Source organism: Anabas testudineus, chromosome 19, assembly GCF_900324465.2.
Source record: "Anabas testudineus chromosome 19, fAnaTes1.2, whole genome shotgun sequence".
Taxonomy (NCBI): Eukaryota; Metazoa; Chordata; class Actinopteri; order Anabantiformes; family Anabantidae; genus Anabas; species Anabas testudineus.
Window position 1 is genome coordinate 8063077 of NC_046628.1, and position 286956 is coordinate 8350032.

At 41.5% G+C, this 286956-nt stretch overlaps 14 protein-coding genes and 1 long non-coding RNA gene across 23 annotated transcripts; 8 read left to right on the forward strand and 7 right to left on the reverse strand.

The window, feature by feature from the left end:
• Window positions 1-11123: 11123 nt before the first annotated feature.
• On the reverse strand, window positions 11124-12997 carry nog2 (noggin 2). The gene has a single exon (XM_026351138.1). It carries the CDS (start codon window positions 11771-11773, stop codon window positions 11138-11140), a length of 636 nt encoding a protein of 211 aa, XP_026206923.1. The 5' UTR covers window positions 11774-12997; the 3' UTR covers window positions 11124-11137.
• Window positions 12998-26383: 13386 nt separating this feature from the next.
• LOC113156122 (ankyrin repeat and fibronectin type-III domain-containing protein 1) lies at window positions 26384-136558 on the reverse strand. Of its 3 annotated transcripts, XM_026351045.1 has the most exons (24): window positions 136315-136558; window positions 133155-133219; window positions 113606-113787; window positions 108983-109221; window positions 67946-67986; window positions 56296-56418; window positions 44443-44662; window positions 43975-44182; window positions 41254-41451; window positions 40480-40593; window positions 40202-40299; window positions 39131-39221; window positions 36959-37066; window positions 34602-34701; window positions 34355-34487; window positions 34050-34169; window positions 33724-33939; window positions 32483-32649; window positions 32180-32330; window positions 31144-31312; window positions 30831-30997; window positions 30487-30694; window positions 29654-30387; window positions 26384-29561 (listed from the first exon to the last, which is right to left on the reverse strand). In XM_026351045.1, exons 2-24 carry the CDS (start codon window positions 133169-133171, stop codon window positions 29253-29255), a joined length of 4113 nt encoding a protein of 1370 aa, XP_026206830.1. In that variant the 5' UTR covers window positions 133172-133219; window positions 136315-136558; the 3' UTR covers window positions 26384-29252. The 3 variants fall into 3 exon arrangements, with proteins under 3 accessions (XP_026206830.1, XP_026206829.1, XP_026206831.1); XM_026351044.1 differs by lacking the exons at window positions 133155-133219; window positions 136315-136558 and adding an exon at window positions 120344-120462; XM_026351046.1 differs by lacking the exons at window positions 108983-109221; window positions 113606-113787; window positions 133155-133219; window positions 136315-136558 and adding an exon at window positions 71507-71697.
• A 2238-nt stretch (window positions 136559-138796) lies between these two features.
• capn15 (calpain 15) lies at window positions 138797-174495 on the forward strand. Of its 3 annotated transcripts, none has more exons than XM_026351050.1 (12): window positions 138797-139068; window positions 153363-155028; window positions 160094-160302; window positions 162086-162269; window positions 163046-163269; window positions 163810-163935; window positions 165124-165276; window positions 168082-168243; window positions 168366-168601; window positions 168731-168915; window positions 170279-170457; window positions 171377-171554. In XM_026351050.1, exons 2-12 carry the CDS (start codon window positions 153385-153387, stop codon window positions 171552-171554), a joined length of 3480 nt encoding a protein of 1159 aa, XP_026206835.1. In that variant the 5' UTR covers window positions 138797-139068; window positions 153363-153384. The 3 variants fall into 3 exon arrangements, with proteins under 3 accessions (XP_026206835.1, XP_026206832.1, XP_026206833.1); XM_026351047.1 differs by lacking the exon at window positions 138797-139068 and adding an exon at window positions 140989-143301 and having other exon boundaries at window positions 171377-174495; XM_026351048.1 differs by lacking the exon at window positions 138797-139068 and adding an exon at window positions 143123-143301 and having other exon boundaries at window positions 168746-168915.
• Window positions 174496-175119: 624 nt separating this feature from the next.
• LOC113156154 (putative protein MSS51 homolog, mitochondrial) lies at window positions 175120-182851 on the forward strand. 2 transcript variants are annotated; one of them, XM_026351101.1, is made up of 7 exons: window positions 175120-175308; window positions 176369-176546; window positions 176664-176813; window positions 178072-178196; window positions 178517-179080; window positions 181229-181322; window positions 181856-182063. In XM_026351101.1, exons 2-7 carry the CDS (start codon window positions 176389-176391, stop codon window positions 182061-182063), a joined length of 1299 nt encoding a protein of 432 aa, XP_026206886.1. In that variant the 5' UTR covers window positions 175120-175308; window positions 176369-176388. The 2 variants fall into 2 exon arrangements, with proteins under 2 accessions (XP_026206886.1, XP_026206887.1); XM_026351102.1 differs by lacking the exon at window positions 175120-175308 and having other exon boundaries at window positions 176389-176546; window positions 181856-182851.
• Window positions 182852-183318: 467 nt separating this feature from the next.
• LOC113156160 (putative protein MSS51 homolog, mitochondrial) lies at window positions 183319-185609 on the forward strand. Its single transcript, XM_026351111.1, has 6 exons — window positions 183319-183372; window positions 183781-183930; window positions 184016-184140; window positions 184256-184819; window positions 184905-184998; window positions 185395-185609. The coding sequence occupies exons 1-6, from the start codon at window positions 183356-183358 to the stop codon at window positions 185597-185599; spliced, it is 1155 nt and encodes a 384-aa protein (XP_026206896.1). The 5' UTR covers window positions 183319-183355; the 3' UTR covers window positions 185600-185609.
• Window positions 185610-186160: 551 nt separating this feature from the next.
• Window positions 186161-187315, reverse strand: LOC113156618 (myeloid-associated differentiation marker-like protein 2). The gene has a single exon (XM_026351856.1). The coding sequence runs from the start codon at window positions 187001-187003 to the stop codon at window positions 186161-186163; it is 843 nt and encodes a 280-aa protein (XP_026207641.1). The 5' UTR covers window positions 187004-187315.
• Window positions 187316-188260: 945 nt separating this feature from the next.
• On the reverse strand, window positions 188261-189232 carry LOC113156171 (myeloid-associated differentiation marker-like protein 2). The gene has a single exon (XM_026351125.1). The coding sequence runs from the start codon at window positions 189187-189189 to the stop codon at window positions 188293-188295; it is 897 nt and encodes a 298-aa protein (XP_026206910.1). The 5' UTR covers window positions 189190-189232; the 3' UTR covers window positions 188261-188292.
• A 1688-nt stretch (window positions 189233-190920) lies between these two features.
• Window positions 190921-196790, forward strand: cog7 (component of oligomeric golgi complex 7). Its single transcript, XM_026351069.1, has 17 exons — window positions 190921-191406; window positions 191530-191678; window positions 191803-191919; window positions 192091-192259; window positions 192358-192440; window positions 192579-192701; window positions 192905-193103; window positions 193188-193315; window positions 193464-193618; window positions 193767-193883; window positions 193980-194045; window positions 194160-194346; window positions 194468-194608; window positions 194798-194881; window positions 195097-195211; window positions 195664-195807; window positions 195954-196790. Exons 1-17 carry the CDS (start codon window positions 191241-191243, stop codon window positions 196118-196120), a joined length of 2310 nt encoding a protein of 769 aa, XP_026206854.1. The 5' UTR covers window positions 190921-191240; the 3' UTR covers window positions 196121-196790.
• A 1678-nt stretch (window positions 196791-198468) lies between these two features.
• LOC113156190 (ubiquitin carboxyl-terminal hydrolase 31-like) lies at window positions 198469-208545 on the forward strand. Its single transcript, XM_026351145.1, has 16 exons — window positions 198469-199046; window positions 201505-201642; window positions 201801-201889; window positions 202158-202250; window positions 202516-202651; window positions 202746-202896; window positions 203092-203272; window positions 203373-203484; window positions 203606-203700; window positions 204364-204441; window positions 204609-204738; window positions 205139-205258; window positions 205390-205615; window positions 205736-205894; window positions 206004-206156; window positions 206254-208545. Exons 1-16 carry the CDS (start codon window positions 198510-198512, stop codon window positions 207789-207791), a joined length of 3936 nt encoding a protein of 1311 aa, XP_026206930.1. The 5' UTR covers window positions 198469-198509; the 3' UTR covers window positions 207792-208545.
• A 10700-nt stretch (window positions 208546-219245) lies between these two features.
• LOC113156161 (heparan sulfate glucosamine 3-O-sulfotransferase 2-like) lies at window positions 219246-223189 on the reverse strand. Its single transcript, XM_026351112.1, has 2 exons — window positions 222569-223189; window positions 219246-220183 (listed from the first exon to the last, which is right to left on the reverse strand). Exons 1-2 carry the CDS (start codon window positions 223069-223071, stop codon window positions 219565-219567), a joined length of 1122 nt encoding a protein of 373 aa, XP_026206897.1. The 5' UTR covers window positions 223072-223189; the 3' UTR covers window positions 219246-219564.
• A 2423-nt stretch (window positions 223190-225612) lies between these two features.
• LOC113156191 lies at window positions 225613-228321 on the forward strand. Its single transcript, XR_003298285.2, has 4 exons — window positions 225613-225707; window positions 226379-226564; window positions 226661-226848; window positions 227050-228321. It is a non-coding gene; the product is annotated as an uncharacterized LOC113156191 (long non-coding RNA).
• A 3358-nt stretch (window positions 228322-231679) lies between these two features.
• Window positions 231680-240089, forward strand: LOC113156135 (leucine-rich repeat-containing protein 4B-like). Its single transcript, XM_026351072.1, has 3 exons — window positions 231680-232027; window positions 235782-236380; window positions 236476-240089. Exons 2-3 carry the CDS (start codon window positions 236138-236140, stop codon window positions 238444-238446), a joined length of 2214 nt encoding a protein of 737 aa, XP_026206857.1. The 5' UTR covers window positions 231680-232027; window positions 235782-236137; the 3' UTR covers window positions 238447-240089.
• An 11096-nt stretch (window positions 240090-251185) lies between these two features.
• On the forward strand, window positions 251186-258108 carry LOC113156561 (testicular acid phosphatase homolog). The gene is made up of 11 exons (XM_026351782.1): window positions 251186-251275; window positions 252759-252854; window positions 253214-253300; window positions 254422-254577; window positions 254838-254936; window positions 255838-255933; window positions 256436-256568; window positions 257014-257096; window positions 257190-257296; window positions 257598-257779; window positions 257968-258108. Exons 1-11 carry the CDS (start codon window positions 251186-251188, stop codon window positions 258075-258077), a joined length of 1239 nt encoding a protein of 412 aa, XP_026207567.1. The 3' UTR covers window positions 258078-258108.
• A 198-nt stretch (window positions 258109-258306) lies between these two features.
• On the reverse strand, window positions 258307-277676 carry mybpc2b (myosin binding protein Cb). 4 transcript variants are annotated; one of them, XM_026351870.1, is made up of 30 exons: window positions 277544-277661; window positions 273505-273522; window positions 272581-272601; window positions 271552-271572; window positions 267766-267834; window positions 267500-267648; window positions 267302-267419; window positions 267144-267192; window positions 266778-266837; window positions 266492-266658; window positions 266101-266233; window positions 265305-265429; window positions 265079-265184; window positions 263642-263808; window positions 263101-263266; window positions 262851-262957; window positions 262724-262753; window positions 262479-262621; window positions 261744-261903; window positions 261513-261617; window positions 261177-261365; window positions 260908-261042; window positions 260634-260801; window positions 260394-260482; window positions 259993-260188; window positions 259712-259851; window positions 259410-259569; window positions 259095-259231; window positions 258663-258849; window positions 258307-258460 (listed from the first exon to the last, which is right to left on the reverse strand). In XM_026351870.1, exons 1-30 carry the CDS (start codon window positions 277563-277565, stop codon window positions 258435-258437), a joined length of 3363 nt encoding a protein of 1120 aa, XP_026207655.1. In that variant the 5' UTR covers window positions 277566-277661; the 3' UTR covers window positions 258307-258434. The 4 variants fall into 4 exon arrangements, with proteins under 4 accessions (XP_026207655.1, XP_026207654.1, XP_026207656.1 ...); XM_026351869.1 differs by having other exon boundaries at window positions 271552-271575; XM_026351871.1 differs by lacking the exon at window positions 271552-271572.
• Window positions 277677-283549: 5873 nt separating this feature from the next.
• On the reverse strand, window positions 283550-284586 carry LOC113156619 (stonustoxin subunit beta-like). The gene is made up of 4 exons (XM_026351857.1): window positions 284571-284586; window positions 284379-284441; window positions 284150-284292; window positions 283550-284016 (listed from the first exon to the last, which is right to left on the reverse strand). Exons 1-4 carry the CDS (start codon window positions 284584-284586, stop codon window positions 283588-283590), a joined length of 651 nt encoding a protein of 216 aa, XP_026207642.1. The 3' UTR covers window positions 283550-283587.
• Window positions 284587-286956: the final 2370 nt, after the last annotated feature.

Below are 286956 nucleotides of genomic sequence, written 5' to 3' on the forward strand. Positions count from 1 at the left end.
ACTGTGCTGTATTTGTACTAATAAGTATAATACATTGATTTATTAGATGGTAATAAATTGCTAGGTAACATTTTGTAGACCAGCTTTAAACCAGTGCTATGAACAACTTTAGGGTGACCACTGATGAATGTTGCTAGAGCTTAGATATTGTGTGTTTCAGTTTCTGAATGAACCATCAGTTAGCATACATCATCTGAGACAACATGTGCTACTATGATATAAAGAGGCTCCATCAAGACTTTAGATCTAAATATGGATTAGTTATATGGTTTGAATGTGTACAAAAGTTAATTCAAGGTATCAAATTGTTCTGGGAATTTTGTAATTGCTGCATTTGGTTTGTTTTGAATGTTGTTACCTAAAGATATAGAAATCCATTGCTGGCATTTCTTTCTATATTCAGCTCAAGCTTATGGGAAAAATGAAGATTCGCTGCACAAACATGTAGCTCACAAACCCACACACCTGACAGATCTCCCACTGTGACGATGCTGTTGCTTCACAGGTAACTTGATGCCTCTCGGTTCAGCACAGGAAACTTGGTGTCCCTGTACAGAAATGTGAACCACGCTGCACGTCCACATGTTTATGAAGAGGTGGGACGAGCACAGGAGCACAGGGGAACCCAGCCGACTGATAATTACATAGTGCTGGGGACAAGTCCCATGGATGGATAAGATGATGTAAGGGTGGGGTTAGGGGGAAGGTTATGGCATTGTTTCGAGGGAAGAGGATGTTAAAAGACAGAGAGAGAATTGGGGGCACTTGAAACAACATTGAAATCTCACGTAAAAATAAACAGCCTGAGCCCTCCTCAGTGCACCCCCGTGTCTAACAGCAGCAGCCTGGGGAACCCCGCCTGTTTACTTTCCCTCTGCCGACTCCTCTCAAGTCAAGACGGTGAGTTGGCGTTATTGTACACGTCTTCTCACAGGCTCTCTCGCTCGGGGCTCAGCTGCCACTCCACTTCAGAGAACTGATATTAATGGGTATAATACCAGTGAGTCTGTGTGTCTGTGTGTGTGTGTGTGCGTGTGCATACACACGCTGCTATTTCTTTGGGCGTATTGCATCAACATGTCAACATGGGGAAAAGAGAACAATCAATAGCTCCTCTGCCAGTATTATTGTCCCATCCATCATTTTGACATCACACCACTGAAGGTGGTCTTTTCCCAGTTCGCATTGATGACTCAACCACTGAGGTTTTTAAATGAGGATACCATGAGGCCACAGCGAGGAAGCTACAGTAACTCAATCTGCAGTCCTGAAGACTCAGAGGATGTGAGCTGGCCTCAGTGTGTACTGCTAGTACTCAGCGCAGTGGAATTATTTTTGCGTTAGCTGCTTTCATTTGACAGAAGCGACTGTCCAAGAGGATGGCGGGATAATTGGCTTTCCCACTTGGTGTGCGTGCGTGTGTGTTGTGTGATTAACCCACAGGGAAAAAGGATTGCTTCAAAGAATGTGTGTGTGTGGGTTTTACATGTATATATATGTCTGTGCATTGAGGAGGGGGCTCAGGTACCTCTCTGGTGGTATTTAGACCCTTCATTTGTGTGGAATCCAGCATCATTATCCCAAAGTGTTGCCAGCTGGAAGCGCTTGGGAGTTCCCATTTGAACTCTATGTGTGTTCTGAAGATGTAGAGACAATCGAAAAACTGTAATGAAAGCTCACGCTCTGGTTCTCATTGCGCCTTGATATTCATGAGCGGCAGAATCTGGCACTGTCTTGCCGATTAGCTAATAAATTGTACGGCCAGAACAATGCCACCCAAGGCTACAGAGCTGCTCTATGAATTAGTTGTAATCCAGTGAGCTGGAAGTGGATGATGGTGGAGGTTCAGTTCAAGCACACTGATAGTAAATAATGACCCAATAAATCTGCAATCAATTAGAAGAAAATTTTAAATGTTTCAGTGTTTCCCCCCGCCTGTCCTAGTTCATCACCATCAAAAACAGTAATTATTGCCAGTTTTGATTGGCGGGTGATCACTGCTGGCATTTGGAAAGAGGGAACACCCTAGCAGCAGCAGCAGCAGCAGCAGCAGCAGCAGCTCCTCTAAAGCCGATTGCTGTTTTATGTTCTGCGTTTTTACACACAGCACTCAGCCTGCTAATGTTTTCCCTAGCACCACCTCAGTTCGGAGATATTTCTTGTCTCCAAGAAGATGCTGCTCACTTTATGGCATCATATGGTTGACGTTTAGAAAAATGCACCTTGACTATGCATCATTTTCATTCAGCATCATCATCATCAGGTCACAACGTGTCCAATACTTTGGTTTTACTGTAAATATCTGCAAAAAACACACAGTAGCGTGCCAGCCACAGCTGTGCTTCATGTCAGCTGGCAAGAATTAGCATGGTAACACATTGATCTACAACAATGGTAAACATCTCACATCAGCATGGTAGAATTGTCAATTTGAGAGTTTTAATTTGCTGATGTGAGCAATTAGCTGAAGCCTCCGTCGCATATTTGTGATTGCCATGAAAGTGCTGCGTATTCCAGACGCAAGTTATCAACCCTCAGCCTGGTTTGTTTCAAAACAACGACATCACATTAATATAAATCCCAAGCCTGTAAAACCTCAAAAGGTCACGTTCTTGCTCATCTGGGATCCCTTACATTAACCACAGGGAGATCACATAAATACACAGCACAGTCTTCCAACCACAAGGTGGCAGTGTTTGTCTAGTTTGACACCATCCTCCACCTGTTGCAGGGGATTGCCAATCAGGTCAAAGTAGGAGCCCTGTGCCACAGGATGGAGGCCACGTCCAGGAAGTTCAACGTCTCTGCACTGACAGCAGCCTAGTGCAGAAAACCTAGAAACTCTGCATGTGTAAATGTGATGTAATTACTTAAGTGTTGTATCAATGGTCTCTGGTCTCTGTCTCCTCGTTGGTTGCCTTTCTTTAGTGATTTCTGTTTACAGTAGAGGTTTTAAAGTGCTAATGTACTTTAAATAATCTGTGAGGATTCTCAGCAGGTGATTAATATAATATTGGAGTAGGGGGTGGCACAGTAGTCCCTGATATATCCCTTCTTTTTACATTTTGAAATGCTATAGTACAACACAAACTAGACTTTATTATTAAGTGTTTTGTTTAAGACAGTAAAGCAATATTATGATTTCATTTCCTTCCATTTCATGCGTACAAAGTTTTGGGTAACACTATGAGGAATCGTCCAGCCAATTACTAGAGTATTAGATTGTCTTAGTCATTGTGGTCGCTCTCAGTGTAACATGAACCATTCCTAAATGAGACTAAATACCCTCTGTTTCAAACACGTTCATAGCGGTGTTCCCATGGGGTCAACCCTTGTGCACTTTGAGTTGAAAAGCATCCCATTTGGCTCTCCCTTTACATTCAGATGCTATTAAGTGCATGCAGGCAGGCATGCAGCAACACACACAGTGAGCGAGTCTCTCTCACTCACACACACACACACACACACACAAACCTGCCCCCTTTGAGCCTAAACCTCTATAGCAGTATATGTCCATTCCCTAATTGGTGGTTCCTCTTTCAAAGGAGTGATTATGTGTGTATGCGTTCTCTCCGTGCAAGGCGTCTCGATTCAGTTCATCTCCAACGCCAGAGGGGACAAAAGAGGCACCCGTTCCTCCTCTCGGGGCGAGGGGCCGTTGACACCAATAAATCCCCCCTTCCACTTCCTCCCCAGTGTGTTGGGGTTATGTCAGGAATGTCCTGGGTCCTATTGTCCCCTGGTGCTCTGTTTTTGGTAACCCATCATCAGGCATTCTCTACTGCTCAGAGAGCCTCCTCCTTTCCCCTTACATGCTAACAGACACACACACACACGAACATTTGCACACACTCACATCCACACCCCCTGGGCTGTGAGTCCCTCGGTCCCTCACTCTGAATAGACCACCTCAGCTGAATACGACAGACAGGCGGGCGTCAGGACATCAGGTTCAGCAGCCCAAGTCGTGCATGGCGGCCCAGTGGGGAAAATGCAGCCAGTTATTTTCACCTGTTTTCTTTCCTTACGCTCTTTGTCTAATGGGAGAAAGAAAATAAAACAATGGTCTGAGTGTTTTGGACTCCACTCTTAATGCCTATTCTGTCCTTTCAGTGGGATTGAGTACGCTGCCCCCTCCACCCCTTTTATTGTGATCAGTGTAAAAAGAAACCTTAATTTGATACCGTGTTGTATATCATTAATCTGTCATGTTTATGGTCTTCTAACAGTTATTTTGTGAGGATGTCTCAAGGACGTGTGTTAGTTACAACATGGCCACAGTGTCAAGGGTTTTAGGTAGAGGAGCAGGAGACGCTCAAGCAATAGAAAAGCAGTACAAAGTAACAGTAAAAATAATACAGTTTTTTCTGTAAGGTGGCAAATCTAGCATTGTAAGCTCAGACTGTTCTGCAATGGAAACTACCCTGGTTACTTCGCTGAACAGAGGCTGTGCTGGAAACGTTGTACGCCAACTTAACAACACATTGTTTTTACTCAGTCATCAGCAGGGACAGACAAATTACAACTCTGAACAAGAAAATGGAAAAGTACTGAATGTTTCGCAGCATTTGCTTTTTCCTCCGAGGCTGCGTGCGCTGATGTACACACGGTTTGCACTGTGCACTAGAAATCATTATCAAACTTTGCTCTCACGTATCACCAAATTTCATGTAAATTATTTTCAGATAGACGTCAGTGACTGTTAAACAGAAGTGGCACAAACACATACTCACATGCAATAACCTGAAAATCTAATTCTAAAACTGCATTAAACATAGTGGACATGCATTGCAGCTGGGATTTTCTTCATATTTCTAACCCTACTTTGTTCATTAAGTTACTTTATTGCTCAGGGGACAACAGATTAATTGAATGCCCCTGTTCTCACTTTAAATCACAGTCTCCTATGTGTAATTCGTGACTGCGCCCTGTTACGAAGAGGCTGACCAGAATTACCAAGGGCAGCGTCAGACCTTTTTAAATTGAGGTCTTTACGCAACTGACATGTAATTGACCCTGCTATCTGTCATGGGAGCACTCATGTGCTGCAGCTTTTTCATGTGTGTGGAGTTATGTTTTAGTTCAGTGCATGTTGAAAGCAACCGAAGCAGAGGGCAGATCGCTCAGCATTAAAACGGTACCGTTCTAATTGAAAACACTGGACTTGGCTGATTATATCATTACTCCAACGTCCTCCTTAATTTCTTCAGAGTCAGTGATCATTTCATCTGTTTTGCCTTCAGTGCCAACGAATGAATCAGCTGATAGGTTCCCATGTCTTCAGTAAATGTGATCAGTGTGATATCTCACTCACACACACTCACGTGTACTGTACACACATTCACATCACTGTGGCTGCCATATGTCACACAACCATTCAAGACATCGTGTATCCATTCAGTGCAAGCCCTTCGTGCATTCATGCATTCTGGCCTTATTTTTAGCATCATCTGGTTCATTCGCTGCAGTCCTAGACCAACTAATGTCACATTCTGGTGTTGCTGCTGCTTCCTCGTGTCACCTGGCTGCACTGAAGCTCACACTACTGCCAAATGCCAGAGGTTTCGATTTGTTTCAGGGGAGTGGGCACCGTATGTTTTCTGTGTGTGTGTGTGTGTGTGTGTGCGTGTGAAGTTAGAGGGAGTATGTAGGTTGTACACATGTTACGAAGCGAGGCGCCATTGCAGCCTAAAAAACTATTAGGCTCTGTAAATACACACTGTGGCGAAAGTAAACATTCTCAGCATGCCATCCAGGCGCACAGAGGGATACTGGGAGACAGCCGCGGGACAGGCCGTGAGGGGGAGGTGTATGTGTGAGTTTGTGTGTGTGAGCAATCAGCGAGCTGAGAGGAGATGGATATGGAAAATATAGCTTTTAAAAGGTAAAGTGAAGTGGTCAGGTAAACATCAAACACTTTACCTGTGTGTGTTGTTATGATGATCAGGGGACTAATTATGAGTCAGGAGCACCTAGTGTTTGTGTGGGCAGGTGATGAGCACTAACGTCTACCCTAATAGTTAGTGTTAGAGGGAAAGTTGTACAGTCTTTACAGTAGTGTGCGCGTGTGTGTGTGTGTGTGTGTGTGTGTGTGTGTGTGTGTGTGTGTGTGTTCAATTTGCAGCCATAAAACGTCAGCTTTGTTTTTCCATTTGACTGACAAGTCAAGTTTCTGATTTTAGTTGGATGAGGTAAAGATGGTATAGTCAGTAGGCCCAGTGGTTGATGTTATATTTGCATCCATACATTTTTAGCCGTACACTTTCACAATTCACAGACCGTCGCACCAAACACGGGCCGCAAATCTGAATGCATGTTTCCTGATGGGTGAGGAAACAAATACGATGAAAAGTAAAATTAGGTTGTTTTTGAAAAGTTTAAAAAGATGCTCATTGATGCAAAGGCGCTATTTCTGATTTTGACATTCACGCTGGAAACGGGAGAAAGCACAAGTAACCATGGAAACAGAGCTGAGAATATGCACTATTCCCAGCCCTGTGAGTGCCACGCCACCCACAGCTCTATTTTTAGGCCTTACTTTGGCCTTACAATATCTGTTACATCTAACAAGAGTTAAACTGAGTAATCAGCAAGCATGACTACAGAAATGTGACTCTGACAGTATGTGTCTGATGAAAAGGTTAGCAGCATAAGAGCATATAGAGCAGAGCAACAAGGCTCCCGCTGCAGGCTTTTGATTGCTGTGTTCAATGCAAGCTCAGAGAAGCCAAACTACATAGAATAGATGCCATTTACCTGAGTATTACATTTAAAATCACTGGCACTGACAAATTAGGAATGCAAAATAGAATCAATATAAGATCCATAAGATAATCACACAGCCAATATGGTCTCTGGTGTCTGCATTTTGTGGTCAAGTCCTGCTTGTCTGCACAGCTGCTCTTCACAGATTTATAGGATGCATAACGTTACCAGTCAGTTTCCACCTGACGAGCAATCCCTTAAACTTTACTGGCAACCAGTATTTAGAAACTAAGATTTGAGTAGTATGGTGACTGATGACTGTGCTCGTGGCTCTTTGTGGCTCTGCCCGTGCTTCCCACCAGTCTGCTTAATTGCCATAAGCACCGCTTGTTGGCAATGACTGGAGTTTGATTACAATCACCTGTTATTCGACTACAGTCACCTGTTGTTTGCCTGCAAAGATGGCCATCGTGTTGATGTAACGGCATGTTATGAATTCAGTGCCCGCTGCTGCTGGATCCAGGTCTGGCTTGTCAACTCTTGCAGTGATGGATGGTTGAAATCATGATGATCTTGGATATGTCTCAAAGTACTGGAAGCATGCTCGACGAGGACTTCCGCATCTCACACACACATAAAAAAGCAAATACACATTTCAGACATAACTTTGGTGAGAGAGGTCTGTAATTAACCCATCAGGATGTTTTGGTGGTTTAGAGAATGACCAGTCAACTGGAGACCACCAGGAAACCTGGACTGAATCTGTGAAAACACACACACTCGCTGCTACTGCACGGATACGTTTGCAGATTTTTCCCCACATGCACACACACTCAGATACGTCTCTCGCTTCTCATACAACATGAACAAATGCTTGACACCCATACGCACATGCCTCCAGACACCACAAGCCGGGGTTGGTGGTCTGACGGAATGCCGGGTATCATCTGCGGTGACTCCATTTATGTTTGTGTGTATGTGCCCTCCCTCCCTCAGTGCTCCATCTAATACCCTGTCATCATCAATAACCTCAGCACTGCTGACTCACTGGCTTTTACAACCATGGGGTTTGGCCCTTACTTCCAGCCACAGACCCTTGTCTCTGTCTGTGTATCCGTGTGTCTGTGTGTCTGTGTGTCTGCTTGCTGCGCACACGCGTGTCTGATTGTGTGCTTGAATGGAATCGTGCTCATTTTCACACTTCAGTGTACATTCGTCCACACTAGCATGGGTGTGTGTTTCACATGTTTGCTCAACTGAAGGTCACCGTAGACCCTCTACCACTCACTTACGCACCCCGGTCATTCCCAGCTGGACCACAATCCATCACAATAATTGACTCTCATCAGGACACAGAGTCTCATCATCCTCACCACTAAGTGTGTCACCCCACCCCCTCCTTTTACCCGATCATCCCTATTCTAATTGTTTCCAGGCCTTTATTAAATCCTCTTTATATTCGTGAATATGGGTTTTTATATTTATACCAAGCTATATGTATGTTTGGCTTCCAAATATACTAAACACTGTTCATTATTGTGCTGTCATTGTAGCCCACTTTGTCAGAGGCCTATGCTGATGAATGTGGAGACAGGCTGTGTCACACAATAATGACGCTGAGTGTCTGACAGGCTAAAGGCCGCCACTGTCTTGACACTTTTATGGACAGTTTATGAATGCAGGCTGCGCTGACATGTCAACACTTCACATGTGGTGTTCTGATGGCGTTGATGGAGACACTTTCTTAAACTTTTCCCAGCATAATGTGTCAGCCCAACAATCTGTCTGTAGCCATAAGGACTGCGAATGTTAATTTTAGGATTTATGATTTGAAGAGAAATGAAAATGTAAGTTTTAAGGATGCTGGGAGTAGTAATGTGGCCAACATAGTTAAGTTTTTCAAAACATGAAGACATTTTTCTTCAGTGTATGTTAGAAAAACAACTCATGATCTCCATGATGAGGTGTGGATGTGATATAACAGGACAACGCTTTGATATAAGAAGGACAATCATAAAGTTGAGGACCTTCATTTCAGTAGGTTTGTATCCAGGGACTCCCTGTTGAGTAGATTGTAGTTTAATATCTGTAAAGTGACAAATGAATGGTGCATCTACGCAGTCAAAACACTTTACATTTTGAGATTTACCCATTCCTCTTGCTGGGGACCTCCTGGGATCCCCTCAAGGACCACCTGGAGGTCCCCGGACCCCCGCTTGGAGAACCTCTGATTTGACTTGCTGGCAGGGTCTGTTTCTAAAAGGTGCGCACCTAACTGGCTGGAGCCAGGGCGGCGTATTGCCTTTCACACGCTTCTAAAATACTCTCCGGGCAGAGGCTGAAAGGGTTACTGTTTCCCAAAGTGCCTCATTCTGCGCAGTCGAGAGGGGGCGGCTGAGTGGCGCCGACGAGTCAGAGACGCAGTTTCTAAAAACCCCGAGACATCATCAAGAAAGAAGCTGACAGTAAGGAAAGCAGCCCCCCTCCTGCTCCTTCTCCTCTTCTTCCTCCTCCTCCTCCTCCTCCTCCTCCTCCTCCTCTGCTGGCATGCTGCCGCTCTTCTCCTTTGCTTTGCGCCCCCCCCCCCTCCCCTCCCCTCAGTGGTTCTGTCACAATAACCGGGCGGCAAGTGTCAAATCCAACTCTGGCCGCAAAAACACAACTCACAAGACGCGCTCGCTGGGAATCCTGCACAAGCTGCTGCTTTTAGCCTTCAGACATGCAGTCATAGCTCTGTTTAAGTCGTTGATTGTGTTTAAGGAACAATATAAACACTATAAAAACACCCTTCTAGCAGAAAATGACTCGTCGCTTTCATTTCATAGGAGTTCATTTCCCAGCGCGTCTCCAGCGCGTTTAATTGGCCATATCTCTTTAACTTGCAGACAGCAGAGCCCAGCTTTCCAATTAATAGTCTGCTAACGTCAAAAACAGTTGACCATTGTTTTATGGGCTTTGTGTCTTTTTTTTTTCTCTCTCTCTCCAGGGCGGTCAGACTTGAATAGGCGCCGGTCTTCTCCAGTCCACCTCTATACAAATACCTCAGTGGAACTTGTGTGGAGCTTCCAAAGTAAAAAGCACAGACCCCAGACGCCCCTGGCTTGCGCGTATATGCTCACCATTTCATCATCTGACACTGTTTGAAATGTCTGAATCATATTTTACCCATTATGTTAACACCTTGGAGCCCTGAAACGAGCGTGTGCGCAGACAGAGGAGACGAATGTGCGTCTCTCTGTCTCTCTCTCCCCCTCTCTCTCTCTCTCTCTCTCTCTCTCTATGGCTGGGACAAATGAATGCCAGTTCTGTGGAGGCTCTTGAGGTATGTGTTGCGCATTACACAGCGTAGTAAATCAGCCCCTTTCCAAAATCACTGTGACGGCGTGGAGCGTCAGGCAGTCCACACAGTCACAGAGGAGAGGACGCACTGTGCGTAATGAATTGAACTCGTCTCCAAGTGAAGAAAACATATTTCAAGAAAAAATTAAAAGTCACTGGAAACAAGTGCATTTAGCCATCAGAGGAATTCTCTGACAAGGAGACATTTAAAGATATGTTCAGATGACATTTCCAGTGTACACGCCCACTGGATAGAGACACTCGTTGTAAGCAACATGGCTCGACACTAATACATGTTGAAAAGATAGATTTTATTGCTAAAACGTGTAACCATAACATGTACACTGATATGTTTTCCTTTTTTGTTTATTTTTTTCTCATTTTTAGAAATATTCAAGTAGACATCTCCCATACTTTTGTTCTGGTAAAGTCTGCTATTCTCTTTCCTTATGCTCTATACTCACAACCGTTAAAATAATAAATAAAACGTACAGATTTGTTTATTTCTACAATACTATGTATTCCAAAAAAAAAAAAAAAAAAGCTGAGTTCACGCCTTTATATATATCTTTAACCTCAACTTCTTCTTCTTTTTTTTTTTTTTTACAATTTAATTATTATTGATATTAATATTATACAAAAACTCTAGGCAGCATCGCAGTGAAATAACAGTCAGCATCAATGTTCAGTTGAAAAAGAAAAAACAAAAACAAAAAAAAAAAAGAAAGATCACCTCTTGGAGAAGTGTAGCATATGCATCCCATCTTCAATGTCTCATAAAAATATCAAAAAGCTCTTCCTTATGAAGTGCTCGTGTTCTCCCCCAAAAGCAACGTTTCAGGCTTCAGAATAAAATATGGTCCTGGTTCAATTAGAAAAAAATAGCTGCATTTTTCTTAAATATGTACAATGTTGGTATTTCACTTAAAATGCTATATAAAAAAATAGATTTGCTATGGTGCCCACCTCTGTAGAGAGTTAACAGTGCAATAGAAACCGTATTTCCAGTCCACTCCCCCCCCCCCCCCCCCCCCCCACACACACACCCCACCACCCCCCCGCCCCTCGACCACCACCACTTCCTTAGAGAAAATCAGCACGAACACTTGCACTCTGAGATGATCGGGTATTGTACCTGTATCCATGTACAGTATTTCTGTCTTAGAAAGCCTTGGCAATACCACCGGAGAAAAATCTTGTTGATCGACTTGACTGGTTTGCAAGACATCCCCTCAGGGAAAGAGCAGGAGCGCTCAGAGAAACAGTTTCCCTCCTTGATGTAACGTGGCCAGAACCTCACGCCCAAATCCTTCCAGGTGTACACCACTGGGCAGTGCGTATAGGTCCACAGCCACTGCAGAAATTTCCTACGGGCCTTCTTGCCCACTTTTACCCGCTTTCCATAGGGGGTCTCTGTGAGGTCCAGCTTTTTAATATCGTTAGGCATGGGCCCCTGCAGCTTCACCTGGTTGTCTGACGCGGTGAGGTTCACCAGCGCGGGCAAGCTGATGGACATGAAGTTGGGGTCAAAGTGACTGCCGATCTTTTTCCTTAGAGTCCTCTCGGCCAAGTCCTGCTCCCGGGGGTCGTACTCCGGGTCAGGGTTCTCCTTCAGGTCGGGCACGGGGAGGTGATCACTGGGCGATGGACGGAGGCGAAGGAAATGCTGGGAGACTCCAAGGTGGACGCACACAAGCACGTAAACGAGCAGCGTGTGTGAGAAGCCCATTATTCCCCTTGTGTTACTCACCGGCTGGTTCTCGCGTAAACACTATTCAGTTCTTCTCCCGGTCACTGTTCTCTGCAAGGAGCAGCCCGGGGCTTCATAAATAGTAGAAGTTCAGCCACCAGCAAGGCGATACTTTTAATAGACCACGGCGGGTTTGGATGACATGAAGCGGAGTGCTTTGCTTTTTAGGGCTCCTTCAACTTTGCAACTGTGCAGCGCGACTCCTCTAAAAAAAAAACTGTTTAGTCTAAACAGGAAAAAAAAAAAAAAAAAAAAGCCCAAAACAAAATGGGGAGAACTCTATTCACAGTCTCTCCGGCCTCACCCCCGCTCCTCGGATTCACTTTGGGTTTCTTTCGGTCGTCATGGTTACTCCGGGGACTCGCAGCCACGACGAACAGTGTGCACCGGGTGACAGCGGCCGAGGAGAGAGCTGCATGGAGTGAAGTGTTTCCTAAAGAGACAGAATAGATCCGGAGCGTCCCGAGAGGCAAGGGCGCACAAAAGAGTGCCTCACCAAGTTTTAAATGTCACGCGCCCGGCGATGGGGACTGCCTCGGCCAATGTTATTTTTACGCACGGCTTTTATAAACGTGGCTTCTCTTTAACGCTGCCCCGCGCTCTCAGGTTTGTCAAGGTCCCAGGGCGCACGATCCATGGACTGAGGGGAAACGTCTGTGCAGTCAGCTCCTTGTCGTATTCCAGCCGTGGATATGTGCAGAAAAAAAAAGAAAAAGAAAAAGCGCAGCAGTGAGATATAACGCCAACTTATGAAATAACACCCATTTATCTTTCCACGGTATGTCCCAAATTGGAGAGAGAGAGAGTTTGTTTTACATAAACGTCTCAGGCTGTAATATTCCCACAGAACTCTCTGTTGTACATTTAAGAGAAAAAACGCTGAAAGCTGATTTGCAGCAAATTGCAGGATCAGTGCATTTCAAATGCAAGACTGCAGGAAACGTGGGAGCGCCCGTCAGTTCAGAGTTCATTTCATGGTGGAGTTGCTGAATCCTTTCAGAAAAGCACCAGATTCCTCTGTCGTTGCGTGACGAGACAGTCCATAGTCTGGAGCCTTTTTGCTCAGTCGGTGCAAGCGGTCAATTCCTGAGGGAGCGTCTCTTCTCCTTTGATAACTGCTACAGAAGCTCCTACTGAGTCGCTCCTACTTCAGGAGTCTGCGAGACTTGGCGCTGGAGAGTTTCTTTGCTTAGGCACACTGTGTGTGAGTGTGTCTGTAGCGAGTGGTGCTCAGTCCCAAGTTAAATATCCCCCTCCGACGGTACAAAGTGTCAGAGAGGCCTGCCCACCCCGGCCACTTTCACTATGATTGACAGCCCCCCCTCCGGGCCACCCCCCCTCCCCTCATAACGTGGAAAATATCAGCCACAATCACAAGGATCAACTGGGTCCTAAAGCACCAGTTTTATCCCGTGTTACACCATATTATTTCACAACATGAGCAGAAATCACACACACACACACACACACACACACACACACACACACACACACACACACACGCGCGCGCAAGTGCGAGTTCGTCTCCTGCGCTTTGGACCAGCAGCGTGTCAGTGATGCACTAATAGGTTCAATACGCTGTCAATATTCAGCAGAAGCCTTTAAGAGTTGCCTCGGCCTGAACTTTCCCATGAAAATGGATGGGAAACGTTTAGTAGCTTGTCCGCGGAAGAGAGGCATCACATTCCACCTTTGTTCATCAGGATTTGGGTCCACGCAGGAATTGGCCGTTGAACTCAGGGGTCACAAAATAGGCGCGTAATTAAGGGCTATAAATGGCTATGGATAACTAAGCGGTGCCTTTCCCATGCTAAGCAGTCATTAGCCCGTGCTGGACTTTTTAAATGTGCTTTAACTATATAAGTTCTCCTATGATGTAATTTAAAAGTTCCAAGAGAAATATGATGGGTTCACACGTTGGTGCATTAAGAAAACAATAGACCTGGAATTAAACAAAACAATTTTGCTCCTGGTGACACTGAAATTTAAAAAGGGTTAAGATGATGAGATGCTTTCTTCAAACATTTATTCTGATGCAAGGTTCTTGTATTTAATCTGCGCCATTTGGACAGTCGGACCAGTTTTTGGGGTATTTCAACATGTCATTGTGTCTGTCTTTTGTAGTGGTCACTAGAGGGCGGTGATCCAGCATGATGTGGACCAGCAGCCAGGGGCTCCCCAGAGTCTCTTCCTCCCTTTGAGTGCATGGGGATGGAATGTGCTCTCATAACTGTGCTGCAGCTCGAGTGAAATCCCGCACCAAAATCTTCAAAAACAATGCTGGGGCAATTACAACCATCAGCCGCAACTTTAAATCCACCTGGTGGTTTGATGTTGTGGCTGATAGGTGGATGTCAAAATAAACTAATTCACCTGAATCATCCTCAGTATGAATCTTATTTAAAAACAAGCCCCTCCTGTTAGAAAAAAAGAGGTCCTCTAATTTTAGTATTTCACATGATTAAGAGGTTTCATTAACTAACCACATGGGAAGAGTTGCCAGACACAAAGTCATAATCTGGTTAATGATTAGAATGCCAATGTAGACAGAGCTCAGTGGGCAGTGGGGACAGTAAGGCTGAGCTGGCTACTGTAGAACTGGTCATTTCCATTGTTTTCCACCGCAGGTCTTAGGGTGGTGGACACAGAGAGAACCCCATGCAGGGACAGACACTTTCCTAGCCTCAGCACTAATACTGTCAGGAAACCCAGCAATGGGTCCACCCCCATCCCATGGCTAATTACTGGATATAAAGACAAGGACAGCAGAGAGGAGGGGACCGGTGAGCACAGTGGGTAGGGGTGATAGTGATGTTGAGTAAGTGGGGTTGGGGGGCAGCGGTAGAGGTGGTGCCGGATGGCAGTTTGCTGTGGAATGGCTAATTAAATAACACCATAAAAGGACCCGGCTCGATTTAACGAAGCCCATCAACCTCTGACGAGCGGGGCTGGGGTCCTGGGATGGGGGTGGGATGCACCATGGAGGAGAGAGGTGGGGCTGGTGCTGAAAATTGGGCTTGTCTAACAAGAGGACTTAACTCTTTGGTTTTGCAGTGATTGTTCACGCTCCCTTAGGTCTCAATAGGGCGCATGGTGAGGGTGCGTTGGGGGGCAGCCCTTAGGCACAGATAGGACCCCCTTCTCTCTTTCTGCTGTGAATGCTATGCACACATACAGATCCACACATAACCCATACACAAACACATACACACACTGACACCCCCACAGCTTTACACAAAGGCCTCTACCCAAGGTCCAGGCAGGAGCTTAACCAGTGCAGGGAAACAGCAAGGGGCAGACCTGGCCAGACTGGCTGACTGTGCCCACCAGGGACTGGTAGAATGGTACGGGAGGGAGGGAGGAGTGGAGCATAGCTGGTCCAACAAAATTCAACACCGTTTTATCTTTTTTGTTGCACAATTAAATGAACTAGCGTCAGAAGATAAGGAATGTTCGGGAATTTGGCAAGGTGATGTGACCATTTGGAAATAGTCTTGAGTGGCAGAGATAGTGCAACTCTGGAGCCTGGAGCATGTCTCCTAATTAGCTTTGTGTTGTGGCGTCTCCAGCAGAACACTCTGTTGGTTCTTTGGCAGGCTGACAGATTTCAGAACGACAAGAGCCTTAGCAGTTTTTTGGAATTGTCAAAACTGCAGAAAGTATTCTTAACTAAATATTTCCAGGAACCCTAGAACTGGACCACAACATATTTGTTTCTATTGTAAAACCCAGTATTTAAGCCCACTTAAATATTTTTGTTGTAATAGCTGCATGAACAAGACCAACTTATTATATTTGCGATTGGCAAGATAGATATTGCTTGCCTTGCATACACATACCACATGCCACAATAATTCAATACAGAAAGGTTTGCAGTGCAAGTAAATAGCTTTTCACCATTGCCTGTCAATATTGAGTTGCCTTCATACCCTGCTGCCCTCACCATCTTCTCCAGTCTAACTCCCCTCTTCACTCTCCCCCGTATTCGACTCTGTCTCCAAGCCTTAACCCAAAGCAGATGGCTCGGGAAGCATGTCAAAAATCTGTCTCCCGTTAACGCTACTTTTGAAGCCCCCCCCTCACTCTACATTTTTTTTCCTCTCCCTTAAAATTCATCATAAAGTTATTTTTGCAAAATACCCAATAAACAGCATCAAAGTAATATTTTCCCTTATCCTCTGATGACAAAGGAAAGAAAATGGCACCAAGAATATAGCTTCTCCGTGTTGTTGAAAGAATGCCACACTGTGCTGATGTGCAATCTGAAGTCAATCTGAGTACGGCCTCGCATCCTTTGTTTCTACTACAGCATTCCAGTCGTGATGGAGAAAATGCTGCTCAATGCTTGATCACAAGCTGTGATTAATGGTGATCATATCGTTGAGGGCTCAGTCGCTTTGTGATGTGATGTAATGGTGGGGCCCACTTTGAACTCACGGATGATGAATTCAAGCGAAGCCAGAAAAACATCATTGTGGCACACACACACGAACACACGAACACACACACACACACACACACACAGAATACAAATGTTTTGCTTTAGACTTTGTATGTGCTCACTCACTCGTTACTGGAGTTGTACAGTACTGAATTTTGGCTGTCATGATGATTCTGTATGGTAGAACATGTGGAGAGACAAGTACTTATAAGACAGTTTATTCAAAGGCAGGTCTTGATTTTGTGGTTTTGATAGTTTTTCCTGCAATAATAATAACAGTACTGAACAAGTTAATTGCTGAGATCTGGAACTGCATCTAAATATGAATAACATAGGGAAAACACAACAAGCAGTCAGACTGTCAGGTTGGTTTTAAATCAACCTCTGTGGGAGTCAAACTTATTCTGAAGATACAGACCAGTGTCTTCTCTGTCAACTCTGACCAATCATACTCTTTTCATATTTTTGCAAGTATTTGTAAACCTGTTGCAGGACACTGTTAGAATTCCTAAAGAGACCTGATCGTTTCCTGCCCTCTCTTTTTCTAACTTTTAGTGTGTCAAAAAAGTAAGCTGTGTCTCAGCCAAATATGTTTTCTAGCTTCTGGTTTTCCTTCTGCATTGTGGTGTTGTGCCCACTACACATGTGCACTAGTGTTTCTGTGTTGGCCCGGTCTGTGCATTCCTGCTCGCTCCATAGATTTTACTTTGCGGTGATGTTAAACGGATAAAAGTTATTTTTCTAGATTGTGGAAAAGTTTTACAGATGTAAAACCTCTGTGGATTGAAAATTCAGGAGAAGAAGAGTAAAGCTGACATTGATTGTAGCTGGGGGTGTCCTGTCAACCATTTCACAGATGTCTCTTTTATCGTTATAGTCAATGGAGAAAATGTTTTTTGGGCTGCACAGGGATGTTTTGCAGAACCGTGAGCGTTCATTAAAAGTTGGCTGAAGGGCAAACAGTGCCTTATCCACAAAGAATCGTGACATTGCCTTGGCTGTGAAGGATCCAACCATTGGAACCTTTGTTTCTCAGGGAAAGAGAAATTTGTTGGCTTTAATTGAAGGAGCCTTTGAAATGGGACAACCTAGTTGAGACAGTATTTGTGTAGTTTACCCAGAGCTGCTAATATGAAGAGGCCATTACCCCGATATGTCTTGATACTGTACAGAATGTAGATAGCAGCAGTGCTACTAGCAAAGCTAAAAGTAAGAAGCGACCTGGGAATCAAACCACTAGCCCTGCGGTTTGTAGGAAACTGCTCTACCAACTCAGCTACTGCTACCCCCAAATACGAAGCTCATTTGTGTTGGTCACTTCATGCAGCATTGTCTCTGTTTCAATTCAGCGAGTCTGGTCATTCGCCATCTTTGTAGAGGTTTTAGTATGACGGACCTACGACCAGGCACTACGGCACAAAGTAACAACCAAAACTAGAGAGTCAACAGCAAGAACAAAGGCTGTGGCTGGTGAGTGGAGTGAAAACAGCTGATCTGGAAAAGGTGGGTTGGATTGAAGGGAGCTTATAAAGGGAGACTGGTGCACAGGTGAAGCAGACGATGTGATCAAGGTGAGTGAGCAGAGGGAGAACACAGGTGAAGCTGATCAGGTGATTAGGGAAGAGAACAGGCACAGCAAAAGAAACTAACTGGGGCAAGGCCAGGCAGGGATTGTCAAACTTTTAATTCCTATTTCAAATTCTGTGTGAGAGGCCCGGTTGTGCATGTGGCCCTTCAGATTCTTCAGACTATTAGGGTATTGGTGAATAAGCTCAATGTTTCTGGACAGTGGGGTTAGTTGGAGTTAGAGGCTGTATGTTTCCATAACCTATTTCCCATCTTTCTTTGTGAATCACTATTATTCTTCTGCTCAGTAACTTTTAACTGAGGACGTTGGAGTGACCTCATCCCCATTCCTGAGTGACTACCCTTATTCACTTTTTACAAAAATAAAATAAAAAAGGATCTCAACACATCAGACGATCGTGTGCGCTTCCTCTTATTTGTTGCATCCCATTCTGGAGGAGCGAAAGAGTGCCCCATCTCTATTCTCTTCTCTTGCCCTTCTTCACCCCCCCAGAACAGGGAACGATGAGGGTGGAATTAAATTGATCACCGCCTTCCGGAAAACAACAGGAAAAAATAGTGCATTCCCGAACGCCAGGAGGGCGTTCCCCCTGGTCTTCCCTATGGCAAGATGACATCATTGGCCCACTGCCCAATTCCCACCATTCACAATAGGGTCACTGTTGCCTTCTCCACAGTGGCACAACAGCCAAAAGAGGAGGAGAGACGCAGAGAGCAAGACAGAGGATGATAGAGAAAGAAAAGGGGGGAAAGATAAAGGATGCCAGCGATGACCTAAAGAGCTGCATTTTACACACTAGGACACAAACGTCTTCAGACAGCCGCTCTGACGAGTGCTCTGCATTCCTCTGGACAGACGCGGCTGGTTAAGTGCTTGACTGGATGCAATGACTGAGATGTGAGAGCTGGGATGGCGGGACCTACAGAATATCACAGTTTATTTGGACAGTTGAGTCATCTGTTTTCACTCCTCATGACTCCTCAAGATTCAGGCCGTTGTTATAATCTATTTTCTCATCAGTGAAGTCATTTTTGGCGTGCTGCAATCCATTCTGCATGCTTGCTGTTATGACAAAAAACTTTTTTATGCCCTTACTTTATAGTGGTGTAAAGACTTTACAGAAAACAGCTATTAGGGATGAACAGGTTACGTTAAACGCCGCCGTTCCAGCTGATCAAATTTTGTAACACGTTTGTGTGAAGATGACGGCATTACTGTTTTTTTAATTCCACTAAGTAAAGAGTAAATTGATGTAAAATGTGACCACGTGTCTTTCAGAAGCTCTGTCCAACTTAGGTAAACCCTGACCACAAGTACTGGCAATGTGGTCATCCTCCCAACCACTAAGCCATTGTGTTGCCACAGGCCATTTTGTCAAAATGAAACAGTTTGCCCACAGCCACTGACCACAACAGATGTTCCTTGCCTGCCACTCTCCTCAGCATGTGTGTTCTGTTGAGTCTAGAGCCAAGATACTTTCATAGACTGGCACTGCGTAACAAAAACAAAGGGAGGGAAATTCTACGATGGCGTCTTCACTGGTCTGTGACGGGATTCGGACTGAGGGAGCACTGTTTAAATGTGGCGGCCCATTAAAATGCATTAACAATGTCTCCGTCCTGGATGAAACAGCAGTCAAATAATCGCTGCAGGTTGCACAGACATGATGGATGCACCAGTGTCGCAACCTGAACAAGTTCTTCCTCTACCTACCAACCAATCAAGCATGTTGACGAACAGGCAGGGCTAGCCCCCTCTGCCCTTTGGCCCTCTGGTATGTTTGTGGAACACGCAGGAGGGTAAGAAGGTGGCGGCCTGCTGAGATGCCAGGAGGACTGGGAAGGCTTTGGGAAATGTCTCGCCAATGTGCAAGCGCGCACTGTCGCCCAGGGGGTGCCTGTCTGCTTGGGAACCGGACGGAGAGGGATGGGGGTCTGACAACAGATTGAGTGTGCGCTCAGAGAGATAGTTTGTCCAAGGGATGTACCAGATGTTGACTCACACTGGTTTGCTAATCGGGAGCCACAAGCTCCTGGAGCCATGAGTAAACAGGAGTGTCTGCTTCTCTCTGTCACCACAGGGAAATGGAACTGAGTCTGGGGGCCGGGTCCATATGAAAAGTGAAGGAGAGTAATGATGTGACAAAGTTGTGAGAAACTGAAGTGTTGCTGAGGTTAAAGAGCAGCAGAACAATAAAGACTGAAGCTCCCACAGATGTCAAGCTTTAAGGTGTTTTTTTAATTTTTTGCTGTTTTTTTAAAACTGCGAACAGTGGGAAGAGGGAACACCCATTCCCACCCACCTGTCACTGTAAATAAGAATCTCTTCTCAATTAACCGTCTGCTAAAATAGGTGTGAGCAAGAGTGCAGCTACAGACAGCACAATGAAAATGACTGACAGGGTTCTACAAAGCCAAAACACAGAACCATATGAGCCCTAAAAGGAACAAAACTGTGCCCTTATTGTAATAGTAAAGTTTAGATACTGCCACAAACAACCATGAAGCAGGAAGTAGACTACAGATAGCACTCTTGATACTTGAAACAGCAGACAGAGACTATTAAATTCAGTTACACTCCAATAACATTCAAGTCAGAGGGCCCTTGGAGCCAGAGGGAGGCAAACTGCCTGACCAAGTAGATCAACAAGGAGCTATTGATACCAGAGATCTGTGCTGGTGTCAGCTGAAAGCCAAACAGGATCACAATTGTGGTTTGTGCCAATAACATTGTTGACCTTATTTAACCTTGGATTTGGCCAGTTGAGAGTGCAGACTACAAGTGTCCATTCACAAAGAAAACTGGGAAATCCATGTTTGTGTGAGTGCACGCTGAATCCCACTATTGATATGAGTACCTGGACACTCAGTCCAGTTTACTTGGTTCATATTTAGGGAATACATAAACACTACAGACTTGAACAGAACCCTGAACTCGATTGCATCCAAACACCTCTGAAATAACCTGGGACGCTAACTGTGAGCCAGGCCTGACCGCGCTAATGCTCGTGTGGCCAAGGTGTGAAGGTTAGAGTGGTGGATGAACTTGTAGCACGTCAGGTTATCACACAAGACCAGAGATCAGAGTTGATATCCTGTCACAGATCTATAACGAGACGAACAGAACGAGAAAGACACAAATCAGGAGCTGGGCACTTTTCTCAGTCTGTCTGGGAACAGTATGTGTGTGTGAGTATGCATGACTATGTGTGTGTGAGTCTGTGTGTGCGTGTGTGTGGTGTAATTACAGCCAGGTCCCCGGCATGGAGCCCAGTAGAAGTATAGTCAGTCTGTCTGTGGCATGTGGTGGTGCTGACCTTCCCTCTCTCCTCTCCTCTCCTCTCCTCTCCTCAGGCCTGGTGACTCTCACTAGCTCTGGCTCCACTACTCACCACAATTCACCGTAACACTCACACACAGGTGCGAACAGCAAAGCTGGCTGCTTGCTTGTCTGTGACATGCATGGCAACATGGCACGCACCACTCACTAATCACATTTGTAAGTGTGCTGCTCGTGTTTGTTATTTGTTATATGCTCATTCAGAGCCTTGCACCAGGCTATAAGCAACTTTTAACATCACATCTCACATTTGATCCGTAGCAGGGCAGGGATCAAGGTCTTGAAGATGAAGCTGGGATGGATGTGTGCCATGTAGCGCCAGAGAAGAAGAAAGGATGAGGGAGAAAAGCTCAACACACAATCTGCTCAGTTTGAGTCATGAATCATTCGGGATTGTTCACACTGTTTTCTCTGTATTTTGATGAGTGTTGCTGACAGCGTGTGTGTCAAAAAGCGTGTCTGTACAATTTTGCGTGCCTACGTCCGTGTGTACAGAGTGTCAGCGAGTGAGGAATGTCTCAACACATTGTGAATCCTGACAATCAGCACTGTGGCCCTGTGTTACATGCTGCATGGGGCCACAGTGCTCAGGGTGCATGTAGATGACGTCTGCTGTGGTGAGACCAGGGTTTGTTTGTTTTTTTTATGATCTACATTATACAGAAACTAGATAAAACTACAATTACTTAAAAAGTCAAGCACGACAGAATTAATCATAAGTGTGTAAACAAAACTGTAATGAATGAAAATGAATGAGCAGATCAGTCAGTCATGAAAATCAACTGTGAACGCAAGATAGCTCAGGTAAACACGCTCAAAGTGTGTGTGTGTGTGTGTGTGTGTGTGTGTGTGCTGCATGTGTGCCTGCAATTTCTCCCCCTCCTCACTGTATCCAGGGGGATTTATTTGACCCCTTATTACCAGCGGTGAGCCTGTGGTGGAGATGAAAGCATGCCTTCCCAGTGTGGCCCCAGTTTCTATAGCTATGGACACAGACTCACACTGGTCGGGGACAATAGAGGGGCCCTGCCACTCGCCCCTGCTAGAGCCCTCTCCGCTCCCCACCCCATCCGTCACCGCAATCATATTTTCAAAACAATAACACAGCCGGGGGGGGGGGGTGTTGGGATGGGGTGCGTGATTGAAGTGTGTGCGTGTTTGATCTGATGGTATGCGAGTGTGTGCACGTCCTTTTGTGTGTGTGTGTGCATGCGTGTCGTTATTTTTAGGCACGCGTGTGTTTCATCGGAGTGTGAACACGCTCGCTCCACTTGTGTCACCCGAGTGTGTCCGTGGGTCCATACATGCAGTTTAGAAGCAACTGTTTGCACGCATAGTTCTGTGTGTGCAGATGCTAGTGTGTGTGTGTGTGTGTGTGCTGTGAGCCGAGCCTTTGATGGCATGGCCGGAGCGTGCCTAATGTGACTGCTTGCTGTGGTGGGGTGGGATGGGGGTGGCAGCGTTGAGCCTTCTGCCCTCGTACTGTCTACCCTGCCGTGGCCCAAGGCTCCCCCAGCAAACTTGAAAGGACCAAAGGAATCCCCCCTAAACCCCTCGACTATGCCCCCCCACATGTTTTCAGAAGGCATGACATCATCCTTTGCACAAAGGGGGCTGGAGCTGGGGTTAATATGGATGTATGTGTGAGTGTGTGTGTGTGTGTGCGCGTGTGTGTGTGTGTGTGTGTGAAGGGTACAAGTCCATCAGTCACAGCACTGAGCTGAAACATAAGATTTGTCCGTTCTTTAATTCGATCAGATTTTCTGGATCCTCCCTCTGACTCAAAGTATCTCGCTGCTTTCTGTGTTTCCAAACCTGAGTTTTTCGCTTCACTACACACCCAAGCTGTTGTTTAAGGGAGGTTTGGGGCTTTTTCAAACAAATCAGTGCGCTTCACGACTTTGTAGATGATGACAAATGGCTGACATGGGAAGCATCGGGGGCTGAACTCCACAAGGATGCTGGATGATTTTTTTTCTCAGATCTCCAGCAGATGTTTTCTGTCGTGATGTGACCTTTTTCCATGCTACATGACCTTATTTATCTATGACAGCAGGTTTCGTACAAAGGTTCCCATTTGAAACAATGCATTTCTTAAACTGGTGAATGATCAGATGCTGTGCTGTGTGTGGAAATGCTTATTAAATAACAGTCAGGTGGAAGCAGCACCTAAACGCACTAAACCTACTAAAGTACGTAATGAAACTGGATCACTAAATGAGCGTCAGAGGAGTTTAAGAAACAATATTTTGCTGTCATTGCTTTAAATTAGGAATTAAAATTGCACAGCTTTGTGACAATGTGGGCAGTGAGGACTGTGTAGGTCAAAGGCATCAGCACGGCTAATGTCATGGCCAGTGAGTTGTAACCGCCACTCCCAACACACATGGACACAAGAGCACTCACTCAAGAACCACTTTCTGCATTTCGCACAACATCTCTATACTTCACTTTTACTCCCCTACCTCCCCCCAAACACACACACACACACACACACACACACACACACACACACACTTTGCCTATCTCACACACTGTCTCTGCTCGTACAAGTGTTCCCTCAGAGGTGAGGGCTTGTTGCTCTTGCCTGTTTAATGGGCCGTCCGTTTGCCAACTGTTCCTTTGAGGGGGCCGATGCGTTGGGCGTCGGAGCCAGGATTTGGGAGGGAGGGGCCGGTGCCGCTGGATCAGACAGATGGAGGGGGGTCCGGCTCCATTCATTTAGCTCTATGAGAACAACAGAGCCCCACTTCAAACAACAAGGACGCAACCTGCTGGCCCCGTCGTCTGTGAACACATATGCAGACACACACATGCTGCAGCACAGGCGTGCTTGTGTTCAAACACGCATATGCTTTTTTTTTTCCTTAAGTTAATTTGATCTGATGTCTCTTAAGTCTAAAATCTTCTCCAAGAATGTAAACTCAACTCTGTGATGCACACATGCTTGTGAGTGCACACACATATGCACCCCACACTACACACATATGCTCAGGGTGGCATAGAGACATAGATTGGACAGTGCCCAGCCCCATTCTTAGCCCTTCTTTCCCTGGGAGTCCCTCCTCTGCTACCACCCAGCCTCCCCTCCTGAATTCACTGGCACTTCCAGAAAGCTCCGAGGCGCCAGCGGAGTGGGGCTCATCTCTCGGGAACAATAAAGCCAGATCTTCATAAAAACTTCAAAAAGGCCTCACCAAGTATTTTATAGGTGCTTTAAAGGTTTATGAGCCCTGGGGAGGGAGGGAGAAGGAGAGAGAATGAGAAATGAGTGATGTAGTAGTGGCAGGCGTCACTTTTCCCACCCACTGCACACACAATCAGAAACACGCACGTCCTGGCTTACATGTATGCCCCTGCTTATCCGGCACCTGACTTGTGACTGTGGCATCAATAGAAAGCCATCAAAGCATCTGACAATATAACTAACTGCAGCACAGTGTGACATAAATTCTGAGCACCGATGGGAGCGTGGAGGAGCACGGATGTGGAGCGCAGATTCATTCCTGAAGCGTGCTTTCTTTCTAGATGTACTGTCTACTGCGTTGCAGGTGGCCCAAACTGAAGCACAGGCTCATATGTAATTAACAGGTTGGACTCTTCCAGCTCCAGTGCAGAAGCTTCCCGGCCTCTGAATGTGGCTCTGGTTGCAGCAGCAGTGCTGATAAATATCATATCAAACGTTTCTCCCTGAGCCACAGGTTCATCTTGTTCCTGCACGGTATCAGATATTTTGATGAGTCATGGGTTGCTGTGCTCAAGCGAAGCACACTTTGAATCTCTTTTATGAGCATGAATAGCAACTATTCAGGGTGCTTTTGGAATGTTTTCTTTATAGGTATACAGATATATGCCAGGGGTTATATTTAGATCAGGTCTTCCTGGAGTCAGAAGGTTTAAAATTAGGAGGTGTCAGAATTCCAGTATAATTCTTAAGTTACTGTCAATAAACGTAAAGAGGCTGCTCTTAAAGGCAAAGTATGTTGGCTCCATGGTAGAGCGTGAGCGGATTTGTCATGGTATAGTACAAAAGTGTAAATCTGTGACATGGTATACGTGTTCATTTACACATCCCTACATCAGGATTCCTGAGTGCGTGCCGCCTGTGTGCACCGCTGTGTGTTTGTGTGTCCATCTGCACATTAGTGTTTGTAGGATCTGTTGACAGGGAAGCATGCAGCATTTTATTTGCTCAGGGGCTGAAAAAACACATGGCGCTAGCAGGGGATTGCTGTGATGTGAGCCTGCTGAAAGCAACCTGGCTAGCCCGAATACAACCCCGGGATCAGAGTTCAGCTAAACATTTTTAACACACTGTGTGACAACAGAAGGAAAGCTTTATTAACTCTTACGTAGAATTACACAGATCCGCTGTGTTATGTCAGCCAAATGAACTGTTTTTCATCCGTTCATGTGTTTTTCTATAAAAGTAAATAGTCCGTTTTGATCATTTGGATAACATTTGTAAATCTAGTGTAATGCACATCATCCTGAAATTGATGGCTGAAGTATTTTCCTAATGCTAACTTTAAACTTTATTCAAACCTGCTTCAAAAATTGATGGTAAAAACACCCTTGACATAGGCAATAGTAAGGTCATTGTTAATCTGTGGTGAGTGCACAGCGCAGGCTTCATGTAGCCATGCCCACCACTTATACTTTGAGATCCTGTCTGCAGCTGCCCACCATTCAGTTTTCATCAACTGGGTGGTAAACACTGATGAGGTCATTGCTATATAGCATCTGTAGGAACAAGTGCCTTCTATTTGTCACTTACTCTCAGTCATATCAGATGAATGAATGGCTTTTGGGAGCATATCATACATGCGGATGAAACTCCAAACTAAAAGAATAAGCCCCAGAGAAAATCAGATCTGCACACACTTGAAATCTAAGACTGTTATGCTCCTCGTGGCTCATGAGCTACACCAAAATATATGGCTCCTGCTGGAATGTTAAACCCTTAAAGTAAAACAATGTCGTGCAGTTAATGTGTGAAGTACTACAAGTGGTCTATCTCTCTAACAGGAAGTGTTGAAAGGTCAACATCACATAAAGATGTGTAGTGTTGCTCAGTAGCGCACAAATGAACGTTAGAGCATCCTCCACTTGTGTGCAGCGATCTTTTAAAAAACCCACATCAACACCCGAGGCTTTTATTTTGTAATATTCATTTATTGTTCAATAAAAATAGATTTTAAAAAAGTGACGTGATGTCTCCTTCATGAATCTGCCAACAGCTCCCTGTAAACATGGGGCTTTATATTTTGACTGCAAAGGGAATTGAAACCCCTTCTTCCCCTTCAGCACAATCTGAACAGACTCCTGCATTTAACTTTACTGACATTTAACCTCAGTGTTGATGACTCCCTCACTTTCACATTAAAGCAGATACAGTACATTCATCCCTGGTCTTTTTAGTCCATGTCCATGCTTAGGTTTTGGGTTGTGGGATTGGCTTTTGCAGTCGGTCCTCATAAAAACAGCTTTAAACAATGGGAATAAAGCAAGAATCTATGCACTAACACAAGTTCAAGCCATCAGCCAAACCAATTACAACTTAGTATAACATCGGTTTGTCTTTATACAGTAGTTACACGTAAACACATCTTTGACGGTGTAAGGAAACTAAACTCTGTAAACACTTTGATAGACACCACAGTAACCTCTCCCTGTGACAGGTTCGACATTATTCTGCGAACCTGGAATGCTACAGTAACTGAGGCCAGGTCAACTGACTTCACTCGTCCAACTCTCCCCTTTTGAACCTTCACGGTGCTACATTTGGAAATGCTGCAGATTGATACAATGCTGTGATGTTGCTGAACCTGGCTGTCCTTTCAGAGCAGGAAAAAAAAATCATATACTGAAAAACAGCTGACTGAAAAATAAATAAAGCACGACAGCTTAAAGGTTTAAAGGTTTAAGAATGAAATGTGGGATCTAGTGTAAACAATGCGCAGTCTGTTACTGCAGTGTGAAGAGAGAAACTGAAACTCGGTACAGGCTCCGAAAAACACCAAAAAATTATGGTTTAGATTATTAAGAGGCCTGATTAATTGCGTATTTAGAATGAATGTGGTCCACCTACAGTAAAAAGGTCAGTACCTGCATCAGTGTGTTGGTAATTGAGTCACAGACTTACAAGGTGAATGTTACATGACTGAGTGGGATATGAAAAGCGGTTTACAGCATAGTCATAGTCTGTGTGCCACAACTGGCTGTGTTAGCCATTAAACAACTACTTGACTTGATAATGTTAAGTATATTTAATGAAGTATTATTTTTTGATCTTTCGTTGAATCTTTCTTTCCTTAATTTTTAATGGAGATAGGTGCTCTCCAAGGCTGCCAGCAGTGCACAGGTATGGTGTATTTGCTTCTAAATGTTTTTAAATCCCCCCAGAGAATTTAATTATATCTGCGTGATTAGTATATGTTGGAGTATTTTTATTTATTGTAAAACAATAACCAGCTATCAAGCGCTTGGCAAAGTGTTGTGAGTGTATTAATTTCTAAGGTACCTTTTACTTTATTTGGATATCTCCAATTGATTCCACGTCACCTGTACTATGTTCTGTCTAATTTTATGCCAGAGCTGAAGTTATCTTTCAGATTGATACAGTTTATGGAAGCATGGGCGACTACTAAAAACCATACAGAGCAATTCAAATGAGCTTCATCTGACCAACATTATCCCATCAGCCACATGACTCCCACCTTGCAGATGATTTCTCGAGACTCTCTGGTGTGTCATCGGGACGATAATATATTTTGACAGCGAGGTCTTTTCATAAACAAATAATTGTGAAGCAGTTTTACAAGACAGTTTGGAGTGTGTGGCTTTGCTAATACATGAAGGGCCTCTTAACAACTTGAGTCATCCCCTTCACACTCCATTCCCATCGGGAGACCCTGCTCTAGACTGATGGGCACCATTTTCTGATGCATCAGGGAATAACACAGAACGAAACACAACAAAACACTGAACTGGTTACCTTTTAGCACAGCATGACCACAGTACTTCAGATGTACTCAGCACAATTCTGGAAGGTTTACATGCTTTTTCCATCAATTAGGAAAACAAAAAGGGTCAAGTATTGCTTGTTTTTTTTTCTCAGTTTTGAAAATTCAAATTAACTGGCTTTTATTTTGTGTTACTTCACATGATGAAATGATGATATTCGTTAGCTACACTATGACTGAGTCTACTATACAGAGAAGTTGTTGCTGCACAAAGCAGTAAACGAGCACCAGAAAGTCAGTGCCAGGTTCTAATACATGCAGCCTCCACCCTCCTCCCTGTCTTTTCTCTCTCACTCTCGGTCAAGCTCTCTCTCCCTTGCTTGGCTGCTTCACTACCAGACAGTACAGTGGCCAAGACCAGTTGAGTGACAGGCTGACGGGCCAAATTGTCGGGTCGATTGCGTCCCCAAGCGGAGACGCCAGCCCCCCTCTGTACTTCCTGCCCTCTGGGCTGGGTCCAGAGCCCACATCCTGGGAACATGGGGCTGGGCGGCTGCAGCCGACAGCTCTTTGGGAATGACACAATGAGAGGGTTCATAGGAAAAGCTGTGTCCACGTGTGGCTGTGGAGGCGACGATGCTGCCCATGTCGTTTTGGCAGCATACATGGCCCGATGTGCCGACGTCAATCAAGCCAGAAGTGGCAGGAAACGACGCTCCATGCATCTCGTTCTGCATCACAATCTTTTTCTCAATGATTTCTGACAGCACAAAAAAACTGTTTTCTCTTAGTTCCATTTTGTTAGTGTTCATTTGGTGTCCATATGGGTGTCTTTGATGGTAATAAAAAAACGTCTTATGTATGGCAGAACACATTTCATGGAAACAGATTCTCGGAATAGCATTTCTGATAACAAAAACACAGCATCACAGCATCTGAAGATATGTTGTAGCTGCAGTTGTGGACGGCAACACCACAGTGAAAGAGAAAGTAGTGTAGCGTTTAGGAGGTTGTACAAATACAAATGTTCCTTAAATTCAACACACATTTATCAAAAGAGATCTGCACATGGCATAAAGTCTTGAATGTTTAACTGTCCACCCCCCACTTCTCTCTCTTAAAGCATCACACTGTGGTGGCGCGGCTGTGCTTGAGTGCTAGTGGTGAATATTCTTTAATGCGTACACACAATTTGCCTCTCAGCCAGGGGTTTTGAAGCTCCAGGGGACAGAAGTCATCCTGAAGCCACTTTTCTCTGTTGTCCACAACAAGCACCAGGCCAAAGTGCTTCATCTGTTCAGGACTGTAGTACACACTCTGCTCCTGTTCACCGTTCCCCCCGCTGCTCCCGAACATGCGACGGGACACAATGTTCATTTCCTGCACCACCAGCTGGACCATCTCCCGCGCCGATGTGCCAGAAGTTATACAAAGCTAAAAGACGAGGAGAGGAAATCATTCAGGTTTTTCCAACATGTTACAAAATATATTATTTTGAAAACCAAATGACTTCACTTGATCAATACCTTAACGCTGGTCTCCTTTGGCAGCCCTGTGTGATACTGTGGGTACACTCTGAGTGTGGCATGACAGCCTTTCCTGAGTGCAACAGGCGATGGTGAGGAAAGTCTCTGGGTGCCGCTGTCCTCGGATAATGTACGCGCTGGTGGAAGCTGTGATAGACAGCGCTCAGTAGAACAACAGCGGTCCACTGACGATGGCCTGTGACACCTTTGCTGGGGTGAGGTGGAGGATGAAGGACAAGTAGTGTGGTGGGAGTAAGGCTGCTGGTGGGCTGAGGTGGCGGAGGGGAACTCCAGGCTGCTGGTTCTTACACAGAATGCCTGTCTCTTCTCTGTGATGTGCAATAGCTCGATCTGCCTACTGGGCAGGATGAAGTCACTATCAAACAACTCTGGGGTCCCCCTACGCCGTTCTCCTCCACACCGAACTCCACTCACTACTCCACACCTTTCACCTTCCCTCCCATGCTGCGGCTCTGAGGCCTGGAGGACATCAGGTGTGGAATCCCTTAGCACTCCCCCTCCACGTCCACCCCCGCCAAGACATATCCCTCCTCCTGAGCTGCTTCCGTCACTACGCAAGAAGCCACAAGGCTCCAGCGGAGCAGTGGATGAGAGGGGGGATGGGGGCAGCAGGTCCAGCTCACGTGGACTCTGTGCACGACTTGAGTCATAGTCACTGTCGGTGGTGAGGAAGACCTCAGAGGAGCCCTCCTCGTCAGATAGTCCAGCAAAGTCTGCACAACATGAGAAAAATGTGCAAATGTTATCAGACTGTTTAAGTTGCATATAAAATCCTATCCTCACAACAGTGTCGTATAACTGCTAAATCTTACCCGAGTGTTTACGACAAGGTTCGGGTGAAGGCATGGGGGAGGGCATGAAGTCAGGCTGTGAGGAGGTGGAGGGAGGCTTGTCAGGCATCACTTCCTTGGAGAAATCAATGATCCAGCTGATGGAGATGCCTCCTGTTGGCTGCTTGTAGCGGGCATACTGCAAGGCGTCCATAATCCACCTCACATCTCGCCACACCTCTTCCATTTGCTGTGTGAAGAAGATGAGATTATACTTAATTTAAATTACACATTACAAACTAAGAACTAATTCTACTGCAGTCTATAGACCTTAATAAAATATGTTAATTGCCCTTCACCTCCACCTACAGGCTGACCCGTCCTACCTGCATGTGCTCTTGGACTTGCTGGTGTTTCTTCTTGGCAGCTAGAAGCTCATCCTCAGAGAAGGCCTCCCTTAGTGCCTGCTGGGACATAAGTGACTCCAGCTCCAGAAGAGCTGAGACCCTGCAGTATTGGCCAATGAAACTGGGGCAATAGGCATTAAAGTGGACTGTGGGAGAAAGAAAATCCAATAACAAAATGTAAAAAGCTGTGTCAGTAAATACAGAAACACATATAGATTCAGAAAAAAGCACATAAGTATTTTGTGTACTGCAGAGTCTTGTGATTGTGTCCCTATAATTGTGATATACTGACCCAGCTCAAAGATCTGCAGGGGAAGAGTGAGGAAGCCAGAGCGAGGGGAGTAAGGATTATTCTGACCAGGCGCTGTGCACACTTCATCTGAAGGTGGCAGCAGGAGCAGGAAGGACACTTTCTCCCCAAACTCTAATACTTCCTGGCTGTAGATACGGAAATCCTGCGCCTATACACAAACAGAGACAAGAGATCAAGGAAAAGAATAACATGGTGGCGATTTAAATACTAATCTTTAGCCTCATAGCTTCTTTTCATTTTATTTTGCTTTTATCTGATAGTAGTAAAGGACGACTCTCTTGCTGCACTTGAACCACAGATCTCACATCTACAGAGAAAACTCTGACTGCTAGACCACCATGAAGTCAGTTTTCATTTGTTGAAAAATCCTGAAAGTAGAACCAGACAAAAAAAAAGTCCAGTACTGGAATCAGAAGTAAGGAATATGGCAATTACATGGTTAGCGATAATTAGGGGTTATTGCATATCACTAATACCTTGCTGGGCTCTATTGTGGAACAGGTCAAGAGTAAAAGTATCTTAGCGTTCATATTTGTTTTTTTATGTTTTCCTAACATCCATCTGGAAACAAAAAATTTAATGTTGAGCTTCTATTTACTAATGATAGTCTCATATTAAATATACGTCATCATGTCCATATTCGTGTACCTTTTCATGATACACAGCAGCAGTATCTTGTGGATGGAACCGTGGGTGGTAAAAGGGTCAAGTCAAATGGACAATGACTGCCATTGTGCTGGAATTCAAACCATTTTCTTCTACGGAGATCATGTAGAATTAGTGGTCTAACCAGAACTGGCTAGCTATCCACTGCAATCATTTTCACTGCTTTGAGCTTTTGCTACTGCCTGCCTCAGGAACTTGGCTGGTTTCTACTAGTTCCATGGTATCAGTCAAAACTGTTCTACAGAAATACATAAAAATTCATTATAACTATAAAAAACTACTAGGCCTTTTTGATGAAATCACACAGTTTAACTTTTTTTGTTTGTCTTGGCCCTGTCCTAAATCTGACCTTATTGCCAGGAACATTGATGTGCGCCATCAGGTCCTTGATGGCACTACGCAGGTCCTGTAGGAGGCGGTGTGGAGCACTCTGGACGTCGTGATCCATTTCCAATGACTCCTCCAGAGAGCTGAGAGCCTGCAGCCACTGCCACTCCTCTCTAAAAGGAACACGCATGTAAAGCACACATTCACAGGAATGCTTCTTACATAACCTCGTCATTGTTTAGCTAGTTTAGATGTCTTTTAAAAGTGCTTGACTTGAATTTCACGTACACTGACAGAGCAACATTAACTGAACAATGTTCCCCACCTGGACACATTGTTGTTGTCACGAATCTTGGTGTGACAGAGGACATTGGGGAGTTTCTGGGGCACCAAAGCTCTAATCTGCTCCACGGATGTGCACAATTTCAGGTAGCCCAGATATAAGCCTGGAGACAACAGCTTCCTGCTTCTTCTGTGATATGCCAGCTTCTCCTGAGAACAGCAGGTGCACAGAGACTCGATAAGAGCACAGTCTGAAAGTACTTACTGCAGTTAATTGTGTGGTTAATTCTAATTTTGTCTCGTCCTTACTTCATTTAAATGATGTTATTGTGCAGTTAGTTCCTGAATTTAGTCTTAACCTTTTCCAACATGTTTAAAGTGGAAGTCAGCAAAGCTAAGTAGCCCATCAGCAAATTTTTATATATTTCATCATACAATTTGTTCATAACTGGCCACAAAACAAATATTTCACTGGACTGTGGTTTTGCCAATGGGAGTCTCCACCATTGTTTTGCAACCACAAGGACAAACTAACATACACTGGGGACAAAACAGCATTGCAACAATGGTATCAGGTTTACCGGGCTATATAGATGAGATTAACGTGTGGCGTGGGTCCAGTTTGTGGTCATTCTGAACATAACAGCCACACAGCGTTTGTTACAAAATACAAAACAATAGCAATTAGCTGGATTATTATCATATCCAATATGCTGAAATTCAGAATGTAACATTTTAATTGCTACTGCCACAGTGAGCAACAAAACGTACAATGATTTGAGACGATTAACATTCCTGTTGGGCAGGAATTCAAGATTTGACCTGACATTTTAATTAATTTCACGGAGGGTCATTTTAATATGTGTCCTGGTAACCAATAGAAGAGGAGAGTCATGATGACTACTGTTTCTACTGTGTCTGCACAAGGAGAATTTGTAATTGGAAGCACATTTCAATTTCCATTCCCATTGTTTCAGCCACAGAGCCTCATGTTTACTGGTTTCCTGTGAATGGGAGTTTTTAACCTTGACAGCGATTTCAATAAATAAATATTGTCCAGAGCTTTTGGGGACAGTTTGTTGTTGCTTTACAATTTTTCTTCCTGCTTGGAGTTGGTTAACAAAAATGCTAAGAATTATCCCGATAAAACCACTGCTGACAAAACCTCCTACCACTTCTGACTGCTGTGGAAGCAGCCTGTCTCCAAAACAAAAGCAAAATGAACCAGTTTTCCAAAACTAAACTAATGTGCAATCATTGCCCATCAGTTACCGTAGGACTCACATGAAGTGTGATGAGGAGCATGTCCAAGGCGGTCGGTTCTTCTGGGGATGAAATTGACTTGCGCTGGAGCTGGAGTTTGGAAAGCTGCACCCAGCGCATCCCATCCAGGTTGGAAGAGGCATTCATGTCTTTCAGGAGCACCAGCAGGGCATTACCATGCTTGTCTTTGATTGGCTCAAAGTACACCTGACCAAGGTCCTGGGTTCCCAGCATTCCCTGAGAAAAGATACAAAATATTATATATACTGTACAACTCTCCTGAAAGCATACTGCTAATAAGTTGTGATATTTAGTAGATACTAATATATATTTACTAAGTATGCTACCTGTAGATGGGAGACAGCCTGCAGCATCTTGAGGCGTGTCTGCAGAGTACAGGAACAGGACGTCTGGGATGGACTGAGGCACTGCTGCAGCCAGGGAATCTCCTCCCATAGATAAGATACCTAGTGCACGAACAGCAAAAGAACAAATGTATTACACATCACACATCAACATAATCTTATTGAATAATTTATTGTACTGTGCTGTGGACTCTTTCTTAGCCGTTATCACTTGTGTGACTTGTGTGTTGTCTATTTTGCTTTCATTTCTATATTTTATCTCTCTTCCTTTGAGTCCGTTTGTCTACCTTAGTAAACCAGAGGAAGTCTTGCATGAGGGAGCTGGAGTAGGAATCTTCAACCTCCACAATGGGAATCTGATCCTCTGGAGTCACTAACACGTTGTCATCTCTGTAGAATATGGATGTCAGATAGAGGCCTCTGGAAAGTAACAGAAAGAGTTCATGTATTAGAGTCGATTTGCTACAGATGCATTTGCAAATCAGGTTAATAAAATAAATACACAATGTCTTAAACATATTTTTATACAACAACCTTTTCAAGCTTTTAACGAATTTGCTGGTGGGTTGGAAGAGGTGGCGCAGACTTTTGGATACCGAGTGCTTCCTGCCCTGTGCTGGGGCTTTGCACTGTTCTGTGTGGATAGAAAAGAGAAAAGTTAAACGTTTATTCCATAGCAAAATAATAACTATAATAAGTAAGATAAGATAAGTAAGATCTTTTGAATTTGTTTGCTCATGATTTGAAAATTCTTGCAACAACAAATACTTCGGACCTGATAATCTCTAGATACATCTCCTCCAGTGACAGGCTTTTACCTAACTGACAACAAACCTGACACATTGAACAACATGGTTGGACTGGAATGTTTTTTGACATTTCATGCGCTCCAATGGTGCTGCACCATTTGACAGTCATACTGGCTGCCAACAGTAGACTATGGTCCTTAAGGGAACCACTAACTCTTAGATCCCAGGGGGGCACTAACTGTGTATATGTGTGTGCATGTGTATATATATATATATATATATATATATATATATATATATATATATATATATATATATATATATAAAAAACATATATTTATATATGTTTACCTGTGCATACTATAGCTACTGGAGCATGGCATGTCTTGAGCTGCAGCCATATGAGTAGAGCCAAGACGCTGTAGTAATTTGTGTGTGTGTGTCTATATGTGTCTTAACCCTTTGCCACTCACTGACAGGGAGGTCAGTTAAGTCTGTGGGGACATGTTTATTTTTAGTGGGCCTGGAGGGGGTTGAAGGGGAGAGTGTGTGTGTGTGTGTGTGTGTGATATGCGTGTGTGTGTTTGTGTGGGCGCCTGTTGGTGAGATAACGCACCTCCCAACTCATTAGAAACCCCAAGTCCCAAACCCTACACAGATTCCCTCCCCTCCCAGGTGATCTTACTCCAGCCCCAGGCCACTTAAAGTCAATAAACCCCTCCATTCAGGACCCGAAAAGAACTAATTTTCTCTTCAGGACGAGTCGAGGTGGAGTAACAAGAAAAAACAGCACCCCCCGACCTCTCTCACCTCCCCAAATTTCTCTCTACTTGCGAGTCTGTTCAGCTCCAGTCCTCTTGGCCTCAGTCCCTGTTTGACATTGAGTAAGACAGACAAGTAGGGCAGACTGCTGGGGTGCCTGTGTTAGTCAAGGCCCCTTTCACAGTTTAATTAATAGTGTTTGTATAAGAGGGAGAAGGTGGCGTGGGCTATAAGCCGGGCTGCGATGGGGGTACGTACATGGACATGTGGGAGAGAGTGCTGTAAAAGAGAGCATGTCTTGAATATTTGTGCCTCTTCGTGTACATATGTATCTATGACTGAGCCTGTCTAGCTTTTCAGTGTGTATATGTATGGACAGTAGACAGGACGACTGGCGGGCTGAGGGGGCAGGCAGCAGAAGTCAGTGTTAATTTATGCCCTCTCCCAACTCCAGCCTTGGACTTGTCTCTTACAAGAATAACAAACATGACCCCGGGACACACCACCTTGGCTACTGTGCCTGAACTCTCAAGCTTAAGTCTGAAGAACCAAGAGCCACTCAATACTGACTATTATATTGCGTCTCGCCCTATTGCAAATATGGTCTGGCAACAGTGGACAATAGTAAGTGAGTGAGTGTGTTTGGGCATATGGGTGTGAGAGAAAAAGAGGGACAACTTGCTCAATGCTAAATGCAGTTTGCTGTCATGTAAAAGAGTCAGTGTGGACAGGTTTTGACACTTATGGGACCAGCTTACAGCCAGCAGTGTTTGGGGATATAAACAGCTTGAGTGTGAGAGAAGTTGATCTGCATTTTGTCACAGAGAGAGAGAGAGAGAGGTATTCAGCAGACGTAGGGCTGAGTCATGGAAAGACGCATAAGGGTGTGGGGGATTGTTGAAACAGAGTGGAGAGTATTATTTTTGAGTGCCATGCTGTCTTAGAACGTATGGCCCCCAAAGTACTTGTCGTGCCTGAGATTGTAAAGTGTCCGTCAAGGTGAAATGAAACACAGCAATTGGTGAGTCGTGTTCCACCTGTGAGTTGAACATTACTCGTGTTTGTTTACACCAAGATTTTTTTCTGAAATATGAACTAGACTGTGGCTAAAAATTGAGCTGTGTTTGTTTAAAAGGTGACAGGCACAGTAAAAATGACAGAAGTTCAGGTTAATGTCAGAAGCTCATACCACAGCTCAAGTTGCACTGCAATAGCAGTAATTCAACTCAGAATTCGCTGCAAGTACTATATTAATTAAACCCAATAGTAGTTAAAATTTCACTATCACTACCAAATTTGGGTGTCAAACAGTTACTGTAGAGCCTTCATTCTCCGTTAAGGTTAACAAGACTGACAAATTGATCGAAGAGTTGTTCATACCATGGCAGACACAGTTGCGGTGAGCTTCTTTGATCTGTCCAAGTAGCTGCTCTAGTGCCTCCTTCTGGCCACTCTGACGTGGAGCGCGGCCGTCGATGTCCCTCCAACCTGGACAGATAGGAAAGAAAATATCAGAAGTTCTGTATTAATCAAGATTCTTAATGCTAATATAAAAATGGAATTCCCCACGTCTGAAAAGCTGTTACGACAAAGTTGCAAGAAACATTTAAAATACGCCAGTGGCATCAGTTCACCTCCTGGGAAATTAATTTGCCACTATTGCATATGCTGTTGGGAAATTTGAAACAGATGTTCATGTTTACTGTGTTTATCCTTTAACAGTCACGCTAAACACCACAGTCAGGTCAGAAATTTAATTTGTCCAATTAATCCCATTCAGCTTCATTTTTACTTCGCGTTTTGCACAAATTAGGAAATGCTAACATAAAAGCATGCTAAACTAAGAAAGTGACTATAGTATACATTATACAATACCTGCATGTATGTTGTTTGTTCATTATGAGCAGGCTTAATGGTGCTTAATAGGAGGTTTAATGAAACTCACAACTACATGGGATCCCAAACATTATGCGTATATGTAGGACAGCCTATTTCTCAAACAGGTCTTAGTGTGCGCAATATAGGAAAGTTCAGGTTAATGTCAGAAGCTCATACCACAGCTCAAGTTGCATTGCAATAGCAGTAATTCAACTCAGAATTCGCTGCAAGTACTATATTAATTAAACCCAATAGTAGTTAAAATTCGCACCCACCCAAGTGTGAGAAAGCAGTGATTGAAACAGACCCACACAGACCCTGTATGTCGGACCTACTCTGTTCCTCCATGTTTTCCTCTTTTGTTTGGTGTTTGTCTTTTCCCAATCATACAGATACAGAGACACACTTACACTACATCACTTCTTCTCTTGCAAACAGAAAATGATCCTCTGGTACCCTCTGTCTTCTGTGTTTGAAAGCCAGCATCCTTGCTTGCTCCTTTGAGAATGTGTCAGCGATCACCCACCCCCTACTACCATCACCCACCACCTACTCACCATCACCCCCACTCCAACCCCCTCTCCTGGTGCCCCCCGGAGGGTGCGTGGGGCTAAAACACGGTGAGCTCTATTCCCGGAAAGGTGCCTGTCCTGACAGGACAAGCGGGCCCTTTAATGGGCGTCCACGGCCCGGTATAAGGCCCCCACTGTTGGTGCTGCGCCGCGCGCTACAGCACAGACATGCAAATATTTCCAGTGGTAGGCCCAAATGGAAAACACAAACATGCAGCATCAAAATTAGCTCTGAGAGACTGAAGGAGGTGAGAGGGAGGAGGGTGGATAGTAGAAAAAAAGAGGGGGGAAAGCCCAGTTTCGTAAATGAAGACACACACACACACACACTTGCTGAAAAACACGGTATGCTGATGAAGACAAACATGTCCATGTGTTCCCCAGATGTGCCAGGCGTGTGCCAACATGGCCACAATTACAGTACCTATGTTCCCTCGCTTATAGTTGGTTTGCACCAACTGTACAGGACACGCACAATGTGAATGTGAACATACACCAGGAAAATCATCTCATAAATGCGAATACATTTAAGAAATTACTGCATATTAACAAGTTTATTTACCTACAAGCCAGCAAATGCCACTTTACATAAAAAACTATGGACACAACAAAGACAAGACACGGGAGATAGAGAAAGTGTGTAGGAAGAAACAGGGTCAAAGCGGCTGTAGGAGTCAACAACTCAGCTGTTGTTGCACATGACTTCACGGTTAACTTCTTGGCTGAACCCAGGCAGCTTCTTCTGCCAGCCAGCCCCAAACACCACCCTAAGGCTATGGTTACACTGACTGACGTCCGCAGTGGGGGTACCGTAACCCACCCAGCGTGCTCGCTGAGGAGGTTCCAGCTACCTCCCCACTACTGATGTTAAAATAATGTTGGAATGACATTGGAACAACCAAATCAACTGAGCAGATGAAATGATTCAGTGCCCCAATCCCCCATGTGAGAGATTGTATCATTCTTGCAGGATGCACACTATTTTGCAGTGTTGCTAATATAGTGAGCCAAAGCCTTGTTGGGCCAGGTTTATGTTCTGCTATATATACAATTTAGGCGCACACCATGCCTGATACATGCATGAAACACAATGTAGACTTACTGGAAGGTGCAGCGCAGGCAGGGGTGGAAACTAGTGGAGGCCCCCAGCCCTTCATGTTGTAGGCCGACACCTGGATATAGTAATACATCCCCTGAAAGGAGAGGACACATGAGGGATAAAGGAAAATGTATTTGCACATCAAAACCAAGTTAATCCGTACACTTGTGAATTGATATATTACATTTCTTAGTCTTCTGCTAGGTTCCTGTCCCTTCTGCTAGGTCTTTAAGTTTTTGTGCCTATGTAAAGTGTCCGTCTAGAGGTCTCTGTCTCTGTGCCCAGTTCACAGACAGCAGGCCTCTATCGCTTCTTTCTCAGCCAGATCAATCAAACCAACAACTGACACTTACTGACCTCGCCTTGACCCCTGTCATGTGACAGGAGTGAGATTTGGCTGGCAGCAAGGTTCATAAAGGAGGGGGGAGGGGTTTCTCTCACACAATAATAAACAACCAGTGGAGCATCCATTTGTCTACATGCCTGCTTAAAAATGCCAAACATAAATCAGGTGGCAGGCTCCCAAGCTGCTCTTTCATCATTATAGAGGCGGTTGTGCAACTGTTTCCTATGTATGGTCAGGAGCCAGAACGTTGAACAAAACAAATAAAATGCATTTTCCAGTTGTGTTTTTACCAGGACCATAAGTCTTCCACCCTCTTCGTTTTAGATTGATGGTGACTACAACTTGTGTGGCGCTTGACGTATGTAACAAAGAAGAGTCATTTGGGAAATTGGGTCTCTAAATATCGTCTACGCAAACACCTCAAGCTCACGTGTTAATAATATCAGGGGCCCTCATGAGGAAATTCTAAAGGTTTTATTGGTCAACACCAACAGCTGGAGAAGCTAGAGCTTAGTGGTTCTTTGTGCTGCTTTTCTAACCCATAAACTACTATATAAAGTATGACTGTGTCCTGAACTTCTGAGAGATGAAGCTGGGAACAGAGAGTTTTATGCAGGAGAAGGTTTGATAAGTCAAACTGATTGTCAGTGTCAGCTGCTCTTGGTAACATCTTCAGAATACAGCATCATGTATAAAAAGGTAGAGATCAGAGTTCTGACACAACTTACAGGACTGAGTCCAGTGATGTTGCACTGTAGCAGAGTGGTGTCCTCCACCACCATCTCACCAACCAGAGGACTGAAGGATGGGGCACAGCTCCAGCTCACTGCAAATACACACAAACACACATACAACCACAAAAACAACTTGTTTTCAGCTGAATCTTAAGAACATATATAGAGATGTGCTGAATGGTACTGAATCATAAATCATTTAACACTTTCCTTTATTGTGATACTGAGTGGCTGGCTCTAAATGAAGCAGTGGCATGAGCACGGTGGCTGACCTTTGTACTTGGTAACCACAGCTGAGTTGACGCAGAGAGGTTCCTGAAAGTCTACCCTTAGACTGGTGCTGCTGCTGACAGACAGGCGAACTACACTGGGAGCGTCTGGAGGGTCTGGGTAAGCAGAGAGACAGAAAGACGCCCAAGTAAATAAGCAGAGAGACAGGTAAACACAAGAAGACTAAGCTACACAACGTTTTGACACAAGTCTAAATATTCAGGTAGAAGATGTAAAATTGAACAATTTAGAATCAAATGGATGGAAATGACAATAACAAACTAATCTACCATCAATGAATGTCAATCAACGCTGACAAATGATTCTGAATTGAACCACATAAACAAACATCACTGTGATATTTAGTGTATATTCCATCCATGTTCTCACAAGTTACCCATCGAATAACATGACTATGTGGAATTGTAAAGTAGGGAAAGATCTTTTTCACATCAAAGTGTGATTAGTCTGGCTGCAAGAAAGGAGTGTGTGCGTGTGTTTTCACAGGGTGGCTGTCTACCCTGCCACTAAACGTGTCATGAAATGCCCATAAAAATGAAAGCAGAAATACAGCCGTGTTGTGTTCGCACACACAAACATGCTCACAGAGTGGTGTGCTTAGCTTCCCATGGGGAAGCCATTAACTCAGCCCAGACAAAATGCCAGCAGAGGGGGGAAAAAAAGGTGCCACAACGAAAACCTAAGACCAATGATGGACTGCTGCAATGATCTGAGTGGCAAATGTCTTTCAATGAATCCATGTCCCGCAGTCTTACTAGCATGCTCGAAGCCCGTCTGCATACGTCGGAAGAGCCGGAGCCTCCACTCCCAGGCTTTCAGCTGCCGCTCTTGGTCAGATCCCTCCCGCTCAGCAGGGCCCTCGCTGCGCACCTGAGCCTGAAGCTCCGACACCCGCTGCTCAGCCTCCTGCACCAAGGTGGCCAAATGTACTGCTCGGCCCTCCAGACTCACAACTTAAAAAAAAAAACACACACACACACACACACAGGAGAGAGCAAACTTAATGCACGCTTACTGGAACATGTTAGGAATAATTTCATCATTTCTAAATCCTAAAATGTTTTTGTACTCTATACCCCTGTGGATGTTTCAGCGGATAAATTAGATTAGTGTTGTTTTACTTTTATCAAGTGCTTCACTAATGCACGTGTCCATGATATTGAAAGAAAACCACTGCCTGCAATGTTGCAAATTGCTTTTGCAGACCACTCGTTTTAATGTCTTTGTTTGTCACAATGCTGTGGCAGATTCCTCAATAAAGTTAATTTAATGTAACTAAGCAGACTCACTTTAAAGATGACATCACCTAGAAAATGACACAGAAAATGAGGCAATGAAAGCGAGAGAGGGGTGAGAGAGGGAGGCGTACTTTTCGCATGCGGTTATAAGGGAACCCGAAATGGTGGGAACATGCATAGGCATCTTTTGAAACTGCCATTGTAAAACTTTTTTTTTGTTTTTTTCCTGCGAAACGTGTGGAAATCTGTGTATAACTGAGCTATTTATATCATATACCACAGCCTCCATCGCAGGAATGTTTTTCTCTCAAACAGGATAGGGTGTTACTAAAGCAATGTTTACTTAAACAGAAAAACACTAGAGTATATGCATATAGCTCACTTTAAATAAAAGTAGAGCACAGGTAATGTAAAACTGTTAAGGTCACAAGGGACAGTAGCATACTGTACTTCTTTGGTGGCTGGTCGTTCTCGGAGTGTTTTGGACTGGTGTGTGTCTGTGTTTAGTCTGTGTGGTCTGTGTTTGTTCATTGTAGATTCCACTGTTGAGCGTTAGATTCCACTGTTGACAGTAAGTTTAAAGCTCCGTGTCAAAATGTCCATCTGGGTGTTTAATTCTGCGGCTCTCTCAGTGTCTCCTCAGTGGCTGGGAGCCTCTCTTTGAATCCGAGTGTCTCTGGTAGAGAGTCACTTTTGTTGTTCTCCTCACCCACTTGTGTGGAGCCTTAAAGGGACTGCCAGGGTCGGGGCTTAAGTTTTAGGGTCAGAGTTTAAGTTAGGTATATTACAGAGGATCAATGGACTTGTTCTCTCGGGCGAATGGAAGTAACTGTTGAAGGTTCATTTTGATTTATATTTCTAGCCCTTCCAGGCCTAGAAATGGGTCCAGATGCTGTCACCAGTGTGTATGTGTGTCTTGATTTGTCCTTATTTCACATCAAGGCAGGGATCCTCAACAGCACATTAAAGTGACTTTGTCCTGTTGAGAGCCACAGAGGGATTTATAATGTGAATATGAAGTTGCTTTAGAGAATCTGTTTGATTGTCTTTGTCTGCCCTTGTCTCTCTGGTAACCGCACACTGTGAAGTCAAGCATGGCAATATCAATACACATCAGAATCAATTCCTTTCAAAGCTTAAGGAAAAGTCTGCACCGTCTTTGATGTCGATTCTACTCAGATGGAGTTTGATTAATACATGCTTATTAAAGTAGGGGGGTGAGCCTTTACTTTCCTTATGTGCTGTTGTTCTCTCCCTTTGTTTCTTAGTTATAGCCTTTTCTACACACACGCGCACACGTGCGCACACACACGCTCTCTCATGAGTTATTTGGGTTCTGGAGAGAGAGCACAATCAAAGAGCAAACTTCGGTAAACACCACTTTCCATTCAAGTGTTTTCAATTTAATGATACCTTTATAAGACGTCTGGCTCAGCTCTGGAGAAGTGTGTGTGTGTGTGTGCGCACACAACTACAAACACAAACAGTTTAGGAGCCATACTGGCGAGTTCTAATTATTAACAGAAGAAGGGAACAGAGACCCAATGGATCAGAGACAGTGAAAAGTGCTTAGGATGATGACTAATATTGCATCATGCTTACCACCCCTTCATCGCCTTTAATGTGTTTTTGATGCCAGCAGAAAACAGAAAGTGATATGTGAGTTAAAAGAGTGGATGAATGCACCGCAAGATCGTGGCAGCTGATGTTGTTGTGACAACAGTTTTGGCTGTATGTTCTTACGGAGGGGCAGGGATGTGTCAGTGAATGACAGATGTGGTTTAGGGCCTCACTTGCATCATTAACTTGTTGAGGGTACAAGTTGTGATTAGCACAAGAGAATTAAGTTTGTCTTTTTCCACATATTACACATGATCTAATTGGCTTAATGATCAATCATATCAACTCACTTCCTGCTCAAAGCCAAGGTAGCATTTGCTATGGAGTGACTCATCTGTACACAAGCCAAAGATCTATTACCAAATATAAAGAGCTGTGAAAATTTACAAGGAACGCATGAATAAATAGAGACTGGATGCATGAGAGGAACATGGCTCTTTTTTGTAAATCCACAAGAGAGTTTGGATATTTTCTACAGAAAAAAGACCAGGGAGCTGCCACGCTCAATCATCTGTCATGACTGTTTTTGTGTGCTTGTGACCTCCCTTAAAAAGATGTGTTTTGATTTGTTCCATTAACTGAATTGCTGTCTTCGCAGGTACATGTTCATCTACTCACAGTGGGGACTCTCCTTGGCACCAGCTCGCAGTAGCAGCTTGGCCATGGGCACGTTGTTGGTCATTATGGCAATATCAAGGGGCAGAAGGCCTTCGCTGTTTGGGGTGTTGAGGTCCAGCTCTTCCAGACTGTACTGGGACAGAAGCAACTGTACCAAATCCAATTCCTGGTGCTCCACAGCCTCAAACAGAGCTTCATTACTCTGAAACTAAAAAAAAGAAAACTCCAAGGTAGAACAGTATAATGTGTAATGTTATTTCATCTTCTGTTAGTGACTAATGCTACTGTCACCCTCTCTCTGTCTCTCACACACACACACACGCGCAGAGACATGTTTCTATCAATATACTTTCCATCTTTCACAACAATAGTTCGATGGGATGGTGTGTGGTATTACTACCCTAACTATTTTTAGATTACAATGTTCCTCAGCTTATTATTTTTTCCTTTTCCTTCTCGCTGACTTACTATGGTGGTTTTGCGCAGCCTCTCTTTGTCTCCTCCCCGTCCTGACACCACATTGTCCTCAAGGGCAGGGGAGTTTGTGCCCACGCGGAACTTTCCAGACAAGTTGCGGTACAGGCGACGAGCCGCACTTGGCGAGGACAGGCTGGCTGACTTGCGGGCCGGGGCCGGCTGGTGGGCCTGGTCCCCCCTCATGGGCTGCGTCATCTTGGCAGAATCAGCCCTGGAGGAGACATTAGTGAATAAGAGACAGGAGGTATAGGAGAGAGAGTGAGAGAAGTGGAATATGACATTTTGTACAATACATAGACCCTCTGTACATTTCTTAGGTCAATGTAGTCTTGATGTAACAGCCTGTATGGCAATGTCCCCAACATGCACTGTGTTGAAGAATGGTGATCACCTAACTTGAGGCTGCTTTCGCATTTTGAAATGTAAATAAAAATACAAAACATGGTTTTAAATAGAATAACACATTTACATAGTTCAAAAATTGTTTTTTAAATCCCTTTAATACCAAAATCCCCCCTCCAAAAATGATCTTCAACCTCAAGGGAGGAAGGTCCAAACACCTCGCTGAGAACCACTGATCTATGGTATGGTGATAAATTACACTGATCTGCCAAATGGGCAAAGCATCGGCATTATCAGTTCTCAGTCATAGAGAACGTATGACTCATTATGCATCAGCTATGCCAATCTGGTAGCCGGTTTGCCAGTGTTGCTGTGTAACATCATCTCATTCTTATGAGCTACAAAAGATCAGCATCTCTTGCCACTGGTGTCTTGGCATCATCGGTATGACCACTATGCTGCCCCTCTCAATTCTGCCATGGGAACTATGTAGATGATGGTGTATTTCTAGGGGGAGTCTGGTACATGGCGTTCACACACACTTAACTGCTGAAGAAAATGTCAGCAGGACTCTAAAGGCGTTGGCGATAAACTCCGCGACAGGCCCCACCAAACAGAGGCAGAGAGATAAATGAATTTCTCAAGGATGCAGTTTCAACAGCTTTCTCTGCTTCTGTACCTCCCTCCTCTCCCAACATCTTTTGTTTAACTTTTTATCATCTCGTAATTTCTGTCTTTCCGCTGCTGTCTTTTTCTTGCTTTTAGACTTTTGTTCTTTCTTTTTTCATTCTTATTTCCTCCAACTTCTTTTTCCTGCCATGTTGTTCGCTTATCCTTAGTTTCCCTACAACTAAACTAACTGAAACCGGTACATGTACTGTGGCGCCACAACCCACTAGATGCCTCCATACTCTTTTGATGATATTCGACTAAAAGTAAAAATGTTTCCATGTAAACTGTAAAAAGGAATAAGGCTGTTGGTAAGAAGATTACAGTATATTTAATTTTTAAAACATTTAGGTCAATAAGAATAAGAGCAATTACATCATAACCGTATACCAAGGTAGTCATTAAGAAACTCTGCTGTAATCACAATGTAAATCTCTGCAGCAGTCAGCATCTGTCTTGAGCCATGTGTCCTGTTCTGATCTGCTGGCTTATTAACAGTCCTCCTAATTGACAGCTTATTAACTATTACTCTGGAAAACATCAGTTAAATATCACACATGTAAGTGTTGTTCTTAAAAATCAATGGTTCGCACAGGAGCAGGCAAAGGTTGAGAAAAGTAAACAAAGGTTGAGTTAGTTAGGACCATCATGCCATATGCCAAGAACTATCACACCAGCCAAGAACAGATTTGTCAAGGTGAGAACATCTGTAGGAAAAATGTTATTTATACTCCCTCTCCGCTATGGACGTGTGAGCCCTCATGAGCACACATACGCACACACACAAACCCTCCCCCAACACATGCAGTTTGTACAACAGCTGACAGCGGCCCACATTGTAGACTTTAAAGCAACTCCAAGCCCCCGCAACAAGCCCTTTTTCACAGGGCCGATGCACCTAAAATACCCCCGATCCCCGTCCCTTCCCGCTCCATCCCATCCATCTCCACTCCATCCCGTAATAGAGGCCTTATTTTAGACATCCTCGTGTTCCCGGCTGAGCCTAACCTATTCCAGGGTTCCAGATAAAGCGCGGCAGGTATTTGGAATAATTTTTCCATGGGCCTGGCCCGGAAGATAAAACAAGAGATATATTTGCAATGCTTGTGCCGGTATCCCATTTCAAAGAGAAAGCCCATTGGAATCCAGCCCCGGGCTTATTGTTATTTGCCTGAGATGGAACAGACAACTTTTTTCTGTCGGCAGGATGGTGCCCCATCACTCTCTGACGACATTAGGGAGTGTGTACTGTGGTATGTCTGTGCTTTCAAAGAGATGCTGAGAATGGGATGTCACTCCCCAATGACATGCACCCTATTCTAGAGCAAGATATAAAATAATAAAAGCAGGACAGATAAAAACTGAAAAAATCCTACTGTAACGAATAAATGTCTTGGAAAGATAGCATATGAGGACATGAAAGAAATGCAGAAATTTCATCACAGCTTTTCAGCAACCAATTTATTTAGACTGTAAATTGATGACCGATGACTTTATGCTTTTGTTACATCATCCAGTCAATGACCTCTTTGGTGATTGAACAGGAACATGTGCCGGCTGTGCACAGCTCTGGTGAAATGACAAACTGAATCAAACTTTTGAGATACACAAAAATTTTACTAAAACAATGGCCCAACATTAACACTGAAACAAAACTGTCTAGTTGTGTGTTGTTTACATCCTATCTGTTATAGAAGACAAACTACAGTCTCCACCTTGAGGGAATAATATGAATAAAGAACCAAAGATACGTCTCAACTCACAAAAACTCTACATCATACAGTTTCCTACAGTTACTACACTTACTACTCTTTTACCAGCTTTGCAATGCAGTTGCTTTGGGTAACTAAAGCCAGGCACCATGTTTGGCCCCTTATCAATCCCACATCAAACAGATTCAGACTACAACAGTGAGACAGCATCTGTCCCCAAACAGCCACAAGTTGCAAACACATATACACACTGCATGCACATTATTACTCTCATTATTACTATCAGCCTGTTTACACAAACAACTAGGTTCTCCAGACAGCAACCCACACATCAACAAAGACAACAAATGTAAGACACAGACAGTGTCTAGACTTTACTTGTTGTTTAATTTAAAGTCAAAATGAGAGAGACCTGTGATCTAAGCAAATGATAAATAATTGTTGGTTCCAGTGTTGCAGAAATTATTTCTGGAATTCATGTGAATGGGAGCTACACGGAGGCACGAAGCAAAATTCATAGCAGTGGTGTCAATAAGACAAACTTAGAGAAAATGGATGGAAAATGTTGTTTGATCTGGTGAATGCCTGCTTGTGTTGCAACATATACAGTAAATGGCAAAGTCAGAACCATATATGAAAAGCATGAATCGAGCCAATTTGCTGTCAACAGTACAATAGTAACCACACACACATACCATATACACACACCCCTGGACTCTGGAAACGCCAGAGTTACTTTGATTTTAGATACCCAAATTTAAATTTAAACATCTTGATTGAATCAACAATAAAAGCATCCCGTTACTAAACACCTGTCTCATCCCGATGGTTCATTTCAGGTTACATTTTTTCTCTCTTATTCATCATCCACATCAGTAGTTCTTTGACTCTGACTCATTTTCTTGTCATTTTTGATGTTCCTCTGTTTTTCTCTTTTTTCCTTTCTTGTCTGTGTGTGTGCTGTCTGCTTCTATAAATATAGATAATGCTAACCAAATGCACAGTCAGAAAGAAGTTTTTGTTGCATAGTGTGCAAGGGCATGTGCATCAACATGTAAATGTCATGCAAGGAGATTACCAGGACTGCTACTTAAATTAAGTTACATGGGAAGGCATGGAATATTTTTGCTTCAAATAAATGTTTAATATAAATTCTATTCACATCAAAATCATCAATTTCTTTCTTATAACCCCATTAACAGCCCTCTCTCTATGTCTTTTCTCAACATCTTCTCCTTCTTCCCTTGCCTCTGCTCCACCTCACAATTCAATCCCATCCCAGTGAGTCACAGGGTCACGCACGGCCTATTCTGACAGGACCCCCTCTAAATATTTCCAAACTCCTCTCTAAAGTCTACTGCCACGTGAACACATAAATCTCCACTGCATGTTAGTGTGTGTCTAATCGTGTTTATTACACACAGGCATAAATGACCATTCATATTAGTTGACATGTATTGCATTGGTTGTCTACACAGGTCAAGTCCCATAAACTAAACAAAGAACTAGAGGTAAGTAGATGGATAGACTGAGATGGAGAAACGGCAAAGAGAGGCACCAGTAGGACAGTGCTCGCTGAAAAGGGTGGAGGGGGGTCAGAGGCAGACAGTGAGAGGAGAAAGTTGCACAAACTCACTCACACACGCACATACAGAGTACGTTGGCTGCTCTAAATGTGGCTTGTAGAAGGAAATTCTGAAATCTGAGTCTTGGCACCAGACAGGCTGGAAGCAGGCAGGCTGCTGGACGCACAGAGAGAGAGAGAGAGAGGGGGGGGAGAGAGAGTAGATGAGGGATGAAGGGGGCTGTATTACTAGAATTCATATATCTGTCCCCTCTGTTTGGCTCTTATCAGCTTATAGGCAACATGAGACCAAGCAACACTGTGACCTGCAGCCCCTCACTCACGCTAAGTTGGCATGGCAACACAACAAATTTTGCTCACGTGTTAAAACATAGGCAAGTGCGTATGCAGCCTTGCGCAGACATTTAACATGATTTTATAGCCAACGTGATAATCAGAGGAACCCATAAGGCACTCTTACGGAGGACATTTTATTGAGAGATTTATCTTGTGTGTGCATGGGTGTGTGTTTCTGTGGTATACAGTACATTTGCTAAAATCCTTTCCTTCCATTTTATTCCCAGTGTGCCTACACCGTCAGATGCAGATGAATTATCCTACCAGATGTGCATTTCAAAAGCAGTACACAGGCCTAGAAACAATGTACAATGCCTGATCTGCAAAATTAGGTACTGAGGTATGTTGACAACAACCAGCCTCATGATTTTTGACAAAACATTACAGATTGCACCACAAGTAGCAGACAGTCGTACTGATAATAGTCAGGATAAAGCCATGGGTTCTGTTCATCACACCCAATTTACGCTGGCTTGACAGGACTTTTCCACTTCTGAGTCATCTAGTTTTAGTATTTCACTGAAGCCTCAGCTTCCTCTTTTTGTTAAACAGGGTGTGCTCTGTATATCAGGGTTATTTTGAGGTGGTCGTCTTGTGACCTGTCAGTGTGTGATGCAGAAGATCCCTAAAAATTAGTTGAATGTGACGTGCAATCGATCTTTACAGTCACCAGTACCCAAGTTGCTTGCTGCCCACATAAACACATTTAAACTGCCTTTTATGTGTATTTATAGTCACTTGCTATCTCTCCTTTTATCTTGTCTTCTCACTTTCTCCCTCTTCCTTGGGAGAATGGCAGAGTATGTATGTATGTTTAACCTTTGAAGTGGGCCTGCTGTGCCAAGCAAGGCCTGCCACCTGTTGGTCCTGTGTGTGCATGTGTTGTGTGTGCATGCAGAGGTAAATCTCTCTAATTTTGATGAGCAGAGACAACAGCGGAGTCACCATGGGGATGTGGTGGCGGGCAGTGGCCAGTGTTCTCAGGAGGGGGGGCGGCTGCTTCCAAGATGGGATCACACATACAAACATACACAGAACCCCTCCTCTGTCAGAGGCTTGGTGACACCATGTCTCCCATGGCGATCGTGGGTCCAGCCTGGGTGGCTCCAAGCCTTCTGTGTGTCTCTCAGCGTGTGTATCACACCAAAGGGGTCCCTGCCTGGGCCGCCATATGCCACCCACCCAGCCAGAGAGAGGACAGGGGCGGGTGCGACCCCTGGCCACTGAAGCCACCAGTTGGCCCATTCTCTCAGTCACACGCCGACCGGGCGCCATGTTTAAAGTCTCACGGCTGTTTATCTGGGATAAGGATGGAGGGAGGTGGCTGGGTGGGGAAGCTATTCTCTCCTGACTGAGATAGATGCTTTGTGAAAATGATAACATGCATGCTCACACACACATGGCTGCATGGATGGAGGGAGTGGTAATGATGATATCACTGTTTCATAGCAGGGTAACACAAACTCACTAGACTCATCTCACAGTGTGTGTGTACACTTTACCAAACAGAGGACATGCAAGACTCACCTGCTTGCTTCTCAGCAAGTGGGACAGTCTATATGAAAGGTATTTGTAATTGCAATTAATAAACTATATTTGATATAGGCTCCACAATGTGGGATTTGATAGTGATTAGATTTGTGAAATAACTCATATGGAGGGAATAATGAACCAGAGAGGAGCATTCACAGAATCAGTAAAGTCACTTGAAGTGGGGCACATCTGAAGAACATTGAGGTCTCAATGGAGGCCGGGAGTGGGTTTCCTAATGAGCTCAATAGACCCGGGCTGGACATGTTTTCGGTCCAGCCCTGGGGGAAGAAAACAATTACACTGGCCAACAGAAGTTGTGGCAAAATCTGACTGGTTAAGGTACAGTAAATGGGGCCGTGTCAGTCAGCTGACTGTGTAAGACGTGGAAAGGGAAAAATGCAGGAAAGGGAAAGCGCAAAATACTCTGCCATGTTCAGTAAAACTCTTTACTGGCTTTCACCGTGCCTCTGTTCCATTGTAGTGTAAACTGACGCGGGTGTGGATGTCTTGTAGTACCTGAGCTTCCTTTCTCAATCTGTAAACCATTTTCCAAGGCTTGTTTCAAACCACAAATCTCATGGGTCCCCAGCTGATTTTCTTTCTGCCTTTGACCCTGAATACAACCCTGAAACACACACACACACGCGCACACACACACACACACACACACACACACACACACACACACACACACACACACACACACACACTTGCAGAAAGTAGGCAGAGGGTTGTACGCTGTAAGTCCCCCAGCCTTGGTTTTCTTTTATCAGTATATAAGCAACACATGGAGCCACGCTAACCCTCTGATGTAGTGGCTGTCTACCTCTGCACACGCATGCACAAACAGAAACAAGACACACCACATTAACTGCATGGCTCTTGTCTCTCACAGTCTTTATTTTGTAACTTTACTCCTGTTCCAAACTTGCAGCTTTTGGAGATATTCATTCCTCTCTCTTGCTGTCTCTCTCCATCATCTTTCCCATCTCTTTTTTCATCTACTTTCAGTCTTAATCATTCTCACTGTCTCTTCTTCCACTTCTCCACTTCTTACCCATTTCATTCTTCTCTGACATCCCCTCTGCCCCCATCTCCTAACTTCTCCCTAGTATACCTCCCTCTCTCTCTCTGCCCTCCATCCCCACCCATGTCTCTTTGTGTCTTTGTGCCGATTTGAGGTTTGGAGTGGAAACCAGAGTATCAACTCGGAGACACACAGGACAAGAGGGAGCCAGCCTCATAAATCTCCCTTAGTGCAGGCTGCAGCATCCAGAGTCAAGAACATAGTGCGAGAGTGTGTGTAAATTCAGTTTCTGAATCAATGTGTGTGTGTGTGTGTGTGTGTGAGTCGGTTCATGCTCATTTGTATAAAGGTAAGAGTGCATAAATGTGTTTATATGCATGTGTAGGTACATATATGATATTAATCTGCGTGAGTACATGTACTGTATTTTTGAATGGGTTTACGCTTTCATGGGTTGATGTGACCATTTGTAAATAATTGTAAGTGCATGTGTTTTTAGCAAAGGAAAGCCCCAAGTCTATCTTAAAAACAAAAAGGTAAGTGGAAATTTTGCTCAATTGTGTGGACTGGAATCTTTAATCTTCTCCCCAATAACTTAGCCTCAACAAATAGTGACTCAGGCCAAGAAACAGTTTAACTTACATAAACTTAACAGAATGCCTGGAATAATGTGAATAAACTATTAATACCTGTGATTAAACTGTCCAACTTAAAGCTGTATGCATTAAAATATTAGTTGAACTAAAAATAAGCTTAAAGGCACTGACCAACTATGGCAAAACACCAAGCCATAGTTGATAATGTTGCATGTTAAAAACAATGTTGTATGCGTCTTGTTTGTATTTCACTTGAACTACAAACTTTGCATAGTGATTTACACCATTCGTTTTTGTACTGAATGCATTTTAAGAATAATTTTCCATTTTAACAAAGCCACAATTCATCAATAAACTGAGAAGCTTTCCAGCACAAAGAGGAATCAGTGCCATTTTGTAGTGAACCTGAACGGTATTTTCTGATCAGAATTTCTAAAGAGGCATAGGCGTGTATAACCTCCTCATTAGTCCCCCTCTTTTGAACTGACAGCTCTCACCCGCAGAAGAAAGGAGAAAAATCTAACAAGAGAATGTAAAAGAAAGAGTGGGGAATATGAAAATAAATTAGAACCAAATGAGGCCAGTGGCACACAGTCCAAAACCACTTTACACCCAGGCTGTGATTCCTGTGTTCTTTTTTATTCTCTTTGCACAGTTCATAAGGATTAGCACTTGGTAACCCCCGTTCCCTCTTACACACCCTTCTCAACACGGTGCTAACCATTACAATATGTGTTTGCTCATGTATGTGTGTGAGCATGAATATTAAGGTGAAAATCAAACAAGCAGACATAATTTCCTGCCAGTCTGTGAGCGTGTGTGTGAGTTTTGGTGTGTCTTAATATATTAACTATGGTAAGAGGAGGCTGGTTTTCTTCCTGACTATAAAGTTAAGACATCATCCTAAGAGAGCTGTCAGCGCTGAGTTATCTCTGAAGACATGGTGGCACCAGACAGAGCAGAGGGGCCCTCTGGAGATGGAGGGGATTTAAACCCTCTGCTGCATAGACACATATCACAATCAAATACCTACTGGTGTAGTACCAACTGCACTCTGTCAAAGATTTTATTTATGAAGTGGATATAGTGTGAGTCTAGAATGTTACATTATTTGTTAATGTTTAAGGACTTATGCATAGAGTTTCCTCTCCAGGCGTACTGTAGCGGAACTGTATTGGAAATAAAAAGTACTTGGCCGACATACATGGCTGCCTCTCCATTGTACTCAGGGGTTTTGGCAAAAGGCTCAATCACCATGAGCGGATATGGAAATAAAGACTTACTTAGTGGTCATAAGCTAGAACCAGTGTCCCTTTATAGCCCCAGTACTGACTCTCAATCTCTACTGGGTGTCTCTCATGTCCACGTCATGCAGAGGAAACAAGGCAGCAAATATGTGTCAGTAGGAAACAGATGCATTGTATCTTAAACTACATACATATTATTAGATATTGTATGTTGTCATAATGATAAAACCTATTTTAGAGGCATACAATAGCAGCAGCAGCCTTAATAGTTTCACAAATGGCTTCAGAGAACTGTAAATAAAAAACAATTTTTTTTTCAGAATTCTCTCGAGACAACAGACTCTCAAAAGGCCACAGTAATTACTCTATGATGTCACCTATATACATTTTAATTATTAACACTGGTGGTTTCCTTAAAAAAATAGGTGTCAATATCTTTCACCCATTTCAATAGGCAGCAAATACTGCCTAACTTCCCCCTTTAACACTCCCTCAGTCCTTTAACCCACCTCCTTCTGCTCTTTTCTCCACCTATAGCCCCAGAGTCCATTTACTATGATTACCAATAACAATAACACTGCCATTATCTTTTATTATCACATTTTCCCAAGGTCCCGCCAGCTCTCACAGACTTCAATAAAGCTGCAAAACAGCTTCTGTTTCAAGCTTGTATATGGGCCTGGCTTGGCTCAGAATTCCCTTAATAGTCACCGTTTGTTTGGGTACCTGACTTGAATCGACATAAATGGCAATGGTCCACTAAATGGATATAGTAGCGTTAATCCAACTGAGACTGCTTTACTGCGGTGTGCTGATGGTAAATTTCCAGCTTGGTGTTTAATATAATCCTTGTCTCACTTAACTATTAAAAGGTTCAACTGAAAGTGTGAACAGAGTGAGGCAGATAAACATAATAAGACCTGAATCAAAAAGCATACAGTGTAGATAGCCTCATTTGCACAATTCACGTTCATTACGGGCAAACACATTGTTTTCATTAACTTTTTCACAAGACGAAACACAAGATTGACTGAAGACAACAGGTCCCATTTGAATCTGTCTGAGCTGTATTGTGGTTTCTCAGCATACACTATGCAAAGTACAGATAAATGCTATGGGAAAATGCTGCAATGGAAATCGCATGTAATTATCTATTTATTGAATATATCTAAATAAATTAATATAAAATGAAAAATTGGATGCTAAGCTGAGCATTATAGCATTTTTAGCAAATCACATACTAACACTATGTGTTGTCAAGTGCACTAGAAAGACAATTATAGGTGTGTGACAACAATTATTTCTTCAAAATCCTCATGGATACTGAGCAAAACAATAAGACACAGTGCTTTAAAAAACTACAGGAAGTGCTATAACTGTTAAACAATTCAAAAAATGCAGCTGTCTCATGGCTTGGTTTCAATAGATGCTACTAGAACATGTGTTTTCCTTCTGACTGTGTTGATGGCTGTGCATACTAGAAGAGCCGGGATGGTCTTGTCAGGGGCTGGACTGACCTTGTTTCACCTCCCAGGAACATGACTCAGCCCTCAACCTCAATCTCGTCCTGGGGTCCCTTGTTTATTATGTCACAAAAAGCCAGTCACACTCCCGTAACGGTCACTCCCCTGACAGAAAGTCAGAATCCAGCTGTACGCCCCCAACCCTCCCGCAAAAAAAAAAAAAACTCTTGTAAATGAGCATGTCCAATCTACCCACTGTGTTTCATTAAAACCAGACCACATCAGTCAGGGCTTGAACTTTAAAGGCCAGGTCCCCTCTCCAGCAACATGGGAGAAAAACATAGAGCTGTTAAAGTAAAGGACCTCACACTGCATGTACACTCCAACACTCATACACTTAACACCACATTTCTGCTGGTGGACCACACATCACAACATCGGTCCAAGACCACACAGTTGGTCTCGTAAGGCCGACAAAAGACCTCGTAAGACCTCACACCAGGCTCTAGCATGATTCAATGGGACCTCAGAGAGTCTTGCACCTGTACAGTAAGTTCACAAACCAGCAAGAAATGCTGCTGAATAGCTACTGTAGTCCCCGCACAGCAGTTTAAACCTGGAAACTGTTTAGACTTGTGACTATTTGGGCATTTCTCACTTGATATAATTAAGTGCAAACGAAGTGTAAGATCCGCCTTAACCCTGTTCCCAAAAGTATAAAGGAATAGCCAAGAATATATAACAGGAAGCTCAGGAGTATGCCAGATAGATGGACAGCAGGATGGATGGGTAGATAAATGAGAGGAGGCCAGGCAATGAGAGGGGAGACTGGAAAGGATTCCCATGGGTGAGAACGGGAAGGCAGCCTTGTGATGGAAAGCTTTCAAACGCCTTTCGTCGGCTGCCTGAGGACTGGAGCTTTACAAGAGCAAGATGAGCCGGCGCCACTGAAGCTGTTTGGCACTCTTCAACAAAACCCAGACGCAGAGACAGAGTGGGACCCTATCACCACTCCACCCACTCTCTGAAACACCAGCCCCCAGATCTTCATCAACTTTGTACACAGGATATCAAGCAAGGCTGTTTTGGTTGTCTCTCTCTTACTGAGTTTCACTTTGTGTATTTCATTTACAATAATGGACAATAGTGCTTATTCTATATTCTGATACCATTCTGTTATATTGATGGGCCTCAGGTCTCACTATTGCAAATACCTTTAGACATTTTGCATAATGTGAGAAGTAAAGTAGTGCAGGACCTATTGCACCTCTGGATTTTCAGGGTTCATGGTGGTTGAGATGGTTGAGATGGTAAAAGATGGCCTTTGGCCTTACCAGTCCACACTAAGAGATCGTCTCCTGTAGGATGGAGGTCTGCCTGAGGAAGTCTTCTCTGCTTTGGCTGGACGCTCTTTGAGAGATAGACGATGGGTAAACTTGGAGATTCCTGACTCTGTCCTGGGGGGCACAAGAAAAACAGATGGATCAGAGTTAGACTCTGCTGACTTGTTTACAGTGAGCTTTTCCCGCAGTCTGAGCAATCTTCACCATAATCTGCTGTCATACATTATAATATACGTATATTTATCAAGAGGGGATTTTTTAGAAACAATTGTTAATTAGAGCTTACTTACAACTGGTTTATTATCTAAAGTGCCAAAGAAACAATGTGGCAGAAAGTTAAAATGTGTATCCAAGGTTAAACATTGCTGCAAAACACAAACAATTTAGAAAAACTGATTCATAAATGCCTAAAACCACAATCACAATGACTCTGTGGACATGTAGCCCATGAAGTTGATAAACAGTGTAACAATGCTGCAGTTCCCAGAGGAAACATTAGGTTTCAGGGAAAGCCGCATACTTCCTGCCTAATTTTCTCCAAATCTTTTTCACAGAAGAATATGTGAATCATACACATTTTAATCTCCTCTGCTGGGCTGCCAATGTCCCAGTTCAACTTTTTGCTCAAAATTAAAAACAGGAAATGTAATATTTCTTCTATTCCAGCCCGGGACACATTTGATGAGACTCAGCATTGCAATATTGCCGTGGTAACAGTGGGGACTAATCAAAATGTAATTGTATTCTCTATCAAAGAGCCAGACTCACAGAGGAACATTACTAAAGCACAGAAGAGTACTGATGTTATGTAAAAATTCAAAAGACATACTAAGGCAAAGGATTATATAAATGTAGCCAAACTGTAGCTGTACAAAAAAAAAATATCTCAAATGCATAACTGAAAGACGTTTCTGTTGTTTCTGTCATGGAGACTTTTCTGATAAAATGCCAGAGGATTACATAAAACGATGCCCAAGAAACATGTTGCATTCTTTGCTCACCTAATCTCACACACATGCTGTTTCCATTCCATTATGAAATGATAAAAGATCTCTATTAATGACTCATACATTGCAAACATACATAGATCTGCTCTCAACATGAGCCAAAAAGTGTTTTAGTCTCCATGGTGAGCTCTGCTGGAGACAAATTGCAGGGATGGTTGAAGTGAGGATAGCACAGACTGCTGGGGTGCACCCTGCCACTCAAACGCAAACCTTACATCTGCTGTTATTGTCATGAGATGCTGTAGAAATAACAGCTCACATGAGGCTTTCATAAAATGGGATTTATAAAACTGTACACAATAGTCGATGTTGTAACTTTGATTACTGAACAATGACACGAGTGAATGACAGCATGGTGGTGTGGCCAGTTGCGCCGAATTCAACTGCCACTTTGGCATAGTGTCATGCTCATTTTCTGGCAGCCTGATGCAGAGGTCTGACAGAAGCTTCAGTGAGTAATTCATATGTTCTTGTCATGGTGACTGATTTAGGACAGAAGATCTGAGGGTGTCCTGTCAAGCCTAATGCGTCCATGAGAAACCAATCGGAAAAGATGAAAATGGATCAAGACTTTATTGAGTCATAGATTTGTAAACGTTCCCATTGATCTGAAGAAAACACTGCAGTGACATTGGTAGTAAAGTAAAAGCCTTTTTAAGTTTACTAATTTAATCCAACTGGGAATACTGCTACCTTGCTTGCAATATCTTTTCCTCTCATTTTAAACGGATACTATCTTGTGCTGAAATTGATTCATGACCAAAATTAAATTTAATGTCAAAATGGACAGAATCCACATTCGACCATTGTGGTTGGCCACATCCATACCAGATTAAAATAGAATAAATAATTAAAAAATAAATAAACACTATATGATCATGCTTAGATAAATATTTAATAGATAAATGTTTCTATCTGTACAGAACCGGGAACTTTTAATTGAAACGAAACAGAACTCTCTTTAACACCAGCTGTTTCACTACAAAGACGTTGTCATAATCAGTTATGAAAATACACAAGTTCTCATTCAAAATGACCTCATGTTGTGGCTTATCTAAGCAGAACAACCTCCAGCCTTCTGCCTTTGTTCTACACCCTCAACTACTGTTTCCTGACCATACGCCAGCTTCTCCAAAGAGTTGGTTGACCTCGAAGACAAGAGACATATTTTCCTGTGTGAATCATACAAATGGGGTGTGGGATTTTAGTCAGATGGCAACGCAACCTCTAATTGATGGCATTAAGCAAGGCTCGGCTTCTTCGTCTTCAAGGACTTTTAATTAAATTAGTACCACCGTCCGGTGGATGCCAGCTACTGCCAGCCATTGATGCTGAAACTGTAAATATCTAAAAACTTCTGAATTATAAATAGGCTCCAGGAATGATTGGTTTGGACCATCATTAGTTGTTAATGCCTGCCTTCGTTTGTAGAAATGTATTATGTTTGGCCTGTGACCAATTTGTACAATAGGATTTCCCTGGAAAACCTTTGGATCAAACACATGACACAACTTAACCATAAGATATTGACTTCAATGCAATGAAAACACATAGAATCATGACTTCAAAGACATGGACATAAAAGACGACTCAGGGAATCCCTTTGAGGGGTTAAGAGGGAAACTGGACATGCGAAGCAGGTGGGTCTCTTTGGAGGGGATCTGCTGGCAACTGGCTGCCTCTTGGCTCAACCTTGGCTCTGCCCCATGCAGCTGTCCCTGATAACATCATCACAGCAGGCACACTGTGATGACGCAATTCCCTTAGAGGCCCACTCAGGATATCCTGGTCGATTATCCTCTCATCAAAATTATATTTCTCTTTTATTTTCCTGGTGTTGATTACGGTTTAATAAGTCAGTCATTCAACTGCTTGTTTTTCCTTATAGAGTAGATGTTGAAGAAGGGTGCATCTAGTTCAATATGACCTCAAAGCCTCCTATACACATAACCAGTGAAGCTCTTAACATATTACATCACCAGAGAAGTGCATATAAGAGGGCAAGCTGGTGTCATGGTGTCTGCTTGGCTGCTCTGTACTCTTAGAAGAAAACTTATTTTGCCTAAAAGCCAATATAAGTATAAATGTATGAATAAGCCATTTCAGACCACACGCACACGCAGGTCATTTGCTGAGTGTAGCTGCACAGGATGTGAGGACAAATGCACTTTACCTTCCCAGAACTTGGAATCTAAGAGTTTATCCTCATATTTTAGAAGAATCTATATTAGTCTTTTTATTATATTCCATTTTATGTGTCTAAATTGATGTCTGTCTGGGTAACCTGGTGAACTTAAATCAACATACAGTACACGTGACAGATGTGTAATACCAATTTTTTCTCTACCTCTACTTATTTATTTATTATAGACAGGAAAGCAACAAAACTAGTTGATTGAACAGAACATCAGACCAAACTTCACACTTTTTATAATTTCTGCTTTGTTTTATTTATTATAACGTTCCTTGCCCTCACTTTCATAGACATAGTGTCCACGGTATACAATAACTGTTACTAATATGTCCCTCCTATGTGAAATCCATCGCCTCACTACAGTGTGACTTAGATTATGATCTTGCCAGCATTAGCAACGTTCCCCAATCCCACAGCACAAGAGGGCTTTTGTCGGCTCTGAATGTCTTGTGAGGTGATACAGACAAAATGTTGACCTACACTCACACAACCATGTGAAGCTCTTACACACATGTTCACGCTGTTACTGCGAAGGATTGCCTTTTTCTTTTGCAAACCACTCACCTAATGTCACTTTCCGTCTCTGTTCTGTTGCCATGGCACCAATTAACTGTTCAGGGGTATTCATGTGCAGAGGCTCTGCTAAAGGACTGATTGTTCTCGCTCGCAAGTACACAAAGCTATCAACTGTGCACTTTGACCCTGCTCAGAGCCACTGCTATTTGAGAGCAGAGTTAAGACTGCGTGGAATTCTCGCAAAAACATTTTATAGTGAGCTACAGGGAGACACTTATTTACACTGCAGACACTATTATTAGGACTTAATTGTGAATATTTCGAAATTATGACAAAACATTACCTAGCTCCATATCCCAAGGTGTACATTACTCAATTTTACAATTTTTATTGTAATGGTAAAAGGTTTTCAAAATCACTTCTGTAAAATTATGAAATATTATATTATCAGTATTTTTTATATTACCATCATCTGAATGCTGAATTGCTAACAGTCATTGTTATTCGGTGCTACATGTTTTCTTGCAATGAATAATTTTTTTTTATAGTTTGATAATATACACACACATATATATTTATATATTGGATACGTGGTAACATGCATGCTTTTTATATCCTCTCAGATCATACAGAGAGATTTGTACGAGTGTGTTGTATTTATAAAGGGAGCCCTCTGAATCCAGTAGAACACTACATCACACAATCTACGTGGCTGCCCTTAACCACAGATCTTATTTCAGATTACTAAGGAACAAATACTATAGTAAATCATAAGCAGGACAGATAAATACCTGACCTGTTTCAGCAATTATGGGCAATGGCTTCCTACCTAAAACAACTATTTTGGAAAGAAGGGAAAACAAAACGCAAGGATTTCTTTCATCTCTGTCTCCTGCTATGGCTTCTTATGCCTGCCAATGAAACTCTAATACACCAAAAAGAATGTAGGCACCCACCCAGATAACAGATACATGCAAATGCAATGGGTGCAGGCACACACGCTCGCTAGGGTGTGCATACACATACGTACACAAACACAGTTTAATTCAGGAACGTACCCCTCAATGTGTTTCATTAGGCAAACAAAAAGGCTTTCAGTGGTCCAATCATAAAACAAAGCAGCCAAGCTATGAACATTGCTAATTAAAATCTGCTCAAAGAAAGCCTTGTTTTCCACTCACCATCTCTATCCAAACCCATGTCTGTGTGTATGTCTCTCAACATGGTGGAGCAGCTTTTATTTTTGCTGCTTTTATTTCACTTGGACGGAGGTTTCACTATTAAAACATACCGATTTGATGATTTCTTCGAGCTAACAAGCGTTTCCCTCAGTTATGATATGATTACTTTATCTGTGTAATAATTAATCACAGGTAGCGATGAATGGAGCATTTATTTGTTTCTTATTCCTATAAAATTGTCTGAGATAATATATCACAGTTACGTTGAATTTATGTAACTATAAATAAGTTAGCACAACATGTCGGCAGACAAGTTGATGAGAAGGTAATTCTATGATCCGCATAGCTCCAAAGGAGAAGGGAGACAGCTCAATGCCTTGACAAATAAAAGTTAATAACTGCCTCAACTTCAAGTGCTAATGATCTAATCATAACACTACAGTACGTACCAAAGGAGGAGACTCTGTTATCACCCTACGCACATGTTCTCATATGTTGCCCATCCACCTACAACAGTAAACAGAGATATTTCCATCCCTTCATTTGTATGTCTCTGAGTCACACTCGTTTCATCTTTTTTGTCAAATGTCTCCCTTTTAATTACTTTGCTCTTTCTCACTTCTATTTTCCACCGAGTCTGCATATGCAGAATTTGTCAGGAAGACAAAAATGAGGAAGGAATTCAATGTTTTTTTTCACTTTGGTCAGCTCCCTGTGGTGTTGGGGTTTGATACCATTCCCTTTATGTCCCCCTCTGTGTTTGATGTGTGGAATAAGGCTGACTCAACACACTGAGATACACAGATGATGGATCTACAGTCAAATTAATGTTGAATTGAGCTGACAAGCACATGGGAGCCAGAGAACGATTAGAGTTTGTAGCTTGAGTACCGCGGCGCTAAAAGAATAGGGGCAAAGCAAGCCGCACCACAGACAGTTTTCACTTTCTGCTTGCTTTTGGTTAGGTGGGATGAGATTTGATTTGGAGGAAACTGATCTGGGGTAATTTAATAGCTATCACATTGGGCATATGTGGTAAGATGAGCAGAGGCACTGACTTGCTGATTTATTACTGGGCCACAATACACATGACATACAGTAATAGGGTAATTTTCAAGAGTCCGGGGAGCTGGATCTGTCTGATCAAACCTGTAAGCCTCATCACTGCAGCCAGAATCTACAATAGCGTTACATCAGTGACCAGTTGCCATTTTGCATCACATCACATGTAATAATTCTGCACATAATCTACTAATTATCTGCAAAATCACTGCAGCCAGCAGAAGCTGAAGCTGCCTCCTCTACGACATAGAAAAGCTGATAACATTTTGTGGAGCCTGGCTCTTAACCCCCTGCACTGATACACTCAGTATTGCAGAACAGTTGCTGGCTGTTGAAGGAATATGTCATAGTGGTTTGTTGGCTTAAAGGTGAATGAAAGGCAGGAGGGGGAATATGCGTGTGCTTAAATGCCAGTTTGAATACATCGTCTGGTAATTTGCTGTAAATATGCTAAACGCTCATATGAGTCCATAGCTGAGGATCTATGTGCCAACCTTAGTTTTGAACTGAGGTTTTTAGAGGCCTGGCTTGAAGAAGATGGACACTCCTCTGGTATTATGTTTATGGCTTTGAAACAGCTTGAAACACAGAAACACACACGCACACAGGACACCCCACTTTCCCCCCATCAACCCAAAATTGAGCACGGCGTCGAGATTCCAATCAGGGTTGAGCCAGCAGACTGAGGGGATTATTTATGCTGGAAAAGAGAAGGGAACCTCAAGGAGGGAGAGATCTGCGTGTTACTTGCATTTCTATACTTAGTAGAACCGAGGAGCTAATGTACGGAGTTTTTCCAGTCACCATTTAAAAAGCTAATTTATGGTTAAAGCATGGGTTTAAGGTTTAAGTTACTGAGATTATGTTTAGGTCTGGAAAGAGTTAAGGTTTAGTATTTAGTTAGTCATAGACATAGAAGCAGGGAAACTATATGCACACAAACAAATGCCCATGTCCAACAGTAAAAGTGACAATTCTACATCTTGACCACCATCAGTAGTAACAGTATCTTATTTTTGTTGAGACAATACTGCAGAGCTGCTTAGTGCTGATAAACAGCAACCACAAATTTTAAAAATGTCTGAGTGACCTTAGAATGGTGATTGCGGTTGAAATGCTGAGTTGACTTGTTTGTACCAAAAGCAGTGCAATCATAGAGTCATATTTGTACTATTGTAAGCCAACGAACTGTGATCATCCAGAGTGTTAAGATGTTTTTGGGAAAACTGATCAAATTTTGATGTGTGGTTTCAAACTAGAGGGAGAGGTTTGGTAAAGCATTCAACTTGTTGTGCAACGTAATTGAAAGAAAATTTCCCTGAGAACTCGCTCAGCTCATGCGGTTGTGAGGATGAAGGGTTTGAATGTTACGTTGTTAAATGTGTCAGTGTGTGTGCATGTTTTGGCATTAAAAGACAGAATGGAAAAGGTTTTGCATGAAAAAAAAAAAACCCTCCAAAAAAACAGCAGTGTTGAAGTACTGAACTCAAAATTAAGATCTCCCTTTGTATCTCTGTCTCGCTCTCTCTCACACACACACACACACACACACACACACACATGCGCGAGCGTGCACACTTAATGCCAGGATGCCTTACCAAAACAATGGCTGTCTCTGCCCGCTTCTTTGGTGTGGCAGCCTGTTCTTGGGAAGTTCTCAAACAACCCAACATCACTGCAGCCAAGCCACATCAAATAAGCATACGCGCACGCACACACACACACATACACACACAAGTATACATCTTCATGTTTTGAAACACACACTGGATCAACAGTATGGGTACAAACTGACTCTGCTGCTGACAGCGCGGGCACACATACACACTGGATCAGCTGAACAAATAGTCAGATAGTGAGCCAGCGGCAGTCTCCTCCTTGCCCGCTGAGTTAGCTCCCTCTCCTACCACCGTTACCACTATTGTAAATACTTCTCAATATGTATTTACACAGGGATTTCAGAACCCTGGAAAGAAATTAGGTGAAAAGGAAAAAAATCTGGAAAAATAAAAGAATGTGTTTCATGTTGGTCAGACAGCGGGAACCCTCAGTCATTATTATCTTTCTGCTTGAAATTGACTTTGATAGCACCTCTGCGGGATGAGACAGAAATGTGGTGGGTCGTCTTTTAGTATCTGTGCACTCTTCTTTTTCTCTTTGCAACTTCTTAAACTAAATAACAGAGTAAGTTAAATAACAGGTAACTGTTAAATGTCTGTCTTTCTACTACATTGGTTTTGATGGCACATTTGGGTTTGCAGGCGACAATTTTTACACATTAATACTCATTAGTTTGTCTGCATCTTTGTAGCTCACTAGCTTTTTGAGTTTCAAATAGTCGCACTGTAGATGATGACTGATGGAGGATTTCTTCTTCTATCTCATCTCCTGTCCTCTGATGTCAGACATAAAACACAGTGTTTGATCGGAGAATGAAATTCATAAAAGCTGCGATTTCATCAACAATGGGCCATGAATTTAATGCTGCAGGGCTTTTGCTCCTGTGTCACCTGTAACCACGGCAACAAGCAGATACGGCTGGGAGGAAATGTCCTTCAACTGTGGCATCAAAACCACAGAGGGGGGTCTGTGGCACTGTGTATTTGGAATGGAAACAGTGATAGGAAATAGGAATATTGTGAGTGTCTGAATGTCTGAATATTATCACAGCAATACAGAAAAGGAGATGACCTAAAGTTTGAGGGAAAAAAGTGGCCTTACTTTAAGGATGGACTGTCTTTTATTTAAAAGCAAAGTGATTTCTATTATTGCATTTGACGAAGGCTGAACTTCTTGATACTTTTTCCAACATAAAAGTCAAATGCAATAAAAAGGCAAACTTAATTGAATAATGAACTTTTTGATTGATAGAAGACTGACTGTGTTTGCAAAGTAATTCATCATCTATTTATTATAGTGGTTCATTAATGTATAATAAGGTATATACAACATTTTCCATTTAGTTATGGGGATTACCAGAACAGATCAGAACTTATTTTCCTTTAGATTAACTGAGAAATTACAATGAACTATTAATTTTTTTTCTTATCTAAACAAAACTTTAGCTCAGGCACATACTCAGTGAATAAATATCCCCTGCTACTCACCTTATTCCATCTCACAAACATGCGCCCACCTACGTCAGCTTCATATGCAAACAATTACATGGCCTGCTTCTATGAATAAATTAGCCTAATCAAGCTCTCTCTTCCCTGACATCCGTACCTAAATCCCTTGCTCCGTGAAAAAATCAGCATCCTCTAAACTCCAAGACACCCCCAGCACCGATCCTTTCATTATTTCTTCCTTCCTGTACTGTCTGCACACAGTACAAGTTGGAAAGAAAAGGTCAGAGAGATGAGGCCTTGTAAAAGCTTTTCTGCACTATAAGCTTTCACACGGCTCAGATATTGTAACAAATGTAAAACCACAGACCTAACTACTTAGCTGTCCAAAGGCAATTCTAACTTATGGTCTTTCAGCTGTTTTTTAAGGTGTCCACAGTGTCCACAAAGATATTATATCTTTATCAAAGTCCATTCATCTTTCTTTTTAAAGCTAAAGTCAGAGAAATATGTAGTAAAGAAGCTCAAGTTAATTTAAATGTTAACACCAAAACAACTGTGACAATATAAGTTCACTGACAACATGAGAGAAATAAAATAGGCTATTAAATGTAAAAACTTTAAATGTCTGCATGAAAATGTACTAAGATGTGCAGTAAATCTGTAAAGCGTCAATTGGCTAGTAAATAATTTCAGCGAGCAGCAATGTTGTATCGTTATTAGGAAGAGATAGTTTTTGTTCATCGTCACCTTTACATCTAGTAATACGCCTTGCAGAAGCATTCTGTACAGCTTGTAAAAGACACAGCAATCTTTTACGAGACAATAAAAACAAAAAGAAAGCTGCAGTGGTCCAAGTGGGACAAAATAAAACGTGCCACAACTCGGCAATAAGGGAATGTCTGCATGTTGTTATTTCTCTGGTTACTGACTTATTTTACCTGCTGTATATTCACTCACGCTCATCCACACTCGTCTCCACACAGTTTGCTAACCCTTAACTCGTTCCTTCACCGTTGCTATTTGACACCCCATGATGGCTCTTACAGGTTCTTCACTACAGCTTCTTCACTACAGCTGCTTGTCTCCTGTTGCCAGGAGACAAGAAGCTATCACACACATCAGCTACGACAAAAAAGTTGACATTATATCTATAATGAGGCACGTCTCGCTGTCAGACAGACTACTTGGAGACATTTTCACTAAACATGTGTATTCTTCTTTGATTTAGCCTGATTACCTTTCCCTTTTTTGTTTGTTCCAAGTACCAAAACCTAAAAAATTTACAGACATGCAGTTTAAACATTCGTACAAGCTTCTGTGTCTCACTGAGAAAGTGCTGTTGCTATGAAACCATGTGAGAAGACAGTTAAAATGTGCATGTGTCTTTTACTCATGATCACACCTGAGATTGATAGCACACACACACACAAAAAAAAAACTTTACCATTACCCAGCCATCATTGACCGCTTGACTGAACTCAAGAAAAAAAAGGCATGAAGCAAAAAACGAATTGTTCAAGACATACTGACAAATCGTGTACTATAAAAAAGAGAAAAAACACCTTCTGCACTGCTGATAGGAAAAAAAACAGACAGAAGATAAATATGTTATGAATATAGGCATGGGTGTTCATGATTCTGGTTGCTGGGCAACTAAAATATGCAACTAATTTTGTTTGTTCCCACCCTACTTGTCTATCACTACATACCCATTGTGACTTTAGTGTGATACGCAGGGCACCTTAAATGTTAGTTTCTATAGTTTTCATGCAGGGGGATATTTTCTGTCCTATTAGTACAGCAGGAAAGCATAAATAGCGTAATTACTAGATACCCAGTGAATTTATGAACCAGTTATTCATACAAAATCCATGCTGATTGAGCATTTTTAGCAAGTAGCTGCAACTTTAATGGAAACAGTCAAAAAAGCAGGATTCTCACTATTATAAACTATTAAAGTACAGAAATAAAGGTCTATCTTATTTATTGTAAGGCTCTAATCATCACTTGCTGTTATGTAGACTAGCAATATTCATCTGGTAATTTATTTTGTCATTAGTTAACATACAGGCTAACAGATTAACAGTGTCATCTCACAGCGAGGTCCTGTATGTGAATCACAAGCCAACAGAAGGCATCATGGTCAAGATATCACTTGGCAAAGGAACTCTGTTCTACAAAACGCACAAACTCTATTCCTGTTTCTTTTACAGAGGAGCAAAATTTGTCTCATCATTTCACAGAATGGCCTTTCAGCAGACCAAAAACCTGTGGGTGTTTTTGTTCCACGTGGCAAAGCAGATTCCTATTCTGATCAGTCCAAACAGTGCCATGCTGAATTACTGGAATGAATGAGAGTATTACTGTTATGGAATGGCTTACGGGTCAGGCTTAGACAGATTTAACGTGTTTTTCAAACACGCACAAGTGTATGTGCGTACTGGAATTCACTGGCATCTAAACACTGTTGAATTGTGTCAGATTACAGAGGAACATGGGTTACGTTGAACAACTACTTATTTTTAACTGCAGTGATTGATGTGACTTGATCTTTTTTTCTATTGAGGTCGGTATAAACCGATGAATGCAATATATTTTTTAGATCAGACTTACTTTTTATGCTGATTCTCCTTTCGGTCAGCTGAGCCCAGACTCTGTAAATAAGAGAAGAAAAGTATTCTTAAGTCCCACTTACAGACAAAACTTTACTGTGGTGTAAAAGCATGAGATTGACCAGATGCCATATCGCATAGAGTACAGTACATGTACGAAACAGTTCCCACTTAATTTTGGTGCATTATTGTAGGCTTGACTGTCTGGGAGGCTAATGTGGCAACTACCTAAAAATAGCCATCAATAAAACTTCTAGCATATTTGGCAAACAACTGAGACTTGAATTAAGGCAAACATACAGTACAGTAATTAGTATGCTAATAGTTTAATGCAGGCCGAAAATGTGAGCCTGTGACAAAAAAAAAAAAAAAAACATCAGCAAGTTAATTAATCTGAAAAAACAATGCAGTTACACAAACACAAAGACAGAGACGTTCTGCTCTTTCTCTTTATTGAATTTGGTTTATTACTGTTGAGGTGACCTACAGTTAATGTATGTCTCACTCAAACTACTAATCTGGACATTTACCTTCAAGGCAGAATCAATCACATGATCAATGCAGCCCTGTAAGAGCCAATTACATGGGTAATAACCTTGTCTCAAGTGAAAAATAATTAGCTCCCTGACTACAATTACAATCACTTATCCAGTGTTTACTTAATTCACATGCATTCATCAAAAACGCGGCGTCTGTGTGGAAGTGCATGTGTATGTACTGTATGCTTTGGAAGGAAAAGGGAGTTTATAAAGCCAGCTTTAAAAGCCATTTTTCCTGATGATAAAGTCAACTGAATTCAGAAAATCAAGCACAAAAATAATACTTCCTGCCAGCTCTGCTCAACAGGCAAACAAGCACACATGCACAACAGACATAGTGATACAAAAGTGCACCGATTAACAAAAGCACAAAAGTGCACGCACACAAACACACACACATATAGTATCCCGCTTCTGTCCACAACGTCTGGAGGTGTATGACTTTCAAAGGTGACACATGCTGACACAGACAGACGTACAGACACAAGACACATACATGCTCACAGTACAGACATATAACTGGCCTCAGACTGGAGACATTTTTAGAGTCCGTCATTAAATGTGACTTGACCTGCAATTCCAACTGTAGCCACAACATCAGAAATGCTTGGCAACCCCCCAATGACCCCTAAGGTAGTAGTGTCTCTATGTTGAGACGGCTTTTGATAGGGTTAAATGGACCTTTCTCTACAAGGTGCTGGAGCGGTTTGGGTTGGGTGAGAGTTTTATTCAGTCCTATATTCATCACCAAGGGCTTCAGTTCGGAAAATTATACATTCTCACACTTCTTCCCCTTGCAGCAAGTTACGAAACAGGCATGTACATTGTCCCCGTTGTTATTTACCATATCCATAGAACTCCTGGCCATTTGTTCATCAATATGGGACGTCCTCAGATTATAAGCAGTTAATGGCTTTTACTACCTTGGTATCTGCATTAATCCTTGTCAGATCTCTTTCGAGACAACTTCCACTGAAGGCAAAAACGGATTCCAGTCGCTGGCAGCTGCTGCCCTTATTGAAGGCAGCTTTTCGTGTTTTGTGCTCCTTGCATCCAAATACAACCTACTGAACCAGCATTTATTTTGCTATTTTCAGATTAGAGACTATGTAAAAAAAAAACTGTTCCTACACCCCCTAGCAACCACAGGTGCAACCTCAAAGAGATGTATCTGAATATTATGGTCTTTTCAGGTCAGCTTTTGCAGAACCACAGGCAGCAGCCAAAACCACTTAGGAGAACAGCCTGGAAATCAAACTGAGTAAACAGCAGTGGGAATCTGCACTATCCATGATAAACTCATTCCCCGTCACTGATACTTGTGGCCGATGTGGTCTGTCTCTGGCTAATCACGTGCATAGTTCTGGGCATGCCCAATGCTGACTATATTCTGGTCTGCGATCTTTAACACTTGGTCATATAGCTGTACTATTGACCCCAATCCCCTATCTGTAATCTTTGGTATCCTCCCCTTTGCAAAAATAGTGATGCAAGACCTGGCCTTTACTACCCTCTTAACCCGCAGATTAATTTTGCTTAACTGGAAGTTCCTCCATTCCCCCATGCATTCCCGTTGGATCAGGAAAGTCTTCTTAAACATAATGTTTAAAAAGCTGAGGTTTTCACTTAGGCTCTATTAGAAATTTACATAACAACTACAGTTTGATACAGTTTGCATACTCTCTCAATCCTGATCTCCTTCAGAACCAAGAACAAAGCTTTGTCTGTCCGCCCTGTTCAAAAAAACTTAGAAAAAGAGTTAGAAAAAATGTTTTGCATCCAAGCGCTGCTGCAGGTAGGTGTGGGAGCAAACAGCATAACTCTATATTATAGAACTTCACATACAATAATGTCCTATTGCTTGTTTTCTATGACTCTCCATCATCTGCTTAAAAAGAGTGTGGAATAGCCAATACATCCTTTTCAATAACATCAGACAGATTTGTTGTGCGCATGTGTGTGGGCTTTTATGTGAAGTGCAGTGACATTTTGACCAGCAAGTGACTCCTCTACTATGTGAGTGTGTGTCTGGGAGTGTGCTTTTTATGTGTGCAGCACGGTGACATTTTGACTATTGACATTTCTCTGTGGATGTTTGCATATGACTTTCACCCACCTGGTGGGGACAGGATATACCATATAGAGCGAATGACCTTTCACCTTCCAGATCCCTCACGGTGCCAAAAGTCAATTTTCAAACTGACCTGCTTCAGAGCATAACTTAGTAGGCTGAGACATAATGTCATTAAGGTGGAAGTCTGTAACTACATGATCTACCAATGCATTATATAGTATTATGCCTGTATATGCATCAGCCTTTTGCTAACTTAGTTCTATTTCCACATCTGTTGATCAACACTCTTTAGCGTGATAAAAAAAAAATAGTACAGAGAAATAAAAGAGGCTAATGGCTCACGTGAAATCATCACTGGTCATACAAAATCATTCTTCTTTCACAAACCCTGCATCACTATTCCGTCCTTACATCCCCCTGAGATGAAGAGAATGTTTACATAGATAATCACAGCAGGAGACATCACACAAACAGAAAACATAGGCATTCTCAACACCAGTCAGTTGTTAGTTACCTTAAGACTGGTTTTACATGGCAGGTGTACAGAAAGAGAGACAGCAGCTTAAAACGATGTATAATGTTGATATGATTAATAATAATCACTACATAAAAAGAATGAATCGTTTAGTCAGTCCAGAAGTCATTCAGATTTCTGTTTGATCTACGGTCTTAAGTTAGTGTATTTTTTGTGCATGGGTATGAAAGCAGGTGTGTGAATGCATGCCTTTACAGCAGGTACAAAAAAAAAAAAAAAAGACCTAGGCTTTTCCTCACAGCTGTGGAAACTGCAGTGACAATAAATGCAATACTCTTGCCAAGTGCCGCAAAAGCATAATCTGCTTCATTTGTGTCTTATGAGCAAACAACAATACATAATCAGTAATACACTCACAGACACCATCAAATACCTTCACTTTTCATTTGTTACAGCTAACATGCACCGACGTACCTGTTGAGTCCGAACCACTGAACCCAGTCAGAGAACGTTATTCCACTCTCCCTGTCTTCTTTTGCTCTCGTTTCCAAAACCTGAAGTCCTCGCTGTGGTGTGTCAGTAGTGGCTCTAATTGCAGTTCACCTGTCCAACTTCAACTCCTCAGCTAAGCTTCCCTCTTTCTAGGTTTAACTCTCTCTCTTTTCCTTTCTTTCTGCTCAAAGCTGTTGGTCACACGAAGGTTTGCGAAGCTTGCTCCAATGGTGGCTGCTACCGCCACTGACTTGTTGTACTTTAATTGTGGTTGCTAGGCGATAAGCTTCTCCAATTCTGCACACAGTGAGAAGGGGAGGACAGGAGAGGAAGGGGGAGAGAATGAGAGAATGAGAGGCGGGGGGATGTTGGAGGAAATGCTCAATATAGCCACTATAGCCTGAAGAGAATGATAGGCAAGGAAGAATAGGAAGATTTACAGGAGGGGACAAAATTGGGCAGATAAGAGACATGGAGTATAGCAGGTGCACTTCCTTGCTTTTTCTCTGGGACCACTTCACACAACTTGAAACACTTACTTATTTTGGATTAAGAGCACACTCGGAGGATTTACCATAAGAATTGAATCGGACAAGCCTTCTTTCTTCAAGCATTCTCGCGAAGCTCTGTCACTTTTTCTCACTGTGCATCACGTCAATGTTTTTGCGAAGATCTTTCATTTAGGTTGTTCTGCCACTCATTAAATTAAATTATGAATTAGCCACTGCGTTGTTTTGCGATTATGCATGAAAAGACAAGTCAGATATAGAGTCACAGTAAATAATGAGCTAATTAGGGATTTTAACACATTTGCCATAACTCCCTATTGCCAATTTATTGTCCTCGATGTAAACAGGTTTAGTCTTTGTATTATCTATTGACTGCAATGTTTACTTTCTTGAAATGTAATGATGAACACTTTATATGGCATTTGTATACAGCAAGCAAGATAAAAATGTGACACAGTGTGGGATTTCTTTGATTGGGCAAGAAAAAGAGGTGGTCATCAGCTTATGGTGTTGACATTTTAACAATTTGTCATTGTTCAGCGTGAAGACCACAGAGAAACCTCGAGAGTAAAACAACACATGAACAAATGATCAGACAAATTTATCCTAACGCAAATTTGCAACAGACAGAAACATAATTGCTTTTTCCCATTTCCCCAAATGAGTTAGTTTTGGTCTGAATTAGTGATTCATGTGGGACTAAGACCTGCTGAACTTTGATTATTTTGGGGGAAAGAACATAAAATGTGGGCATGCAGCAGTGACATGGAACCGCAGGTCGTAAACTGGCAGTCATCATCTACTGTGTATTGTTGCTGTAACTGTTTTCACAATTTATTCCATTTGAATCTAATTATTTCACTCAATCTATCGTCTAATAAAAAGGATTAGTGCAAAAAAAATCCAGGTCAAGTAAACTGAAAGAGGATGCTCTTCTTAGATACTGGTCTTTTCTATTTTATCATTTTTTTTTCATATCAATTGCTGAAAAAATCAACTTTAAAAACTTTTGTTCTCACTTCAGTTTTTCAGTTCAGTAATGGAATATTTTGACGATGACCTCGTGATCCGATCACAAGGTCATGAAACTGCCTGGTGTCAGTGACATCAAGAACCATCTATTGAGAAAGAGTTAAGAATTGACCTTTCTTATACAATGACATCCTACACACTAAGACATTAAGCACTGGCGGACATTGATATAATGGACAAACGTCAATGGCAGACGTCAGAGAAATGTATATAGTGCTTAGTGGCTGGTAACCTTTAGTGTGATGGTGGGTAATTGCTGTGGGTGAGTTTCTGTGTGTATATACTGTATGTACGTATGCATTAAAGGTGATGTGATTATCATGTTGGCATAGTTTATTATGACTCACGGTGTAATTTTGATATCAAGCTTTGGGCACACACAGATTTCTATCACCTCACTGTCCAGTGACTAAGAGCTATGCAGCCTGAGCACACAGTTGTACCGGAAACATTATTTATAGCTGGCGGAAATTGTTGTTGGCATCGTTCTGAGGCGATACACAGGAAATAGTGTCATACTTTCTTTTTTTATCCTCCCATTTCTACCTGTGTCCATCCATCCATGCATCCATCCACATTAAAAACTACCTGCCTGTTCCTTGGGCTGTGACTACAGGAGATGCAAGCCCCCAGTGTGCACTGCGGATGGGCCACAGCAGGTTGTCCTAACACCTGTCAGTCAAGGGAAGCTTTTCTAAATTTATCTCACACGCAATTACAAACAATATCCAATACATGCAAATGAACATACACACGTGCGTAGTTGTGGACAATCTCTAATGGCATTTCAGTTTCTACTGAAAGAAGAGTGGGACAGTTAGCTCCACGTACACAGCAGCAATTCTACTAATAAAAACAATTACAAACACTGAGGCTTTTATTTAAGTGATTTAGGTTTAGGTTATATTAACTTTAGATCACAGTTAGACCCAAATTATAGGGAAAATTATGAAATATACACAGTTTCACTGAGTTGCTACACAACATATTTTGCTGTTGATACAGCAATACAAAATGCAAATCTATTTCTAAGTAATATAAAACACACTTTTAGCTCTTCTAACACTTCACACAGTTGCTTAAGTAAACAAAACAGATACTTTTCCAACACCGTGTCCAACATGGAGTAATTGGCCAGTAAATTAGCAAAACTAAGTAAATGAATTTTACAACATTTACAGCTATCTGCTGTCCTTTTTGTTAGTTGTCACTGGGGCCAGTGCATTTCTACTGCTTAAATCGCCTGCCAGATTTGTTTGGACTGGGGGCAACATTCTGCATGCTATGGTAACAAAGCTCAAACCAATTATAAACAACAGCTCATAGCAGTCAACTGGGGGCCTCCTACGCATCTGGGGGTTGGCAGTGAGAAGAAGAAGGGTGAGAAGTTGAAATATTGGGAGAGATTAAAAGAAAAAAAACAATTTAAATTATTCTTATTTCTTTCTTTACGAGTGGCGTTAAATAAGAATCCTAAAAACACTGAGGCAGAAAAAAGAAGGAAAGAAAGCAGATGATAAAGCATGAGGGTGAGCTGGCAGACAAATACATTACATCAACACAAGAACAAATTAGAAGAAAGACAGGGTGGATGATAGCAAGACATAGGAAGGCGGCTTTCTAGACAGGTGCAGGTGGGCAGGTGTGTGCAAAGACAAAAACAACAACAGCAGTGGGTGATTAGAGAGTGACAGGGTGGGTCTTTTCTCCGACTGTCTCCACTTTTACAATGTCATTATTTGTACATGATTCCCCCTCCCAAGTCTTGTGGTCTGGGGACCAAAGGGACCAAAACATCACTCATAAATCTATACTATGGATATTTACCCATAAATCACTGTGGCGGAGCCACCTACAATCAGACTAATGGGGCTGGAAGACGTGCTGTCATCCAAGCCATGATGTCACCAAGCCCAAGTCTGTGGGTGTTGATGTTGGTGGTGGGTCCCTGGTTCTGTGTGTGTGTGTGTGTGTAGAGAGATGCCTGCATATGTGGCTGTGGGCCTCTTGCTACACTATGTAAGTGTGTGTGTGTGTGTGTTTGTGTGTGTAGGGGAGTGTCTGAGTATGTGGTGGTCGGTCTACGGCTGTGCTTGTGTAAGTGTCTGTGGTGAGTGTGTGTGTGGTGTATGTGGGAGGCGGGATGTCTGTTTATATGGTTTTGTGTGTACTGGGGTGGCCAATTTGTGTGTGTGTGTGTATTTACTGTATCTGTCAGTATATAACCTTGTCTTTGCATTTTTTGTGCATGTTACATTGGTCCATGCACACATAAACACATATACTAGTTGTATAGTATTATGCATATTAGACTGGACTTAACCCATGTATATGGGTGTACACACACGCACCGACATACAGATGCATGGGCGCACACACACACACACACACACACACACACACGTATTGGTCTTGTGGTTAGCGCTGGCTTACAATGGGTGTGGGATTCCATAGAGAAAATCTAAACAAGTCAAGCGGTTAGCACGGGTCTGCCACGTTTCCACACAATGGCGCTCATTGACATAAATAACTGGGGACTTTGTGAAATGAGACACCCATTAACTTCTTCTCCACAGATAATTGCCCATTAGATCTTGGAAGAGCACTGGATTGAGAAATAACTCAACTCTGACGCTAAATGCAACTTGTAATAATAAAAAAGTCACATTGTGAAAGAGGCCTGGAATCCGTTAAGATGAGTTGGCTTTTCATACTATCATCCAGCCAAGCACTTGGATTATCAACAAAGAAAACTATGGCTTGTTCTAGGAGCTCTGCAGTCTGTGCCTTTGCTTAAGCTGTGCTTTGAACATGGAAAAGATGATGACAACAAGGGAAGGGGACGACAAAGAAGAAGAGAGCTGTAAATTGGAAAATAAGACTTTATGGGAGAAGAAAATATTGTGTAATAAGCTTGAACATATAATAGTGAAGAGATACAGAAGCAGAAGAGTAAGTGAAATTGGTAAAATGGCAGACATCTTAAAAAATAGCACTCTTATGTGTTTGAACTGCAATTCTAAAATGTAAATGAAGGCAGTTATGGTGACTAACACATGCCTACAATGCATCCGGTGCTGACATCACTCATGACGTAAACAATTTACTTACAAACAGCAGTAACAGCAACCTTCACCTTTGATGAATCAGAACACATGGTTTCTTGTCAGCCCCACAAATTTTCTGTAAATTGATATGCCCATATTAGCACACCACTTCCCCTTACAGTCATCCACCTGACTTTCTGCATGCGTATGTTCCTATTTCGGTGTCACAAGTAGGAACACGAGGACAAATGATCCAGAGTAACATGACTCATTCATAAAAATCAAATGCCTCCTTCCTACATCCTTCAGAGCGCACCACACAATACTGTAAACAGTCACTTACAATCAAGCAGGGTGAGTCAGTTTTGATGCAAAAATGGTGACAATTATCCGCTTATGACTGATAGAAGAGGAAGAAAAGATCTACAGGCAATGACATCAGTGAGGAGGCCGACCTTTCCTGTCTACAGTTTGTGTTTCCTCCCAACTGTACATCACACAGTTCACCTAATGTTACACAATTGTACACGTTTGACTTACAACAATATTAACAGCGCATACATATTGACATGTACATACATGCCAGTGACCATGGCTATCCTTCATAAACTTTAAATGTCCCATTCAGACATTATTGTGGCCCCTGCTTTTAATCTTTTGGAGAGTACTCGGCTGAACACTGGCTTCATCCTCTTTGATGTCCCTAGTCGGACAGCCAGGCAACTACTCAATCTTTCTCTTCTTTTCTCTTTCCGCTACTGCAAACACTAGGTCACTCTGCTGCACTTTGTAAAACTCTTTGCAGATTGAGTCATACATGCATCAAAATATCACAAGTTTTCAGACGTCTTTTAAATTACTGGAAGTAAAAGTAACTGTGAACTGTGACAACTTGTACAGCTCCAACCCAGCTTATGGTGACAAACGTATGCATTATGATAGCGTTAGTCAAGTTGGGGTGTTATTTTCTTTGTGTCTTTCTTTGTGAAGACACTAAATTTCATCACAGAGGCTGCAATGACATAATGTTGTACTGCATAGTGCTTGTATAAGCTATAAGTCCTCATGAGTATAGAAAAACCACCGTGTTGATGTGTGCATGCTTTACATTATGCCAGGCAAAAGGGCCACAGATACTAGTCCAAAAACTAATATATGTTAAGAAGAAAAATAAACCTTTAATATGAATTACATCACTAGAGCCTGACCTGTTTTGAATTTCTGAATGGAGGCCTAAACATACACTGTTAGTAAGGATAGCACTTCATTGTGGTGGATAACTGGACTTGTGCCTTCATTCATTACAAGTGAAATGTCGTAATAAAAAGAAACAACTGGTGACTAATGGGAAATTACAGTCAAAGCGGTCTGAAAATAGGTGATAATTTATTTCAATTTAGCTTTATATCATCACCACATTTACTTCATTTATCAAATTCGCAGAGGGAGAAAAAATATTATTTCTAAAGCACTTTAATAACATTTGACCTGTCTTTTCAAATCAGGTGTTCACAAATATACTGTGAGGCCGGCGAGTAGGATTTAAACAGCAGGTACATTGGTTCGCTGTGATACTACTGGGTGGTACTGTGCAATGTTGTACCACAGTCCTGATCCCAAAGTGATTTATTCCATTTTAATACAGCATGTTTGCTTTGGAGCTTGATATGTATTTGGTCATGAGACATTAATAGAGTAGAAAACATGATGAAAAATGAGTTGGCTGACGCGTGCGTTTGCGTACTGTATGAGTTTGAGTGTGTGTGCCTTTGTGAGTGTGTGTGGTGTGCACACGGCAAGAGACTTGAGGCCCATGCTGTCACTCAGCCCAGCTCACAGGGTGGTCCAAACACTGAGCCCTCTTTACTCTGTAACACACACACACACGCACACACACACACACACACACACACACACACAAAACACACATACACACACGTGCATGCAGGCGCAAGGGCATGCACACAAACAAACAAACACTCACTGGTGTACATGTAATGACATACAAAACAAAGTATACATAAATATATGGCCATATATATGACCATAATGAAGCAATCAAATAACCTCAACGCTTCCCCTCTTCCAGTCCCAAACCGTACACCTAAATATACTGCCGTGGACTGCACCAGAAACGGCAAGTCCGCAGGAAAGGAACCCTGATACACAGCAACTCTTTCATGCTGCACATTTAGTGAAGCTACGTTTTCTATGGGAGGATGCTAAGTTTGACAGCATGGTGTTTTAGCCAGTAAGTGACTGTCATTTAGCAGCTTATGAGTAAGTCACTGAGACAAATTAGCAGTACTGACGAATAATTAAAAAGGAAAGTTTGTTGGCTCGTCCAGACAGAATTTCAGTTTGTTAATGTAGAATCTAAATCAGAACCTTTCCACAAAAACTGCATGGTCTATTGATTCCTGATAAAGCTTCTGAATATTAAAGGGAAATTACTTGTCAGCTCTTATTAGTTTAAGAAATCTGTCTCAAAACTGCTCAGTGCCCCACGTTCCAAAAACCCACGTAACACTTAAACTTGTTGTTTTTAAGTATATTGGACCAGACTGATCAGATAATTCAGAATATTTAATATGACACCCTGTCCTGTGTCAACAGCATATACAGTGGCAAGAAAAACTATGTGAACCTATTTGGAATTTTATGTTTTCTTTGCATTAATTTGTCATAAAATCTGATATAATCTTCATCTAAGTCAAGAGTATTACCAAATTTAATGTGGCTAAAATAATAACACGAAAAATTAATATTTTTCATGTCTTTATTGAGAACAACCATAGTGCTGGTGGAAAAAGTATGATCAGGGGTTCACATACTTTTTCCACAAGCACTATGAGGTTTTTATGCTTGTTCTCAATTTGTTACTACTCTTGACTTAGATAAAGATCAGATCACATTTTATGACAAATTAATGCAGAACACCATGAAAAGTTTCACATACTTTTTCTTGCCACTGTAGCTATGACAGCTTAAATTATACATATAGATCTACATGTACCTCGCACCACCACAGAGACATAAAACATTGAAGTGGCAGAATCATAGCACTAACATAAAATGAATAAAGTACAAGCGTGTTAGGTAACACCCTATTGGATCATGTGTATATGCAACAAACTGAAACTCAGAGCAAAGAAATGAGATGATTAATTAAGTATATGTAGCATCAAGAAGATAGCTTAAAATAAGTTCAAACAGGAGAAAGTAATCTGAGTTCCTTGTGCCAGACCGTGGGCTAATTTTCCATATCTGTTCCTCCAAAAGACAACAGTGAGCTCACAAGTGATTTATTTGGGCTATTAGTGCTGATGTATCTGGATTAGCTCCACTTTCGTCTTCCAGGTGAGGGGGAAATGAGTCGTTAATATTTGCGCTACGCTACAGTTCTCCTGCAGCATCACAGCTCGCACAGCAGGAAGCACAAGGCTCCCTCCCCTTCCCGCTATTAAGACATTCATCGAACAAATACTGCAAATGAGCCCCGCTTCCCCCACAAGATGGTAATAAGCCATAATTGCCTGTAATCTGAATACATTAGTCCTAAGAGGGTCCTGTTGCTTTTGTGTGCAATCACGCTAAAGCTTGAGGACTAAAATATGATAGTAAGGAAGGTGTATGAATATGCAGGTCACAGAGTGTTTGATTTAATTCATAAATTATATATTAATGTTGCATTACACAGCACAATTACACTGTGCATACAATTTAGGCCTATTTATAGATTACTATCGAATAGATTAACATGAGCCTGTTTACAGTTAAATATTTTACTTTGCTCACACATGAGATTGTGTTTTACACCTAAAACACCTGTATGCGTGTCATCAATAAATAGTGGGCTACAAATAAAAACACTGGCAGCTGAATAATATGATTTCCTGAAAATAATAAATGCACGACACTCAAGACACTCTATAATAAAAGAGCCACCAGCACAAACAAGGTTCCACAGCAACAAGTTGCAATTCTATAACATTAAATGATGCTGAAGCCTCTTGATAATATCTTAGACAACTCCTTTACCTAATTACTGATTTATTTACAGTATTTCAAAATTTTTTTGCATGTTTTTCTGCCACATTCCTCTGAGTTGAGTGGCCAGCCTGCTTTCTTTCTGTCACTCTGTTCTTCTCTTTTATTTTCTCATTACATCAATTTCTCTCTCTGACTCGCTAGAGTTAGAGGCGCCATTGTGTGCTTGTGGCTTGTTTACGAGGAACACTGATTCACCCAGTGAGGTTTGGCTTGCTCGTACAGAGAAGGGGAGAAATATGAATGAATTTACAACACCCCAACCCTCCACTTTTACCCTCTATTCCCAGATTCTCCCATCATCTTTCTCCCTCTTTACACACTCCTCAGTCACCTCTAGTCACACTTTTCCACTGGTGTGTATGTGTCTCAGTGAGAGTATATTTGTGTAAAGCCAGAGGGGCGGCCAAGACTGGCCAGAGGCTCATTTTTGTGGCCAAGCCAGTGTGTATACCGACGGCTTGCAGGCGTCTCAGGGGCCAGCTCCTCCTTCCAGCTCCATTTCTTCACTCTAAGGCCTCTCCAGAGTCATTGTAACCAGCCACTGGTTAGTCATTTCTGGATCACCCAGGACTAAAACCCATGTTTAGTTTCAAGAATTCATTAAAAATGACAGGCTATATTTGTGAGACCTGTCAGAGGAGAAGGAGGAAAAAAATTGGAAAGAACATTGTAATGTATTTGTAATTGTTCCGCTCCAGAAATGTCAGGGTTAAAAATGCCTGATGGCCTGCTTTCCTCCCTGACTGCTGATGGCAGTGTTCTCTATCTTTCATGTGCAAAGCCTGTGGTTGCCATAGAGACCTGCAATATTGTCTATTCTGGTACTGGCTTAATATTAAAAAAGTAAACTAGCTGGAAGCCTCAGAAAGTCTCAGACAGAAATCTATATTTATTCCCATCAAAGAAAAAAAGAAAAAAACAACAAAAAGGTGTTGGGCGCATGGTAACATATTGGAAGCACAGCTATATTAGTTATAAAGTATCATGTATCATTAGGTATGGCAGATGTGAATTTGATTTTGTTGTGTGGCTAATGAGATTCTGAGTTGAAAGGTGGTTTTGAGAGTCTCTTTCAGACAGGAAGAGCTCAGCGCCAACTTTTGGCTCACCTCAATAGTGCACATGGCAAACAAATAAAACAGAAAGTTCATGAGTTCAGGACATCAGTGAAGACATGGGGGGGGGGTCTTTGATTTCCTGCTGACACGAGAGGAAAAAGTTGGGGGTTTGATGAGCAAGAGCAAGAGGTAAAGAGAGACAGAGCATGGAGACAGCAGCATCCTCTGCCTCACACCTCATCTTTCCCACGGTATTTGGTTTGTTTACAAGCAGGAGTCAGTGACAGGTTCATTCCTTATATTCCGGTTCCAACCAGCACCAGGTAGGAGTCAGCCAGGCTCAGAGGCCTTCCTGTTGGTCCAAGCCTCACACAGGCCAGCATGATCAACAGGCTGGGATTTCCATGTCATAACATACTCCTCCCAAACCCCTGACGCCAAGCCTTTCTCCTTCCTCTTTGCTGTCTCATTCCCCACCCCCCTTCCTTTCCCTTTTTGCCATGTCTTCACCTCTCCAGGGGGCTACAGTAGCCATGATACCGACTGACCCACAGCGGAGGCTTCTCCATCTCTCCCCTCTCCATTTCCTCTAATCGTTTCTCCAGTTTGTGCTGTTTTGGCATCTGTGTCCGGATGCTGATACCCAAGACAGCAAACCTGACCCCTGCTGACTCCACACTGCCTCACACTCCCCAGAAACAACCCCCAGCTTCAAATCCCAACACCCGGTGTCCCCATTCCATTCATTACCCTTTTTGCCACCTGCAGCCATCTAATTTACAGTGTTTGTGCGTACTGAACGGCTTGCTATTCTGGGCATGTGGAACATGGCATCAATGCCGGATCACATCCATGTGATTTCTCCACACTCCCCATCCCCTGCAGAAGCATTTATGACTGGCTCAGGTGTCTCACCCGGGAGCCGTCAGAGTCTGAAGCTCATTTTGCTTTGTCACAAAAGGCCAGAGAAGTGTCTATTTGGTGGTCGAACAGGATAAGTTGTCTTATTGCTTACGCTTCCTTTTAATCTCTCAATCTTAAACAGTCTGCACTCTGCAAAGCAAACAGTTTAGTTGTTGTTGTGTGTTGGAATAAAAAACATATGAGTGTTTTTGTGATTATTAGCCAGTGAGACTGCATGAGAGACTCAGACTGTGTGAAAGCCCGACAGAGCAACAAAAAGAAGGAAGAGTTGGAGTGAAACAGAGTAATAGCCCTAAAAGATTCTGTGTTCCCCATAACATGCCTTTCCATCCCAGGCATTTGAAAGAAGAAATACCACAGTCTCTGCAGTGCTATAGCTCTTGTAAATAATCCGAGTCTGGGCGCCACCTCAGAATCCCCAGCCTGGTCCCTGGCCTGGTGGGTGCCATGTCACTTCAGAAAGAGGGGTTTAAGGAGGGGGAGGTTGTTGAGAGAGGAAAGAGTGAGGCGAGGAAAGGGTGGCTAGAATAGAGGAGCAGGGAAAGCCTGCTCTTGCATCATCACTAGAGTACTGCTTACTGCATCCAGCCTGGGTGACTTTCAAGGTACAGTAAAGAGGAATAAGAAACTCTCTCTGGCTCAGCAGGTCTTTGAACAAAACTGTTAAAAGTCATTTTTTGTTTTTTTCTTAAGGTTTTCTATGATACAGAAATGAATCATTTAGTGCAAAGAAAATGTATTCACAGTTAAAAGCTTTGAAGCAAATGAAAGGATTGCAAGGGAGTGATTATAATTCCCATTACGTAAGAAACAAGCACTTTCTTTATTCACGTCTGGTCCATCACTTCCAAAACAATGAATGTTTATGGGCTAGACAAGGGTCTAGCTAACGAGATGACTATGGAAAACAGGTCCTGGCACAGTGGAAGCAGAAAGAAAGAGTGAGAGAGACGTACGGAAAAGAAAAAGATTTGTTTAAGAATAAGAGCTGGAATGAGGTCCATATTTGAACTGAAGTTCAAAATAATTAAAAAAAGAAAATGCCAATTAATGCATGTCTATCCACAACTATCATACGAATACTGTATTGGGAGTTGAGTTATTGTGATGGTGATACATATTATCCAGTCAACTATCATTATTATTATTATACCACTGTCAGACATGTGAAGTGACATGTCACTGTCATAAATGTAAGTCTTCTACCTCAACCAATTACAAAAACTCTTTAGCAATACTTTGTAATTCTTTTACTATAGTATATGGTACAACAACTTACAAATGTGTAACACACTTCGTGTCTCTTGGATATGACACATAAACACACACACACACACACCAAAATGTCCCCAACAAATACAGCTTTTGGAACGAGGCAGCAATGACAACTGCGCTACAGTACATTCCACAGGGCTTGCAACAGCAATCAGAAAGGCCAGACAAATACAGTTCATAGTACAGGGTGGCTAAATGAGCACCAGGCAGCAAAGGCCAGGGAAGCTAAACTTGACCTGCCCCTTGGCCCCAACATGATTACAGCAGCCAGGCATCCCAATTTCCACCACGTGTAGATACACAGTCTTGCGGTGGAATACATTCTTCACCAATTCACACAACTCATACACGAGATGCAAAATTTTCATCTCTTAACCAAATAGCTGGATTTTTTACATAACAAATTAGATACAGTGTAGGTTTTCATTGGTAGGCTGAACATCTAAGCAAACCAGCAAACCAAAAACAACCGGGCAGCGAGGTAGCTGGAAATCAGAGTTGATGAATTAAAATATGTTCCAGGCAGCTGGCCCCAGCACCTCAGGCCCCTAACATCCAGGTCTCCTTCTTGGCTCATGAAGAGCATGGCAGGTGACAGCCCCAGATGGCTGGCAATGTTACTGTCCTCTGCGCTCCATCCAGCTTCTCAAATTCCATACTGGGCAAGAGGTAGACATAATAACAATTATCCATTCATACTGGCATGATGCTGGCACATCCTTGGCAGCACAGACATGAATGGAAGGTGAAAACTGAACAGAGTTCAGTTCTGTTTTCTGCCAGTTACCCAGGACGAGCAAATTGATATCATAAATACAATCATCTTTTTCTTTTTAATGCATCCAGGAAATCCTTTTCATTTTGTCAAACAGTACACTCAATAAAGTAAAAATAAATTTGACTAAATTACTATAGAGATGTGTATTTTATCTACCTAGAGAGTATAGGAGTCAGACAAGTCTGAAATTGTTTCAAAAAACAACAACACAAAATCTCAAACTATGTCAATTGGATGCAGAATGTTAATATTTCTGCATTATTTGACCGTGTGTTTTTCATTTATGTGGCACTGCAACATGCACTAATCAGTAGCGATAGGAAAGCTTGGCAATGATGGTTGTGATTCGCCACAGCAGTTTGTCAGCCTCTAGTGGTTACCTGTTGAACTTTCAACTCTCTACAACAGCTATGATTACAGGAGCTACTGCATTATTACTTAGACATTTGACATATTATATATTTTATGGTAACATGTTTCAGCTGAATGGAAGTGACTTGGTGAATAGTGGAAAAACAACATGCAAAGCACCTAAGTATTTCTGTATCACGTCTCTAAAGCTCTTTCGCACTGATATATTTCTACTATATTAGGTATAAAACTCAGTCTTTCAACAAATGTAAGTTTTGAGCGTAAACAGAAGTCTTGATGGTGATGATAAGTGATACGACACCTCTAAAAGTGAAAATGTGTCATCGATTAACACAATGCCCAATAAGATATGTGATATGTGAGTCATGTATCATGCATGATGAAAGGCTAAAATGGTGAGATTCTGTTGCTTTTTACATTGTTTCATACATCAACATCCATTCGTCAAGCCATTTATCTCTCACACTCATCCCTCCTTCTGTTTCATACTTCTGTGTCACTGTCCCCAGTGGATTAGTGTCTCGAAGTTCCATCTGTCAGCACTATCCAGGGGGGTGACAGAGTGGATGAGGCCCAGGGGAGAGACATCAAACGTGGGATGCTGGCCTTGGTTCTTCCCCCCATCCCATCTCTATTTGAGTTGCTGGCTCCTCTTTCTGCGCATGATTTGGAGCTGGCTGTCGCAGGAGAGGAAGAAAGGCCCTCTACCAATGACAAATGACAATCTCAGAATAAACACACATGTGAGGGAGGGGGGGAGAAAAAGAGCTGAATCACTCTTTCATCATCTATCAGTCTCTGTTGGTCTTGTCATTAACCTCTGGTCTCTGCTCCCCACTCTCTTCTGGTGTCTGTCACTCAATTTCTCTCTTTTCATTCATTTCCTCACTTTGGTAAAGCTATAAAACAATGTATACTAAGTCTAATGATTAATCATCGAATAGGACAGTATTTAGAATGATATCTCTTTTTACTGCTTATAGTGATTAAAGACCCCTTTCATTGTTTTCATTTCAGTCACAAAATAATTTGTGTGGCATGGTTGTCCTGAGCTTCAAGTTGAACTACAACAAGCAGAACATGTATGCATGTTAATGCTAGAGACATGAATACCACCAGCAGTGTAAATTGTAAGTACATACCAAAAGTACACAGACTCACTCTCTACTCTAGCTCTCACCACGAGCTAAAACCTGCAGCCAATATGCCGAGCCCCCTGATCCCAGTGCCGGCTCAACCAAACACACACATGACAGATGCCTCCTCTGCTGCAGCGCAGGCATTCAGAGCATCTCCTCCGCCACCAAAGGCATATTCCTTTTATAACCAGCAGGGATTAGGGCCCATTGGAGGAAGCTAGCATGTGCGCTGGCCTTAGAAGGCTTGTAGATAAAAAAGCATCTCAAATTGAATCAATAACCACCAGCCGCCAACTAATCCTGGCTAGCCCTCATAAACACCCCATGTACCCCTGCCAATGCCCTAGTCCAGCCCCACCCAACTCAAGCTCCAGACCCCTTCATCTTTTTATAACTGCACCCCAGGGCCATGCAGGGGTGCTCAGGTGAGAGCTTTTAGGCGGGGTAGGATGATCTGTATAGTCTGAGCAAAAGGAGAAGGGGTACACTTGTTCACCCAGGTAATCCATCAGCAGACAGGCCAGCTTTGGACTACACAGGGACTGGCAGCCAGAGAGAAGTGGACAGCTGATGTGGGTCGAGCATAGCCGCAGCACGCCAGACGGGATAAAGAGATATAAGCCCTCCTCCATGCTCAGTGACCCCCCTCGTCCCCAAACCATAGACCCATGTCATCCCAAAGCTCTTTCATCTGCTAGCCCAGTGGGTGCTAAAGCAAACTTTCCACTTTGGCTCTCTAGGGGCTGGGCATTGTGGAATTGCAGATGGAGCTGCTCTCTTTGCTCAGTGCCTCAAAGATGACCACTGACAGCTTAGCAGCATCAACAGGAGGCAGCAGGATCCATCCTATATGATCACTGCACACACCTCGCCAGGATATAAGATCAAGCTAATAGTCTTAGGGTAGAGTTTGAAATTTAACATTGATATGTTTTCTGGTAGCTGAGCGCCATAGCACTGCTAACCACCAGTGCCTTAAGTGATTCCCTGGTATATGTCAAAGAACACAATGTCATCTAGTCCCACAACCTCCAAGTCCTCAACATCTCTGCAGCTCACACAAATTTCTCATTACCCTCTTTTGTCTAGCCCCTAAATGAATATCATTTTCTGTCTTTAAATTTTGGGTCGAGACAGAAGATGCAAGCTGAGACGAGGATCAAGCCATAGAGTGGAGGGATTTCCAAGCTGTTAGGAAAACTCAGCAAATCCTATCCCCAGGCCACTGGCTCCATGCAGGAATGTGGGGCGTCCACTTAAATTGTGCTTTTCTCCCAATCCCCATCTTGCAAAATCAAATTTCCCTTTTCCCACTTGTGGATTCTCTGGAGAGTTTGATGCAACATCTTTAAATGCAACTCCCACATACAAAAGTCACAGTGAGCAGAAAAGTAGAGACTTCGATGGTTGGATAACTGAAAGCTTCAAAGTCAAAAGGACAGTCGGACAGTAAATCAGGAAGACGAGTGATGGAGACGGCCGTGCGGATAGACAAATAGCAAAGACAGACAGACATCCAAACTCAAAGACACAGATCATGGAGCAAACATGCGTGAAACAGACACAACAAACTTTGCCACACAAGGACCCAACAGGATAACAGTAAACTAAATAAACTATCAAAGCAGGCAAAATATGACCATCGCTCTCTCACACACACACAGACACACACACACACACACACACAGCTGTTGTTAGCAGCCAGCCAGTCAGGCTGACTTAAAGGCAGACAGACAAATAGAGTGAGAGATCTCTGTGTGAAAGACAAAGGTGGGTACAGTAGTGAGTAGCAGGAGCCAAGGGAGACTTCATTAGTGAGGTCAGTGCCCCAGGGTACTTAGTGTAACACTGGAGGCCTATGCAGTCGCCTGCCCCCCTCCTAGCCCTATACTGAGGTGGATATTGCATCTTTGCGATAACATCTCCCTACATAGGAGGGGGCCCCAGCATCACAGCATAAAGACCCCTGTTTTCGGCAAGTTTGAAATAAGGCTTTGTTCCCCCAAGGCCTCAGTCCCCTCCCCCTCCACCACCTCCTCCTCGGACTCTTTCCTCTTGGGTGGGCCAGAGACTTTCCAAAAAACTGAGCAACTTGTGTCTGGGGATAGACCCCCCTTCTACGCATATATACACATGCAGAAACGCACTCACACATGTACATATAGGCACATGCACACTTATACACACACACATATCTTGCACCACCCTCTGCCCCTGATCCCGACAGTGGCGTCTTCTGGCTTTTGGCCACGTCTGTGTGGAGTGGTTGGTAAGAGAGCTGGAGATCCAGGGCAGCTGGGGGATCAGCTCCAAGAGGGGCCTTGGTGTGCTCATCTCAACCCAGGGAGAGTGAGAGCCTTACAGAGAGGTGTGCTTGTGTATATGCAAAGGCCTGAGGAGGCCTAGTCCTGGTCAAAGGTGCCTGGCTGCCTGGGCACTCAGGGGAGCTCCAGAGACAGGCAACCTTTACATGGAACCTCCCTTAGTACAGACACTCCACAGTTGGTTATATACAGTTTACTCTAAAAGCGCTGACCATTCATCAATACTGTAGCTATACTCAAACATAAAGATGCTCACACCAACATTCATGAATCACCACATTAATTTGACCAGCAAACATGCATCACCAAAACTAACAAAGCACCAGAACTAGAAATAACAATAAGGAGATAAAAGTGATGGTAATTTCCATCTCCAATCCTGACACACAGTACGATGGACAGTATAAATATCCCTTTTATAATGGGGAGATCAGTTGCCAGGTAGGAAAGACATCAGTGCTCCCATTTATACCCACATCAGCTGGTGGATTTATAGGACCCTTAAAACGGATCAATCATTTTCCACTCCCAGGTCTCTACACTTCTCATCCCCTCTCTCCACACTTCCCTTTTTGATTCTACAGTCAATGTGTATGTGCAGAAGTGGGCGTGGGATTATGTGTGTTCGTCGTGTGCACTTTACTCGTGTGAATGAGTGCACCTGTGTTGCACAAGTGACCGTGTATACTTTAAATGCATCTTTGTCCGTACACATACATGTCAGCCTGATTGCATATGCGTGTATGCACACGGCTGTATGTGCTTAGCAGCTCAGTCAACTAACAGCACTGGGTGCTTTTCGTGTTCATTATCACTTGTTTTATAGTGGAATATTTAAGTCGAGGGGCCTTGGCATGGCTGCGGCTATAGTTAGAGAACAAAGGAAAACGGTGGGGGTGTCAGGAGGGTGTGGCATGACAGAGTGCAGCACAGAGTTTTTCAGTAAGTGTTGCACCCCACCCTTCATGGAAAGCCAGGGGGCTGGCCAGGCCAACCGTGCAAGCAGATGAAGCTAAATTCAACTCATTCCTGTATTAATGGGAGCTTATGTGCCATTCCACCTCACTGAAGGCGGCATTAGCCAGAGCCAGACAGCCACTGATACACCTCAAAATATCTACTCTCTCAGGCCGTCTTTATCTATCTTGCATTCTGTAGTTTTTTTGTTCTTCTCACATGGGTTCAACAATACAGGCTAAGGCTATGTCTGTGTGTGGACGATATTTGACAGTTGATTGCGTAGTGAAAGTGATTTGGTATAAACATTCATATTACTAAGGCCCTGTTTACACCTGGTATTAAGATGCATCTTGGATCACTAGGGTGACTGAATCACAAGTGGACAGCCAAGACACAACATCGTTTATACCTGTATACACACATGCATCTCCAGCAGCATGTCAAGCAGACCCCTTGTATCCAAATTACATCTCTGTTTTGAGGTCAGAGGCTATGCAGATAGTTTTTACATCATGTCTGTTTCTCCCATGTTCCTACCTTGCCTGATGATGTCTAACACTATTTGAGACAGATCCAAATGAGTGTCACTGTCACTTATTTAAACTTGCTAATTCAAAGCGAACTCACAACAAGATAAAGAACAGAAATAGGTTATATCGGTACCAACAACAATCTATCCCAGTAGGTAAGGGGAACATAATTAGGGTCATAGATCAGAAAAGGTGCAATATTTCTGGAACAACAGGTAGGGGAAAAGCACAACTGAGAACACCCAATTAATCAGATTTAGGACAACTACAATAAGCTATAATGGCAGCAGGGCAACTGTATTTTTTGAACAACCTTAAAATGAAAGGTCCACAAACCCTCACTGAGCAAATGTTTATATGTTTTGTATCCTACAAAAACAGATAAAGCAAAAGAGCTTAGAGTGTGAACATTTGATCGATGGAGCTATTAGCCTCATTGGTCACCCTATAACGTGTGCAATGGATAGTCAATATACAGTAAAACACTTCCTAAACCATGGGTGTGAGCTTGTATTAGCCCCAAGTAAACAGCAAAAGCACACAAACAATTTTCTTTCCAGATGTGATAATAAATAGTGTTGGTTTGTTAGCTGCTTTCTTTGACGTCTCTGAGTCCTAAAACTTTGGTACAGTTTGGTGTGTGTGCAAATTAAAAAAAGATACAAGTATGCACGTTGACATTCACAGTATCACAAGGGGTTTTGTGTTTATATACTGTATATGTGTACGTGCGTGTGGATCTGTGTGTGCGAGCTATGTGACGGAACGAGCACAGTGGTTATTGGCTGGCAGGGATAATTGGAATCTATGTAGGTGGCATGACCCAGCTGTCCGCAGCAGGAAGGCCCAGAGCTGAGTGTGACCTCAACCACTGACCTTACAAATGCAATACAGTGACCTCTGACCCTCCTCACATTTAAGAGACAGTGTTGTCTTTCTGCAGTCAGCCAGCAAATTAGAGCACAACGGGGCAAAGAATCTTCTCCTATTCTGCCTGTTCAGATTGGTGTTGCATCCTGTTGAATTGTCATTAAAACATCACTGGGGTGCAGTTTGACTTGTGGCAGGGATCCATGAGGCGCATGAATTTTAAATGTACCTTCCTCTCTGTGTTTCTCCTTCCACCCCCGTTCCTCACAGATACAGAGATTTTTCACACAATTTTTGTCTTCAAAACTAGATATAAAGTAAAAGGGCATGGTGGATAGAAATATGTGTTTAAGAGGATTACATGCTATGTTAATTTACTTACAATGGCAAAACTGACACATGGCATTGGCCTTTAACTGTCCAAATATTTGACCATGAACAAATCTACTGTATACAAAAATGAACAACAAAAAGTATAAGGACAGTCTTTGGACTATGGGGATTCATTTCTACTACATGTCATAAATCACATATATGATTGATTTCTGTATGGATTAAGTTGCCTTGCCTACTTCATTATATAGTGCCACTGCTCCAGCTTACTAAGACCAAAAGTCTTACATATAATATAGACCTTTTGTACAGAGTGGCATCAACAAAGCTGTTTCCACACCAAATCATTGATAAACCCAAGTCTTGCATCTCAGAATACACACACGACGGTGGCTTGATGGTCAGGGCACATACTGCACTACATAAGGTCATTGTCACACCTCTCTCTGTATCTGCCCTTCAGACTGTGAACTGTCAAGAAAAGGCATGAGGGATTTCCAAAGTATCCTGAATATATAGTACAATATTTCAGGAGTTCTTCACTTGTCCTTATCGTCTCCCACTGCACATCAGTCACCAAAGGGGCAGGTAGGCCTCTCCTGGGTAACATTAGAGGAAAGACATCTATCAAGATGGAAGGAGCGCTCCCTTAGGCTGTCACTGAGCGACAAGCTCAGTGTCCCCTTGTCTGCTCTTCAGTATCACAATAACACTGTTGAGTGACTGAAAAGCCCTAATGGATGCAGGTATCTGCCGTTGGTCTGATCTTCTATAAAAGGTCTTTGTGAGAAAAAAAAAAAAAAAAGATAACGGAAAAACTGAGGGGAGGGAGAGAGCGTGAAGGGTTTCATATGTTTATATGTAGGAACCCCTTTGATGGGGAAGTGTTTGGTAGCTCGTGCATTGGTGTGAAGAAAATATAATGAGGACATGTGTGTGGGGGTGTTTGGAGAAAAGTGAAAGTATGCATAAGTGTAAGTAAATAAATACAGGTGTCTGTGTGTTAAACAAGTGTCGAGCATACACATTCACGTGAGTGTGTTACTGTAGGTCATTAGTGCCGCTTTAAAGGCTCGGCATCCGTGCTGAAATCTGCAATAAATGAGAACAAGTCAACAACACACAAAGTCATCGGTGGAAAAGAGTTTGCTAGTCAATCCATCATCTAGATGACTGTTTCTCAATCTTTTCAGCACAAAAGAAAAAAAAACAACAACTATTGTTTCAGGCAATAACACACAGAGCGGTGAACTTTCACACCGATGGATGGATTTTATTTTCTTCTCCCAAGATATTTGATTTGATTATTTACTGGAAAATGATAACTAAAGCACAGGCTAAAAGTTTTTATTGTTTTTTTTTCTTACTCTTACTGTAATTGTTATGCCAATCTCCTCTGTGTGTCTGTGCCCACAGATTCCATCAAAATCATTCATTTCTAAATTATTCCTGGGAACCAAACAAACCTTTTTTGAACATTTTAACTAAAAAATGTGCGTGTTTATTTTTTTCCAAAACTCACTGGTTTACCACCAAGTAAATCATCAGAAGATGTTAAAGAATCGGTCAATTTGTTTTTCTTATATTTTCCATTGTGTAGAGAATTTAGGAGTAGTGTACAGGAGGTGCAAACTGGATAATTTCTGCTCATAGTAGCACACAACCAAAACGAAAGAAAGAGCAGCTCCCTCTTAAAATGAATTACTCTACATTATTTATTTTAAGTTTGACAACACCTCAACAGTGTTTTGTGCCGTTTTCTCTGGGTCTCACACGCAGGCTCACAGGGACCACATTGATTCATCCCACCACATCTTTCATTTCACATTTCAAATCCCTTTTTCCTCTTCACTTCATCCTCTCCATATCCTCCCTCCTCCTCTTCAGTGCCCTTCTCCTTCTCTCTTAGCATGTTATTCTGCACTCTCCTTGCTCTCTTTCACTAACTTCTTCTCCCAGTTTCTTTTTCTTGTTTACTTCACTCATATCTGGCCCCTTAACTTCCTTGTAATTCCCAGATTGAATGAGCTATTGGCTACCAATTCTATTTTGTATTCTGTAAGAACTCAGTTAAAACAGATGGTGGCATCTTCTATCTTGCTCTGTGAGCGTGTGTAGGGCTGCATGTGCTACGTGCCTACTATTATCTGTATACTTATATACTGATATGTAAGTTACGTAAGAAGGGGCATTAGTTGGATCTTTACTTTTTAAAACACAGTCTTTTAGCAAACTAAAGAGACGCCCAATTTTTTTTCTTGACAAATTCCAGTCCTCTTAGCACCATAATATAATAATCATACTCTAATATATGTAATATACTGTAATAATCACCATTTTATTGCTGTCATCTGTAGGCACATCTTAGTGTTTTTAAGCAAGATTTGTCCCAATGACCTTGAAGAAAAATTGATATTCAAGACGGTTGTTCATGTCTAGAGAGGGAATGTAAGAGGAAAAGGAGAGGGTGGGAGAGACAGGACAAGGACAGTATGAATAGTAAATAAAGAACTGGCTGAAAAGGGTTCAAGTGAAAATTAAGAGACAAAAAGTCAAGGGAGAGACAGAGACGGTGGATACAAAAATATACCGAGGGACACAGAGCACTGACAGACAAGATAGAAGTAGAGTGGATGGCTGGGCCCTATTGTTTCAGGCTAATTTCAAGGGATCAAACCAAAGCACAGCCCCAGACACAGACAGAGCTACAGCAATCTGTTTGGAAATCTCCCCTCTAATTGGCCCCACAGAAAAAGGCCACCGCCAGCGCTCTGCAACATGTTCTTGATTGCTTAACCTCCCCACATACCCGGCTGTCCAAGCAGCTAGTCCTGCCAATCAATTACGACAATGACAGATTGTTGCGCATAACAAGGCACACAGGTTTAACAATAGCTGATTTTATTTAATGATGTTTGAACAACGTGTCTCAGTTTTAAATAGTAAAAATTTCAATCAGCCAGTCAGCCTGATGGAACTGGGGTAAAAGGAAGTCCTTTTACTCCCATCCTTGTGTTTGTGTGTGTAGGTGTGTGTATATGAGTGAGACATTACGGTAATAGTGAGAGGCTTAGTTTTAAAATTATTTATTATTATTATTATAACATAAAAAGGTCCATACATTGGCTCCACAAGCATCTTCCTCCTTTGTCTACCACCTGCCCATCTATACATCAGGGACTGTCACTACAGGGCACTGTCTCCACCTATACTCACACACACACACACACACACACACACACTGCAATATCTTTCAGCAACCTGCGTAATGAGGTCAAGGCTAGAATATTTACTCAGCTAAAAATAATGCAGCATACCTATGAATTATCAATGAATGTAAAAAAAAAAAAAAAAAAAATATATATATATATATATATATATATATATATATATATATATATATATTTATTTATGCAACCATAGACCTGTGGCCATCAAGCAGCTCTGCTAGTGCAGTTGGGGTTAATGCCTTGCTCTAGGGTACCACAGTGGTGCTGATGACGAAGGGCCAAGCTGGCCAAGCTGTGCTTTTTCATTTGTTCCTACCCGATTTAATCCTGCTGGTCTGGGGGTTTGAATGGGTCACCACAAGCTCACGTCTCTAACCTTTAGGCCACTACTGCCCCCAGAACAATTAGTCAGTTGTGTTCACTGCAGCAGAACCATTTGGTCTAAATGACAGCAGAGGGAGGGAAAACAGAGAAATTCACCCTATCACAGTGGAAAAGTCAGTGGCTAAGTGACAAGAGCCGACATAATCATCTTGCACAGAAAGCCTGCTTGGGCCCGATAGTGGCGACAGTCCTGTTCTGGGGTGACTCATTGTTTCCGAGACCTCTCATATGTGTCGCATTAGTAGGAGACGACAGACAAAACATAGTTCTCGCCTTTTCCTTCATCTCTCCATTTTTCCAGTCTCCTCTTCGCCGTCATCCTCTACTCCCGCTCAGCTTTTTCCTGTCGTCATGTTGCTTTTACTATTTAGCTTTCGGTTCCCATGTATTTATTATCTCCTCTCTTGTCATTCACACCTCAATCTCACAGATGCTTATCATTTTCTTTATTCTGTTTCTTTATACAGTTAAAAAGTATGTTAAGTATTTTTATTTTCCTGGTTTTCTGCATTTAGTCATGAAATGTGATCTGATCTTCAACACAGTCACAAATATGAACAAACACAATATTTTAGAGCAGATAAAACACAAACAATCATAATCGTTCCTGTCTTTATTGAACAAACCCATTAAATGGATGGTGGATAAAGTAAGTCATTAATAACTGATTGAACCACCTTTGGCAATACCCACTCTTTCTTGGAACTGTATGTTGGTCTAATAATTATTTTTATTTTTTTTATTTAGTTCAGATTTGTCATCTGCATCTACTGCTGTGATTCTCTGCCTTTGTCACTTTTCTCATGTCCTCGTTTTCTTATCTGCTATCTCACACATTTTCTCTACATCATTAACTCAGTGTTTTGTTACTATTTTGGCAACAAACAGATTTTTACTTGGTATCTGCTTTCCCTCGTCTTGTTAATAATATGGCTCAGGTGGCCCTGTTATCAGATCACCAAAACTTTCCCAGTCTGTAGGACACACATTTCCTTGTCAAATCTGTGAGAGATAAAGTGTTATCTCTTTTTGTCCATGCCAAGAGATGGTGCATGTTTAAAACCTTGTCAGGCGAACCACAGGTATCCCTGCTGGTAATGTCTGTGATCAAATCCTGGTTCTTTCTTGTCCTGTCAACACAAACGTTAAAATGTAGGTAGAAAATGAAGGAAGGAGCAATGAGGAGGTGAAGTGAATGGCAGAACAGGGAAGGGTCCTGAGCTGGGACAGCCAATGAGACAGAGCTTTCCAACAAGTCTGCCTCAGTGTGTGTGTGTGTGTGTGTGTGTGTGTAATGATGCGTGTGTCCCTGGTGACAGGCACTCTTAGCGCCTTACAGTATGTGCATGTGTGCTATGGGCATATGAGAGATGGGAGGAGTAGGAGGAGTAAGCCCTTCTAAATATGCATCTTAATGGCTGCTCTGTTCCCACCATTCAAACTGAGTGATGGAGAGAATGAGGGTGAGAGAAGCAGGGGATGACGAGAAGTGGTGTTGCATGTTTTTCAAGAGGACAGCCAAGACAGGGACGGAGACTGAAAGACAGTGAGCTGAAAAGACAGAATGGTGCAAGCAAACGTCAACAAGAGACAAGCAATGTGAGGAGCTGCCATACCTGATTCCTTCAACCGTGGCTCCATTCCAGAGTGATACACACACACTCACACGCACACACACACACACAGGCCTCAGCAGAAGTAGTATTGAGGAGCAGCATGGAGAACTAGCCTCCTCAGGCAGAAGCTGTTTGTCGCTAAATGAAGGCCGGCATTCTTTGGTTTCCCAGGGAGCTGGGTGCCTGCCAGTCCCCCGGCCACTGAGTGCCATTTTATTAAGAACAAAATGGAGCCCCTATGAAAGGAGCCCAGCACTGAGCCTGCACAGGTCTCACTGAGCTGAGCCTCGGCATAAACAAACACCACCTTAAAGAGACAGCCTTGCAGAAAGTGAGCGACGGCAGGGCCCCCTCAAGAGCTCTTTAAGAAATACAGGACAAGCTACTTTGGGATTGGCACTGGCTGTTATTGATAAGCAAGGAACACCTTACACAGAGGTACGGTGAAGGGAGCACACTTATATTAGTACATGTTAAGTGCCAATAAACATAAGTAGTAGTAGAAGTAATTTGTTTGCACGCCACATTAGGATACATGAGTATCTTCAGTGCGTATTCAGCATGTCATCACCAAAGAAAGGTGAATGAAGAGACAGAGGAGAGACACTGAAAACTGTTGAAATCAAGCACATGCATATTTCAAGAATAATACACAGACTGACAGAGGTGTAGAGTGAGTGTAAAGACCAATATTTCAAGACTGCTGAATGAATGGCAGCTTGCTCAAATAATGGATATGGTGAGTAAGGACTGCTGAAGGAGACACTGGACCATTCATTTGTATGAAGGCCTGTCAAATCACACAAGCCTGGTCTTTTTATACTATACCTCCTACCACCATCCCTCCTCCTCCTCCACATATCCTGTCTCTTTTCATGACACACACCATATTTCACTAGTAGCAGATCTGGATTTTGGCGTCTCATTAGAGCAGATATTTATTAGAAATGAGTGTAAATATAGGGTATATTTCTCATGCGAAATGTCCAATGCACCGTGTAATTAGGAGGGGTCAGTAACAGAGTGTCTGCAAAGGTTCAACGTCAGCGTGTTTGTATGTGTAAGAGAGGATGAGTGCTTCTGAGCGAGAGAGCGAGTGGAAGAGAGAACCACTCTGGTTTGTGTATACAAATACACTAGAAACTGTGTGCATGCATTTACATACGCATGTGTGTAGCCGCCTGTGCGTGTCTGATGTTCTGTCACTTTGCCAGCTGTTCATAATGTACAACAATCAACCACAACATTCATACCACTCAGTGAATAACACTGCTTATTTTGTTACTATGACACCTGTCACAGAGTGGGAAATATTAGGTAGCAAGTAGACAGTGAGTTCCTGAAGCTGATGTGCTGAATGCAGGAGAAACAGGCAAGAGTAAAGATCTAAGCCACTCTGACAAGGACTAAATTGCGATGGTTAGTTGACAGGGTCAGATCACCTCCAAAGGGGCAGGTCTGGTGGGATGTTTCCCAGTCCCAGTGAGCAGGACCTAATCAAATTGGTCTGACGATCAGCAGGTGTCAGCCCACATATGGGCCTGAGCAGCCACGGACCAGACCATGACCTGCTGACTTGAGTGCCAGGACTGGACCATGAAGCAATGAAAGGAGGTGGCCTGATCTGATAAAAGAATTTAATTGTTCACTTTTTTATGTTAGTTTAAAAACAGAACTTGTCTACAGAAGTTGTGCATTTTTATTTAATACCTACTGTTTATTTCTTAATTCATTAGGAAAACGTCCTACAATACCCAAACTCTGAGCATGCCAAACGTTATTATTCCACATTTGTCTCAGTGTCTTTCACAACAAGACAAAATTGAGGGTTGAAATTTAGTAACATTTTGAAAGACACCAAGTTCAAGGCAGTTAACATGAAATATTTAGTTAAAAATGCTAAAACACTCGAGGCTTGAGTTATCTGTATTTTCCATACATTTTTTAATGCTACAAATTAATTATAATTATAATGACATATGTAAGTAAACATGTGTTCCCAAGGATCTGTATATCATTACACCCATTCTTTTTCTCAACCACACACACACATACACACACACACAAAGTATGATGGGACCAGAGCCAACATCTGTCTTTGATATTATTTAACTAACCGCTTATTGTGGGAGCCCACCAGCACCACGGATGGCGTCTAGCGCTGTGTGTGTGTTAGTCTATGAGTGCGCTTCGGCGTCCATTCAGACACTTTGGCAAGCCGCTGTTGTGTTGTTACATCCTTCAGGGGTTGATCTGCGTGTGTGTGTGTGCATTAGTTCAGTATGTGCCCCTGCATTTCTGAGAATGTGACTGCATACCAGCGCGCAATGTGTGTTTCCACAGACATGTGAGAACAGTGTGAGTGTGTGCGGTGGCTATCCCCCCTCCATAGTGAAAGCCGCAGCCTCAAACCACATCAGAGAGTGTGTGGGAGACAGAATGACAAGGCCAGGAACCAGCCAGCGTCTGCCTGCAGCCACACACAGATACACGCTGACGCGCACACATTCATACTTACACACAAATCTATCACACTTTCCCATCTAGACACACGCTGTCTCTTACACTGACTCTCTGGCTCTCTCTTTCCCCTAGCGCACACACACACGTTTAACACCAGCCGTCATTACACCACAAGTCCTATTCAGTGGTCACTGTTTAGGCCAAGGATGCAGTCTGCTGCAGAGGCAGATGTTTGTGTTTGCATACTTTCTCTCAGACAGACGTTGACCAAGCAGAGAGGCAAAATAGGCCTTCTACTGTGGATTTATTTTAGCATTTTGACGTAGTGAAACTGTCACTCATTGGTGTGTGGGATTAATAAAAATGAAAATAGCTGAAATATTTATTTTTGTCTGCCAAAAGGAGTGCAGAATGAAAAAGGCATGCATGCAACAGATAGGCTAACAAAAGCTCTGAAAACAAGATAATTACAGGGTTGTTCACATGCACTGAGCAAACACAAATGTACATAATACCATGTGCATGCACATTTAGGATTAATTAATATACAATTAAAATATACACACACAGTACACAGGAATAACGGACATGCTAATATATAAACTACACAGTAATAAATACAGGGTGATACAGTATGATGCATGCTTACCTTCCTACACACATGCTCTGCTACTGCCAATGCAAGACCATTCATGCAATTTCTCACGCTGACACAAGCCCACATGCACACACAGACAAAGACACAGCACAAGTGTAGGTCATCCATGGGTGAGTGAAAGCTAGAAGCTGTGTTTTTCCTTGCGGTGGACACACATCAATTTCAAGGAAATTGCTTGCCCCATTATTGGAAAGTGTTACCGGAATGTCAATTAAGGGGGAAGTTTTTAACCTCGCACCACACAAATAAACAGTGTACCCCACTCCCCCTTATTAAAGGCGATGTCAGTGCAGACAGAGAGTCTGGAGGGGGTAGAAGGGAGGGAAGGAGGTATGGATTGAGAGTGAGAGAGGCGGGGATGGAGGAGGGGAGACCTGGGGACAGGGAGAAGAGGAGACAGGAGATTTGGTGCTCTTAAAAAAAAAAACCTTTTGGCCCTCCTTTTGTGCCCGAGGATCCTAGACCCTGAGAACCACTCGAAACCTGGGCTCTGGCTCCAGCTCAGGCCCACTTAAGGTTAACCTCAACAGGCAGGGATTCGTTTGACAGTTAGTTGGATCCTGTAGGTGCAAGTGCTGTAGACTGATTGAGGGCAGGTCAGTGGATGGAAGGAAAGACAGAAAAAGGAAGCTAACATAGATAGAGCTGGAAGGCTGGAGGGTGAGAGGTGAAGAGCAGATGGCAAAGAGATTGGCGAGAGCTGAGAGGTGTGCGAAGAATGAGGTCAGAGGAAAGATGTAAAGGAACGGACAACATGCATTGTGCAAGGAAAAGATGGAGGAGACGAGGTGAGGGGGTTAGGGGCAATCAATAGTGTTTGTTTTGGGCTGGATTACTTCAAAAACACAGTGGGTTCTAAAGCAAATATGCCTTGTGGGTAAAGGAGGAAGAAATATGGAAAAAAAAAAGTAGGACGAATGAAATGCAAGCAAGCGTATAGAAAAAAAAAAAAGTCAAACAAGAGAGAAAAACAGCAAGAGTGAATATAATGATACCAAGAGATAACGAGTGACAGAGTAACAGAACAATTCAACAGATGGGAGTTAGATATAGAGGATAAAGGTTAGATATTGCAGCCATTTTTCTGTGAAAACAAACCTCTAATGAGCTTGACCATCCTGTATTCACTGAGACCACTTCCATGTGCTAAATACATGGACCACGAGAATAATACATACAGTACAATGTGTTGAATGTGTCTATGAGTCAGAGGGGGCACATAGCTTATGAACTACACTACCGCTCCTGACCATCAAGGAGCCATGGCGTGGCTCCACAGCCCAATAACTATCCCAGCAATTTGAATCTTAAAGGTGCACATGTGAGAAGTGAGCACTGAATTATCCTAAAATATTCAGAGAGTCGCAGCAGATCAAAGTGTGAGACAAAGACCCTGACGAACTTCAAATGTAGCTTCTACTGATGCTTTACTCAACAGAGCTTCCAAAGCTGGGTGGAGTGTGCTCAGATGGTTCCGGGGGGGTCTAAATCTGCGAGCTCATAGGCATGTGAAATGCCTTCACATAGCTGGTGTGTGAGCCTCTGTTTGGAAAAGGGCTTGCCAAGAGCCCCATCACCATAACAAACGAACAGCTGCTGAGAGGCACAATGCGATTTTTCTTCTCACCCACGATGGAAAAGGTATTGAGTAGAAGGCTAATGCACATAGCGTTACTCTAGTTTGCAAAACAAACAACTTAGATGGAAGCTCACAAAATCTCCAGAATCATGTTTTACTGTCCAGCAAACTTTTAAAAGGAGGTTTGAGCACCATGAGAAGCTCCCACTGCTCCCACTGGGTCCTCAGCCAACACGCTGCACCTCCCCAATGTAGCATTTAACAAGAAAATGATCAAACCATGGGAAGTGATGAGGTGAGGTGAGGTGAAGAGTGCCTTGTTCCCTGCATCCAGACCATCAACCCCTGACAACAACTGGAGAGTCAATTGGAGAGTAGTCAAACCTGTCCAGGCTGTAAGAAGGATTAGAGTTCTGATTTCTTAGTTGGAACAGTCAACACAGGGAGTAGAAGTGCTCAGGAGAATAGAGAAATAGCTGAAGAAACGACAGGAGAGGAGATTATTATACATCATTATTAGTGAACTACTGACTCCACACTAATCCTCTGCAAGAGCTCCCATGTCAGTAGACTGTAGGGAGAAAAGAGGAGGGGGAAGAGAGAGGGTGATGGAGAGCTAGAAAGAAAGACAGATCAGGAGAGGAGTAACTCTGAATCTACATAGTTAATGAAGACCATTTCACTAGTTACCATAGGCAACCAAAGTGGTTGCAGAAAACATTCCCATGCCATTCGGTTTTGGGTGAGCGTGTATGTGTGTCTAAGAGAGGTCTGACTGAACAAGCACATTCAACTGAGTGGCATCTTTCTCCCTGTTTTCACCTAAAATAACCAGAGTGTAGTTCGCATCTCATATTCATTAAACCATGTGACGTGTATTTCACAAACACACAGAGAGGAATAGATAGAGGGGGGGGGGGCATGGATTAAAATGGTGATCAATTATGTGTAATGACGTGAGTTGTGTGTATGGAAATTGAGTGTGCGCAAAAAAAAAAAGAATGGTAACCGACCTAACCATAAATGTGCCGTTTCCAAGTCAGACCATTACAGTTGTGCATGTTTGTAAATCTGAACTACGACAACTTTCACCACTTCCTCTGGTGTCCTACATTAACTTTAGCCACTGTAGTTCAAGATCATCAAGAGACGTTCCACCAAATCCAATTTAGTGTGGTTGACCTTGTTTGTTTACCCACATTAATGACTTTTACAGCAGTATCCACTCATTTTCTGCATTACAGGGCAGAGTGATGAAAAAGATGGAGCACGAGGGATGCAGCCATGTGCAAAAGCTTATGAATCTGACTGAACGCTGTGATTTCAGTACTTTTCAAGTCTTACCCTGCTGAGCCACCGGTTCACAGGCCTGATTGTCAAACCAGTATTCAGCAAAGGAATGCTGAGCAAACAAAAACAGCACTGTTTTATTTTCACAAAGTAGCCAAAGGTCTGGCTTCTCTCCTGTTTTTCGCCTGCTGCTGTGCATTCCAATAAAAGTCTCCATAGATAATGAATATTAGTAAGCAGTCCGCAGCACAACCCTTGGCTCCCGCAGCAGTTATGACTGTCCACAGTGGCGTCTGAGTGTTAGTCATCTCAGGATGAATGAGTCACCAGAGAGAAACCTCAAGCACCACCCAGGTAACAGTTTAGCAATACACACACATTCTCACAGCACTGAGATGATGGAGGTTGAGGGACTGCATGTACTTCTAGTGTGGCATTATGCTGCCACCATGTGGCCAGTTTAAGATTGCATAGAGCTGGCGGCAAGAAAAACAGCTGCATGGAAAGTATATCTATAGGTTTGGGATTACATGACAGAACTGAGTGACAGGTTTGTGTGCAGCATATATTGTATAATCAAGACCCAGATGACAGACTGTAGACTGGACTGCCACTAGTACTACACTGAAATTAATGTGAGTGAATGCGTTCATTATTATTGAAGAACTAACACACCCTTGGTACAGGTGTTCATTCCTGTCGTGGCTGATTAGACCTCTTCTCAGGACTGTGCTGGCATTAACACCCCCCCCCCCCCACACACACACACACACCCACCCCGACTCGCATGTCCTGCACCTGTGAGACAATTTTGACTTTTTATCATTTTTATTACTGCATATGTTTTTGGTGACATCACCCGACATCAGCTGCAGCAGATGGCAGAACGAGAGAAAACACCTGTGTGGATCAATAGGCCTTTTAAAAAGCATTTAAAGGCAATTCAATTAATTAATTATTATTTTAACAACTTTTATTTGAACCATTTATTTTGAAAAACTCCATGTAAACCTACATGACACAGCAATGTAAGGTTAATGGAAGGAGAGGAGCTGCATTAAAAAAATAAATTGAAAAGCAACTCACTGGAGCTGACTGAACATGAAAACCACCAAAGGCAGGTGTTCAGTGTGGCTCAGTCCTGACACAAGGAGCAGATGTGATAGAAAGAAATTAATAGTGTTTTCTGTTTAGCCCCCTTTCACCAGGCACTGTGCTATCAGCACTGACACAGCACATTGTTTTCAATCCTCTTTGCAGCCCTTACAGCTGGTTGAGTTTTCATATTGGCAATTTGGGATTTTAGTGGAGCTTATTAGTGTGTTACATTAATTCTCAGGTGCAGTGGATGAGAATAAGCTCAATGCAAATGAGAAAATCCACATTTCAATAGAGCTCATCTCTTGATCTTGGACAACTGAGCCTAGCTTTGTGAACTCAATCAACCTTCCACAATGCTAGAAATTGCTTTCCTTACAAGAAATAAGAAGACTTTTAGATGAGTGTCATAAAACTCCTGTTTTACAAAGGGACATGCTCAATTCAGCTTGGTTTTTCATTGGCTACATTTTATGGGTAGCACATGTACTTTCTTCCTATCACCTCCATCAAGGTTTCGAGTGAGCTGAGGCAATACCAAAAGGTGGTGTAAAAATACTGCAGACTACTGAATGGCCAGAGAGAAGAACTACTTCCACAATCATAGTTGTCTCGCCGTCTGTACGCTTAAGTATTTCTCAAACTCCCTCGATTTTTTCAGCAGTGTTTGCTGCTTTTCAGTCTTTTCTGAAACAAAATCTAAAAGTCTCATCTATCTCCTTACTGTGACAAGCTGAATTCATCAAACTAATTAGGACTGATTTGCCAAGTGACCACAGGACCATTTAACATTAAAGCGGTCGTTGTTGTACTTGTCATTATCTTTATGGAGAATGCTCTCATCAAAGATGCTGCAATGCCAGAGTTACTAAATGCAGCAGACAAAGACAAACGGCAATGAAAAAAGAGGGAAAGACAAATAAAGACATTAAGGACGATACCATAGAAAGGAAAATGGCTTGGTGGAGTTCCCATCACCATGCTTTCCCCTGACTCCATGTGGGCCATATCATCAGGCTAATTACCCCTGTAATTACTGTGGTAATGCTGCAAAGGCCTTCAGGCTGCACTCATGTATCCTGTTTCGATTGAGGCCACTTGAAGTTAGGCAGCTAGAGAGAATGGCTGGGCTCTCAAACTGCTGCCATCGCGCATCTGTTATGTCTGGCCTCTCTCACCCGAAGCTCCAAAGTGTTTACTGAGAAGTGTACTGTAAAAAAGCAATGACATTTCATGATAAAGCTCAGTGGTATACACACACCCTGGCCCCTTAGCTGGTACCTTTAACAGCGTACTACTACCAACAATCACTTCACCTTTTAATGACTATAATCAGTGAATTAAGTGGCCGTGCACACTGAGGTTCTCCTCTGCACTACTCTGCTGTTATCCAACAGCACCACAAGTACATAGTTGAAAAGCCATATTATCATTACACTGTTTGCTGCGGTTTGTGTGTAATGCAGTACATTACACACGAATTGCATCTACAGAGCAAAAAAAAAAAAAAAAACAACCACACAAACTGCATCTACAGAGCATTAAAAAAAAAACGACATGCATTTTTATTTACTTAATTCCAGCTGCATTGTCAGTTCAGAATAGGTTATTCACTGTTTTGTATAAGCAGAAGCACAATAATAGCAAAAGGTCAATTGTATAATGGCTTTAACATTAATATTACATAAAATAACTCAACTGAAATGGTTACTAGTTCAGCCAATTCAAGAGAGACAATTCATCCAGCTGTGATCTTTCAACTGAATATATCAGTGAGTATGGTCCTCCTATATAAATCTACACAACCACACTATCAGCCAAGCATCATAGAAGAATCCAGTTTGGTGACTGGTGTAAAGAGTAGAATATCTAACAGTACCAATTTTGTAGGTAGCTAGTCAACCAAACCAGATCTGAAATTTGGACAGGTTGGCAAGAAGTTTTGCTGTTTGTTGCATATTTCTGCCCTCTAGTGGACAGACAACACAATGGGCAACTTTAACTTTGTCTTAAAAATATATTACTGTCTTCATTTTCAGTTTTATGTAACATCTGCTTAACACTGAGACAGACATTAATAATCAGTCACTGTGGATCAGATGGTGACTTAGCCAATGAAAACAAATGGAAAGCCCAAAACAACACACTGCAACCACAAAGAGGTTTAGTCTGTAGCACAAACTGCTACAAACAGATGGGAAATAAACTTCTTTCAAGCTTAGGGCCCATTTCAAACGGGACTATAAAGATGCTTCCCTTTCTTTCAGTAATTCCCAAGATATCTAAGGAGGCGCTTTCTTCACAACAGCACAACAGATTTTGTAAACCTGGATTTAGGGTGTTTGGTGAGCAGATGGTCAAGATAGATATGCACCTTTTACAAAATGGCACTAATTGCTTAAAAGAAACCTTAGTGTTGTTGACTGAATAGTTCTCCACAGAACCCACCAAAGGGGAATGCTTTTTTGTTACTGAGGTAAATGTGCTGACGGACAAATGAAACACTTGATAGACATAAAGGCAGACAGACCTGTCTCTAGAAAAACCTCTCCAATGCCATTTTAACATCTGCTATCTGTATACAAGATGTTCTCTGGCTGTCTTTCATGTGTAAGATGTGTCCCTATGAATGATTATGTGTGAGCACGCTCTGTGCCTGTTTCCTGACAGCATTAATGATTCAAAACAGAGATGGAGCTTAACCACAGGGAACATGGACATATCTCTTAGACCAATCCAGACAACCCTCAGCATTTTGAACAAAGTAATATGTTGACTATCATTCGCCTCATTGGACAAACTGGGTACCACAGAGTGTCCTGCCAGTACTGTAAAAAAGAGGCCTGCATGTGTGTGAGTATGAATCTATGTACATGATCTGTTGGAAATTTCTCTTGTGGTGTTTCCTGTGGCTTTTCAGTGAATCGGGTAACTGTGACAAACATCTATTTGCCATCCATGGTTGAAGAATAAATTGAAGAAATATCGACTTCCTTTGAAAATGAAAATGCGTCAGTCTTGTGTTGCAAATAAGCCTAAATCAATCAACCAAAATGATGGGGCTGTACTTTGATTATGTGACTAATCTGCGTGTGCACACACATACACACATTTACAGAGGTCATAGGTCATACAAACATATATAAAATAATCCCAATGCAGTTAAACAGCATTATGATATGTGATTAAATTCCAGTTATTGAAAACAACACATTTGGAATGTATGTTTTCATGTTGGTATCATTGACAAGCTATAGTATGTCTACTTTCTTTATTTCTTCAAAGATAATTATCATCATAATTATGATCATACTAATATGCTTCCAGGAGCATCAAATCAATGCCCCAGATTACAATCTGGAACCAATGAACAGTCTGGGGAAGGAGATGGGACTCAATTTGATGTAAGTGACGTTATCAGGTGACATATTCTGGAGACAGCAACAGGAAAACAGTACTAGTGGGAAAACTGGCTCGACATAAAGTATCTCATTAAGCCACATACATTGATAGACATGCACATTCACATGGACAGGTAGAGACAACAACACCCGCTTAGATTTTTGTCTATTCAGGTCTAGACTTGTAAAAGTATTTAATATTCAAGTATGGATAGATGAACTTGGAGCTGCTGTTAATGTGCCATAGAGCAACACTTAAGGCCACATTGATTCTAGCACTAGTATACAGTCTCTACCAGCTGGGTAAAGATAAGAGATAGGTTAATAAAACACTTGCTTCTTTGTAGAAGGTACACTGGGAATGATTGCTATTTTAACCTGCAGTAAGATGTAAAAGCAGAACATTAATGCGATGTATGCTCCTGAACTAAAAAGGTGAGACCTTGAACACAGAGGATGCACTCCGAGTGTGATAGTTGATACGGGCCCTCATTCCTGATATGCCCTTAGCTCGTTTTACTTTCCTCCACAAAATCCCCAGCACACTTCAGACACTGCTGCTTTGCCGTGCTCCTGAATATAGTGAGTATAAGTGATGAGCAACGATGAGGTGCTCTAAATCTATTCTCTTTGCGCCCATATAAAACATGCCAACACCGCTGCTCGGCTTTTTGTTCATACAAAAGAAAGCGGAAAGAAACTGACTGACTGAGACAGACAGAGAGAAAGAGAGAAGACAGGCAGCATAAATGAGTTATGTGAGACATAAAAACCACCCCTACTATAAAAAAAGAAACCATTCACTGACTCTCTCCTAAGTCTAAAAAATGACACTTATCTCATACAGGTGTAGCTAAACTAAAAGAAACAGATGGGGTGTTGGACAGCGTTCATTTGTAACACTGCTGCTTTATAACTGCCTCAGAAGCTGCACATAATGACTGAACAAACATATACAAAAGAGGGTAAAACATCAGATGCAATGCTATATTTTGGAATCCCAGTACAGAATAATGCAGTAATACTGCATATTTATACTGCAGTTAATGCTCTTTGCTGTTACTAGACAAGATTGCATGAGATCTCACCCTAAAACACAGGCGGCAGGTCATCAGATCCAGTGCTGTTCCCATTTTCAAGATGCGTCTTGAATCTCTTCTCTTTCTGCTCCCAAAAATTGTGTCAAATTCAACAAGCAAAATGTGATTCATGGGTCCACCAGGATAAAAAAAAATCCTTTTGATCTGTCTTGCATATGAATTACATTTGGAGTCCAGAGGGTTCTCTGAACTACTTGTGTCTTGAGATTAAATCTAAAAAATTATCTAACAAAACACAATTCCTTCACTACATCTTGTAGTTACTTCACACGGTATCCATCTATATCCAGGTCTGTGCGACAGAAAAAAATACTTAACACACATTAAGTGCTTCCAACAGATGGCTTGTACATAAAGTATACTGGTGTCCTGTTCCACCTGTGACACCGGAGAATCAATTACAAAGCTCAAGCTGGTAATGAGGTCTCCCGTTACTTCATCCAGTGACCAAGTGACAATATCGAGGTCTTCAATCTTTAATGCATTCACCAAAGCTGCTGGCCATGTCTAGCATGAACCCCACCAAAATATCAAATGAGTAAAAAAAATAAGCTGATAATCTAAATGAGCAGTCAAGTACGACATTACTTCTGATTAAAATATGGAGAATGAGGTCAGGGCACAGCAGTTTTAGAAACTGTCAATTAAAAACCAGCTTGAAGCTCACTTAACAATTTTAATTTAAGCGTGAACTTTATAGTTGGAGCGATCGGCCTAATAGTTCTTTGTAATTGTACCCTTTATATCAGTTGTACTAAGGATATTAATTTGCGTCTGCTTCGTTTTCCCAGGGTCTTTTTTAAACTAAACTGTATTCCATAACCTTTTTTCTTGTGTGTATCTTAATTTCTGCTTAATAAGCTTAGAAATAAATCTGAACTATGACATTAAGAATACACCCTCAAGATGTACAAAATCCACTGCAGAGGACTCTGAATAATCCAACTTCATTCCACCCAACACTCCTCTCTAAAAAAGCCAAAGATGACATTGTGCCATTTGTCTGGTAATGTTGCGTATGGACATGTGTATAAGAGTTCAGTTCTGCTCAGTTTTATGCTTATGAAGACAATCCCCTCTTCTAAACAACATAATATTAGTAGGATGGACAATATTTCCGCGTGTTCGATCAGTTTCTGTATCTGTTATGTGAGCCATATCATCAACACACAACAAGGTCTGTACTTCTGTGACACTTGAATCTGTGCATGGGTGTATGTGTGAACATTTGTCGGAATTCATTCACCCCCTCGTCTCTGTGGATGTGTGAAAGCAAAATATTCAACAAGCGACTGAACCAAATGTTGCAATTGTCACATAATACAAAATGAAGCACATAATTTCTAAGTGGTTTGTGTAGAACCAAAGAGAACAGATTTTAAGGCAGATTTCTACATCTAAGTGAACGTAATAGGAAATGAGAGATCATACTTACAAACTTCCTTTTCAGCTTGCCCTTGCTGCCACGGCTTGGCTTGCCCTCAGCTGCAGACCCCAAGCCATAGTCTGAACCCATGTCTAGGTGGTCATCTGCTGAGACGCTCTTGCGGAGGTAGGCAGCTCGTGCACGGAAGTGGGAAAAGGGCGACTGAGAGCGAGGGCGGGCCTCAGAACACCCAGCGTGCTCAGACTCATCTTCACCCTCCATGTCATCCTCCAAACGCCACAGCTCCCCTTAAAGATTAGAGGGAGAAAAGGGGCAAATGACAGGATTAAGGTGCAATCACTAAAGAAGCAAGAGGAGAAAGTAAAAGGAAAGAGAAGGGTTGGAGACGTGAGGGGATGAGACAGACAGTATGAGAGGAAGACTGATTGTACAGATAATTTGTTTCTACAAAGCAATTATTGCAAACTCACTCCCCAAATTGTGCATTGTCCTCCACTGATTGCTTCATAAAATATTTCCTGAATATAATTAAGCTTCCTTTTAAGGTGCGATATTTTACGCACACACAAAAAAAAAAATCTCAGCCTGCCGCCATAACAACTTGATTACAATTCCATACGCTGGATAGAAATAATGGCTCATGTAAATGAAGAGGAAGGAACAAATTTGCAACGACAGTGTCATTTTTTTTTCAGCTTTCACAGTCACACAACAGAGATGGATGCAGGCTGTCATGGTACAGCTCAGCCGCACAAATCACAGCCAACCTCCATCACTCTGCATTTGATGTTTGTCAGACGTCCTGTCAGGGTCCTCCGTTTGACTAACAGTGCTCATAAAACACTCACTGGTCTTTCAGTTACTTACAGACTGAAAGAACTGACGCAAGCGGACTAAGCTACTGCCGCACTGTCCATCAAGGCAAGGGGGCCATTTGTCAAGGCATATGTGTAAAGGTTCAAACATTACTTTTTAGGCCATTAAAGTCTGAAACATGCTCAAGTGGAATTCAAATACCGTATAGACAGCACACACAAAAAAATCTAAATGGTATATTTTCCAGATGCTCATAAATCAAAGTACACATGCATGGTGTCAAATTTAGCTCAACAACGTTATTATTTTAAAACTAGGCTTGAAATAATTTCACTCTGTTCCACCTAGCCTTCACTTTCCCTACTCTGCTACACTCAACTCCACTTTGCCTGGTGCTTCAGGTAGCCACCGTTCTGAAATTACAATAAAGACTGCACCAAAACCTGTTAATCAAGAGGCAATAATTGAAGTTCTCTGACTGGCTAAAAGGGAGAGCCTCAAAGCTCCAGAACCTTTAGAAGGAAATATCTCAGCACTGCTGCCTGCGTCTGGGCCACAGGAGCTTTTGTCAACACCTCTGCACATTAAGATAAGTTTTGGGACAGGTATCATGTAATAAAAATATCTGTATAGTCGTATACTGTATCTTTAATATTATGCAAATGGGGCTGAAATTCGCCAGGCAGCTCATCAGTGTTTAGCCGAAAAGCAGTGGAACAGTAAATGCTGTGGATACAAGTCTGTGAAGGAGAAGAAGAATTTCTGGCATCCCTCTTTTCTAGGTCTTACATGTTGCCTGGCAAAGCACATACATTGATGATTACTTATTTACAGAAGGGTAACGAACAAACTACACTGCAGTACTGGTTACTTTTTTGTCATTAATGGTATAATTTCCTCCTTGTGGTTTGGGTTTATGTTCATAGTTTAAATCATTTTCAGAATTTATTATACTCCTTGCTTATTTATTAAACTCTCAATTTGAGAGAGACATCGTGCACGGCACTTTCCACAGCAGGATCATAAAAAATGCAGAAAATATAGAAATGTCATTTTATTTTGGGTAAAGTATGAATCCAGCGAAAGATTTCAAAGCATTACCCACCATATACTGGAGTTACTACATTTATATTAACATTGCCAAAATTGCTATGCAATGACGTCCTTTATGAAAAGTCTACAGCTTTTTTTTGGCTTTTGTGTGAGCTAATGATCTTCAGAGTGTGAAATATTACAGTATGAGTTCCACTGTCTGAGCAGCAGCCAAAATGTTTCTGGCTCCCAAAGCTGAGCCAAAAAAACACTGCATCAAAGTCACTGGAGAGCAACTCCCAGGGCAGGCTCTGAGGCTTACTTGTCACTAATATGGGATGATGCTTAAATCCATGAAGTGTAGTTGAGTTATTAAACAACTCCAATTTAAAAAAAAAAACTAGTGGGAAGAAAGAGAGAGAGAGAGAAAGATAGATGGAGAGAGGCAGCATTGTGTTTGATGACAGTGGTTGCTAGGTAACATGTGAGCTTGAAGTCTCTTTCAATTTGGTATTTACAACTCTGCAGCAGTAGGGCAAGGAGACACAGACAGGGACAGACAGTCAGACAAAGACAGGTGAATGGAGGACATTGAATGGAAACAGTGGGGCTGCGGTGCTGTTAGGTCCAGGCTCATTAGAGGTAGTAACAGTAAAGATTTATTGGATTAAAGCAGCAAGGGTTTAGGTGAACTTGATGCTCTATTACCAAATTAGGTTAACAGAGGACGTAGACCTTTTCATAGATCAAAAAAGGGCCATAGTGGGACAATGACAAGTAAAATCAGCTAGTGAGAAGGAGGGAGGGAGACAGAGACAGACTCCTGCAGAGCGAGTGGTTTTTCAACAAAGTGAGTCAGTTAAGTGTGTAATAATATCTAATCTAATCTAAAGAATATTCTACCGCACAGAAATAGTTTTTGATAAGATTTTTTATGATATTGTATTCAGTGGGTCAACAACAAGATCAGTGGTCTGACGTTGCCATTCAAGGGCGTTTCTGTGTGTCACTGAACAACTAACACACCTAGCCTCCTCACAACCCCTCAACGAGAGACTAATGGAAACAAGACAAGGAAGCAAACGTAAACAGTGTAAGGTAAAGGACACGGTTTAGCCTTGCCAAACCACTAGTAGTACTCTACTGATGTTAAGAGTCAGTTAAACTGGAGTGTCAAGAAAATGCTGTAAAACATTCTTTCTGTGGTGTTTTAAATGTGGATTTTGACCATTGTGAACATTATGTTTTGAAAATGTTGCGCTTGTTTGAGTGTATTTCAAAGTTGATCTTCCTGTGTTGCTACTCGTCGTCTTATTTTCATAAATTCACTTCTCTGATGTTTGCCTTTTCTCTCTTTGTAGATTTACACGTTTGTTCTCTCTCAAACGCTGCACAGAGGACATGAAGCAGGGGCTGTGCCTCTTGTGCAGGCTTTTCTTTTACTGAACATCATAAATAAGGACCATAACACTACGATTTCTCTCACAACAACACTTGAAACTAGACAGCTCTCATCTATCCAGGATCCAAGGATGTGTTACTAGAGGCCTGCTACCGCTGTACCCTCTGATGGGATGTGGCTGTTGGCTCATTCAGAGTTGTGGAACTTGTCCAAGTCTTGAATGTTGTGTTGAAGGTTGGGAAATTTGGAAAAGTGTGAGAAGTAGAATCGACCAATGTTTAACTATCTGCTGAAAAACTATAAATGTATTAAAACATACTGTGTGCGGATCCTTTTTGTAGCTATCCAGCTCAAGGAAAGGTTTCATACACACATTCATAGGCTTAATTAATTTTAATTAATTAATAACTAGTTGATTTAAGTGTTCATTCTTTAATTCAACCTTTTTTTATTTATTAAGATACTTCTCTGAGTTCCTCAAGCTTTGGACTTCTAAGAATATAGAGTTTCTATAGAAAATCTCCTTCAGATCTGGATAAATCAAATTGTCACACCAAGACCTACTGTTGGGTTTCCTTTCACATAAAATCTTCACCAGCTATGAATGTTTTCACCCTTAAAAACAACTCATCCATCCTTAAGATGAAAGCTATCTCTGTCAGCAGCTTACAGCTTAAGGATTCTCCATGACAGTTCTTCTTCTCAGGTAAAGGAATAGTGTTTGATTCATATGCAAGGGAGAGAGAGAGAGAGAGAGAGAAAAGAGAGAGAATATACTGTATATTCTTGGCACATGCTCTTGCTGAGACAGCTAGCTGCTGCATGCTATCCACCAGCTGAAGCAAATATCAAAGAATAAAAGCATTTGTTAAATGTTGAAAGAGAACGTGCTTGACACGCCTAGGAAGACTTTAGTTTAAGCCCTTATTGCCTTTTATTGCCTCTCTTTTATCACCAATAAGCCTGATAGCCAACAGTTTAGCCTGATAATACAGTGGTATGTTTTCTTTGTATACTTTGGAGAATTGCACCTGTTAACACAGCACACTGTAAAGTGAAGGACTGAGACAACTGCTGATGCTAAAGGGTCCATCAATACTGACAACATAAGTTCGACGGAAACACTGATTCTAGGTTGAACAGGCGTGCCGGTGATGGATGAGAAGGAATACAGTAATTGTGTGCTCGAGAGCATGAAGAAATACTGGGTAAACCTGAGGCTGAGGCTTTGTAAAAATCAGATTAGCGACTTGACAGAGATATTATGTAAATGAATGATTATATAAACAAACAAAGAACATGAAGGGAACACTCAGATGCAGCCGATAGGACAAAGTTACCTGCTGTTGTTTTGGTAAATGCACATTCGCCAAGCACTGGCAAATGAAATAATACTGTGGACGTTTAGCAGTCAGCTTTACCTGCAGGCGGCAGAGTGCAGGCCTTCGGTTGGCTGGTGGCGGTGTTCAGGTTCTTCCTGCGAGGTGGACTCCCACCGATGAGATCAGAGGGATGAACCCTGGAAACCGTTGGTGACTGGGGGATGCTGGGTAAGGTGCGGGACTTAGCCAGTAGTGGCCTCTGCAGCTTCCTTTCCAGTGACCTAGTTGGACAGCACAACTTGTCAGTCATATGAAACATTTTGTTTCCAGTGACTATCAAAATAAAAGCACAGACAGAGCAAAGCTGTCTATGGAAACTCCATCAAAATAAACCTTTTATGGTCAATGTATGATAAAGGGTGCATTGCAAAACCACTAGGATGTGCCTTTAAAAACCATGTTACAGTATAAATCGATTTTTTATATGTCAGAAGTCATTTTTTATTGTGATGCCTTTAAACAGTTAACTTATTTGTTTACATTTACATAGAAATGTCAAATGGATTAATCTTAATGAGACCAAAATTACGACTCACACAATTAAACCCAGTGTGATAATGCCAGAAGTGACTGATTATGTGGTCGATAAAACAATATCTGTTCAGTGCGCACACACACACACACACACACACACACACACACACACACACACACACACACACACACACACACACACACACACAGACACACAAACAGACACACACACAGACACACACACAAAAAATCTAATCTAATTACAGTTGACCGTTAATGAGTAACAAGAGCAGTTGAAGTGATCAATAGTGAAATTGGTTCCACCTCAGTGTAATAAAACCGAAGTAGATCTGAAACACAGCCAATACAAATTGCTTTCTTTAATATCAGATGATACCACACACCAATCAATAGTCACAATACAAGGATCAACTTCACAGAAAATTGATGAGAGACGACAATCCAGTCAAATGTGCTAAATTACTATGTTATTGTATTTATACTTCTTTTATCTGTTGTGTGTCAATGGCAAAGATGAGTGTTGTTTTTTTATACCATAAGCACAGGAGCAACACCACCTCTGTTACTGAAGGAGTCATAGCCAAAACCTGTTGTTTCTTTACGTGAGGGAAAGCTTGTAAGGTAAGAAACTGACAAGAAAAACTGTTTCAACTCCCAGACTGACAATATTACTTCACATTCCATAACAAGAGATGTAATTAATATTACATTAGCCATCTCTAAAATCTTGTCTCATGCATAATAGAACACAGATAAGACCTAAAACAAAAACTCAACAGTACTGAACTGCTGCAGTGAATTCCCCCCCTCCCTAAGCCAGCTCTGATCAGCTCGATGTGATCAAATTCGGTGAAACGTGGCCAGCATTTCAGACAGCAGAGTTAGCCTGGCATAAGTGGAAGGCGTCTGACCTCCAGACTCTTGCGTGACAACTTTGGGAACAGAACACATGAGCCCCTGCTGAAAATCAGCTGAGGACATGCGAGCCGAGTTCCCCTCGGGCTGATGTGTACTGACATTTTCAGCGAGATGTTTTTTAGCGTGGGACTTGAGCTGAGATTAATTTTTAGAAAATAAATGTAATGGACCTTTATGTCAATATGAGATCTCATTTGATTTAGGGCGAAAACAGCAGAACAAAGAAGCTTATTTTATTTCTATTAAATTTTTTCTGAAATGCAACGAAAAACCATTACTGCATATAAATGTTTTATTAGTGACCTTAAACGTATTGCAAACCTGGCAACCCTAATGTATTACCCAGAACTTATATCAACATATGATATTTGATGAAATATAAGCCAGCCAATTATAGCGCCTTTGATCTAAACATGGGATCTCATCTAATCCGTTCAACTCATTAAATGTTTTTCAATAACATATTATTAATTAATAAATGGATCAGTAATGCAGCATCATTCAACTGAATATTCATTACACACATTCATTACAGACAATAAGCGCTGCTGAGTAGCTTACGCCAGTTTTTGTAAGCTTTCATTTCATTATACAGACAAGTGCTCTTGAGTAAAACTCTAGATGTGCCTGTGTTCGAGTGAAATACTTCACTTCTCTTTTAACTCCCATGGATGTCTGGCTCAGGATGTATTTGCAGCCTCGGGGCTATTTATCACTAGAGAGCTATTAGGCAAACCAACAGTAGGTTCTAAGTAAGTCAGCACATCCGCAGGCTTGCAGAGTAAAGTACTGACATCTGCCTACTGTCAGCTAGAATAGTAAACGACTCCCCTGATAGAAGTGGTGGGTGTTGGAGTTGTGAATATTTGACCTGGTATCAGAAGATATCCAGATGTAATTCAAAGCAGAGACATGGAGGATCCAGGGTGGTTTGATGATGAATAATGCTTTTATGTTGGGAAATATCACAGCTGAGCGACTGTACGCATACATGCCCGCATGTGCACACACACGCACACACACACTGACGGTAATAGATACGGGCAGATCGCTCACTCTTCTGCGATCCATTCTGACTTGCATGAAAAAGTGTTTGCCTGAAGCACAAGCACGCACACACACCCACTACACTTGGCGTAAGACAAAATAACTCTGTCTCCACTGGTAAACACAAAAGGCATACACGCAGAGCCACACACACACAGACAGACACACATGGACAGGCGCAGTTGTTGGTTTCCCACCAGCACTTCATGATGATGATGATAACACACTGGGCTGAACAGTCAGCCCAGGCCACTCCGACAATTTGGGCCTCACTCATCCTACAAACCTGTTGCTAAGCGACTCTGTGTACGAGGAGAGGAGAGGTGAGGAGAGGAGAGGAGAGGACATGCTTATTTTCCAGCCACTATGTACATTTACATTCTTTCAGTCCATAATAAATGATGAGTGATGATGAACCAGTTTGTAATAAACAGGTGTGTGTCCATCGTTTTGTAACGTAGATGGATAAAATCTGTCAATGCTCACATACATCTATGTACATTTACACAAAAACATTGTCTAGCCCTGACTTTTGAGCATCACGTGTTCCTACTTGTCTTCTTTTGCCAAATGTATCATCTCTGGTGCTGCAGTCGAGGGAAACAACTTGCTTTCTGTCTTAAGGTTTGTGTGGAACAAAGTGGTGTGTCAAACTAATATATGACAGTAAATGATTAAGATTTTTCTTTCTAAATGAGAATGACACGGGAGTAGTCAAATGGAGAAATCAAAAGAAGCCATTATAGGTCAATAGTGTGACGCTGATGTGTGAAACTGTGTGTGAAAACTCACTACAGGCCTGAGTGTTATGAGATATTACTGGTTCAGTGAAATGTATTAGTTTTTTTCCCGTTTGGCCTCTCTCTCTCTCTCTTTTGCAAATAAGGCTTTGCAAATGCGTCTGGTCTCTTTCCTGCTGCAGGCTAAAATACACTTTGCTCCCTCTTCCACAAGAATGCAACACATGTACAGCAATTTGTATTAGTGGCCTATTTTAATGCTAAAATTAGCACATGCAGCCCACTGACTCTCCACAGCTCTGCAATGTGAAACTGCAACTGTTTTTTTCCCCCCCAACACTGACACTAAAACCCATTTATTTCTTAACAGTTGAGCAGAGCTATGCATGATGACTTGACTCCAGCTGTAATACTGAACGGTACTGTTGGTGAATGTAGCTACAGTAGTGAGAACTATCCATGGTGCTGACACACACAGACTGTAGTGTATGCACATCAATTTACTAATGCAATGAACTACTAAATTCACTTCTACTGAAGCAAGATAAATACCCATGTAGCTCATCCATAAGCTAAATGTATTGCTTGGTACTAAGCCATTCATTAAAAGTCTTCTTCAGTATCAATGTGCTCTCTCAGTGTTTGAATGTGAATGTGTGTTTTAGGGCTGAGGGCTTGTATCACTGTGCTTCTTTTTATTCTTTTCACTACCAATCGTTCTTCTTTTACATGTATTTGGTCTTTGTGCCGCCATATAATTTCTTGGCACTTCCTTGGATTTCTTTCCATTTCTTTCCCCTTCATTTCACTCCTCTTGCCTAATCTTTCCCCTACGTTTTACCCTTTTTTCCACTTTCCTCACCAGATTACCCTCTGTCTGAGGGGACACTAGACTGAATAGATAGATAATAGACTGAGCAAAATTCATTGGAGTATCTTAAATGACAAGCAGGAGCAAAAGCCAGACGTTGTGAGCATTGACAGATATAACCATGTACATTACAAAACGATGGACATGAACCTGTTCATTACGAACTGATTCATCATCACTCATCATTTATTATGGACTGTACAACATGTCACCATTCATTAAGGCTGCGTCCCAGAGAGGGCACAGTTGGTTAATATCCTATCTTAAAAAGAAAAAAAAACTGCTTAAGCTAACAGTATTTCACTATTGAAAGAAGATTTGCATGTAATCTGCATTTGAATTTCCAATCAGCGAAATAAAGGGAGAAACTAATTAGAATCATGTTCAGGGCAAAGGAATGTAAATGATGTGAGGAAAAAAGCAAAGAAAGACAAATTATGGAAACATAACCAACAAATACAGGAAATTCCAAAATCGACATATTTAGCATTGATATTACATATGGCTTTGTGTGGTTTTACTGTAATAGAGATAACTGTGGTTTATCTAGGTCCCTATAGGTTCCATCCCTGTTCTGCAAATATGTTGCATTACTATAACCTTTAACCTGTTTTTCAGCCATTCACTATGGCCACTTTTTCTTGCATCCCGTGGTTAAATTGTGACTTGGCTGCACTTTTCTTCCTGCTCCTATTCAATTAGAGACAAAGGCGACAGAGCTCAGCTGTGCACGGTCCAATATCTACAAACAGATTTATCACAACTCTGATTGCCTCAAGCCCTTCTGGCTTCACCGTGGTGGATGTCAGAGCATCAGTGAGAAGAGGACTGAAAGACTGAGAGGGGCGATACCGAAAGAAAAGAGAACGATAAAATAAACCAAGCAAGAAACACTGAACGTCGGAGAGAGAAGATGGGAAGAGATGGAGGGGCGTAGGAAGGTGATGGCTTGTGAAAAAGAGACAGTGTGAGTGGGAGAGACAGAGACAAAGACTGTGGGAATGATAGAGATGCCGAATTTGTAATGGCAGTGAATCTGAGAGTGGTTTTCTTTGTACCAGATGTCCACCCACGTCAACACTTCAACTGTGAGTGACTGATATGAGATTTGATGATTATATTATTTCATTATTGAATTTTTGAATTATGGTACTGGTGGGAGTTTTTTTGTTTTTTTTACTTTACTGTCATTTTGATTTGTACTTTTATTCTGGTTATATAATTCAACACTGACTCTCTGCACAGCTATTCTTCTTAAGTTTGGTTTCATGGTGCAGTAAAAAAACATATATATGTTATAAAATAACAGCCCAATCAAAATAAAAATGTGTTTTAAAGATTTGATAATCTCATGAACGGAAGAAAATTACCAACAGAAACATTTTAGCCATGTAAACAACTTGTGTGGTTCATTTTTTCCTCTTATTGGAATGAATAAGTTCTGTAGGCGCATGTTTTCTCCACATGGAGGTGACATGACACATTTCTTCTTCAAGATTTCTTAGGCGCACTCTCCTTCTGTTTAAACATTGCAGTAGAAGTGTTTGCTTCTGAGATTGCTGCTTTACTGGAAACAGCAGAAATGCACACGATGTAGATGTGTGCAGTATCTGTCATGTGATGTGATGATGATCTCCGTCTACTAAATGGATTGAATATTTTCAAAACTGGAAAAATAATGTCTTCTGTTATATTTCTGGCAGATGAAATGTTATATATGTGCTGGAGGAGATGGGGGTGACTGGTGGACAACCTCTCCACTCCACATTTATCTTTCTGTAGTTTTGAGTAACAAACACAAAACCTTATACCCCTAACCTAACCCCTGGAAAAAAAAACATTGTGATGTTTGTTGTGATGATCCACCAAATAGCACACACACAAACACACACACACACATACATACACACATTAGAATTGAGTGGTTTATTATGAGTGGGGGTTGGGCAGCATTTGGTTCCTATGAGAACTCACAAGTGTGTACACACAGATTGAAAGAAGCATTGAGAAAGTCTCTTCTCTCCTCAACACCTACTGGCAATTTGCCCTTGAGCAATGAAACTCGCTTAATTGTCTGCGGGAATCACTCAATAGAAAGTTGTGGGAAGCTCCCAGGGTGAATGTTTGAGACTAAGCACTATTGTTTTTCCTGCTGTCTGTCTCCACTATATGCAGCATATCGACTTTGTCTTGTGTATTTCTATCTAGAAACGCCTGTTTTTAGCTACGTGTAAAAGAATCCATAGTAGCAGCACCATGCCTGACAGCAAACATCCACTGCACCTCCACACTTATGTAAGACTAATGCTTGCTCTCATATGCATACATGCACACACAAACACATGTACTGTGTACGAACGCCTGTATGCGTGCTGCTTACATGCAGAGACACATACATAAACTGACAGGCTGACCTTTTTAAACAACTTATTCAACCTCATATTCTTACTCTAAATGTCATACTGTTGCATTTTCCGATTAAAGAGTCTTATTTTTGTGACAAAAACACTGAGACACAGCGTGTGATGACACAATGTTCTCAAGACACGGTGTGTGAACACATTCATTTTGTTGCCCAAACATAAACAAACAGAGATATGAGATGTGTGCCTTCAGCCGTAGAGACGAGTTAAAAGTGTGCTAGGGTAGTCTAGCATACATACCTGTACACAAACACAGTCACACACAGACATACAGACAGGTTACCTGGCCTCTGCCACAGTGCAGCAGTAACTGCCACTGCGCCGCGAACTCCTGCCCACACGCAGCTCCTCTCGAGACTTACGCCGATTAAAGTAGTCTGTGAGTTTCCCAAAACTCGCCATCTTTCCTTTCTCTCTTTACCTCCACCTCTCTGTTTCTTTTTCCCTTCTTTCGCTTTGAGCTGTAAAAAAAAAAAAAAAAAAAAAAAATGTGTCTGGTTCAGTCCTGCAAACCTTCCTGGTACACGACCTCCTGCTGACTTAATGTCTCTCTTCCTCTGCCTCTACCTGGATTCAGTATCATGGCATCAGTCGCAGGTCCGAGTCTCCATGTGCTTCCTCATCCTCTTGTGCACAGCACTTAATGTGCAGAAGAACGAGCCAAACCCCACTCTGCCTTTCTCTGCCTCCCACCCCCCCCAAACATCGATCGTTGGCTACAATGCGCAGAGCACATACACCGACTCTCTCAAAATAGCAACATTTGTAAGTGCCTACCAATCGCCACAGTGGGAGCAGAGCACCCCCAGTGGAGAGCAAACAAGGAGGAGAGAGAGAGAGAAAAAATGAGAGCGAGAAGGAGGGAGGTGATGGCTCAGCGTCGGTCTTCTTGTGTGCTGGAGAAAGCAGAGCTGCTGGGAGAATATGAGCTGCTATGATGCTTGTAACTAAGCCCACCCCCCTCTTTCTCTCTCTGTGTCACTCTGTTTTTTAGCGCATACTGACGCTCGCACTCCCTCCTTCTCTCATGCTTGAATTCTTTCACACAGACTCTCTGTGAGCACACACACACACACACACACACAATATCCGATCAAAGCTGGAGAACAGGTGTCAATGGACGAGCTTTGTGTGTTTATTACTCCTTGCTGCACTCCACCTCTCTCCTATTTTCCTCTCACCTCTCTCTCTCTGTCTCTCACATACACACGCAGATTCACATTCAACCTGAAGTGCACCTGCTCCATGATCACAACTTTCAGCTTGTTGTTGGTCCGTATCTTTTCTGTGTCTCTGTGTGTCTGTGTGCAGCTATGTACAAGGATAGCTCTCTCTTTAATTCAAATTTCATCAATAATGAAAAACAAGCAAAGAGGTTCGGGCGGACTGTCCGGCTGTTGGCCCCCGTGAATTTATCTGAAGGAGTTGGGCTCTCCGTAAAAGGCTGATGGGATGGGAGGGCAGAAGGAGCAAGGAAACATCGGGGGAGACAGAGGGGAAGTAAACAAGAAAGGAAGGAAAGTAGATGCAGAGGGTGGGCTGTTTGTAAAGCACTGCTCAGTGAGTGTGTTTGTGTGTTTCTCCCTCCCACGCATCCAAACACTATATATACTGGCATTCCTCTTCCTATTCACTGTCTCATTCTCACTGTTTTTTTTTTTTTTTTATCCTTTTCAAAATAGGTGAACGTGTCCTCTTCCTCTCTCTATATCTGCTCTTCCCTTTCCGCGGTCAAAGCCTCTCAGTTGTATCATCTCTTTGCTCCCCCATCCCCCTCTAGCTGCATGCTTCTCTCTCCTTCTCCATCTCCTTCCACAGGTAGCCTTTAGCATTGGTAGTGAGACACCAAGTAGGCAGCCTCATTCTAAGATGCATGTGGATGTGTGTTGTGAGAAAACCTAATTTAATTAGTACTTGAGATAGCCAATTTAACAAATGAAACAAATCAAACACTGATTGCAGAAGATTATTTAAGCAAAATATTCTCATGTGGTCAAAGCCGCTAACCTTTGCCTTCAACTCAGAATTCATAGCTCACTTAATGATGTTAAGCCGTCCTTGTCCAACGGCAGTAAATAACGGTCTATAGCATGACAATACCCCCACCACAACTAAAGTGTAGATGGTTTTAACAAGACAGGGCCCAAAAACGCATTTCATTCAACACACAACAAACCCAAGAAGACAAATATTAACTGAACCACTGCACACACGTGTCAAAAGGCACAGCCATCCTCTCAGGTGTGTCCTCTGGGATTACAGTTATTTGTATAGTTGATCTACTCGATGCAGAAGATTGTAATAATAAAATATAAATCAAGATGCAAATGACTAAGCCAAGACTAAACATATTCCACAACAGAATTTTAGCAACGCGTGTAAAGGAATTTGTCTCAGTGACAGTGGTGATCGAGATTTTGAGAACAGACGATATGTCTATGTGCCAGTGTGGGTTTTAGTGTGTATCGGTGTGTGTGTGTGTGTGTTGTGTTTCTATTTGCTGTGCTGTGATCCCACGCGGCAGTTAATGTTGTGTGAAAGGTGTGGGCTGTGTGAGCTTTGCAAGTCCCTGTGCTAAAGAGTTGCGCTTATTGATTGGCCTCTCCTGTCTCCCACCTTCAAAATTCAATCAAAATTCTCTTCATTCTCTCTCTCTGTAAGGATCCACACTACCCCTCCCCCTATGGTCCATTGATTTAAGAAGAGGCATGGCCTGACTTTATTGCCCACTAGGCTCAGTTGTATTTTGAGTTCATGTCTGAGTATAGAGGACAGAGACAGACAAATGAGGTGACCATAGTGCAACATAAATAAGTCTTTACACCCTTTGCATTTCTCATTTTTGCTGACAATAGAACATCATATTTATATGTTAAGCACTATGAATAATAATGTGCATCTCTGCATCACTGCTTAAGAGAGACAACAATGATTTCTACAGTTCAGATTAAAATAAAACAAAACATGTACTCTCCATGACATATCTATCTAGAGAACACATCAAAACTGTTCTAGCATCCATGAACCATTTGGCAAATCAGTGTTTACATATTTATTAAATTACTATTAGAAAATAGCAATTATTCTCACTTTGAAATGTTTTTATCTGTGCTCAATTCACTGTTTGTGAAGCAAAACAAAACTTTGGTAGATAAATGAAGTTGCCTGTTTTAAATAGCTGGAGAAAAAAGAGAAACAGAATAAGAAAGTGTGTCTAGGAGACAGAGATGGAGTTCAGAGGATTTGTGGAGACACTGTGAAAGAGTGAGTCTTGACAAAAAAAAAAAGGATACAGCAGCAATGGAGCAAGCACCCAGCCTCTGAATTTACCATCACTGTAAGGAATAGCTCAGCTCAGAGTATTGACGGCTCAGGCTTCTTTTTCCGTTTAGTCTGCATTTGGCTTTAAAATGGTTTTGGCTGATGAATAAACCATAGATCTCTATTTTTTTCTCTATGGCTATTTTCTTTCAAATGCAAAAACATCCTCACTTTGACAACATCCATTTGGGAACGCTACACTTGGCTTGAGAGAGTTGTTTCCACTGAACTAAAAACAGATATGCATATTATTCAAAACAAAAAAACCAAACAAAAAAAAACATAAAAGAAATGCTTCTGTTGTCGAGCCTGGTAATCTCCCATCTGCGGGAGCTGCTCGCAGTCTCCACAACATGATGCTTTACCAGCCTTCACTACACAGACACTGTCAAGAAACAGCTGTCAGAAACTTAACTGGGTCCCTCCAGTGGTGGACAAGTGATTTACAGAAAATAAACGAATTATTTACCTTTGAAAATGATCACACACACACACACACACACACACACACACACACACACACAGACACAGACACTTCCTGCTTAGCTTTGGTTCGCTGATAGATACACTGACATTTCCCTGTATAATATCCTTGTACAACCCCATGACACCATTATTATCCTCCATCATTCAGACTGTAAGGTGCATGCAGAGCATCCGTGTTATCCTGTGAAATCAAGATTGACGTTTGACACATTGAAGACACCTAGGTACATCATTCCTCTCTACAGCTCATTTGACAAGACAGACAGAGCCGGGGAGAAAGTAAGAGACAGTTTAAGAAAGCTTCTTCCTGTAAATACTGTGGCAGCACTCAGCAGCCTTCCCCACTGGGATTAGTCAGACAGGACCATTCACAGAACAACACACACACACACACACACACACACACACACACACACACACACACACACACACACACACACACACACACACACACACACACACACACACACACAGACACACACAATCTAAGTTATTCACAGGAAAATGAACTATTATTTTGGAGCACACCAGAAAATGTTTTAAAAAAACTTTGATATCCGCATGGAATGATAAGCACCATGTATAGAAAGACGCACGCACAACCACACGCACATGTACCACATACTGAGGATGAGCACTGGCACCGTCTTTATGAGTCATCAGTAAAGAGCCTGGCAAAGCACCCCCAGGATAATCTCTCTCTCTCTCTCTCTCTCTCCCCCTGTGTGAGGATGTGAAAGTGTGTTCCGGCCGTGACGTCTGTGCCTCTACTTCTGCCTGTGACTAAGTAATCACCTCTTTTAACTTTCCTTTCTCCTTTCTTCTTTACTGCTTATCATAAGTGAATACTTCTATTTGCTGTCTCCCTTTCTCTCTCTCTATCTGTTAACTATCTTGCTTTAGTGCTTCAATTAAAAAAGCTCACAACACAGCACCTTCCTTCCAACTAGAGCTACCTGCGTCTGCAACGAGAGTAAACTCGCCTGTTAAACCTGTTAAGCCTGTGGTTCAGCAGCTTGACATCTCAGCATCTTTGAAGTTCACAGACAATTTTTTGAAAATTATTGACATGTGCATGTGTGTGTGTGTGTGTGTGTGTGTGTGTGTGTCTATCTGGTACATTCTGTATTCAGCTCAAAGGGATGAAATCAGAGCAGAACAAACAACAGCTGGGCACCACATGATTAATATCCCCTACTGACATATTATGTGTTTGCATAGGAGAATCTTCAGGGATACAAAATCTTGGTGTCAGTCCTAGAGGTTTTATTTTTACATATACTTGTAAGTGTGCATATACATTATCCTGAAACATTCAGGCAGGAGGAATCACTCTTTAAGATAGAAAGAGGAGCATCCGTGTGACAATAGTTATATGGAGACACCGTTAAAAATCTTGGTTGTCCTTGATTCAGCACTGATTGCTTTCTGTCAGTACTTCTTGGTGATAAACAAAATATGTACAACAATTATGTTAGTTGGGTACACAAATAACTTTACTTTCCCTTTTCCCAATTTGCTTCTACCTAAAGTCAAAGGTAACATTCTGACAACCAAGCAGCTGGCTTTGTTTAGTTAAGCTTAGCTTTATCTCAACCATGGCTGTTTTTTATTCAAAATATGCTCCTTGATGCTTCCTCTAACCCCCGGACTCTTTGAACAGCTGTGTTAACAGTGCAGAGATATTTGCTTCCACAAGTTTTTGAGCAAGGATTTCAGTTATTGCTGCTTAATTCCTAATGAAGACCACCTGAAGCGCTGTGGCAAAGCACAGCAGAGCAGGGAGACAGAGGGATGGGTGGAGCAGAGTGGATTGATTTCCAGTTTAATTACAATGCAATGTGAAGAGCACAGTCATGGTTGTGCAATGTAGAGAGCGGTAGAGGGATGTGGGCTGTTACATAACAGCCAGACACAGACAGATGTCAGGTAATGATTGAAAGCTACTGTTGGTTAATTTAACAATGTGATCTAGACAACCTGTGTATATTAACAGCTCTGAAAATGCCAAGAGAGTAATCAGTAAAGTAACGCAGTGTTACTGGAAATAGTAAAGTAATATTAGTATTTACATTCAAATTGTAAAGTAAATGTGAAGGAATGTACAGTGGTTTCACAATTAACACAACCTAACTAAGACTAAAGAGTTGAACTCAACATTTCAGCGATGGTCATAAAGCTGTGTAAAATATATATCTTCACATGACAAATGTGAATTACAATGGACTCTAAGCACCCATCTTCTAAACTGCATTGCCTCAAATTATATATATTATAAAAAATAAAAAAAAAACACTGAACATTTGGCCCCAGCTTGGAGTGTCCTACCTCGGGAATGTGTTAATGTGGTGATTTGAGTAACAGGTAAAATGTAAAGCCGCCTGTTTTGAGGAATGGCTTGTTTTGCACTTGACATGAAATTTATAGCAAATGGCCTAAAACATATAAAACCTCAAGCTGGTTGTTCGACATGTCCTTTTAACAAGCGGGAGCTGCTTAGTGCAGTCAAGTGAGCGACCATCTGCCTGAGTGTGTGTGTGTGGAAGCTTTTGAGTTAAAAATCTGGCAACATACACTCACACGAACTGGACTCTTCCAACTTTTTCTTCACTTTGTATGTATCAGCATCACCAAAAAGTTTTGAATATTGTCAGGGATTATTCTGGAACCACCTTTAAAGAAATGCCTTAAAGGAAAAATATAGATGACCATATTCGACAGTACAGTCTTGATCAGTAAACCTGGCCAATGTTCGAGTATGTACCTTTACGCTTGTTCTATGTCTGGTGTTTTTTCAATGATCCATTCATTTTGTGAATTCATCTATATGCTATGGCAATAGCGCTGTAACAAAGCAAGCTCTTCAAAACTTTGTAATAGCAAAACGTTGAACTCAGCTCAACGTTTGCTTAAAATGTATTTTAGGTAGTATTTTAGTACTGGTCTTTATAAAGGACTAAATGAGCACTGTTCTATAAATACACAGACAAACACACACAGGTAAGTGGGAACACATGCTGCGCACCCACACAGCAGTGGAATGCCATATTTGTCTAAATTAATTATCTTCAGGGAGAAAACTGTTTTGCTTAGAGAACCTAGAACCAAAATGCCTTTTGATGAGCTGATCAACATGATCTGTGAAGTGAAATCACTTCTGACCACTCCTTATGTTAACACGTGATCACTTTCATAACCTTATGACTCCAGAGAATGGAGAATTTCACAACCAATAGTTTGGCGTTATGCGAGTAATGTAGCTGACAAAGGTCAAAACAGCTGATCGACTTTATTGTAAATATGAACTGCTAAATGAGGAAATAACTTTCTCTCCTTTGCAAACCTGCCGATCCATCTTTTCCTCCCACCGCCCCTCTCTGTCTGCATAATGCCAGTAAGACAGACCACAATTTAGAGATCTTCTCATCCTGAGAGCTGGTTTGAATAAAAGATGAACTAATGTAAGTATTGGCTGCCGACTCCCGAAACCATCAAAGTCTCAAAAGTAAAAAAAACTGCTGACGCTCCATCAATTTAAAGATGCAAGTTAAAAGTGTTCCTTTACATTAAAACCACACATGTCCAATCCAAGATGCATGAGACGGTGAAGAGCAGCTTTTACAACCCTGGGAAACAAAGAAATTGGCTTCTAAGCCCTATAATTTAAAATGCTAACTCAAATTTTTTGTTACACACTACAGCTAAAGTTAATCATATGCAGAAATGTGCATTTACAATTCATACTGTGTATTATAAACTAGAGAGACTGGATATTCCCAAGCATACCCATACTCATGGGTACACTCAAGTGTAGTTTACAGATGCACACACACTTTAATTTATATGATTTTTATGAAAGAACTTATGGAATTGAGAGTGAAATTACCACTAGAGGGCAACTGTTCACCTCATCGTTGGCTTGTTCTGCCTTTGAATCATTGAATCAAACAACTTCCACTCAAACAGCCTCCAAACAGGTTCACTGCCGTCCTTGTTTGTCTCTCTCACAAACACCTCAGAAGCTAATTCTCACACACTCACACATCCTGTTTTGATGAAAGCCAACCACTGTTTCTGTTTATGCATCTTGTCTGATGTCCAGCCGACCGCCCTCCATGATTCATTATGCAGCGGTTCACGCAGATTCGGACTGCTCTGTGTGTCATTTCTTATTGTCATCATTGTCTGGAGAGCACTCAGGATGCTGCTGTATGCACTGTATTTGTGTGTGTGTGTGTGTGTGTGTGTGTGTGTGTGTGTGTTTATGCAGAGGCAGGGTGTCTGACGTGAGACGAGTGCTCCCCCAGCGGTGGTCGGAACACAATCACTCTCTTTTGGATGAGAAAAACGTGTTTTGAAGCACAGCTATGTTTCATGTGATGCTAGCTAAATGCACACCAGTACTAGAACAAGAAAAGGATAACAGGAAAACATAATGCCCAGGATAAAGGATGTGTCAGTCTGCAGGCTGGAGCACATGTGAGTATTTGTAGAAGGGTTTGACAGTGTGCTGAGATCATGTCTATCCGCAGACACAGACATGAGACCTTCCAGCTATGCTGTTCACACAGGCTTGGAGAATCAGACACTGTCACTCACTCTCTCTCTCCCTCTCTCACACACACACACACACACACACACACACACACACACACACACAGCCATTTCCCTCTGAGGCAGAAATATTCTGCCCAGAAAAACCCAAATGAATGCTGCAAACTTCCACTCAGCATGAACGCACAGTGATGAGCGCAACATAAAAAGGCACCTCGAGGACTGAGTTGTGACACGGCAGAAACAAATAAACTGTTTTTGCTAGCCAGAGTAAAGACACGCCAGCTGGTCTGACATCACTATAATTAGACCAAACAAAACCTGAATCTGTAGTCTTTCAGCGTTCTCTCACACAGCAGCTAATTTGTGAATGTTGTGTTCATTTCCCACTGTGCCTGTATATTTTGCAGGAGCAGAGGAATAGGTTTTTTATAATGTAAATCAAATGTGAGAAGTCATTGTTATGAAGCTACACTTGAACGTACTCAAGCCCTCGAGTTATCTACTACACTTGTATGTTTTTATTTGTCCAACATAATACAAAAAGTACATGAGCCTGAAGATATCTGTGTCAAGCATTATCGAACATCACCTCTAGTCTGCAATCTTTTTCTTTTCATTCCCATCATATCTATCTAAGCACTAAGTGACCTCTTATTCACTATAGAGACATATCTGCATTGGTTTTGGATTTTAAATTGTCATGTACTTATTTACAGTATCACACTAGGGCTTCGGAGTGTGATTTCCACGTGACAGCTGTCTAACAACAGCCCTCTGCCTCAGGCTTTCTTGAAATACTGATTTACTGCGTGATGGCTCCTAATAGGCCGCAGCCATTACCCCTTCAAACTGTTTTGAGTTCTTCATAAGCCGAGCGACCCCAGATAAGACTGCAGCAAATGTAATGCAGTCCCTAGAAAAAGGAACAGGCCTACTGATTGGAAGGGAGACAAAGAGGGAAATGAATGAGTTATTAAAAAGCTCTCTGTGATGGTCATCTCCATTCGTTGTTGTCCAAGAAGGCCAGATTTAAAGCCTCCAGGAACAAGTTGTAACATGGCATGTATGTTGTTAAAGAGTACATAAAATACAAGAGTTACAATTTTGAGTGCAGCAGTATTCAGTGAAGAATGACCTCAGTATGATCACACAGCTGCTCCACCTGTCACATCCAGACCCTGACAGCATGGCGATGACACTTTTATTGTCCCCAAAGGAATATTAATCATCTGATATAGGTTATTAGTTTATATTTACTTTGAGTTTCAATAACAAAACACAACACTATGACATGAAAACTAAAAATGAGAACTGTGTAAGATCTTGTTTCGGCAGTTTATTGAATTTAGCTCAGATTTAAAAATAGAAAAGCCATTATTTTGGTTGGCTTAAAAACTATTAAATGTGAACACTCTACCCCACATACGGTGTCTTTCAATGCAAATGCATATCCTTCACATGTCAAGCAGTTTCTAAGACTCTTAATCATAAACAATGTTGACAGGTGGTTTACATCAACTATGTCATTTTAAGCCACAGTGCTTGTGGTTCCACCATCTTAATGAGGATTTTCTGTATGATTTCATTTTTTGTTATTGTTAATTAAATATTATTGGATTTACAGATAATATTTTTTGGCATCACACTGGGCTGCCTCTTTTCCTGAAAGAAATTTAGCTAAATTAATAACAAAAATAGCCCATGATTTTTTGCGGTAAATGTAATCCAATTTTCAGTTTTGCTCAAATATTATTAACACCAGTCACTGACATTAATGAAAATCCTTATTTTATTTTGTGGTTGGCAGAGAGACTTCATGTGTTCATGCTGTTAATGTTGTGTTAATGTTTTATATTTGAGTGTAATGTGTGTTTTTTTTTTTTATTTCTTCTTTGGAAAATATAAAAAGAAGAACAAATCCTTTTACAAATGTCAGTGCCCTATTTAACTGAGAGTTAACATTTCAAAATCAGTGGTATGAACTCCCGCAGGACTAACTGATTAAGTGCCATCACCTTTTACTGTAACATCACTATTTAGATATGCATATTTCTGACTATCTGTCCTTAGTGTGATATTTGTAATATAACTGATTTGTGATGCAGAGGTTGGAGAATTATGAGTTTTCTAGAGGCTCACTCCTACAAACACCTGCATTGAAGTCATAACAGGCTGTGTCATGGGGATATTAAACAGTACTACCTAATATTGAGCCACCCTTCTTTCAGAAACAGCAATTTCATATATGCAAGATCCCATGATTTTGTATGTATGTATTCACATCCGTTAACGGGCCTCTAAAGAGTTGCAAGACAACTGAGGAAATTTTTATGTGGAAAGATGATATGAGGCATTAAAACGAAACTGCCATTATCGCCCACTCCCACTAATGTTTGAAATATGGAATACTGTGTTACAATCACTTTGGTGCTACAACTTGAATTAATTTATGAGATGGAAACAGGGATCAACAAATACCCATCCTTGAAAAAATATAAATTTACAATAGAGTAAAACATTATGCTGATATTACAGCCAACATAATATTCCTTAAACCATTCATCTGTGAGCCCAAACGTTCATGTTAAAAACAAATGGATGTGTCGCCCTCTAGTGACTCAATACCAACCACTCAATCTATTATTACCACAAATGTCAGAACCATCCTGATCGTTATGCTTAGCCTTATCTTATCAAGGCAGAGTCAACAGAGCAGTAATTGGAATGCACCAAGTGTCAAACCAAGTGCTTCTGGCTTTATTTGAGGAAGAGCTTATTATAAATAATTGTTTGCTGGTGCGTACATTGAGAGAAAAACAAAGAGGAAGGACGAACGTATGACTGTAGCTGTACACAGATAACACAAACATACGCTCACCACTTTTTAAACATCACACACACACACACATCATGATGAACATCACCACACTGTTTGTGTAGCACCAAAGATGGTCTGCACTTGTGTGCACATGTGCACCACGTGTGTCAGTACACGCACAAGTGAAAGTGTGATGCACTTGCATCAGGGGGCATTATTGCCCCTTTCTATGTTGCGATGACTCACCAGTGAGTCACAGGCCAGTAAGGAGAGTGTAATTGCGCAAGTCAGGAACCCCACTGCCAGTCCACTCTTTGACACAGGTTGTTAGCGTAACCTCATCATTAAGAGAAAGGTAGTCATGTTGGGATGAGAGTCAAGGGGGGGGGGTGAATGACGAGGAAGGTGATTCAACAATTACTGATGAGTCACAGTCAATGTGAGACATGAGGGGGGCGGGCACTGATCTACTGTAAATGAAGAGTTTTACTTGACAGGCTTGGGTGCAGTCAGTAGGCAAGTAGGAGGGAAAGCATGTAGGCACGCATCCCTCTTAGGTAGGGTCACAGGTATGAATTATACATGTTGCATCTACTTGTGCCAGTGAGAGATACGCACAATGAGATCACAAGAAGTCTGTGATTCACACACATACTTGAATATACAGTCACAGACACACAAAAAGAAACCTAGCACTTACTGTATGGGTACACACCCTTGAAACACAATGCCAGTTCTGCTTTTGCTATCAGCAGAATGTGTTGAAAAGATGCAAAAGAGCCAAGAAGATACAACTCCCATGGCTCTTATCACACTCTGTCCAGCCACAGCAGCACTGACAAAGAGGTGAAGGGCTAGACTCTATATGTGAAGCTACTATGGTGAATGATGCAAAGCAGGACAATGAAGGGCAATAACAGCTCTTAATAAAGGCTTTGTAGAAAACTAGTTACATAAGGTCAAATGTATCTATCCAGCCTAGCAGGTTTCTTCACAAAAGACGAGTGAAGATACATGGGGTTAGATAAACCAACTCACCATCCCCCAACAATGCAAGGTTGCCATCCTGCGGACACAGTGTGTTTATTCCTCTTCTGTAGCATCATTCCCTTTATTCATGTTTCTGCTGAATCGCTACTTTAAAAGTTTGTTTGTGTGCTACAGAGTTTATGTGTAATTAAGTGTCTCCGCGGATTCGTGCATTGATCTGTTACCAAAGCGTACTCATGATTATACTGTATGCAGGTTTCTTTGTATTCCCTGCACTCAGTGCTTCACTGTGCCTGGAAGACGTACTTCCCAGAAGCTCCATTCATCAAATCTAACTGCAACCTTCTGCGTACCGGCTGATGATACATCTTGCTCTGCTAAAAATAGAAAATAACAGGCTTTCAGAATGCCTAGACATGTTGGACGGTAAACCTTCAAGCACCTCATCAACCTGTCCTACTAAAACATTGAGAGACAGCTCGCACAAGCACAGAGCATCTGTTTAGATATCACCAGCTGCCAAATGAGTTGTCCATAATGAAGAGAGTAGATAGGCTTGTTTTCAGTTTCTGTCAAGATGTTGTATTTTAAATAGACAGGCATGCAGCAGGATCTTTATGCTCATTTTTAAATGTCCTCATTAGCTCGTGCCAACATTTAATTCTGAATCTCCATGTCACGTTAAATGAGAATGTTTTAAGAGGTTCTGCTTCCACAATAGCTTTTTCTACCATCAGGCAGAAGGTCAAAATACATCTCCAGTCCCAATGCCATGCACACTGCTAAAGTATGGGTAACAACAGTACCAGGAAGCCCCAGAATAGAGACAGGAAGCCCATTTAGTAAACACAATAAACCATGTTAACAAACTGTGTAAAACCAGCTGTCACATAAGAGAAATAAAGGGACAAATCCCTCTTACTCTATGAGCTGCTCCATTCCATGGGTTGGTATTCCTCCTTTTACAGTACGACTCCTGGTTTGTACCTTGGAAGATACACACATATGCATTAGCTTGACATTGGTTAGTGTGCACGTTAACTTTCATTGAGATTTCAGGAAACATGCAGAGTGCATGTTCACTCAAACCACTGCCTTGTCTTTTGTCTGTCCTCTGCATGTCACCAACTCTCTGTCTCTTTAAGAGCCTCTCTGGGCCTCTCAGATCTTGAGGTGTTAAGTTTCAAAGTTGTCCTCAAACTGTGTGATTTATGATGGAAACAGAACTAGCCCTGGTCTTTCTACTGTCTTGAGATTTCCTGTGTGTGTGCACAATTTCTATCTAGTATCATTCCTTCACATGAAAGCTGCTTTCCACCTTAGGAAGACTTCAACACATTACAAAGATTTTCTTAATCATCTCTCGCAAGCTTTCTGTACCGCTAACAATGACCTATTTCTGACTCAAGGAAATGGAAATCTAATTATTATCATTCATGTTAATGTGTGGTAATTATGCAGAGCTGCAGCACCTGGATAAACCGTGTATGAGTGGTGACACCTCTCTCACCCTGAGCCTGCATGTTAATTAAGCAGAACATCTGGCAAGAATGGAAGCATGCTGTCGCGTTGAACCGACAGTACACTCCCTTGATCCAAAGCGCTGAATGTTTTGGTGGGTGAACTTCAGTTAAATATGGGATGTGCGTATCACCCTGTGCCAAGATCTGCTCAAGCTACAACTGATAAGTAGCCAATTCCAGCTTTCACTGATTTGAAATTCTGGCAAAGCAAAGACAGCGGATGTTGACAGTGAGTGCAGTAAGGTCAATGAATGCAACTTTTACACGCTCCTGCATTTAACTGACTGTGTTCTGTCCTGCACAAGAATTGACATCGCTATTATTACTAACATTATTATTATTTTGTTAACCCTTAACATTTTAATATATCCTAACAAACTTTTTATTCAATATTATTGATTCAATATAATTGATGTGTATAAATAAAATTATTATGACTAATTGGACTAAATTTGAAGTCTAATGTGTCAACTGTACAGCTCAATTATGAATATACAACTAAGCAACAATCTCACCGTTATACTCGGGGGAAGGATTTTAAACCTTCATAATATAGACAAAAATGCATCTTGAGACATTCCCTGAACAACTTCCTTAATGTCCTTGAAATGGGCGTTATCCTTTTCTGGGAAACCAACTGATACAATTTTCAGAGCAGTGTCCCCGGACTGGAAATGTTTGGCCAGCAGACTAACAAGCAGACAAAAGGACTTAGACAGTACCAGCTGCACACAGCTAAAAAAGCCAACAATACATCAAACCGCAGAGACAAAAGACAACTCCACAACAGAGGGAAGAGTTATGAACTATGTCTCAGCTTTGTCATAGCTCCCTTCACTTAGACCTACAGGCTACATTTTCTTCATGGAATCAAACTTTACTTTATGTAAACCTGATTTTGTGCCACTCTTACGCCAAAAGGTCATCTGTCATTTAAAACTGAATGATGAAGAACATGACAAGAGGCTCCTTTCTCAGGTTTCATTTGTCTTCCGATGTCTATGTGTGCTTTACCTACCGCTACCTTTCCCTCCCTCCACATTTAAGGCTTTGCTTCCACCTAGTCATGCATAAAAATCTGTGCTGTAACTTAGCAGTGGCCAGCCGCAGCCTGCCTGTTCCATTAAACATGCATAAGAAACAGATGTATCTTTGATGTAGGTTTGTTCATGTTGCCCTATGTGCATTAGTGCATGAGTGAGGGTGTGTGTGTGTGTGTGCTTAAATGTCTTTGTCAATATGCCTCCAGGCCTGGTGGGTGCAAGTCAGACTGAGGAGATGCGGCTGCATGCCCTGACACACAAGGAGAGAGGAAGGGCTGGCATTGATCCTGTGAAGGACAAATAATCAATGCGGAGACAATTTTAAAAAATCAAATTCCCATACATAGCCTCAAGTCATGTTCTTCAATTGTCAATAATTGTCTGGTTTATAGTATCACATATTGTGCAAGATTTGTATTTATTATACCATTGTTACTAACATTATTGTCTTTCAGTAATTAAATATGAAGCTTCCTGTCTTTCATGTGGTTCTCTCTCTAGTATTTAATCCATCCTGTGTTTTATGAGCAACAACAGCTGATGCCGATATTAGGATAATTTACTGGCACCGCACTTAATGACACGCGTGGCACCGGTCCATCAGACATTTCTTTATAGCACCTGGAGTTGTGAAAACTTCCCCCTTGCACAAAAGTTGTAAACAAGCATAAGCATGGTGAGTCATCCCTGGGGGAGAGCCGAGTGTGGTAACATCTACAGCAGTGACATAAACAGAGTGGCCCCAAAAGCACTGCCCCTGTGTCCTCTCCTGTCAGCACCAGTCCATGACCACATGAAATCGCCCTGACCCCAACTTCCTGCCATCTCCACACATGCACACACAGGCCCTATGAAACACATGACACATATTGGTTGCCCTCCTGTAAGCATTGCCCCCACTCGCCCACACACACACACACACACATCTTTTTCCTTTTTCCCCTTTACTGTGGAAACCAGTCACTTCCACGTGTGCTGGCCTTACTAAATGCATCCCTTTCCTGCCTAGCAGGGTCACAAATTTGTCTCCTCTAAACACAGGACACACCTTAACCCAGCACTGGGAACACATCCGACCCCCTTTACCTCTCGAAAGTGCTGCTCTCTCCACTCACGGGTGCAAAGTTGTCTTTGACGTGTTCACGCAGAAGAGTCAAAGGGGTCGTTTTGGGCTTGGTTTCACGCTTTCTGTGAGCTTTTTCGGCCACTTTTTCCCCCCTTGTGACAAAGTCCTGAAGCAGCGCCGCTGTCTTTTGTGTCTCCCAACGTGCTTCGCGCTGGGTTTCCCTAGCATTGTCATGACAACAGGGTGTCCGCACCGACACTGGCCTTTGAAAACAATACACCCACTGAAGTTTACTCAAGTCAGGCTAAGCTAGCAACTTTCTGTCGCTCCCGACACAAGGGGGTCCCCAAATATACTTGAGTCGAATGGTGGACTGGTTTTTCTTTCACTCTAGCGAGAGACAAGTGCACAAAAAAAAAAAGGAAAGATGCGTTCACTGACATAGCTTACCTTCAAGCGAAGAAATCCTCGTTGTCCTCAACAGGTAAGTTAACCTAACTGCTCCCCTGCACCTTGTCGAGTTAGCTAGGCTAGGTCGTTAAGTGCCCAACTTTCGTCGCTTTGCTCAAGTGATTCAATTTACCACACCGGCACTGACATTTTCGAAAGCGTGCAGCTACCCCAGACACAGCCAACGCTAGCCCCACCAGAGTGGGAAACAGCTTCCCAGCCGTAGTTAACTTTCTCCGCCCTAACTCCCACTCCTGCCTGCTGCTATCAAAGGATGCTTTGCTCCGCCTCAGTCATCCCCACAGATAAATCACTGTAATCCAAGAGATTTATAGTTTGTCTCTTTACTGGTGGAATTCTGTTTTCCCCTAAGGGATGTTAAAGCATATGAATGAATTGCTTATTATTAAGTTGTTGGGTCTATCACTACTATATATTCCTTTTATTTTCTGCAGTGGTACAAACACAGTCCAGTTCACTTCTGCTGATTGATTGCACACAGGACAATTACCTTAATAAGACTTTAACATGTTTTCAGACTTTCCCTGCTAACTCGTCCTTCAAGTGTTCCGACCCATGTTGACCTAATCCTGTGAACTTCTCTGGTTCAAACAACCCGGGTGACACCGGCATTACCAGAGATAATCCACAATCAGGCAACGATTCACATGCTCTTTATCCTAATTAAATGTAAATATCACTCATGGATTTAAGAGGATGGCAGAGCTCAGTGTGGCCGACAAAACATCATGGCTGAAATAAAAATCTCAATATTATGTGGACAGTTTTATTGTAACAATAAAATAATCCTAAATCATTTTTTATGATTGAATGTCAGTTAAGCACGGGATACAATAAATGTCCCTGTGGGAAAATATAACTGTGGGCTAAATGAAACAAAATCTAGAAATCCATAAAGCTAAATTCATGTTGGCCCAATGCAGCTAAAATGATGTATTAAGAACTGCGTTATCACTTTGATTGGAAGAATCTGCACAGAGAAAAAAGGAACACTAAACCCAAACAACAAATAGTTTATATTACTACCTATAATTTGCTTTTAGTATCATTATCATGCTAGCTAATACTGGGTAAATTTGGGTAAAAAGTTTTGATCACTTGTTGTATGTGTGTGTCCTTTGGACCACTAGAACTAAAGCCTGAAAATGACCCTGCCTTAAGGGAAAATTATGTTTGGCATATATTGTGGTATAGTTCCACTTTGGCCACTGAACCGGTGCTATTTTGTTGATCTGCTTTTACAGAATGACAGTGGGGGAAACAAGTTATAGGCAATCATCTTTGGCTATATTATTTCTATAATATAATAACCAATTGCAGGCTATACCCTGCTTTTCACACTGCCACATAAGGATATAAACAGTATAAAATGCAGCTTGAATGACTGCTAATTGGTAATGATGGCATGATGGTAATTAAAACAGGCCTCTAACACAGATTTTATACTACACTGTGTTTATTTTAAGTTGTTCTCTCCTACAGCAAACGAATGAGGATTATGTTTCCATCTGATGATGGATTAGACACATTTACTGATTATGACCATAGTTGGGTGCTTTCATTAAGAACTATCTCCTTGACACAGACAATGGTATTATTTCCAGCAGGCTGGACTATTGCAGTACTCTAATATCTGGTATGACTCAGTTACAGTAGAGTCAAAACTCTGCTGCCAGACTACTGATCAGGACCAGAGAGAACATAGACTATCACATCAGTTTTAAACTCATCACACTGCTCCCAAAGACATTTCCTTATAGACATTATATATTATAGAAATACTATGTTATGTTTTATTTTATATTTTAATTCCTTGTCTTGTGTACTTTAATTCCAAATAGTTTTTGCTGTTCACGTTCTATTCAATGATAAGACTGTCTGTCATCTGCTAAGTACCCTAATTTGAATGAACCGGTAACGTTTGATTTCATTTAATTGTTAGAAACATTAACATTAACAGCCTATTAAATGAGGTTTGTAGAGGACATGCTCATTTTCAAGAAGTGAAATGATCTGTTTTATTTAAATTCAGACCCACATATTGCTAAAACTAATGGCCCAACTAGTCAAAATGTTTGCCACTGGATGGCGCTACAGTGCTACTATAGGACTGTCTCTGGGTAGAATGGAGATCTACTCTGAGATTTGAAATCAACATTCAAATATAGCTATAGAAAATATATGTTTTACAGTATATGCTAACATAAGGAAATAAATGTCGAAATTACACAGCTCAATACTCGTGTATTTTTGGGAGGCATAACCATTTTTGTTATATATCTAAGTGGTTACGATGGCCATACCGGATGTCCTAGAGGATATGTCCGCGTTGAACATGGGAAATGTAGTTTTCTACCTTTGCATTCTAGAATGGGTTTTACGTTCGTTTGCTTGCGTCTGCGCGCAGCAGATAACGCCCGCTACGTATTTCGTGTACGTCCGCTCCCTGCTTGCTCTCTGGAGATTCCCCTTCTTCCTGGGCTGTTTGAGGTAAACGGACGCGGCGGCAGCAGTTTAGTTATTACCTGTCGGAGTGGAAACAAGCAGCGACGTCTACGTGTTCGTCATTAATGTCCGAAACGTTCAGCGGCGGCAGAGAGGGCGACGCTGAAGGCTGGGGAGATTACGGTGGCCAAAGTCCAACCCGGGAAGAACTTATCGTTTCGATGGATGTGAAAAGTTAACGCACAGACGACAGAAAAACAGGATTAATTTCCCTTCAGACGACTTGAGGTAAGAATAACCTGTTTGTGACGGGACTTCGCGAAGTACACAGCTGTCGGGCAGCGGCGATAATGTCGGCCAAAAGACAGAATAAGACTGTCTTTGTTTACAAGGACCCCGGCGTCCTCGGCTCCCACTGTCTCGATGGGATTGTTCAGAGTTTTTATCTGACTACATGGTCTACCTGATGTTAATAGCAGGGACGCGAACGGTTTACGTTGATTTGCGACAGTATATTTCATGTTTACCTGTGGTTACACAAACAGGCTGCGGCTTTCACTGTCTTCCCGCCTCCACTCTTAACAAAACGGGATATAAACATGGGAAAGGTCCTTCTATGAATCTACAGGAGGGTGGCAAAGGTCAGAGGGAGACGTCATGTGGGTGATGTTAAATGAACAAATAATCAGTGGGTTGCTGATGGACGCCTAAACAGAGGGGATGAAGTGTGACCTGAGGCTTGACCTCTGCTTGTCCACAACTGAATGTAGCTGCAGAATCAACAGCGAAATAATGTGTGTACATTATTTGTTTGTAATCTTGTAGAGGGCTCTGTAATCATTTGGATTCTTATTTAAGCATGCCCACTGGAGAGGGCGGAAAAAGCATGGTGACCATCAGGGCATTCTTGTTGGCATAGAAATGACAACGTACAATGTACCGTGAAATCAGCTCACATTCTCTCTTTCCCTTTTCCCCCCCTTGTGTCCCTGGGGAGCAGAAATGAAATCCAATCTCCCTCCTTCCACTTTTTCTCTCTGGCACTGACTGTGTCAGCTGCTGTGTCTCTTGGGTGCTGACTTTCAGAGGGACAGGTGGCCTTTGGACAGGTGCCTCCTTAAGCTATACATATATCTACAGTATGTGCTGCATTGTACGTGTATGTTCTAGTAGTAAATCTAATATGATTTGACAAATCTGAAATCACCTCAACATGATTACACCCTTGCTTAGAAAAGAGTTTTATATATAATACAGTCCAGTTGTTTTTGTCTAGCTTTCAGTATGATGCAGGCATATTTTATAGCTCCAACCTCTAGTATCGGGGCTGTACTAACAACAATTATCATATAACCATTCTCTTAACTGGAACCTAAGTTTACCAGACAAACCAGTTTGAGTGTCAACACATTCACCAATAAGCAGGTATAAGAGATGTGCTTGGACACGTGCACAAAGACAACACCCTTGTAACCACAGTTTACCTGGTAAAGCAGAATTTCAAACAAATAACTGGTCTCTGACTCTGCTTCTTTGAATTGTCTCAGTGGTGCTTCACTAATGGTTAACCCACTGCTTTCTATGCAACATAACATGTACAGAAAATCAGGAATGCCTCAAGCCCTGTTCCAGTTAGGATTGTTCTTGGGGAGTATGTATGTGAACTCTGAATTCAGAGGCAGAATAAGTTTTCAGGAATGAGGTCAACAAAGTGATACGAAGTGGAAGAGAGAGGAGAGAGGAACGTTTGATGGCTTATCTCAGTAATGTGCAGGGACAGTTGCACAGTGATGAGTGTTGCAGTCACCACTGTCTTCTACTTACCCTTCTCTTCCTCCTCTGGCAAGAACCACTTAGAGAACCAACATTGTAGAAGAACCAACAGAGAAAATATATAAGTTATATAAAAAAGTTGTGTATGTGTGATATGTGATCTGTAAACTGTATTTGTTGCCAAGTGTTTTCCAAGAATGAACATGCCTAATCCTGCACAGGTTGTTTCACTAGCTACTACACTACTGTCAGTGCTCTGGGATATTATTCTCACTCATTCAGATTAATGCTCGGGATCTGTATGTCTCGGATCTATCGGGGCTTATTTAAATATCTTGAACGCAGCCTTCCAGCTTTTCTCCCCTGGTCAGGCCAGTGCGCCTGCGCTCTGCTGACACTCCAGTAATCCGCTGTTAGGAGGAGATTGCCTCCCCGTACACTGCGCTCAGCTAGTGAGGAAGAATTAAAGACGTGGAGATAATATACAAAACGGGAGAATAAGAAGCCATAAAGGGAACATAGCACACCCGAATGGAGCCAATAGATAGGAACATTCTGGGATGGAGCAGTTTTACACTGTGAGCGGTGTTGCGTCCAAGGCGACAACGGGACTGGAGCGAGGATGTCTCCTAATGTAACAAGGCTCAGCATCTGCAGCCTAAATGCTGGTGATTTGAGATGAACGCAGGAGGCAATGGACCCGGCGGAATATGGTGAAATTACCGACTGAGTGCTCTTTCCTGGATGATCCTGCTCGGCTGTTTTCCTGAGCGCCCATGACGCCTCCTGCACGATACTCTCCCCTGGCGTCTGTCCCACCTTTTATAGCTACAAGTAATGCTTTGCAGTGTTGTTAATAAGCTACATAGAAAACCCCTATACGCGTCCCTGATCAGCGATCGCTTATCATGTAACACTACCTGGATCTGGAAAGATAAAGTATAGATTGACGCCCACGTGACCCTTGCATTGGTCACATAACCAGCTAATATTAAATCAAAATTAAAACCAAAACAAACCACGGGATTTAGACTCTAGCTTGTTCTTTTTTTGTTTGTTTGTTGTTTTTACAACGAGCTTTTACAAGCTATCGATACTCTTCCAAATGCATGCCCATTCTTCTGTTATGGTAATTGTTTCCTTCAGCTGTTTCAGTTGTAAATACTTGCTATGACTTGCAAGTTGATGAACTAGACTGTCCGGCCTCTGCGGTGGGATCAGACAGAAATTAAGTTGTCTCACAGACAGCGGAAACAAGGATCACCTCCCGTCCTTGCTTTGGCAGAGCCCCATAAGCTGAAACTGAGCATTCCTCTCAGGTATTCTCTCGGATATTTACTAGAATTTGAAGATGAGCTCTGACCGCAACAGTTTAGGGAATTTGAAAAGAAGCTCTTTTAAAACGCTTTCCACAAAGGCCTCGCTGTTTCATTCATGTTAAATTCATGTCAGTAGCATGTGTTTATGAGGAAATCCAAAAGTCTACAAATTCCAGAAGTGGCGTAATCTCTAAAAAGACCCTTCCCAAGGGGGTTTTCAACATGACGTTTTATCCAGTGGAGAAGTGCAGCTGGAGTGTTTTACTGGTAAACCTCCACAGCAGCTGTTAGTCAGACTGGATGCCTGAAAGATGAGACTTGGATATTATTACTTGTAGTTTTGCCAATGCCCTTTGCTGGAAGTGCAATGAATTGATTTAATCTTAAACCCACAATATGAATAAGTATGTGGATATATTTTGTTTGACGCGAAATCCATACAACTACTGTTAAGTATTTGCTTTTTGTAAGTCGGGATGTTATTGTGATGCCCTGGATGTTTTTTACCCTCTTTTAAACCTTGAATTTTCCTGAGCTTTACGTATGGCTGCTGAGATGCAGAAGGGCACTGAACACACTTACTTCTGCAAGCACCTCGTCCTGCTTTGGCTGATATTGTGAGCATGTACACAGGAAAGAGGGACTAGGGATGAGACTGCACAGACTGGGGAGATGTGTCACTGGGAATGCGGGCAGAATTATGTGTTGGACTAAGGAGGACATGATGCAGAGTGTTACAAGCTTGAAGTATACAAGAGGGAGAATTATGAGACTTGCCTGTGAGAAAACTGTATTTTCTCCTGTCTGACACCAGCTGCTAAATTGGAATTCAGCAGCACTCCACTCATCAAATTACTATTTGAATTGAGAACTTCTTTCTCCATGCACTTTGGGAAATCCACACTGATTTGCATACTTGGCTGCCTGCAAGTTACTCTCACATTTTGAGTACCCCTTTTTCTGATTCTTTGTTGCTGTGTTGTTTTTTATTTTTTTCTACTCTAGCACTCTCAAAGTTCTTTAACGAGAGGAACTTTGTCCTATTTGAAGCAGAAATGTATCAACAGGATATTTACAGCAAATAGAAATACAAACATATGATCTGTTGCAGTGGTCCAAATAATTGCGTAATAATTCGTTTTATCCAAACCTGAATACCCCTTGTCAAGTCTTGCGCGCTAGGGAAAACTCGAACATACAGATCAACCTGTCGGAGTGCATTCAGAGACTCATTTCCTATCGCAGTGGCGATGGGGAGCTCAGCTTCCTCTCTTGCTGCAGAGACTGAGTCGGACCATGGCTTCCGCAGCACCCCCTACCCATCATCACCACCTGTGGGCTGGCTTAGGAACAGCCATAGCAGCCCAGTATGGGGAACTACCTTTATCACACGTCAGCAGCAGCATCCGCTGCCTCACCGAGAGCGCAGGTAAGAAAGAATACTGTCCAACCAGTTGGTGGCCAACACATTTCTCAGTTGAGTGCACTTAGGCAAGGACCGGTCTAGCTTGGTTAGTTGTTGGGGAAGTCACAGGAGAAGTGTGTAACAGTGTTGTATTACACCTGACTGTTGTCATTTAAAGCTGTGAGTGTAAGCATACACATTGGCATTGTTTTCAGGCTCTTTTGCTGATGTTATCTTTAGCTTCAGTGTTTGGGTGTGTTTTTCGTTGTAAAAAGACACTGTAAGTGTTGTTATATTGAGGAAAGTTACTATGCTCTTTTTCACATTCTGTAGAAACACTTACTGAAGACTCATTAACCTCACAACTATGAATCAAATCCTCTATTTCGTCAAAGCTTATCTAATCAAAGCTTGCATTTTTTTTTTTTTATGATGCACCCAAAATCTCACTAAGCCGGATTTGTAAACCAAAATCCCACCCTACTGGTTCCTCCCATCACAGCTGTACAGTATGTGCTACAGTTTAGGCAGTGACGAGTGGATTGCCTGGACAGATCTAACAGACCTGACCTCCCTGAGCCCAATGACAAGCATCCTAAGGGTAATTAGGAGATGGGCTTTGCTATAAAGATAGGCTTTGATTAAATTTTGTTATTTTTGAAAATGGTTAAACACAGAGTCATTGGAGTGAACCTTGGTAAGTGTGGCTACACTGTAGCGTTTTATTTCTATTCAGGCAAAACTCACATCTGTTGTCCACCCACTGAAAACTTCACTGTGAATAGAGGCTACTGTCTGAAATTGTTATGTTGTATTCTGAAAATTCTCATTATGAAAACAAACATCAAGCTAGCAGCAGGTGGCTAATCGAATGAGGTTTATGTGTAGCAAAGCTAAATTTAATTGTGAAAGAGACCATGTTTCTCAGTATTGACCATATGTAATAGATATATTCAGGTTTTCTGTCTACAATAATGATTTCACTGCAGTAACATTGTTCCTGCCATTTCCTTCTGAGTAAGTGTCCACATAGTGAAAAGCCTTTCAGTAGTTTGTAAGAAGCTCACTTTGAAGGTGCAGGTCATCCCACAGTTTAGACTGACTTTCTTCCAAGAGATCTTCTTAACCACCATCACGCAAACCTGTTTAGAAGTGTTTCCAGTTTTCCTTCAGCTTTTTTGGGTCGTGTCTCGCAGAACGAGAATGGGAAGTTGAGATCGACCGCCTGTAGAGTATTGAAGTCGTTGCTGAGTCACTCAGTGCATCCTGGTCCGGTTGTTAGTTATTGATTTTCAGAGAGCCCGATCGCATTTCCACACAATGGATGTCATTATTTATTCAGCATCAGTCTCCAGTTGGGCTTTCATCTTTCTTGATTCTTGCCTGCTGCAGTCGGTGCTTCACTTGAAGTTGCTCTACATTTAAGAGTTAAGGCTGTCATGGCTTCAACTGCTTACTCTTTTACATTTTTAAGATGAAGACAGGACTGGTTTTAGCCCATGCTTAAGCATGATTCTCTCAACTGTAGCAACATGCATGGATGAAACACAAATCTAGCTGATACTGTCAGTGTAGTTTTGCATCACAAGTCTACTTGTTTTTTTATTCAACACTCTTCCATGGGTTTGTGCATCTCTGTAGCAACAAGCATCTGCTTCCACCACCAGTCAAACTACACCCTCAGTCAGCTGAGCACATAAACGCATGCAGATTTGCACAGTACAGAAATATTATTGTCTTTTCCTGCAAATGAGAAAGGGATACACACACCTCTCTGACAGTATATGCTTTAGAAAGACTGTGCAGTTGCACATGTTCTCTTACACACGCATTCACTCAGTGTTATGCACATACACACTGCTGTGTGAGCCTAACAATGTTAGGCAAGCTTTGCTGAGCTGTGACAGAGCATGAAATATAGAAACAACAGAACACTATGAACCCAGCTTAACTTCAGCCATTCACATATTTTTTTTCCTTTAATGCATTGTCAAATAAAACATTTTCTTTGCCTTGTTTTTGTTAGTTTAGAGACTGCATGAACAGACTTGTCCTTGGGTGATTTCAATTTGTTTTTATCCAGTACAAACCCATTGACTTTGGGAAGTGTTTTTGTGCACTGAATCAGTACCCCAACTGTGAAGGATCACTCGATATAGTCCCCGCTCATCAGACAGGAGGGGGTAGCTGTATATATGTGCTGCAGTATTTCATAACTTTGGAATAATGTTTTCTCTATCTTAATTGATATAATCTCAGTACAGTTTTATCCCAGTGCTGTTATTTTTTAAGGCTGCACTTCATTTTATCTCCAATGCTGCTGGTGTGTTGCTTTGCATATGGCCTTGGGGAGTCTTGAGCCATTAAATTCAGTGTCTGCTCTCTCTTGAGTTGATCCCAGGGTCTCCACTGTCCCAGCATAATGGATGATGGTGCTTATTGCTGCTCCATTCCACTGGCTCTCCTCCCTTTAATTGGATTAAAACGGCTACACTCGGATTCGACCAGCATGGTCACTGGCCGCGTTTATGTATGAATTATTTGAGCACATCTTCCCATGCTGCTGCCTATCTGATGAAGACAAGGCCCCGCCAGGACAGTCCCCAAGCCTCTGGAATAGATTTGGCACGCAGGCTTTGTCTCACAGTGTGGCTTTCTTTGGAAAACAGCGTATTGATGCAGAAAAAATAGCCCATTGGCACGGCAACTGACATGATTCCAGATTCTCCCACTCTAGTTGCCATGGAAATCTGTAGCATATGTTCAGTAACCTAATTCCTGTGGGCCCTAGATCAGACCAAACATTGTAACCTGGCAGTCTAACACACATAAACAAACGTACTGGCAAATTGCACCTCTGGAAGAATATCATATAACCTGCTGATTACTCATGTCACTGATTAGTGATGTCAGAGGCCACTAAGTTAGAGCAACCTCATATGAAGTGGTGTTTACTGGTCTGCCTCTAAGGCTTAAGTGTGTGTTTAAGTAACAGGAAGTAAAACTCTACTTTGTGCTGCCTGTTTGACAGGTTGTCCTCTGGCTGAAGGCAGCACTGTGTCAGCAGTGATCTTGCCCTGCAGGTTTCAGTGCCCACAGCGCCATGCCCCCTGCCACCTCTTCCCCTTCTTCCTAGCTGATTCAGAAAGCTTTCTGCCAGCTTCCTGCTTTCTCTTGCCTTGCTCCCTTCTGCTGATGCTTGCAGAAACCCATTCAGACAGTTTCCTCTGTTTAAAGATTCACATGTCTGTAGCTGTCTCCATCACTGACAGATTCACTCATCAAAAATGAGCACCGGTTGTGAAATATTCAATGAGGGCACAGTTAGAGGTCAGAAGCTGCAGTTGTTCTTCTTGTTTCTTTTTCAATTTCTTGACCATTATTAGCATTCTTAGTATCTTCACCCTGTTACTTAACTTAATAGTTCACAAGATGCGTCAGCTTTACATAAAATAACAGCAGCAGCAGCAGCAATGAACTCTCTTACACTCATAAAAACATAACCAAACCACATATTATGTGTCGCATAACACATAACATTTACACAGCACCGCCCTTGTTTCTACAGAATCACACCCTACTTGTGCTGTTTCGTTTCATTTTTGTTTTAAGAAGGAAATGTTTATTCAGTTTTTAAAAGACTCTGTATAGTGTATAGCCTCAGCTTTGCTTATTGGAGGAATGCCTCAGCCTAAGGACACTTTTCAAAAGAGCTTTTGTCTAATATGTTCTGGTGGAATATTTGTGCCACACCATAACATTTTACAAAGCTATTCTATATTCATATTCTGTCTCAAAAAGTCTCTTATCTCATTAAAAAGTGTCCTGCTCAATGTCACTTCATCAAGATTTCCCCAATTATCTTGTTGTTTTGTCCCCTGTGACTCAGGCTTTGCTGTCACCAATCCCTTGTATCACGTCAGCAGCTTGTCAGAGCAGAAACTCTTTATCTCACACTAATGTCAGGCTCTAGATACTTGTGTCAGATGAGTAGTTGTGCATGGCTGAGCACCATAATGTTTAGTGTAACAGATGAATTTTGGAGATGTGTCAGCCTTGATTTATGAGTCATACTCATGCAACAATATACTACCTGGCAGGTAGAAAAAAAACATTCTTAGAGTTAATCTGGCCCTGACTCATCAGTTCCTGTGAAAGGCAGGGCGGAATGGCACATGCTTGCAAGGGGAAAATTACTTTTAAGTGATTGGGTTGCTTTGATCTTGCAAGCAAGAAAAAAAACAAAGTGATAAACAAAACTATTTGCAAGTAAAACCGCTGTAGTCAGACGGTATTTATTACTGAAGGTAAAATAAATTCTCAGTGGGTTATTTCAGCTGTGGTGTAGAATAAGTGTTGATCTAATTCCTGTCACTAGAGCTTCCTGGGTGTGTTCAAATGCAGACTGTTTCAACATTCATTCTTGTTTTTTTTTTTAATTATTTTTCATTTTCAGCATGTCTTTTCCAAGGGCATATTGGTCACGGATGAGTCTTATTTTTTAACAGCTCTGCTCTGTTAAACAACAAGCAACACTTAGTTGGTATCATTATTCTATCTGCCATAGATGTTTGCATGGATTAAGTGTAAAACAGAAGGCACACCCAGCAATACCAGTACTGTGGATAATCCACTTGTCACTGTTAGCTATAAAAATCACTCCCTAGTGATGCAGCTAGTTCATCATCCAGTACAAAATAACAAAGGCATTCTTCTAATATAGAGCTTTTACAGTATCAACATCCTCAGTTCTCGTTTTGTATGTTCAAATAAAACTGCCTGCAAATATTTGTCACTAGAGTGACTCATTTTATTTGAGTGTGTTTTCGTGTTGGGCTACATCTGGAGCCTGCCTCGCAAAGTGACTTCAGCCAAATCTTGCCCCTCACATTAGCGATTTTCAGCAAATACCTCATCAAGTCCATCACCACCAGATCAACAGTAGCATGTTTAAAATGAGATGTTGCAAATTTTGCAAATATTTGCAAAAGACTGCAAAGCTAGCAATGAGGCTTGAAGGAATCACTGAATGAAATGGGTGTTTCTGCTGATTTTGCAGCATGAAGGTGGACTAGTATGGCTGTGACTACTTGCAGTATTGATTACTCCATTGATAATTAATTAAGCTTAATTAACCCAATGTAAGCGTCTTCAAAACTACTTTAATTTACAGCCCAAGAAACTCGAATTTTCAATTACTGATTATCTGAACCGTTGGGTTTATGAGACTAGGGCCAAATACAATGTTTGTTTTGTTTTTAAACTAACAAACATATATTGTTAATTAAAATAATTATAAATGCTGATGTGTGTAGGTCTTATAAATTTAAACGAAACAGAATAACTGTTTAAACTTTGAAATCTCAATTGTTTTCGTCATTTTTGTTTGTAGAACTTTGTTTTGCAATTGCTGATCATTCTGAAATCTAATAGAAAACACGTGCATACATCAGCCACAACATTAAAACCACTTTTGATTTTTTTCTGCTGTCTGCTTTTAAGCTAAGTCTTAAGCTGTAGCAACAATTCCCTTCCAATGAGACATGTAAAGTCTAATGACAGGCTTGACCAAGCATGGATTGGATACATTAATTATGAGCACCCAAACAGAGGTAAATTCACTTCACCACATCCTGCCAAGATTGAGCAATTTAGTTTAGTTTAATTTACTAGGTAAATACTTTTAATCTTACCAATAGAGACCCCTTTGTTTTGTGTAGCTCACAGCTTATCTGTTTTGGCATGTATTCTATATGATTTTTAGTACAAGCCACACACGCCAACTGTAATGTGTACAAACTGGGAGTCTGCCAAGTACAGTCTTTTACCAGGAAGTGTATGTGTCATTTAATTAGTAATTATCTGTCTGATAACAATTGAGAGTATAGAATAACACTAAACTGTTTATGTATATACTGTATGCATATGTCTGTATATGGATCAAGGCTTTCCATATGGTTCCTGATACTTACAGTAAAGGCTTTCAGAAACCGTGTGTTTGCAAATTTCTGAAAGCACAGCTAGTCACCAGACGAACTGTCATGGAAACTGTGTGTGACACTGACAGCTCATGTGTTACATAATATCTCTGAATTGCTGACTGTTTTTACATTTTTGCTTAGTCCAATGCCAGGATTTAATCATTAGACAGCAAGTGAAGTGTTTAAATTGTCAGTGCCAATTTGCACTTCTTTATTATTATCTTTTACTATAAAAAAGAAAGCTGAAACACTTTTCACCCAGTGGCCAAGGAGGATACCACACCTTCCCTTCAGGCACTGGGCTCTGGGCCAACCTTGGAAAGGCAGTGCTAATGACCGTCACACTAAGGCCAAATGTCTCGCAGCGAGGCAGGGAGAGCTGGCCAGGCTCGGCTCACTTGATCTCGCATCAGAGTTCAGTATGTGGCGTGCGTCCAAGTATTTTGCCATAGGTGGCCTAAACACTATCAGCAGTGCTTTTGTAGACTTACCAAAGTTTCAGCATTTCTTGTTCCCTTACTGACCAATATTAGGACCACCTTATCTACATTCTATAACTCTTTGCTGCAGCTCTTTGCCATGTGTTTGTCATAGGTGAGTACTTCGTTAAAGCCTTAAGGCTTCCTTCCTTAATTCAATATTTTTCCCTCACCATAATGTTGCTTGTTTGCTGAGAGAGTTTTAGAGCTCTGTGATTGTCCAGGGGTCATTGACCGGGGGTCATTGATGCTCTTGCTTAAGTGAATTTATCATATGAGCAGGTACTTCATGATCATGAGGTTGCATTGAGGACCCCAAAGCAAAATGATGGGTTTTCTAGGGGTGAGATTTATCTCTCTATCGCTCTCTCTCTCTCACTCACTCATTATCTTCCTCACTCGCTCTCTGTCTCTCTACACTGTAAGCTATTGGCTTTATGCCCAGGTCTGCGACGCTGAGGAGCTGAAGTGGGCACTTTTACAGCAGCTTCACTGAACACAGGGCCAAGGACAAAAGGTGCGCGTGCGTGTCTGCCTGTGTTTGAATATATGTGTTTGCACACAGTCCTGTGACTGAATACAGCCTGTATACAGCAAAAAGCCTTTTACGTAGCATGCAGGGATCTCAGACTATAGTGGTTCATCCTCTGCTGCAGGCATTTACTGTAGATACATACAAAGGTATGTGTGGGGTCATGAATTTATAATGCATCCTTTTAATTGAGGGCTAGGTTTGTGGTTGTAGTCGTTCATTATGTCTTGCTTTCATTTGATAGGTGCAGCACTTACAATAGATAATGAAGTAATTAAACTGGATATTAACATTTCCTTGGGAGCCTGATTATTTTGATCAAAGGCTCTTACAACTATTGCTGCAGACAGAAACATAATGGATTTGTAATCCCTGTGCTCCAGAAAGAACCAAATCAGTTGCTTTGGCAAAGTCTTCATTTGGTTGACACCATGGCTTTGTTCTCTTGCCGGAGATGAAAGAGATCTGACAGTTACGAAAATGGCCACAGGGACGAACCTGTCATCAAACATGAGGTGTTAACACTTGTTGTTGTTATTGGCATCATCGCCATTGCTGTTTGCGGCCCTCAGAGAGGCAGGCCTTTGAGAGCTGAGCACAGTGTGAACATGTGCCACCAATGCTAGCATGGGGCTGTCACTTAATTCAACCACATTTAACTAAACTGCTAAGAGGTGGGAGATGTGTTGCAGTGTGAGGACAGCACAGGTTGGATAAAATACTTTCAGAGCATAGTAAAGAATTATTTTCTGTCAATACTGCATTAACACCCATAAGATAACACTTATTAATCCCCCGAAGGGGAAATTCACATGTCACAGTAGCAGAGTCAAAGTGACATTAAAAGTTAAAAACAACAGAACTAATGTAGTCTAAAATATAGTTTATATTTTATAACATATATTATATGTTATGTTTATAACAGAAATTACCTATACATAATAATTTATAGCTACCCGAAGGACATAGTAAAGACATACACAGTATCGTGTAATAAAATAAATAAAAAGAATTAAAAGATTAAACATAACAAAGAGCTACATTCTCATGTCTTAGTGTTTGTGTATAATCACAAATATGTATTCTGCTTATTTTTTATCATTGGAAGGCTTCCTCTTCACTCTGAGGGCCTCTGGTTTATGTTGAAGTGCTGACTTCAGCCCAGGAGAATGAATGCAGTGCTAACGCCTCCTGACATAATGCACTGGGTCATCTACTTTCATACTTTAGTAGCCCTGGGCAGAGGACACACACAAACCGAAGCACAAGTGCAGTAACACACTAAAACAAGCTGCTATACTATATGTACAAATAATTACAGCTACATGTCTGCATACACAAAAGTGCTCATACCCAGCGGCAAGCATCTACACACACAGAGATACACTCAAAGTATCCGTTGTTGCTGTCACCATCCTCTTTACCTTAGGGAGGAGAGTTGACAAGTGGAGAAGACAGGGTGCTGGGAGTTGGCCTGTAAGAGGTTCCTCTTGGTTCTAAGGATTCGTCTGTTTAAAGGGTTGAATGGAGTTGAACTAAGGGCAAGTAATTGGCCGGGAAACATGGTGAAGCAGGAAAAAAGAGCAGGATCTAGCCCAGCCAACCAGCAGTCACCTCACAAAACTCTTCTATCTAGAATTGTCATGTGATCAGTGAGATTGTTTTTCTCCATGCCTTGATGGGAAAACGAGGAATTATGTGGATGTTTTTCTTAGAAGGGAGTGGATATTTTACCAAAAGCCACAATCTATTGCTTCCCCATAGAAGCTTTTGTCAAGGCAGTCATGGGTATCAGCATAGTTATACAAATAAAATATTTTTAAAAAAAGGATTAATGTTGCCAGAATGTTCACAGTCATCCTGAGGTTACATCTTTGCTTCTGGGATCAATGTATACACTTATCACCTTACCCTCCACTACCCTTCAGTTCCCACTTAACCTTCTCTCTGTTGGTTTTCACACATGAGCAGCTTGATTGACAGTGACATTTATGGATTTGTCTACACAACCACCACATCTATCCCTCAAGGCTTCAAACTCCCCTTGCACTCTAGGGGTATCCAATTGTGCTACTTCCGTTCGAAAGGCTCCAATATACCTATCAATAAGTCAGACTGAGAGAAATGCAGGCACACATAAGCAATTTTACATACAAGTCAGTTTTCAGTAAAGCACTGCCTTAGGTTATGTGTAGGAGGTGAAAATCAGCAAAGTAGCCTGACCAGATAGACAATTTGCAAGATTTGCTCTCCTCATATTTGCCTCTATAAAGTTACAATTTTGTTAAAGGTATTGAAAGCAGTTGTCTTTAATTGCTTTAAACCAGTATTGTGAATGATTCACCAATAAAATATGCCAAAATCACTAGAGTGCAGCTAGAATTAATAGACCCATCCATTCAAAATTAATTTGGAAATTCATTTAGGCATGCAAGTGACCTGACCTTACATTTCCCCTGTCTACCCTGCATTAACATTCACTGAGTAAGAGGAGAGAGAGGTGCCAGTATTAAGTGGAAGACATCCTATGTGATTTTTTTCTATACTAATAAGTGTCAGCCAGGAGGACTCAAGGAATGCTTGCCTTGGTATTCTGAGGAAATAACAGCCTCATCTCCGGCTTTCTCCTCTGGCTCCTCTCGTCTTACTCCTCCCCTCTATGTGCTGTCTTCCTGGCTCTAATCATGTGGCCATTGTGTATGGATTTACTGCCCTCAGTGCCCTCAGGATGGAGATTAGATTTTTCCCCTGCACTGCCTAATCTTTTCCTCTCACACTCTATTTTTTTTTTCTAATTGTATCTGTCCCTCCTCCCTGCAGTCTCCGAGATATTTTCACTGTCCTCTCTTCCTTTTCGATAATCAACCATAGTTAACTGGGAGCATAAATTCTGACTAATTCCATTTTTGTTGTTTCTCACTTTTTTGAGACACTTCTTCTTGTCCTTTCCCCCTACTTCATGCCACTGACATTGCTCAGAATATTAATGATCGATATTTCTTAACAATCGCAGTTTTAGTACAGTATGTGTTGTTAACTGATTATGTTTCTGTTTGTTGAATTGCTTTTGATTCATTGTTTACTATTTTTCAGCCACTCTCACTCTCCTGGCTCCATGGCAGCAGCAGTGCGAGGCAGTGAGTGGTCATGTGGACGCTGCACCTTCTTAAATGCCGGCGCAGCACCTCGCTGCTCCATTTGTGAGGCACCACGCCAAAAACCCGACCTTAACCAGATCCTGCGGCTGAGCAGCACTGAGGAGCATCGCTGGGCCTGCCCACGCTGCACACTCAACAATCCCCAGGGATCTGGAGCCTGCTCTGTCTGCGGCTTTGGGCCATCTGCTGCCACTCACACACCCCCTACCACCACCATAGCCTCCACTACCAATGGCCTCCCATCTGCTCCGCCCGAACCCCTAACTCCTACTGTTACCCCTTCAGTGCTACTAGAGCCCCATGGACAGCATCCAGCTAAAGAGGAAGTGCTGCGACGATCTGAGAGCAATGGAGAGGTGCTCATCTTGGATGGGCAGCACTCAGGCTGGGCTTGCCCTCGCTGCACACTTCACAACACACCTGTGGCTCTGTCATGCTCAGCCTGTGGTGGGCCGAGGAAACTGTCTTTGCCTAAAATCCCTCCTGAGGCACTAGTGGTACCTGAGGTGCGCACACCTGTGCTGGGGTTTCCTGTTCACACACCAGGGGTTGCCCCACTACTCATAGACCTAACAGATGACTCTCCCCCAGCACCTCCCTGTGATCCTCAAGAACCCCTGCACGGATCCACACAGTCTCTCTCTTCTGCTTTTACTACTTTCTCCTCCCTCCAGAACAACCCCGTGCCCCGCAGCCGAAGAGAGGTCCCCCCTCCAGGGCGCCCACCAAACACAGGCACCAGTACTCCCAGTCCCACTTCCCCTTCAACAGCCAGTGTGCCACCCCAGCCAGGCCCACAGCGGCCAGCCAAGCCGAAACATGCTCAACCCCAGGAGCCTTCATACCCTAGCAAGCGTCTTAGTATCTTGGAGGAAGAAGACCCTCAGCACCACCCACTGACCCCTCACCTTCCTATTGCTTCCTCAGTAGCCCCCACCTGGAAGTGCCCTAGCTGCTCATTGCCCAACCCCGGTGGCTCGTCTAAGTGCGAGGCCTGCCGATCTTCACGGGCTGGTGCTGACCTTATTGACCTTGTAGGCTGTGAGACGGTACGATTTACCCCAGCCAGCCCTTCCAGCCCAGATTTTAGCACGTGGGCCTGCTCCAAGTGCACCCTACGCAACCCTACAGGTGCACCCAAGTGTTCAGCCTGTGGTTCTTCCAAGCTCCATGGCTTTCAGGAGCAGCAGGCGCCCCTGCCCCGCTGCTGTACACACTGTGGCCTCCCGCTGGGGACTGGTACTGCTTCATGTTCTTGCACACCTCCCCCTTCTTCATCCTCCTCGGGTCATAAAACACGAAAACAGGCCCGGGGCTTCCCTTCCTCCTCTTCTGCTATTGCTTCCAGTTCCTCTTCGTCCTCTTCCTCATCGAGCCTTCAAGAGAAAATAGGACAATGGAGCTGTCCAGCATGTACGCTGCTCAATGACATCAAGGCCAAAAACTGTGCAGCGTGCCACACACCCCAGCAGTACCTCACTCTTCGCAAGGTGGTGAAGCCTCTGAAGAGGAGGGAGAGCATGCATGTTGAGGCCCGTCGACGAAATGATGAGGGTGAGGCTAAGGAACTTTGGGAGAACATAGTCAGCTTCTGCAGAGAGGTAAGAGAAAAAGTAGTTGCAGCAGATACAAAAGGTTTTTCATGTTATTAGTATGCTATAAGCACATGTCTATAGTGAGATCTTTCGCATTTCATTGCTTCATATGACCTGCTGTTAGGATTTTGTTTCCCTTGACTTCTTTGAGAGGTCTACTTCTATTAGTGCTGAAAGTGTCACAGGGTACACATTGCCTGCAAAGCACAGCTTACTCATTGTGAGTTCTCTCTTTGTTATGAGTCTGGCAATGTTCCCTCTCCCTCAATCTCTCTAATTTCAGAGAAATGCTAATAAGCTTTGTCATTGCCTATGTTTGCACTTGCTTAATTACCTTAGTTTTAAACGACCAAGTACTTGGACACCTAAATGATCTGCTGAAGCATAGTGTCTCATTTTTATATCTAGACTGTGCCCTCAGTCACAGTGAAGTCACTTTCTGAAATTCTGAATTTTTTCTTCTTACTATTACTTTTTAATTGTTTGTTCTTAATAGACTCTGGTGGGATAAGACTTTTTTTTAATGCTGACAGCTTAATTTGAGACAGACTTCTGTCCTCAGTTGACTCAAAGCACAACTTTTTATTTAGCCAGACATTAGAGCATGTAATGCATCACATTTTAGTGTATAATAGAAAACCTGTCGGTGAGAGATTAAAACAGTTTTGATCAATCAGAATTTAATTCCCCTGTAAAGTGAAATTCACTGCTTCAATTTGCTAAGTTATTAAAGCAGAACTGTGCTTTCTGTTAGACAGGCAGCAAACCCTTCTTTTTTACATCAGTATACACTCTGAAACAGAACAATTTTCCTTAAACTGTGCAACTATCACAGCATTACTGACACAAAGTTAATCTTGAAGTGTTTTATCTTTTTTTGATAGAGAAAACGTAATTATTCTTTTGTAATTACAGACTTGTGTATTGTCATACTAACCAAAAAATAATGATGCATTTTACCCACTCCAGTGCCTCAGCATTTAATGTTCAAAGACCAAGAAGACTGAGATTAGTTGTGTCGTTCATGAGCCCTGATTGCTTTGATTCACAGTCTCACAGCTGATTGGAGACATTGAAATGTCTTTCCTAGCAACTATAGATGTGACAACCCTACTTTTCCTCTTTGTATCACACCACTTCATGCTTGTCTTGTCTCTGCAATGCTGAACCTCTGATAAGCCTGTATTATGTTGTCATGGATATGCTACCTGGGCTGTCAGAAGGGCTCACTTGAGACCTCTTGTTAAGACTGCTAACACCTATGCTAATGAGACAAACCTGAGTGGACTAATTAAACATCAGCATGTACATTTCAGAATCCAGAAATGTTTAGGTTCAGGTTGTTTTTGGATGTTTGGATATTTTTAGATTTTGTTTAGTGTCTGATGTGTACCCACCTACTACACCGTTATGGCACCTGTCATGCCATGTTTACAATAGTATAAAGTGAGCTTTAGAATGCATTATTAATGGCCTCCTTGAAACTCACAGGGTTCTCTGCTGTGAGCGTGGGAAGGAGGTTGGCTCAGGAGGAACGAAGGATATTGGAGATCCCGTCCCCCACCTTCCCCCCCTCTTTTCCTAATTTAAGATCAACATTTTAGCTACTCTTTCTTTTATCATCCATCTTTTTCTCCTACCAATATTTTAGGACTCTCTCTCTAGCTCTGTTCCTCTGCACTCTTCAAAGTACTTTTCTTTCTTCATCTCCTTTTTATCCTGTCCCTTTCCATCGTATCTATGCCCACATGCACATCCTGTTTTTTTTTCTTCAGTGCTAATATCTCAAAATATGCTTTCCCCTAGCCATACACCACATCCCCTCTGCTCCCATCCCGCCCTCTCCACACGAATGCACTTAATTCTCCAGTGTAGCAGTCAACGTGTGGCTGGCTGTGTGTGTGCTAAGGTGAACACAGGACGAGCCTATTTTTAGCAACAGAGCTAGAGAGGAGAGGAGCAGAAATGATCCATTTCCATACAGTGAATGTAATCACGAACGGCATCAATAGCTGCAGCTCAGTTTTAGTGGTCTGAGAGGTTAAGGGGGTTAAATTGCTTAGCAAGAGGCGCTTGTCTTGCCAATCCATCTCTGTTAAGGGATTAACACTTGGGCAAGTATCAAAACACCAGTAGTGAAAATATAATATTGAATAAACTTTTAGGTTAACCCTGTTAGAAGATGTGTAGGCTGCCAAGCCCATGATTCCAGTTCAACAAAGTTTGTCTACTTGCTCACTGTGCTAAAAAAATAAATGCTGCTAACAGCCATCACCATTGAACAGCAAAACCGAGCATGGCTGGAACAGGTTCCTCTGTTCCCTCTCTATGTTACCCTCATAAAGAGCAACAAAAAGATGCTACATGGCAACAGATTGACTCTGATTTGTTTAATTTCCCTCACTCATACCACTCTTTGTATTACTTGTTGCTTGAATTTTTTTCACACATTTAGGATTTTATGAGAGGATTTGGTTTTCATGGTGGGTTGTGAATTGTGACCGCCTGCAGTGACAGGTTTTCACTCCCAGTGACTGCATTATATGTGCCAGACAGTACTGGGATGCTTTTGTGTTGGCACTGATAAGTGTGGCTCTGTGAAATCCAGCTCTATAGTTCTTTATCACAATGAGTTGTCTCTCAGATATCTAGCCATAAGATTACTATTCAAAAAAGCAATGTATACATATTTGTAGTCTGTTAATTCCACCACAACCTGAACAGGAAATGTTTGTGCTTGTTATTCTATACACAGTCCAAAACCATTACCATAGATGGTGACTCTAAATTGTCCCATCGGGGTAAATGGTTGTCTCTCTATATGTCAGCCTTGGAAACCTGGAAGACCTGGAGACAACTGGAATTGGCTCCAGCATCCCGCCACCTTTAACAGGAAAAGCAGTTAAGATAATAGATGGATATATTCGAAATATGAATGCATTTAAGATGAATTACCTTTAATGAGCTCTAGCTAATTGCAGCATGTGCAGCACAGCCTTTGTCTTATTGGCAAGCTGATGCTGATTAACATCTGTTTCAAGACTCCAAACAGTCCACATATGTTCACGATATATAAGGTGGATGTGACATGATAGATTGGAATATGCTGAAGCACACTTGGGTGTGCCATCCAATGTCATCATTAGGCCCTCTTGGTGTATTCATCAACTTATGTTTCCTTTAACTAGAAGAAAATTAGAATATGACTTTTTTAACCCTGGTCCCTGTCTTTTCTCCCTCATTCCTCCTTAGCCAACTTCCTGTACAGACTGTGCTCTGTGAGTTCCATTAGTTTGAAGCTCAGTCACTTTATGTGACAAAGTTTCCTTCTCTGCCTCTGTGGAGAATTAAACTTTGCCCAAAGCCCATACAACATAAGCCCTGAAGCTATGCACCACAAGCTAGTGCAAGGGTCATATATAAGCCGGTGGGCTATAGAATCTGTAAGATACAGTAGATGGAGACCTTAGGGTGGTGAGATGACATTGAAGTGATTCTGTCTACTAGCTAATGCTGCACAAAGGCTACAGAATTGGATTGTGAAGGAAAGCGAATAATCAATTTGCTTCACTATGAGCCAGTAGGGTGCCCACAATACATCCTGCCTTGCAACACGAAAGGCTGAGCCCACTCCTGACACCATAAATAAGAAACCAGATAGGGAGGGTTGCGTGTGTGGCTGTTTGCCCTCTCAGGTTTGTACAGGAGAGTTTTAGATGGCCAGATAGTGTGTCAGATTAGGTGTCTTGATCTGTTAATGTATCCATGTAGTCCAGGTCCTGTGTACAGTATAGAGGCAGTTACGTTTCAGAACACTGAAATCCAGTGTGTCATTTTAAATAATTGGTGCTTAAAAGTGATTTTCACGTGTCTTCTTGTATCTTGGCTGGGGTATATGGTGACACATTTAGTTTCCTGCTATGCACACGTGTGATTAGCAGTGAAAGTAATGTCCTTATGCCACATTAATAAATCTGGAAGGCGAGCGCTTGTCTTCATTCTTCATAGAATGCCAGGCTCATGTGGTGGCCTGTAGTGTCCTGTATTAATCATCCACCTGCATAATATGTCGTACCAAAAATGAAGGGTAGAGATTAACAGTTAGTCCTTAAAGCTGAAAGTCTCCTTCAAGCTTGTATTATCTGTTTGAAAAGCTTTATTTTTAAGTGCTCCCGCCAGCTCCTTTGGGCATGATTTAAAAAAGGATTTTCAGTGGTTTCAGTTAAGACTTTTTCAGTGATACGTTTCCTACTGTTTTAAATCTATACTGCCTAAAAATAAAGTCACACACTCTAATATTTTGTTAAACCGCCTTTAGCTTTGATTACGGCACAAATTCACAGTGGCATCGTTTTAATAAGCTTCTGCAATGTCACAACATTTATCTTCAATCCAGAGTTGCATACATTTTTCGGCAAGATTTTGTATTGATGATGAGAGAGTTGGACAAAGTCTTCTCCAGTACATCCCACAGATTCTCACTTGGGTTAGGGTCTGGACTCTGTGGTGGCCAATCCATGTGTGAAAATTATATGTCATGCTTCCTGAACCACTTTCACAATTTGAGCCTGATAAACCCTGACATTGTCATCTTGGAATATGCCCGTGCCATCAGGGAGGAAAAATCCATTGATGGAATAACCTGATCATTCAGTATATTCAGCTAGTCAGCTGACCTCATTTTTTGGACACATAACATTTTTGAACCTAGACATGATCAACTGCAGCAACCCCAGATCATAGCACTGCCCCCACAGGCTGGTACGGTAGGCACTAGGCCCTTTAGCCCTCTCTTCTTACCCTGATGCTCATCACTCTGGAACAGGCTAAATCTGGGCTCATCAGACCACATGACCTTCTTCCATTGGACAGTTCATTCATCAGTCTCCTTAGATGTTTTCTTTGCTTGGTGAATGCCAATAATTTGAACCTTCTGAAACAGATTAACACCTTTTTCCTTACCACAGGATGTGTCTTTTAACATGGTTGTTTAAGAAATGAGATGCTACTCACTGCACTATTACTTTGTAATCTCTCTACATTTCATTTTCTCCTTCTTATCCGTGTTCAGAATTCAGTGAACTTTGTGGATGACAGTTTTCCCCCGGGACCTCGCTCTGTGGGTTTCCCTGAGGGTGACAGCGTCCAGCAGCGAATTAAAAAGTGGCTACGCCCTCATGAGATCAACTGCAGTAACTTCAAAGACCGAGGCGTCAAGTGGTCCGTCTTCCGCACGCCACGGCCCTCTGACATCCTGCAAGGCCTGCTCGGAAACTGCTGGTGAGCCATCACAACCGAACATGCACATATTAGTATATCTTAAGTTAACTTAATCTGAAGTTGAATAGTTCATTTACAGAAATATGGAAACTTGCCTGATTAATACTTTACCCAGGTCAAACAAGAATAGCCATAGTTCCCCAATGTGAAAGGAAGTTTTTCATTCAAGTTACCTTCTGTGAAAGTTCAAAGGGATATAAAACAGACAGCACTGTGTGTTTTTTGTCTGAATCTGCTTTAGACAGCGAGACGAAAACACTGACAGGCAGTGAATCAGTAAGTATAGCAAGCGAAGGCAAGAAAATGAAAAATTGGGAGGTAAAAAAAGAAAGAAAGGAGGGGTAAAATAAAAGAGAGAGTAGGGTGGAGTTGGACAGATGTACAGATACACCTGACAGGAAGATTATTCACTGGAATGTGGGTCTGGACACACACTTTATCTCCCTGCTCTTGTTCTGTGTGTCCTTTGGGGTGTGTGTTGCCATCCTCACACATACACAACAAAGAAGAGTCGCTCGCAAACTTGTCCCAACTTTTCGCTTCATCACCAGCACATACAGTACAGCTTATCAAAAATAACCCTCCCCAGAGCTGAATCCTCTAACTTGCGACAGAATGTAACCCAAATTCTTCCTCTTTAGCTGCATGTCTCTCACTCAGAGTCGCTCGCTCTCTCCTTAACACACACACACAACATGTCCTAATAAACTAGCAAACTTCCAGCTCCTGCCCGCCAACCAATGGCAGCAGAAGAAAGTAGTGCCACTCATCCTTGTCCTTGAGTATGGCTGCAGTGCAAGCTGACATTTGAGTCACATTATGACACGGCTAATTGGATTTTCATTTGATTCTTCGTAGCCGATTAGTTTTTCATCAGGGGCTGAATGGGTTGCTCATCCTCACTCAGATGCCACTTGAACAGATGGAATATAGCTTTAATAATACACATTTCCAACCACACACAAAAGAGTTTTACTTTGTTGCAGAAGCTGCTGTGCTAACACACACAGTGACAGGTGGATTGAAAGGGATATTCCTTTTATCTAGATGAAGGGACTAGTCAGTTAAATATGTTTTTAATAAATGGGTCAAAATCAGTGGTGAGTCAGCAGCATTGAAAGCCAAACAATTTTTCACTCATTGTCCTGAAACCTCTTCTGCATGTAGCCATTTCATGTTCTCTTTCAACAAATTTTAGATATGCTAATGTTCACTTTAAAATCTATTCCTTTTAACTCAGTTTCATGTGTCCCCAGCTGTGTTTCCCTTGTGAGAAATTAGCATTTTCTGATTTATCTGGATTTTTGATTAACTAATTTCTCTTGCAAGCTAATTAGGTGAGTCGGGCCAGTTCATCTTTGCTGCAGGGTGAATTAACAGTAATGGGGAGGCAGCCAGAAAGCACCGAAGCTTGACTCATCAGATGTGATTGATTTTCAATGAGGGCAAAATTATGTAAAACCATCTTTCATAACTGCTCGAAGTACCTTTTGCAATAGAATGTTTTACTTCCACATTTACAGGCTGATCACTGCTTGTCAGTCTGTTTGTTTTTGTTCATCTCTTTGACTCCATCTGTCAGTCGGCATTATCTTGTCCATTCAGCCATCCACCTGTCCGTCACAATCAGTTGGTCATTTCTGTCTTTTCCTCTCCATTTCTTTCACTTCCAAATTCATGTTGTCTTTGCTCTTAGTTTAAAGTCACATCCTTTCCTTCATCAATCTGCTCATCCTGATCTGACATTTTATTTTCCTGTTCATCGAGTTTTATCTCTTTCCAGGTTCCTGAGTGCGCTGGCAGTGCTGGCAGAGCGTCCAGAGCTAGTGGAGAGAGTGATGATCACCAGAACGATTTGCCCAGAGGGCGCCTACCAGGTTCGGTTATGTAAAGACGGGACCTGGACGACAGTGCTGGTCGACGACATGCTGCCCTGTGATGACTATGGCTACCTCCTTTTCTCCCAGGTCGGAACCAGAGGGGGATACAGGGACTCTTGTAGGAGGGAATACACTGTCAACATTAGAGAGGTTGCATGGACACTGCACAAAGCACAAAAGGGAAAACACACGGAAAACACACAGAAAACACACTGAAAATCATCTCATGTAATTTGTGTTCTGTTCAAGTTCAGAGAGTTTAGAGAAAAAAGATTGTGAATACACAGAGGATGAGAGAAACCTACTTAGGCATGCAGATGTGAATTTTTTTAATTTGGTTTTTACATTTGCAGCACTTTGTGAGCCTTCAAGGTAGCAGAGCATAAAGTGGATAAAGCCACATCCACCTCATTCACAGTTGCAGCTTATTATAGTGTAATATTAACTTCCTAATGTGAGTTCAAGTTAATTAATTATCTAGATTTTTATCTCAAGCATGTCTCAAATGACCCACAGAGGAGGAATGTAGCTGGAGGTGTAATTAATCAGCAGTCAATTACAGGACAAATGAAGTATTGCATTATGCAACAAATAAAGCATGAGAAACAAAACCAAGCACACAGGCAAACTGGAAAGAATATAACAGGCTGGGAAAAAACATCAAAAACTTCTAGGGGTGGTTATGATAAGATAAGTAGAATTATATGAGAAAGCAGGTTATCCTGAAAGTTAATAATGATGTTGAAAAACTTAGCCAACAGGAAGAAATTCAACGCCCTGTTACAAGTGTACTTCTTTAAGTGAGTCATACTTTCATGCTGACATGACTAAATATTTCCTATTTCTTTTTCCCGTCATTCTAGGCCCAGAGGAAGCAGCTATGGGTGGCACTGATTGAGAAGGCCTTAGCCAAACTCCACGGCTCCTACTTTGCACTGCAAGCAGGCCGCGCCATCGAGGGTCTTGCTACACTAACAGGGGCTCCCTGTGACTCCCTTATGCTCCAAGTCAGCTCCACTAATCCACGGGAGGAACCCATTGATACAGACCTCATCTGGGCCAAGATGCTAAGCTCCAAGGAGGCAGGGTAAGTGGGGGAGTGCAGGGAAAATAACAGCAGAATAAGGATGTCAGGGTCTGGTTAAGCATAATAATACACAATTAGTTGGGTTGTGTCAAAAAAACTCAAATCCTTCTTCTGCTGCCTTCCTCCAACCACTTACATGTCGTATAGGTGCTTTGCGAGTCTGTCCAATTCTTCAGCAAAGCATTTTGCCTGATCTCTTAAACACATTGCTCAAATTATGACAAATGTAACATTAATCATTAACATACTAACACATGTATGATAGTTGTACTTTGAATGATGTTCCTCCAGTGTACGTGGGAGGGGGACTTCCAGTAGCTGGTCTCACATAATTTCAAACCCCTTTGCCCCAACACTGCCTCGACTCAGATTTGATTTCAGTTTTTTTTTTTTGTCCGGTTAGGTAAAAATTAAGAAAAAAATTATTGTGTAAAACAAAAAGTAGTTTACTCAAATCTCTAGTTATCCCTATTCTATTATCTTTGTCACTGACAATTTAATAAACCCTGTGACTTACACTGTGTCATCCTTGTGTGTTAGGTTTTTAATGGGTGCATCTTGTGGAGGAGGCAACATGAAAGTAGATGATGCTGTGTATGAGTCTCTAGGTCTGCGGCCTCGGCATGCTTATTCCATCTTGGATGTACGAGATGTCCAGGGTTACAGGTATGAATAGACACTAGAACGTCTTTGCTCATTGTTTCTTTCTCTTTTGATGAATTGTTTTGTAATAGTAGTAAACATATGTTTAAATCAAATGCTAACACACTAGAGTAAACAGCAAGAAACACTGGGGTCACCTTTTTCTTATAGAGTTGCAAAAATGGAAAACCTTCAGATCAGAAAGTATGTGGTTCTATGATTTAAAAAAAATAAAAAATAAACAGTAGGAGGTACAATACTTTGTGTATATTCCATAAGGTTCACGGGTATCATAGTGTTAAAAGCTATCCATCTCAAACTAATGGTAAATCTAATTTCTCAGAAACAGCTATAATTATAATTGGTGGCCATGACATTAGCCAGGTAGGTTCTGTGTTTCTATGTTAAGTTATGTTAACATTATGGATCTCATTTCAATGTAAAACTCAAATAGGAATACAAAATAGGGACTAACTACAATAACTTCTCAAACTAGCAGCTGTTACTGCTCTGCAGTCTACGGGTGTCATGAACTTGTTGTTTCAAGACTAGGCTAACACTTTGTCATTTGTTATTTACAACAGTTGTAGCTGTAACGCAAAAAATATCAAAAGTTTAGAAGTAGCATTTACCAGGTGTGTTTCTCACAGGAAAATGTAGATTGATGCATTGAATACAGAGCAGGTGCACAAGTGTTTGATCACTTTGATCCGCGTTGCATTGTGAGTTCACACAATGGAGGCTTCTTCTATCCTACCTGCAACAGGAAGTTGTGAGTAGCCATATATCCCAGATTTGAGCTGCTCAAGAGCCACACACAGTCACTTTAATTTACAGCCATAAAGCAATCAGAGTGGAAGATTGAGCCACGGCGCTTGATCTAAAATGAGTTGGAGTCCTCCTGCTAGGAGCCAGAGGAGATGAAAAGCAGCTTGGAAACAGTGATTCACCTGTGCTTTTTTTGGAAAGTGGGGACTCTCCAATATGGTTTTCCATTATATCTCCTAAGTTTTTCACTGCAGGAAGGAGGCAGTAAAATGAAATTGGTTGTAAAAAAGCAGGCAATCATCCATAACAGGGGCAATATGAGTGCAGAGATGGGGATGCAGTGTTCACTGAAAGCTGTTGACGCTTTAACTGGATTCTTTATTTGACTCTCCTAGTCTCTCTATCATCGTCCTCCTTAACTGTCACTCTTTACCTGTGCTTCAGGTTGTTGAGGCTGCGAAACCCATGGGGTCGCTTCTCGTGGAACGGCAGCTGGTCAGATGAGTGGACAGACTGGCCTCAGCACCTGCGGCATGAGCTGATGGCTCATGGCAGCAGTGAGGGGGTCTTCTGGATGGAATACACAGACTTCATAAAGTAAGAATAAAGTTTAAACAAAAATGTGTGATCTATTAAGATCAATCATTTTCTTCTTTTTCTTTGTCAGAAAACATTCTAAGTAAGTTAATACTTGCTTTTTAATGATTTTTTATTTGTTCAGTATTTTGTTTGGACTGTTGGTTGGACAAAAAATGTAGTGCAGAGGTGTTACTGTGGACAACATTTCCTGATTAGCAATCAAATGAGTAATCATAAAAACAATCAGCACCTTAAAAAAAGTAAAATGCAGCTTACATATCAGTGCATATTAAGACACTGATATACTGAGTGTTCCTATTTACAACCTTTTTCTTATGTAAGCAAGTTAAGTAATAAATAGTTTGAATACACTAGTACAACTCCACCATCCTCTATGACTCTAATAATAAACGTATAGCATAATTATCAAATTTGTGACAGCTTTAACAATGACTGAGAAATTATAACTTTGTAAAAGCAGAAGTCATGGCAGAACTACTGTATTGGATTACATTAGACTGTACAGGTGTGAAGATGATCTAATGAAGTGGCCACTGAGTCTAGGTGGCTTTTTGAAGCTTTTTCATTTTACTCATTCAATCTTGGTAAGCCTGTCTGCCACCTAGTGGCCTTCAGAAGTCATAATATTGTAAACTAATCATTTGTCATCAGACATTATTTTTCACAGTCAGTCTCTCTGTCTAGTGGTATGAAGAACTTTTATTTCATGCTTGTCAGGTTTGAACCATGGTGGTTATGGTGCAAGATGGGACAGAGATGTTTTCATTATTTTTAAGTTTTAGGTGCATAGGAAACAGCAGAAAAGTTTTGTTTTCAGCAGGAGTGGTGTGTGTGCTTTTAAGCTGATCAAAAATTACACGTGCTGCTGCATTTGGATCACCTGGGCGGCAAGGTTGATAATACATGCTGCTAGCCCTATCAGCTTTGCAGTACTCAAGACGTGATAAAACCAGTGGCTGCACAATGAGTTGGGTAGAAATTTCAGAAATGTATGGTCTTATATTTCTGATGTTGAAAAGGGCACATCTGCATGTTCTTAATATAGAGACGTGGTCTTTCAAGATAAACTGGTTAGCTGGGAAGACAAGAACTTCTGTCTTGGAGACGCTAAGTTAAAGTTGCCTTTCTCTCATTCAAGCTGATTAGGTTATAAGGACGTTATTGGTGCTAACACTAACCTTACCCACTTCTTATGTTTATTCCAGACCCACCACTGTTAGAAATGTAAAAAGCGTAACTTCCTATGAGGTTTTATTCCAGCCAAGCTCTGCTAAATGCCAGCTGTTTGGTAAAGGAAATCTTAAAGCTTTAAGTGTAGGTGAAATTGCTCTTGAAATGTAATGGTGCTATGATGGACACACATGATGTGTGTTGGATGGCTTAGTGATCTCATGCCACAGCTCATGTGGATTTTACTGACCATCTGGTATTGACACCAAATTGAATGACAGCATTTTTGTTGTTTTTAGTACATTGTGTTTGTTGACAAGCACATCATACACTACTTCCCACACCGTGGTGTTTTTAATGGATTTTTTTTTTCTGGTTGCTTTGGTTGCCAGGGATGTGGCAGGCAGATGCTTAGACATGTCATGGCTCATAGTGTGTTTTGTCATATTGGATTAATCTTGTCACTCAGATACACACATCATCATGTTTTCCTTGTGTTTTTTATTGTTCCTTTTTATAAAATTGCCACGCCTTTGGCCAGGGGGCTTGTGGAGGTCAGTACATGGCTGTCTGTAACAGCTTAACTAAAAACAAAAATATACTGAATCACAATTGAGAGTTTTTATCTCTATTATGTCTGGGGATTGAAACAATCCTGATATGATTAATTTGCTAAACTGAACTACATTACTGCCTTAGAATCAATGTTATGTAAATGTCTAAAGTTTGAAGTTTAAAGGAAGTTTTAATCAATCAAAAGGTCAGACAGGGAGCAACCTTTTCCAGAAAAGGTTTCTCCTTATTGTCACCAAACCATCTGATCAATGCACATTGTCACAGCAGTCCAACAGGTCATTCTGTTCACCAGTAGATATGTGAGTGTTGGTCTGTTATTCATGTCCCTCCTGTCTAACAAAATGAGAGCTGCAGTAAGTCCAGGAGGACCACTGTCAATGTCCCGCTGAATAACTCCAACCTGAAAAATGTGTTCTGCCTTGACAACAATCCCCATCGGTCTTCAGGCTGTTTATTGTTTGTCTGACAGACACATAATCTCTCTGCTTTGTACGATATAACAAACCCACATGCAACTGCTCAAGCTAGTTTCAATGTGAGCAAAAGCAATCAGCTTCTTAGGACAATTTACAAGGCCCTTGCTTGCACTAATCTAAAGAAAAAAAACATTTTAGCAGCAGACATTTGTCTCTGGTAATCAAAACCTACTGTAAAACACAGAACAGACCCCCCCACCCCGCTTTCCTCACTTCTCTTCATTGTCAAGAAGACAAAAGTAAGATGTAAGACAGTTGTCAGAGCAGGGTTAGGAAGTGATGAAACAATGAAAAACAGACTGAAAGTGAGGAAGGGAATGTCTCTTGGGGACTCCGTCTTTGAAGGAAGAATTCTGATATGTTAGCAAGGTAAATAGTGTTTGTACACTAGCACCTGCAGAGGTTATGCTAATGTTAAGACTATCTTCTGATGCATACAAATAGACTTGGCTCATAAGACAAGAGGAGAGCCACCTATAAAATGAAGAAGAACATGCAACTGAAAATATACAGACCTTACAACAGCTTGTCATATTTAGACTAAAGAAAAGTGTTGCTGTTCTCTCTTCTCTTCTGATAGGTACTTTGACTCGGTAGACATCTGTAAGATCCACTCAGACTGGCAGGAGGTGAGGCTACAGGGCTGCTTTCCCAGCAAGGCCAGCGGGCCAGTCACTGTCACAGCCCTCACTGTGCTAGAGAGGACAGCACTGGAGTTTGCCCTTTTTCAGGAGGGAAGCAGGTACAGTCATCAGTTTAAGTTCTCCTTTCATCCCTTTGGTTTTTTGTTTTTTTGTTTTTTTTTTTTTTGTTCCTGCCCCTCCTGTCTTTACTCTAACCAATTCATATGCTTTCTCTCTGCAGGCGGTCAGACACGGCCGACAGCCACCTACTGGATCTGTGCATCATGGTGTTTCGCGCCTCCTTTGGCAGCAGCAACAAGCTGACCCTGGGCCGCCTGATGGCTCACAGCAAGCGAGCAGTGAAGAAGTTTGTTGGCTGTGATGTGATGCTGGAGCCAGGGGAGTATGCTGTTGTCTGCTGCGCCTTCAACCACTGGCAAATGAATGTCAGTGGGACAGGAGGTCCACCCACACCCAGTAGGTCTACAGATGCAGTGTGCATCTTATGAATATTAACTCCATATTAACAGAACCAATCCACTGATGTCAAACATACAGTTGTTGCTGTTGTTGTTTCACTAAAGGCAGTTATTTTGATGCTTATAGCTGTCATCTCCCCAGTCTCAAGCCCAACCAGTGCAACAGCACGACGGCCTTGCCAAGACTTCCCCGGCTACATCCTCGCCATCTATAGCTCCAGACAGGTGATGGTGGAGCAAGTGGAAGCCACTGCCACCACACTGGCCGACGCCATCATCCTACTCACAGAAAACAAAGGGGAAAGACATGAGGTGAGCCACACTCAAAGATGCACTAAAAAACAATCTGTAGATCTGTTGAACATCTGTTATTGCATCCCCCGGTTTTCCTCCCATCGTCATGTCTCACACCTACACTTGCGCACACACACACTCATCTTGAATATAATAGAGTGTATATGCTTGTGAAGCTAGAGAATGCTTGCAACTCTGTAAGCCGCTAAGAGATGCAGCAACACTTTAGATATCCTTAACAGACTAAAGAATCCTATTTTGCATTTAATAATAATAATAATGAATACTTACAATACACATGCAAGTGCACGGACATTATCTCTCCCACACATATATGCACAGCTGTTCACACCCGAGAAAACTATTTATCCTGACTCTCCTCTCCTGAACAGCGCTTTCCCAAAAGCACTGTCACATTGGCTGGTATTTTTACCTGTTTTTTTTAAACACTTGAGATCACCTTTGTTATTGCATTTAGCTCTCTAGGAATTCACCACTCACAGTAGGTGTGCCAAGCACTTTGGAGTACCTGGCAGCCACTACACAAAGCATAGTGTTAACAACATGGTTTTACATTATTTTTTATTAATAAATAATGCAAGTCATGAAAAAAAATACAGTTTTGTACTTTGAGACACATCCATGCACTTCTAAAAGATATCTTTTTAGTTTGATTAGAATTGCTGGATGGCAGCTAAAGCGCTTTGACTGTATTTGTATTCACTTTAATACAATTATAGCCCCAAAAGAGAAATCAGTGGAGATCAGTGTGTGAGAGATGAAAGTCGTCTCACCTTCTGAGAGAAGTGTTGTTGTGCATGCAAAATGCAGTCTTAACACTTTTGAAAAAACGATGCCGTTGGTGATTTTCAGTGCATCTGCATTGTAGTCAGAAAGCTGGATATATTTCAGCCAAGTGTAACACTGGTGTCAGATCATGGTTTTAGTCCATCAAACGTCCAAGAGACCAAGACCTTTCTCTTTTACACTGGCATTAAAGAGTTACGCAGGAATAAATCTAACAGTCTCTCTGCAAACAGAATACAGTGCTGCTACAGGAAATGTTGTATTTGGGGGAAAAAACTATTCTGCACTTTTTTTATGCTATTAGAACAAAAATCACTCTCTTCACCTACACCAGCCTCGGACATGCAGTTGCCTTGGAAACTATTCAAAAATTTGACTGTATTTTAAATTTTATTTAATAATGAAAACTTGCAGCTTTGAATACAGCTACACTACTACCTACTTTTTAATATAAGAATTAGGAGCATCGTGGCTATTGAAGGGTGGACTTACTGTATGTCTGAAACACTACAGATGTATTTGCAAATTTGCTATTTATGCATGCATTTTATTTTGCACATTTCTGTGCTCTCAGGGCCGTGAAGGCATGACATGCTACTACCTGACCCACGGCTGGGCGGGGCTCATTGTTGTAGTTGAGAATCGTCACCCCAAATACTACCTCCATGTCTCCTGTGACTGCACTGACAGCTTCAATGTGGTATCCACACGCGGCAGCCTCAAAACTATCGACAGTGTACCGCCTTTGCACAGGTATGCACATATACCATACTCTGATCCTCAATGTTTTTTTGTTTTTTGTTTTTAAATCTCACTATGATTTATTTTAGCAGGAATGACCTGAATAGATAGCGAATGAAGAGATTAAATGCTCTGGAGTATTCAGTACAGGTGCAGCAAACACCTACCCATTTAGATGATGATATCTGTGCTCACATACACACTTGTATAAAGTACTGATCCCAGAGGATTAGTGGTCTATATTTCTCATTAATCTACCTTAGGATAGTCTCAGTGCAGTTATAGCATTTTTTTCTGCTGGTCTCAACCGTACACTGCTCTTAAAAATGCACACATAGGTTAATGTGTAACTATTCGCATATATACAAATTTATTACATCAGAGATATCTTCCACATAATGGGAAATTGTAAAATGTCATCATGCATGAGGAACGTGTCTTTTAATTTCCCTTTTTTGTCACCCAACCAGAATACTATATAAAAATGCTCCATGCTATAACACTATAAATCTTGTTTTATGTTCTGACTCTCTTGCTGTTATGCATTATATCAAAAGTAAATGCATTTAGTAGGGCAGATTAACTAGTCACTCTAGTTACTACTTTAGTGCACCAATCAACTCAAATATATGTACATTATTATTACATTTACATTTAATACATATTTGGGGAGTGGGAAAATTAATGGGTGATTATCAACATACATTATTTCATGAAGGAAAGAAGGAGCTTTACTCCAAAGAATACATCAATAATGCTTCAAAAATAAAATTAAACGTTCAGCTCCCCTTCTCACCCCAATTATTTTCACACACCTCAAGTGAAGAATTTGTATTTATTCAACACACCCCATGCTCAGCATGTCTTTAATCTAGAAAGGCCCACGTTTGGAGGAGTCTTTTTTCTAAATGCTCTCTGTCTCCATCTGCAGGCAGGTGTTGGTGGTGCTTTCCCAGCTAGAGGGAAACGCTGGCTTCTCCATCACCCATCGCCTAGCTCATCGCAAGGCAGCCCAGGCGTCCTTGGGAGACTGGACCCCCACCAAGGCTACCCACAGCCCCCAGCTCACCCCAGACATTGATGGCCTGCATCGACCTCGGCCACTATGACCACCGCCCACTTTATCCCATACACAGAGACTCTAATCCAATGAACTGTCAGACCACTGGAAAACCAGGCAAGGGGGGACAGGTGGCGTGAGCAGCCCTAAAACAACAAGAAAGATGTGTTTGTATGTTGATTTAGATGAACGCACACCTGAATGTAAGGCACGAGTGGGCAGAATTTGTGTGCTCTCCTCCTAGTGCACCGTAAATGCTGAAGTTTTCATTTGGCCCTCATGCACTCTGTCACTTGCCAAGTGGATGTGCCAGATCCAGACTATTTTAAACTGTGGAGGATTTCGGTACAAGCACTGTATGCGCAACAGATGTCAACCCTTACTTTCATATGCTTGGGGACAACCCTGCTGCAGTGAGCTTCACAAAAGCCAGGATGGAGTGCTGTAACTACTGAGCCATTTGTCGGCCCACTTATGAGCCAGTCACCTGCAGCTGCACCTGCAGCACAGTCAGACACTCTATAACGTCCAGAAAAAACAGTAAAAACAGTTGGGCACTTCAGGGGAGTTTCTTACCCAGCCCTCAATATGGTACTTAATGAGCCAAACCCAACTTCTAGTTTTTCATTTAATCATTCGTGTTTTTTTTTTTTGTTTTTTTTGTATTTCAGACCATACACTTGTTGCTGTTATATCCATATTTGTGTTTTTGAGGTTTTACAACAAGCCATCATTCATACAGTACTATGTCTCTCACCGCAGTGCTGTCTAGCGCTCTCTCTAGCTCAGGACCAAACCCAGGATTTGTACAGTAAGCTGGATTCAAGCAAAACCTCAAGGTGCTTTTGTGGCAGGTACATGGTAGCTGGAATTGCATCTTTCTTCATCTCTGTTGTATGTAAACACTCACTGGCCAGGCTGTGGTGGAGGGTATTGTTGTGTTATATCTGGCGAAATACTGACATATAACAGGATCCACTCCCACCCATCCAACCCCCACCGCTTTGACAGGCTTACACACAATTTTGTCTTTTTCCCTCCAGAGAAACAACCACCATACCTCCTTTTTCTTTCTCTATGTTCATTCAATTTTCACTCAACCTAGGTTTGGGAATTCAGTGCTGGAGGCAAGTAAGACCAGCATTGTAGTGTACCCCTCAGTTTTACCAGCTTTACCCCATCTAGTCAGTTTATATCTCAACACATTCACACAAATTCCCACTTCGGAAGCAGCTCCTCTCTCTAGATGTTATATCACTGACTGCTGCACATTGAAATGCTGCATTGAGAACCCCCAAACTTAGATCTTTAATGGTACTGAAGGTCGGTGAGTATTTGTGCATTTGTTACAGTTTAGCAGTTTGCCATGTTGATCTAAATGCTGGTGTACTTAGGGAGTACAGCAGGAGATAGTGAATGTTTGAACAGTCAGTTTGCCATTGGGGAGCTCTTAAGGGGAGCTGCCGAGTTTACACTGGGAGGTCAGGGACCACTTCTGTTTGCTTGGGTACAGTGCGAGCATCTGGGCCATCCTCCCACTAGAGTACACCGACAGCACATTAGCGTCTGCACAGAGTCCTAGTGTAATAACAGATTACCATTTTGTCCGACTGCGTGCACACATAACAAGAGAGAGGAGGGACCCCCGAGACATGTTGTGACAGAGAAAATAGTTTAGCTCTCTCTGAATTTTAGCTGCGTTGTTTCAAAGGATGTATTTACCACCGCTGTTTCACATAGGTCTTTTTTTTAAGCTTGTTCTTTAATTTCTACTGTGTCAAAGCCATTATTTCTGTTTTTCTAAGGATCTTTCAGTCCTCACCATGGCAACATAGATGTTTTATCAGAGAGCGGGAAAGGCTAATGCGGTACTATAGTAACAGCGTGTCAGAGTTTGTCTTATTATTGTGTGGTTAAAATGGGAGAAAAACTTGAAACACTAATAAATAAAATCCCTGCTCGTGCAATGATTGAGCAAATGCAATTTCTGTATGTCAAGATCGTTTTGAGTCTAAATATTAACGTTCCTCCACGAGATGAATCAGTTCAGGACTTAAGCTCCACGACTCTGTTAAACAATTGCTGAAACATTCATCATCTCACGAGCATCGTCCTTGTACTCTGTGTCATCAGCATTAATGGTGAATGGCTTCACTACATCTCATTGTTTGCAGTCTTTCACATCTGCCGCCACTGGTGGGCTCTACTTTATGAAGTCTTCAGGCCTGTTTGTAAGAATTTTACTACTAGTCGTTGTCCAGTGTTTCTTCAAAGAAACCTGAAGCTGACGTGACTGTAAATATGTTTTCCAAAGAACCATCATGTGTGATGACCACTTTCAGATTTGCCCTATAAGTGTGTGAGTGTGTGTGTGTGTGTGTGTTGTCACAGCCAAGCAGCTGTGAATATAGCGTCTAATTTATTTGTATAAGTGATCTGATTCATGTTGATTACTGAACTGATGAATGACAAATAAAGGAATGTGATATTTTATGGCTTTAGTTTGAGCCCTGAGGGAGCTTGATAAGAAATGAATTAATCTGCACTGAAACACCTACAAAGACAAGGCACCTCAAATTCAGTGTCACTGCTGGATCACTATATTTACATGAGATTGATTTTTTATTTTATTTTTTTCTATGTCTTTCTGTTTTGTTTTTTCATCGTATTTGTCATTTTGGCTCTTGTTGTCCTGTGAACCCGCTCCTCTTCTTTCAAGTAGCTTAAGGAGCACCCCTTGCTGCTGAAGAGGCTGCAGCCAGAAAACACAACATAATACATTCTCTCTCTTCTCCTTTGTCTGGTTTCCTCCCTGTAAACTGTACAGACTGCAAACATAAACCACACGAAAGCTAAAAAGTGGGGGGGAAAAATCAGCTGATCCTTTTAAACTTTAAAGAAATTGGAAAAAATTATAGTCCATACAAAAAAAAAAAAGAAACTTAATGCTGAAATGGAACTCTGACGAATGTGATATATATATATAAAAATATATTTTATTGATTTTTTTTTCCTTGGGGATATATGAGTATAAGTGTACAAACATGTATGTTTAATTTTCAATCTCAGGTTCTGGTGGACCAAATAAATTTTTTTAATTAAAAAGAAACATTTGTCATTATTACCAACATAATAATTCTCACATTCATATTTCCATATAATAAGTTTAGATTATTCTCCCCCCTATTCATTTGATAAATAAGATTAGTAGGTTAAAGCTTTCAAGCTGTAGATATTTAAGGAGAAAACGCAGTCTGATGGAAGGATAATGTCTTTGCATATCAAAAATGTGTTACGCTTACACGCTCATTTGTTGGCTGCACTCACAGATCCACTCTGATGTGTCACGTGTCTCTTCACGTCTCTGGACTCCCTTGTACTAACCGAGTGTGTTTTTGCTGAATATTTTTTGCACCCGAGTATCTTCACGTTGTGTTTGAGTCTCCTAAACTTCCGCCACCTTTCCTCATTCACTCCACCCACCCACTTTTTCTTCAAATGTGCTTCTGCCCTGTTTTCCACTCCTCTTTTCTTTAGCTCCCACCTTCTTCCAAGGCAAACCCTCTCCCCAACCTACCCAGCTCCCTTTTTCATTCAGTGCTTCTACCCCTAACCTTAAATGCCTGCTCCCACCATCCTCCCTGTTTATCACTGTGGGGGTACATTTTAGATACCCTAGCAGGGACAGCATGCAGGCTCCATGAGCTTGTGACATCCAGCATAAGGAGCTGTCAATCACTTTTTATCTGTCCAAGAAAACTCAGGATCACCTAGAAGCCACTCTGCATTTCTGGAATCAAAAGGTACGAGCACTAAATGTTTGCCTTGGTGTTGGGATGTTCCTGGGGTCATCTTTTTCTTACTTAGTTGTGCATGGTAAAGCATTATTTTTAAAAAAAGGTGATAATGATGTGACTTGATAGTCAGTTCACTCAGCATGCTAAAATGTGAGGAGAGAAGAACCAAAAACCTGTCATCTCATGGGAAATCTCTTCTCTTCCAACCTCATGCCTCCCTGGTGCTCTGTAGATATGAAAGAGCTAATTACATTTAGGCATTTCAGTTTTTCCTGCAGACATGATAAGGCTAAATCATTCCCTAGCAACACTTAGTATGAAATTAAAAAGATACAGAGATTCATCGAAGTAGAGAAAAGGTTGCTTTCGTGTAAAAGTGGAGTGAGGAGCGTAATATGGTACAACACAGTGTCTCACTGAGATAAAAAAAAAAATATTTATTGTGCTATTTCCAAGTTAAGATTAGGGTTTTATTACTGCAGCTAAACAGGTGCCACGTGTTTTATCGCAGAAAAAAGATTACAGGCACCAAACATCAATTCGATAGCATAATTGCTACATACATGATTTTAAATTTAGATTTCAATCTGTGGGAAGTTATGTGAGTTGATCACATTTCTCTCCCCACTCATTTTTCCCCCATGTTGGGGAGGGAGGAGCGGGGGGAGTCGCGGGGGTTCAGCATTTCTGGCAAGGGCAGAGGCAGGGTGACGCAACTCAGACAACCCGCCCAGTGCAGCCCCTGCTTCTCCGAGATCTGGGGGGTGTGTGTGTGTGTGTGTGTGTTATCAGTCACTCAGAACACAAAAGACTTGTTTTAACATAATTCAGGCACAGTTTAAATAATGGATCCAGGATTTTTAAGATGCACCAAAACACAAACCCAGTAATTTATGATACTCTGAGAAAACATTGAACAGCAGTAACATACTAAACATGTTGCCGTCCAGCTTCACCTGGTGAAAGGTGAAAAGTCAAGAAGAACCTACATGCTAAGGTGCTGTTAAATGATGATATGTGGCAAATAAAATGTACTGGTTTCCTAAATGCAGCATTTTTCTCCTAGTGGAACGCAAAAGCCACAAAATGGCATCCCACTTCCCAGCACTGGAGCAGTCTTACGCTCCAGGGACTGATAGCGTCTTTTCTGACCAGTCTGGCTTTTACTCTCTGGACTCCAATGTGCCTGGACTCTCTAAGGTGATTCTCAACAAGCTCAACATGAAGGACTACAGCGAATACAGGTAAAAACTACTACACTACTCCTCCTGTTTCATTTTCACAATGTCCACAGTGATTTGGTGATGCAGCATCCATCCATCCAATATCAATGTAAACGTTAACTGTGTGATTTTAACAAGGTCTGCTGTTGAGGGAAAGACCAGAGGAATCTCATTCCGCAACTATAAGGAGATGTTTCAGAAGATGGAGGAGACCTTTAAGTTCTGCACTGGCTGCAACAAGCTGCCGGAACATCTCGCCGAGGGGGAGATCCTAAAACGCTGTGTGAAGTGAGTGCAAAGCCACAACTTGAGGTGACGATGACTGCAGGGATGACTGATGAGATCACTTAATGCTGTATGTGCTCCGTGGTGTATTCTTTATAATATTATAAGATTAACACAGATTAACATTAATAATTGTTGACAATAAGAATATTTTAAGCAACTGGATCCTTCACCGTTCACTGGTCATCGTTGTCAGCACCGGGTCAGGACATTATTCTGACATTGTTGCCCAATAGCTGTCATGTGTGAAGCATTACCAGCTGCTGTTGTATCAGCAACAGTACGACAGGCCACCAAGGTGCAGACAGCTCCAAATACGTGGACAATGGCCAGTGGCAAATATAGCTAAGTACCCTGACTGTGATTCATCTCCCTGCAATTCTGCAGTTTATTAAGAGCAGCTTAGCACAGGCTGTAATGTAAGAACGCCACAAAGTGCATTAACAATAAGGAGCGGGACAGAGGACGCTGCACATTTACAAGCGTCTCTTTGTGCCTCGTTTTTCTTGTGGCTCTGTGCTTCTCTGCTTTTTTTTTATTTTAGATTTCTTGCTCTCTCTCTCTCTCTCTCTGTCTCTACACACACACACACACTAAATTCTCAGCTGCTAGTGTCTCTCTCCGGAAAAAAAATAAACATTTAGTGAGGCAAAAAGCAGACAGATTGAACCTCAACACGTCTGACACCTGTGAATTGCAATCAACCATCAGTGTGTTTGTGCCTTTCAGCACACCTCTGTTTCCTGACCGTGTTTTGATCATTTTGCCCACTTGCAAGCCTCTCGTGGAGGATTAGTATGCCCTAAGTGCACTGTGGCAAAACACAGTGGGGCTGAGAAATGATTTTATGTAAATGCGGGTGCCTCGAAAGCTGCGAATGATTGCAAGGTTAAGTAATATAGTTTCCCAAAGCAACAACTGTCACTGGCTGTCAGACCTCTAATCCATAACCTCACCACCGAAACTATGCCGCATCGCAAAAGCACACATACAGTACATACAAAGAGGTCAGACAAACAATTCCAGCTTCCACCATAGAGGTTGTTGCCAGTTGTCATCTAAAATAGGACTGAGTTCATTTGATCGTCACTGTGTTTGTTACAGTAGGACAAGGTCAAAGATAAAGATGCTTTACTGTATAGATGAAGAATGTCAGTGGTGCATCCATAAAAGCTTTTATTAGGCTCATCACCACCTTAGATAAATGAAGAAGTATGCTCTTTGCTTCTCTCTCTTTAAGTTTCCTGTCGTTCTGTCACAGGTGCTTGAATGTATACTACTGCACCAAGGACTGCCAGAAGAAAGACTGGCCTCAGCATAAAAAGGTCTGCAAGACACTGCGTCTGGTGGCCATCGACAGACTGTCAGAGTGGCTCATGTTCACTGGTGAGAAATAGAAAGAGGGTGCAATTTAAATTAAAATCCTTAAAAGCTGTTCGACTTCACAAAACAGAAATCACAATAATGAGACGGCATGTCATGTTTCAAAAGCTGGGCTGCATGAATTAAATGCCTGCTACACAAAACAAAACAAACAAACCAAAAAATAAAATGAAAATAAGACAGAAAGTGGAATGCTGGTGTGTTATGGAAATTTTGATTAGAGTTTCTCATCCTTTGAGTCTCTCTGATTGCTTTTCAAACACCATGTGCCGCACACAATCAGCAGTAATTCTAACTGAACCCATCATAAATGTACCGTACAGGAGATCTCCCATTCCCCACGGAGAAGTGGTCCAAATCAGCTGCTGAGGTGAAGACCTGGGACGACTGGCTCGCCATGCAGGGCGGCTTATCCTCACGTGTGGACGCCATTTTGTCTGGTGCCAACACCGCGACCCTTTGGAAAAACGCCAGCAGGCCACGACCAGATGAAGCCGACCTGCGGCAGTCTCTATGGCGGATTCAAAGCGAGTTCCTTTCTCGCGTTCTCACTGTTGGGATGGCCATAAAGTACTTTGGCCTGGATCCATATGCTAAACCCATCACGATTCACTTAGCAGGAGCATCTCACAGTGAGACCATGGGAGCCAGATTGACTGACTATGATGAGCTGAACCACATGTTCCCTGGACACCAGGGGATAGAGATAGTCATGGTGGGACCAGAAGTGGTGGATGGGCCCATCATGAGACCTCCCCTTAGGGCATTCGGCCCCAGGCAGAGGGTCTACATCAGTGCCTACAAGGCCCTTTACCATCAGTTCTGGGAGGATGTTGTAGAGAAGGAGGAAGCAGTCAGGCCTGATCTGGTGGTTGGATTCCACCCTGGTAGGTACAGACAACATCCTGCCCAACATGAACAAATGCAATACACAAAAACAACAAGTCTGTTTTTTTGTCACCCTATATTTAAATTAGCCAATAATGAGCATGATGTCACTGCAGCTATAAATGGAATTCAGGCAACGTGGTCAGCTGTCCCACACATACAGTGACGTTTCTCCCTTTATGCTTGTCTGACAATTACCTCTTTCAGGGAACAGAGCAAGAAAGAGACGAGTAACTCACTAGATCTGGTCTATTCATTAGTGCCAGGCTTTTTATTGGGGATTTGAGTGATTAATGGGGGCAGCTGGGAAAGAGTTTGGCTTGTGATTGCTGGACTTAGCCTAATGTCAGTAAGCTGCACAGTTTCAGTCCACCCCCTTGGATTCATTCTGGTAAACATAACATGCCATACACATGAGCAAAAACCAATTTCCATCCCCGTCCTGTTTCCAATTGGACGCCATGCAGTGCTCTTACCTGACAAATGTGTTTTTCTAAACTGTGGATGTAGTTAATACTTTTTACAACACGAAAGCCATGTTAAACTGACGTTCAGCACTTTAACTCACCAGCTGTCCACCTCCACAGAAACCACCTCATTAAAGTGGCACTAACCCTTCACCCCCTACGAGCTTGAACTGAATTTGTTCTCCAACCCTTTAACCTGCAAAAGACCAGTAAAACCCCAACTCAACCCACACTCATAAACCCCCATCTCAGTTATCACGGCACAGGCTCCACTGAAGCTAAATATACAGGAATCAGTCACCGTGCGAGTTAAACTGCTCGAGTGCCTGGCTGCATTTCATACTGCAAAGCTGGCAGAACACTGCATTATGACACTGCTTAAGTGACAGGGGAGCAGGCAGCATGACAAAAGAAATAAAAAGGAAGGTGTGTGAGAGAAAGAGAATGAGTTAGAGGAAGGCTATAAGAAAGAAAAAGGGCTGATTACCAGGAAACAGGGAGGCACTGCTGTTAGATAATAAGAGAGCAATGTCACTGTAGCTGTCAGCTCTTAGGAAGGAGACAGATGTGGGGCAAGTAAAGACATCCATACAAAGATAGACCACTGAAAACAAACGCCTCAAAAAGACAAACATCTAGATGGTTTTATATTGTCTAATGTTAACTGGATTTTCGTATTTCTTAGACACATTTTCACACCATGAAACAAGAAACTGGACGCATTAACAGTAGCTTCATCCACGATATGGTCCAAATTTGCACAGGGCCCAGGCACTCACTGCAGCCATTACCAGTCAGGCAGCAGTGCCTCTTTGTCACCTTACCTCGTGAAAACACTTATTCCGAGTTAAAACTTCTTAGCTTGACGAGAAGTGAAACCTTAGGGACATTCAGGCCTTGGTATTCATCATTCACATTGAAATCCTCTCTGCAGCGGGAGTTCTCTGGAAAGCTGTGGCAGGCGGGGGATGATATGATATGATATGATATGACGCGTGCTCCTCAGTTTTCTGTACCGGCACACACACTGCTGTGAAGCTTTAATGCATCTATTGTTGCATTAATATTTCTCACATGCATCTATTTTTATCTAGTGGTGATTGGATTTTAATCTGTGATTGGATCTACCTCTTGGACAAACTAATAATGGGACTTTTCAGCACTGTGGGATTCAGTTTTCACTTCAGCTGGATGGATTTATAGGATTTGCTGCAATAGTGGCTGAAAGGAAAGCTACTCCAGCTGCACAGAGAGAGACCTCCTACTGGCACGAAGTGATGGGAACTGATGTCTATCAATTGTTGTCCTACATGCAGTTCTTGTTTAGAGCAAAATTAACTTTGTATATTGACTGAATGCAAAGCACTTTTAGTGAGTGGCATGTCCAGAGGAGAATAGATCCTAGTTAACACGAGATAGACACACCTAAGTGGAGACTAATTAAGTGTAATTTGTTTGTGCTTCACCTCACCGAGGGGGAAAGACCAGTTCTTGTCTCTGTTGTTGTGTTCGGGTGTGATGAGAACTAGCTCAGTAAGTGCTTTTCAGTGTCGGCGTCACTCAGCTGATGTGTTCAGGTGGTGCATTTAACCCTCAAATGAATATGCTCTATGGCTCTGTCTATTTAAAGCCTTCCATATATTGATTCACTTACTTGTTTATTTTTTGTTTTGAACACAGGTTTCCATGCTAACCAGGGCCTGTTACAAGGTTGGTTGCCCACCCTCCTGCTGCTAAGAGACTACAGCATCCCCTCCCTCTTCACCATGTACAGGTTAGTGACGCTGTCATGTGCCCTGTTCACATTTTATAGTAGAGATAATAAAGTTACTTGACCTTTTTTTATCATTATTAAATATTTGAATATTTAAATATTATTGAATATTTAAATACTGGATCCACATATGAGTTTGAGCTTCCTACTCCTCATCTACCTGACATTATTAGCACAGCTAATAACTAAAATTCTCGGCGCAGTTGCACATGACCCACAACACACCAATATTTCTACACTTTACAAACCCCTCTGGGGTCAAAGACCCATTTCCTGTTTGTGCAAAGACCAAGTTGAAGGGAAGATTTGTTTCTGCTGCTGCAGGCGCTCCACAATCTGCCCCTGTAGACTGTAACTTAGCAAAATGATGGATGTTGTTTGCTTTCTTTTCCGGTTGATGGGGTTTTTCAACGATTTCTCTCAATCTGTTTTCTAGTAGGCGGGTTTTAAAACGAGTCTGCAGTCAGGTGAGCCAGTCTCTCATGAGGAACATAAAACTAAACTTACTTGATTGATAACCTTTGTCCCCACAGTGAACTGGAGCTCAAATACTCCCTGCAGATCCTGCTGGAGTTGGAGATGCACATCAGGGACAACGGCTCCAACCCCTTCACCTCACAGAAACCGGAGCAGGTTCAGGCGTGTCCCAACAAACCCCCAGTCTACTGCAACTCTCACTACATCTGTTTCCATGGACTGTTGCCACGAGAAGACTTAGAGGACCAAGGTCCAGACAATTAAGAAATTATCACGAGGACCCCCGGGTCTCGTGAGCCCTCCTCTTTAAAGATTAGGATGTGAATTCCTAGGGGGGCTTCCTGCAGTCTTTAAGAGGTGGACATTTCTCAGCTGTGCTGCTGCTGTGCACATTTCGACACTAAAGCTTATATCCTCAAATATGGCAGAGAGCGTTTTTCAAAAAGCAGCTTCACTGCTGCAATAGCATACTAAACACTGTCCTTTGTGTTCTGGTATTATTATTAATTAATGAGACACATCACAGAATTCACTCAAAGCTCATTTTGTAGGATGATGGCGCCTCAGGACAGCAGTGGAGCACAAAGGTTTGTACTCCTTTTATTCTCTGAGGTGACGTGGTTGTTGGATATTAAGGGTCATGGGTATACACACATAATGAGAGCAAAATGATTTCAGTCATATTTGGACTGTTGCCTTTAATTTACCCTGCAGCTATAGAACTAGTCCCAAATCTCACAAAAGCTACTTGAAATCAGATCATCTGCATAATCAATTAACACATGATCTAAATTAAACTTAGGATACATTAAACCGTGCTGCAGATCATGACTTAAAGAAAATAGTTATTTAACATTAGTTTGAACATATATATGATAAATGATGTCATATACAGTACAATGCAATTTAAACACAGCGTGAACTACAGGCTTAAATGATCTGAATTCATAATTAATAACCAGACTGAACATTTTATTGGGGAAGTGTGTGATATTGTATTTTAACTGTTTCTTGCTGGGTTAATAATAATTGATGCTACTGGTTCCAGTAAACTATTGCATCTCTGTCTATATCGTGTGTTTTTTTTTTTTTTTTTTTGGGGGGGGGGGGGGGCTTTACGGTGTGATACTGACCTCTAGTGGATCGAGTGGTAAAAACACATAGAAAGCACATGTAGCCTTGTAATAGTGGTGCTCAGGATCACACTGGTCACAGACTATGTCCTGGTGGGTCAGCACTAACATGTATTTACTGAACTTGTATTTTAATTCAAAGTAATTTTAGGGTGAATGTTGTCCTACAACAACTCGTGGGTTTATGGTGTTTTCAATTCATAAGAATGCTTTAGAAACCTGTATCTTATTTTTGTAATGAGTCACATGGGTCTAGCTGGTCTGAAGTCAGGAATAGTCTGGAGTTGTCAGACTTTTCTAGAAGGCAAAGCACAGGTGCTATATGAGGTTGCCCACCCCCCCCCACAGGCTGCTCAGTTAACAAACTAGAGAAGCAGCAGAGGAAGAAACAGCGAGCAGCTCCTGTGGGAGACTCATTTACAAATGACGGAACCCGAGAGGTGAGTAGCTTTTTACCTGCATCACCGGCGATTCCTTTACTCTGTATTTAAATGTTGGAGCATATCTATGAATGCTCATAAAAGCATGGCATCTGAATGACATGTTGAGATACTGGGAAGCCAACACGGTCTGTGCAGATTTCTGCTTGCAGCTACTTCCTGCTTATTAAACATTAGGACACTTTCCTGGAACATTTTTTTATATATGAACTTATGAACTCATGAATCTGCACACACCTCCGCTCCCGCCACTCCTCTCACTCTCTAGTAGCAACTGTTCCAGTCTAAGAATAGAGGAGCATAGGCCTCAGTAGCCTGTTGGTGAACAGCAGACTAGATACTGTATATTGAAATACTGATCATGATTTGTCCGTTGGAATTAGTATGATCTTTTATAATTGCTTACAGGACTGGTCTGGAGACTAAAGGTAAACCCATGGCCTTCCGGTCTCAAAAAGACATGTTTGAGAAGATGGAGGAATCCTTTAAAATCTGTGCATACTGTGAGAAGAGGCCACAGCAGCTCTCAAACCCACAGAGTCTGAAACGTTGTGCTAGGTAATAAATAAAAAATAAAGAGTATTTCTTCATCAAATGTTTACACACTGTAGACTTCTTACTTTTTCGTTGTCTGTTTGCACAGATGTCTAAATGTTTATTACTGCTGTAAAGACTGTCAGAAGGAGGACTGGCCCAAACACAAGAGGTTCTGCTCACAGCTGTGTCTTGCTGCCATTGACAGAGTTGTGGAGTGGCTTGTGTTCAAAGGTAAAAACGAGCACGTCGATACAAACTGTGACGAAGACCAAGAATTCCCAGGAAAGAAATGAAGGAATGTGCTGCCTCTTAAATACTAGACTGATGTGTTTATTCCCTTCATCAGGAGACCTTCCATTCCCTACAGAAAAGTGGTCCAAGCCCCAGTCAGAGGTTAAAGGATGGGATGACTGGCTCGCGATGCAGGGAGATCTCACAGCACGCCTCAGTCCTATTTTAAATGGAGCAAACATGAAGGATTTGTGGAGCAGTGCCGGCAGGCCTCGGCCTGATGACGAGGACCTGAAACGGTCTTTGTGGAGGGTCTGCAGTGAGTTCTTCTCTAGGCCGCTGACCATCGCCTGGGGGCTGAGGCTGTTTGGCATTAACCCCTATTCCAAACCTCTCACTGTTCATCTGGTGGGAGCAGGTCACAGTGAGACACTGTCAGCCAGGCTGACTGACTACGATGAGCTGAACAACATGTTCCCTGGACACCAGGGCATCGAGATAGTCATGATAGGACCAGAGGTGGTGGACGGCCCCATTGTGAGGCCTCCTCTCAGAGCATTTGGCCCCAAGCAGAGAGTCTACATCAGCGCCTATAAAGGCCTCTATCACCAGTTCTGGGAGGAGCTGGTGGAGAAAGAGGAAGCAGCCAGGCCGGATCTGGTGGTTGGATTCCATCCCGGTAAGTACACACTACACCTTAAAGTACACAAAAATAATTTTACTGATCCAAACTAATTAGTGGGGATGATTTTTCTTTTGTCAAGGATTCGACGCCAGTCAAGGCCTGGACCAGGGTTGGCTTCCAACACTTCTTCTCCTCAGGGATTATGATATTCCTTCACTTTTCACTGCTCTCAAGTGAGTGTTTAGTCATAACAGGATGTTACATTTTACATTTTACATTTTTTATGTTCACATCATACTATCATATGTAAAGATGCTGTACTGGACCACTGGTTTGAAGGCATCCTACTCAGGCAGTCAATTATCTGGTGAAGGGCTGTATTTTCAAACTGCCTTGCTTTCTTAGTTTACCACTCAGTCCACAAGCCCTTTGTTTGATTTAACAGCGAGTAGTACACTAATTGGCCCACTGACATTATTTGCATTTTATTACTGCAGTGTAAATATGCTCTGTAGTCTGATGAATGTGCCACATACACTGTTTACGGAGCTCGCTCTCTGTTTTGATTAAATCCATTATGGCAAGTGTATGATGGCTAACGATGCTTCTTGTCGTCCCGCTCTCCACAGTGAGACCGAGATGACCTACTCCTTGCAAATCCTGTTAGAGTTGGAGATGGACATGAAGGGAAGTGGCGCCAACCCCTTTGCCTCGCTGAAACCGGAGGTGGTGGGCTCGAGTCCCAACCAGCCTCCTGTTTACTGCAACTCCCACTACTTCTGTTTTCAAGGTTTACTGGAGACCGTGGAGTTTGAGGAGCCAGAGGAAGCTTGAAGTAAAGTAGCAGTGCACACATTGTATTTCCTAAAACAACTGAAGCTCTGATTCTTTTTTTGGACTGTGAAGTGTTGTTTTTATATGCTTGTGTTTTCTTATAATGTTCATGAAATAGTTGAGCATATAAACACACATTTATTGTGTGTGGCTTGTGCCACTTTACAGCTACGATGCTTGAATCCACTTTCTCATCTTCATGGCAGATTTGTGAGATTTGAATACGCTGCCTGTGTGTTAGTAGAGAAGCAATAAAACTTTGTAGAAATAACCAAATGTCTGCTGATGATAGCCCCACAATCTTTAACGTACAACCTAAACATACCGTGGGTATCACTCTAAGTCCATAATACCAAGTAAGTTTTAAGAATTAAATGTGGACAAAGAACATTTTTACACCCTATTGTCACTTTGTCTCACAGATATAATACCATGTACAGCTACTGAACATTCAATATTTTCCTCTTTAAAACATCAACCTGGGAGAACAGGAAATTAAATAAAACAAACAAATCAGAGTTTTCATTTAAATGGTTAGGTACACGTCTAGTGTCTGTCTTTCTAGCGAGATTTGAAGGATAAACACAGGTCAACAATGTAAAGGACAAGATTGACAATAGCTCCAGTGGTCACAGTGTTAAGGTCAGCATAGGAGCACTTTTCACAGACGTAAGAATTGTACCCGTGGCGTTTGTAACCAAAGACAGGCCACAAAATGACAGCAAGCAGGTACAACAGCACGGCCACAATGTTGAACACCAACTCCATCGTGCTAAGTCCAAAAGAGAGTAGACACTGCAATAGCTTGAGCAAGTTGAGCACCATGATGACCACGGTGGCCAGGAGGCAAACAGCAAACACAATAATGCTGCACGTCATCCCGAAAGGATGAAAGGCCCATTCGCCATTTACAAAATGGTCAGTGGCAGCAGTGAGGATGATACAAGCTACAAAAGCCTCTGCTGTGCGGAGACTCCCTCGCCGGCTGGACAGGTAGCCGTTTGGAGATGTCTTTTTTTGCTTCACGGCGTCAATCAGGAAGACAACAGTGGCAACCAGGGAAAAGATGAAACACAGGATGTTGCTAATGCAGGAGAGGCAGACAAATACAGCTGTGAAGATGATTGTGGCTGAGCTGATTGTCACAGTGCATAGGACGGTCAGCCCGCAGGTCAGGTCAGCCCAGTCGGGGAGGAAGACAGCCAGGAGAATGTGCCACATTTTGGCCTCCATCACGATGAGGACCACCGGCACAGTGATGCAGAAAACCCATACAAACTCACACCACACGCCCCACGGGCTCACCATCCTGCCTCTGAACATGACAACGATGAAAGGCAAAGCGCTGAAGATTATTTCCAGGAGGCGTAAAATGCCCTGAAAGCCCTGGAACGGTCCCCACATGATATCCAAATCAAGAAGAGCAGGTCAAAAAGTCAAAAAGCAGAAGGCCAGATCCTCTTTCTCTATGCTTTTACTGAACATGAACTGTCTGTTCTGTTGTTGCTACTTCAGCAGCATCACAGAACAATTCAGTTCCTTACTGCTGCTGCTGCTTCACTCTCATATTGAGATGAAGCCGTGTGTTATATGCAAACAAACGTCACTTGTATTCATTGTACATTTTCAACCACGTTACTATCCCAAATGGACACTGTTATCTGCAGGATTGTTTGCTTATCTCTCTGCAGTTTATTCTGTATTTTTTAAACGTATTCGTAATCTATCACCAATAACGGGAACTGAGGAATAGTATATATTCAACTCTACTGTAAAATCAGCCTTACCGAGATGAATCTGTGTGCACTATGTACTTTCTTATAATCTATTTCTGTCTTTAAACTGTAAATTGAAACGCAAAACTGAACTTCCTTGTAATTTTAAAGCTTTTCTTCTAGCCTCAAAAGGATTATTCCACAAATGTACTTTTGTCAGAGGATTTTATTCCCATTTCACTTCACTTATGGTATTCTGAACTTCGTCTGTGTCTGCGGTCCACAGATGAGAGCGTTTACACATGTAGTCTCATACATAATAATCTCAAATATAATAAAAGTCATCCATTTTAGTGCAACAGATAGTTCAGATGTGAAATATAATCTTCGAACATAGCACCATTTTAGCAAGTATAAAAATGCACAGAGGAAAGTTACACGATTAACAACATAAAACTCAAGAGGTTGTTATTAAATTTCATGGTTCAACAAAATTCAACTCTATTGTTCATGGTAACAAGAAATGGATAAAAAACTCATTTCTAAAATAAATGTTTTTCTCTTTTCTCTATGATTTGACTATTTCTAACACTTTTGAATTGAGTCTGATCTTGAACCTCATTGATAACATACAGTAAATTATTTAATGTGAACATTTGTTCATTTTTGGAGCCGTGACAAAATCGTAATAACTCTATAATAATAATAATAATAATAATAATAATAATAGATAACAACCTCAGTGTCTAGTGTCTGACACTGATCACCCACTAGAGACAAGTTTAGGCTTTAAAGGAATTATTTAATCCAGTGATCTTAAAGTAGCCACAAAACCTTGGACCTAGAAATCTTAACTCAAATACACACTTTTATATTTAAGTAAAGTGTTTCAATTCTACCTTGTAGTTGATTTTTATTCAGTATGAATCACATAATTGTGGTTAAAGTTGGAGTTGTCTTGGAGAGACAAGAGGACGGTTAGGTGCGTTTGAAGCCACAGATGCCAAGCAGGGTAAAGATAAGATCCAATGTGAAAAGAATCAGATTTACATAGGTCATAAATGCAACCATAAACTGAATGGCCCAGATACAGTAGCTGGGTGGACAGTCTTTGGGACGAGGGTTGTTTCTGAACATGAAAATGGGCCACATGATAGCAGCAAATATATACAGCACAACAGAGATCACCAGGAATATAAACACGAACCTGTCCAAGTTAAATGGCAAGCATGTCTTCAGCTTCTTTAAGATGTTGGTGGCTATGATCAGAGGGAGAATTGGGAAAGGAATGGCATACGCTATGACACACAGGATCAGGACGGGCCTGTCTCTGTATCCAGTCAGCGATATGAAAATCATGCAGCTCACGAAGGCCTCCATCACTTTCCAGAATCCAGGCAGCGCTGCCAGGTAGCTTCCTGTCTTCTTGTCCATAAATTTGTCTTTCACCACTTCGAGTATGTAGACAAAACCGGTCAAAAAAGCAAAAAAGCTCACCAGCAAGCCATAAATACATTTCAGGCAGGCGTAGAAGTTGGCGTAGGTAATAGCGACAGAGACAGTCATGAGTGTTGAAGACATGGCCATCCCTGTTGCGAAGTCAGCCCAGTCCATACAAAACATATTGAGGATGATGTCAAGCTTGAACATCTCAATGATGGTGATGATGAGGGTCATGATGGGGCAGAAGGCCCAGGTGAACATGGCGTAGTTCCAGTAAGTATGGCTGCTCCCTCCTCTGAAGGCACCCAGGATAAAGGTGACCACAGACAGAATGATCTGAGCCATGTGCAGCCCACCTCGTCCAGATAAAAGAGTAGAGGGCGTAAACACCGCCTTGGACAGTGTGTCCTTAACATCATCAATAAATCCCATGTCTCTGAATGGTGCTGAAGAGCAGTTAGAGATATGGTTGTAATGCGAGTCCTCCTAGTAGCTTCTGCAAATTGGATAAGATGTGTTACATGTGTGTTTCCAATGCCTAACTGCCTCCCAACTCCTTTCCATACAGGCCTTTCTAGTTTGCATCATATTCATGAAACAGACTGTGTGTGGTGATAACTGTGTGCTGCAGCTGATATGAAATAACTGAAATGCTTGATCTGTGCTTGATCCTTGACTGTGTGAAGACGTTTTTGTACAGGGACACGTTTACAAAAACAATGATATATTAGTGGAGTCCAAAAATCCACATTGAAAAGCTCCAATATTTTATTATTAATACAGTATCAGGTTAGAAATTCAGAAATCTTGAGAATTTAGAAAATAAACCTCAAACGTGTGTGACATGTAAAATAAAAAAGAAATACGCTAATATGATAAGATTCTTCACTGATTCTAAGTCATCAGTGAAACTGAATTAAATGTATGCGTTCGTTTGAAAGGTGAGATCTGCTTGAGTTTTATTTCTTTCATTGATGCACATGTTCAGGTGGCACTCAGGCAAATTAGATCTGCTCATGGTAGGCCTGTTCATGTAAATCAACCTACAGACATTTTATAAATAAGGTTGTGCCAGAGTTTTTCAGTAGAACTTGCCAAACATAGCATCGGTACTAACTGAGAGTGTCTCAAGTTGAATTAATATTCTGAAATTAACCATTGTTCGCTGAGAGAACAGCTAGTTCATCACAGATACGTACTTCTAAATAAAGAACTCCAGACTCCAATTATCAAGAATCTTGGGTATCAAAAGAAGACTAGACTGATCAGTAGTCATCTCATTGGACGAGCAGTACCTAATAACGTCTCATGCAGCATGAATATTTTACAGTGGATCACTGTAAAAAGGGAAATAACAATCCAAGTTTGAGGTTTATGGCAGTAACAGGAAGGTGCATGTAAAGAGATACCCTTTCTGTTACTGGATTTTGCTGTGTTTTGCCTACTCTGTTTAGCTGAACACCTGAAGTAAATCAATTACAGCCTGAAAAGAAGGACCAGTGCATTCATCGCCAGTCACCTGACTTACAGTAAACTCCATTGAACATGCTGTAATTGGGGGTGCTTAAAGACAGAGAGAGCCAAGAATAAAAATGGCAAATATATAATAAATATAATATAATAAAAGTAAATGAAATATATTTTTGTAAGAAATGCAAAATCAACACATAAAGGTTGTGTTCAGGTTAATGTTTTGCAGCCTATCTGAACTGGTAAGAATGCTTTTTAGCCACAAGATGGCAGCAGAGTGTACAGGCTACTTAGCATAGACTGAATGATGCAAACACTGAAATTTATATTATAACATAATCTTGATATTAAAATATTTTACGAGACGCCTTAGACACGCGCAAAGAATGGTTGTCAGGGAAGTAAATTCAGGGCAAAGACATTTTAATATCTAAAAATGTAGAAACAAAAAATGTTTCTGCACGAACAGACTTATTTGTGACACTTCTTAAAGCAAACCTCATTAAATTCCTCTCATCGTTTCTGGAGCAACTATGATATATGTTCAACTATGATATATGTTATTTTAAAACACACACATTGTACATTGTGCCATGTTGTTGACGACGTTTGTCATTCGGTGCACATGATTATTTTTTTCAGCAGGTCAGTTTGTTGTGGTGCTGCCGCTTGTTTCTGGGGAAGATAAATAGAGAACACAAAGAGGAAGTTGTTGTCAAGTGTCAGTAGCACTTTTAGCATGAAGCATTTATGACTATGTCACTTTTTGTCATTTAAAGCCGCAGGCATTTAAAAAATAAGTCTGGAGGAAGCCGTCGCCTTGTTGGAACTATATTTAGTTGTAATGATAATTTCATTTTCCTGGGCAATTTATTTTATATTCGTGTCGAAACCATTGTTTGGGAAGAATTAGCTAACCTGACGTTAGCCACAATGGGTCGATGACACGGACTGCACCAGTCTGACTGAACACAGCCCAGCTTCTTGAACTAGTGAAGAACTGAAGAGGACAAATGGATTTCTCTAAATTTCTGGACGATGATTTCGATGTGAAAGACTGGGTAAACGGGGCCTTCAAGGTGGTGCAGAAGGACGCGCCGGGGAAAGCGGACACTCACGCAGCCACGCTGGTCATGAAATTACAGCTGTTCATTCAGGAAGTTAACAATGCTATTGAAGGTGCGTAGAATAAGAAAACCATTCCTCTTTGCATTAGAAAATACACTAATAGTACAACTTCCTACTCTCTGAATTGTTTTACGGCCTTTATTAATTGAAACACCGACGTATTTCTATGTGTAGAGAGCAGTAATCAAGCTCTCCAGAATATGCCCCGAGTGCTGCGAGATGTGGAGGCTGTGAAACAGGAGGCTACTTTCCTTAAGGAGCAAATGGTCCTGGTCAAAGAGGATATCAAGAAGTTTGAGCAGGACACTGTGCAGTCAATGCAGGTGTGTGAGCATTTCCATCATTACAACATTGATTAGAAACCGCATATGCACTTACATTTATTCTTGTTGTTGAACTGATGTTATGTCATTGATGTCATTTCTTTGTGTGGCTCCCACAAACCAGGTCTTGGTGGAGATAGATCAAGTGAAGAGCCGCATGCAGCTAGCAGCTGAAGCCTTGCAGGAAGCAGACAAATGGAGCACACTGAGTGCAGATATTGAGGAGACCTTTAAAACACAGGTAAAACAATATTAACAAAGGTAATTTGATTTTCTTTATATAATAATACTACGTAAATACAGTAACGCTAAGAGTTCAAATGAATTCTTTAAGTATTCACCATTTCCTATGTAGTGGATGTGAACAGATTTATTTTTTACCTATCTCATTGGATATGTTTTCTTCTTCTAGGACCTTGCATTAATCTCATCCAAGCTGACCAGCATGCAGAACAGCCTGGCCATGCTGGTGGATACACCAGACTACTCTGAAAAGTGTGTCCACCTGGAAGCTCTGAAAAACAGACTTGAGGCCTTGGCCAGCCCACAAATAGTAGCAACCTTTAATTCCATGTCTATAGGTAAAAACATAAATGTATTCCACTTTCTTTGTTTACTGTAGTTATTTATTGTAGTTCACTTTCAGTTTTTACTTCGGATTCACACGTTTTCTCTGCAGACCAAGCTAAGCTGTTTGTGAAAGTTTTCACAGAGATAGATAGAATGCCACAGCTTCTTGCCTACTACTACAAATGTCACAAGGTAGGTGTGACCTAATGAGTAATTAATAAATTAGCTATCACAAACACAGATTTTCACATGTTTTACCAGTTTACCTGTGGAGGCATGCTATAATGTCTATGTATGAATGAATGTCATATTCATGTTTTTAATGTCCAGGGCCAGTTGGTGAGTATGTGGCAGGATCTCTCTCAGAGTGAGCTCAGTCTAAATCAACAGTTGACTGAATTCTATGACACCGTGCTCTCTGCGTGGCATGCTCAGCTCCAGTGGAGCAGCCAGGTCAGCTACAGTCAAGTACAGGCCTCAGATAAACACTTCATCACAATGTTAATACATAATTTGACATTAGCTCTACTATAACTAAGTTTATAATGAACCTTGCTTGCAGTGTATACTGTAATGGGACCAGATTTTACAGTCTTTTACTGCTGTCAGTCAGAATGTTTTTGTTGCAAAAGTATCTAAACTCTAACACCCAACAGGTGTTCAAAAACCCATATGAGGTGGTGACAGTGTTGCTGATCCAGACTTTGGGGGCCATGGTACCATCTATTCCAGTTTGTCTGAGCACAGCCATGGAGCGCACAGCTCAAGATCAACGTCTGGACACCCTGCTGGAGCTCCACCATACCGTGTCCACCTTTGGACACGGCCTGGAAGCCGCCATGCTGCCACACCTGGGTCTGTATAACATCAAGAGTAGAAAAATCTAGATTTATTGCAGATGCAGTGAGTTAGGTCCTTACATTTGTACTAATTCTCCAGGTGAAAATAACCTGCTGAAAGTGAATGAGCTGGTCTGCGCTTTGTATGACCCCTATAAATCTTATCAGCTGCAGTATGGAGATTTGGAGGAAGCTCACCTCCTCATCCAAATCAGTGCTGTGCCTTTGGTAATACACCTCACACTCTTGCACATACACACATTAATGAATAGATTTATGTAAACATTGTTTTGCCTAGTGAATAAGTTTTTTCTTTTTTTTGCCTCTTTCTGCCACCTTTGTGTCTCACACACTCCATATTGTTTCCACTCTTTAGGAGCACGGGGAGGTAATTGATTGTGTGGAAGAGTTGAGCCACTCTGTTGGCAAGTTGTTTAGCCTGGCCAGTGCTGCTGTGGACCGCTGTGTCAAACTGACTGACGGACTGGCTGTGTGTGGCCTTCTTAAAGCTCTCAAAGCCCTCTTCACCAAGTAAAGATCTTTTCCTTACATTTACAATCATAAGTAACATCCAATATATTACCAACAATGCTTTAATAGAAATAATTCACCTGATTTTAGTTTGGATGTAGTTTGATTGATTTATACAAACAGTTTTTTAACATTGTGCTTCCTCTAGGTATGTGTCAGACTTCTCTATTACACTACAGTCAATTAAGAAGAAGTGTAAACTGGAGGATACCCCAAGTTCATCTGTTTTCCAGGAGGACTGGACAGCCTTCCAGAACTCAGTCAGGTAAATGTCTTTACATTTGAAATCATTTAATTATACGCACAGTACGTACATAGGAAGTTATATTTGCATATACACTTTCTATATTGGATTTCGCAGGATTATTGCCACATGTGGAGAATTGCTCAGACAGTGCGGAGCCTTTGAGCAGCAGCTGTCAAACAAGTGAGAGAAATGTTCATTGTACACGTACACTATGAAAGTGACAGAATCCATGCTGGTACACAAGGCACAATCTCCAGGAATTACATGCATTCATGTGATCACTTCTTGCCACAGGATCTTGGGTACGGCAGGTAAGTACTTGTCAGAGTCGTACAGTCCACGCAGCCTGGCAGGCATCCAGGAGGCCACCTCCACAGAGAGGAAGAGTGCTACCAAGAACCCCTGGCAGGAATACAACTACCTTCAGAGGGGAAACATAGCTGAATACAACAGCCTGATGGAAGTGTTATACTTATTAAAGGTATGGAAACATGAGAGTAGTATTACACCTGTTAATGTCTTTTCAAGAGAATTAACTTTTGTTACTTTTGCAGATAATCCCATGTTTTTTAGATTTTTAATGAATTTCTTCCCACTTGCAGGAGAAGGGCACAGGTAACTCCAGCCTGTTAGCTGAGCCTAGAGCAGCTCTGACCAGACTCAACCAGCAGGCCAACCAGCTGGCCTTCGACTCAGTCTTTCTGCAGATCAAACACCAGCTCTGCCTCGTCTCCAAGATGGAGGTGATTAAGTGTCAAGTTTCTAGATTATTTGATTTGAAATAGTGATAGATAGGATGTGAGTTCTGAGAGCTTCTGGATTGTCTGTCTGCATTTGACTTTTAGATGTACTGTGTCTATTTTAATCTGAGCTCATCCTGTGTGGTTTTGCTTCTGTCTGATGGACTGGCTGTGCCTCCTGTTTGTGTTCAGAGTAAAGAGGTACCTGATTTTGGAGAGAGCTACGCAGAGGACCTGCCTACTTTCAGCCTGTCACCGCAAGAATACATCACAAATGTTAGTAAGATTTGACTTGTATATCTGCAATAGAATTCAGTTAAAAATACTACATTGTAGTTTTATAACAGTGTGTGGGACAAATAAAAAAAAAAAAAAAAACTAAAGGTCAAACTGTCTTTGTAAACATTTACAACTAATATATGTGCAATGCTTAGTGTTTTCCAGACACTGGATGTATCAAACCACATGATTTTATGTTTTTCCTTATGCAGATAGGGCAGTACCTGATGTCTCTGCCACTACACTTGGAGCCATTTGTAACACAGGAGGACCCAGCACTTGAAATGGCCTTACATGCTGGGAAGCTGCCTTTTCCTCCTGAGCAAGGTTACTGACCATCAGCCCTGATTCTCTTCTCAATCAGTCTCTCCACGTGAATTTTCCCCCTCTTGTTCTCAGTTTGTGCTTGCTCTGTCTTTGCACCAGCTCTGCTCTGAAACCTAACACCAATGCACGTCATTGTTTCTTCCGACATTTTTCCTAAAGATGCAAAGCCAGAAAGAGACAGAGACACTTATACAGTGAATTACTCTTTATATAGTAAAACTGTTATGCACAGTCTGGACGTCATTCAATAAAAAGTCATTTTGTCCAAATTTACTCTGCTCAAAGACTATTTTGAGCACAGAATATACTTTTTAAAATTCTGTTATTATGGCCTTAATTCTCTATCTTTGGCTCAAAACAAAGAGAGAGTTGCTGTTCTTATATAACTAACTCTTCCATTTGCACCCCGACACCTGACACACTTTTAAAATGTCACCTTTCCCCTCTCTCAGGTGATGACCTTCCCGAGCTGGACAACACAGCAGACTACTGGCTGGGCTCCATTGCCCGGGCAACTATGCAGACCTACTGTGATGCCATTTTGCTCATCCCCCATCTGAACACCCATTCCACTAAACAGCTGGCCACAGACATCGGTACAGTGATTTATAATTACTTATATATTATATAATTACTGTTATTAATGGTGACAGAAAACGGAACAAAATAAAATTGGGGCTTAGGGATAAGTTAATGTGTTTCAAAGCATTTGTAGTTGACAGCTTTTGTCCATGTTTCACAGACTATCTGAGCAATGTGATGGATGCTCTGGGCCTGCAGCCCTCCCGCACCCTGCAGCATATTGTCACCCTGCTGAGAGCCAAACCAGACGACTACAGACAGACTGCCAAACTGCTTCCTCGTCGACTGGCTTCTACCATTGCCGCTCTCCGGAGCATTGACTATTAACATCATTGGAGAAAAAAATGTGTTCTGTAGATACAGTGGCTCCCAGAGCGGCTCTGGGGACTTGAGGGAATGTTTGACCCGTTCCCTGGTAGATGAGAGAATAAAAAAGAATATGATCTTGGTTATAGTTTATGGGTTACAGTCCCTTTATGGGATTTATGGGGATATTAAGAGATTAAAATCAGGGTGGTTCTGACTTTTTATACTCATACTGATATTAAACTAAGTGTGACTTTTAATGATGTCTTACCGGTGTAATGCCTTCTAGTTAAGCCAAGAGATGTTTTGACCCTTGGTTCCTGCATTTATAAGCCACTAAAATGTCTGAGGAAGTCGCAAAATGTCTATCAGGGGATGAGTGAGAGCATTTAAAATCTATATATAACTGATATATTTGTTATTAACTAATTGTCATACTAATGTCATTCATCTGTAATAATAAATTATATTGTGACATTTCTGATAGAAGCTTGTATTGTTTCCAGTTAATTGAGCTATAACTTCAGAAGTAAAGGTGGAGGCTGGATGAATATTGTGGATATTTTCCATATTTTTCCATGTACATAAGATACTTGCATCGATACTGTTATGCTGCATACTGTGAGTTTATGATAAGGAACGGTGTTAATAAATGTATGACCCTGTTTTTGCAGACTGGTTTACAATCCCACAGTGGTTCAACTGTCTGTGTGTCCAATGTGTAAAGTGTCTCGTTTTACAGTTTTATATTCTTTACTGACGTTCAACGTATTTGCACCCTCAAACCATGAAAATTGGCACGTCTGTCACAGTCAACTGCCAGGGGAGCACGTGTAGAAACGGAAGACACACAGGTAGGACTCCTGTTCGAGAGGAATAAAACCAGTGCTTTGCAAAATGGCCAAGACAATGTGAATCAGTTAATGATCAAAATAATAAACGTTAAGCTTTATTTTAGTTTCTATTTCATAACATCAAAGTGGCAGCTACTGTAACTGTCACATCAGGATTTTACATGTAAATCATATATTTTCCAATGTTACACAGCTGGAACTACACAACTAGCAGCTAATCCTTGATCAGTTACAAGATTATTGTGCTCCTGCATGTTAATTAATAAATAATATGATGTAATGAGGCTGCAGAACACTGTGACACAGGTCACTCTGCATTACAAGTCCTTTTTCCTTTGAGACCTTTAGTAAATTTGATATTAATAAATTGCCTACTACATCTAAACAAACTACTACTACAAACTACATCTAAATTAGACCCTAACCCTTATAGAAACCTACACAGTACCACCTAAATGCTGCTGTAACAGAGGTATAATATGATCCTTTAGTGACCTACAGGTTTGATTTCTACCATATTTTCTCTAAACATGGATTTATTTCCTCTGCTCATCGCTGTCCGCCTGGAGCTCATCAGTGACCATCCTGTCCAGGGATGGAGCATCATCCAGCATCACACGCCGCTGTACCTGCTCTCCTCCAACATGGACCAGTGTTTGGCTGTGACGTCAGCCGTTACCGCCCTGCCTGCAGTATCTGTGCCTACAGAAGAGGATGGAGACGGGAGGAGCGGCCTCGTCATGAATCCCGGCCGCAGGGCGAATTGAGGGCGCACGAAGACTGAGGCAACTCTCCGGAAACTTTCGGATGGGGACGACGACACGGCACCTTTCACATCTGGCGCACGAAGAGATGCTCGGCGGCCGCGAAACGACGGGGAGCGGCGGGCTGTGCCGCTCCGGTCGGAGGCTTCCTCAGCTGGACGGAGCTCCTGCGAGCGCGCGTACTGTGGAGGCGATTTAGCGAAGGGCTGGGTGCACCTCACCAAGCCAGGCAGCTTTCCAACATCACCGCGGATCTAAGGGCCAGAGGTGAAGGAATACCTTTGAAAGGGTGGAGCTGCGGCTTCTTTAATAAATGATGAGGAATCCCGCTCGTTACTCTGAGCCGGACTGTGAGAGGTGGATTTGATGCAGACATTGTGTCCGCTCATAGTCAATCACGGCGCCTTGTTGTTGTTGTTTTTTTTTTTTTTTAATGTGCTGAACAAAGACACAGCTGATGACCGACTGCTAGAGATGATGGCTGCTGGCTGGTGCGGGACTACCCTGCCAGCCATTCACGTTAAGCGCCCTGACAGCGGCTCTCCACGGAGGCTGTTTATGCAATCCGACGCAGTGTTGCAAGTGGGCTGATCTGAGGCCACCCCACTGTCTCCATATGATATGATCCCCAGAACTGCCAGGCCTTTTGTGTTTCTGTGAAATATGCTCGGGCACCATAAAGTGCATGAGATGCCGCTGCACGGGGGTGAGGCGACGCTCTGATCGGGGGGGGGGGGGGCCCTCTCTGGAATTAAGGCGTAAAAACGCGCAGGAAGCCAACAAAAAGTGACCATGTCGAAAGTTGTCAGCAACAAGGAGAAGAAATCCTTCAGCAAAAAGCTCTTCAGGAGGAGCTCGGTCCGGTCCGTGGGGAGTTTTATGAACAGAGTTCTCCGGACTCTGTCCACTCTGTCTCATTTCGGCACCGACGAACAGGCCGCAGAGGACGAGAAGGACGACGCAACTTTGATCCCGAGCACAACCGGAGGCTCAGTCCAGTCCGACGACAGCGACTGCGGGGGGTTTCCCTTCGGAGACAAGGTGCCGGGTGTCACCGGTCTCAAGAACCACGGGAACACCTGCTTCATGAACGCTATCTTACAGTGCCTGAGCAACACGGAGCTGTTCGCAGAGTACCTGGCGCTGGAGCAGTTCAAGGTGGGAGAGACGACGAGCAGCAGCAACGAAAAGGCCAAATCCAACGGGGTGCTGGTGCAGAAGAAGGGGCTTCAGCAGCAGGAGGCAGGAGAGGTGACAGAGCAGCTGTCCGGGCTGGTGCGGGCTCTGTGGACCTTTGAGTACACCCCTCAGCACAGCAGAGACTTCAAGGTATTTATTCCACCTTACCAGGCCCCCTTGAATACATCTCTCATGAATTTGTTGGCTCCTCCTTTTAATCAACACAGAATATTGGAGCAGATTGAATTATGAATGTAAACTCACCAAAGGTCAACACTGGGACTATAAGAAGACCAGAATCACTCTGACCTCTCATGTTACCATCAGTCACAACAGCAGGAGACAACACTAATGTAGGCTCACCCACTTATTTTGCATACTTCTCCTTAATTTAACTAATATAAAGGTTTTGTCTTGTGTTCTTTAAATGCTCACATCAAACACTAGATCCGTCAGAAACGGTGAGAGAGTGTGACTTAGTGTAATATCAGAGAGTCTGGATGATGCACACACACCAGCCTTGAATCACCGGTTTGCCTGACAACAAGCCTCACGAGCATTACCACTCATTCTGTACTTCAGCAGGGTTTCGTCCCTCACAAGTCACGGTCGCTGTGTTATGACACCTGATGTAATATTGGGGTTCACATACGTCCTCTAGGATGATACATGCGAATGAAACTCGAAATACTTTTTGAATCAGTCAGCTGAGTGTTGAGTCTTTGAGCTGATCTGCGTCTTATTTCCTGTCCCACACTCATCAGCCGTCGTTCCGAGCTGCCTTTTCATCATTTCACCTCTTAAGCCTACGTCTCAGCACTGAAATGTTTCTGTCACACAGCTTTGTTCTTTTCTCATTTTGTAGGCGGGTCCTCTTTTCTGTCTGATAACCTATTTTCTTCTTCCAAAAAGTTCAAAAAGCATTATGAAGAGGAACTAAATAGAACGCATTGCTTATTCCTGACAGTGTTACTATTTCTGGCCTTTTTTTTTCCTACCTTGGTTGCCAGCCAGTGTACAAACTGTCTGATTGGATATAGATTATTCTGTTCAGTGTGAGAGGCCTTGAATATGTTTACCTCAGCAGAGAAATAAAGTGCAAGCTAGAGCTATCAGTCACTGTTAGAACGAATAATAAACCAGGGATCCTGTCAGTATATCTGACAACGGTGGTGATTCATCAGTTTAGTCGTTTTTTTTGGCTACTTTTGTTATTTTGTACCCCTAGTAACAGAAATCACACTGACTTTGGCTTCTAATATCTCAAATAGTATCATACTTGTGTGGCTCAAAAGTTTTACACTGTCTCCTCAGTGGGTTTGGCAAAATGTGAATTGTATTCTCCAGTTTATGCTTCTCAGCCTTTATTTTTGCTAATCGCTCTGAGCATGCTTTTTTCATTAGTGTACATTACAGCTCAGCATGCACACAGGGCTGTTGTGATGTGTGATGTGTGATGTGTGATGTGTGCCTCCTGCCTCCGACCACAATCTGAGCTTAAACCAAAAGCACTTAAAGATCATTAGGAACACTTCTGTAATAATAGCACGGCGGACTTCTCCTTTGTGAACACTTTTCCTCTCCAAAGCGTTTGGTTTGAGGATTATGTTGTTGTACATCATGCAGAATGACTAAGAGCACGATCTACACAGACTCTCACAGATGATCATTCACCATTTGTGTCTGCTCAAATTCACGACGTGATTGATGGTAAAACAAATGCAACAAATGATGGTGGTCTGCACAAGGTAACTGAAATTGATTGTTGATAACTTTTTAATAGTTTATGTTGGTTGTTTGTATAAGTGGGAAAAGATAATCAAATGTCTCCGTCCTAATGTCTCGAAAGATCTGTGGTAGAGAAATGCCATTTGTCATTGGTCACATGGTTAAATTGTGGTAATGGTATACCCTCCTTTATGTAAATGTATGGCATTTAACACATCCCCACATCTGTGAACGACTGGAAACTTATTAAAATCTATTACATAAAAACACTGAGAAACATGCAGCTTTAAATAGCACAGGAGTAAATATGTAATAATTATTTTGTCAAAACAATAGAAAATATGAAAGGTTTCTTTACGGGAGTCTACTAAGGCAAGCTTGAGGTCTGCTTTCATCAGCAGACCTTTAAAGACCACCTTTATGGTGAAGCCTCAGAAGGATGACTAGCCCCTTGTTTGGACCACTCTGTGTAGAAAAATTGCTGAGGCTGCCTCATTAGTGCCTTGAAAATGTCCCATGGGACAGACTGGGAGGGCACACGGCGCTCAGTCCCCTCATATCTTTGACCTTGTGTGACATCTGATAGCCAGTGCGTAGAGGTGACTTTCTATTTGCCAGCTTGGGCGGCTGTGTAGAGTACACACTGTTGTCGTCTCCAGTAGCTAATTGTCACTGAGGTTAGACGCTCGATTTTCAGCCCTCGTCTTGGTTTTAAAATGCGTCTCACCATCACAGGCCCCTGTGCTGACCTTTAGGATCAATCTGGTCCAACATGTTGAATATTTTATGATCGGCCAGAGTCTAGAAAACATGTGGGACCCGTGTCTGTTTAGTGATCCGCTAAGAAACGATTTGCTTATTCTCTTCCTGCCTGTTGTAGAACGTGGTGTCGAAGAGCGCCCTTCAGTTCAGGGGTAACTCCCAGCACGATGCCCAGGAATTCCTCCTCTGGTTGCTGGATCGAGTTCATGAAGACCTGAACCATATTGCCCACCCTGAGACCAGACCCCCGAGGAAGGTAAACAACAGCTTAACAAGGAGTCACATGTGATACGTAGTATTGAGGCTGAGTGTTACTATAATATATTACAATACTGGTGAAAACGGCTGTTATTAAACACACATACGTTTTATTGTTTGACCAAATGATTGTTCAGTGTCTGTCTTGTTTTCCAGCCTCCAGTAGAAGAAGAAAATGCCCCTGAAGGATCACCACTACCAGCACCTGGCTCTTTTGTACAGGAGCTGTTTCAGGCACAATACAGGTGAAGATTTCAACAAACAAAACGTGCCATAATATTTACATTGTGCTTATAGCCAGCACCTGGTTAGCTTAGCCTAGAATAAAGACTAGAACAACTAACCCTGCTTTGTCCATGAGTAACAAAATCTCTTGTCTGTGTTGCGTCTGCTACTTGATGTCTGGGAAGCATCAGTGTAATCTCTAATTTGACTTTTCTATTTTTTGACAGGTACTGTACAACGTCAACAACAATAACAATAACAGTTAATTCCCATCATGTCTCTGTGTAGGTCCTCCCTGACTTGCCCTCACTGCCAGAAACAGAGCAACACCTTTGATCCTTTCCTCTGCATCTCACTGCCAATCCCAGTACCTCACACACGGTAAGGTGACTCTGCGTCTAGTTTATAAGTAAGACAATATCTACTAGAAAAGAAAAAAAAAACATCCCTGTGTCTAAAAATGCAACGAGACAAGATACAGTCTGAACCCAGAATTAAAAAGTGTCAAACTCAATCCAGACAAACACCATAAAAGAGCTGACGCTGACAGGAGAAAGCTAAAATTAGGAGATGCCATCTATCTTTGAAACATCAGTCCAGCCGTGGTTATGAAACAGCCAATTAATTTCATCTTTCTGCGTTGCAGGCCGCTGTATGTGACAGTGGTGTACCAAGGAAAGTGCTCTCACTGTATGAGAGTCGGGGTGGCGGTGCCTCTTTCTGGCACCGTGTCCAGGCTGAGACAAGCTGTGGCCCAAGAGACCAAAATCCCGGCCCAACAGGTGCTGCATCAATTGAAACTCATGTGCACATATGCGAATTATGTATCAAATAGAAAAAGACCGAGCGATCAAATAATGCTGTCCTCTCTTTTAGATCGTCCTCACTGAAATGTACTACGACGGCTTCCATCGGTCCTTCTGTGACGACGACGACGACCTTGAGATCATTCAGGAGAGCGACTCCATCTTTGCCTTCGAGACACCTGAACTATTCAGACCAGAGCAGATCCGCTCCAAGCGAGGCGGTACAACATCCTGTTTATTCCCCAGAAATTAGTTTAGCTCTTTGTCCTGTTGCGGCAGCGTAGGAGTCGAGATTAGATTAGAAATGGACTCATATCAGGGAGAAGCTTTATTCTGGAAGCAGCTACACACACACACACACACACACACTTTCAGGTATGGTTTGAACTTTTTATAACTTGTACGTTTCATTTCAGGGAGCCCACATGCAAACCTCAACCAGAACAACTTGAAGTATGGCACAGATAATAACAGGATATCAACACAAATACAAGAGCCCACAACTCCACCTCAGAGTCCGAACAAGAACAGTGGGCAGGCTGAGAAGATCGTGCTTCTGGTGTGTAACAGGGCCTGTGCTGGACAGCAAGGACGCAGGTACATTCATGAACAACAAAGTGCAAGACCACCAACCATTATCCTAGAATTATTCAAAACCCTGCTGTTTGCTTTTCTTTTCTTTTTTTTATATTTGCAGGTTTGGCAATCCGTTTATATTGTATTTGGAGCGTACCGTGACATGGGACATACTTCAGAAAGAGATCTTGGAGAAGATGCGACATCTTTTGCGCCCTGGAGTCTTTGTGCAGGTACATGGATGAAGTTTCATCTTGACTTTAATAATCTTTGTTGGAAAACAAGAAGAATGAGCTATGGCGTGGTTTAAGGTGATGGTGAAAATGATGATGTCCTATGCTTGATGGGCTCCAGGTGGGACCTTTCACTTTGCGCGTGGTAGGAGTGGTTGGAATCACGTATCTTTTGCCTCAGGAGGAGCAGCCGCTCTGCCATCCCTCAGTGGAGAGGTAATATCACCTGTCAACACCAGGGGGGAGTGTTACCTCACTTGAATAGTTATTACATAAACCCCGCAGTGGGTTCAATCCACTTGAAGTTGATTGAAGAGCTGCAGTATGTAGGCCGACTCTTCAGTGGTATTGATGTTGAAATATCTCCCGAGATGTCTAATAGCTTGTCTGGTTTTTATAGATTTTCCTCTAAGAAGGTGCTTACCTCTGTGGTCATCGCATGGATGGTTTTAATTGAAATGAAGGGAATTAGAAAAATGATACTCACTACTGCCACACTGAAAAAAAACAAACAAACAAACTCAAAACAAAACCTTAACCTCATTCAAGATTATGTTTAACATGACACAGTGTTTGTGCTTGAACTCGAAATACCCACTTATTGAATGTCAGTGGGTTTTATGTTTTGAAAAACAATTAAAAATCATGTTGAATCCAATACCCAAGTTGAAAACACTAGGTCTTTATCATCTTTGGGCATTAAAAGTTATTTCTGGGACTGTGAATATATTTTTATGGCTAAATACTCATAGTTGCATCTAGTGGAGGTCTGGAATAGAAACATAGCACTCTACATATAATTCTGTTATAGTGGTATAATTATATATCCTAGTAACTCCTGATACCTATAAAATATCATGTGTATCTCTGTTGTAACAGAGCATACAAGTCATGCGGCCCTGGAGGACCACCACATGTCAAAATTGTGGTTGAATGGGACAAGGAGACGAAAGACTAGTAAGTGAAATTTGACAAATTCTAATCACACACTTCGTTAAGTTGAGGTCAGATATGTTGTGTCTTTGTTCAGAGCTGTGTATTTTTGCACAAATACATATACTATAATAAAGTCCTTTGATGTTTTGTGTGATCTCTCTATAACTTGTTCCATTTTATACCTGCAGTCTGTTCAAAAGGACTGAGGATGAATACATCCCAGATGCAGAAAGTGTGCGTCAGGTAAAGGAGCAGCACTTGCAGCCTCAGACCTGCTCACTTGCCCAGTGCTTTCAACTCTACACCAAAGAGGAACAGGTAGGCTGAAACAGTGGTGAGAATGTCACTGATACCGAGACCGCCAATAAAATGTGGATTCAAACAGGTTTAATCATGTTTCCTCCTTTGCTGTGTGCCAGCATTCGCTGACAGTTTCACCATGTGAAGTTTTGAAAGACTCTACTTTGAGTGTGGGTGGGGGCGTCAAGGGGTAGATCGAGTGGGAGGTGTTCTTGAATAAAATTTTCATCTACTTGATGTCTGACGTGATGCCAAGATGCCAGAGTCTTTATGTGTGGCCACTAGATGGCAGTACAGCGACGCTTTTCAATTTGAGAGTGTTGTAGCAATGATCAGAAATAGAGCCTGTTATAATGTTTTATTATCTGATATTAAACCAGAACGGTTTGAATTAATATGTTTTCCCACATAATTTCAGCTTGCTCCTGATGATGCATGGCGATGTCCGCACTGTAAGCAACTACAGCAGGGTAGCATCAAGCTGAGTCTCTGGACCCTGCCAGACATCCTCATACTTCACCTGAAGCGCTTTAGACAGGTACCAACGACGAGATGGAGAGATTATATGTTTTCTTATTCCGAGATTACTTTGCCGGAGCTGCTTTTAGAAGAATTCTGCTTTAAAATGGGTAAAAACATTAAATACCGTAAATGCATTGCATCTTCCAGGATGGTGATCGACGAATGAAGATGCAGAACATGGTGAAGTTCCCACTGACAGGCATGGACATGGCACCCCACATGGTGAAGAGAAGCCAGAGTAGCTGGAGTCTCCCGTCCCACTGGTCACCATGGAGACGGCCTTATGGGATGGGCCGTGATCCAGAGGACTACCTTTATGACCTGTATGCAGTGTGTAACCATCATGGGACAATGCAGGGTGGACATTACACAGGTAACAGAACATTATAAACTTGACAAAACAACTTGACTTTATTGTTTCTCATGTTGTAGGAATAGATTTCCTGAGGGGCTTTTTAACAAATTAAATATTTTACGTTATTATCTCTTGTAGCCTACTGCAAGAACTCCATTGACGGACAGTGGTATTGCTTTGATGACAGCGATGTTCATACCATAGCTGAAGACGAGGTCTGCAAACAGACTGCTTACATCTTGTTTTATCAGAGACGTGCCACAGTTCCTTCTTGGTCTGCTAACAGTTCTGTGGCAGGTAATTTATATGGATAACAGTGTGTATTCTCTCTTACATGATGACATATTTGAGGTTCCTGAATTGAGTATATTTCACACGTTCAGTTGCTCTTTGTTTGGACCTTCAGGATCCACCAGCTCTTCTTTGTGTGAGCACTGGATTAGTCGACTCATAGGTAGCCGACCGCCCAGCCAAGCCTCATCCGGTTCCTCCAGACGTACCTCGCTGGCCTCGCTCTCGGAGTCTGCAGAGTTTGCTGGTGAACGGAGCGAGGATGATGGTGAGAGACGATCATTCAACAGTAAATTTCTCAGATGATTTCATAAAAAGAATTATTTTCTCTTTTTAATGTTGTTGTGTATCTTCCTACAATGCAGGCTTATCGAGCCGGCCAGTAGTAAGAGGCATGCAAAGGCAAACGTTCTCCTCAAGGTCTTCCATTGCCAGTCCACTTGTGCTGAGTGAAAATGGCACTAAACCATCCTGGCCTCACTCTGCTAAGCTCCAACTCCGTTCCAACTCTCCTTCACGCTTCTCCCTGGAGTCCCACTCCTCTTCCCCGATACTGGAGAGGATAGGTGAGGTGGTTGATAACAAGCTGTCAACCTCCTGCTTCCCTGCTTCACCTAAACCAGACAAACTGTCAGGGGGCAAGTCGGCCCTCGCAGCTTTGGATAGTAATCCGGGCAGTAAGAGGCTCATAGAGCAGGTTCACTCAAAGGCTGTGGCACAGGTGGAACAGAGGAGCTCCATCCAGGCTGGGGATAACAATAATGTAGTCAGTGCTGCTGAACAGGTCAGTCCCCGACATGGGACAGCCACGAAGGAGCTGAAACAAAGAAATGGGCCCACAGATAGTGCTGGTGTCAAAAAGACCTCAACTAAGACCGGGTTAGAGAGTGAAAGGAGTCCCAAGAAGCGCCCTGCCACCTCCTCAACGTCATCCAGCTCTCTGTCTCCTGCATCTCCAGCCATTGACAAATCTCCCTCTCGAGCACAAACCAAGGCTGCAGCATCAAACCCCAAGGACAAAAGCGATGGACTTTCTAAAACTATCAAGGCTGGATCCTCAAGAACAGCAACCCCCTCCAAGAAAGAGCCATCCCAAACACCAGAGATATTACATCCAGACTCTGCCCAACAGAGGAAGAACGGTTCTCCAGGTTTACAAAACCCTCAGCCTCAGAGGAGGACATCACCTAGAGGGGGAGGCGAGAAAAGCTCAGCCTCAGGAAGGACTAGAGCAGCAGACAGGAGCACTAGCCGTGAATCCTCACGGACTAGTGTGGCATCAGAGAGGAAGGTTAACCATGGAGGTCCTCCATCTAGGTCATGTGCTTCTAGTAGAGTGGAGGGTAGACCAGGTCGAGCTGTAGAAAACAGGACAGCAGGTCGGAGCAGCAGCAGCAGCTCGTCCATGACAAGTCTTCGATCCTCAAGTGTGGGCGTGTCCTCTGCGAGCGCTGCCCCGCCAACAAGGGGACCTCAACGGAACAGTAAGACAGAGGACAAAGGCTTGTCCTTCTTCAAAACTGCTCTGAGGCCCAAAGAGACACGAAAGTCAGCTGATGGTGGGAAAGCAGGGACGGGAGAAGCTAAGGGAAGTCCAGAGGATGTCGGTGTGGATGCAGCTAAGGAAGGAATCCCACATGGAGTGAGCAAGAAAGCCCAGAATCTGGCTTCAGAGGCCCAGACTAATGTGACTACAGCCAAAGACAAGGAACCCTCTAAGGCATCCACCGCAGCTAAACATTCACTGCTGCCCTCCACAAAGTCCAAGCTGTCTGGAGGAGAAACAGCCGCCCATTCCTCTGCCAACACGAAGGACCCTTCGAAGAAAGAGCCTGCTAAAAAGACAGTGCAGTCCAGGAAGATCCCGCTCAGTTCTATACAAACTAGCCAGAAGTCCAAGTGACATTTTTTTTTTGGAGACCCGATCACAATCTTACTAGTGCAGCTCTGAGGTGTTTTAACCATCAAACTAGACGTGTGTCTGAGAAACATCTTTAAAGCACCTGTAGCTTTTCAATGCCAGCTGCCATACCTGGAAACGTACTGTCCACATTGTTAAATAGTTATTTAGGAATGGATTTTAACAAAGCACTTTGTATGGATTGCATTGATTTTAAGGATTATTCTACTGTATTGTAAATAAGCATGGGCTACACATGTATTGAAACAATTGCCTTGTTCTGTCTGTAGCATAGTCGAGAGAAGTCCATCTCAGTAGGAGGTGAAAATAAATGTGACTTTGCACAAGATGGGAAGCAGATATAATGGTGTAAAGAAACTTTTGTGATATATCAAACATGGACTACTCAGTCACCAAAGGAAGTTTACTGGCAATTTATAAGATGCTGACGCAGTGCTACACTGAATTATTTCCAAAACTCTTTATGTACAGCTCTCCTTCAATACTGGGAGCAATATGTCAACACAACAAACATCAGTGCCTCAGATAATCATAGTGAAGTATTTAATCTAAATTGTATAAGTGCAGGTGTTGGTAAATTTATAATTCAATTTTAATATTTGTTAAGCACTGAAAATGTCATTTCAAGTGAAACACAATTACGCCTATTTAACCTGAACTGCTGTTCATGATTTTGATGTAGTAATAGTGCAACAGCCTTTAAGAAGAATTTTTTGTACAGCCAAAAACAGACGGTCGTCGAGAGGCGGAGGAGGAGTGCATTTTGAATGAAGCATGTGTCGTTGGTGTTAAATGTCTGGAGCCCCTGGTTTGTGACGGTTAAATGTTTGTGTTTTATTAACCAGTAATAACCTGTTACCCCCCCCCCCCCCCCCAGACAACCTCTCACCTGTCACCTCCGCTGCCCTCCAGCTGCTGATGCCAGCACTTAACCGCGGTGCCCATGTTCCTCGTGGGGATGAGCCTCTTCAGACTGCCAGACATCTCCAAACATTCCTCTCAGACGAACACAGGGTTAAATGTAAAAAGCCACCACACACACACACACAAACACGCACACGCAGGAAACACAGTCAGATCCAGTGGGATGCCTTCGTCGAGCACCACACACGTACATAGAGCATTATGCTGTGTTTGAGTGAGCCCACGCTCTGTCTTCACGTGTGACATCACAGCTTGTGCACATCTTTAGCTTGCATTACAGAGTAGATACACGCTGAATGCACTGACATAGGCCGAGAAAAGAGACACTGCTCATGAAGTATGTGACAGTTGTTGCATGATAAATTGCTTATGCATGCACTAAACTATGCAAGCAGATCCTTGCTAATGCCCACACTGAGTATGTAGAAGTGGTACTCTTGGATGTGTATATATTTCTAACTGTATATTTTTCCAAATGCCAGCATCAGAGAGCATGTTAAGGCATCTTTTATTGAAGCTTTGTTTGCACATTTCTTCAAAGTAATATACATTTTGTCTGAATGATAAGTATTGCTCATTCATCCTCTCAAAGTAAATCAACTCACTTGCAAAGTAATACTTTCTGTATTGTTTTCATTTGTCTCATGTGTTTCCTCACAATCTTTAACAGAACACAAGCTTCTTTTTTTTTTATTATTTGGCTTTGCAAACAAAACATTGCGGCAGTTTGGGGTGTAAAATTCATTGATTAATATAGTTTGAGATTTACACCTACAGATGTTTTACAAGTAATTCTTTGAGAGCTGAGAAATGACAGTAAAGTGTGAAAGACTGAGCTGGAAGGCATCATAAACTAATCTAACAGGAGTCCCATTAAATATAAATGCATTAATGACAGTCATAACATTTACAGCGAGTATAGATTTACTGAATGTCTAAGCCTCACATTCAAGCAATGTGCATCACAAGCCCAAGCAGCTGGACCACAAACTTTATATTTTATATAGCCTTCAGGCACATGGTGCAGAATAAATCTAAACATTATCTTCAGTGCCTGGTGGCTACAGTGTGTCGAAACTGTGGTATTACAGCCAATACATGCAGTATATATAACTGACTTATGTATGTCACGTCCACTAAGTGAAACATTGCAGTGTTGCTATGAGAAAGATGTATAAATATAATGAAATGCTATGAGGAATGGTTTATTTTCACAATTGCATGAGAACAATTAAACCTCTTTATTTTTCCATTTATATTCTGTGATACAATGGAATTACGGACATGTACTGTGTTTATCTTTTTTTTTTTTTTTTTTAAGTAGCAGGGTGTGTTGGCATTGATTTGGCAATGCAAGAACAAAATAAAATCATGTTAATAAAGAACATTTTACGCAGCTCTGGTTGCCATTTGTTTAACATTCACCGCTTTTGTGCAGCTACTGGACTTTTCGGTCCACATTTCCGACTCTCTCCACTTGGTGCCGCACAGTGTTTGCCTGAAAATCTCAGTAGGCACCGAAGTATTGAGTTTGAAATGAGTGTGAATGAATTTGTCCCTGGGAAAATGCCCTTCAGCTTGAACTTGTGAGATTATTAAGATATATAGTAGCGTCAGATCTAATGCTGTCAGTGACGGAGATGATGTGTTATTACACTACAGCGCCATCATTTATTTAGAGGTGATTCAATTGTGGTTTTATTAGTTTGGCCCAAGGCTGGGCATACGAAGAGTTAATGCTGCCTCTTTGTCTTTCTCTTCTTGTAATTTCGTATAACAGTCATCAGTTTTGGGAATTACATTTTCACCCTCTCACTTCTCACCACTTGTGCAGTGTGAGTGGTGATGAAATTTTAAAAATTGCCTGTGGTGTGATGGGGCTGCAACACGCTTCTCCTGACATGCAGCAGGAGGCCTATGCGCTGTTTATCGGAACAAAATTGGAGATTTGTCCCGTGTTCTGAAGAAAAATACGACGTGGGGATCAGAATATGCACGTATGAATGTAACTATAAAATTCACTGGCTGCCACACAGCACAAGATTATTCTGTGGAGGAGCCAGGATCCTCTAGTGTTGAAATCAATAATCACTTGCCAATTGTCTCAGTTCCAAGAGAACATCATTAGCAAGACCTCAGTGGAAAATTCAGCAACTTTTATCTGGATTTAAAACACAAACCATGACATTACCCTTTTTGACTGGATCATAATGCCTCTAAAATGGTGATTTAGTTTACACAATTTGCTTTTGCTGCATTAATGTGCTTGATGCATTGTAGAAAAGCAATCTAATCGTATTGATCAACCCAATCTTGGTATCTCCTGGGGCTAAATTCAATCCTTAATACCGCTAAGTCTCCATTTGGAGGCACTCTGTCCCTCGATAGAAGGAGACAATGAGGATCTTTGGATGGATTGATGCATTCACTATAATGTGGCAAAGGTGATGTAGGACACAATATCATAAAGCAACGTATAATCCAATACAGCAGCCCAGCGATAGTGTGAAGTTGTTGCTTTTGTTCTATTCTCAAGCGCTGTGTTTGTGTTTGCATTTTAGCTTGACTTTACTTTACATAGAACAAATCTCACGTGATACTACAATACAATGCAACACAGGAAAAAGGCCAAGAAGTTAAATTACTACCACCATGTATCATAAGTGATAATGCAATGTTCATATTAACATTTTTTTTTCCACACTGACAGAGTCTGTAACATTTGATAGCAGGATTAAACATTTCATACGTGTTACTCTTCCACACAGACACAGTAGAAAACACACTAGAAAGACGTGAGACAAGTAGACAACTTTCAAAAGCAAATGGTAGCGGCTCCGTCGAGTGGCATTATATGTTGGTATTTATAGATCAGAGTATTTTGAAGTTCTTCCCGCAGCAGAAACGAGTAATGTGTAATTTATTCATCTTTATTGTTTCTCGGAACAAACACAAAAGAATCAGTGTTATGCGCTGTGAAGTCTTTTATTCAAGATGTTTTAAAATGAGACATTTACAATCCTTCATAGATAAATTCTTTTTGAAATAGACCCATAGATCTACTCTTTCTTGGGTGGTGCAGTCACAAGCTATGGTGACTAATGATGCTAACATTACAGCTTGTGGACTTGCAACCTTTTCTCTTCTTGCACACAGTCAAGCTACATTTTGGCTCATTGCCCACTTATAGCTACAAACTGTTCAGCGAAAAATGACATGGGTAGTTTTCAGTTACTAATAAATACCATGCTCACTGGGGAGCGAGATGTATTTGCAGTGGAACCAGTGATGTTGCAAGATAATGTGACAGCCTTATCCTGTGAAAATGATTGTGAACATGTAATAATCTGGGAATAGCCTATTCCATTAAAGACAACTTGATATAAAATAAATCTCCAATAACATTTTAAGGTATCAGATATAATATCTTATATATCCATCTACAAATTAATGTCTTTCCACCAGAGAACTTGCAAAAAAACAGAAAAACAAGAGCCCTATTAGAAGTACAGTCACATTTAGAGACATTCATGATGTGTTAATATTAAATATCCTATTTTATCTCGTTATTTGAACTCAAAACACTTGTTTGATACATTATTATATTAACATGTAGATTTTGGCATCACACTAAAACAGCTACCAACACATGACTACAAGCATTCTCAGTGTGACTTCTTCTTCCTGCTGAATGAAAAACAAATTCAATTATTCACGTGCTGCAGGAGAGAGCATGTCAATTATTTCTCTCCTCTTGAGTCCAGTGATGCAGTACTTTAGTTCCCTTTTAATTGGAGATCAAAAATCTAGCGAGCCTTGAGTGCAGTCGGAGCTGCTTTTTAGGCTATGCAATATATATGACGTGTCATGTGGGACAACCACGGTTGAATTACGTAACACCAGGCGCTGAGTGGTGCCTTGAAAACAACTTTAGTGCCCAAGGAGACTGTGCTGTTGTTTGTGGTCAGGATGAATTAGTCCTCGTAGTAGCTTTCAGGAGTCATTTGTGATCAAAAAAGCCTCTTAATGCATTAGAATCAACAAACGGGATGTAATCTTAATCATTCCCCTGTCAAGCAACTCACAGGTTTATTTGTAAGATGATTTTAATTTGGCCTAATTTTCCTTAAACTCGTGTGATCAGGCAACCAAGTTCGCTTTCTGCTTAAGATGGCAGCTGATATATACCCTACTTACTAAAACCTTAACCTGTTAAATGTCTGAGACCCAGCAGCAGTATTCCTCCCACACACACAGCACATTCATTTGTCCTGTAACGCACAGTAGTGGGTAGCTGGAATCCCAAGACCTTGCCAAAACAGAGGACTCATCAGGATGCTAGAGAGCAAGGTGTGAAGTGTCAAAGTTGGACATACAGCCAGCGCATGTCTGCCACGCTTCCTCTGACACTCATCCTACACCATTGGCTGTGTGAGGAATGATTGACTGAGAGGTTGATTATGCTGCTTCCAGCCAGGTGGTTGGCAGGCAGAGAGGCGCATATCACCAGATTGCTGCATCAGCCAAAGTGTGAGGCCACAGTTTCAGGCATCAGTGTGTCTGGACGAACATCACAGGAATAATAAAAAGATGCAGGGATGTCAATCATCAACCAAAATGTGTCTGTTTAGTTGTTGATCTCTTTTTTTCCTCTGCTGTTTTGTTGGCAGCGCTCCCTCCATCTTGTATCTTGTATCATTTGAGGCGTTTGCCGTCTGAGCAATGCCGAGATGGGAGGCAGATCAGGATGCTTAGGTAAAAAAAAAAAAAAAAAACGCGAGGTTCTTGGGTTCTTGTGGGAGAGAGGGAACTCTTTGATGTTGTGGAGTTTCATGGAGGCAAATAACACACTTTGATATTTCAGAAGCCATCTCTGTTAAAAAAAAAAAAACATGTGGGCACAAACAGACTGCACAAACACACACATCTGCACACACACGCTGTCAAAGATTAGATTTGAATTACCGCCCATCTGAAAGATTTGCAGTTATTTTGGCCGCACGTATTTGTCTTACACACACAGCAGTTCCTGAAAGTTCCCATTTTTTTTCCGGAGAAGCGGTGAGTGAATGTCTGTCGTGTTTGATTTTGTGAGGAAGATAAATTAGTGTTTGGATGAACATAAAAGGTAATGTATTCATAAAAGCTGTGATGAGTGCAGCTGTCTCCAGCATCTGACATCCAATCTGAGACAGGCCGCCTGAGGGAAGTTGGACCATCCTCCCCTGTGAGAGTGTGTATGTGTGTGTGTTTGTGCACAAACGCGTTGATGTTTATGGACACAACAAAGAATTTATTGTCTTACAGAGTACAATTACATTTTCGTGAGGGAAAGCACTGCAGAAAGTACTAATGATGATCTTTTACTGCCTTTATTAGAGTTTAAACTGATATTGACTCACAGGCCAGTGAAGCTCAATATTATTATAAATTGTCATCAGAGTTGATTATGATTAAATATTAATAATATAAGGAGATTAATAATAAACCTTTCAATATGAGCTGCTCCTAGTATTTATTTAACTTCACATGCAGAAATAATTAAACTTGAGATGAGAAAATATCAATTGAAACACTGTTTTAATGTGAAATATTCTATTAATAATGCTGGTAATGATCAAATACACGTCATTATTTACAGACCCGAGCTCGTTTCATTAGTCAAAACTGTTTAAAACTTCAGCAAGGTCTTAACTAATTTGGGTAGCACTTCAAACATATCTCCCTTTCAAATCTAATTGCCTTCTCTCACACTTTCCTGTGTGTCAACTGGTCTTACCCTTATTTTGTATTTGGAATACGTGTCAAGGCGTTTGCACAACACACCAAGACTGGCGTGTAATTTAAAATAGCTTCACACATCGGAGCAGGCTTATACAGGATCATCTTTGCTTCTTAAATCCCATAATCACAGCCCCGAGAACGTCATCCAGGTTCAGTTTGTCTCTCCTTTTAGACTGCTCGCATATGTTGAAAATAAAAAAATGTTATGCAGCATAGAAACGGCTGCCCTATGATATATTATCCCGTTAGCTTGGAAAAGTCATTACCTGACTAACTACCTAACTTGCCTCACTGTTGCTCCAGCTTTGCAAGGCTCCCTGCTCTGAGAAGTAAAAACCACATCACAGTCCTAATGTCCAGGGGTTGCTGATACATCAGATTTGTTTTGGTTTGTTGCGGATGCGAGGTTCATCTGGAGGCAGCCTTGGGATGAGGCTTGTTATTCTCCTTGGTGAGACATGAGGCACGCACTCTAATTAGAACACATCTCCCGGTGAGAGAGATGCTGAGGTCTGACTACTCCTCCAATCTAATCAGCTTTCTACCTCACTTTAGCCGCTCCACAGAAAACAGGCTCTCGCTCGCCTGACAAACGGATTCAACAACAAGGAGATGGCACTGAACAACTGTTTCTCATTTGGAGGACTTTGCAGAATTTTCAGAGATGTGAATCTTGAAAGGGCAGGTGCGCAATGAAAAGCTCACATCTTTGCCATCTTCCCTTTCGCTCTCTGCTGGAGACAAGTTAAAAAGGAGCGACCAGTCGGCTGTTGGTTTGTAAAATCGGTGCAAAGATCGGAGTGTTTTGGTGCTTTTAGGCTGGCCGTAAGTTAGAAAAACTATTTTCACATGACGTAACGCTCCTCTCCTTCCTTGGTTTCTATTACAATAAAGCACAGCACATAAATACACTTATTAAGTGTCATCCGTACAGACTGCAGTTCTAACATTGGTCTGCCAGCAGTCGTAGAACATGTATCATTACATACTTGAGACTGTGCCACTGTTGCTGCCACTTCATTTTAATTTGGCTCCTATGCCACTGGTGATTTTGACCACTGGGACATCCTGTCGGCTGTAGAAGTTAAACTATTCTGAAGCATTAGGACTGAACAGGCTACACTGCTGAATCTCTGCCTCTGCAGTGTCAGCTGCTGTCTCACTCGGATACCAGGGAACCCAATTCTATCTCATGTGAACATCCCGAGCACAGCAAATGAGGAGGGCTGTGCGAATGTGTGCTATTTTAATTCTGTAAAGCTTAAATGGAGCATGCACGGAAAATGCGTTTTCTCGTGCGCTCGCAGTATCAATTGTTATAGTGGTGGTAAAAATTATATGTAGAAATGACATTTCAGAGGAGAATTCCCTTTTAAATAATCACTTGGCAGTTTGATGCTCATTAAAAATCTGAGGAGCAACACAAAGACATTTAAACACGTCACGTCTGTCATCAGCCAATGGGCTTGATTTGATTGTTTTAGTTATTGTTATTATTTTCTTTTCATTTCCACCCCTCCAGTACAAAGAAATACAATATTGCTGCTTTAAGCGTTAGATCTAATCGTTAGCACTAGATCCAACATTTTCAAAAAATTACTATTAAGAAGGCTCTAAGCCTCTTTCCAAAACTCTGTGTGGCGTGTGAAAGATAAAAAGAACAATACGTATCTGCTCCTGTCCTTGAAGTCTTATCATTAGTCTCAGCAATAACTAGTGCTTATCAACAGTGCACTAACGTATTAACTGATCCCTTCAGGTTTTTCAGGTATTTTGAGAGAGAATAATTACCAGGGAGCTCCACTGAGAGGGAAGGATGTGAATTGTTCTATTCAGGAACCTATTTTGATTAAAAATGTAATCCAAATACTCAACACTTTAATTACAACCTCATACAGACATTTGTTTTAAGTGGTTCATTTAGTTATCGACTTTCAAAACAGGAAAAAAAAAAAAAATTAACACAGCATTTAACAAATACTCATTAAGCTTAACAAGCACCTCATTAGCTCCAGTGCAAATAGGTCACGTCATAGTGCTCCGAAATGCAAAGGATTTTATGATTTGCATGGGCTACTTCCTGAGGGAATTCACATTTGAAAAGAAAGTCAAGTGTGTGTGAGCGCACTCGCCTCTGTGTGTGTGTGTGTGAAAGAAAGATTTGACCCGCAAGCAATCTCTGGAGAGCCGTTGACTAGCAGAGCCTAATCAGACTCTGGCTGATGCTTGTTCTAGGGGATTGCTCCTCTCCAGCCCTCAGGCCTAATTAGGACCCATGTGTACCATACAGAGAGTTGCTGCTCACAGCGACGGCTGGATAGACGCTCACCTGTGCGCGCGCTCAATAAGGCACAGAAGTGAGCCGCTGGCGAGCATGATGACAAGAAGGGCCACACTGCCTACGCCCCCACCTGGAGGTCGCATTGGTTTAATGAATGCTAGGACAGGGAGAAAGAGAAGCTGTGAGGCGAGAGAGAGAGAGAGAGAGAGAGAGAGAGAGAGAGAGAGAGAAAAGGCGGACGTCTGGATTGAGAGAGGGTCACACAGAGTGGAGCGTCTTTTATGATTTTTCTCCTAACAATGCCCTGTGACCATTTGCAGGGGAACGAGGAGAAAGACAGGCTGAACGCACAGCCGAATAAAAATAAGAGCAGTTTATAGGCTTCCTGAGCTCAACTTGCTGTGTTTCTATGTCAAACACCAAGAAATCTTCAAAGGATACTCTGTTACATGCAAATTTCAAAAGGGCTTCAGATGAAGTGGTATTCAAACAGATAAAAGTACTAGACTTCTGAGGTATGTAGATAGAGAGGAGTAGTGTGTCCTACATTTCACTGGAAGCCAAGTCATTATTAATAAGAATTATTAGTTTAAAAAAACACATTCTCGCAGCTGAATGTTCAAACATCTATTGTGATATTGAAAGGCACACATTAAAATGCTGAGTAAGTCCCTGCTATTCTATTTGTGAGACCTTCAGTGAACCTCTGCAGTCTATATGCCCAGTCTGTGTGTCTGTTTACTCTTGTGTAGGATCTAAATTTATTGATATTGATTCAGTTCTTACTTGCTGCTGTGTGTGAGAAACACCATCTTTTTATTTTTTTTTGGAGGCGAATATTGCTGATTGTATAAGAAGAAAGTACTGGGAACACGGGGGACAATACATTTATGAATTGCATTACTGTAAACACATTTAATTACTAACAAAATACAGTATTGAATAGTTGTAGAGTACAGACAGCTCACACACTCTGTAACTACACCATAAATACTGAGAAAGTACATACATTGTGGTCCTTAAATGTTTCTGAACTAATGTCATGATGAGACAAAAGACACATAACTATTTTATAGCTTTAGCCTTAAAGGCTATTCTGATCTTATTCTAATATAGATTTTATATTTGTACATTGTAAATAGTATTAGGTACCCCTATTTTAATTACATAATATTAATAATATAGCTCTTTCCATAAATAATAAATAGGTAAATCTGTTATTCTCTCCTTTTGTAACCTCGTATTACCCTGCTGTTGAATACTCCATCACCAAGTTCAATAAAGAACAACACTTTAATTTAAAGCATAAATAAATTAAAATCTATTCTAAAGCATCAATCATAATATAAAGAGGAATTTGAGCGGCTAACCATTCACTATACGCACACTTCAAATCTCTGAATTGTCTCTTAAATCCCTGTTCTTGTCTCACAAGCTTTTTTTCCCCCCTCTTTGTTTTCGCAGTAGCGTGTCAGTTCTGGCTTTAGTATTCATACCATGTAGCCAAATCCAAACTTTTCACTGCAATCACGTGATACGCACTCCTAGAATCTATTTGATAACCTGCCACAACTAGGTGTTCCCTGCTTTGTCTTTGAAAAGTGATTGAAATTCCTCACACCTACACCCACTCATTGTCCAACCACCGCCGCTGCACACAAACCTTACAGAATGCAATAAACCTCAATGGGTATGTTTCCACCGGCAGCACGGGTGACAAATGTAATAACTGCAAGTGGTCTAATCTGCTGAACAACAACTACTTCCCTAACTGGATGTGAAAAGGCTACAGATCCAACCATTTGTCTGAGATCTTCAAAATGCAATCACGATGCCAGTTTACAGTTTAAATGTCCATTGTTTGATTTGGTGTGTGGTTTTATAAGAATCAAGCAACACCCGCGAGTAGGAAGGGATTAAAAAGCGATTCAGCGTGGTTTTTTTTTGTTTTTGTTTTGTGAAAAGCAATTTATCAAGGTGATGGCTTCAGATGAGAAAGAATAAAAAAAATAAAAACTGTATTTGTGCTTCTGTTTCATTTAATGAAGTTCATGGACAAGCATCATGTGTAAGGCAGTGATAAAATACTTTTGTCACAAAAATATATAAACATGGCTTTGCAAATAAAGCACAGAGTGTCAAGTGTAGTGCTGACTTATCTGGTTCATGCCGGAAAGAATGAAAAAATAAATAAAAATAAATAAAAACTTCACTCAACAAACTGATGAGACCAGCAGTAAGTAACATTAGGTGGTTCCTACTGGCGTTATGGCTTTACATTGCGGATTTACCACCACAGTGCTGCAGCTTAATTCTGCTCTCCCTGAAGACTTCACTGACATTTTCCAAGGTCTTGCTATCAAACCATGCTTTGATTAGTGAAGCAGGTTTTAAGAAGAACTAATCCCATTCCCTGGAACTTACACTTTTTTTGAACCAGTCAGCAAATGGGGGGAAATCTAGTCAGCAATACCATACAGTACAGTAAGAGGAACTGAAACCGATGATGGCTATATGTGCTGCAGAAACAGGAACAGGATGCTGATACTGGCTGGATACCGATGGCCTGCAAGCAAGGGCAACGCCACCTCTGTTCATTAGTGCCACTTATAACCAATAACACTGTCTCTGCTGTGGCTCTCACAGAATTGTCTGGAGACTGCTGATAGTAGCCATAACATTTTACTGTAGGCAAATCATGTTGGAAAGGAACTTCATGGAACACAGAAATCTTCCTTGCTTCATTTAAAAATACGTCTCAAACCTCTATTCCCACTTGAAATCGTGGCCGACCATTTCATAAAACTTGACATTGTAAGGTCTGTAGAAATCTCGCAGCTGCTCAATAGCGTCTCTGTCTATTTGCACATGAGTTCTGCCCTTGGACTTGCCAAGGCAGCGGGGAGATCCGCTGCTCTCTGGCTTCTTAAGGCAAGGGAAGCCCTTGGTGCGGTTGAAATAAAAGTGTTTGTCAGTGACAATGCGCTTTAACCCAAGGAAGTCTTGCACCCGAGCCAACTCGCCTGCTGGGTCTGTGATAAGACGCTCTCCGCTCACAAAGTGGATCTGAGCCAGTGGGAAGTAGTGGAGCCAGTTTTCAAGGTGCAGCGCATAGAGTCCAATCCGAATGGCATTCCAAGATGTGTCCACAATGCCCAGGGTCTGGTTTCTGAAGGCCAGCTCTTGGAAGCTCGGCAGATCTGGAGTTTTAGATAAAGTCTGTGTGTAATCTGATATTGCACGAGTGACGGGGTCTCGCACCACCACTATGAGTTTGGTATCTCGGGACATGGCAGAGATCCGGTGCGGCGTTTCTTTTGTCACAAAGTAGCTCGGTGTCTTCTCCATTGTAATTTGGCTTTCAAGAGTCCTTGGCATTAGACCTCTGAATGAAAGATGAAAAAAAAAGCAAAGTAAAGGTTCTGGTAACATAAAGGTTTCTCATTAACATCAACAGTTCTTTGAATTTAATTAGAGCTTTAATTACCACAGAGGCCGACAGATTCTAGATGTCTATCTAGGGCAGGACTACGTAAGTGACTTGCAAAGCACAAAACCATCCTAACTGAGAAGCTCCACTTTGGCCGTGAACCCAGTTTCTCGATGTAAATGATAATAGGAGCAGAGGCAAGAAAAATCATAGTAGTCCGTTGTCACTGGAGACTTGTCTCGCAGACAGCTCTCTTGTGCATCAGCCGAGCACGGTTCAAGAGTAATAAATCACTGTGAATGCAAACAGAACACATATAGCAGGGTGACTCTGTTAGGTTACTTCTGGGTCTTCAAACTAGGTCATTGTGGTCTTTGAAAGAGATGATTTGAACGAGGTAACAGAGTAAAAGTTGGAAGTTTGATTGGAAACTATCAACAAAACGAGCCTTTAACTAGGAATGAAGATTATTGTCATCATTTTTATTTAATCTGATATTTTCCTCAACTAATGGATTTATTTGGTCTATGAACTGTAACATGTCATGTAATGTGTCTTATTAAGTTACAATAGTGTTAAGAAAACATAAAAAGGAGCTGTTGTTCATATTTAAATATCGTAAACAGTCAAATGTTTGGATTTTATACTTCTGGATTTTAGGTTCTCTGTCAGATGATTCTTTTCACCTTTAAGTCTCCGGACTGTGTTGATAAGTAGATGAATGGCACCATTGCAGAAATGCTGAAATCCCACACACGGGGACTTTAACATATTTGGTTGATGCGCTGGATGATAACTTAACAGACACTAGTGGGCGATGCATCATTGCTAAAGTAGCTCAGTGAATTTAGGTAATAAAAAAGCTCCAGATTCATTTTCTGTACTAACATCCTTGAATGATTAGTTGTAAGCAAAACAACCTGGGAAATAACAATTTAATTTGTTTTCCACACTAACACAGGTCATTGTGAACTTTAATCTTTAGTCTGCTTTCTTAACATTTGATTTGTTGTCACCAGTAAAGTCGCCACCTGATAAACTCCCACGCTCAGAAAGTTAGCTTCGGGGATCTTATGATTATTACTATTCCAAACAATAATTTGACCTTTAATGACTTACAAGAGAGGTTCAGAGAAGCAACTGTTTATTTTGAAAGCAATCCCCAGAAGTCAGCGAAGCTGGTGTTTGACCTTTCCTCGACAGCTTTGACAGCTGACAGTCAAACTAGGGTAATGGACGAGGGTTCACATCTCTGAGACACATCTCAGAGACGAAGAGGCTTCAGCTGTGCTGAGGAGTGCCAATTACTGGAGATACCTTCAGTCTATAATTATTTTATAATACTGCTGATACACATACCTCCTGCCGGATACATGACAGCCGATCATTAACATGAAATGTATTTGAAACTCCTGCAGATCATCTCTGTTTGTGTGTGTGTGTGTTTGTGTAGGACTGGCTTGTGTGCATGTATTCACAATGGCTTATGACTAATCCATAACACTCTGTAATTAAGGAGTTTAAATAACGATGTGTATGTTTCATGTGTGGAACGCTGTGTACAGACAGATCGCTGATGATCAAACAAAACAGTTTGATGAGGATGCAGCTTGTTAAAGTTGTTTTATCTGAATCAATAAATCGTTTACTTTGAGAAATCTTACCATAAAGAAGACGATAGCTCAGGGACCTGGCAGCTGCTGCAGGTCTGCACGCTGCTATGTGCACTGTTTGCCTCCAGAAGTCAAATTGTATGAGAAATATGATGAATTACTCTACAGTGCATCGAAAAAGAGGACTCCTGTTTGCAAACAGAGCCCCATCCTGCAAAGTCTCTTGTAATTAGAGCATCAAATGAGTCGAGAGACTGCGTGTTTACCCACCTCAAAACAAACCAAACTGTACACAGAGGGGGACCCAGGAGAGGACAAGGACTGAGCAAGGCCGCAGTTTCCACAGTAAGTAGTTGATTTAGTACAGTGGTTTTAATTTCCAGATGCACTGAAACTTTTCATTTCTTTATTTGTTTAAAGGTAAATTTTAATGGATGGAGAATCAGTATTGTGGAAAGAAAAAAACATTATAATAAATTAACTTAGAAAGTAGAAAATACCCATAAAACCATAAATTACATATGATCACAGGGCCAAGTGTGAGCTACATATTAATCAATTTATGCAACTAATCAATTAAACCATCACCACAAGTGAAGAACTGTCACTAAAAATGCAGTAATCTCTGATTTCTTGCAACAAAACCTGATTAAACTGCAACATGGTGTCTGATTTGAAGATAAGTGGAGCAGGTCGAGGCACACCTGTGCAGCTGAGACTCTCTTACCTGTACCACTCCAGGCCTCTGTCGTAGTTCCTGTCGAAGAAGTGCGTCTCGGTTCCAGCCGCTCGCACATCTGGATGGATTCTTATGAACTCCAGAACAGCTCTGGTTCCTCCCTTCTTCACGCCGACTATGATGGCATTGGGCAACTTTTTATTCCCAAACTTTACATAACCCATCGGAGGACTGGGTGTGTCGTTCCTGGCGACGTTGTGCGTCGAGGAGGCTCTTTGGTCGGTTTTCAGCCGGGATGCCTCGACACTACTCGGTCTCGCGTCCAACGGCAAAACGCAGGAGAAGGATTTCTGAAGGCGCCTTTTGGCTCCATCAGCCGGGACCCACTGACAGCTGGGCGTCAGATCACCTGCCTTCTGCATGATGGTGTCGGCAGGGAATAGCGCACAGTAGCACAGATAAGAAAGGAGAAGGGATAATAAGCCAATGGATGTTCTTGTGAACCTGTGTGAGAAGGGGAGAAGTCGATTGAAGAGGAGCACGCATCCCATCTCTCCACAGATATGAACAGTGCATGGTTTTTCTAATGGGTTTGGCGTTCCGTCCTTTCTGCCTATTGTAGTCGCTTAAGTGTCACAGCTGCTTCCTCTCTCCATGGCAGGAAAATCCGAAAACTTCAGTCAGTTGTTAGTCAACACTTCCATCACTTCCTCACGGAGCAGCTCAACATAGTCCGTCCGTGTCCCATCTCTTCAGCTCACTGATTGAAAAGTCACCCTTCGCTGCGCGCTGACTTTGGAAACGACGTCCTCCTGTACAAGTGCCGGACGTCTCCATGGCCACGCACCAGTGGAGAGGCAGGAGCTGAGCGCTCTCTGGTAACTTGAGCGGACTGTCAGCTCCAAACCCACTGAGCGACAGAGAAATACTTCAACACGGTGACGTCAGAGCGTCTTTGCAATGCAAAAAATGGAAATCTTCAGCTTCCTCCTGTTTTTATCCGACTTTACTCACTTCCCAACGTGCAGGTGTCCGCATAGTAAACATGTCAGCTCGTAGTCTATAGGTTATTTTAGGCGAGATGAGGAGGACTGTGCAAATTCAACAAGGAATTTCATTATAACACTTTTACACCAAGAGCACCAGACAAATCCAAAATGCAAGATGAAACACATCCACATACGCCCATTACGCAATGGCTCCATGATACTAACCAATGGAAATCAAGACCTCCAGCTACAGAAAGCTGGACTGTGCAGTGTTATGGTTATTTCTTATCTTATAGTGTGCAGATGACAACAAAACCAAACTCACTGACTTTCGACCCTCATCATTTATTTGTGCTTTAGTGAAGTAATAACACAGAATTAACAAGAATTTCTTGGAAGCCCCCCTTTAGGACACCACTGGATGCTGAACATGGCCAGATCAACCTGTTTTAGGGGTCCTGGGTAAAAAAAAACAATTGCTGCTCCTTCCACTCTGCACTCAGACGTTGGTTTACATGTGGCATTTGATTCAATAGTAGAGTGTCAGCTGAAACACTGACACTCTTAATTTTCTTTTCACATGGAAACCTTCTACCTTCTTTAAGACAGGGCCTCAAGATCAGCTAATAAAGCAGGAGGCACCTTATCATGGCATGTTAATGAGGCTTAATGATGCATGTTTACAAACAGGTTTTTACTTAAATTACCACCAATCATTTGTAAACTTACAGCTAAAAACCCGTCATCATGTCCCCGGTGTTTTGCACCCCTCTCCCTCCCCTAGCAGAGAAAGTGTTGGGGTGTTGCTGTGAGCAGAATGTGCCGTGCAGGTCATCCCTCTTAGTTTCCTGATGACTGATACGAATGCAGACAAGCCTGAGGTTGAAACAGAGGAGGATGAAAACTCCCAGTACTGCAGGGACGCACAGGGAGGAGTTGAAGTGTCACAGTGGTGCGCCCGCAGGTGTCTGCGCCCAATCTCAGAGGTCTCTGATTAAAGAATGATTTATAGGGCCTCGTGGGAGAGGCCCGCTCAGCAATCCGTCTAGTGAATGAGATTTTTCCTCAAGAAGAGGGCGGGTAAATCAAACCTTGGGACAAGAAGCCTGCAAAGCTCTGTGATAGGGCTGGTGATTAAACGTTCTAATCATCCCTGAGCGTGCATCTTGTTATTGCAGCGCCACTATGGAGGACACTGGTGCTTAAGAGTTAGTTTAATTAGTTGAATTCACAGAACGTCAACGTGCTTATGTCTGAAAACAATTCCCTAACCTGCGTTGATGTTTGTCTCTTACACAACAGACTGTTTGAATTTTACACTTACACAAATGATGACACTTATTGTTTAATTCAATACCAATTTTCATACTTTGACATTTCATACAAAACAAAACAAATCAACAAAGAAGAAGGAAGTTTGAATGAAAGCAGTTGAAGGCAGGTCAAGAGGAGTCGAGCAAAAGCAAATAATGCATGTTGCAAAACACAGTTTTATTTTCTTCACATTGTTGGATGTCTTTTGGGGATCACTGTAGAAAGACCTTAGTTTGCACACTGACCGCTCCATCTGCAGCACCGCTCATTTGTCAGAGGTGAGTAAAGCCTGAGGGGGGAATGTCAGCCTGTCTTCACTCTGATCCGACACTGGGTGCAGATACTGATAATCCAGACAATTTTACATTACAGATGGATGAAGAATCACTCCCACATGTTGAGTTCACACGCCCCTAGTAAAACAGGACGCGCACCGAAATGTTCATTTGTTTTTGCATATTAGTCAGGACGATAGTTGACTCAGAGTTTGGATATTAATGCTGCTTCCAGTAAACCAGCAGTGCAGATGCTGATGATTTTTGTGCCTTAGTTAGATGTGCAGACATGAGTATTGCAGCACATCGAGATATTTTTATATTTTATACTTTCCTGTTCAGTACAGTGTTTGCCACAGTGCATTTGTTGTAGGTCTAATAATTACTTCTGTACATAATTACTTCTGTACATCTTCTGTGCGTAACCCTTAATGTCCCAATGCTGACACCTGCTGGTCACATTGTGATGATGCACACACAGTGCGTCATTTCTTGATTACAAGTGAAAGTGAAAGCTTTCAAGGCCTAAACAGACTTCCTGTAGCTGAACACCAACGACTGCTGCAACTCAAAAAACAAGAACATTTCGTCAGAAAAACGCCTCAAACAGTAAGTTGGCTTGAAACATTAACTCCATTACGCATGAATCCAAAACGCATTAAAGATGCAGGTGAATGCTGATACATGCAGTTGGCTTGATGGACACACGACGTCAGACGACAGGCGAGGTGGATTTTTAAATATACTTAACCTGTGGTGAATTTATTGGTTCTAATCACTCTGTCTATGTTGTAAAACACTTTTAATTGTTGTTATGGGAAGAGGTGATAGTGACGATGACAATAAGATGGAATAACGCGTTTCATAAAAGGACATAAGGGACAATAAAATGTTATGACGAATAAGGAAATGTTTTGTGCCACATTGTTAAATGGTTTGGATGTTTTTATTCACCCGAAAAATCTGTCAAAGATACATTTATGTTGCATTATGTTACATTTATGTCAGCATGGTATCTTGCAAACTTACATGCAATACGTGTGGGGGAATAAAACCTCAGAGAGATCTAAACATCCTCCATCCTGTTCTGAACAAACTGTGATTAAACTATAATTATAATAACAAAAATCCATTCTCAGTCCCCAGTAGACACCAGCAGTGTGACAAATTTATGTTTAAGATATTCTAATAACATTGGGAAAGACATTATTTTTACTATGTATGTTTTTTGAGTCATGATAAAATCTGTTGTTGTTTTGTTTTGTTTTTTTCTTTTTCAGGAAAAATGGTAAAAATTTACTCACAAGAAGCTGGAAACACTCTGGGCTGTCATAAGAAATTTCTCAGAAAACTGAAAGGTGCAAAACTAGTGACTGATCGTGAGAAGAGTGACGCGATTATTCTCTTCTGTCCCATTGTGAGTCGTTTTCAGACTGACGTTAGGTCAGCCATATCCAACGTCCCAGGTAAACACCCAGACAACCTAAAGCAAATATAGATGTTATGTAACGTTTTGACTTTTAAGTACAATTTACGATCTGTGTTGTGTCTCTCTGCCAAAGATTCATTATGTAGGAAAGTGATCCTAGTGGCGATGCATCACACATTTGACCAGGACTACACTTTACCACACAACAGACAGCTCGACTTCTGTACAGTCAGGCTTTGTGTGGACTGTCTGTTTTTTGAGAAAGTTGGACTTTTGAAGTGTCGTCGAAATGAAAGCGCAGTCGAGGCTGTGCGTAAAGAGGTAATCAAGTTAAGCATTATTATCGTGTACTATTACATGTATATTAGTATACTTTTACAGTAGTACTGTGATCCAACATTATCAAGTTGATCCAGTAAACATAATTGTATATATGTAGTTTTCATACATCTTCATCTCATAATTATTTACCGTCTTGGTTCTAACAGACTTTAGGTTTTTTTCTTCCTTTCTTTTTTGCAGCTCAAGATTTCCAGCATTAAACGGCCCAAATGTCTCAGAGGAAACGAATGAAAAAATGAAACTGGAAAAATGTCAACAACTTAACTCAACAGATCAAGAGAAGTCAACAGTTTAAGACCTGAAAAATAAAAAAATTCCCCGGATGTCTTTTGTGGGACTGAAGACTGATGTCATTTATCCATTTGTTCATGTCTTTAAATGCTTTTAAGAATGTACTCTGAAATATGTAGGCTTCTAAATTCTAGAAAAAAAAAAAACAATCTGTCTCACAAACACAAAAACAAGAAGGTTTTTGTGGTCTAGTCTAGTCTAGTCTTTGCTAAATGTTTGTTCTACTACAATACTTTTTTTTTAACTGCTGTCAACAAAACATTCTGCAATCCTCTTTTTCTGTACGGAAAACCAGGAGAACAGAGGGGGGGCCATGATCCATCCAATAGCTACTGACACGTTTCACAAATTAGATCCTCTCTGTGACAGGAGATAAAATGTGAGGGCTTTACCCAAACTTATCCAAAGATACACTTCTCCTGTGGGAATTACACTTCTCCATGCAAAGTTGTATGTCAATTCAGTGTTCATGTTAAAAGGTAAAAAAAAAAAATCACAAAACTAGTAACACACAGAGACACATCAGTTCATCTGTGTTCCTACTGTGTATTTGTTCTATATAATTATCGAGGGGGATGTCTCGGCTGTGACATTAGTTTTGCAGTGCAGCAGTTGGTTTTGCTGCCTGATTCTCCTTCAGCTCTCTTTTGACTGAAGGTACCCTACTGATGAATTTGTGTTCAAATTGTGCTGAGCCATCAGCTTGGTTACTGTACATGTTAGACACTGATTCCCCCTGGGGTATATTTGAAATCTTACGCTGATCTCTATGATGGTCTGGGCTTCTTTGTATTGCTGACTGCGTTTCCAGCCTAGATTGATATTAATGTAGTTCTGTATTCTTTCACGTGCTGACCTATATTTCTCTACACACTGGAAAACACATATATCTTGTCGTTAGGGCTGATGCACATATAGTAATAGACTTTGCTTGGTCTCTGCTGTAAACCATCTGTAATCCCAGAAGAGCAATAACTACTATTGAAGCTGCTCCTTTATAATCAGTATTTTTATTTGTTATTTGTTTTCAGTGTGTTGTATTGCACTCATTGAGTCTTTTGTATTTTATAGAATTAATACAGTTTTTTGAATCTTGCATCTTGAATGAATGTTCTGTAATAGTGTATATAGAATAAATCTTATTTCCACTGATGAGTTTTCTACAGTGTGAGGTGTCAAAAATACTGAGCAATGAGCTGCCAATATGACAAGACTTTGGTACCTTATTTTGAAGGTTTGTGGAATATAATGCAAAGAAGCTGATGTTTTATCAAACCTCTTGATGGTAACAGTCACTCAAAGGTGAGAAAGTATATTTCTGATTGCACTTCACTCCACTGATCACAAGATGGCAGCTGATGACTTGCTCTCTACATCAAGACGCACACGCTCATTGGTTGGCTTGGATAACAGTGGACTCCATATAGATGCTGACAAAGTTAATGGTGCAAACGCAGAAACTTGCTGTGAAGCTGTGAAACGTACGAAGGCGCCATGTTTGTGGACTTCACGTCAGGCTGCATGAAACAGGCTTTCAACATGTTGAGAGAAAGAAAATAAGCATTTGCAGCTTGACATGATTAATAAACTCCACTGTATTAAACATATATGTTCTCAAAAACAGTTAGATAAACCTTTTAAGTAGAACTTGATGCCAGTGCAATTTGTATTACAGAAAAACACTTTTGTTCCATTCAGACTGAGCTTCTTGAACCCACCATGGCTGAAATACTGGCATACACGCCAACACACACACACAAACGGACAGATGCGTACATGCCCTCACACTTATACGCATAAACACACTTTTTTTTGTTTTTGTTGTGTACAAACCAAAAGTGAGTTTTCACAGACAGGAAATGATGTCAGCACTTGTCTCCAAGGAGATGGAGGCAGTTGCTAAGATACTGTGACACTGCTTCTCTCTATTTTCTCTCCCTCTCTGTCTCTCTAACTCGAACACACACATAAACACACACAGGGATGCCACCATGAATAACTCGAAACTCTTCTTTGTATCGCTCTTATTCTTTTAAACAGATGGCAATGAGCACCAGTCCAACTTTTTTAGCTACATTTCTTAAAATAGCTACAGAAAAAAGTATCTCTTTGATCACAATCCAAATCGGATGCGTAAGGCCATTAACCAGATCACTAATACTCTTCACCCTATTCCTAACATCGGCAATACTCCTACAAAAATTATCCATATTTCTAAATCTTTGCTTTGAACTGCTTGCAGTTACTCAACCACCCACTTCCAGAGTGGTTAGGCCTGTAGCTAGTAATCCAAAATGATGGAAGCGATGGATGTGTATCAGCACCTCTTCAAAGCTTCTTCACAGTGTGAGCTGCACCTCGCTAGTGCTATCAGCATGCCACATATGTCTTGGCACTAGCATGTTGCTGCCAAATCCTCATCGCCCTCCCCTTCTCCTCCCCTGTGGTTCCTAACACAGCATTAAGAGTTTATGGGGTTTGGATTGTATTGGAAATGCCTTGCACTTGTCCTCTGGATAGTGAGATTAGCTCTTTCCACTGTATTTCTACTCCAAGAGCTTTCATGTACCGATGACACAAGCAATGCAGCGCTGAGTTTTTGTTCATTTACTGTGCACAAATGCATGTCCTTCTGCCTCCCTCTACTCTATTGCTCCCACACATATGCTCAAAGGTGCCTGTAGCCGCGCACACACACACACACGCACACACATATACTATACATGCATAAGAGGAATATCAGATTCAATGTGCAACGACACTGTGAGGACGCACAGTGGAAAGGAAGGAGAGCAGAGTCACAGGGTGGGTTTGGCATGGGCGGCGTGGAATCATTTTTAAATGGCGCAGGGGATGGAAGGCAAAAAAGATGTACAGAGAAAGAAGACGGAGAGTCTCAGAAAAAGCACTGAAAGGCAGCCAGGGCTGGGTGAGAGACTGGATGTGGGCTAAGATTTCAGCATGAGTGAGAGGGAATGAGGGAAGAGGGAGAAAGCGGGAAAGGAGGAATATCCTCTGCACCACTGTGTGACTGGAAATTTAATGGAGGGAGAGAGAGATAGAAGGAGAAAGAGAGGGAAGGAGGGAAGTAGATGGGTGGGAGAGAGACAGAGAGAGAGAGTGAGAGGCAGAGGAGGGGGAGGGGAGAGGAAGAGAGAGGCAAAGGCACAGAGACCTCATTGCTGTGCAGCTTTCAGCAAAAGCTAGTGGTTGTGAACAATGCTCACTACAGCATTCATTGAGAGGGAGGGGAGGAGCAAGGGGAAGGGTGAGGGAGGGAAGGAAGGGGGGAGATGGATGGAGGGGAGGACAGAGTGTATATATCTTGGGGGTCTTTCTGAAGCATAACTGGCCTTCTCTGTCCTTTGACCTTTGGTGTGAGCTGAGACACAGCAAAGATGCACTGAGATTTATTTTTACCCACAAACGAGTGCTGCCAGTGGAAACACAGCTACGGCGAATGACTCTCTCTTCCTCTGCACAAATTCTGAATTAAAATTAAAGCTTTGCACCTTTTGACGGGGATAATAATGGTGTAGGGGGTCTAAAGCGCTTGACATGTGGACACACACGACAACGATCGATACGTAGAGGCCACTTAAAGAGAACGAATGGCATCACTTTGCTAGGTAAATCTGCCTTTACTGGCTATTAACCTGTCGACTTCCTGTTGAGTTCTTTACTTAAAAACATGCGGTAGCCTTCTAAACCCTGAGACCTGCTCGCAAAATAATTCATACAGCACATTTGCATGCTTCAGTATTCAGAGGTTTGGGCTTAATAATGTACAAACTTCACGGGGCGGCTGAGTGTTTGCTGTCTGAAATCCTAGTGGCTACAGTGGCTTCTTTATGTGCAGCTTTAAATCCATCTGTGAGAACTACTTTGGGAATAAATACATAAATACTTATTTGCAAAGTCTGCAGAAAACAGACCTCATTAGTTTGCTAGATTTAATCTTAGTTGGCCATTACCAAAATACATGTGCTTGCACTGAACATTCATTATGAACATTGACATTAGGAGGCTTACAAACTACTCAAGACTCAATGGACCAGAAATGTTTCCTACTGCAGATGTACGGCTGCTTGTGTTGCTCATTATATGATAAACACCGAATGGTGACCGAACCTTCTTGAAATCTTACTTCATTTGAACAAACACAGTGGCTTAACTTGCTTATGATGGAGTGCTGCTGAGTCATATTAATAAATGTGTGACATTCACCACAAGTCTAGACCTTGTGTTGCACCTGTAATCCTAATAAAATGCATCTGATTTTGATAGAGTCCTTCTCTAGATGTAGAATTTAGTCCCTTAAAACATCTAAAGAACGTAAGCACATCCATGATTCATTGGTCCTTCATCTATTCTTCTAATGCTTTCTTAGTGGGATTCAGACTGAAACATACGGAATGTGCGTAAACAGCCGCTTATGCTGGACGCAAAATGCTCTGCCCAGCGGGCGCCGTCGCGTTTGCTGCCTGCGCTCCTCTCCAAGGATGATAAGGCGCATGAATGCACTCGCCCCAGACCTCGTTGCTAAATGTGATAATACTAACATCATTTTCTTCAACGACCCTTAATCTGATTTGTGTGTGTGTGTGTGTGTTTTTTTTTTCCCCTCGTCTCCGTGTGGATTGTGCTCATCTTTAACCTGCCACCACTGTCGCTCCCCGCGTTGCGTTGGCGCTGCAGATCTAGCCTAGAAGAACAGGAGCCAGCTCGGAGCCGTGGAAACAAGCGAATCAATTTAGGGAAGAGAAACGGGAAGATAGATAGCGAGGCTGGAAAACTGACGATCGGAGCAGAGGAGACGAGAGGAGAGAAAACATCGACCTCACGCTGCAGTCGGCCAAATATAAAGGTACGTGTATATTGGATGCACAGGTAGAAGGGACTGAAATGGCCGGCGTAATTATTGCATTTGTTACTCAGTGTGCGTGGATGCTGAAATTAGTCACGAGGTGAAAAAAAGACTGAATAATGAGATGTGCAAATGTTTCAAAGATGCACAATCATCTAAGCGAATAATGTATATGAGCTAAAGATCCAGCCAATGTCGGTGTCAGTGGAATAAAGCTGCGATTGTCATTGGCAATGTATGAAAATAACATGGTGAGCACGGTTCCTTATGTAAAACCTGCGTCTTTCACGTGTCCACACTTGTTATTTTTTTCTCCAAAGAACGATACAAATTCTGTGGATTATATATTTTTTTTGGGTGCAGTGATGTGTTGTCATTACCCAGAAGAGAGAATGGATGCAAGCCATTTTGTAATGCAGCATGTGCAGAATTAGGCCTATTCAGAATTTCAATTGCGTTCCCGAGAAGGTGCGCCGTAGTGAGCGCAGCTGCATAGATGAATAAGGCCATTCTGTTGAATTGTAGGAGATATTATGCTAGAGGCTATATGACGAGGGGAGATTGCAGATTAGCGCTTGCGACTGCAGGAGAAATGGTCAGGTTATGTCTCTCTCTCTTTTTTTTTTTTTTCATTTTCTCATGATCTGATATCAGAGAAATGCGAAACTACACTTGTCATCAGGTGAAAGTGGAGAAAATATTTTGGCATGATCCTGCAATTTTCTCCCTCCAGAAGCGATGCTTGTTACTATTGCCTACTGGTGAAATGCGTCCCATCCTACCCTGATTCCCACGTCCCGAATCAATCTAGTGTTGTCATAGTTACAGTAGATGATGTTGGCCCTGCTGCACCTGTGTTGCTTTGTGTTCATCTGGACCATCTGTAAATACATGAGGTCTAATTGGGCCTCGTGTAGGCACACAGGAAACGTCTCACAGCCTTTGGTGTTTGTTGAAAACAACAAGATGATTTTTTAAATGAATTAATTCATCTGTTGCCTCTTCATGAACCTTAATAACTCTGTCGTGGAGGGCAGGGCATTGATACAATCAGGCGCTTACAATGATGCGATTAGTTTGTAGCAACTGGTCAGCAGCTTGCAGCTAATTTGTCTTTTCACGACTGAGCGCTCTCTCAGGCCTGATCGAATAATCAATATCTACATGGTTGCAATCTGCTCCCGACATGAAAAAAAAAAAAAAAACAAAACAAAAAACGGCTAAGCTTAAGAAAGAGAAATACCTTTCAGTGAAATTGGTCGAAAAATAAGAAAAAAATCAGCGCAGCAGCTTCAACCGTGTCACAAACCCAAAGAAAACACACAAGGATGAGGATGAAGGCCACATGAAGGCGACAGAATCGGCCCCCGGATGAGTCAAGGTGTATTATTCTAAAAATAAAGGCCATCGTCGACTTATGCTTTTCTTCTTGAGCTTTTATGTGGTGAGAAACTTGAAGATGGGGGAGGTCAAGGCAACAGGCGTCGGCAGATTCAAGGTCTCTCCCTATAATGCCACTTCACCATGGGTGCTGCTTTGCATAGATAGTTTAACTGTCTCACCACAGTCAGCTTTTCACACAATACGAAGTAGTTTCTTGATTGTTGAAGAGCAAACTTCCCCTTTACCTTTGAGCATTTGTATAGTACAAAAATCTTGGGGACAAATTAGGGAACATGAATAAGGAAAAAGACAGGAAAGCACCACCCTTACAGTATGTATGATGTACCAGTGGCTGTGTAAAAAATACTGGATCCAAAACAAATTCTGTTTTGCGTGCGCTGGTATGATCAATCTTTTGACCAGCTGAATATCAATGATGTTGTGTTTTGATGCTTCGTTTTTGATGAATCACTTTCTGATGAGCTAATCACTGTAGCCACCAAACCACCATCCTGGATCAGATACCTTTCTGGTGCCTGGAATCGACATTGAAAATGTTGTTGTTGTTTTTTTTTTTAAACTCCGTCCAATTATTGCAATGCATAATTACCTCACGGATGGGGACAAGAAGGAGACTCTCCAAAGAAGGACAGCAGTGTTAAGCAGTGTTAAGGACACCATAATGAGGAGTGCTGAAAAGTGTTTGCACACACTCCCATTTACCTTTAGCATTTGTATTCATATATCTACATTTATTCTCTTATCTGCGATGGATAATGTGCTTTTTTTATTTCTCAGTGGCAGTTACAGTTAAGATTGTTCTGGATATGGAAGTGTGAATATCTCTATGTGTTTGTACCAGAGAGAGAGTCTGTGGGATGTCCAGAGCATCTGAAAAAGTCTATTTTTAGCATACTCTCTTATGAGCTTTCTTAATAGCTGCTTTAAGAGTTCTCAGAGCTATGTTTTTAATAAAGACTGATGTTGACCTAATCCTCAGACCTTGTAGACATTAAGATTCATAGCAGATTTCTTCCCACCCTTGTGGTACTGAAGGCCAAGGTTCAACTGCATGCTTTGCGAGGTTTTCCTGTACTCTTATGCGAATCTACAGGCGTGTTTGCATGTAGCAAACTAGATGTACAACATTCAGGTTTTGTTCCTGTAGGTAAAGCAAATGTTCATCAAGCTCTGCTAAACACATTAATGTGGAATAGGGCACTGGACAGTAAAACACAAGATGGTGAGTGAGCAGGTTGCCACAGCAACTGTGTTTCTAGGAGTGCATGCATCGTCGCTTCATAGGAGAGGAGATGCTAAGGATGGCCATGAAACCTTTAAAACATAAGGAAAACGTTAGTAAAATATAGCCCAGAGTTATATTTGATAGAATATTAATAATGGAAACACACACTGGCGATATAACTGATAAGAAACAAAGAGATTCTTATTTGACAAAATGAGCCTGTGACTGCTAGAGTCATAGTGTTAAGCATAATATGCGCAAGAAAACAATGAACACTTCCCTCTCTCTTCCTAATCACAATGGAACAAACACAAGCATTTCTAAATTTAGTGTCAGCTGATACATTTCTGTTTGAAGAAGTGTGTGACACTCTTTTAACCAAAGGCACCCAAATACACATTTGTATGTTAAAAAGCCATAAAAGTATTTGTTTGCAATATAATTATCATGTGCATGTTTGGTTTATCAGCATTAGTGGTTGGAATCCTTGTCTTATTGTGCATGGGTTATTGTGCACAGCATGTGCATTGCAGTAAAATTTCAGGAGTCAATAATCATTCTTTCATATCTTAATTGCAAAATTACTGCATGCAGGCATAATTTGTTATCTTATTTGTAATGCTGTGCTGCTACCTCATGATGAATTGCACGGATCTCTGCATTAACCTTAGGTCTAGATGAATCCCAATGGAAGTTGGCATTGTATTGAACAGCTTTGCATTCTTTTAAACGCGAGCTTCTACTCCTGTCAGTATGTATTATACTATAACACCATCAGAAGATGGACGATGAGACTGTCATGCTAATGGGTATACTGCTGACCCAGCTTGAGGTTTTTGAATTTTGTGGCCATTTCAGACCATGACCCAGATGTTAAGTTCAACCTAAGAAGAAAATGGCAGCTGACTCACCAGTTAGACTACAGGCACCAATTTGAGAGCTACCACTTTAGAAAAGAAAGCCCAACCAAGCTTGTCATGGTGACAGGACATTGTAATATTTTAAGATTTAAATTCAGTCCCCATAATACTTTCATGTATGTGCCAGGATAATATCTTAAAGCTACTGCACTGTGCACTTACTTGACCTCCTTTCTCTCTTTCCTTTTCTCTTTTCTCTCTACAGTGAGAAGCTACATCCACAGAGACAACACGTTGAATAGCAGATATCACCCTAAATTGGACTATGACAGTAATGATTGTAATGGGAACAAAAAAAACACAGGTTTCCCTAAAATGACATGCTAAAAATAGCAAGGTGTTTGATAGTCCAAGAAGCATGAACAAAGTAAAATAAGAATCTATTAATGATAAATACAATATTGAATATAACGTTGCACTTTTGCCTCTTAAAAGAACACCTTGAAAAAGAAACAGAATATAAGCATTAAATATGAACATTAAAAGAAGCAGCTAAATTCCCTTGTTTGGAGGTGATTTATTAACATCATAGCATTAGGGGTGGGTCATGACTCAGTTGCCATGCGTGTTGTCATGGTGACCAGCCCCTGTACCCGTTCCCCCCTCCTCTGGTTGGTCCAGCTTTTGTTGTGGCTTCACAACCATGGACCTCAGCTGACAGAGGCAGCTTCTCCCTGTCCTACTCCCTGCACCTGCTCCAATCAGGCGAGCCGTGTCATCTGTACAAGGAAGAGTTTAGATCAAATCCCAGACAGTATTTCAGAGAACACAAGATACCTCAATCTACAAGAGAACTCAATTCAGGTAAATATGACTTCACCTACGAACAGGCTATACATTCAGAGTGAATTTATTTTGATAATAGTAATTCTGATGTCACAATTTTCTTTCCATACCAGGTGATCAAGTCTGACACATTTAAACACCTGAGGCATTTGGAAATCCTCCAACTCTCCAAGAACCACATTCGGCAGATCGAGGTGGGAGCTTTCAATGGCCTTCCCAACCTCAATACGCTGGAGCTTTTTGACAACCGTCTCACAGTGGTACCATCACAAGCCTTTGAGTACCTCAGCAAGCTAAGGGAACTATGGCTACGAAACAACCCCATTGAGACGCTGCCGGCATTTGCTTTTCACCGTGTTCCCTCTTTACGTCGTCTTGATCTAGGGGAACTCAGGAAGCTGGATTTCATCTCAGAGGCTGCCTTTGAGGGTCTGGTAAACTTGCGCTTCCTAAATCTTGGCATGTGTGGCTTGAAGGACATCCCTAACCTCACCCCGCTAGTACGACTAGAGGAATTAGAGTTATCGGGGAACCAGCTGGGCATTGTTCGGCCTGGATCCTTCCAGGGTCTAGTGTCACTTCGCAAGTTGTGGCTGATGCACTCCAGAGTGTCAGTTATTGAGCGCAATGCCTTTGATGACCTCAAAAACTTAGAGGAGCTCAACCTCTCTCACAATTCTCTGCATTCCCTGCCCCATGACCTCTTTACCCCTTTGCACCAGTTAGAAAGGGTTCATCTCAACCACAATCCTTGGGTGTGCAACTGCGATGTTCTGTGGCTTAGCTGGTGGCTAAAAGAAACAGTCCCCAGCAACACCACATGTTGTGCTCGCTGTCATGCTCCCCCAGGTCTAAAGGGTAAGTACATTGGGGAACTAGACCAGAGCCACTTTACCTGTTATGCTCCAGTGATTGTTGAGCCACCTACTGACCTCAATGTCACCGAGGGCATGGCTGCTGAGCTGAAATGTCGCACTGGAACCTCGATGACCTCTGTGAATTGGTTCACTCCAAATGGCACTCTGATGACCCATGGATCATACCGAGTTAGGATCTCAGTGCTTCATGATGGAACACTGAACTTCACAAATGTGACTGTGCAAGACACCGGACAGTACACTTGCATGGTAACCAACTCCGCTGGAAACACAACTGCATCCGCTGTGCTCAATGTGACTGCTCCGGACCCCAGTAACAGCTACAGTTATTTTACCACTGTCACTGTGGAAACAGTAGAGACAGTAAGAGGGGAAGATGAGAGGCAAGCAAGCAAACAGTATATTAACGAGACCTTCATAAATTTTTCTGATCCTACTGTGGAGGGCCGACCAACCACCACTTTATCGCCTTCTCTTTCCTCACTGTCCACAGGAACTAACAGAGCTCCTGAAAACACAGTGACTGTGTCCATAATGGATGTAACTAACATTCCTGGCCTCGACGATGTAATGAAAACAACTAAGATCATCATTGGATGCTTTGTGGCCATTACGTTTATGGCAGCTGTAATGCTTGTGGTCTTCTATAAACTCCGCAAGCAGCACCAGCTACACAAGCACCATGGACCAGCCAGAGCCATTGAAATTGTCAATGTAGAAGACGAGATTGGAGCGGGGGCTGGAAGTGGCATCTCAGGTGGTTCGACAATGAATTCTGGCACTGGCGGAGAAGGAACACTGAGAATACATCATCCAGAAATAGTCAACCTTCCCAACATTGGTCGTACCGATACTCTCAACCATTATTACAAGACACATCATTTCAACAACAATGTGATGGGTCTTAGTATTGGCAACGAAGGGATGGGACCAGGAGGGATCCTCAGTAACAAGAACCCGCAAGGCCTGGATATCCCCATCTCCTGTACCCCAATCCCAATCTCTACATCGAATTTGATGACCACATCAGGCAATGGCACCAACCCTAACTCTATGTCGCCACCGCTACCGATGTCTCTCCCCATGCCTACAATGGGCTTACATGGATCGATCAAGGGTTTCATGGGCCAAAACCAGAATCCCCAAATGGAGCCTCTTCTCTTCAAGGGAAGCTCGAAGGAAAATGTCCAAGAGACTCAGATCTAAAAACAAAAGTGAGAATATATGGAGAGAGAGAGAGTGAGCAAGTGTTGGAGACAGAGAGAGGATTGATGTTCGGTTTATGTGCGGAATGATTAGACACTAGAGTGCATTGACATTACACCAGGAGAGAGAATAGACTGACATGGATATACACAAACACATACTTATCCGTGACAGTGTACTGAGCCAAGGATTACCACAATGGGCCACTTGTGCTTGTAGTAACTATCATGGCCATGGAGATCAAGGAATGGACATTGCTACAATGTAAATCTGTGCCAAAGCAAATGTTTTTTGCAGTTTCTACAAGCTGTGTTCTCATAGGGAAAAACTAGCCTTTCAGAGTAATCAGTTCCCAAATCGTTGTTGGCCAGCAAAGATGAGAAGACATGCACAGCACTTACCACATTGAAGATTGATATTACAGAACAAAATCCAAGAGACGTTTTTCTTCCACACAAAACACAAACCACACTCTCTCTCAAGTGACTCAATAGACTCCCTCAAGGTGAAAATGATGTAGGCATAAATAGATGGACAAAAAGGTACAGTGCAGTACAAACTACTGTGAAAAATCCACAAATTATATAAATATATTTTCATTTAAATATGTATCATTACAGACTCCGAAGCAGAGATATTTTGGGGTGGATGTATAAGCTGGTATAGTTTGTTTCTTTGTGAATAATCAGGAGCGACAACAGTGGAGGTTGATTATGATACATGTTTTAAGTTTGGCTACTTCTCAGAAACATAAGGGCTCAATTGCAACACTCATTGTGAATCTTTCAATTGGCGTTGTGACATAAAGACCATTTAGGTTGTAGAACAGTAAATGCAGATCTCTGTTTGACAAACTTTTGTCTGTTGCTTCAGTAATAATCATTGCAAACTTTTGTGTTCTGAGAGTGTATTATGTATTTTGTAAAAGCCAGCTACTTGGTATTTGAATTGACAATTCTGATACTTAAATGCCAGCATCAAATAATGGTAAAACTATGTTCCACAAACACGCAAAAGTAATCCAATGCAAAGACCTGTATGGGGAAAATAAAGTGTTGACAATGTGTTATCTGAATCAGATCAGCAGCCAGATATTTGCTTTTAGACAGGAATTTGATATGACCTCCTTGCTCATGTTTACCATAACAATGCCATAAAATGCTGTGAAAAGGATGATTAGACATCTATTTGCCGCAGCATTTAAGAAGGGATTAAACATCCATCTTAAGATGATTGGAATGAATGGAAATGTACAGTATATTAATAATAATAATGTCTGGTTGTATGACAATTGTAAGATCCACATTTTTACAGTGTAACTTTCATATGTTAAATGCCATTTACGCTTCTTGCGTTTCAACTATGTATTTCTTTATTTTTGTTAGTTTGATATAATGTGTACAGTTGTCTAGCCATGTATCATTACGTGTGAAATAAATCAATCATATATTGGGTTGTGGCAGCTCAATATGGCAACCACGTACTGTAAGTAAAGAGTGACGTGAGACGTTATGCAAGCCTCTGTGCTAAACCTGGATTGAATATATGGTTTGTGGTTTAGCCATTAGTCATTCTGGTAATGATATGTTCCGTCTACTCTAGTGACCTGTTCAGACAGCCTTTTAGTCACTCCCCTATGGATGTTCTATAGATAGGTATTGCGGAATTTATGTTTTTAAATACTAGTTTATTCTTAATGAAGGTGAATGAATGGTGCTTTTGCCTCATATTAGCCCTCAAAATGCTCCTTCTATTGTGATGTTAGTTTTGATACGGAACAATAATTAACCAAAAAATAAATAAATTCCCCCTGTTTTCGATAACAGACTATATTTATCATCCAGGAATCTAAAATGTTTGTTGCAATTGAGCACAAACTGGACATACAACCAGTTAATCATGATAAATGGAGTGGACATAGTATTATCAAGCAAACCACATGGATTTCAACTAAGAGCCAACTCTGTATGCTGTTTTTTGCACCTCTTTCTCAGACCAGAATATATACAGCATGTACAATATAGGAGATGTTTCATGTGAGTGATGAAGGTTTTTCTTATCAGCAAAACCACACCTACTGGAAGAAAAGGTACACTGGGAAAAAGTAGCGATCATGTTGGTGATGATGAGTGATTATCTGAAAGAAAACCCACCCAGATTGTGCTGTCACAGAGGTTATTCCATGAAAGGAACATCTTCTACATCAATGCACACTACATCCATCCTAAAACATGCTAAACATCTAATCCATCCTTTTAGAAACCTTATTATACCTGCAGTACTTGTAAACAGATTGATCAAATAACTCTGGCTGTCTAAATTGCACCTGTGTGTTTTCTCAGCTTGGTGTTTTTGGTGGCAAATCTAATTAAATATAAATGTGCTGAGATCCAACCAACAGACTAGTGGGCAGGATTCAACTGTAGCCCCTCAGAGACACAAATAGAATATAAATGAAGGCTAAAGACACAGCATATGGCCACTCCCTTGATGTGTTACATTTGGTGGCTCTGTCATCAGATTTCAAAGAGCATACCAGATACGTCCTTGTGTGCTATGTGTGTGGGTAAATGTCTGCATCTTCACCACAGCACAAATATTCTTAACACTACTGTAGCAATGTTTTATCATGATGGTGACTCACCTAATCAGCGCTTAAATGTTCCTTTCATACTGTACCTCTGAACAGCAATAACATGCACCGCACACAGTCATCATCATTGTGAATAACATTTGGAAGAAACGCAGAAGGCCTTTTGTTGGATCTTAGTGTAATGGCTGCCATTGTACATATACTTGATGCAACTGAGAAGGAGGCTTAAGATCGCAAGCTTGACACCGGAATCTGAATATCTGCAAATTAGGCAACTGTACCTCACTGTATATTATGTTTGTGAATTGGTGGAGCTTGGCGACAGGTGGAGTACACATATGTGCATCATCTGCGCCATGCATCGCGCACAATGGATGCTTAAGTCCAGATGACACTTATTGGTTTGTTGCAAGCAAAGCTCCTTAATGAAATGGATTATCGTTTCTGAGACAACAAATTGCAAGACAAGAAAATGGACTGACCTTTTGGTTCTTTAAAGGTAAGCTGCTCTGTTTGATATATAATGATAAAAAAAATCTGGGTCTGTTTTGAAAGCCTTTTAAAAATAAAGATAGAACAGTGTTAAAAAATAGATTTCTTTAATACAAACAACTGATAAAGTCATTTTGTGATTTTTTTTTCCCTTCGGGCATTTTCCAGTTGTTGGCTGTATCTTGATGTGTGATATTCTCAGTTTGGGTCTTTATGTATTGTCATTAAATGTCATTTTTTTCATGTATTCATCCAGGTACACAGCGCGCAGTAGTGTGTATTTCTTCAGTTCTAGCAAAATCAACATGTGCTGTACTTGCACTTCAATGACTGTCATACAATGACTGAGAGGTATATTATTTAACTGTTTGCTACTTCTGTGATCTCGGTTTGTCACCGGCTGTATGGAGTTATTCTGCTATTAGAAACATTTACCGCTTTCATTCTTTGTTGTAATTTTATCCTTCATAGTACCACAGCTAACTTACGGAGAAATTAATTGACAAGTTAAACATGGAGATGTTTCAAATAAGTTGTTGCGTGAAAAGCTCTGAAAAACAAAACAAAATGAAAAACGTCTAAACAATTATTGTTTATACTGTATTCTGTTTTTGCCTTTTTTTCTTTTTACACTTAAATCAAGAAACCAGAAACACATTGTAATAACATGCTATGCTAATAGTCTTTGCAATTTGAAATCCAAACAACTAGACGGACTAACTGATTAATTGGGGTGGGTGTAGAAGTTTAGTCATATTAATCTAATACATTTAACAAACACTATGAAATCCTCTAATCACTACAGCATTGCAACCATTTCAATAAATTACATGGTCTGTTGTGTTTTATTATTTATTATTAGCTTGTATTCTTAGTTAGCAAATGTGACAATGGAAAGGAAGAGAAAAATCCTTTATATATTTTCAACGTAAGGCAAGAATTCAGTATTATTTATTTTTATTATATCATTATAAGTGTTTTTGCTAGATTCCTTTTCTCTGCTGTGTTTTTTGTTCTTCAGTCGATCTGCATTTTCCAAATTTTGTTATTTTTAAACTCATTTCGGACCCCGAGGTGAGGTGAAGTTGTATAGACTGTCACAGATGTCCACTGCGCACTGCAAGTCTACCCCACATTACGAAACAACCTCAAGGGATTTGTGTAATAAGAAATGCATAAGCCATGAAGCATTACGGTGAATTTGAATAATATGTTTACATAAAATATTTGGGCCTTACAGCAGGGAGATTGTATTTGAATTGTCTTAGGGATCACTATGTAAAGTCATTTTCTTGAATGTAATTGTACTTGGTTTGTACTCTGGTCTCCAGAGACTACAGCCCCCATGAGACTTCTTGGACATAATGTTAAAGGGCCAGTACGCTGAAATAACACTAGAAAATATACATTAAACCAAATCTTCTGTATCACCGTGAGATGAACGGTTTTTGCTGGTTTTCAGCTTGTGTTAATAGTGGGCAAACTTATGAATGTTGAAACTACTTGAATTTGTTCTTTTTCCTGTGATGCCTTAAAAAAGTAGTGCTCATATTAAGTGTCGGTGTGCGGATGCGTGTGTAAGCAAAGAGTGTATTTGCAGCAGAAAAGATGCATCAGAGATGAATAAGAAATACACAAAGCAAAAATGTTAAGTACATTATGATCGTGACCTCTTGATAAGTTTCACTTTAATTCAACTTTAATTTTATTACAATTCAACCATTGTATCAAGAACGCATGTGGCACATACACTCGCTGGTCACTTTATTAGATACATCTGTACAATCTAATGAAATCTAATACAGCTGTTTGATTGTGTTTGACAGTGAGGTCATAGTAGGTGATGGAGTCACACACTAGTACATATTAATAGGTGCAGAGCTGCTGTATAGATGGCCTTAGATTGTACTAGTGTACCTAATAAAGTGGCCTGTGAGCGTACATGTATATATATCGTCACCTCTTACTATTTACTATAGTCAAATGGAAAAGTACAAATCCAGGGTGCCTGCCCTATCCTTGCCTTTTCCCTATGCTTTCTTTTCCCTTCAAATTCAATAACCTCCCAGCTGTGTGTTTCTCCAGGGATTCCCCCAGCTCCCCTGGCCCACAGACAGACTGCAGAGTCTGTGGGGAGCCTGACACAACATAAACTCCACTGTGACACAGACGTATCAGAGTCTGGGCTGCCTCTCCACTGATGGAGGAGCCATGAAAACGTGGAAACCTTTTATATCTTCATACTTTAAGGGCTGCAGCAGAAGACTGTTGTGTATAATACAAGAGCGGTGTGTTCGATACGACTGCGTGGGCTGCAGTCATAGCAAAATACTAAGCATAGATCCTGTGGCCTATTTAGGCATTGTTTATATGAAACTGGACTACACAGAACAGTTAGCAGGCGTGGATCCAGTTGAGAATCCAAAGCATTATAGAAAATATGTGAAAAAGATTTCTGTGACCCAGTTGGATTTGGCATTCGTGTGGGATGGAAACCAGAACCAGTGTATGAAAGCTCCTTGTTTGAAGATTTGGAATGTAATTTTACAAAACTATGGTGGTAGATTAAACGCGTAACAATTACAAGCAAGAAAAGAACATCTAGACATTTTCAAAATAAGGTAATGGTTTCACACAACTGCTAAAAGTGTATTAGAGAGTTGTGGATGTAGGATCATTATTGTCTAGGCCAATCTATTAGTCTTTGCAAGTTAAAATCTTAACAATAGCAAAGTTGATACCAGACAATATACAGTACATTCAATCAAATCTTCAGTGTCGGCTTGAGATAACCAGTGTTTGCCAGTTTACAGATCATTTTAATTATGAGCAAACATACAGGATGAATGGTGAAACTGCCTGAATTTGTCCTTGTGTGTCATTTGCGGAGGGGCGGATGTGTGAAAGCAAGCAGTGTTTATGCAGCAAAAAATATCCATCACTATGCACTGGAGATGAATGAGAAACTCTCAAATGCAAATAAATTGAGTGCATTGTGATCTAGACATGAATATAATGTGATGGAGTAGAGGTACTTCTATACTTTAATTCAGAAATGACAGTTTCATCCCTTGCAGCAAGAACATGCATAATCCACACGAGGCACATCAACATATGCTATCATCTCTGCTCTCTACTCTATCAAAAAGAAAAGAAGAAAAACTGTGTTGGGCAAATGCAACTGTCTCCCAGTACAGTGCACTGACATGTCCTCTTGTTATTCATGCTTATGGTGCAGTCATTTTCTAGAAATCCAGGGTGCCTGCACTATCCTTTCCTTCCCCCTATGCTGTCGTTTCCCTTCAAATTCAATAACCTCCCAGCTGTGTGTTTCTCCAGGGATTCCCCCAGCTCCCCCCTGGCCCACAGACAGACTGCGGAGCCTGTGGGGAGCCCGACACATACATAACATAAACTCCACTGTGACACAGACGTATCAGAGTCTGTGGACTGCCTCTCCGCTGATTGAGGAGCCACTAAAATGCGAACGCCTTTTTTTTATATCTTCACACTTTAAAGGCTGAGGCATAAAAACACGATAGCGGTGTGTTCGATACGGCTGCGTGGGCTGCAGTCATAGCAAAATACTAAGCATAGATCCTGTGGCCTATTTAGTTATTGTTTATATGATGCTGGACTAGACAGGACTGTTAGCAGGCTTGGCACAAATTGAAAATCCAAAGCATTATAGAAAGTATGTAAAAAAAGATGGCTGTGACCCAGTTGGAATTTGTGTAAGATGGAAACCAGAACCCTTTGTTTGAAAGCTCTTTGTTTAAAGGTTTAGCTTTTGACTGTAATTACACAAATGCTGGTGAATTATGGGTATACTACTTATGCTCTCAGAGGGCTTTCTCACACTGTACTGAATATACTTTGCTTTTGTTGCAGTCTATATTTAGATTCCTCCTCTTATCCCAGTATCATTAGGAGTCATGCTGCAGATCCTTTGACCTGGGAATATTGTTTTCTTCTCACAAAAAGATATCAGTTAACAATCCAGAGAGACTGAGGAGCAAGTAAGCACTCAGGAGTCATTGTAGCCCTTTGGGAATAAAACATTTGACCTTAACCTCTGAAAAAAAAAAAGGGAATAGAAAGAAAAGCTATGCTTGTTTCATTTTTCTACTAAATGCTGCTGATCTGTGTTTGGATTAGAGTTGCTGTATTAAATTTGTAATGCAGGTTTCCACATTCCACTCCATTTTTAATGTAGCTTTATTTGTTAATTTATGAATTCACATCATGTGTTTGTGTAGTGCATGTCAATATGACATTCGAAATGTAACAACAATGCATACAGTGCTTTATAATCATCAGAATCACTTTTATGTATCAGCAATAATTGTTACACTGTAGTCCTGTGGAGGAAGATAGAGGAGATTTAATGTCATTACTTTCTTATGAATATTTTGTTTCAATAACATTATAAAAAGACTCTTCCCCTGTAATTATTGCAAAAAGGTATGTAGCAAATTGTTCCCCAGTGCATGCACTCCCACACACAAACACACTTTTTAGCCACAGAGCTGATGTTGTTATTAGATTATTGTACTCACTTGAGTATTGATTTACCATAACTGCAGATAGGGGCAACGTTTTTACTTTGCTTGGTTAATGTTGTGGCGTTTATGGCTTTTAATGGTGCTATAAATTATATAGCAGCTTTTACTTACCCAGTTAGTGCTTCGGCAGTATTTATATGCCTAGCTCTGGCACTAATTGTTAAAGGAATAAGTCATCATTTCCGAAATAGAAACACTAGCCAACACTAAGACAAGAAAATTGACAAGAGGAAACTGCTAAATTGATTCTGTCCAAAAGTTACAAACCGAACAGCAGCTTTACATAATATTTCATCAGGTTTATTATCCAGATGTACTTATTTAGCCTGGTATCACCCTAGATCCAGTATCACCCCTGGTCTTTCAGGGAACTTTATGAATTTGAAAGAGTTCAACGCATAAAAAGAGCAACAGAGGAGAGGATGAATTCCTCTTCCAGGATGGACAGACTGTAAATAGATGTGTGTACAGATTAAACAGAGATGTAACATTTTAAATTGTGACCTTGAAAAGTGGCTAGTAGGTACATAAAGTTGACATTGAACACAAGTTTCCAGCTAGAATCAGCTACCGGCTCTAATTTAATTTATGATATATTTCCAAAATTAAGTCACACTGGATAGTAGATAACATAGTGGGGTTAGGTCTGCAGACAGGTCTGTGCTAAAACAAGGCCAAAAAGGTGGTTATCATGTTTTTTTTTTAATCACCTTTGGGATTTAACAATACACCAACTGCTTCTGGTAAAAATTGCCCTGCTTGTCAGCGTTGTGTCCACTTTGCTGTGCCCAGCAGCACATCACAAGTTTAACTATTAAACTCTAAGAAAAAGGCACTTACACTACAATGACAAGTGAATGCCGACCAAACCCATCTTTCTGTTTCTCTTCTTCGCATTAGCTTATTCTCCTTTAGTCCCAAAGAAGGCTCTTTTTATCTCCTGGGGGATAACGATATTTACGTAAAAGGATGAGCTATTGATTGAGAGGGGAGGACAGCGACACCGCTGACATGCAGATAGATACTGAACAGCCTATGCATTTATACGTGTCATACACGGCATGAATGAGAGAATATTCATTTCACTCTGGGCTGTATCTCTTGAGTTTTATCAATCAGACAACACATGAGGATGTGGGAGCTTTTCTCTTCAATAGGCCACACGAGCTTTGCTGCTCACTACACATCTTTACATGTGGAAAAAACTGACGCAACACTGCTTTGTTCTAACACTTTACGATATATATATCAAGAGATAAAGAGATTACATTCTGTACTGATTGAATGGGGTGATGACATCAATATGCAATAGCTTGGTTGTTCCCATGTGTGTTTATTCCACATAGATACATCTTCCTGTCTAGTGGGTCATTTGACCTGCACTGGTTTGCACTGATTGAATCACTGGGGAAAAGAAACGCATGGCGGTTCAGCCTCAAACTGCCTACTATGAAGAACCATAACAGGTAGGAGTGCACTCTTTTTATACCTAAATGATGCTCAAGAAGTGGCTTAAATTGAATGCTAGCTCTGCAGAGCTGGTCAATGTCACAGAGAACAGGCAAAGAGACAAATGGCTGAGTGCAGACAGTCCTTGTGTAACAGTTTCGTGAAAGATATCAATGACCATAGCAACATATACAGCAGACAGATTCTCACTGGCAGTTATGCAAATGTGTATGTGGCGTGTGAGTCTAGGCCAGCTTTATGTTACAAGAGGGGAATTCAGCCACACTTGGCTGCTCTGCCGCCGTTACCGTTAGCATTAGCATTGTTCACATATCCCCTCATCTTAGGCCGCTTCCACGCTCACCATCCTCCAACCTCACCCCCGCCTCCCCACCATGTCTCCATCCTCCCCTCATCTTCCTCCTCCCTGCCTGCGTCCTCTCTTTCCTGTTCTTGCTGCGGTGTTGCTATAGCAACGGAGAAATGTGGGAATACCTCCGTCCTTCACAGCGCGCGCCGTAGAGAGGGAGAGAGAGACAGAGAGATGAAGGCAGAGAGGAAGAGGGAGAGGATGGGGCACAGACAGAGAGTGAAGGGGGAGATAGAAGAAGAAAATGAGATGACAGACAAGGAGGGAAGGAAAGGAAGGGTGGAAAATACTGTTGTTATTCAGTGTCTGAATGTGCACCATTACCTGTCACTTACATCCTGACTTTAAGCATTTGTCTCCCTCACCCACCTCTCACCCACTCCCTGAAAGGTCCCCTCCCATTGACATTCAGCACGATGAAGAAGACGCAACTGGTATGTGGCTCGCAGGGTGGGTGCCAGCGTGGGTGGGGGACGGGTTCGACTGGAATGGCACGATGTCGCACAGCCATGGCGTAGCTTCACGCTGGGCCCTACGCACGCCATTTGTTTGACGATCCATGCGTTCTGGATGTCTCCATTTGTAGTGAGGCTGCAGTTTCCATGACAACGCCCGGACTAAAATAGCACCCCGCTTTTCACCCTCTCTCTTTCTCTGTTTTTCTCTTCTGCTCACAATACCCTCATAACAGTTCATTCCTGATCTTGGGCCTCATTCTATCAGGCTGAGATGCCCCATACTGCATTCATGAACACCCCAACCACCACCACCACCACTGTCACCTTCACACACACGCACACACACACACACACACACACACGCACGTACATGCGCATCACTTCTCCTCCCACCTCTTATCTCTCTTTTTCAGTCTCTCCGTCGCCCTGCAACAGATTCTGTCAACATGCATCAACCTCTGCGTTGCCATGACAACGGTCTTGAAAATCACTGCAATTATTTCAACAAAGACAAAAACACTACAGCCACTTGGGGGAGAGGGAGGAAAATGGATGGAGTGTGTGTGTGTGTGTGTGTGTGTGTGTGTGTGTGTGCTTTGTGCGTTTGTGTATTACTGTGTGTTTGAAAGAAAGAGAGCGAGTTGTGAGTCTGTGCATGTTTAGTGACCCCTCAATGAACTGGTGCGTATCTACTGTAGCATTTTCTGCAGCAAATGCGCACATGCTGGTGTGGGTGCATAAGCCCCATATGGCCCCATATGGCACAATCACTTTGCTTTTTGCCACGTTTCCTTTCTTTTGAATATGTATGTGTTGTTCTGTGGATCCACTGAGTCATGCCAACAAGTGTACGAAAGCCCACCTGTACCAGCTAAAGTGCCATGTGTGGATACAGTGTGTGTGTGTGCATGTGTGTGCTAGACTGTGAGAGGATTACTGTACAGTGGTGAAGCTGTGAGAGATAGCGAGAGGTTAAAGCTTGTGGACAGAGAGTGATTTACACAGGGGTGCAAATGCAAGGTCTGTACATTGATGTACACACACACACACACACACACACACACACACACACACACACACACACACACACACACACACACATACGCACACACACACACACACACACACACATATATATATATATATGTTTGAAAAGCAGATGGTTTTAGTAGGTTTTTCATATTTCAGTACAATGTCCAGTTGTTAATTGCCTCTCAAAATAGTCCAACTTTCCCAGCTTTACTTATGCTCTCACAACCAAGCTCATATGTTTCTATAGCAGATGTAAATCTTTAGAGAACTAGTTGTCAATATATATCAAAAATAGCTGTGGTTCCTATCAAGTGTTACTCAAACAAGAGTAAATAGTGTATTATTAGGTGACTATTTTCAGGCAGTGAGCACTTACCACAGTTGGATGACAAATAGGAGATCAAAATAAATGTCAGTGTCCATGTTCATAAAATAAAATATAAAACATGTCACAATTTCAAACTTTAGCCAACAAAACATGGACTTTGTTGACCATTACCAGTCTTATTTTTTCAGCAATATTTGGAGGTTCACTTCTAATGTATTCCCTTAACACAGTCTAACTTAGTTCAGGCTGAATGCTTCCTCTACAGGATTTGTGTACGTGCTGCAAGTTGTGCATGCACATGTTTTGGTTTCTTTTTTGGAGATAAACATCTACATGTCACAATGACAAGTCACCTCTTTGAATACAGTACTGTGTATTACCCAGTTCCCATGTTATACTTATAAAAAAAAAAAAAAAAAAAAAAAAGATTGTCAACACGGTATAACTCTACATCTTCCCACCCACTAATCCCCACCATATCCCATAAAGCTGTTTTGACACTAACAGATACTTACACGTGTGCCGAGTAAGGGAAAACACTCCAGGCCCTGTAATTTTAGGGCCAAACCCACAGCAGATGATATGGCATGTTATAATGAGTGTGGGCCACTGTGTAAGTGTGTGTGTGTGTGTGTTTACAATTTGAGAAACCAGGTGGGTGAGCCTACACTTATTCTATTTGTTTGTCATCTTGTTTCTCTAAAGCCAGAGTGTGCTTAAGAATAGATGACTGTGGCTTTAAAGTGGAGTTATCCACATTTTGAGGGGCCAAACAGGTATCCTTGAGATCAAAAGCTGACTCAAAGATGTCTGCCAAGGTGGGCTGTCATGTCACTGCGCAGCGTGGAATTGGCAGAGACATTGATTTGGACTGCAGTTGACGATGGAGTAGATTGGGACCAGAAATCCCTGGGGAGAGAGAGAGAGAGAGAGATAGACGAGTTCAGGTGGGAGGGCTATAAAAGCTCTTTACTGGAACATGCGCTAAATGTCAATCTGGGTTTGACTGAAGATTTGGCATGCACAGCAGCTCCCTCCTGTCTGTGAATTGTTTGACCATAACAGCAAAATGTTTAAAGACGTATGCTGAGGTAAGTGCAAATGTTCATTTACATGAGCCGGTAAACGCTTTCTGACAAAGACATTTTATTGTGCATCTCCTCTACTGCATATGACACATTCATACATTCTCAATGAAAGTTTAAATTAAGATGACATAAACTCAGCACAGCACTAGTGTTTTAAAAGTGATGACTAAGCTCACATATTTTAAATGTTATATAATTGACCTAAAAGGCATGTTTTGCACAACCTTTGCTTGCATTAAACTGACTAAACTGATTTGTTGTATTCATTCCATATTGGACTTTAGGTTAACATTTCTTGACACATTTTCCCCTCATACTAAAAGGAGAACAGTGCAAACAAAGTAGAGATCGACAAGTCGAAAAGATGCGGACAATCCAGAAAAGTTTGGGCTGTTTCTTCCTGCTCTGTTGCATCTGCTTGACTAAGTGCCGGGTGCTGAAGTTTGTCGTGGCTGTAAGTCTGCTAAGTTTTTTTAATTCTTGAGTACATATTCAATAACAATGACATTTGTGCATTGGATTTCCATTTCACAGTACATAGTCATTGTTAGATTTACCACTTCACATCTAATATTATAGTAATAAAGTAAAAAAGTAATTATAATTAACAATACAATGCTACATGTAAATGCATAAATTATAATAGTCAGTTATAACATGTTTATTTTAATGTTAAAAAAGCAGAAACTGTTTCCTATTGCTGGTACCAGTCTCTCAATACCTCCAGTTGTCCCCTGGTGCTCTCAACCTTGAGCCAATTGCCAGAAGACATAAATCTTAAAAACAAACGTAGTTTTACAGAACGACTTTCCCAAGGCGTCTCCCAAAAGGCTGAAGAACTTCACATCACATTACCAAACCTGACTCAAACAGGAGTAAATAAACTCAAACAGGGGTAAACAGTGTATTTGTTGGTAAATAATGTATTTTCAGCTCCACATCTGGTGCGCTAATGAGCACAGAGTGCCACGGGGTTGACGTATTTTTGTAGGCCAAGTTAGCATCACTCTGGTTCCCTCAACAAAAAGGGCCAATGGGATTTTTCCATTTTTGGACTATTTCAGAAAATAAGGTCTATGACAAAAAGGTTTATGATACTAACAGGTTTTATTCATCAGGATAATGTTGATAAATGAACACCTGTTTATACCCTAAATATTGTTAGGCACGGTTGCCTGGCTTCAACATCACCACCACAACTTTTATTTAGCATGCTTACTATGCATGTAAGTTAGAATAGACTTGTTAGTAGAAGACTTTTCATGTTAAACGTGATGATGTTTAACGTTTCTGACAGCCCCTGTAGTGTCATTTAGCTCTCATCATTTAGCCATTGTTGCCATTTTAGTAACAACTGTTACTAGACCCATCAAATCATGAACGGGGTACTGACATATTTCATGCAGAATAAAACACTTGATTGTATTTTCAGTATCAGTGTGGTGTGTGTAGATTGAATTTAATTAAATGTATGCCCAATTCTTTATTTCTAGATAACTGTTAAAACATGCATTGGTTCAGCTGCCTTGTTTTATATTAGTTGAGTCAAGTTCAGTTCAGTTCATTAAGTCTTAATTCTAGTCTCAGAAACATCTGACAATAAAAAAACAGTTATTACCTCTACAAAGCAAACAGTGATTTGTTCGTTTGACCTTGTCATTTGTTTTGCACGTAAATGAGTTGTTGACTGAGTTAGATGTGTCCATAATTCAGTTTAATCTGCTCGTGTGTCGTCAGGTCAATTATATAAACTGCTCTGGCTTTTGTGTCTTGATGACATCATTTGTGTCTCAAATCCAGACTGGACTGTAAGATAACAGGTTTTTATTTCTGACTTCTGTCTCAAGCTGTATTTTTCCCTTTAGTACATAGTGTAACGGCTGGCACAGCAGCACTGTGTCTGAATCCGTGTGACATAATCTGTTCTGACTTTTAAGGTGTTTCGACACGGTGATCGATCTCCGATTGAGGCTTATCCCAAGGATCCTCATGGGGAGCAGGTGTGGGCTCAGGGGTTTGGACAGCTGACTGAGGTACTGGGTGTTACTCTGTGGGTGTGGGTGCAATCATTATTTTATCAAGCAAGGTTTGGCAAACAGAAAAAGCACACATGAAGAGCATTCATGTGTGGATCATGTTTAAAATCATCAAGAAAAGCGTATATACAGTAGAGGTTTGATTGAATCTCTCCCCACTGTGACATTGTTGTGATCTCAAGAAATAAGCCAGTTTACAGAAAATACACAAATCATCTCTGCCTTTTCGTGATCGTGTAATTTTATTTAAAAAGGGTTGAATCTGACCTTAAATCTGCCAAATCTTGAGTACAAAAGTTCAGATTCTGCAAAGAAATAGGAAAAAAAAATTACAGCGAGCATGATTTTCCTTTCAGCTGGGCATGAAACAACAGTTTGAGCTGGGCAGGTTTCTCAGGAGGCGCTATGCAAACTTTCTGAGTGAAGACTACAGCAACAAAGAGGCAAGTGTATGCATATTGTTAATGCATGTGTGTGTGTGTGTGTTTCTGTGAATTTTCTTTCCCCCAGTGCTAGCTAAGCAATGTCCCGTGTGCCCTAGTGTCACTTGATCCTATTGTCATTTGTGCCTCTCGTTTCAACGTGTGAAATCGAGTTCATGTGTGGCAAGCAACCATCTGCAATGGCGGCAGCCACATCCTTTAAGTTAATTAGCACCACTCATATTGGTGATATCACTGCCATGGCCTTATAATATGCTGTAACATGTGGGGTAATCTTGCCCATGGGCTCATGTACAGTGCAGTTGGCAGCATGCGTGTCGGTTCAGTGTGCCCCTGGGCTGCATGCTCAGCATGCTGAATTCTGTTTTCCTTTCCTGCCTCTTTTTTTTTTTTTTACACTCACTGTCTTTCCTTTTTCTCTTGCCCTCTCTTATTCCCCTCCCCCTCTCTCCATTCTTGCTTTCAGTCCTCTGCCTCTCTTAAATAATGTGCAATTACCACAAAAATAACAAGTCTTCTCAGTACCTGTCACTGGCGATTTGTCGCCCGAGTCTCACTCAACTTGTACCGTACCTTTCCCTGTGCTGCCACGTCTGTTTTAATTTGACAAAAGGAAGTGGGGGGAAAAAAATAAGCATTCTCTGCATCACAGGAACATCCAACCTTATCAGTGTGATTTACTGTGTGCAAAAACCTGACACGAGGTGGCAGAGAGATATAGACGAGCAAAGGCTGATGTCAGAAGAGATCACAGCAAGACAGATCTTTTTCCTTCTCGCTCTCTCATCTCTAGTGATTCTCCTCCTCTTCGTGTTCAGGGAATACCTAAGTTGACTTGGGATAAATACAACTCAGTCATGATATACTGCTGCTTTGCTGGGTGCATTTATTTTGCATCTTTATTACATAAAAAAAAAAGTAACTGAATCATGTGCATTTCTGCTTTTCAAATTATAATGCAATTCTTTTGAGTTTCCAAGAGCATTATAATTTTTCTCTAAAAGGCAAACTAATCCTCGGTGTGCCATTTGGAACAACACTGAACACAGTGGTATCAGAGTCAAACCTAGTACAGCGTATGCCTGCATTTCATTGACATGATTCCTCAACGTTATCCACAGATATATGTGCGGAGCACCGACTATGACCGCACGCTGATGAGTGCCCAAGCCTGCCTCGCTGGGCTGTTCCCTCCAACCAGACGCCCACCTCCCATCATGCCCCAGTTACTGTGGCGGCCTATTCCAGTGCACACCATCCCCAGGGCCCAGGACAAGGTGGGCTGCTGAGCGGCATAAATATTTCCTTTCACACAGCAGCCGTACACAGCCGACTAGAAATGTGTACAAGTTCATTTGAGCTGTTCTCTATAGCTCCGTGTTGCTGCCTGTGTTCACCTCAGCTGAGAACCTGGTGTGCTGAAATCCCCCACTGTTTTTAAGTGTGAAATGAACATAATTGTGCCCAGAAGACTTGCGTTAACTGCAGTAAATGTGGATTATTTTCACTGACGTGTTGTTGCTTTCGTTTTCTCAAGCTGTTGAGGTCTCCAGGCAAAGACTGTCCAAGATTCAGAGCGCTGATGATGGAGACCATTGAGAGTGAGCCCTATCAGAGGTTCCTCAGGGATCACCAGGTAAAATAAACCACAGAAAGGAGACTGTCCAGCACAATGCACTGTAACGTATCCGCAGCATCTGTTCAATGACGTAAATGATCCTCTCACAGCACTTTGTTAAACATCACTTTTATATGAGTCATGTGCCTTTTAACCACTGAAAACTTGCTTGTAACTCTGTGGTTTTATATAACCACACTTATATAATTACAGTGGATGTGAATAATAGTTTTCCTCACTTCAGTTGCGTCTTTTTCTCCTTATCCGTGCCTTGATTTGTAAATCATCAGTGAAATGCACATTTGTGTCAAACAGTGAAATATATACTTCACAGTTGTCGGTGCCAGTGTTATCAGCACCTCCAGTGGACGTGCTAGTTATGCTGTAGACATCATGTCCTCTCAGTGAATTTCTCAGTCATGGTGACTCCAGTGCCTACAAAAAGCTGCACAGTGCAATTTCTCTCACGTTCTTAGAGACACTAATTAACGATTGGATTGAATTAGATTAAGAATTGCAATGAAAAGGTTTTAATTAAACTGAGTCCCATGTGCTGCCTATTAAGGTTGTGTTTAGATCAGGACAGGGCCTCCAGCATTGAATTTTAACACCCTCTGCTGGAGGCACAGTACCTGCAAGTTACATCCAAAATGGTGCCATTTGTCACTGTGTCGCCTGAGGGTGAACTTGCTATAATCAGTAGCCTACATCGATAAACTGTACTGATCCTTTACATTAATCAGCTAATGTGTTCCATTTTGAATTTTAAACACCAGGTAAGAGATATTTTATCAGCGTACCTGCGAAGACAATGACAAAAAGGTTAAGCTTACAAATAAAGATGATAATTGAAGTGCTGTATTCCCTGGAGCTTAAGCAGTCGGAGTGAAAAATTCTTGTTCTTTTCCTCATCGTGCAGCACTTTGTGGAGGAACTCTCCAACCACACAGGCTACACCGTGTCCAAACTGGTCGACAAAAAAATATGGAGGGTCTACGACACTCTCACCTGTCAGGTATACTTGATATTTCACAGCGAGCACAAAGCACACATAAACACAATAAATCACATGTATTACCTGTTATCTGCAGTTCGCAGGTTTCACTTGCTGATAACTGTACAAACAAAAGCTGCGGTAAAGCAGAGGCAAACAAGAGCGATGGAGAGGAGGGGATTCTTTTTTCTTCAGCACATCTGCAGAGAGATGTGACGGCAGTGGGGAGGGGAAGTCATTTTTATACATACAGTAAGACATGAGTAGGTCAGCATATTGAAATGATAATTAAAGCTTTATGAGATGGGTGGATTATAGGCCAGATTTAATATGCTTATTCACACTTGCAAAGTGAAGTGAACATCTGTTATCTACAGACCAGTACTAAAAATAGCCTCTCTAGAGTACTAGAAAAAATGAATTATGACAACAAAAAAAAGAGACCACTTTTTTGTGATTCATTTGTTTTGTAATGTGATTATTGGCGTGATGCTGCGTTGATGAATGTTATTTTCTTGTGCAGAGGATCCACAACTTGACTCTCCCACGCTGGGCCACTCAAGACGTTCTGGACACCCTGAAGAAAATAGCATCATTTGAAGTCATGTACAGCATCTTCAGTCACAAGAGGAAAGAGAAAGCCAGATTGTCAGGAGGTGGGAATTCTTCCATCCATCCATCTATCAATCCATCCATCCAGCCAACCATCCATTAGCCTAACCGCTTTTCCTGTTAAGAGTTACGGGAGTGCTGGAGCCAGTCCCAGCTGTCATTGGGTGAGAGGTGGGGTACACCCTGGATATGTCGCCAGTCTATCACAGGGCTGGTGGGAATTCTTATTAGAGGCAATTGGTTTAAAATACTGTTGTGAGAAAATTGGTTAAAAAGCTGTGTAATGTTGTGACTGCTGGGTTGCTGAGGCTTTGTTTACGCCTCAGATAGTGTATGGCGCTGGATTGGGTTTCTCAAAAGCATATTAGCACATGTGAGCCAATGGGACAAAGATGATTAAAGTGCTAAGACAAGATGCTCAATAAGGTCAAAAGGATTGTGTACATGTCTGGGAACATTTAATTTGCACTACACTGTGTTAATTACCAGGAGTCCTACTGAGTGCCATCCTGAGGAATTTCTCCAAGGCTGTGGATCAAGGGAGCACTCTCAAATTCATTATGTATTCAGCTGTAAGTTCAGTATTTGGGCACATACGCCTGGTTTTAATCCACTGTGCCATCTTTTCACCTCCTCATTTCTGTGGTATTTGTTTCTCATTCTAGCATGACTCTACACTCTTCACCCTTCAGGCAGCTCTGGATGTGTACAACGGCCTTCTTCCTCCTTACGCTGCCTGTCAACTCTTTGAGTTCTACCAAGAGTATGATGGGTAATGACTTCCTTCCATCACTTTATGCACTCCTCTCTTTGTATATTTAAGTACACTACCTAGGTCAGATGGCCGGCTGATTTACTGTTGACACAATTTAAGTAGTAAGTTAAGAATAAATGAATGAATGAATGAATGACTCTTTAGACACACCAAACCAATCATGTACATTGTGTTTTCTTTCAAATCAGCATTATTATAATTAATATTTAAGTATGATTCATTTGCACATGATAGAAACAGTTTTCACTGACCCATTATTATCGCTCATATCATTGTATTAATTAAAATCATTCCTCAGATCCTATTCTTTAGAGATGTATTATCGCAATGACTCCATGCGTGACCCCTACCCCCAACCTGTACCAGGATGCAACGGGTTGGACGTCTGCCCTTTGCCGGTGTTCACTAAGCTGGTGCACGATGTGGTGGTAGAAGACTGGGAAAATGAGTGTGGGCTTAAGACAAAGTTGTCAAGCACAGGTGACTTTTATAAATACTGTCCCTCTTGCACTGATTTTTATTTTAACATGTATTTTGGCAGCATTAATACTTCACTGTGATGTGTGTATACTTTGATTGCTTTAAGGACTTTCAGACTGCACAGATTGTCTGATTTATGTGCTACTAATATACTACATGTACCTAAAGGGAACTGTCATCCCCAACAGGCGTCATAACAGCTCTTGCAGTGGCTGTGGGTCTTCTGGTGGTGGCGCTGTTGTTCAGCATAGGAGTGGCAATGTGCAGGAGGAGGGCACACTACTCCAGGGAGGTGTAGTGCAGACGACGGCCACACGTGCCAAAAATACATAAAGGTGCTTCCTAGCTGTGGAGACAGATCTAATAATAACATGCCATGTATTTTAGTATTTTAGATCCTGAGAGGCTGGTGACCCCTCCTCTTCTGAATGATGGATGTTTGTGTAACCAAAAGGATATACATCATGCACACGAACTGTTATGGAAAGGAACTCAACAGAGAAATGAAATACAGTCAAAATAAAGAGTTATTTATAGCACATACCACTACATTTTATTTGCTTCACTGTTGACAGTGTGCCGTCTACATACTGACACTCACTGTTCATTCACTTTTTGGTTCATATCATTTCACATTATTTGCTCTTCAGTTTTCTCACTTCTTCTCTGGATCTACTGCAACTGTTGGGGAGACACAGCCAAGAATTCAAGTTAGGTTTTGTTGTAATAAGAATAATAATAATAAAAAAGCCCAAATGTAACAACGTGTTTCATTAACATAATAGACCAACCACCTAATAATCATCTGTGTTCAGCACAACCAAAGATATACTAGAGCCTAAGTGAACCTTGCCACTTGTGCCCCTCTCCTTTCTGTCCTTACCCCGGACGTCCAGTTTGCACTCCACTTCGTCCTGGCCGAGCTCATTGACCGCCAGGCAGGAGTATTTGCCTCCATCAAAGGTACTTGGCTTTCGAATGTTCAGAGTCAGAACTCCTTGGTTGTTCTGCATCAAGAACTTGGGATCCTCACCAATGATCATTTTGTTCTTCATCCAGATAATTTTAGGCTGCAGAAGGTAGGATAAAGAAAAGTGAAATTATTAAAACAAACATGCTTAGATATTATGAAATAGATTTATTATGCACAAATTGACACTATTTGTCCTAATTAAGCTGTTGATGAAAAGAGCAACTGTAGGTAGCTTCAGTCGCCATTGCAGCAAACTTCAGGCTTTGATTTACTTATGACACGTCTTGTCTGTCTCCTCTTAAGAATCACTCTCCACAGGCTATTTTAAACATGCCTGTTTACCTTGGGGAAGCCTCTGACGGCACAACTGATGGCAGTGCTGTAACCAGCAACTACAGATCTGTCAACCAGGGGCTGAGTGAACTTGGGCACACAACACATGTCCTTCTCCTTGTAGGGGTTTGTTTTTTGCACCAGGCCTGCAGAGAAGGGTGGGAGGGCAGTCAAACTTAGTCAGCCTCAGTTAATCAGAGCGGGAAGGTGGCACATTTCACTTGATGTCTCCAATTTCTATTTTAAATACAAACACACATACACACGCATAGCCCGTACGTAACATATGTACATATGCATACACGCGCAAACACACTGTCACACCTGTCTTGGCAATGACAGCTGTATTTTTGCTGTGGCATGGCTCCTCGCTCAGGCCACAGAGGTTTTCACTGTAGACACGAAACATATATTCATTGCCCATGATCAGATCTGAAGCTGTGCAGTTTGGCCGTCTGTTATGTTCATAAACGGTGAACCAATCCTGAAGAGAGAGGAACAGGGAGATCATTCCACTGTAAGCCCAAAACACAAGACCACCAATTGGTGGTAAACAGGTTCACAGGGTTATTGTGGCGATAACCAAAGTTTGAAACATTATACTATCTGTTCTTTGTCTCTCTCACCTTGGTCTTCAGGTCCGCCTTCTGGATGGTGTAACCGGTAATCTCACAGTTGCCGTCATCCCTTGGAGGATCCCATTCCAGCGCTGCATTGAAACCCCAGACGTCTGTCACCCGCACTTTCAATGGAGGCCCAGGCTTTTCTGTTTAGATTGAAACATTGCACTTTTTTATGTGATTAATTACAAATAGTCTAAATTCATTTTTCTATTGGTTCATAATTTCTTAAATATGTTTATTAGGTAAATAGGACAAATAAGGTTGTCAGTAAAATAAGTCCTTACCAACTATCCTGATGTCAATAGTTGCCCTATCCTCCATGTTCTCGATCTGTAGAACCAGCTCATATTTTCCAGTGTGCTCTCTCTCTGCTGAGCGGATGAAGAGGATGCTGTCTACATTGGAGTTGCGCACATTGACCATCTTGGGGTCAATGGGTTGTCCATCCTTATACCAGGTGGCAACGGGGCGTGGCTTGCCCTAAGTAGACAACAATATATTCTATTGTATGGGATGCATCAGATTTGCTGCAAGTTGTCTTTTAAAATATGTGGCTAATATTTGCAGTGTTTTCTATTTTGAGTTGGAAGTTTGCAGAAACAGAATTAGTGACATCAGTCACAGGAGGAATTCTTACCAATAAACTAAAATGAATAATAAATACACAATACAGCCTGATTCCTACCTGGAAGGGGATGGTCAGGTTGACCTTTTCTCCAACTTTCCTGATGTACTTTGTTCTCAGGTCCCGGGGAAGGCGAATCTTAGGATATTCTGTATCAGGAAACAAAAACTCACTAAAATACACTGTTACACTATGATAACATAACAAGTACTAACTGCTATGAGAGGACACAAACAGATAATACAGTCTACAAGTGCTCTTTGACTCATGTCTGTTCACAGCTAAGCCTGGCTGACTCACCCATAATCTCACGTATGGTGACGGGCTGTGACAGAATAGCAGGAGGACTACGTCCAGCGATGTTTACAGCCACTACCCTGAAGTTGATCTTTTCTCCCACAGGGAGGCCCCGCACCACATATCCCTGCTTCTCACACAGATCCTGGTTTGCCACCACCCACTCAGTTGCTAAAATAAAAGAGAATTACATGCTGTAAGTCAAAGTGAGTGGGATTTGAGTCTTGTTACTTTATTGTGATATATTTTTTGCATGCACGTTTGGTGGGCTGGTCACCTCCTTCTTTGCAGTATTCAATAATGTAACCATCCAAGCCACCAGCTCCAATTTTCTCTGGCGCAAGCCACTTCAGGGTGCATGTGCTGTCTGTCACATCGTGGACTGTCAGACGCGTTGGCTCACTAGTTGGGGCTGAGGTTGACAGAGAGACAGACTCAAGAGAATTACTTGCTAGGTAGACTGCATATGAGTGATGCACAAAATGGAGGGACAAGGACATGGAGTATAGCTGAGAAAGAGAAAGTAAAGATGGCAGTGAAACCTACCAATAGGCATGAAGGGCTTGGAGTTGAGGCTTGGCTGAGACAAGCCAATGCTGTTGACAGCAAACACCCTCATCTCATAAAAAATACCCTCAATCATCCTCTTAGCCTCATATGTAGTTGATTCATATACATCAAAGTTGAGCTTAGTCCATCTGGAGGAACCTTTCTTCTTCCTCTCCATGAGATAACCTGATTGGGGAAATGGCAAGTGGCCATGTACATGAATATAATTTCAAGACAAAATCCTTACAGTTAGATATGTATCTTATAGTATATGGTATACATTATATTATGTGTTACAGTATGTAAAGTACTAAATGCCGAAGACGCCAATACCTTTGATCAGTGCACCTCCATCAAATTTAGGAGGCTCCCAAGTAATGGTGGCGGAGTCCTCTCCCACTGATGTGCATTTGACATGCTCAGGTGGGTCAGGCACATCTAAAATACAATTACAGTTTGGTTTAATATAAGGTTTTAGAAAATACCAAACCATATTGCAGCACATCAGTCACAAAGTTAAGACCTGATTTATTTACCACATTTTAATGTAAAGTCTTCACTTACCCACAATCTTCACAAAGAGCATAGCCTTGTCCTCTCCAGCAGGGTTGGTAACACAGATGGTGTAATTACCCTCATCATCTCTTTCTGCTCCCTCTATGACGAAGCAGCTCAGGTCTTTCCTAGCCTCCACTCTTACACGCCCTTCTGCGTTTGTGATTACCTAATGGACAGAAAATGAGAATGGGTTCACTACAATGATATGTCATTTTGTATTTTGTGTAATTTTGTGAACAGTTGTAGCACACAAATGAGTCCTCTGTTATTATATTATTATTATTAATGGTAAAACAAGAAGCATGGTGCTCTCCCACTAGGAAACAGATGTATCCAACTTTGGTTCTTTGACTAAAAACATCAAGAGCAGTCTCTTTCCTTGGACCCCTGTGGCTGTGACACATTTTTTCTTGTGCTGAAGGTTTTTTACAGATAAAAAGGTAGAGGGGATAGTGAGGATTTAAAAATCCTATACTGAAATACCACACTAACTAAATATCCGTCTGACATTCCAGTGGTGCTTTTCTATTTCCACACAATTTCTTCTTTTAATATTCAAGTTGGCTGTTGTGATAGTTAAGATTAACTGGTTCCAAATAAATAGCACAAGTGCACTCAAAACAACTTATGCAATCCAAATACTTATATATTTATTAATTTGGTTGAAGAAGAATATATTTATTCATTGAGCTCCAAGATATACTGTATATCAAAGAGTGACCTTCAGTGCCATAGCCTTACTTGATCTCCTTTAGACCAGACAACAGTGGGTGCTGGCTCTCCTGTAATCTCCACATCCAGTCTGAGCTTGTTGCCCGCCACCACAATGATGGTGTTTTGAGACACCATGTTACCAGTGGTATCCAGGTGGATCTTTGGAGGATCTGGTTAAAAAACATACAAGGAAGCATGTTCTCATAAGATATGAACAATACACTGTTTTAAAAAGTTTCAAACTGTTTTCAAGGTAATATAAAGCTACCTACCTTGTCTGGGTACATAGTCAATCTTAATTTCTGTATTGAGGAAAAAAAAAAGTTGACAGTATTACACAAGCTTCTTATCATTTATGTATTCTTATGACTACTGCGGTAATCATGCTGTTTTTCTCACCTAAGAAGTTGAGTTTGGCTGAAAGTGACAGAGCATATCCATCAGGAACAAATGTGTAGTCTCCAGCATCCTCTGGCTTCACATCCTCAATAATCAGCCGGTGAAACCTGAAACAACAAAAATGGGTTTGATGGGGGGTAAACACCTGTCTCATGAAGTTAATACAATGCTTCACAGTTGGGTGAATATCCCAACATAGTTTATATGGCCTAAATGCATTGCCTCATCTTTATAAACCACTGTACCGTACCTTCCAATGTGAGTCATTTTGATGCGACTGTTTGGCAAGACCTCCACTCCATCTTTATACCACTTTCCTGTGACTTTGTCATCAGACACCTCACACTTGAACAGAGCCTGTTCAGTAGCCCTGACTGTCAGATCAGCGATGTCCTGCAGTACCTCCAGTTGTTTTTCTGAACAAGAGATTGGAAAGCACAAGAAAGTGGATCAGGCAGGAGACAGGAATCAGAAAGTGACAGTAGGGTGAGAGGGAGTATAAAGCTCATGATGGTTACATCCTGACACCCACTGCCATGAGTTGTTAGTTTGTTTGTAAGGACAGGCGTTAAGCCCCTGGGCCAGCAGTTAAATTCAGCTGCATCCTCTGCACTGAGCTGCATACGTTTAAATGACAGCAAACCCAGACTAAATATAGTAAGTGTGCATAAAATACCATACAGTGGATACACAGATAAAACAAATACCTTATTTTAAATGGTAATTCATTACAAGTGTTTTTGAAATTCAAAAATAGCACTGAGTGTGATTATTATATTTTGAAATAGTACCTTCCACCTCCAGCTCTCCTTTGGTATGCCCCCCATTTGTCCAAGCATGGTACATTCCAATGTCATCCAGCGTAGCTTCCTGGATGATAAGTGTGTGCTTCTTTCCATCTTTCTTGAAGCGAAATTTGGTATCTTTGTCTTTGTGAAGCTCTTGATCCTCAAAGAACCTGAAAAAAAAAAAAAAACATAACTTACCCGCATAGCAAAATATTTAACACAACGTAACAGTAAAAGTGTGCTTGATGTATATTTATCAGTCGTTTCTTATTTGTTTGTTAGGCGCACTGTAAAGAAAGAATCTAACTTTGCAGATTTTGTTTTATTTTGGTGATGCTAACTGATATTGATTTATTCTTTCAAGCTTTTTTTACATAAAGAAATAAAGAAATCCAAGTTTTACACACAAGACAATGAAAATAAGAAACAACACTTCAAGTTCTGTTTTGAAAGTATACTTTGCAAGCTATTCAACTATGTACATGGTTCAATATGTGACACAGGCTCCTTGTGAGGTCATATGATAAAGTGCAGCAGGTTGATGTATGTACTGCACATACATGTAGGAACAAATGGTGTGTTGTTTAAAGTGCCCATACTGTATATGTACATGTGGAAAATCCAAGTAGATTATTGTAAGCGGAAAGTCTGAAAATTTGCGTGAACACACCGTATGTAACACTCATGGCTTAAAACTTTGAATGAGGTCAAGGTTTAGGTCCTAACCAGTCAGAATTAGTCCATCTTTGAGATTCAGTCCTGAAATTAATCCATCATCCACGAACTGGTTGGAACTAAACACGCACACAATGTTTGTTGGACCGGTCCATCAAAATCATACAAATCCACAGTTTGTTCAGATCCTAAGAGGAAGGAGGAAGAAGAGAGACTTCGGAGTTTGTCCAAAAATTGAGCAATGTCCATGCTTTGTGCTCTAATGCCCCTTTTTTTGCTGTATTCAGAGTCTGCTGTAGAGAGGAAGAACAATGTCTGACTGCGAGTGTTCGGTTGAGGTCATCATGGTTGGTGTTTGGACCGAGCCTGAGCAGGGACCGAGACTGAGCAGGGATTGTGTCCCTGAGACTCGACAATACGTCATGTCGAGAGTGAATTTTGAATGGACCACTCAGGGACTGCACTTCTAACATACTTGGTGTATGTCTACAAGCACCATAGAGTCATATACTGTAAATGTACCAAAATGACCTGAATGTGGATTTTACATAATATGGGCACCTTAAATACAAGAAGCAAAGTGAAATGACTGACCAAACTTAATGACTGAACTGCTGCAGTTAAGTTCAGTAGTGTAAATACATACTACTACTTTTTTCTGTTTGAAGAACAGGAAGTGGTATTCTAGCATGTATTAAAGCCATGACTTGAAGTTGAGTCAAGCTAGTTGAGTCAATGTTGCAAAGTACTGTGATATTTACTTACCACATGACGTGGGCGCCCTCCTCCGACACCTCAATCTCAAACTCAACTCTCTCTCCCACCACCACATGATAGTCATCCATCAGTTTGGTGATGGTCACAGGGGGTTCTGGATAGAGGAGTAGGAGAAAATAATAAATTAAATAATAAATAAATAACTCACATAAAGTCATACATAAATACTATTCATAGTGTAATCTTGAATGTCCACGAAGAGAAAAGAGTCCACCTTTGACAAACACCTCTGTGAAACACTTGTCTTCACCAATCACGCACTCATATGCAGCATCATCAGCCAGAGTCGCCTTATTGATGGTAAGGGTTCTGACATTGCCGTTTGCCTCCATGACATACCTTAAAAACAATAAATGTCAAAACGTTCAGTGTATGGGTCAAACTGTGTACAATGCATTATTTCACCTGGCTCATATAAACTTGCAGTGTATAGTTTGACCTGCTGTTCTTCATTAGATAAAACACATCTTCAGCTGTGTTACCATCATTGCAACAGGGTTTTCTAATTATCAGGTATCCTTTTGAATTATTACTATTGGAATACAGTGCTAAAGTGATTATGATGTACTATGTTCATTATGTAAATATTCCTTTAAACACAGTCTTTTCCAGCTGCAATGGTCATTTGCAATATTAAGAGTTTCTACATGTAATGTACTTTATTTTTAGAGGTCTTTGTCCCTGGGGTGTATAGTCTGCATAGAGCAGGCAAAAGGCAGTGCAACTTCCTTAAGCCCCTGGGAGGCTTCTTATGACCCCCTAAAAATAAAACATGTTGATGGCAGCATTATTTCAGGGCATGACTTTGTGGCACCGATAATTTTAGCTTGATATTTTTAAGACATTACCATCGAGTCCGTCTAAGCTTGATGATTAACGTGATACACCCCGATGCCTCTGTCTAATTAAGCTAATGAGTTGCTTAGCATGGTGAAAAAAGACACTGAAAAAAATCAGTGTGAACTAAAAATCAGTGGTGTATGTGCACGTTTGAGTTTTTAAGCATGTACTTGGCTGAGGGTTTGATCTCCTGGCCGTTCTTCAACCATTTGACCTGGACATCCGGATCAACTACCTCACATCTCAGAACAATTTTCTTGCCCTTTTCCACTGAGTAGCAAGATTCGAGCTTCTTCAGGAAAGCTGGGAGTGCAGAAAGAAAAGAAAAGGGGACAGGAAGAGGATAAATTATGACTGAACAGCTCATCAGTTCATGAAAACATTCCTTCTCTTATGTTCCCCGTCCAATTTCTTGGTGTCTTTCTTCCTTTGTCTCTCTCCTGCTGTACATCCATCTCTACCCTCCTGAGGTCAAATCTCACCTCCCAGTTCAATTCCTTCATACTTCAAATGCCGCTCTTCTTCACTCTTTTTCTTTGCTCATCACCTGACCCAACTTACCCTCGCTATGCTTGGGCTCGACTTTCATCTTTTTCAGACGTTTCAGCATGCCCCTCAGGTCAGTGATGCCATACTCGAAGGCAATTTTCTCATACTCGCTCGGATGGGCATTCTTAAGCAATTCCCACACATCTATAGCTGGTTCCTCTTTTTCGGGTTTCTTCTTCCTGTCAGTTGAAGAAAATAGATACGTGTACAAACAGAACTGGAGAAGCATAAAGGATTTTTTTAAAGCAAACATTTCAAACTGGGTGCTTGATAAACCAAATAACACTTAGTGTCTCACCTCTTAGTGGCTTTCAGGAGAGCACTGAAATCCAAGTCACCCTCATCCTCTCCAGCATCCCTGAGTGTATTGAAACAGACCAGTTCATATCTTCTGATATGGCAAGATATCAAATTTACCTTTGTGTCATATACTGTGCTATAGGATATTTGCTAAAAGACACAAACACACACACACACACACACACACACACACACACACACACACACACACACACACACACACACACACACACACATACACTTACACACTGGAAAACATGTTATAAATAGTCTACACACAGTATATATTTTTCCTCTTGTGTGTGGGCACATGAGCACATACAGTAAGTACTACTGGCTGAAACACAAACCCCAATGCACTTACGCTCTCTTGAAGGCAGACAAAATATCCTCCTGCCCCTCATGCTGTGCGGCTGTAATGAGAGAAGTTGCAGAGAACGCAAATTAAGGCTGGATCAGATCAAAACATCAGCATGGATGGAATATCGCAGTCTCAGTGGGCCAGAGTCCATTTTCACTCACCCTCTACAGTGATTTCAAAGGTGGAGCTGTCACACTTGTCTTTTGCAGTCACTTCACACCTGTAGCCCCCAGCATCACCAGGGACCACTTTGATGATCTTCATTTCATAAGTATAGATCTTGAGGAGAGAATATTACTAAATATTACTTAGCTATTTTTAAAAGAAGATCATGTCACGCACCTTTCTTGCACACATACCTTAGTATTTCTGTCATAAGTTTCTTTGAACTGCATATGTTTCCCAGCCTTGCTGCCCAGGTCCAGCCACTTGCCCTTCAGCCATTTCATGGTGGGTTTCCTGGTCAGGGTGCTTGAGTCAACCTTAGCTATGAACGTAACATCCGTTCCTGCAATTCACGACAATTATCTCATATAACCCAAGTTAACAGGTTACACTTCAAGAAATACTACTATTTCTTGACTGTATTGTTGTTATTATTCATACATCCATTTGCATTTCTAACCTGCAACAGCGACCACACTTTCTGGAGGTTTCTCAACGAAGAGCCCAGTGAGCTCAGTCGACTGAGACTCTGAAAATAAGGAACATAAAAATGAGTTCTCTCTTTCATTTTTAATTCATTTTTTGTGGGAGTCATCTACTACAGCCACTGCAAAATAAATAAGGAAAGAAAGGCAGAAAGAAAGAAAGAAAGAAAGAAAGAAAGAAAGAAAGAAAGAAAGAAAGAAAGAAAGAAAGAAAGAAAGAAAGAAAGAAAGAAAGAAAGAAAGAACTATTCAACGCCTCTTTATACAACCACAATTTGCAGCAACCAAAAGTGCAAAAGAGACAGTGAAAAAAACAGCAAAATAAAAAATCCTAATCACTCCTCTATATACTGACTGTGCATATGCTGTAGTGCAGTTATCAGACATAATAAATGTAAACTCTAATCCCAAATGCATTTCTTTAATACTTCAAATGTGACCACTTCCTGCAATGTAACATTGATTTTAAGCACATTAAGCAAGTCTTACTCCAAATGTATCTCTAAAACTTCCATTGACATTATTCTAATATAGTTAGACGCTACTGACAATTTACACTTACATGCTATGGCTTTGTGGTTTTGTCAAAGGTTACACATAACAATAAAAGGATACATTATTTTTCAATTATTTCTGACTGCTATGTGTTCTCAAGATATGTCCCATGTTTTCTTAAGCAAATGTGATACATAACAGTTGATTTATAATTACTACAGCAAAATATCATTATCAAATGATGAGGTCCAGGATGTATTAGTATACCCTGACTGCGCTAAGTATACTGCTTACAGCGAGCGCACCTGTTGAGCTTCATACATCAGCGCATTCTACCCATATCAAAGATTGGATATTCAAAGTACAAATCTTTAAACAACTCTAGCAGCATCTAATTTAAGACCATGTCTTAAATAAAAAAAATCCTTGTTGATACTTAGTCCCAACAAATCAAATCTGTTTTTATCAATATATTAACCATTGCAGAACACATCTTTAGTGATTATCACATTACAACCCATAGGATGCTAACATCTGCATTTCTTAGCATCACATTATTTGCATGCAGCCACACTCTGGCTGGGAAAAACAAATACTCCCATTTAACATATGGAAGCATAACAATTAGCTGTTATACTGTACCATAGGTCTGTGTAAACTCATGAGGTAAAAACAAGGCAAGTGGACAGCAACTACAATTGTATTATTCTAAAGAATTATTTAATTAATACGACACACAGTGAAATGCAATCACAACTTTACACATAAAGGTAAGATCATGGCTGTTATCAATCACAACATAATGTGATCAAATGTATTGATTACCGTACCTTTAATCACCGAACTCGAATTATTATTTGAAATTACCTTGACTTATTTATTTGGACTTATCTTCCAAGGCTGCTTGTCACAAAGGAGGCAACTACTTTCCATAGTACTGAGCATGTGCACCCCAGGCCACCTAAACAAACCACTGAAGTGTGACGTCAAAGATGTGTTTATATATTATTTGTTTATTGTATCGCAGCTTTTTACATTTTCCTCACGAGATAACCCAAGACTAATTCAATTCCAGGCAATTCATTCACGTTGCTCTTTTAACATTTAAAAGCTTTATCTTATTTTAGCTAATTGGCAGTAACTTCTTGCTAAGGTTCATAAGCAGCAGTGCTGCAAGTCCCACAAACCAGTCTGCAGTTGGCCAAGTGATGATAATCCCCCACACACTATACCCCCATGGGCATGGCTTAAAAACAGCCTTGGTATGATAAGAACTTCCCACATAGAGCTTCTGCTCTAATAGACATGCTGATGGCAAGCTCAGTGTGGTGCAATACCCAAGCTGGAGTCAGTGCTGAGGATCAAACACATAGTAATGGAGGACATTAAAAAATCTAATCAAAAGCAATTGCAAGTGTGTAGAGAGTGAAAATGTCCTGATTCTTTGTAATTACAGTTAAAGTATGTCTCAAGAAGACACAGAAGCTTTATTCAAAATCTCATGCAACCACCAGTCAGATTTTAAAATCCCTTTTTCCACATTCAAGGACTTTAAAAAAGATAATATCATGTCTGAACTTTTCCTCAGCTGCTATCTTTGGATTAAAGCCAGCTTGATAGTCGTACTAACAACCAGCTAAAATATCAAGAGTCAAATCTCTTGGCAGTTTAGTAAATGTTGCGGACAGAGCATGGTGGAAATCTTAAATGTAGGAAACTGGCAACTGTATACTGTAGGTGGTGGACCAGTACCACAGGAGCCATTTCCCAAGGAATTTATAGAGGTAACAACCAGGGCAGCAACCAAATTTAACATTTAATGACCTCAACCCAGCTGCTTGACCTCTCTCTTGGTTCAGCAGCAACATTTCGGAGCAAATTTTAGCTCAGCAGCAAATTTCCCTAAGTTAACAATCTTATCGCCTGTAGTGAAGTCTGTGGTTACCAACTCCTTTTGTGTGTACCCTAGTCTATCAACCATGTCTTACCACAATACACTACATAAATAGACCTAAATAGATGCCACATTGGAGAACTTGGCCTACCCTGCTTTGTGGTATCGCCTCGATATGGGATTATGTTCACTGCATTACTGCAAGATTACTGACTTCTCAGTTGACAGGAGGTCTGGGTGCTTCCATAACCATTTTTCCTTCCAAAGTGCTCCTAGTCAGTCTGAATACAGAACACGTCCAACTTACCACTCTGGTAGCTGTGCCCTTGAAGGACAGGGACAGTTTCGTAATATGAATAACAGAGCTTTAATGTCACTTGTAAAATCTGGGTTGGGGTGCAACCCAAACATTTTTAAGGTGCTGACTTGAGCATTATTTTAATGGCTATGATACACAACCAGGTCCACTAAGTAGACAATCTGCAGGCCTTCAGCTGTTTGAAGGCACTGACTTTGATGCGTGGACTTTGGTGTCTTGGATAATGTCACGGCTGAGCTCTTCTTGCAGTTTCCTAATACAGAATAATGTTAAGTTGAGAAGCAACTATAAAGGTGTCATCACAACATATGACACTCGGGATGTTATTGCTTGGTATGTTCGCAACAGCTGCCATTGTTTCATGATAACTGTTACACATGAACCACAGCTGTGTTTCCACTCTCACTGTTTAAACTGCCAGAGGGACATGAGCAAAGAGAGATGATCTCAGATGGAAAGATCAAGAATCTTCATAAGGACAAATAAATCCTGAATTGCTGAGGGAACACAAACAGCATAATTTGTAAGTGAGATGTCTGATGAACTGGTACTGAGCAAAACAGGTGAAACAAACAAGCACAGCATCAGTCGCTTACTACACATGACAACACTCCAAGAGGGTCCTTGTTTTGCATCAGGTGAACTGTAGACCTGAGGTGTGGGCTATATAAGCTCTGGAAGGATTGTCATGGGATTAGTAAGACACAATATTGTAGCAAGCCCTGCATTTATATTGCATATCACATTTTCTCTTGCAACTCCGTGTTGTTTTTTTGTTTTGTTTTTTTGACAAGCAGCCTAATAAACACTTGTGTAAGTTAACAAAGGGATGGTGGAGTAAAGTGATTTTTGAAGAATTGCAAAAATCAGTCCAAATCGATGTCAACGTGATTTCAAATAATAAATAAAAAACAACCAGGCCCAAGTAACACTTCACATATTATGTGACATCTTGACCAGCACATAATACCAAAAACACTCAAATCCTACTTTTAGAGGAGCAAAATTAAATTCTGAACAGACAGGTGAATACAAATGTCAATCTTTTCTTACCATCCCAATCACCATCTGAATCTGCTGCAGACAAGGAAGCAAATGACACTGAAAAAAAGCAGCTACGAAGCAAACATTTGTGGTTGCACAAGAAGACAAACAGTAGCAACAGAGGCAAATGAACAAAAATAACGGAAGCATCATGCACCATCATCAGAATAAACTCTGCACTAACAAGGTAAATACTTTCTTTTTGACATGTTTAGGGTTGCTGCATGCAGAGATATATCAATAAGTGGAAGAAATAAAATGCTCACAGTAGAAACACACAGAAACAAAAACATAGCAAACAGTTTGTTACTTTGGAATACAGCCATACATTGCAAAATGGTGTGTTGCACATAGTATGAAACCAAACCAAAGGTTAATTTCACACATAACATATAGAGTATCTTTACAGTATATGTGTGTATGAGACAAAAAATTAAAAACAACATTTAACATGAAGTCCATTGATTAGCAGCACTCACAATTATGGACTTAAAGCATGAGGCCACAATTTTTCAAGCCTGTCTTAAAACAATAGTGAGATGACAGCAGCATCACTGAAAGAGGTTTTATTGGAAAAGATGGTTTAACAGATCCTTTCTCGAAGCTGTCACAAGTGAAAACCACAGACTTTTTCTATGCTAAACGTATTAACATAACAGCTTCAACTTTGAAAGGTATCTACTTAGTAGATGTAATTACTAACTAGCCTCTTACAGTGATCACCCATGTGTTGTTTTAAGGTAGACTTGAAAAAATGTGCACCCATACTTTAAGTGGTAAAATAGTGAATGTATTAATTTACCATATTAATTCATGTATTTTGGGAAATCGCAAAAATACATCATGTAAACATTATGTATGTCAACAGAGACCAACCTGAAAGTTCATTAAAACTAAAAGACTCATGCAGATACTGTCATCCTCACACACAATGTGACCTATGTATACACTCTTATGTGAATACATTTGGTTTATATACAGTTGCTCTATATATTAAACCAACTAGTTAAACTATTTGCGTCCAGACTTCTGTCTTACCTTCATCTGCAGGGAATGCATCTAAAAAAATTAAATGGAAATCCAGTATGCAGTTTAATTATTTAACCTTAGAGAAAAGTCAGTAGAAAGTTTTTACTGTCTCCTACTAAAAGATGCCTATAATCGTCTGGCTGCAGGTGGGTGAGGCAAATAAAAACCAAAGTTAGGTGAGTGGAAAGAAAAAGATGCTGAGACTTAGAGCACATTAAACTCAGAAATGTTGCAAAGACAAACAGTCAACTAGTTAAACCCAACAGAATACACTCTTAACAGCTTGTCTTCTATACATCAGCTTAATGTCTCTTTAAGACCAAATGAAAGGAAACAACAGAAACCTGATGCTGTTATGTACATCACATACAATACATGTGCAGTCACTTTGCTGATTTTGTTTTACAATATTATTACAATAGCAATAATAATAGAAATAAATTAGTAATAGTAAATCAATTAGTGATAAAGTCTAATAAAAATGACACGTGTGTGCACATACTAAGGTCTTTTTCAACACGAGTACAAAGCGTACCACCACACAGTGTAGACGTGGTTCAGGCTAAGACGTGTTGCTGTAGGCTAAGAGTGCAAACACTGATTCAAAATGGGAAAATAACTGCATCATCCCCATCAGCTTCATGTTATGTGACCAAATGTGATTGACATATCTTCTTCTTCTTCTTATATATATATATATATATATATATATATATATGAAGATGCTGTCATGAGAAAAAGTAAAGTTAATAAATGAAGACTTGGCTCATGCTGATTAAACACCCTCCCAAGTCAAAACATTTGCTTGACTCAGACAGTTGACTGGTTATGTGGGTGAAAAGCGAAAATGTGACAGCTATAATCAAGTCACTGTGTGATAATGGACGACACACAAAGGTCAGTCGGCAAAATGCTGTGGTGCAGCTGACTTACCATCCCCCTCCGGTTTAGCTACGGAACAGACACAGAAACAGAACAAGAAGGTGATTAGAACCATCACATACACTATTTATCTATACAGTTATACAATATTTACAAAATATTACCATTGTCTTTTAATCTGTTAATTACACGTCTGGATGTAATTCCGGGCCTGTAGTCTTAAACACTACCTAGCAGGTAAATGGATGTATTCTGCAAAATGGCCACAGTGATCTAGATCTTGATCTCTTGATCTAGATTGTTGACTCACTTTAGATTCATTTAGTCACCGCCTTTTTAAATAAAGTTACCACACTATGTTTAGTAATCGTACCGACACTTTTCTCTGGCCAAACTGGAACTTCAGAAAAAGGCAGACAGTCAATTTGTTTTGAGTGTTGAGTGCTATGGGTGTAATTGTTGAGGCCCAAATCTGGTAAAAGGAAATTCTCAACTGAAATAGAGGTGTATGATATGCCCAGTGCACCAAGTGTCTCCAGGGGAGAGGGGGTCACTGCAGGAGCTATAAAGGCCAGAGATGGTGTCTTATGATCTCCCTGAAGTCGTGCCACATTCTCTTAAGTTGAACATAGTTTCCTTGAATAGTCACCTCGCTTGACCTACTTGCTTTACTGATCACTTGAGGCTTCTTATAAATTTCAGACTACAACAGGTGTCATGAAATGCTTGATATTCACTTAGCTGTGACAAAAAAAAACATGATTTATTTTATTATTAAATTATTCATGTGTTGGAAGTCTTCATTTGGTTTCTTAAGTAACAAAAGCCATAGAGTGGCATACACTAAGTTACTTTCTTGGTACAAAAAAGCCCAATTTAATGACATACTGTACAAACTAGAGCTTTAGACACACTGTGAGAGGATTTCACACCTGTGCTGAGCATAAATCTGCATCAGCATCTGCTAAGTCAGTCCACTCGGGCCAAGAATCTTGATCATCTTCAACAACTTTGTGATAAAGCTGAAGAATGAACTTCAGAACAGCTGTTCTTCCCTGTATCTGTGTTTCCCTTAGAGACTTTCTGCAGTTTCATGTATTGGCAGAAGTTTTCAGAGTTGTGGTGGTAGATGTAAAACTATTAGTATGACTTTGGAAAATATGCTTGTTGAGTGTATAGACAAAAAGTGAATGAAACTTTTTGTTTTGTTGTTACTAACCATAACCAAGCTCCCGGCAGTACTACATGCTGTATGTCTTTGTCTACCTTCAGTTTATTACTCGGGGCATAAGTTACAAAATACTTTTTTGTAGTCAGTTTAGATACTTCGGGTCTTCACTGCACTGTTTATTTACCACCAACAGCCTGATTTACTGAGTGTGTAATAACCCAAACATAAAGACAGCTATTAGATGACCTGACCTTATCAAACCTCTCAGGAGCTCTAGGTTGTCTCAAGGCAGTATGCCAGAAGTTTTCCAAGTAATCTCATGAACACATGATTGGTTTTAATCTGCTATATGAAACATATATATATCTTTTCTTATTTATTATCTTTAGTTACAATAACCGTCTTGTCAGTATCTAGTTTGTGCTACAGTGGGCAATATACCACACAGTTTTAACAATCAAAAAAATGTTTTTTAAATAAAATTTGAATGTCTGCCTGCAAATTAATTTCTATTTTAGAACTTCTTTTAACATATGTCAAATGCACTTTTTCCCTTATGTACTGATAGTGACTGCATATACAGTAATTCATTACTTAAAGACAGATGTGTCAATCACACTGTGTAATCACTTGCTCATTTAATGTTGTGGTTCTTGTGTCGTGCAGTAGTAGATAAACAGCGTTGGGGAACTGGAGGAACTTCACAGAGCAGTTTTAATTCAACTTGCCCTCATGGTGTTTCATCAGGTCACAACGATGAAAGGAGTTACGACCATGAATCATATGATAGCTTCAAACCACTGAAAGCTGTCATGTTTTTGATTTACTACACTGAGCAACGTAGCATTGAGAAGGGCGTGTCAGGCCTGCTGACCATAAGGGAACTATCTGTTCTATTTGTCTGATTAAAGTGACAGATTGCATGATGATTTATGTTAGCTGGGACTGTAGGAGGGTTACAGCAAAACTTGATACACCATGAAACTATGAAATATGAGGAATATGAAAAAAAAAACTAAGTGGAAACGATGAACACTATTTTTGGCTGTTAGATGAGATTGGCATCTGTCTGCTAAAATGTTTCATGTTGTGTGTAAATACAGAAATAAGTCACGGTGGAAAGTAAGTAGCATTACACTGTGACCTCAGGGTGAAAATGTTGACAGTCTGTAGTACTGAACTGTTCCAACATCACACGCAGAGCCATCATGCTGATGTATACAGTGAATAGTTGCTGGTTATCTGAGCCTCATACTCCGAGTGTTGCAGTGGAATGATAAAGCAGCGGGTGGTAGAGGCATATAGTAAGGAGAAGTGGAATCGATATTACACGGATAAACTCTGTGGCTGTATATGGTGAATAAAAGTGATGCCTGGTTATGTTTCCGGGATAAAAATAAAAAGGGACTTGCTTAGATCCTAAAAAAGACTTGCCCAGGGACAGATGCAGAGAATAAAAAACAAATAGTGCAACACGGAATTAGGGGTAATGTGCTAACAGCTCCAGCAAAGCCTATTGCATTCACCATTACAGCGTGATCACAGCAGAAATTAGATGGATGGTTTGAGAGGGCTCAACACTCTTCCCACACTCTTGGCCTGCAAAACTCAACCCCCATAATAGACTTGTCTGCTGTGACATATCACCTCAGTGACTTAGGGGCAACACTGGGTCACAGAGGTGAACAAATGGCTCCGCAGAGCTAAAAGACAACAATCAACTGTTTATGAGAAAATAGCATTCAACTAGAGGTGCTAAATGTATTTTACAGACTCCCACATCAAGCTACATATACTATGAAAAAAAGGAAATTATTCATGCAAAATTAAAAGTTGCAACAGTAAAGTAAGTAAAAATTTATACAGTTATGCATTTGTCTGCCAGTGTGGAAAGGTTTTGTCTTCCATACACCTACAGTGTAACAGTCTCCACCTCTGAACCTGCTGGAGTTACTTTTCCACAGCTGGAAGCGTCCCAGATCTCTGGGCTGATGTCATTAACATACTGACCCTGATGATGTCATAGCAGCTGGCCATGTGAAAATTTATGGCCTTATAAATATTCTTTACAGACAGATACCAGATGATGCCGAATGTGTCCAGCAACTGAAGTTTAAATGGCACCAAGGGTGGAATCTTTTAACACTTTTGGATCATGTTGTAAACTAATTGTTTTAAGTACAATAATGTTGAACAGTGGATAATTGCATGGCATTTTTGTTGAAACTGTTTTAGAGAGGTGTTGATTCAACTGTAAGGAATTTGCTGAGCTGCTGAATTGGATCATGTTGCACTGTAAAGACAGGTGTTTCTATTATTTAGTTTGTCTCAGTGAGCCTCAGCTAAACAGTGGCAATTGTCTGTAATGCAGCACAGTTCAACAGCAATCCAAACTATAACCTTGAAAATGGCCACACAGTTGAGTCAATGCTCCACTAAAATAGTTTCTACTAAAGCTAAACATAATCACCATCACAAAGGGAGGTTTTGGTTAGTTTAAGCCAGGTGCACTTAATAAATTGCCGCTGAACTCACAGCATGTTCTGCTACCGTGGGTCACATAGGGTTTAACTCGTGACTCTAGACCTCTTGACTCTCATCACTCCTCCCCCAGAACAGTAGACTGGGCATTAAAGTAAATCACTTTATCTTGTGATCTGCTTCCCACTCATGCTATAGAATACAGTTCCCCTATTACACCACTCCGTAGTTTTTTTTGTCATGCACTATATAATTCACATTAATTGTGAGCATATACCAAAATAGAATAATTTAATTTCTGTGACAATCTTACATATTTCTATTATATTTAATACAAATGTACCTCACTACCCAAACTGAAGCATCAACACAGCCACTGAAACCCAGTCTCCAGAATAATTACAATAAATTATACTTTCACAAAAAGTATCTCCATACCTGCAGGGACCGGCTCAGGCATGGTTATTCCTGTGTCTTCTTCTTTGCTTCTGGAAGACTGAGGGCTTGTGGTGCTTATTCCTTTTATTTCTCCCCTCTCCCCGTGTTATTCAAAGCTCTCCTGGCACTCGAGTCACCCACACCCTCCAGTGAGCGAGAAGTGCAGGAGAGACTGACGACACCCTTAAGGAGTTCAACAAGAGAAGCACTCAGAGTGAGAGCGCGCTAAGGTGAGGAGACAAGAGGGTGAGTTGGTGCTGAAAGGGGTCTTACACATTTATGATGAGATTAATGGGCTGTCTAAAGCCTTTGAGCTCTAATGTTCACTGGAGAAATACAGAATACACTGAGATGACCATCAACTGACCCATTTTCTGACACTTCATCTACTGCCTTCTGGTGTCCAGTTAATCTGTCCATCACCGCTTTACATCTACACTGAATGCAACATAAACACACATTTGTGAATCATTTTTGAGGTTTCTTTTAGGATATCACTTGATAGTGTGTTAAATATTTCAGGTTGGCCGTAGAAGTGATCTGCAAAAAAAACTAAGTATGTGGTTGACCTTGTTTTATTCAGACTCTGAATGTTGTTAATTTTTAAAGTGTTTAAAAAAACAACAACAATCCAAACAAACTATTTGCACCATAAAATAAAACTTTTTGTGATTTTTTAAAGCTGGGAGCAGAAACTGTCTGGAGTCTTCGCTGGTTGCAGAGTTTGTTTCTTTTGGAAACAGCCAGACAAGCTGCTCTTAGTATTAATGCCATTCTTAGTTAACTCTATGTGCTGTGGATTCGTGTTAAAATCTATATTAAAAATAATATAATAACAGTATAGAGGATATTTTGTTGGGTAGTTTGATCTATAAAAAGCAACTCTGTACTTAAAGCTACTGCATATGCAACTTAAGCAACTGTACCATGACTAGAAATCAACCCCAGCCCTTCCTGTCCCTGATCTGCAGCCCTCACAGATTGTCACAAGCTAAAATTACAATAAATGAGAACGCTTCAAATCTCACTAATCACGCTGAAATAATGGAGTTCAGCAACTGGTGAGAATGGCGACGGCTTGGATGGCACCTGTTCATATTAGGGTATGATTTGGAGCATATCTCTGGGAAAAGTTCATCTAGAAAGTTGTACACTGTTTCTTTAAGTACAGTACCTAATTAAATGTACTTAGTTGGATTTCTCCACTACTATTTTGCTTCCTAAATAGTTCGATGTTCCCATTTTGTAGCACAAAGATGAGTGAAAGCCGGTCTTGCTGTAGCTGGTCAGCTGGCAACATTACACTACTTTTATTATGTTACCCTATGAAGAAGTTTCTGCGTCCTGAAGATACAAGCATGTCAGTCCAGTGAGTCGGGGGTATCTATAGCTGAAATGTTCGAAATGTGTCTGGGAAAAAGACCTCAGACAGAAAGAGAATACAAGACTGAGAGGAGTGGAGATGTATTACTTTTTGGGTGGCACAGCGCCTGAAACCAGCTCTTCCACTGTAGTTACATGGGAGGCAATGCACTTCCTATTTATCATTTCAAGAGGACCCATCTTTTCATTTATTGTAATTCACTGTGCTGAGGGAGGAAATGATCTCCTCAGATAAAGTGCAATGCATTGTAATAAAGAGTGTTTGAGGTGGAGGAAGTAGCATGCATGTACACAATCAATATCACCACAATCAAGAGTAGACAGAAAAAAATAAAATAGGTCCTAACTCTTCAAAAACAATTAAGATATGTATCTGCAAGTTGGAAAGTTTCTGTAATATGGCCCCAGGGCATCAATATACTGTAGCAGTATCATTCAGTTCACATCGTTGCTGACTAAAATGATACAGTGTTATTGTATGTGGTACAGATCCACTATGCCCATGAGTATTAACTCCTAAAGATATTTTGCAGATAATAATTATTACTATTCACATTTTCTATATAAATTTATATGAGAGGATTTAAATCATGCCATGTCTTTATATGGAGGAAACAGGGAAAGCAGGGGAAACAGCCTGGTCAACTCTATACCACTGTACCACTGCTTTGGACAGAGTCAAGTCAGGCTGCGTCCACCACAAGTCAACATAAGACTGTGTAGACAAGTGGATCGATTAAAATAGGAATATATCTGTTGTGTGAGACGTGCTATCCAACTTAATAACGCAGTCAAAACACTTTTGGCGTAGACACGATAAGATCAGATATTAAAGTGGTTTCTTCCTCCCATCTCCCAAGCAAACAAAAGTTTCTAGTGGCGCTCGAGTTTTCAGCTTGAGAATAAATGTAACTTCCAGTCACTGACAAGTCAGTGGACGGCTTATGGGGTTATTTGCATAGTTACGGTGAGAGAGCACTAGATGCAAACGGTAAATCAAATAAAAGAAACCATCATGATACAGAAAATACAATTAGATTATGTAATGTGCACATGAGTATGTGCAGATGGATTATTAAGTTTCATAGAAGACACTCAAAAGGTATTTTAAATTCTGCAGAGATAAAAATTCATTGGCAACATAATAAAAAATTCAGTTGGCATCTTGTGTATCTAACGCGATTAGTCTTTGATTGGTCCATAATGTGGACAAATACAGTTTCATAGAGTCTCTGAAATTACAAATTTAAATTGAATTTAACAGAAAATTAGTTTTACATGGAAGGTATTCAAGCAGCCAGATATGCTCTGATACAGCACATAGTTTCCTTTTAGTCCTGCTAATTTTCTATTCTAAATTTTTGTTTCCCACATTTCACAAGGACTAGCTCGGGAACCATAGCCGGTATTTTAGGTGATAGATTTTGGTTTTCACAGTCTTTTTTAATCTATTGTTTCTGCCTTAATGCATACACAGAAATGTCACCTTTTACAATCCCTTCATTTCTAATATTCATGAGTGACATAGCACATATTGGGACCTACTTTTTATCACGTTTATAAATGATCCCCCATAAGGACACTTGAGTGTGTTGCTGGTGACTTTGTGTCAGGGCACAATAAATTGTAGGTTTTCGTTATAGGCTGTTTCCAAACAACTCTACTGAACAATCTGATAGTGAAATTGAACTGGAGAGCAGCTATAAATATCTGGGGACTTTTACTGAGAGATTTGAAAACTTGAGTCACCGACATTATTTACAGTTAAGTGTTTGAGATTTTTCTGTCCCTATAGAAGAAGAAATCTTGTAGCCAGCTAAAATGAACTTGTTTTACCAGATTTTATTGCTTGTTGCTAATGTTTGAGCTGTGTTCAGCGCAGCATGTGCTGAAGTCTTTTCGACTCACAGAGGAACTGATATTCTCTGGCTGTTCTTTCACATTGGACAAACTTCAGTGAGGAGTCTTATTTATTCCTTCTGCAATTACATTGCTTCATTTAAGCATGAAATTCAGCACCAGAATATGCTGCAACAGCGTCATCATTTACACTATAAACTGACCAGTTACTGTACTGTCTGCTGGGTAATATACAGTAGGTATATCTATATCTGTGTAATGGCGTCATATCTAAATGAGGTGTTTTCATGTAATGAATACTTTGCTATGACAGAAAGGGGATTTCACCATTTATACATCTGATACACTTCTAACTGACTGACTTTCTTCTGCAAATGTATTTTGTTATTTTAATGTCTGAACAGGAACAGGCCAGCCTGTTAATAAATTATATTATTAACTCTCCTGATTTATGGTTACACGTTGGTCCATTACTTTCATGTTGTTTCATTTGTTTATGTCAAACATCCTGGGTTAAATTAAATTAATCATAATTAGTGTTGTTCTCATAACAATGAATAAAACTGTTACATCCAACAATTTGCTCATGATATCTATATATAACAGGGGAGAAACACTTGGCTGTCCGTTGTGAGTTATTACAATAATCCTTGTTTGGCACCATGGCTCCATCTTGTGGACACATAAAGAAGATACAGAAGTTACAATTATTTGATTGGGGAAAAAAAAGGTTTCAAACTCTACTAAGCTTGATGTATTGGCAATCTTTAAAAATAATCTGAGAAATGCAGGTTGTAGCCATGCATCTCTGTCAGGGAACAGGCAGGTCAGAAAGAAGACATCTACTACTTGAAAACACGCAGACGCAGAAGCAGACGCAGACGCAGGTGCAGACGCAGACGCAGACGCAGACGCAAAGAACAAAAGGTTGGTGAAACAAATTGTTTTTAAAAAAATTATATTTCACTAAATAAATGAATAACACAAAAACACACAAAATGTCAAACTAGACCTATCATGTATAAAGCATGTTCACCTTAATTAATAGTAAATGTTTGGTTATCTTCACAATGTCCTAATTTATACTACATTCAGGAATACATTTAATTCCATCAGAATATCACAGAAGGGTCAGATATCCAACAACTCCTACATAAAAATCATGTGTACTTTCTAAAGGTTATATTGACTGACAACTTAAAAATGGTTTACCCTCTAAAGATGTTACAGTTGTACAGGAAATACTCTTAGCATTGTTAAAGTTTATAATAAACTGCTGTGGTGCTCCATAAATAATGTTACACGGGTGAAAATCTGCAGGGGGAGACAAAGTCAGCATTTTCCTCACGCCCAGGTTTAGAGGTCTTTTTTAATGAAGCAGGCACTAAAGTGTCAGATGACTGTCTGTTAACCTGCAGTTCAGTTCAGTTGTGTCTCCACACATCACACCTAGTGACCTTTTTCACTTTGTAACAATGAAAACGTCCGATACCTTTCTTATAAATAGACTTAGTATTGAGTTCAGTCCCCAATCTTCTGCTTTATAGTCCAACTCCTCTCTTCCGTCTATACTATTTCATTGTCCCTATTCGTGTGCTCACATGCAATCTTGTTTATTGCCTTCCAGGATCTGCTTTCATGACACTTGCTTAATCCTCTGGGTCCTCGACTCAGTGTTAACAGTGAAGAATGAAAGATCCAGAGCAGCTGAAGGTATGATTACATTTGAATACTTCACATGACATTGATTAATGTTCCTGTGCTGTAAGTTTGCATTTATAAATCATGACCTAGCACCTGAGGATAGCGCAAAGCGGTGGAGCCCTGACAAAATGTGTCTCTGAAATATATTTAGCATGGCCTCTCTGTCAGTAAAGCTGAAAAAGTATTCTTCTTAAATCATTCAGTAGTGTAAACGTGTGTGCTCATGTCTGCACTGTGTATCCTAGACTTTATGGTGGATGCGTTCATTTGTTATTTATTTCGTATCCACTTAATAATAATAATATTCTCATCAGAATTTTCCAAATGAAAGTAGTTTGAATCTGGATACTATTTTAAATAATAAATCTGTGGATCTCTAAAATATTAAAAAATACAAATACATTTTTATTACTGTCACACAAAATTAAGAGTTTTTATTTTAAAAATGCCAAAACATACAGTGCACAATACAAATAGATTTCTAATTAGCCCATGATGCCAAAACAAAAGTGCAAGTGCGAGTTTGATCGAGCATGAGACTCCGGTCTTTATGTAGCCTGTTCATTTAAACGTGGACTGTGGCTGGTACCGAACCTCGCAGAGAAGAAGGAGGAGAGCTCAAAAGCGGCCTTCATGCTCTAGGTGGGATTTCTACATGACCACTAAGCTCGGTGGGGACAATTATTAACAAAATACTCAGCATCTAGGCTATCAAATTCTAATATACTGTATAGTCTACAGCAACCACAACAAGTGCATGTTCAGTATTATTTAGCATTAGAGTAACCACGTATTGTATTAATTCATATTGTAATTTTGGACTTCATAACTGTAATGCAATTGTAATCTATGTTTTTAACTATTCTTTTTTACTATATTATATTTCCACCACTACAAATTTAGGCTAACTATAGCTGGACATTTTTCCTGGCAAACTGACAGCAAAAAGCCTCAGTAAATAAGTTGCAAACAGCAGCTGACAAACACATATTTTTATAAATAAAGATTATGCATACACATACGTAACCTACGATTCTATATATACTTTCAATGAAGAATGGAAATGTAAGGAAATGGAAACTGAGAACAATTTTTCTTTACTTTTCTTGTTTAACTAACACACATGATGACTTTTGTCCCACCCAGAAACCGGGCAACATTCTCCCCTTGAAGGAGCTCTTCATCTGCTGCAGCAGTCTGACCTCTTTCCTGCCTTCGCTCCCCTCTCCTCCACTCACGTCTTCCACTGCATAAAAACTGATGACACCAGCTGGATGGTCAAGGTACACGCCGATGGTGGTGTATTGGGGAATATCCCAGATTTCTGTGTTGACGCCGTTGAACCACACCTGGTAGTGGGATCCACCCCACCCAAAAGCCCAGGACTGTTCATTCTCTCCCAGCCCACAGGGTCCATCACCTCCCCTCCTCCCTGTCCCTTCATACGTGACTCCCATGACCACCCATCCTGAGTATTTCACTTCCCAGTAAGCTCGGAAGCCTAGGATGCCTTCTTTACAAAGAACCTTAAAGTAGAGCAGAATGAAAACTAATTTAACTTAATAAAAAAAGTTAAATATTTACATATATAAAATGTGTATATGTAATATTTAATATATTTCTGGTTTTAAGAATAATTAATAATTTCTGGTGTAATACCTGCGGGAGGTATTCATATCTCTCTGGCCTTTCAAAGACAGGACATGCGACATCATCGGTGATACGTGATACTCCAGATCCGTCCTCTCTGATCCACAACATCTTGTTGGCTGTCTTTTCGTCTAGGGAAAGGTTGATCCAGTCTGTGGGTTGTGAGAAAATGTAGCCTGACTGAAACAGCAGAATCATGAGAATTTTTCAGTGACATACGAGAACTTGTTATTCTTACATTTTAGAAGATCAGCTCTGCATGTGGGCTCAGGGATGTCGGCGTCATAGTCTGGGATATTTTCTGAATGACGAAATAAGTCCGATTACAGAGGGTATGATGATTTTTAAGGCGACAGCGGGTAAAACCAAACATTGTGTTAGATAAATACAGTTCACTTTGTAAAATAAAAGAATTAGTTTACTGACTCACCTGTGAGAGAAACCATATTTTTTGCCTTTGTGCCTGTAAATATAAAATAAGCATGTTGTTCTGGATACTTTGGTTGTGTGTAGTTTTTTGAGTTTCAATTAAACTATACCAAAAAACTAAACTAAACTCGATTTTAAATATGAGAAAAATAATCAAATCCTAATAAATTTACACCAATTCGTCTAAGAGAACTGTAGCATGTTATCCTGAGTTATCTGCATCTGGAGAAGAAATTGAGTTTTCTTACCAGGTCTGCTCGTTGAAAGCATAACTATCTTACTGGTTGGCATCTTTATCACTTCTTGCTCTGTTGAAGTTTCCTAAATGTTGACGTCTGTCAGCGGCGTACTGCTGCAATGATTCAATCAACGTCTTTATATACCCCACAGGAAAAGGGGGTATTAAACGTATTGGGAAGGGGGGGGGGGGGGTTGCCCTAAGAGAAATTTTGATAAGCTATTTAGAGATACAGTAACTGACTTGTGGGCATACCACAGAGCCTGCCAAACCAGAATATGTCCATCAGGACCAACACCTGACCCACTGACCCAGATTTATCTACTTCTGAATTAGGTTTTACATTTACCCTGTCATTTCTGTGTATTCATTTGTAATCAAACCCTACAGAGAGATCACGTAGTGGTGGAAACACAGAGCTACACTTTGAGATCTTTTAGATATGATGATGGAGAGAAGAGAGGTCTCGTTCTGAACAGTTTCCTGTGACATACAGTAGGTTTCATCTATATTGTGCAAGCTTTAAAAGCTTAATTAAAAATAAATAGATATCACAGAAGTGATATCTATTTACACTTTTTTTCTTATGATCTTTAATGCTTTTGTGATAGATTTCAGTCAAGTGCATCACATTTAAATTATGCTAATGTAAATGTATTTTGACTTTTAAATTTATTTTTTTATTCCAGTTGATAGAACTTGTTTTGTGTTTGTCCAATGGCATAAACTAGTAGACAAATAGTAAATATAGAGTATGTCTGAAAGGTTAAAGGTGACGTCATGACCTTGGGAACATTTTAGCAGCGTGTGCTTGTCTGTCAGCAGTATTTTTACAAGGCTGGTGCCTCTGGTTTATGACTGGAGGAACTCGCCCTCAACTTTCTTTTATTTACAGTACATTTTACTGGACAGTAGGTGCATCTCTCTACTATTTAGTGTATCAGTTGTACTGCAATCAGCGGCCCGGTGGGTCATCTACTTGACCAGGCAGGAACCCAAGAAGGACGACACAGCCTTGACTAGAGATTTGGCAGGGTGTCAAAAACAGTAAACACCTCAGACACACATCCCACAGTGGAAAGGGCTTCACAAGAAAGGATTTAGGACGAGTGACATGCTTTTTCTTTTAACCTGGCCCATGCACGTTAAGGTATTTGAGATAGTAAATGGTTGACTTAATAAATCAGGCAGATGGTGTCACTAAGCCTGGTATAATAAGCCGGGGAACCTCCAGTCAAGTGAAGCTCAGTCATCTAATTTATTTACTATAGAGTGTGTGTACACAAATACAGACATGAAGAAAATTGTAAATTTTTATTTATTGGTGTTTTGTCAGTTTCAAGTTATTTTAGTGACCAATGTGTTTTTTCATTAATTGAAGGCTACCAACTAATTCCTCTACACCTGTTTGTACCACTGTATAGATAAATAATTTATATATATTTATAATTTATATCAGTTGAAAAAAAGGCATTTGTGTGGTGGATGATTGTACTTAAATTTGTAGATTTTGTGTTTTTTAGGAAATTTAAAAAAATTATTGATAGAATCTTTCTACATAAATTTCGAACATGCTACATGCTTAACTTAATTATTTATATATTTTTCAGTTTGTATTTTATATTTTATTATAAATCTTTATATTGGTGAAGGTCTGATACATGATGAATCAAATGGATTTTATTATATAGAGCATACTGTGTGTGTGAATTAAGTTACATAGTTGTATTTCTGAAGTCATACGTTTGCACCTGTTGGACCTCATGCTGCTCGACATCTAAAGTCAGAAACTCTCCGATTTAAATCTTTGCAGCTGCATACTTTGAATTATTGTGGATGTCTGTGCGGATACACTAATCATCCCATCTACCATCAATACATCAGTGCTGTCACTGTGCAATGCAAAGTGATGTAGGGTGAGTAGGCGGGGTTTCTTTTGACATAGAGAGCGTCTACAGACATCTGAGCAGCGAGCTAACCTTTTTAAGGGAAAATATACATACACAGCTCCAATGACAAACCTCCTGCAAACAACCCCCTAACCTCCACCCCCCCTTCCTATTGGTAAGTTTTATCTCATGCTCATATCCACGCCACTGGCTGATTTCTTCACGTCTGGCCTGCATTAAAGGTATATAAGAGTGGTTTT

Bases quoted from the DNA above. Each gene is read 5' to 3' on its own strand.
- LOC113156171 (XM_026351125.1), bottom strand. From the start codon at position 189,189: ATGGGATTTATTGATGATGTTAAGGACACACTGTCCAAGGCGGTGTTT.
- LOC113156190 (XM_026351145.1), top strand. From the start codon at position 198,510: ATGTCGAAAGTTGTCAGCAACAAGGAGAAGAAATCCTTCAGCAAAAAG. The intron at 203,485-203,605 runs GTACATGGATGA...GATGGGCTCCAG, and splicing joins GCCCTGGAGTCTTTGTGCAG to GTGGGACCTTTCACTTTGCG. The intron at 204,442-204,608 runs GTAAGTGAAATT...TTATACCTGCAG, and splicing joins GACAAGGAGACGAAAGACTA to TCTGTTCAAAAGGACTGAGG.
- LOC113156135 (XM_026351072.1), top strand. From the start codon at position 236,138: ATGCGTGTTGTCATGGTGACCAGCCCCTGTACCCGTTCCCCCCTCCTC. The intron at 236,381-236,475 runs GTAAATATGACT...TTTCCATACCAG, and splicing joins TACAAGAGAACTCAATTCAG to GTGATCAAGTCTGACACATT.
- cog7 (XM_026351069.1), top strand. From the start codon at position 191,241: ATGGATTTCTCTAAATTTCTGGACGATGATTTCGATGTGAAAGACTGG. The intron at 194,046-194,159 runs GTGAGAGAAATG...TTCTTGCCACAG, and splicing joins GAGCAGCAGCTGTCAAACAA to GATCTTGGGTACGGCAGGTA. The intron at 195,808-195,953 runs GTACAGTGATTT...CATGTTTCACAG, and splicing joins ACAGCTGGCCACAGACATCG to ACTATCTGAGCAATGTGATG.
- LOC113156154 (XM_026351101.1), top strand. From the start codon at position 176,389: ATGGCATCCCACTTCCCAGCACTGGAGCAGTCTTACGCTCCAGGGACT. The intron at 178,197-178,516 runs GTGAGAAATAGA...TGTACCGTACAG, and splicing joins AGAGTGGCTCATGTTCACTG to GAGATCTCCCATTCCCCACG. The intron at 181,323-181,855 runs GTTAGTGACGCT...TTGTCCCCACAG, and splicing joins TCCCTCTTCACCATGTACAG to TGAACTGGAGCTCAAATACT.
- LOC113156561 (XM_026351782.1), top strand. From the start codon at position 251,186: ATGCGGACAATCCAGAAAAGTTTGGGCTGTTTCTTCCTGCTCTGTTGC. The intron at 255,934-256,435 runs GTATACTTGATA...TTTCTTGTGCAG, and splicing joins ACGACACTCTCACCTGTCAG to AGGATCCACAACTTGACTCT. The intron at 257,297-257,597 runs GTAATGACTTCC...ATCATTCCTCAG, and splicing joins TTCTACCAAGAGTATGATGG to ATCCTATTCTTTAGAGATGT.
- LOC113156160 (XM_026351111.1), top strand. The intron at 183,931-184,015 runs GTAATAAATAAA...CTGTTTGCACAG, and splicing joins AGTCTGAAACGTTGTGCTAG to ATGTCTAAATGTTTATTACT. The intron at 184,820-184,904 runs GTAAGTACACAC...TCTTTTGTCAAG, and splicing joins GGTGGTTGGATTCCATCCCG to GATTCGACGCCAGTCAAGGC.
- mybpc2b (XM_026351869.1), bottom strand. From the start codon at position 277,565: ATGCCTGAGCCGGTCCCTGCAG. The intron at 260,483-260,633 runs GTGAGTCAGCCA...TTCCTGATACAG, and splicing joins CACCATACGTGAGATTATGG to AATATCCTAAGATTCGCCTT. The intron at 259,852-259,992 runs GTAAGGACTTAT...CAATCTAAACAG, and splicing joins TATTGACATCAGGATAGTTG to AAAAGCCTGGGCCTCCATTG.
- LOC113156122 (XM_026351044.1), bottom strand. From the start codon at position 120,462: ATGGCGAGTTTTGGGAAACTCACAGACTACTTTAATCGGCGTAAGTCT. The intron at 56,419-67,945 runs GTAAGTCTGATC...TGTGCCCCCCAG, and splicing joins AAGGAGAATCAGCATAAAAA to GACAGAGTCAGGAATCTCCA. The intron at 33,940-34,049 runs GTAGCATACTTA...ATCTTTTCTCAG, and splicing joins AGGCTGTCTCCCATCTACAG to GGAATGCTGGGAACCCAGGA.
- capn15 (XM_026351047.1), top strand. From the start codon at position 143,123: ATGGGGAGCTCAGCTTCCTCTCTTGCTGCAGAGACTGAGTCGGACCAT. The intron at 168,602-168,730 runs GTAGGTCTACAG...TGATGCTTATAG, and splicing joins AGGAGGTCCACCCACACCCA to CTGTCATCTCCCCAGTCTCA. The intron at 168,916-170,278 runs GTGAGCCACACT...CTGTGCTCTCAG, and splicing joins ACAAAGGGGAAAGACATGAG to GGCCGTGAAGGCATGACATG.
- LOC113156618 (XM_026351856.1), bottom strand. From the start codon at position 187,003: ATGTGGGGACCGTTCCAGGGCTTTCAGGGCATTTTACGCCTCCTGGAA.
- LOC113156619 (XM_026351857.1), bottom strand. The intron at 284,293-284,378 runs GTAAGAATAACA...CACAACCCACAG, and splicing joins CAGAGCTGATCTTCTAAAAT to ACTGGATCAACCTTTCCCTA. The intron at 284,017-284,149 runs GTATTACACCAG...CTCTACTTTAAG, and splicing joins GATATGAATACCTCCCGCAG to GTTCTTTGTAAAGAAGGCAT.
- nog2 (XM_026351138.1), bottom strand. From the start codon at position 11,773: ATGGGCTTCTCACACACGCTGCTCGTTTACGTGCTTGTGTGCGTCCAC.
- LOC113156161 (XM_026351112.1), bottom strand. From the start codon at position 223,071: ATGGGATGCGTGCTCCTCTTCAATCGACTTCTCCCCTTCTCACACAGG. The intron at 220,184-222,568 runs GTAAGAGAGTCT...TCTTTCATTCAG, and splicing joins AGAGGCCTGGAGTGGTACAG to AGGTCTAATGCCAAGGACTC.